At 26.6% G+C, this 288,358-nt stretch overlaps 3 protein-coding genes across 13 annotated transcripts in view; 1 reads left to right on the top strand and 2 right to left on the bottom strand.

Annotated features, from left to right (window-relative positions):
- LOC112597416 (eye-specific diacylglycerol kinase-like) overlaps positions 1–29,846 on the top strand; it is a 222,069-nt gene extending 192,223 nt beyond the window's left edge. The window contains 13 exon segments of the mRNA XM_025343462.1: positions 6,136–6,492; positions 8,504–8,717; positions 9,880–10,169; positions 11,115–11,308; positions 11,408–11,505; positions 11,797–11,949; positions 12,076–12,268; positions 12,371–12,484; positions 12,963–13,007; positions 13,238–13,304; positions 13,667–13,824; positions 17,730–17,893; positions 26,405–29,846. Of these exon segments, the coding sequence (XP_025199247.1) occupies positions 6,136–6,492; positions 8,504–8,717; positions 9,880–10,169; positions 11,115–11,308; positions 11,408–11,505; positions 11,797–11,949; positions 12,076–12,268; positions 12,371–12,484; positions 12,963–13,007; positions 13,238–13,304; positions 13,667–13,824; positions 17,730–17,893; positions 26,405–26,454 (2,097 nt within the window). The 3' untranslated portion in view covers positions 26,455–29,846.
- A 6,244-nt stretch (positions 29,847–36,090) lies between these two features.
- On the bottom strand, positions 36,091–50,228 carry LOC112597345 (cystinosin homolog). 7 transcript variants are annotated; one of them, XM_025343358.1, is made up of 12 exons: positions 49,718–50,228; positions 41,297–41,385; positions 41,149–41,239; positions 40,874–41,056; positions 40,013–40,153; positions 38,581–38,677; positions 38,394–38,513; positions 38,081–38,251; positions 37,594–37,711; positions 37,426–37,528; positions 36,514–36,651; positions 36,091–36,452 (listed from the first exon to the last, which is right to left on the bottom strand). In XM_025343358.1, the coding sequence occupies exons 2-11, from the start codon at positions 41,364–41,366 to the stop codon at positions 36,558–36,560; spliced, it is 1,188 nt and encodes a 395-aa protein (XP_025199143.1). In that variant the 5' UTR covers positions 41,367–41,385; positions 49,718–50,228; the 3' UTR covers positions 36,091–36,452; positions 36,514–36,557. The 7 variants fall into 7 exon arrangements, with proteins under 7 accessions (XP_025199143.1, XP_025199142.1, XP_025199139.1 ...); XM_025343357.1 differs by lacking the exon at positions 49,718–50,228 and adding exons at positions 41,502–41,533; positions 41,616–42,325 and having other exon boundaries at positions 36,091–36,651; XM_025343354.1 differs by having other exon boundaries at positions 36,091–36,651.
- Positions 50,229–64,667: 14,439 nt separating this feature from the next.
- On the bottom strand, positions 64,668–274,854 carry LOC112597306. 5 transcript variants are annotated; one of them, XM_025343285.1, is made up of 16 exons: positions 274,761–274,854; positions 273,788–273,868; positions 183,773–183,852; positions 167,715–167,751; positions 117,403–117,523; positions 96,442–96,583; positions 90,103–90,170; positions 89,000–89,251; positions 86,186–86,449; positions 85,301–85,601; positions 84,871–84,935; positions 84,688–84,768; positions 83,726–83,844; positions 82,551–82,941; positions 67,701–67,940; positions 64,668–65,365 (listed from the first exon to the last, which is right to left on the bottom strand). In XM_025343285.1, the coding sequence occupies exons 5-16, from the start codon at positions 117,455–117,457 to the stop codon at positions 65,256–65,258; spliced, it is 2,088 nt and encodes a 695-aa protein (XP_025199070.1). In that variant the 5' UTR covers positions 117,458–117,523; positions 167,715–167,751; positions 183,773–183,852; positions 273,788–273,868; positions 274,761–274,854; the 3' UTR covers positions 64,668–65,255. The 5 variants fall into 5 exon arrangements, with proteins under 5 accessions (XP_025199070.1, XP_025199069.1, XP_025199071.1 ...); XM_025343284.1 differs by lacking the exons at positions 273,788–273,868; positions 274,761–274,854 and adding an exon at positions 218,383–218,696; XM_025343286.1 differs by lacking the exons at positions 273,788–273,868; positions 274,761–274,854 and adding an exon at positions 190,344–190,382.
- Between the last annotated feature and the right edge of the window lie 13,504 nt (positions 274,855–288,358).

Below are 288,358 nucleotides of genomic sequence, written 5' to 3'. Positions count from 1 at the left end.
TTCGATATACCAAGCACAGTGAAATACGCATGCGATTGTGCAATAATTAATATCCCAAAACATAGATATGAGATTAGGCAAAAAAAAAACTTTATTCGTATTATAAATCCACAATAATTATACGTAAAAAACGTTCAAAAAATACCAATAAATAATATGCGTAAAATATGAAAAATGAAATTTTCATGATAAATAACTGAAAAAGTATGTAATTTGTTTTTAAAAAAATGCTCAATTCATTTTCCACCGAAATGTGCATTAAAAACATTTAAAAACAATTCCATCTTTGTTGCATAGCCTTAAGTCTAAAAAATCGTTTTGTGAACTTTTCATACACTTCAACAGACTCTTTTCCAGTTTTAATCTATACTTAGAATGCCTAAAATATACCAATAATAAGTATATTGCTTTATTTTCATAGCTATAAAAATATTTTCGAGTGGAATAAAAATATTACATCGGTATTGTATTTTAGATTTTACATGACCTAATTACCAACCTTAAACACTATTTCTAGTTATTTATTTTAATATTTTAGTTTAATTTAATTTGTATGGAACACTTTAAGCTACTTAATTTATGGATAACATTTTTTTACAGGCTTATATAGAACAGATAACTAGTATAAGCATGGTTGAAAATGCTGTTTTTCATGGTTGTTGACTTAAATAATAGCACATGACTTTACATCGTTATGCGTTTCATATTCTTTTTTAATAAACTTAGTTTAAAAAATACAACGCATTGAGCATATTATACCTCTTAGTAAGGTTTGATATTTTATCACAAGTGTGCACATTAGAAAATTTAAAAAGCTTACAAAATTATGAGAGGTTAACATTTTCTGTAATTTGAATATTATTTATACCTATATAGGTACGGCAAAATTACACAATGCTGAAAATAGCTCAATATGACGGTGTAGCTGTAGTTAAGTGCTATAAAAGTATATTCCTAGTATGTTAGAAAACTTATACGACTATACCACAATATTTTCGATGGTGCAAATTACAATTTTCATTGGGTAGGGATTACACAAAATTTAAATTGAGAGGGTAATTTTGTAAGTACAAATGGAGCAAATCTATAGATGTCGCAAATAATGCCATCACTCAACATTTTAAGTTTTGAGTAATGCATATATAATTTTCTTATAAATTTATAGAAATATTTAAGATTATCAAATTCCTGCGATTTTAAAAATATGTTTATTATTCGTATCGTTTTAAAATTTGCAAGACGATTTTCTTTGTAAATTTCAGATTTTTTTTTCATTGTTTATAATATTACTGTTACATTTGAAAAATTATCTTGAGTTTTAATCGCATTAAAAATTTGCACCATGTATTTTTTACCGCAAATGGTAATAATGTGTCCTGGACAGAATAATTAAAATTATACTGAATGTTATATCCACGATGGATTAAAGAAAGAAAATAAATTATGTAAACATATAAATCAGAATTATAGCTAGTTAGGTTAGGTTAGGTTACATATTATCATCGTTCCAATTAATTTTATTCCATTTTTAAATTTTTTTTTTTATTATTTATTATAAATTAAAATGTTTCAACACACTGGGTGTTATTACAAGTATTATTTTTTAAATTAATTTGTGTTATCTATAAGAACTTATATAATATGTATATTACAAATGATGATGCGTTGTCGTCCGATATAATATAATATATAATTTCTTAATTATTTCAGAAATAGACAATTCACGCTTAATGATATTAGATAGTATGAAAACAGTAAACAGTTACTTGAACCATATCATTCTATTTAACTGCATCCGAACGAAAATTTTGGTATTTAAAATTATGTTTCGGGATTTGGCGTAAGACTAACAGGATGGAGGTGAAAAATTCAAAAAAAGGATAGTTTTGAAAGGATTTATTGAAAAATTAAATTTTGCTATGCGCGAAACGTTCACACGCGTTACAATTCAAACAACGTACGTCAAAATTCGCTAATTAAATGGTCTATAATAATAATTGTTTTTGTCGGCGTCGTCGCCATTACGAACTAAAAGTGCTGCGTATTTTGTGACGACGGTAAATTTCAATATTCTTACCGTTCTTGATTAATCGTATTACGTACGTGAATAACGGTCTATTGAGTAAATGTTATCTATATTTTAGTGTTAAACGAAAGTGATTGATATATGGGATGATTCATCGAGAAAACTCACAATACTTTTATTCCTTTAAAATAAATTTGTTCACATACTGGATTTTGAAACTTTTAAGTAGACCATTAATTTATTAAGCACAAAACGTAATTAATAAAAGACCATATTTTTAATTATTTATATTTTAATTACAAAAACCTCGTTATTTATTTATATCTTTATAACAGTAACTATTTAGAATTGGCACTCCAAGAAATTTCTGGGAATTTCTAGAGAGTTGCAAGAACACGCAGAATCGTTCCCTGGAATACTGAATTATGAAATCATTTAAATTGAATAATATTTTACGTAAATATTCTTTATTATTTATTAGAATACATGAAGTAATGATATTCCTTCTGAAATAAATATTAGTAAATCAATTGCATCTAAATATCAATTGTTTCAATATCATATTATAACCACTGTGATAATCACTACGTAGATATTTGTATTTATAAATTATAAATAATTAACTACGAATTATTTTCTCATCTTGTATTTAATTGTTTTAACTTAATATTATATTTGAACGTCTTAAGTTTAATAGTTTTCATACATACGACACTGATAATTTTTGTTATTCTAGAAAATCCTTTCCCATGAATTTCAGCTAAGTTATGTAGTTCATCAGATTTGACTAATCTTACAACTACTAAGATTCTATAAATAAAATTCTTATGAATCACTTTCAAGTATTAAATGGAAATAATACTATATATTGTTACAATATTAAACATTTTTATTTTCTCTTTAATTTCTTGCAGATTGTATTGACTTGCATAATATATTACTTTAAACTTTTACCATCGGAATTTTAAAATATAACACTCATTATTAATGTATAGTGCCTATACTATAATATAAGTAGTATAAAAAGAGGCTGATTTAGTTTTGAACAAATCTGAAAGCGTACACCATAGCTTATCGATTTATGTGCTTTTAATACGTCAGAATGCTAGAATTTAATAACAATAGTGTTACTTTTATTATCAATAAACGAGGCTAAAATTGTTATAAAGGTTCATTTAAATTACGTCGAATATAGACAAATAATAATGTACCAAAATGAATTTGTTGTTAAAATGCAGCTATAATACATTGTGTTAAACAAATATATACATTGTATGTAAGTAGTGAAATGATAAACAAAAAATACAAAATTATATTAAATTCAAGTATTCTTACGAACAAATATGACTTGGATATTTTTCTCCATAAACGCGTATCATAGTTTTCCGATGAGTATAGATATATAATTACATAATATTGCAACTCGTCGATTAAACAGTTTTCCCCATAAAAGATAATATAATTTAAAATACTTACCTATAATCAACTAATAAATTTATTTTTGCCATCGATGGACAATGGACATGAAATCTTATGTCCGAGCTATGGTTGGTGAGGAGACATGATATTACTTTTTCATAAAATGCATTCTAAAGTATCTCTCACAGTCTTCCTAAACGTTATACATAAAACATTATCAATGCGTTATTATAGAAATTCACGTTTTTAGGTTTTAAGTAAACTTTTCACTGTTGTTTTCAATTTAAGCACGTTTGCGTGTACAATTAGCACATATATAAACTAAAAGTATGTTTTATATTTTATTTTTTTGTAAAACAAATAAAGAAAAATAAACATTGTGCACGAAGTGCAGAAGCATCATTAAACGAGTACAAAGCTAAGCTACGGTTCATTAGTAGCGTCGTCATTAGTGCTCGTAACTACAGGGATCACATTTCACTCAATGTGACCAACCTCCGGGATTCGTAATTTTGTTAAAATATCAATGCGATGGCGTTTTTAATTTCCAATGCCACATCACGATAGTCTTAGAACACGTTATCTTGCAATTTATTTAGCAACTATTTTATAACATTGTAAAAACTTTAAAACACTTATCTATTGACTAAGTCATAACAATTTCATATTTATAATAATAATCATCGTGATTCGACTTAATTACAAAATATTTATTTTTTTTTTTTTTGAACTTAAATACAACACGCAATCAATTAACTGTACCATTATATGATATGATATCGATACATAATTTTTAGACTTTCTTCGACATCACGTATTAAAACATATCGGTATAATGTGATCACTGATCAGTGATCACATTGATACACATATTATAATTCTAACATTCCTTTAGTAGAATCATGATTCCATAAAACATATTATTATTTTTTTTTTAAATTATTCTTTGTTAGTATATAGGGTGATTTTTTAAGCATGCTCACCCTATTTTTATGCTTAAGTTAGGCATTTATTCAAATTTTGATTTTTTAAATTTTTAAATTTAATTATTAAAGACAGTATTTTAGGGTACTTAGATTTTTCACAACATTTAAGGAGTATCCTGTGGTGATACCAACTTTGATTTTTCATACGAGATCATACATGTTTTAAATCAAAATGTGAATCAACTAATTTTTTCTGAAAATGTAGATATATTATAATTGAAATTTGAGCGAAAACTTCTGGAGTTATTCTCTTTTAAATACTATGGAATAAGAATTATGTTTATACCTATAAAGAATATAAGATAATATCACGATAAAATAAAAAGGAAATAGTTTTGTACATATTTTCTTTGTTTTAAAAATTGTCGGGTGCAATATTAATCCATAAGCATTTAGTAATAAGTAATAATCATTAACGAATATTTTATATTGCATACCGAATTATAATTATTGATCCCGTATATATTTATTAAGTATTTAGTTCAATAGACTATTATTCTTATTCCCTAGTGTTTAATGGAGAATAACTCCGAAAGTTTTCGTTCAAATTTTAATTACAACACATCTAAATTTTCAGAAAAAATTAGTTGATTCACATTTTGATTTAAAACATGTATGATCTCGTATGAAAAATCAAAGTTGGTATCGCCACAGGATACACCTTAAATGTTGTGAAAAATCTAAGTACTCTAAAATATTGTCTTTAATTACATTTAAAAATTCCAAAAATCAAAATTTGAATATATTCATAATTTAAACATAAAAATGAGGTGAACATGTTTAAAAAATCACAAATTTAATAAAAATTAAACATTTTATATTATATATTATTGATGAAAATAAAATACGCAATGTGCAATAAATTATTGCACCACTTGAACATCACTTAATTTATTTTGCTAACCTAACCTAACATAAAATCATCACATTTTTGGTGATTATAGATCTGTTTTTATCTTTTTGAAGTCATTAAAGACATACAAATAATACATTTAATTACCCGATACACATAGCAATTCTAAAGCAAGTTCAATCAAATACTACCCACAAGCATATTATTATGATTTAGTTTGAGATTTTGATTGGAATAAATAGTTGATGCTATAAACTAATGACCACATCAAGTTAAAACTCACTACATAATAATATTATTTTATGTCAGTTATTTAATGATAAACATCAATTAACCACAACCCCCTTTCACCCACAGACCTTTCCCTGAAATCGAAATAAAATATAAGTGTTAATGCGATCTTATAATGCTCGTATTAGCCATTAGTATTATTTATTATGACTTTTATCATCATAGGAGCAAACTGTCAGTATTTCCGATAAATTCATTCAAACGTGGATATAACTATCATTATTGTTATAAAAGCCGACTGGCGTTAATTAAATATTATTTTTTCACCACATTTTTTATAAAAAAGCAACAATTATCATGGTACGTGTAATAAAATACTGCAGTATAGAAATATTGTAGGTAATAAGTAATAATAAAAACAATGTTTTAAATATTTTTGATTTAAAAATTTAATTTACTAAATAATTATAATTGACTTAATGAATACCTGATTTGGGAGTGCTTGCCTGAGTTTTGGGGATCTTAGTCAGCAAAATTCTCTCCAATTTATTCACCTATATTGTTATCATCGTTGCATATAAATTGCTTTTAATTTTATTTGTAATATATTTCTTTTGCAGCCGGACAAAGAAGACAAGTTGTTCGTTATCAAACCAATACCGACGGTGAATGTCAAACCTGTGATAATATTTATAAACCCAAAGTCTGGCGGCAACCAGGGTGTAAAGCTGCTGCAGAAATTCCAGTGGCACCTGAATCCCAGGCAGGTGTTCGATCTCAGTAGGGGCGGTCCCAGAATGGGCCTGGAACTGTACAAGAAGGTACCGAATCTCCGGGTGTTGGCATGCGGCGGTGACGGCACTGTCGGTTGGGTGTTGTCGATCTTGGACCAAATAGCAAACGCCGTATCGTTTCCAGTGGGCGTGCTGCCATTGGGCACGGGCAACGACCTGGCCAGGGCTCTCGGCTGGGGTGGCGTAAGTATAATATGAAAATTTCAATAATATATTATATTATTGACATATTAGAGATTTTAAGTACCTTAAATACAATCATCTAAGATTAATAACTTACCTTATAGATACATATGATCTTGTATTTTAACCAAGGCTTGCAAATGTTATAATAACATTATGATTATAACGTTATATTTGACAAAAAACGATTGAGATTTGTAACGTAATATTATAACGGAAAACGATAAACATAAATACATATAGTTAAATAACACAAAACAAAGCATAACGGTTAACAAAATATATAATATATCATAAAACAAAACATAACGCAAAACGTTAAATATAGTATATCATTAAATGAAATAATTAATTTTCAATTATTTAATAGTTATAATTTTTAAAATATATTAAAAAATTTAATTTTGAATAATGATAAACGCAAAAATTGAATAACGTTTAAATTCTGAATAACGATAAACTCAAAATGTGTATAACGTTTTAATTGTAAATAACGTAAAACAAATTTTTTTTTTTCAAATGCAAGCCCCGATTTTAACATTTATCGATTGTGCATTTACGTATATAATTATTTTTTTCGTTGATAAATCTTTTATTTCTTACATTAATTTTATACTAGACATGAATATAGAAAAAGTTATTATTTAAAATTTTTTAAATTTAACTTGTTTTATTTCAAAAATTGATTGAAGAAATTATAAAATGAATCAATAACATTCTGCACTTTGCAATGAATATAAATAATTTTTTTTTAATTTTTAACCAGAAAAAAAAATCATTACTTTCATTGAACACAGATAGTTGTGTATGAGTAGGTTTAAATAAACTCACATTAAGGTAATCGGAGATTCCTGTTCTGGAGATCGATTTTACAATATACAGAATCTATTATTTTTCTCAAGTTAAGTAAATTACACTGAAATATTAGATATTTATTATTACAATTATTTTTAAAAATGTTTTTTTTTATTTTAAAATAAATATAACTGCAGTTGGTATTTAGGATATTTTCCAAAATTTTAAATGTATCATGTACCTAGAGTTAATAATGGGCGTTTCTACTATGTAAGCAAATCCAAATAATTTTGTTTAAATTATTTTTCCCATCTCTTTTTACGATCATGTCAAAACAATCAATAAATCTATTTACTTTATCGAAAACGTTATTTTCATTATTTTTTTTTTCAATACAAAAGTTGTATCGTCTTAAATAAACTGTACTGCAAAATGAATAATTACGTGTATATTGATCAGATACACTATAGCGACTAAACGTTACAAAATACATCTTTCTGAGGTGCTATATTGAACTAAATGTATACATGTATATTGTAAATTAACTATATTTTCTGACGAAAACTACAAAAAAGTACATTTATAATTTCACTACACAATAATATCGTGTAAATGTGCCATCTTTTTCGTTACAAATATTTTTATTCCTTGGACTGAGGATGCACATATTTTAGTGTCATTATGTATTGTTTTGACACGTACATCACCCCGGCCCCACCCATTTAGAATTTTTGAAAATTTTCTTTACTAATATTCAGTATGTAATTCGTATGAATTTGAACGAAAATTTTAAAAATTTGTACAATCACAATTTTCAAGCAACAAATAAAAAAAATGTGATACGGTAGTTTAAGTAGATATGCAAATGCAATCGATTAATTACTGTAGTTCCTAAAGTAAATTGTACTATTTAGAAATGTACAGAACTTCATTCAAGCATTTATTTATGTTATTTTCTAAACGATAACTTTATTTTTACATAATATATACAAGTATGTACTATTATTGTATTTTCCATATCTATATAACCACGTAATATAAATGATAAGATATCTATAAAACAGAATTAAAACTTCAGTAGTTTAAATGAGCAAGAATTACGTATAATAATTGAAAAAAAATTGGAAAAAATAATATTGAAGATATAGTAATCTATATTTGATTGATACTTGTTTTCGTCCCCTACATTTTAATTTTAAAACTAATTTTCCTACAGGGTTACATGGATGAACCCGTGTCGAAAATATTGACCAACTTGGAAGAAAGCGAAACAATCCGGTTGGACCGCTGGAACTTGGAAGTAGTGCCCAATGAACACGTCAAGGGAACGGACCACGCTGGGAAAGACAATTTACCATTAAATGTGATGAATAATTACTTCTCATTGGGAGTGGACGCTCAAATTGCGCTTGAATTCCACGAAGCCAGAGGTAATGGTGATGATATATATCTCGATTACGTTCTCTTTTGTGGAAAATGGCTTGTCAAAATAACCTCTTCAATCACCCACCGACTCTATACAAAAAATATCTGTTAATTTCCGTTTAAAATGAGTAACCGCTGTATCCCCTCTCCCCCCCCCCATGGCTTTCACGTTTTGTACAATATGATGCTATTTCACACATATTATTATTTTTATCTCGCTGTCGTTTCATAAATGATCTTATCATTTTGTTTTATTAATTGAAAAACACGTACCCAAAGGCAGGCATCAAATAATTAAACAATCAATTTTTTTTTTAACTTTTTAAAAGACTTAACATTTACCAGTGAATTTTAATTAAAAGATATTAAGTTAAAATCATGTTTGTAGATATCAATAATATTTAACTGAAATCTAAATCATTTTATTAATTAACTATTGTTTTGTTTCTTCATTTAGTACCTATAGGTAAATAATTATTTTAAATGTAAACAAATAATAAATAGTACTTAGATTATTAATATTAGTATTTTATTCATTTATAATTGCCTAAATTTCTACAGTTAGTGTGTAACAAGAAGAATATACTACTCGTTCAAATCTCTTCAATAGATAAATATAGAATGTATTAACAAAATATTTTGTGATTATTAAAAAAAAAAATCAAAGTTTCACAATCCTTATATTTTTATGACTCAGGCGATAATAAAAATAAAAAATAAAATATCTTTTTTTTAACCAATTTAAGTTGATATTTTTCTTCATAACATTATTAACTTTAGGCTTTTAAAACAGTGGTGTCCTACTTTTTTTTATAACGGGCCAAATTTCTCTTTACCGTTGCGGACCATAATTATTTAAAAATTTTTTGTAAGAAATAAATAAATAAAAAATAAATATATTATTTTCAAAACATTAATTAGCTTGTCCCGGAATTTACCCGCGGATCGTAGATTGGAGGCTCCTGTTTTAAAGTAAAATATATGGTTATTTAACTGTTAACTTAAAGCATAACTTTTTATTATGTTAAATCAACTCAACTGTTTAAGTTAATTATTTCCATTAACTTACATGCCTTTGAATAAATCATTGGATATTATAGTTATTAAAAACGGATTTAATAATATTAGAAAAAAATGCATAAACACACGTTTACGTACTCATTCCAGAGGCCAACCCGGAAAAATTTAGCTCACGAATGTACAACAAACTGTTTTACGGCGTCAGAGGTGGTATTGAGTTATTGGATCGAAAGTGGAAAGGATTATCGGATCACGTGATGTTGGAGTGTGACGGCAAAGATCTGACGCAACGCATAAAAGACTTGAAAGTGCATGCCATATTGTTTTTAAACATACCCAGCTATGGGGGTGGCACACGACCGTGGAACAAGTCAGCTGGCAACAATTCTACCGATGACGGGCTCATCGAAGTCATCGGCTTAACAATCATGCAAATAGTGAGTGTTTCCGTGTTTAAATAACATAATATTAAATTCATCTATTCTCAAACGGTTATTTACTTACTTTCCGGTAATACACGTTCCACTTGTAGAAAAATTGATTTTTAATTAACGTTACGAGTATGCATGTAATCGTACACTATACGCTCGTTTTTGTCTACAATATTTTCCAATTATATAATATCTAAGCAAATTAATGATACACGTAACAGAATACTAACGATACGTAGTCTCAGTGGTAATATAGATACTAAACACAACTGTCAGATGGTCCTTTTTGCGTTATATATTGTATTCAATATCGATGAAATTGTATAAACGACATTTATTGAAATTTTTGTTTATAAATAAACAAATCGTTTTCCAAACTTAGTTTGGTTCATTGTTTTGAACTAATATTCAATGCTTCACGACGTAACTTTGCAAGTAGAGCGAAGAAACAACGACAATAATATATACGTTGAACACAATTCGTTTTGGTGCGATGTATTAACAGTTTCAGTTGTCTCAGGCATAAGAGACAAAATCGGCGTACACTATTACCATTAATAATAACTAAATGAATGAGCACTGTCTATACCTATTACACAAAAAGTTGTATGGCCGAAGAAAGAGCTAAATACCATAGTAGTTAACCGTTATAATGATCTCAGTGAAAGTTTCTAAAGATAAAATTGATAGTATTTTTTTGTTGATGTTAGTAATTGATAACCATATTTCAATCTCACTCTTACTATCTCTCTCTTGAGTCACATATTATGTGTGGGTAAGCCTCATATAGTTCTTTATTAATCATAATTATTGTGACTCGTTTTATCTCAACATAAATTAAAATACCTTTTCAACTTCGATAACCGTAATATAAAGTGTACCAGTATATGGTCTTACAACTACCAATATTGCGTCGTCGAAAGTAACCATGGCCATTTCTGTACTGTCTAGACGAGATTGCAAACTGGAGGGACTGGGACACCACTGTGCCAATGTAAAACTGCTCGCATAACTACTAGTATACCGGTGCCTATGCAAGTGGATGGTGAAGCTTGTCGTTTAAAACCGTCAGTGATCACGCTAGGATTCTTCAACCAGGCAACAATGATGTCGAAACGTCGGAAAGGCAGACAGACACCTACCCGGTAAGTAGACAGCTGGTCAGATTTAAATAATCGACTGTAGACACCGTTAACGTAATAATTACGATAATATTGTTAGTTTTATCTTTTTTTTTTTTTTAGTGAGACCACGATAGACAAACATAAAGTCTCTGTCCAAAGACTGAGGCTTCAAGATTATGAGCAACACCACTGTGACAAAGAGCTGCTCATCCAGTCATGTGAGTAAACATTTTCAATTGTATTTATAGTTAAAGAAAATTTTTAATATTTGTTTGTATAACTATTTATAACTTGTAAACGTTATTTTTTAAATATTTTTAATACTTGCTACTGCAAATATTACTGTATTACAAGTATTTTATTTTATTCCATTATTCTTGATTATTTTAATAATGCATAATATTCTGAATGTCTACTATTTTTTTTTTATAAATTCTGTGAATAGTTGTGTATAAAAAGTAACTTATACGTAAGTTATTTATACTAGGTTGTTGTTTCGATGATTTCAGCGATCAATATGGGTGAGATAGAAGTGGAACCGGTCGCGGATTTAGAAACTGTCCGTAAGTTAGTCGACAAGTTGGAGTTAAACAGCAGTCCATCAAAAGACCACGCGGGCAACGCCATGCCGAAATTATCACCCGACTGGTGTTTCGTCGACTGTACGTATTATAACACGATTGTAACAAGATATGATAATAAGTTGTAATAATAAAATTATACTTGTAGCAACTAACAGTGTCTAAAATAATGAAAATATGCCTGACATAATATATAACTGCACACAGGTTGTACGGCCGAACGGTTCTTCAGGATCGACCGAGCCCAGGAAAGCCTTCACTATCTCATAGATATCACACACGATCAACTTTTCGTGTTGGATGATCCACATAGACCACTGTCCACCGAAGAAGATGTGACCGTAGTACTAAAATCTAAAGAATCGGCCGACGACCAAGGAGCTCACGACACAACAACGAGGTCAGTATAGAATATATGTTATATTTTGCTTTAATGATCCACCGAGGTCAGGTAAGTGGAGCATCGTTTTTAAAAGGTTACTATTGTTATTGGTTTTTAAAGCATGCGTGTAAAGTCGGAGATAAATCGATTGGAAAACATCAAAACACATTCTACGGTCAAATGTCCACAAGACGAAGGCCAGACCAATGGGACCAATCATTCCACAAGAGCTAGGTACACATTAGGTCTTATAATATTATTATCATCGAAACTTTCTCGATTCAATAATTATTATTGTATCTTACACAGTACATTTGTTTTAATTCAATTTCACGTCTTTAATATTACCCCTTGACGTAATCATTTTCATATATAATTCTTATTAACGAATTTAACAATGCATTAGATAAATGGTACATGCTTAACGATTAACAACTTTAATTGTATTGAAAATCCTATAACAATAATATTTGTTTTCACATAAATATATTCAAACAAAATATTATATTAAAATAAACTTATCGATGTAAAACTTTTGAACTTAAGACGATAGTACGAAACCGTTGTATCTAACTTGATGAACAGTGATTTCATACCTCAAAAACAAAAGTACTTAAGTGAATTAAAAATATTATTTTTAACATAAAAACATAAAATTTAACAATGCACGTTACATTCTTACATTTTTTTATAATTTTGCATGTTCGCTTAGTGAAGTATACAATCGTCTATTTGACCTACAATCAAATGAAGATCAGTAAGTACACTTAATTAATAAGGCCACGATCTTACAAAAATTACAAAAAAGATTCGATATTTAAATAACAAAAAAAAGAATATATATGTATAGTTTTGTTTTAATTTTACATTATACATTTTTAACGTTAAGTGTGAATAAACAAAAAATAATATATATGCCAGGTATTCAGTGAATCTTTTTTGTAAGAATTTCATTATTCTTAATAAGAGTTGTCATTTTGTTTGCAGTCATTACGGTCAAGTGCGAACTTCCGATAAAATAATCGAAGCGGCTAAAACAGGGAACTTAAACATGGTAATGTACAGAAACACATATTTAATCGTTGCATCTTTGTTTTATAAAAATATGCCATTATTTTTCTACGAAATCCTGGTACAGGGTTTCCGCACGCCGTATAATATAAATAATATAATATATAAACCATTAATTTATTTCATTACTTACGTACCAAACTACAGTAACTATATATTTTATTCAACCTGTTAGCTTTCATATATTATGATTTTTGTTTAAAACTAATTTACACGTTCCCCTTGTATTTTTTTTCCACCGATAACGTCATATGTAGTGGGTATGAACTGATTGTATGTCCGTGCTCCACGGTACGATATTCACTTTGCCATTTCTTGAACATTTTGTTAATTTTCGTTTTTTAGCTGAGAAATCTATTCGAAATGGGTTACTCTCTGATGTCCATCAACAAGGAAGGGCAGACAGCTCTACATGTGGCTAGTCAGCGTGGCGATTCGAACCTGGTTCGATACATACTGGCTAATGCGCCGTCCAATATCGTGTCTGTCAAAGACAATCAAGAGTAAGTTAATACATATTACTTAGTGCTAGATACCCAACACTTTGACTAGTAACTACATCTATAACACATTACGTAATTTAAAAATAGTAAAATTATGTTGGCATTTTAATCAAATAACGAAAATGTAATGAAAATTATTTTTGACAAGTATTTTTTTTATTTTTTTTTATGTTACGTGAAAAGTAAAAAGTTACGTTTCTTACACAAAAGTAATGTAATTTTATTTGAGTATTGGTTTAAATAACTTCATTACTATTATACTATTATTTATAATTAACAGTAGTAAATTAACTTAACTAACGTTGTCCGTACTACCTATAAATAATAATATAAATTATTTTATTGTTGTGATGTGGTGAGATGCAAAAGTATCAGGACATAAAAAAATCAAAAACATGTTTTACTTTAAAAAATATACAATAATCTACGTAACAATTAAATAATATTTAATCAGTGTTTTATGAAAAAAATTAAGTAATCAAAAACTCGTATGAAAGGTATTATAAAACATTCTGGATTATTTAATGAAAAAAAACTTGGACAGTTTTGTTTCACTTTCTGAGAGGTTTTGTTTAACCATCGGCAAAAATTGTCTTTTCTCTGTTAGCACGAACATATTGAACGCATGCACACACTTCTATTGCCTGTGGGTACTATTGGAGTAAATCCACCTTAGCTAATGTGGTTTCGTCGTACCTACGTGCGCACGTGACACGTGTACGCCACAGTAACCACCTCTACGCCGCTGCAGTCGTTCGTTTACCTAATATAATATTATATTCTCTCGTTCAATCGTATTCGCGTAATCCTGACTACACGATTTGGTTTTTACCACGATAAAATAAAAATAATAAAACACGTTACCGCGTAATATGAATTCAGTTTGATCTCTTTAGACTTCACGAAAAAATACCGTAACAATTAGGATTTTGATCATTCGCATTATTCTTTTGGTGATAAATGATGATATTATTATTTTATTATATTTATCGCCAGTTCGTAAACATATATTAGCTAGGTACATCTAAATCTGCTATCATCTATTTCATTAGCTTTGAGGCTTGACACCCACGGAGCTTAGAGTCTACAAGCCAAATCGACTGCTTTATAATTAAACATATTATTCTTTGGTCAGAAAACCCCAAATAGCGATTCCTAGAATATCCAACCCAACGTTGAATAATATTTTATGGTCATTGAAAATCAGTAAAACTGCATCATCAAATTGCTGTTACAGTCGTAGCGTACTTATGTATGAAGATAATGATAGCCCGGTATATTATACTTAGCACAGCTCTCGATGTACGCCCTTAAACGTAAAAGTAATAATAACAATAATCTCTGTCGTAAATAATATTTCCAATATAGTAAAAAATATAAATACAAAATATAAGTTACTACTATTATATTACAAAATCAAAAGAAAACATATCAATAGATACATACAAGGAGATCTGAATATCTTCTCATTAAATGTATCCGGTGTATGTCCTATTATGAAACTAAATAAAGAGGATTTCATGTTTATTTGATGTGTTTTCAAAGAAGAGCAAAAAAAGGTGATTCTTATAAATGTATGAAGTTAACTTCAGAAATTATAATATTATATTAAATTTATATACTTTCATTTTTATTCTATTAATGAAATTTTAATACATACATAGTTATAAAGTTTATAAAAATAGGAACTTATATTATAAAATAAGAATTCTTAAGACAGCTGGGATAAAATAAAATAATATATTAAGGAGATAAAAAAAGTTACGGATTGTTGAATAACGATTTAATTTAACCTTTCAAGAAGTTTTGAAAAATCACATTATTACAGTAAAATGGATCAAAACATAAAATATCATATCGTTATATTATTTTGAGAAGTATCCAACCGTTATAATTACGTCATCGCGTATTCTTGCAAAAATAACATGAGTACATTTAATTTAATTTTTTTTTTTTTATATAGATATTATTTGTAATTATTTTCACTACAAACGTGTGCTTAGGATAGCACCACTTAGGACGTTTAGGCTCTATTCGAACACAATTTTATCCTAAATAACCATTTAAAAATATTAAGAAAAAAGTACTGAAGTATTAAAATATAAACGTTTAACAATAAATGGCTCGTACTTAAAATATAGCTGTAATAACCATACGAATGATACTACACTAGAAGATAGAAACCTTTGAAAAAAAAAAACACATGTTTTGTACTTGATTTAATGTTTATGAATGCCCTAAACTGACCGATGTTCAAATCAGCTATCCGCGCGTACTCAAGTGTAAAATGGACAACATAACACTTTTAAGACGTTAGATTCACAAAAAAAAAAAAACAATATGATTTCGCTTGATGATAACTCGAGTCTACAAACATTTCGTATACGATTTTATATGATTATTTAAAATGAGCCTAAAATGGCACGGTTTAACTATCAGTAGGAGGCCAATATGACAAAGATAGGATGAATTTCCGGCATTTAAATTTTTTTATTCAAATGGTTTATCACTCGACTTAGTTTTTTTAATAAGAATGATTTCAACCTCACAATTAATTATGTACATATTTATATGAAAAACACTAGTCGAATTTTTATTAAGGAAATCACCTATATTTTTATAGTATTTATGTTTAAACTGCGAAGTTCAAACATAAAACTTAAAACTTTTCACTGATTACATTTAAAGTGAATATTTTATACATAATACATTATAGTATTATACTGTTATACATTGTACAATTTGCCTATAGCTATTCTGAGGGTCGTAATTGATGGGGCGCATTAAAGGCACTCTCCAACCTCACATATTTTAAAATTTAAAGAAACAAAATAAACTATAATTATATGAATTCTAGAACTATATATTAAATATATACAGTGAAACCTCTCTTAACGGACACCTCCAAGTAGCGAATGTTTTTATGGGAACAGGGACATTTTCACTACTTTTATATAGGAAAACCTCTAAATACCAGACACTCTAAATAACGGACAGTGTTATGGCAATTTAATTTTTGATTTTGACGATTTTTATCGTAAATGTTGAATAATCGTGGAATGCCTCAATAAATATCTATCTTACTATCTTATATAATCTGACTATTATTCATTATTATACTATGTACAATTGTAGTTTATCTAATCCGTCCGTTATCGCGTCGATAAAAACATTTTTCATACGATTTTTCAACAGTTTATATTCTTCTATCGATATACAGAACACTTCACTGTTCTCCAACGCAGTCGAATTAGAAAATGCCTTGATACTTGAAATGACTATGCATCAAGGGCTTAAACAAGCTAAAGTAACTGATTTTTTCAATAAATGTTAATTTTTGTTTACATTTTCATTAATTTTTACATAGATAATAATATCATAACTTTAAATAATACATAATATGTATAATAAATATTTGTATTAAAATAATAAAAATAATATACATTATATCATTATTATACATATTGCATATACATATAAATAATGTTGTACATAGTTATTAATTTATGCAAGTTATTTCCCCCCTCTGAATAGCGGACACCTCTAAATAACGGACAAAATTAAGGCGACCGAGAGTGTCCGGTATTTAGAGGTTTTACTGTATATATATTATCGATTTCTTAAAATATAAACTTGGTTTTAAGAAATAAAAACAGATCATAACCGCACAATCAAGGTTAAGTTGTGCTGCATTGTATATAGAATGATTACATATTTTTATTCCTCACAAATTCACAAAAAGTCTGTATCAATGAAACTTTTATTTCAAAGTCATTCCAATAGTTTCAAAGATGAACTAACAAAACTCAATTACAAATGTATTAGTTGTTAATTTATATACCTAGTTAGATAAATAATCAATTAAAGCATTTTTGATTCTTTTTTACTTGCTTACTTGCGTATAGAGGGCAGACGGCGCTGCACGTGGCTGTCCAAAACGGTGAACGAAAGATCTGTTACCTATTGGTGTCGGCCGGGGCGCCGTTATTGGCCGTCGACAGACAAGACCGGACGGCTCAACAGATAGCCGAACAGACCAGAGACTACGATCTCGCCAAATACTTGGAATGTAAGTACCTAAGTACCTCTATGTATTTATATATTGTGTAGACAGTGATAAAGTCGCGTAAATTATCCCAAATACACCTCACCCGGCCCCGATGACTTGGAACGAAAACCACCCGTCAATATGGAGTCAAACCATCGAGGTTAGGTATTCACTTGGTTCGCAAGATTATTTTTTAACCCATTCCAGCACAATTCCGTACATTATTATTTAGACCTATGGACTTTAACTAGGGACAGTGTACGTTTCAATGATACATATCAATATTACCGTGGTGTACACATGACTAAAACATATTCCAAATCATTAACAATTACTATTAGAAAATTGTGACATTTCTTTCAATTTTTTTTAGACAGAAGACGAAACGACGAGTTTGCTTAAGGACTAAGGAAATACTAAAACCGATACGGTCTGTATCTGTCTAAAAAATAAAACAAATATAGTGTATCATAGTAAAAACTATAAAAAGTACTAATAATAATACGATCCCGACGCTTAAGTCCTTCATCCGTAGCCTATTACGCTTATATACTATACGGACGACAATAATGACACATTATATTATTATACTCGATCGTAAATCCACATGAAAAATAGCAAATATAAAGAAAACGTTAAGTTCAAAACGTTTACAATACAATTTGAGAACTACTTATTTTGGTAACTACTTGAACTGTTACTGCATGCAATATTCGATTTTTTATATTCCTGGCGTCCCAAGAAACCTATTATTCTCACTACGTCCAAAAACCCTTAGTTTATACATCATATTATATTTTGCATAATTTGACCGTATTGGCAGTAGGACTATTAGAAGAGCTACACTAGTCTAATACTAGTAAAGTAATTTTGTTGTTTATTAATTATGTAATATCATTATGTTATATTATTAAAATATTATCATAAACGTAATATGACTAAGTTTTGTCGTTAACTTATTCTTAACCTTAGTTTGTCTGTAATATGATTATCCTGTAAATTATGTCTAAAGGATGATTCTTTTATCATTAACAATTATTTTCTCGGAAAATGCATATTGTTTTAATAATATATTTTTTATACTTATTTTTAAATCATTTTGATAGTATACATTTTAAGTTTTAGTGTTTTTGTCATTTTTTTTATTATCATGATATATTTTAATTTCGTACATAATTAAAAACATTAATTTTTTTAGAAAAATATTTTGATTTGGGACGAGACATTTTAAAATGTAATAAAAATATGTTAAAATAATTCAAAATTATGTAAATAAAATATTTTTGAAAACATAAAAATGTAGGTATTACAAAAATGATTGTATAATTAGAACAGGACTGTAGTCTAATATTATGTTTATAAAATAAGCTATTATGATAAATTTATGATACTATATCCTATTTATGATAAAAACTTTTTAAAATATTAAATTTTTCATCATCAATCACCACGAACCTTAAATCATAACCAAAACAACACGATTTAATTAGATCCTCCCACGTAGACTTAAAATAAAATGGATAGTGTTTTGATTTATTATAGTAAAATTGCATAGATGTAGGTATCACTAATGAGGTGACTACTATTCTTATATCTTTTAGTAAATATTAAATATAGTAATATCAATATCAGTTTAAAAAAAATAGATCTAAACACGTGAGGTTAGAACATAGTTGCGTCATTCTCGTCGACTACGAATTTATAAGAGATCATAATAACGGAAATAAAAAAGCTCACGACGTCTTAATATTATATAATAATAATGTCAGTAGAGACAAAAAATATAAGAAACAAAATAAAATAAATAGAGCATACATTCGCAGCACACGTATGCTAGTAATAGTGTGTGCGCAAAATTTTGTTTAGGCTTTATTCACGCGCGATACATCTTTATTAAAATATACCTCGTCAGAAATAATTTTTTTCTTTTTCTTGAGTGCATTGAAGCTCGATGTGGTTTTTTTGTTTAAGTGTGTATGTGTACGGACGTTCATTGTTCGGAAAAAAACAAAAAGTTTATGAGTAGCTCTTTTATCCTGAACTTTTGTGTTTTAAAGATCGACTGTAAAAATACGGGCGTCGAGAACAATGCATGTATCTTATATATTATGTATAAAAAAAAAAAAACAATAACAAAAAAACGAATTGCTGTGACGCTTTCGTTTAAAACAAAAATATACGTTTTTGTTCAATTTTGGTAGTCAAATAGAAACCAACACGTCTTACATACTCGCGCCGTTTTATAATATTCTATCCGTTGGGCATTACTTACGCGCGTATGGTACACACAAATACATAACGGCATTAGGTAAGATACAGCAATAATTATTATTATTGGTTTCACGACACAATTAAGAGATTAATCCACCAGAAACGCTTCTAACTTTGTCTAATAACTACTGGTAAAGCAAAGTCGCACAAGTACACTTTAAATCCGTACACCATTTGTTATTGTTGCGTTTGCGTATGACCAATAAAATTAATGAAATATAAACATTAAATACGAATAAATAATAATTATATATTTGTTGAGCAATTATCCGAAAACCCCTGGAGTTCAGCATTGCTTTTTAAATTGATCTACAGTAAATATGTGTCGCCCTATTGCAAAACTATAATAATAATAAAAAATTAATTGAATTCATTTTTTTTTTATAATCTATAGTACATTTATTATATTATATATATATATATATATATTGTTCATAATGTTCATATGTGTACAATATTTAATCTTATATTTAGTCAATATCTCTTATACTCTGCGATTGAAAATAAAAGCTACCTCTAAACATTTAGTTATTATTTTTAGACTAATAAAAATCACCAATTTACTTAGATTGAGTATAATAAATTACTAGTACGGACGCTAATATTATGTTTAAAAAAATGAATACTTTTTTTGTGTGAATTTCAAATTTTACCAAGTTCTTTTGTTATTGTACACCTTATAAATTATGCTAAAAATTCTAGCTTTTAAATTCCAGCACCCCATTTATTGTTTTATCAAATCTAAAATTATAATTTTTTTTCTATGTATATTTTATTAATTATTATTTATAATACACTTGTTTAAAGTTTATTAAATGCGAAAAGTATGCGTTTCGTTTTACCAAAGGTTTCAAATAACTTAATTCAAATGCTTACTTTATAATGAAATGGCGTCATACGATTCACTTATCCAATCCAATAACTTGTTTTAATTATCGTATTCGGTGACCTTTTTATTTTAATTGTACATGCATTATAATTCAAAATGAAATTTTAACTCATTCACATAGTTACACGAGTTAATGGTCGTTAGTAATTGTTTTTTTATTCAGAAATTTTTTTAATTAATTTCAGATTCGATCACAACTTATGTTGTTCTACATTATTTTACAGCCAATCCTAACAAATTTGCTACTGAATTACTCACGGCCATTCCTAACTAAGTTGAAAGTATAATGTATTGGCGGGGTGCATCGAATAAATTGTTGACCTGCAAGGTGTTACAAAAGCTTAACCGACATTAAAATTAAAATTAGTTTTAAACAATGCGCATTTGAATCGTCGACGAATATTGATTCGAAAATTAATTGTGCCTGAATAATAGTTATTAAAAATTAAATAACCGTTAGTTTAAAACTTTAGCACCCCTTTATTATATATATATATATGATATGGGACAAAATTCACCAATATAAAATTAAATTCCTACGTTCGTGACAATTTCGCATTCCATAACTCCCCGCGAATCCTATTCAGAAAATCGACAATGGACTAAATATTGATAAATAAAATATCCTACGGCATACAATATTTTATAGTTACGTGATTTTATAAATCAATCTCGCCTATAGTCGAACTTACAAATACATACAAATTAAGTTTTCTAAGTTAAATTGTATAGGTCTTAGAAACTTATGACCTGCGTTCATAAACTAACACAATAGAAACGATATTATAACAACGTATTATAAGGTTTAATCTTATGACTAAATATTAATATAATTATACAGTATACTATCACTTGAGTAACCTTGTTTTTGAGTGTAGTATTTTAAAGATCACAGGTATAGCAGAGTACGAGTTGAAGCGATTGAATTGTTATTATGATTTATCTATAAAGTAGGTTATTATACCTATAGTAAATCAAATTAAATATGTTACTTAATAATATAGAGTTGACTGTTATCTCTATTTCACGAACAAAACTCGGCTGATTAGCTATATCAATGATTTGCATACACTCGTATTCTACGTTCATGTATTCTTCTGACCTAAGCAAAAATCGCAGATAGCGGCATAAAATGACGCGTCAGTAATATGTATATTATAAAAGCACGATGTTCTTTAACATCATCATGTAGACGTGAATTTTTTTTTTATTTATTTTTTTGCATTTGCATTTGCGTTTGCTAGCTACATCGCATAACGTAGGTATAGTCGTATCAAATGAAACGATGCGTAATACACTGGAAAAAAAATCGAAAACGATTATCATCGTGATGACATAATATTATTAAGAATATTGGAATCCAGCAAAAATAATAGGTACATATTATTAGCCATTAAGTCTCCATTAGTATGATTTGATCGAAGGTTTTATTTTTTTATTTTACTTAAATATATTTTAAAGTCTTGATAATCAATTCCTCTCGAATATTCTCTAAAATAGTAAAATAAATTACTCATCATATTATATTATGACATTATTTAAATTGTAAGATATAATTACTAAAATATAGCATCACTTAATAAAGTATAGAAATTCCCGAAATAATTTATATCATATTAAAAGTAGCTCGAGGTAAATAATTACACGTGCGCATCACCAAGGATTTTAACTGTCAAAAATTAATATGAATGTTATCATAATTATTATAAAACTGTAGTTAATTTTTAATTAGTTTGTTAGTTAATTGATGTTATTATAAAAAAACGTTACTTTTAGATATTTAAAATACTAATAATAATTCTGATTTTTCTTCATCAATAATATATATTATTTATGAAATAAATGCAGTTCAAATAATTTCCCTTTTCTGTCCAAAATTCAATTTGATAAAAATAAGCGCAATACAATATGATCCTCGACATCTATTATACAACAGAACAATTTCCCTGATTTTTTTTTTTAACAAATAATAAAAATAGAATAATTCAATACATTTAAATATTGTCATCTTTATCACATTATATACACGCACTTGGATTTTTATATATATATTTTTTCTTTTTTTTGTAGTTCAAATATAGTACTTTTTCGCGCAAAACAATTTATTTTTTTAATTTTAACTTCTTGTAATTACACAACAGCTAACAATAGTACTAACGTGAGGACTGAGAACTACTTGTTAGTTGTTTGGAGTTGGTATTTAAATATAATTAAGTAATTACAATTTTTTTCAAAATTTCATTAACCTGGCCTTAGTAGTGTGATGAGATATTTGTCACTTCAATATTTTTTTGAAAACCCCTATCTAATCAATTTTTTATAATATGTTATATCGTATATGACACAATTCATGTATTCTATATGTGTACAATGAATACATGTGTTTTTATAGTTGAGACTATTTTTCACTATTAGACCAATGAAATATAAAAAATTAAACGTGACCTACAACGAGCTTAAATTGGCTGAATTAAATCTCTTTAAAAGTTGATGTGTAGCCTTCTCTTAGTAATAAAAATCGTTTTGCGCCTTTATAGACCATTAGCAAAGTGTATTTTCGAGTTTCCGAACAGACTTTGAGAATGATCTCAGTGCTATATTAACTTTTAATGAGTACGAAATCAAAAACTCTACATTAACATGGCTCTATCTAAAGAAATTTGACATTTTTAGAAAACAGAGCTAGAATAAAATAAAGTAATCATACTCGTCACTTTACTAATAAATATTTGTAGAATAAAAAAATTTTAAAAATTCTATTGATAGTAGAGACGAGTAATGTGCGTATTCAAAAATCGAATAGGAAGGTACTCAACGTTTTACGATTTCTAATTGTACCTATACTTACAACCGGAGTTTCAATAACCAAGCTCTTGATAAATTTTTAAAAAAATGTATAGGTATGTGTTTCTGAATGTATTTTTATGTTAATAAAAATTATCATATAGTGTTTTTATTTAATGTTACACGAAATTTCCTTAAAAATACCGCAATCGTATAACATATTCAATACAGGAAATGGGTTTTCGCGATTTGTCCGCAACTAACATATTTTATAAAATATCATTATCATAGTTTTTGTACGGAAATCTCAGTGAAATCCTATATAAGTTGTCATATTATTTTAAATTAATTTATATTTTTTTTTTTTTTTTACGACTAATATCCCGTATAATATTATGGACGTGCCGTTAATGTGGTGTTAGGCTTGTTTCACGACTATTATGCGAGAGTAATCTACTTTCTCGATCCCGGTCACACCACCTGGAAAAGTTTACGCGAACATTAAACATCTTCGGAAGAACATGCTGCACAATAATAATGGTCTCGCGAAAATTCCTACCCGTTTAACCATACGGAACAAATCATGTAGGTATAATATTCCCTTAGATAAACTTCTATACAGTACCCCACGTGTACGCGCTACTGGTGTATTATTATGGTCGTTATGGACATAATACGCATACGGTCAATTCAGTAATACCGTTGAACAAAATATGTATATCGAAGAAACGAAAGAGTTTCAACATAAAAATAAAATCTGTCACGTTGTAATGACTTTTCTTCAAGCTTATTATAATTTATTATATTTCCTACACGACTACGATATTATATTATTACATACGTAAGTACCTATGATATTAGAACGCCGTCTCCTTTTCCGAATTTTATACGGCTAAGACTCCTTAAATCATAAGACCGTTTTTGACACACACCGTGTTAACATACTAATTTTCGATGAATCGTTATTGGGTCAATGACGATAACTGATTAAAATTTCGTTTTTGGGACGACGAAGAAAAAAGAAACAATTCGTTTTACGCTTATAAAAACTAAGTATATTAAGTTATCTGGGTTATTAATTTACTATATTATTTAAATGAATTGATTAAATTTTGTTTTTAAAATATAAGATTTGCAATTAATAAGTTAATTAAAAACTTAATTGTGGCCTAGTGTGGAGCAATGGTTGGTCTCGGTCATTAATGTGTTCTGAGGTCAAGTATTGGCTGGCGTCGCTAGTTCTCGGATGGGTGACCACCCGAGTTTTTAGTGACGAATCCATGGCACACACACATGCATCTACGTATTCTAACCCTACCAACCAAACCTCACACAAAATACCTACTGTTCCTATGCACAACTAATGGCCTTAGTTTTCGGGCTCAAATAAGATCAATAAAAAAAAAAAAAAAAAAACTTAATTTATAAGTTTGAATTTACTTATAAAAACCATAGATTTGATTTTAATTTTAGATAGAGAGAATATCTAAATGCATCATAATTTCTATCGAGTAACCTGTTAATTATATTACGTTATTGATAATTAAGCACTGTGATAAAATTTTAATATCTTCAATGGTTTATAATGTACATAATAAAATTACTTTTATACTTTAAGCGTTTTTCTCATCTATTCTATTTAATTAATTTATTATTTTGCCCTACACCTGGACACTACACCACGCCCCACAGATCTAATTGGCTACTGCGCGACACTGGTTACAAAAATATGAAATGGAATATGTTCCATTTGTATTATTTATCAATATTATTATGATAAAATTGGTGACACCACACTGTCAAAGCTAATGGTGTCATTTGTCTTCACTTGTGTAAATATTTTAATGTACACTGCACCATTATAATATGGAATCCGTGTTATAATATACTGCACCGACGGTTCTAAATAGTATTACACTCGTGCAGTCGGATGAAAAACATTATAGGTACAAGGTATATGTTTATAAACAAAAATGATGATTGGTGGAACTGATATTATTTTATTTGTTATGTTTTGACTTTTGGTATCGACAAGTGAGAAATATTATGTTTCATAGTAATTTTGAGTATAATTCTTATATTGTTATTTTTTCGAACATGTATAATTAAAATTCTAAACCCTAAAAGTTGTGAAAATAGTTGAAAGATGGGATAAAGGAGTATTAGTACTTTAATACTCCCTTGAAACTATTTAATGAATAAAATGATTTACATTATTAAAATAAATCTGATAACAAAATCGTATTAATTATAAATTAAACGTTCTAAACAGTACTCCATTACCAGAAACGGTTGACCAAAATATTCGTGTCTTGGAAACAGAAGAACGAATCCAGGTTATTCCAAACTACTGACGATATTTTAGTATTTATACATTGTTTTAAATCTATGCGAAAATGTCAATTCTGAATTCAGTTAAAATTATTATAAGACTAACTCCTCTCTACGTAAAAAAAAAAACAAGTGTAATAATTATTACAAAAAAAACTGAAAATCATTTGTCACGTTACGTATTATATATCATATATAACATTACGTATTACGTTACCATATTAATCGATTTTGTTAAACGGAATTATCTGTTTCAGGCCAAGCTCAGTTCGTATCGTTTGCAGACCAAACGGAAACATCAGTTTAGACTGCGGCTGCGTTTGAATTAGTCAGCAAAACAAACATAAAATACTATCACTAAATTCTATACATTTTAAATTTATATAACTATTATTATTATTATTATTATTATCATTGTAATTATTATTGTTATTAATTGATCATATTTGTATTCACTATCCGTCGATGCGCACGTCGTTTTTGATAGTCTTGGCGAAATCGATAAGAATAAGAAAAAAATATAAAAAGCACACTATAAGTCAATTAGAAAAAAATCGTATTTTACGCCGTCGTATACGTTTTTCCCATATTCGCTCTCTAAACCCTCTTCGCAGACGTTGTATACACCTCCTACATAGATATAATATTATACGCTCCTTTTCGACTGCGTTTATCGCATTACACGTTTGAACGATTACTTTATTTTTATTTTTTTTCCATTTAACGCTTTAGTGCATTATATTCGTCGCAACGACTAAGTACACACGTCCCGCAAGTTTTCTTGAAACCGAATTATTACATTTGGCGTGGTCACGCCCACGTCACTACACGAAAACTACAACGAAGAAATGCGACGGATCGTGACCAAAAATAATAAAATGTACAGACGTACATACAATAATGTATTACACCCCGTTACGCGCATTTTGCAACAATATACTAATTACGCATTTGGAATCCCGTACGCAGATCAGATGGGCAAAAGATGCATGGAAAAAAATTACTGAATACATCATAATAATATTATCTACTGTAAACACATCAATGTTTTCATTCTAAAGTCTAGGTAAACAAAATATACAAAGAAAATTCAACGTTAATTAGAAAAGACTAAATTAATTTTTTTTTTTTTTTTTAAATAATTATTTTGGTAAGTAAAACCGTTAAACCGCATTGCATATTAACTTGCTAGGTATAACCTTTAAGTATCTAATTACATTAGATGTAATAAAATACTTCGTTATTATTGTTTAACTCAGTACACAATTAAGCGTATGTATCACTATTGAGATAATAATAAAACGTCTTCGTCGGAACTCATTTTCATAAATTATTAATTCGTTTTGTTGAATAAAAAAAAATAATAATAATTATGTATCTTAGATAAGACCCATCTCTGATGTGTACTTACATAATATTATAATTGCTTTTCGTCAAAATGTTCCGATTTTTTTCGTCGGTCTCGTTTCGTAATTTCCGTGAAAATCTGGTGTGCGACGATTTGTCGGGATACTGGAATAACGTCGTCGTAGCGATCCGCTCTCGTACACGGTGATGGCGGCGGTCTACTCTATTAATTCTTGAACGCGAACTCGCAACGCATCGGCCCCGATATTATTTTCGCCCGATGAACATCCGGACAATCGTTTCACGTCGGTTTCGCGTATCTTCCCGTCGAACGCACGAACGATGGGAAGAAATTTGACACGGCTATAAGAGATGCTGGAACTTCCGACCACTGCGATTTCAACTGATCTGATGAGGATAATAATAATATCAATATAGGACAGCAGGTACTATATGATACGTGAGAGATATATGACGTGTAATAATCAATGCGCGAGACGTGTGCAGCAAATCAACCTTAACGACGTATTATTACACCGATACGATATGGGAATATTATTATGAATATATTATTATCAAACGGTTCATCTAGCGGGGTAAACATTGTCCTCTCGAGTGTGCGTTCGTCTTCTCGCCATCATTTGTCTCGCGAGAGAGGGTCTCCGGCACGCTCGCCGCCTTTGTACTTCGCGTACCGTAGAGATTCGGTGCCTCCGGCGATTTTGCGTCTTTCCGTCTGGGCCGGCGGCTGCCCATGTCGTAGTTTAGTTCTTTATAAATTATATATATAAAATTCTTCTCCGCCTACGCATAACCACACCACGTCAACCGCGTATAACGGCTCCTGCAGGCACGTCGACGAAATAACAACGCTGCAGGCGACGAGTGTATAAAAACAGTCTGCGCTTTCTCGTTTTGAACTCGAAAAAACTATTCCACGAATGTCCCCGGAGGCCATTGAATAATAATTACGTTATAAAAACACCTGTACGGTACAACGGTATCTACCCGCCGTGCGTCCGTCCTCGTCGAAAATGTCGTTTTTGTCGGTCGCAAAAATGGCGGAGGTTGCGCGCGCGGAAAAGGCCGCGATGACGACGACAATCGTGATCGTGATGATGATGAGGATGATGATAATAATACGCAGACCGCAATATTTTAATTTTTAACCACTTCTGGTGTTGACGAACACTGTAATACGATCACGTTCACTCCCTAACTATGTGATAATATTGCAATAATAATACGTACCGGCTACCGCGTAAGCCGCGATGATAAATCCGAAATCGCCAGACCTATCATCGCGATATCGACGTCGAACGATGAATATTAATATATAATGTTTTTAAAAACTTAAAATACAGATAATATTTTTTAATTATTATATAACCACAAATATGCGCGGTCATATTGTTATTGTTGTTTGAATCGTCCAAAAGTCCACTCCGCCACCCGAAAGTGCTATTACTCGTCTCTGCGCATCTCCACCTTGTCATAACGCAAGTCGGCCATGACGTGCACGCATTTTTCGACTTGGCAAAGAAACGAGACTACCACTCGACGAACCGAGAGAGAAAAATTTTACGACCATAATATGACTTTAATAAAGTTTTACGGTTGTCTGTCATCCACGACGTTATTATTATTATTATTATTATTATTATTATTACTATTATTATTATCATATTTTAATGTACTTACCGTTTAACATGAGACGAAAATCCTAACAATTACATGACCTATTGTATATTATCCCGTCTTACAACAAGGCATATGGTAAATATTACATACAGAATAGTCCATTACTCCATTACAACGTTGAAAATCTTAATGTTTAAATAAATCAGTCTTCGTACACAATTTGTTGACAGTAAGAACATTATCCTGTAAGGCATCATGTAAGTTCTTTTTTTTAAATAAAATTTAAATTTTAAGCAAATTATGAGATAACATTTTAAAATTGCTAATTAAAAAAAAAATGCTCATAACTCGAATCGAAATTAAACTTAAATCTAAGCTGGGCAAAGGATAGCAGAGCTATAAATGGATTATTCTTAACATAAGATTTACCATAATACATTGTGCGTTTATAAGACACAACACATACAGGTATGACCATGACATTCCCTTGGAAAAAACGAATCTAGAAAATAAATAAGAAAATGTGCATGCTCACACAATTTCGTTTTTTAATTTTATTATAATATTGTTATTTATTTTTTTTTTTTGCACTTTAAAATAAGTTAGTAATTACTATATTAGAGCACTGTGAGGAAAACAATGTACTTTAAATTATTTATTTAAATAATATTATTGGTTCTAGTATTTATCATTAATAATTAATATACTCATTGGTACATATTATTATTATTAATATTACAATATAATATAATATATATTATTTTTTTGAAAACCTTAGGTTATTCTATTTTTAAACATTATAATTATATTATAAATGTTATTGAGTTCATATTATTTATAGAATATTATTATTATTATCTATGTATTTAAATATATTTATATAATATATTTAAAGTAATCGCCTTATTCGAAATTTTAGATTTAAGCCTTGATTACGATTCTTTTTGTCGTGAACTTATGAACACCAATACCACTGTTGTTACTATTTTATCGAGCTATTACTGTGATTTAATTTTGTTCTTTAAACCTCTGTTAACCTTAACCAACATCTTCTAAGTGACATTTGAATGTATATACATATTATTTCCATAATTTTTATTTTTTTTTTTCTAAAGCACTTATCGTTTGTATATATATATATATACGTATGTAATAAATAAATCGTTCAAACATTGAGTTACAAAAATGCTGAGGATGATATATTATTATAACATAATAATATGTACCTCACTATTTTTGAAAACGTTAACTCTAATGGCTCTATGTGTAATAAATAATTATTTAATCAAAAATTAGATTACCTACCTACGTATATATTATTATTATTATAATTATTATTAGATACTGTTGTTATTCGGTAGCTCTAGAGGTACCATGTTTTCGTTGATTTTGATTTACACCTGTACTAAATATTTGTAATGTTATTTTTATTGTTATTATTCGACAATCAAAACGATTATTATTTAGAATAATTGATATAGTAGCGGTAGTGATTTTTGTCTAGTTTTACGAGAGTTTATTATATTATTATACTGTTTATTTTTTTTTTTTTAAAAAAAAAAAAAATTATATTCACTTTGATAAAATACGTTTATTATTAGTTATTATATAAAAATATGATATACATACATGATAATTAAAAAAATATATATATTTATTGTGGTATTGTGGTATTCGTACCAATGTATACAATGATGTGAACGGTAAATCTTAGACAGTCTGAAATTACTATTTATTGTATAGAACCCCGATTTAATTATGATATTTATGTTTTATTCGGATTAACATTGTTTTATTAATTACCTATCTAGGTACCTACGCAATATATTATATTTTATATATACGATATACCTACTTAATATTAATAATTATATGATATTATATTATATGGTCGTTAACTGGCAATTTGACAAAAATAACACTTGTCGTTTCGTTAGTATTGTTCTTCGGAACAGGCGTAACTAATCCTTTAAGTTAGGGAGGGGGGTGGAGTCTTAACATTTTTTTATAGCAAAGTAAGGTACCTATGGGAAGATAACACAGTTATAAGTTTTAATTTATATGAATTATCTAGAAAAATTATAAGTAAAATTTAGATTAAATAATAATTAATAAAGCATAAACATTCTTTGTTTTACCTGAATACCATAAAAACATATAATGTATACCTCCTAATATAATAATTAATAATATTCAACATCAAAAATTGTACGTTTAAAAATAATTTTCATAAGTATTTTTAATAGAAGAAATTAACATTTCATTAGTTTTGTCTGGATTTGATTTTTTTTTCATGTTGAAAATACCTAAAAAAATCTTAGAAAAATCAGTTTTAAAGTCGTAATTTTTTTTTTATTATTATATTTAATAACTTTTAAATAACAAATTATTAACTCCGAATCTGTGAACTCTGAATTAAAATAGCATTATTTTATTTCAGTATCACCAATGCAGTCTCATTTTTCTTATAAAGTAAGTATATAATATATATGTGAACACATTGTACAAATTGTTTCTCCGGGATTTTTATAGCTTTATAAATTTTAAGTATAAATACAATAGCTACGTTATTATATATTTATACTTTTATTAGATAATTATTCGTTTTTATGAAACATTATATTTTTTACGTTGTGGGCAAAATAAAGTTAATATTAATAATATTGTTTATAAGCACATATATTTACCTAAAAATTTTAGAGAGTCTTTAAGAAAATCTGGGGGCCGGCTGAAACCCACTCAAACCCTTCCCCTCTAGATACGCCTGTGCTTCGAAACCTACTCACCCAGATTTACACTAATAGATATTAATTTTACTTAGTTATAATCAGTGTTACTGATGAATGATGACTATATCTATTGATTTCCATTCCAATTCTCCTCCACGATCTTTCATATCTTTCTTGGCCACGTCATTCCGTTTCGTTCTTGTTATGTTTCAAGTATTCTTTCTCTACTGGGATCTTTTCTTACATAATTCGAAGTAATGGGTTTTGACTTTTCTAGAGAGAGATGTTTAGAAACATGACGCCCTAGATTTTAATAATATTTACCTTCCTCTCTCGCCTTCACCTTAAATTAAACTAATACAATAATACTATATTACATCATTTACATCTAGAAAAAACGAATAAAAACAACAACTTTATTAACTTTGTATTTTTATCAATGGGTAAAAATACAAAATATATCTATATGAGATTATAAATGTTTCTTGAATCAGGGTCGCTTACCTCGAGCTTTTTGTTTGAAAAATATGAAATAGATATATAGATTACATCAACGTAATTAAATAAATGATTAAATCTGATTTGTCAACATTACCTAAAAGTTTAAGCGTTCTTCAGTTATTTTAGAGCTTACATAAAATGATTTAATTCTTATGTATCATAAGAATATTTTGTTGATGTTCTCTGAGTTATGATAACAATGATCATTGTTCGAACATCATCAGCACATTTGTTAAATTTTTTTGTTTAGTTAAGTACCTACCTCATTTCTCTCAAACTTTAAAATGTTTCCTCCACAATTGATTACCAAATTTACGTATCTATTACTAGATAAGTACTTACTCTGACTACAATAATAATTATATTACTGTTTTTATATGCTAAAAATGATCTCTTTTTAGTTTTTGGAATTACATGGAACAATATTATTATTTACATCATCTGTACGTTTGTGTCCATGCATTAGGTATACCGTATACATGCCTACGTCCTACATCTTTACTATTTTTTAATAGAAGCTAATCGCCCAAAAATTATAAAAAGGGCTTAAGCACTTAATAAATTTTATATGAAACCGACCCGTTTCACACTCCTTATTTACCTATCATACAATATCTGTTACATTTTATAACTCCATTAATAAAATTAATTTAATCATAGTTCTAAGATCCTAAGTCAATTATGAAATTGTTTGCAAGATAAATATTATTTATATTTAAAATAATATAGGTAATAATATTGTAGGTACTAGAAATTGTTTTACAATATACTTAAACCTGTTTTAAACATATTTATTTAAAACAGTTTATTAGTTTCATTATTGAGGAAATGAGGATTATTAAGTATTAACGTGAATAATAATAATTAATTAGTACAATGTATTTCTTGACCCACGCTAGAAATTGTCCGAGCTTTGTATTTATAACACTTATTTAACCAAAAGATTTAGGATGCTAGCGTTAAAGTTCAGTGTGCTCGTAATTCCTATGATTTGCACTAATGTTCTATTTTGTTTCAACAACATATTATTGGTTAATGGTTTTATTCACTGATCACGTAATTTGTACAATTTGCCGTGACAGATGTGTCAATTGCTAGGAACGCTGTCATTATTTTATTTTTTAAACCGCCAAAATGTTGATTGTAGATGACGACGATGACGTATCTACATCACTAACGTACAACTACACACGATCCACAGTTAAATCGCCGAAGTGTCAAATACATCAAATATTTTACAAACACACCTTGATTAATTGTCAGTTTGTTAATTTATTTAACATCTGTTGGACTTCAATACATTTTGTATTCGATTTATCTATCGCCTACGCCAGGGATCTCCAAACTACAGCCCGCGGACTGGATGCGGCCCCCGAATAAGTTTTCACCGGCCCGCCAAATAACGGCAAATATTCTAAAAATATGTATAGTTTCCATAGTCGTTATCACGCGCATGAGAAATTATCAGTTGTATTAACTGTAATTTATAAATTATATATAAAAATTAAATGTGTTCATACATTTTGATCTGCTAAGAGTTTTTTTAATTTTATTTAGCCCTCAGATAAAAAAACTAAAAAGTTTAGAGACCCCTGGCCTACGGCTAATGATTTACACGTCTACAAGGATACCTACACCATACGTTCATTAGTCTTTATCCCTAGAACTGTCAAATCTTTACACGTGATACGGACCTGTGGTTTCAACAATCGTGATATCGTTTTTTAACAATTACAATTTACAAATATAGGGATTAGATTATTAATAACTAGGGCTAGGATTTATATATATTTATGAAATCAAAATATGCATTTATGCTACCAAAATACGTACATAAATATGTGTTAAAACACTCAAAATATGTATTTCACTAATATGATTTATTTATTAATATTTAATTATTTAATATATTCATATGAGTTACTAATGAAACAAATTATATTTTAAATAGTAAAATTATTAAGAAAATGAAAAAAATATAAATAAAAAAAAACTAAAAAAAAAAAATGAAAAAATTAATTATCTTGATTATATTTATGATCACAGGCATTTTTAAATTTTCAAATTCATAAGACCTTCGATTTGGTTATAAAACTGCTTTATAACAACTAAATAATCCTTCGACTTCTACTAATGTTATTGGACAGTATTGTATTTTGACTATGTCTGAAAAAGTAAGTTCTACATTCAATGAAAATTTAGGAGAACGTCCATTGCAGAGAATACTTTTGATAGCTATTAATAAATCATAAATGAACTAATTGTCAAAATATGTAGGAAAAATGGAATTATTGAGAAATATGTAAAAACTTGTACTTATGGTTAAATATGTAAAATAAAATATAGTTCATTTTATTGGAAATCCCTTAAAACGAATTTATCACTTATCTAAATTTATTTATCAAGTCACTGTAAAAATATGTATTTACTATTTACATATAAATCCGACCCCTATTAATAACTAATATCTCTGATGGCTGAAGTAATAGTATTATTACTTAGGTACTTAAGTGTTATTAGGAATTACGGTCCCGAGTACTTAAACTTAAGATTAATTTAAGTTTAAAGATAGTTACAATTAGGTATGTCGATCATAATATAATTTGTTATTTTGATTATTTTCATTAAATGGGTACAAGCTCTTGGCTTCGTTAGTTCATTTTTTGGACATTATTAGGTACAGTATATTTTTTTCACCGTATACAAAACAAAAAAATTGTATTTAGATCCTAATTGCCTGACAAAACTGTAGGATGATGATTCATGAACAGGCTTTCAATATTTTACCAAAAGAATTTTTAAGATTCTAGAATACTTAATGATGAGACATTTTCAGCAGTACAGTCAGTAAACAGTTTATCTCAGACTTCAACAATTACGTATTTAGCCCGTTTAGGCCCTAAGATTTTACACTTGGATGATTAGGTATACATTAGTAGAACAAAATATTTTTTTTCAATTCAGATGTAAAAATAACTTCTCAATTCCATCATTGACTTTGGTATGTATGTACTATATAGGTAATATATTATTAATAAGGCTTGGAAATTGATAGTGTTCTATAAACACGTGAATCTAAATAACTAGTTTTTATTTTGCATTTTTAATATTTTTAAGGTCATTAACTTTCAAGCCATAATTATTACACACTGATAATTGAGTAATTGAGCATATATTAAATAACTTAAGTAAATTGAAATCAAATCAATTGTAAGACATACATTGCGATAATGTATACCTATTGAACTCTGATATTTTGTATTCATTAATTGTTTTTAGTCTTGGGTAAATTAAATTTTAATTTTTAATTTTTAATAGTAAAATAGTTCAAATATTAGTATAATGAAAATTAATAATAGACAAAATATATTATGTTTACTATTAACATTATTATCATTGATTATAGAATAGACTATAATCAGTGCTATTATTCATGTACATTGACTAGTTTTTACAAACCCATTTATAAAAAAATTACAATAATTAGTAATGTAGATAATTAAATGCTACCACAAACCAAAATCAAATAATTTAACTACGATATCACGTATTCAATTAACACTAGTTATTAAGTCATGGTTAATTCATAATAGTTATTATAATATAGTGTAGTAGTAGATAACAACTACTAAGAATACATGATTCAGTATTCACATTTACAAAATTTGTTTTCCATTATTTCATAAATGCAATTATACAATTATTTTGGTAGTAAATACATTGAATACTCTTCAGTGATTTGAGATTTAATTACTAGACTCATCACAGCATATTATATAATACATAATAATATATTAGTTATTGCATTTATATAGGCAGGAATTAGGTGGCATGTAGGGATGGTTTTGAAAATAGCCAAACCCCACCAAGCTCCATTAATCTCTACCAACAAAGGTTCCAATCTAAAAAAAATATGTTTTCCTACAAAAAATGGTGTTTCACATTTGTGTATAAATTAGTTATTAAAATATAAATATAAGACAAAGAATAAATATAGTAAAAAAAAAAATAAAATAATACTAATTAATTAATCTTAAAATAACTTTGGTGTTAAGTAGGTAATATGTTCAGTCTTCTTTGTATGTACCTATGTGAAATTATGATGTTTAGCATAATCAAACTAATAACTTAGATCAAATAAAATCTACCATTAAAAATAATAATTTTGTTTTTAACAAATCTGATCATCTGATTAATCAGTTGGTTTAGGGTGCTCTTCTGAATTAGTAACCTCATCCTCCACTTCTACCACATTAACATTTTCAAATTCTGCATAGTTAACTCCACTAGAAAAAAACAATAACAACAACAATAATAAATAACAATAAATGTATGCTGTAAAAAAATGTTTAGTGATTCATTTTTTTTTTTTTAAGAAGAAGAACCAATGTATAATACTAATGCTCTGAAATGTGTTTAAGCCTTAGAAATATTATTAATCAGAATGTTGTACATGTCTACATTAAAAGCATATATAACTAATCTAAGGAACAAAACGAGAAGTGATGAATAAACTTAAAAGCATACAAATGAGTGAATGTGATCTTATAATTGTTTTAAAAATAAATTGAATAATAATAAATAAAAATATAATGTTTGAACATAATACAATAATAGTAATATTTATGATTATTTTCAATAAAAATATCATTATTCACATTAACTCAGTTAATTAAGTTAAATTTATAAATTAAACTTTACATATTATACTACGTAAATATACTACTATGTACTACTACTAATAATAATAATAATAATAATAATAATAATAATAATAAAAAATAAAAATATTTATTATTTTCAACACTAAAATTACGTGCAACCTGTGAGATCATACAATTTCGAACTCTTCGGACTGAAAATATTAAAGAATAAGAAGATTTATTAAGTGTACATTCATTTTGATAATCATTATTTCACCAGAACCATTTGCTAAGACAGGGATTATGTTTTCCAATTCTTAATTGATTTTTTCTCAAAAAGCAGATCATGGCTATAGTACAGTAAACATGCAATAAGCAACAACATGCACAATACAAAATATTAAGCGTGGCACATACCTGTAGAATACATAATGTTGTAAGAAGAACAGTATGTCAAAAATCACTGAAAGCAAACCCAAACCAAATTTGGTCGGATCACCAAATACTGAGGCCCAATCGTCTACAGTAAAATAAAATGTTGATAAATTTACAAACACAATATTTTTTATACAAAAATAAAATTACTGTAGTTGTATGCGTTGATAATCATCTGCAATATACTAAGTAGTCCTCCTGTAAAATCTAAGAATATGTTGCCAATACTCCAACCAATCGTACTTTTACGTTTGTAATTCATTACTGCCTAAAAAACATTTATTTTTATTATAAAACACACGCAATATGAAATAAGTATAGCGTATTCAATATAATTTTACTTTAATGATATATGTAAAACCAAAAACAAATTTAATTATAAATTAATTTTAAATTTCTAATAATTTTGATCTACTAATAATATTAAGTTAGAGATGTTTATTTTAATAAGTTATTATGATTTATTACAAAATTTTGACTAGGTACATTATAGCGGGAAATGCATTCCAAACCACTATAATAAAGATGTGAAGATAAATGATTTCACAAGGCATGCTTTTTGTTGTGAATACAGAAATAAATTGTTTATTCTATTTTATAACTGGTTTAAATATTTTTAGAGGATGAGTGAACATACTTGTGGAATGTATTTGATGAGTGTTATGGTCAACTTAATATATGAGCAATAATAAAGGAAGTCCAGCCATACTATCTTTTGTAAATATACAAGAACTAATGATATAGCTATTATTAATGCGTAGAAGGACATGATTGATTTGGCTGTCCGAGAAACTTGTTGATCACCTTTCTGTAAAATATATAAATATTTAATAATAAAACAGGACACTAGTTAACCAAATTATTTACATAATATACATATTTTATAATGTGATGTAATCATTTTATAAAATAATGTTATTATTACATAAGCAATATTAACTAAAGATTACCTCATAGAAATAACATTGGGTCACAGTTATTAAAGTAGCAAATACAGCATGAATAGAAAAGAATATGTCATTTAATTGAACTGGATTTAGTCCCCGAGGATTTCGGGCAATGTAATCTTTCTATTTAAACACAAAATATAGACAGGTAAATAAATGGCAATCAAAAGATATTGATGACTAATAATACTTCTATTTCAGGTATCCATAGGCCAACATTGAACATTGAATACAAAATAAATCCAACCAAGTTCAATACAATGAAATCAAAATTTAAACCTACAACACTAAAAATAATACAAATTATTAATGTACTAATCAGATTTTTATTGTATGTGTTGCATTATGCTAAATATTATTAATAACACGAAAAATTATAAAAAATAAAAACTTAATATTCTAAATTATAATTGTTGAATAATGAAATTAATTTAAAGAATTAAATTGTTTTATTTAATTGAAAATGTAATTTTATAAATGCTGTTTGGTATTAAAATTAAAATAAACTACAGATAATAGATATATCGATTAGTATTACACAAGATTTATAAAAACCAAAACACAAAATTTATCCAACAATCTATACCTGTTGTTTAATGTTACGAACAAGGTCTTTCAATTGAAATAACTAAAATAAACTTAAATACTTAGCATTGGTACATTCAAGTTTATACTTAAAGCCTTTGAATTTATAATAGGTTGTTAATTGTAATAACACTCATAAATAAACATATGCTATTCAATGGATGTTTACTGTCTAGAATAATTCAATTGAATAGATTAATACTTTATCAAACATGAAGTAATCACATTAAAAAATGAATAATAAAATATTTCTTAACATAAAAGTATAATTATTTTTGGTTTAAAAATGTTAAATTTCAAAATTGTAGTTTGTTAATTACTATACATTTTTATGTTAAAAATGTTATAAAAATTAAAATGAGGCTTCTTTGGTAAGTGTATGTAATAATATTTACCTCGGAAGCCATACTACATAATATATTACATAATATGTCAATACATATATTATAGAAAGAATATGTGTTCACTTTTACTAATTTTATTTATTTTTTTATTGGTACATATCGTACTAACATAAGGATATAATTTACCAAACAAATTGTCATACATAATTAATCTATTAAAAATAAGTTCATTACAGAACCAATATAATAGTATGTTCAATTATTATAACCAATAAAAAAAATTCAATGATTATCTTGTAATTAATTTACTCATGAAAAACTATTAAAAGACAGTAAATTGTTGATAAAGATTAAAGTAATTTTATTCTATACAAATTAAAATGTACATACTATACAAAAAAGAAGTGGTTTAACCTAAGACAAATTCCATAAGAACAACAATATTTCTAATATTTTTAAATTTTATCATGAAAATTATAACTAAGTTGAGTCAGATACAACATAGGTATAATCATTGATTATAGAATATTCTATAATCAATGGTATAATCCACAAAATTATATCTTTAATAATTATAAGAAACTATATTTTTTCCATGATATAACTATATTTCTTATGTAATTTATATAGTACAAATTACATAATATTGATAAAATTATATTTTCTAAAAAAACTCTTTTAAGTATGTGTTACCTTTTACGTGTCCAGTTTTCATACATCTGAGGATAGAATGATATTGACCATGCAACAAAATAAATCCATCCAACAACAACGCTGACTAAAGCTAATTCGTTTGAATATTGCAGAGTAACTCTTACAAAAGCATCACTGGATCTGTAATAATACAAACATTAATATAAAATATAATTGTGAAAAAAAAATCAAATTTTAAATATATAATTGTAATTAGAAATGCATAAAACAAATAATAAAATGTTTAAAATAAAATACATATAATTTATTCTTCAATTAAAGTATTTGGTAAATATTTATTTATAAGTTCCTAATACAAAGTGATTTTGTTATTATTTTAAACAAAACATATTAGTTTAGATTTCAAAATAGAGAAATAATTTTTTTTTTTTTTTTAATATGATTTAAAATTTCTAATTTTTAATTATTAAATATTTTTGAAAATACATTGAATTAAAAATAATCAATACATATATTATGTTAAAACTACTTTTTTACCACCTTCGCTAAGTAAATCATTAAATGTAAGGTAATAGTAATTGTATTATTAAGCAATACAATATAATTGCTGAAGGCAAGCTGCAACAAACTTATGTCAAGGATGAATAACAAATAATAATATATAAGTACGCTATTTAGTATTGAATACTCTAAAAATTGAATAAAACATTTTAACACAGGTTTCATACAAGAATAACTTTTAATAAATCAACTATTTACTTTATAAGTATATCAATAACCTAACAATGTATTTACAAATTCTTGAATTATAATTTCACTTGATATCATTTCATTTCATGTTTAAAATTTAAAAAAAGACATTAATATATTAATTAAAATATAATTCAAAGATTGTATTACTTTATAGATGGAGGATAGGCATCAACTTTTAATAAATCATGGCCGGCATTATGACCAAACAACTCAACTGGCCATGTATTTGAACTTGTAGAATTGTTGACTTCTATTTTAGTAATATTTGTTGTTAGTAAATCTTTATGATTAGTGCTGAGGATTAATGTGGTATTTACTGGTACTTTGTCCCTAAAATAAAAGGATAAAGGTCAAACAGTGAAATATTGTAAGTAGGAACAAAATCAAAAGTAAAAAAAATTAAACATTGTCAAGGTTTTTACGTTAAGGTCAATGTGAGTGTTGTTGAGTCATTCACCAACAGTACCAAATCCTTGGTGTTGAACGAAAAACTTGCACATGCCTGGGACGCACCTGTCAGAGGAATCAATTAATATTAAGTTAAAACTTATTGTACGACATTGTTCTTACTGCATGCGATCAGGATAAACGCGACTCGAACTAGACTCCTCATCGTAAATTGTTCAGGTCGGACAACCATCGGTTACAGACTGAGATAACTGGGGAAAAAAAATTTTTGAATAACATTACAAAACAAACAAGCACACACTCTGGCGCAATTGCAGTCCAAACAACATGTGCATTATAATAACGTATTATGATTGTTTGTATTTACATAATATGCAACACGTGTGTGTAATTATTTGTCTGAAAAAATCGCGAAATCACAATCGAGCAAATTTTGATGGTAAATTGATGAGTATCGATCATAACTCGTTTTGTTAGATACCTGACAACAGCGGTAGCCGATCGGACGTACGTGCAATTCTTGAACAAGAGCGGCGCCCGTCGTATTCTCGACCCGTACACATCGTAAGAAATTATTTTGTTATTTTTACAGTAATTATGATGGATCTATCGATCGATAACTTCAGTGCCGGCATGCGCCCGCCCATTCTCCGTCTGGCGTGTCAAAACACTGGCCGAGGTCGAATATTATATTTTATTATTACATGTCAGTCGCGTGACTATTATTTTCAAAACGTATTGCAGAAATCCGATTTACACGTACGGATCCCAGCTACCGTACTACATCCGTTATCAATTTATCATCACTGTTCACTTAAAACGATACGACAAACAGACGAATAACACGGTTGTAGCATCTATTAACTACAATATTATCAATATTGAATCGTCATGAGTCGATGGTGAACAAGCCATAAATACCAACGGATTTCTGCGCGATTTTCGGCCAACCGTTATCATCGCGAACACAATACCTACTGGCCGTAACACGTCGAACGAGACTATTGTAGTCGCTAAAACATTACAACACGTCCATTTGTACAACATGTGTATTTAGGTCAGAATTATAGTTATCATCGGCTCAGGTATTAAAAACGGATACGTTTTAATGAAAAAATATTAATTATTATTCGGCGAGAAACAATAATAGCGGCTATAATAGATTACCTATCTCGATAGTCGATAGATTTTGAACGCGGAACACCCGCGCGCTCGAGATAAGACGGGTCGCGAGGTGATAATAATACTACCGCCTCGGCGGCATATACATATCATATTATTATTCCTATTCTATGGCAGTTGTTATCTCGATATAACATTGTAATTTGTAACGAAAATCTACCCGGTGGCAGCATGGCATCGATCCGATCAAAGCGTGCGCGTATTATAACTATTATTTTAATATAATAACAGTAATTATTATTATTATTATTATTATTGTAATCACGAGAATGTCAATGCATTAATTAATGTTTTTCTCTCTGACCCATACGCTACATAATATTATAGTAATAGCAAGTTTTGGTTCAGCGGAACCAATCAGCCGGTCCGTTAACTTTGCTGCGATATGAGAGCGAATTGACCTATTATCAAACTCAGAGTTGGGAACATAATAATATTACCTATCTGTATAGACGTATAGTGTATTTCAATGTTGAATTTTAGATTGTAAGCGGAACGATAAATGTTTTTTATTTTAGAAATTTAGAATTGGTTGATACTTTGGTAGGGGAAGGCGTCAAAATTTAGTGATTTTAAAATAATCAGAAAAAGAAAAAAAAATTTTAATAATATCGATTTTTTACTTCATTGTAATTCAAAAAGTAAAAATCTCTTTTCAAGTTATTTATAAAAATATAAAAATTTTAATTGTTTTTTTAGTTTTTATTCACTAAATGTCAATTAATGAATTAAAAATGTTCAACACGGTCAGAACAATTAAAAATCATAAAAAAATTTCCTTAAATTGTTATAGCTATTTAAAAATATTAAAGGTACATACGATTTTTTTATAATTATTTAAAGTTGATTTTTTGACAAATTTGTCAAAAATCAAATTAACCTATAATATTAAAGAAATTTACGTTTACTTATAAGTTATAATTACTTAAACAAAACATTATAACGATGTTATTGTTCGTTATTCGTGATACAATACTTGACAAGACCTCGGGTGTATTCATATTAGTGTTTATTGTAAAAATATATTGTACGATTTGTACGAGTTATGAGAATCTTAAGCTCGTTACAGAAATATCAAAAACATCATAAAATACAATTATTACTGATATAGGTTGACTGTCTTCAACCAGAATTATTTTTTGCATATTACCAAGTGCGATGATTGAATAATGTATCATTGAATTAAAATTTAACACATCTATTAGTCGTTACAATGACCTACTCGACACCTATATTTAATATTACTATATATTCATTAGGCTACAGTCTACAGTTTATTTAGGAAAAAATAAAGATATTAGTTGATAACCTTTTTTTTTTTGCTTTTTCTATTATAAAGTAAAATTTACACATGTATAAGTCTCGGACTGAATCTGCCTATGCTACAGAGAAAACGATACCCGCGTACTTTTTTTACGGTATTTCTGTAAGTTTTCTTTGATATTTTAGCATTTAAAATTATTTAAATTTTTACATGTGTACATTGTACTGACATCTTATTACATGCAGAAAATACAAATAATCATAATTTCTTGTAATAGAATATACCTATTGGTTTCTACTCAATATTGATAATATTTACGTCATTTATAATATTAATACCTAATACCTACCTAATAACACAATATTATTTTTAATCAATGATAATACTAGGGATAATACCTATTAATGTATATATAGGTACTTATAAGTTATAATTTGAAATAATTATATGTTTATCCATAGCCGTGTTTGTTCTGCCTATACCTGCCCAATAACTATCAAATAAACTGTGCAAAAAAAATATTGAGATTTTTTACTTATAAGCGGGGCTTGAAAATATTTTTAGTAAATTATCTTATTTGAAAAAAAAAACTATAACTAACTTGAAAGGCTAATTTTATGATTATATAGGTATTTATATATTAGAGACGCCTAGACGCTGTATAAAATATGCATTTGTAGTTATAGTTAGATATTTTTTGTTTAAAATGACAATATTTTAATAGTTATAATAGGAACAAAAATAAAATTGTAATTAATTTTTAGTATAGACTTATAGGCAAACTAAAAAATTAAATGAATTATAAGAACTATGCAAGTCATGGCCATCTGTAATTCTGCGAAGGAAATCATTTATCAATAATATTCGTTAGAAAAAGTTAAACTAATGGAGACAAACACTGCAATGACACACTATGTCTATGTATATCTATGTACATAATATATATAATATATACTACATTATGGACATCCGGTAGACTGTGAACTTATTAAACAATTTCCTAAACTGATCATTAATTAGTTTAAAGTTAAATTAGAACGCGATTAGTCAAATATTTTAGTAGGCCACTATAGTTATCAAACTTTCAGTGAAATAGTTTTGATACATAATACACATATATACTATATATAATAATAATAAAATAATAGCTGTCTTAAGGTGGAAAAAATTATTTCATAATTAATGGGGTTTTATCTTATTAGACAAAACAATATAAATCGATTGAGATAATACTACGTAAACATACCTATATCATCATTAATATAATATGTTAATCATAGCTTCAAAATTTAATAATTTTTATACTCGATTTTTTTTTTTTAATTTGTTAGGTGTATACATATTAGCTAACTCATAAAACTATATATAAGGTTAAATAAAATATCAATACCATATTTTTTTAATTAATAAAACCACTAAAAGTATTTAGATTTCAATTTATTTTTTACTAAATTTGTTTATGTTAGTTTAGTTAAAAAAATTCAATATTTTAAGTTGTTTTATGTGATTGGGAAAAATATAGTTTGAATTAGGTCATTAGTAAAACGTTAAATTTTTTTTTCATTACACTTTCAGTTTGATTAAGTTTCGTTAACCCAAAATATTAAAACATATATTTTTTTTTTGTTGTTTCATGAATACAAATTTGAAATTATTACTGAAAATCATTAAAATTAATTAGCAATATTCTTAAAATAATACTAGGTAAATGAGGTTTATCTATAAAACATTATGGGCCATGGTCACGAATGAAGATATTTTCATCACAGAAAAATAATAATAGAAACAAATAAATACCTACTTGGTAGTTTATTTAAAATTCTAAAAAATGTTATTTGTTGAGCATTAATAATAATATTATTATCTCGAATAAATAATAATCTTTTCTAAGTAGGCAATTCTGCATTGGTGCTTATATAAAGCTACTACTATAATAGTCAATCGTAATTCGTAGTAAGTGGTTAATTAATTTAATAACTATTATATAATTATAATTTAACTTTTAAGCTCTTTAATACTATAATTGAATTAAAATTACCAATTCATTAGCTATTATGTCTCAATATACCTAAGTACTTTTTATATATTATTAGATAGGTACCTGTGTATTATAATTTACATAGTAAAGATATATATAAGTATTTGAGTGTAATGTATCTGTCAGTCATTATTTTATTGGATGATGTATTATTTCAGATAATTTCATAATAAAAAAAAACAAAAAACACAACCAAAATTGTCATCAATGGCTTAAATTAAATGACATATAATTATTCGCGGGGAAACTGAATTGAAGAGGGATAATGTTACTAAAAAAATATATCGCTATAAAGATGTTACAAAATAAAAACAATTAACTATTACAAATTATTATTAGAGATAGACTGTTTGGTGAAATTTTAAAATTGAAAAATGGTGTTAACTAAAATTAAAAGTATTAAGGAGTATAGGACACTTATTTTGTTGCTAGAAATTGACTTACATATTATTAATTTTACAATTTTTAAAACAATTGTTTTTTTATTAATAATAATTTTAAGCATTCAAAAACTGTTTGATAAATACATTTTTTGAAAATCAAAAAGCTATTTATGTGTAATCTTATGTATAAGTTATGTTGTCATGCCTAAAACTATTAATAGGTAACTATTTAAAAAAAAATAAAAATAACAGATACACTATTTTAAAAATCAGTAGTTAAAATGTTAAACATATTAGAATGAACGCAGTGAAACTGCTAATATATTCTATTGAAATGTATTAAGTTTTAAATTTATAATAATGGTTTGTATACGTGAAATATAGGATACTGACTGATTAGTGGCACACTCCTATAATACCTATATTGCTTATCACTGTAACTTAAATTCTCAATTTATAAAATTATATGGCTCATTCTACTTAAAAATAGTTTAACATGAAAATATTTAATGAAATAGTAACAATATTACAATATTGCTAGGTATAAAAAAAAAATCTAAAGACATTTTAAAATTAAATGATTCTTAGATTGACCTTGCGTGCTCCGCGTAGAATCTATTTAATTATCCATGGTTATACTTTGGGTGATTATTTAATGATTAATTATAATTTAAACTTTTTTTTTAGAAAAAACTAAAAGTATTATAAAATTCAGTTTGAAAAAATTAATTGTTATTGTGTTCATAAAAATATTAATCATACCTATACATAAAATATTTAACACAAATGCAGTAACCATAAAAAAATTGCTTATTTACAAGTATGTGTATTTATAAAATAATTATTTAACAACGTTCACTACTCTATTATATAGGTAATATATATACTTTTAATAATAATTGCTAGTAAAAGTTTTTATTTTTTGAGTTATAAAAATAAAAATTAAATCACTAAAAATTATTTTTAACACATTCTGCCTGTGAAGTAAGATACACATATGTCAGGTATTGTGCTTATTTTTTTTATATAATTAACTAGAAAACCATTCAAAGTAAAAATAACTAGTAAAAATTCATAGAAAATTTTAATAGAAAGAAAAAAATACCTGAAGAAATAATATCCGAAGTATCCAGTTGTACATCATCATTAATTTAATTGATATAATTTAAAGTATACAAAATAATGATAATGATAGTGAAATATCATTAGATTTTTTTTTTATCAAGTGTAATTTACTTTCATATTTGTACTCCCAATTATTAATTATTCATTTTTCATTTCAAGGTACCTATGACCAATACCTCTATTTTTAACTATTTATTGCTATTTTATCATACATAAGTATTAATTTAATTTTCTCATTGAGCGTATTATTGAAATTTACATGGCTTGTACAGTTGTACCTATATTGGTTTTAGGTGCATATTATACTCGTATCTTACCACTATAAGTATTTTTTATTAAAATTTTAAACTCGACTGAAGATCATAGTTTATCGCACAGATCAGATATTTGAGTACCTATATTAAATACGGACATATTTTATCGGTAGACGCGTTATTCGATTAAAACTTGGCTATAATAAATAATAATTGCATATTATTTAATAAAAAAAAAAAAAAAACTTATTATTAAAACTGTCTGTATTTATAGTGTTATAATAGCTGTATCCCGATTTATTATTATTAATGATTTCACCATGATGTTTGAATACCTACACAATATCATAAATTATAAATTATAACAGTTGTAGTCACTGGTCAGTCTATTATTTAATTTTTACGATGTTACACGTTTCCTGTAATGTCATTTTTACAATTTTACTGCTTCTGACTACACGGTGACACATTTGGTTAATTTGTACAGGTTTTAATGGTATTAAAGTAATTATTCCGTTTTATCGATTTATATATGTTTACATTCCAATGTGCCAGGGCCCATAGTATTGTAAAGAGAATAAACACTTTACTTTCAACCCAATAAGGTTTACTGAAGTACTAACCAAAGGTATTGTAATGTTGTTGTTATATTATCTATGCAAGATGTACAAACTGTTCGAAATTTGACACAAATCTAAACTGAACACCTAGTAATTAACTACAATTCAGTAAAAGTAGTTTATTAACCTATGGGCTACCAAATATTCAATAATTATCGGTTGTATATTTGTATCTAGTTGTACTTAAACAGTCGACAGACGAAATGTTTGTTTTTATTTGTCCTACGTGAGATTTATCAGTATACGTCAACTACTCCAGATAAATTAATTATAGCTTACTAAAATAAACAATTTAAATAAAATACGAAGCGATAATAATATATTATGCATTGATGTTATACACGTGTAACATTGCTAAGTTTTTTTTAAACATTCCATGTAAAATATTATTCAATTAATTTTATTATATATCATTAAATTATTGATAAATTAATTAATTGAAAAACTTAAAATTTCAAAATAATAACTTAAAAACTTAACCTCGCACAGTAGTATATACTACAGTTTAACTTTGAATCAGTTTGGCTTGGTCCGAAAGCTACACTAAACAATATATTGAGTACTGAACTTTTATAAATTCAATTCTAAATGAAATTCTTATAAAAGTCGATAAGACTACAGGATAAGTAATGAAGTATAAACAACAAAATGCAGAATAAACAACATCTCAAATAGGACTTTTGTAATTCAATGTTCTATACATATTATACTTATTTACACTGTAACGGTGAGTACCAACATTTTTACATTTCTTTTCATCGATATACGTATTGTATATCTACGAGCCTATAGATCACTGGCATGGAGAACTATTGGAATAGTTCGACAAAATATTATCTCTGATTTCATACATCTTATTCAAGCAATGCCTCGCCCGAACATCTATATAGGTACGATTGTAAAACGTAGGTACCTAAATATAATATACTATTATATCGTTAACGGCCAGTCGAACTAAGTGATCCGATATTATATTTGTTTGAAGTGTTCGGACTCGGTAGTTGGTGTACGATTAATAAACGTACTTATGGTGAAACATAATCTCGTTGCAACTATCGTATATCGGGTTTATTGAAAACGAAGAATAATAAACTTAATTATTATCAATATGACAATATTATTGTTGTATGATATATCGTTCGATAACTTAATCTACTATTATAATATCTATGTATTTTCACGGATAGGCGTAATTTAAAGTAATAATATTATTGTAATTTTTGTTCAGTAAATGTACAAAAGAAAAACATCAGAATAATATTTTATAATTTCTAATGATTGTATACAAATTTTTTAATGAAATGTATATTGATGCTATTGTAAAAACGAAAGCGTAAAACATCTTCCGCATGTAAACAACACACGAACAAGGTCATATTGTATAAAATATTTAACTGTAATTTTTCGGCGCGATGCATAAACGACGTTGTTATAATACCATGTAGTATGTAATTTGCGGCAATTTGGTAAATAATAGTACCTACAATATCTTAAGAGATGAAAAAATAACTAAAAATATTTGTCCTAAAATTAAATACGTCGTATATTATTGCACACTATACAATATACGATATCCTGCAACAACGTTGATAACCGTAGTGTTGGAGAATTAAACATTGTATAATACGACTTGTACTGTAAAACTCGAAAAACACTTGGCGAGGTGTAAGAAATAATAAAATAGCATAGTATGTAATGTAATATCATGATTACTTACCGATTATTATTATTTTTAATATTTTATCTGTTGCAGACGACGACTCTGCTCCGCGGGCGAGTGGTGCGACAGTCGGCGGCAGACTGACGCGAGATTGTCGTCTGTTCCGATCGATAATCGCGGTCTTCGGCGATTAATGCGATGCAGCTAATGATATATTATCAGCCTTTGATCACCCACCGGTGGAGGGAACGCAAACGATTCGGCGGTGGCTTCAGATGATTGTGATCATAACACGATATTAATGTTGTTGATAAATCGCGTTATTCTCAAAGAATATTTTTATGTATGTACATCTTAATAATGTTATAATAAGTATTGTATATAAGTGTATTTGGAATAATGGTGGTGACCGCCGCACACAAGAGATGATCTAACCGGACGGTCGGCTTGCGTCAGATTCGAGGAAGGCGAAGAATATGAAGAAAAATATATGAGAATAAGATAAAAGAATAAGAAAATCGACAAAAATAAATAATAAAACGATTGTAAAATGTAATATTATGTTATAATCAATGTAATCATTGAATCATGTATTACGATATGTATAATCTATATAGATCGACGTCCGTTTTTTTTTTTTTTTTTATCGGCAATAAACATAATACAATAATTATATTATCATGTATTACGACTACGTCGTTTTTTAAATAAGAAGAATCACGGAAGATCGGCGCAATCGCATAACAGTCCCGCGGCGGCGAGTTTCGAATAATGAGCGCGGGCGCGCGACATTTGCCACGACTGTCCGTCGTGTTAATGTTAACATTATAATAAATAACAATACTTGGTCGGTCGCCCGCGCGACCTCGGGAGCCTTTCCCGCACGAAATTTCATTACCGGTTTCATCCCCGCTCCAAACCAGTGAGCGTTCCTCCACACGTCTTAATCGCACTTCCTAGGAGTTTCGAATCTTATTTTGCGAGGAAAATTCGAATCTAGCTGGTTTCCTATCCCACTCTTACTTACTTTTTCCTCGCGAAAAAAAACAAGACTTTTCATCTGTTGCACACGATAATATTCATTAAAAACTTCTTTATTGGTGATACAGACTTCCTAGTAAAAAGTTCGAATTATGTAACAACAGATTCAAATGTTTGTCTTGTATATTCCAACATTTTTGGCTTTGTTTATGTAGATACTTTTTATTTTGTCTAATAATTTATTTATATTTTGCCAATTGTTCATAATAACGAATTCCATCAATTAACCTCTTACTGTACGTTGTACGATATGTGATACAATTAGGATTTTCTCGATTGGTCTATTTAATGTGTTTACACACCATATTTTATGAATTATATTTTCATTTTACACATGCTGTATAACTGTTTTTTATAGTTTATTAACACTTGTAGATCGATCTAAATTAACTAATTAGCTATAACCTAACTTGATACTTGTTTAATTTTAAAATTGTTAAATGCATATTAGTTTAGTGTACTTATCGTAATTTATTTTAAGAGCCATTTAAATTATATTACAATTTGTTGGGATTTTAAACGCATTTTTAAGGTTTGAAAGTGCATTAAGTACTACTATTATTACTATGAGAAAACGGCTGTAATCGAACGAAATTATATTATGTAAATTCGAGTAGTTTGATCTAATCATAAAATTGTTACCTATATTCAGTATTTAGACAGACGGTTCTTCTCGTGTCGTAATAATGTGAACTGGAAAAAAATCACGATTTTATACCAGCTTCGTAAGCATACAATATTAAATATTAATAACACGTATCTTTATATAATATTATTTTAATAGTACCTACTTCAAATATTGTTTCTGAAATCTAAAATAAATGTCGTAAAATAATAGACCTTGAACTCGCGATACCGTAAACAAACGTTCGAAATGTAACATAATATCGATAAAATATAAGACAATATTATACATAGATATGTGTATCTATATAAAACCGGTATTCTGATATCATATCAACCGAATATCTATTGCTTCTGTAATTGATTATTATACGTGGAATTTTATTTGGCCGGAAGTAAATAAAAACGATCAAAAAATAATACATAATGACCAATTGACCAATAAGAGTTTTGTTAAATTAAAATTAATTGTACGGATTAGTTTTCGATACAACTATTCAAATGGTATATACAGACAGGATGATATAAAATCTGAATTTCCATATAGTTCAGAACAAACTACATACTTACCACACTGCTGCGAATTTTTGACAGAAAACTTAATTTTAAATTGTATTTCTGACCACCTAAATACATTTTTATTAACTGAAAAAAATATGTCTAAAACAAAGTAGAATACTTATTAAAATTAAGAGAAAAAAGTGAAAATAAAAAATAATTGGTGAACAAAATAAATGAAAAAGTTGAATATCTGTCAAATTACGGTGAATGCATAAAAACTGTTATGATTATTGAGGTTTATGAACTTAAAAATTCAATACCGATTTCGATAACAATTTCAGGGATCGTTCTGAGAGATGCCAGAAAGTTTTAAAGAATAGTTTAAACCACGTCTGATAAGTGGCACAAAACAAACTTTTTTTTTCATTTTTTTGTCGATTTCATCCACCGCATATAAACTATACTATTGATAAAAACAAAAATAAAAAGAGCAATATTTTAAAATTGACCGTTTTAGCGAGCAGAGGTACACATTTTCCGATTAGCTCGTGGAATTATACTTAAGCCGAAATACGATTATCCATTGACCACCTCAATTGAATTTGTCACGGACATCAACATGCTCGTAAACTGAGGAACAATAAATCCGAAATACACCAAGTATCGCATTCTATGATCGTTCGTTGTTTCCAAATCGTTGTTTAAATATCTCGGTAAGCATTTATTAAAGTTATTAATATAATTAATTACCATTTGCAGATAATTTAATTGATACAATTTTTTTTTTCATTGTAATGTGGTTAGAAAACAGTCGAAAATTCATATTCCTTTCTCTGAACACACGCCACTGACATTTATGATATACGCATGTAGTAATAAAATTGTAATATGTGTTAGTTGACGATTATCGCGTTTATATCAGCGAATAATTAAGACTCGTGAGGTCACTAAATCGCTATGTACGGGTTTATTTCAATAAATTCGCTACCAATATATTATAATATTATGAATATATTAAACGGCGTGTAATACGCGACAGCTAGCTAGCTATAAAGTGGGTCGCAAGAGAATAATATTATAATATTCTCATTACCGAACAATAATTTATACTGTCGTTTGTGTCTGCAGCTCGCGCCGTCACCTGTAGCACAACACGAATATTCTACACACACATATTATTATAATAAATGTTATTATTTGACTTGAACCTACGCCACCGGTAGCGTATACGGGATTTTTTTTCTAAATAGTCATTTATTTTCTTTCACCGGACGCGTAAAAAAACAAAACTAATAAAAATTCGTTGATGCGCAAAACACGCGCGTCGCTTGTATAAATATGCGAATTCGTCGTAAACATTAAACACTGGTCGATCGAGGACAATGATATAATGCGTAATAATATATACAATATTATATTATACGTATTGCGTATAATTAAAATTACGACATTATCGGGGAAAGGTGCTATATTATATTATACGAAGTTGGTACGTACATCGTACACGCGAGTTGTTAGAAAACAAACATCACCATTAATACAAATAATAAAATATGAAATATTTAACTGTTATTTTGATATTCTCGCGATGAGACATGGCATGCAAATATCATAGAGTTCATAATAAATATTATAATATATATGATACCATCATGTTAGAAGTGTACAGTTTATAAATATAAACTAAATAAGTGCGTGTCTGTGTGATATAATTTACGTGATTATATAAGTTGTATGAGAAATTCGTCCGCTAGAAAAGACTATAAAAAAGGTGCTTTCGCGACGAGGCAGTCTGTTAGGTTAGGGAGTTATATTTTTTTTATTCAATCGGTCGACTTATTTTCAGACTCATTGAATATAGGCTAAAAAATCTTACCGATGTTCTCGTGAGCGTACTTATCTACTGCTTTAGAACTTAGAAGTCTTAATCTGCTTCGGGTATATACGTCATGTCCTTCGGCGTGTAATGCATTCTTAAAAATTTTATGTAAGTATACATGTCAGGAAAACGGAGAGATTAATTTATAAACATTTTACCAATTCATTTTTGAGAAACTTGGAAACTTAAAAAACTAGTGATGTAATTCTGCTGTATTGAAGGTGTCGAGTACGCGAGTGTACCTCGTTATTGTGTGGGTCATTAAGATAAGATCAAATTGAACTCAATCACAGTAAACGAAAAATGATTTTAAGCTTGTTAATTTATATTTCTAAAGATATTTAAAAAAATATTTATATTTATATTGGTAATTAATTTTTCTATTAATTATACAAGGTAGATTAAATTATTTTTTCCCGACAAAAGATCGAAAAAATCGTAACAAAGTAATTTATTATTATAATATTATTTCATGAAATATTACTATTTGTTATTAACTCTAAAGTAAATATAAGTGCGCCATTGAACGATATGAGTAAGTTCGTCATATAAATATAGGTTAAAATAAAATAAATATTATGTAATTTATTATACTTAATAAATAATATTACATGAAGTAATTAGATAGAGGAAAACTAAAAACGTTATATTTAATTTTAAATATCTAGTTTCGTCAACTTTTGAAATTGAACGAATCTATGTTCAAAATATGTGCACATTTAATGGTTTTTTTTTTTTTTTTTTTTTAATAGCATAGCTAAATGAGAGACAAAAATGATAATCATAGTATATTATATGAATCGAAAATGAAGTCTTTAAAAAGTTGAGTATTAAAAACGTCTAAAAATAACACACAATAGTGTAAAATATACATATTATATATATATTATTATTATTATAAAAAGTTATCGCTATCGCGTTACATTAGAGTTTATATATTATATACATTATACCTATATGCAATATTTACATATACGGATTATTACTATGATGAATACGTTACTCTAAGAATCAATTTTTTAAGCAAGATGGTTTAAAACAACATTTTTAGAGTTTGTTTTTTTAATTCTATAAAATTTTTTTATTTTTTATACTTAAAATAACGTCTAAAATTTCTAAACAAACAACTAATAGGTTAGGTCGGTGGTATTCCTTGGAAATGCCTAGCTCCGAATGCGAAATGATATATGTCATATGGTGCTTGCCCTATTTTGTCATTTGGTGCCGTAATGGGAAAAAATTGTTAGAACCATATATAGATATTGCGTTTCATTGTTCAATAGACACTTGCAACAAGTGCTCGTTATTTATCAAAATTTAGCAGTTGTGACAGGTGTCGTTAGCAGGTATGATTAATGAAAACACTGTTATAATAACGGGAGATGGTAAACTTCAACAAAATTACACCTTTTCTAAAAGTTGATATGTACCTAAACTGCGAAAAAAAAAAATTAACATTATATAATTTGCGACAAAACCGATAAGATACATTGTACAAACTACGACAATTCATTTTATATATATAATATAAATATAATATATAGATACTATTTACATGCCGATACGATAACACATATACGTTAATCATTTAATTAGAAATAGTGTATCTATTATCTTAATATTTATTATTAAGAACTAATATTTTAGTTATGGTATAGCTATGTATCTAGCTATAGGTACGCATTTGATCTGTGACTTATCTTCCTGATCGATAACGTTTGTACATCGTTTGATATCTTGTAACATACACATATTGTTTTTAATAGATTCAAAAAAATTAAAAATTTAAATAACTAATTAATAATAGGTACTATACTAATTGTTAACTCTAATTTATTTAACATGCATGTGTATGCCTAAATACAAGTATGTTATCGTATCGGCATGTACATAGTATCTATACATATATAATGAATTGTTGCAGTTTGTATAATGTATCTTATCAATTTTTTCGCAGTTTATATAATGTTAATTTTTTTTTTTTTTTTTGTCACAGTTTACATATCGATTTTTAGAAAAGGTGTAATTTTGTCAAAGTTTAAATACAGCCATAATAACTACTGTGTAAGTAATTTTATTTTTATTTTTTGTCTATAGTTGTTAACAAAAATCTTAGTTTTTTATTTCAAAATGTTAGTAAATAATATAATACAATAACTTTGTTGTAAGTTTTTAAATAGTTCTCATAGCATTAAAAATATTAAAAACATATGGTCACCAATTTTGTATACATTGACATTTATTGTAGTTCAACATTTGACAAAATCGTATATTATAACGAAAAATAATGATTTTATCTTTAATGGTTTTAGCTATTTTGTTGTCATTCAAAAATATTAATTTAAAAAACAAGGAACTTGACATTTTTACGTTTATGAACGTGTATCGTTAATTCTATGTACGTTAAGAAATTTTCAAAATTTTTAGAATAATTTGAAACTCATAAGGTCTAATGATCCTATTTTCACTGTTTTAAGATTTGTTAGTATTGGCTTATAATATAAAATTATATAATAATTATTTATTTTAATATATGTGTAAGATTTGAAAAAAAAGAATTGAATTCACCATATAATATTATTACTTACTAGGTGTTCTTTTCAGTACTGGTTTGAATATCACATCACTCGCATTGAAACAGTATTATAATGTTATACTGTAAATAATTTATAAACGTAAGGTTCAGTAATACGGACTTTAAAGTAGTTCAATATTTAAACAGTCAATTTCACTCAGTACTGAGCTCCGCTCTATTGCTCGCTGTTTTCAAAAGTATGTGGCAATAATTTTTGATAATTTAAAGGTATCTGGGGTTTCCATCATATGATGCTTATAATTTAAAAACTACTAATAAGCAACATAGTTTGAGCATTAAAACGAATAGCTTGAGATTTATATCCTAGCAGATTTAGGTTAATGGTGAGTAGCCTGCAGTTTTGAATTCTCATGGAAGTTGGATAGATGAAGTTTTGATGTTCTGAAGTTCATTGTATTCTTTCTTTTCCATTATAAGCTTTTTTGTAGTTTCTATTCATTATATACTAATGCTCGATGAGACTATTCCGTTAATCGTATGATTATGCGTTTAGGTGTTGAGAACCTGTATGTATATATAGTTTGTAATAATTGTTATATATTATATTATATTGCATGCAAATAAATATAATTAATTATTTTATACCTATTTAATTAAGATTTCGTTTTCCTGAAAATTGCTACAAATTGTTTTAAAAATTTATAATGATATAACGTTCGTTAAATTAATATGAACATCTTTAGAAATAAATGTTGACATCCCGTTTCCGACCGGAATACGTTTTTCAAAAGCTATATTATAATGATTTTATTAAAAAATTAATAGGTAAATCTATATTTACAGGAATAGCCATCCTATAGTATCCTACTCCATTAATGATGCAATATGTTCGAAATTTTTGATATTCAGCTTAAGTATCAACTTTTTCCGATTTTTATATTTGATTATATTATTTGTATAATTTATGAATGTATTACGAATAGAAAATCTTTCAAATTAATTCCTATAGGCATTTCGCAGAGACTTGCGATGAACGTCCGTTTTTGTGGTAGTAATGTTATAATCTTTAGTCTTTCGACTTTTTTTCTGTATCTATATACCCATACGAGTTTTTTTGCTCGAAGTTATATTTCAAATGCGTGAAGATTTATTATGGTTTTCAAATAATATTATATTAAACAAAAGACGTTCGTCCCCTTGTCATTTGGCCCGTCCGACGTTTGGATTACCTACCTACGTCGATGACGTTACATTTATGACGCGCATACATAGGACGCTCGCATTATTAGTACGGCGTGTTTCGATGTTGCACATTAAATTCGAGCTACGACATGAATATTGTAATGTATATATCATTCGGGTCGTCTAGCTAGTACTGTAGAATAATAAAACGTCCATAACTATATACTTTTTAAGGTGATTAATTGTGCTGTACAACCATCAGGTATCGTCCGCGTTTTATTTTTCGACAATCTTGATCAACGGGCGCGATAATTGTTACGATGACACCGGACTCGGTACCAATTAATCTATATAGGTAACTTACTATTTTCCGTTTTGGCCTCTGGAAGGAATGTGAAAGAGAAGGGGCAAAATCATAAAAAAACTTAATAATTATAGTAAATTATAATATGTGTAACATATTGTAATATTATAAATAGTAATGTAAAGGTACCGACGCTTATCATCATTTGTGTATTATCACTATTTACACAAGAGTGCAAAACGCAACACGGTGATACTCGTTTATAATATTATATATTTTATTGAATATTTGTTAATTATGTTATAAATTGATTGTAGTCACTATAGTATAGTCCAATACGATAATACTATTAAACGATATGTTAATCACATTTTCATTAGACTAATTTTGTAGGCTCTTCTCATTCATACATTATGCTATTATTACGTACACAGGGAAATTCACTAAACACATTTTTTTTTAAAGATAAATTTATTAAAATGTTGATGACTGGAATTATTGAATATACTTAAAGATATTTTATAGTTCTTGAAATTGTTTATACTACTCAAGAAGTGTTCTATGGTAAATCAGATTTTTATTTTTCAAATGAGAAAAATCTCTTTTTTACTTGTAAATTGTTTAGTGAATATTTTTTTTTTAAAACGTTGAAGTGTGCTTATTAAAAATTTGAATAAATAGTGCCTCTAGCTGTTATCAAAATATTTATACAAAGGATAATATTCCTTACACACACTTTAAGAAAAAATAAAAATATGCATTAAATATTAGGCATAATATCTATTATAAATGTTGCTGGATTAATATTAATTACTAAAATATTCCATATTTTAGCATTACCTATCGTTATCATATTTCTCATATTTTTCAAATCGATATCGCGGACATATTATTATCTTTAGTACGTTAAGTTTTTTTTTTGTTTTTTATTTTAACAGCTACTATATTTATAAACTAAGATAGTTCAACAATTACAGCATTATGATAAAGTACAAAATATATTAACAAAGTTAAATGACTCAAAAACTATTCTTTCAAACTATGATTTTGATAGTGAACATTTTTTGAAAAATTATCCGCAGAACATAAAGAATTTTCATTTAAAAAGCAGAAGTTTGTATCTCTACAGGACAATTATTTTTAATAACTGCATTACTAAACAAAAAAAGTGGAATATTTGGTGAATTTCTATTTATAAACATATACCTATTAGTATATATTATATACCTATAGTCATACTCGTTAAGTATTTAAACATGAGCATTTTAATATTTGAAATTTTTATATATTTATTAATAATATTTTGGAATTTGTATTTCATAATAAAAGATTAGTATACATTTATGTTAAATTTTATTAAAGAAATTCATCTCTTTGACTTAGTTTTTACTCGATTCAAAAAATATTTTAATTTAAAAACTTACCTAAAAAAAATTCCTACATTATAAAGAGCTTTTACGTGCTGACAGATAAACCTTTTCTAAATAATTTTTTATAAATTTATTTAAGTTATTGTCGATAAAATATACTTAAATAAATATTTAGAATAAGTTTCTTATTACACGTAATATATTGTCGTCTTGTTACCAATGTTTCAACAGTACTTTATTTCGTCACCGTAACTACCTGTACGTATGTATTTAGCCTACGGTAACTATTATAATATTTCATTTGTCTCGCAGATATTATACAAATTATAATGTCGTTAAATGTGATATAAATATCATTTAAACATAATTAAATCGTTGACGAAAAAGATAAGACACAGTTAACAATTGTCTGACAGCGACGATATTTTTATCATGTATCTAATACATTAATATACACATTATTACATTAATATAATATACATTAAACAAGGATTGGTCATTGATTTAATAATTTACAACAAATAATAGACACTTACCTTTAAACTCCACTGTACAATGTACATACAGGCTACATTGAAATAGGTAAATTATGACGCATGTAATAAACGCTGAAAATCGAAAAGTATTATTTTTGTTCTTCACTAAAAACACATTGTAGATTCATTGTGTATAATATATGATATACATGCAAATAATATAGGTAGTGATTATGTTTAAAATCGGTAAAATGTGTAAACGATTAAGTGGAATTTTGAATTTAGAGTATGAACTATCCATAGAATTTCATTTAGATACTTAATAATATATTAAACTTCGGATAAAATATCATGCACTAGGTATCGCAATTTTATCCCGATTCAAATTGTGCTCCATTATAATATTACAAACTATCATCTTACAAATTGTTAAAATACCGCACCTACAACATTGGACGATTATAATTATATAACATATTATCATGTAATAAATTATAGTACATAATTTAAACCAAATGTTGGTTTAATATTTTTAAAATTGTATATCTATTTGATTTTATAGCATCATTTAATCATTAAAAATAAGTACTTGTTTGTATTTTGAATTAAAGACGATTTTTAGTTTAGGAATATAAAATGGAAATACTTCATAACTCGATAATTTTAATAGTAAACACTAATTTAATCGAGTCTTAACGTTTATAAAGGTTATAAAATCTTAACGTGAATATTAATATATATATATATATATATATATATATATATATATATATAATTTACATAATTTGAAATAATTATAAAATTAAATTGTTGAAAAGTAATAATTATTATTCAAAAAATACTTATTTATCAAAAATATTATAAAATTATAGAAAATAGAAAAAATGTTATTTCATTTAACGAGCTAAAATTATTAAATAAAATAAAATACATATGTTTAAAAACGTTAGTATTTTTTGGTATAATGAATGTTTACTGTTTAAAAGTATCACACAATTTAATATGTTGTACTTAAATGTAGCAAGAATAATTAGTTATATGAATAATTTATTTACTTTTTTTATATAGTGGATACTATAGGCATTACTAAATATTAATAATTGTATACACATCACATACTCATCGAACATTTTGTTTATCTGGTAATTGGTATGATTGTAAATAGTTTTCAGTGTAAATCAATTTTTATGCGCCAAGACTTCTTGTTTGTACATACTATACATAGAATACCTTGTGAATTCTAAAACAAACTCATTAAACATTGTGTAACCTTCATAGAAGGTCAGTGTAGAAAAAAACGAGACACAGCGGTGTACCTACTACTATATTTAGGTCAGCATTTGAGGGACGACAAACTTAAGTAGCATAAATTCCATATTATCTATACATTTTTTTGATTTTACTGTCCCTCAATTTCAAACTAGGTCTTCTAATAAATTTTATATACGAATTTTTTAAACTAATTATGCCCTGAATACTTTTATAAATAGAAGTATGAGATAAGTTAACGAAGCCCAAATTGATTTATTTAATTTTAACTCTTCTGTCTTTATTCGAATTTATGTGTGAATAATTTTTATTAAATTCAAAATTTTTTATTCTAAAATTAATTATCTATTTTTTATGTTTTAAATGCACCTTGTTATTATATTTTAAAATATTATTAGATATTATCCTGTAAATAAATAAATAAATAAATATAATATTATATAGTTACCCAAATAAATATGTTTAATATTGAACTAAAGACTTTATTAATTTAGCTACAAGAAAATTAAAGACGTGTTATACAATAATAATAATAATAATTTAAACTACTTTTCAATTGTACATAATATCCGGTAATCGTTTGAACAATACAGATTTGAATTCTAAAATAGTTCAACAATGACAAAAAAAAAAAAAAAAAAAAAAAAAAACAAACAAATAAATAAATAAAAACATTGGTAACAAATTGGTATTAATTATTAACTGTGACTTAAATATATATTATTTAACTAGGTTTATACATAATAATGCATATAACATGAGGTGTACTCGAGTGTGTCGCAACGTTGCTAATGATTTTTTAATTATCCTTGTGCATGAAATAAAAAATATGGTAACCAAGAAAAAAAATTTCTAAATTATATATTAAGTTTCCGATATCTATGCTGAAAATTAGTTAATGTGTTTAGTTGGCCCCGAGCCGCTTTATTTTAAAGTAAGGTATATGTTTATTTTTTGTATGCGTATTTACTATTTAGTAATGTAAAAATTAATTCGACTTTCAAAGTCTCAAAAGTATATTTTATAGCTATCGTGTCGGTTAGACTTATCGAATTTAATAGTATTTGCTTTGTAAGTATTTAATAACGATTATTTCCACATTACAAGAATATTCCGGCGTAGTGCGTTATTGAAGATATTACAGAAAGAATCGCGTATGAAAAGAACGGTATTTGTAATCTCAACGATGTTTTATCGAGTCCATCGCTGTCAGACCACAATATAATTAATAATATACATAATATTATATTAAGGTATTTATCTTTTCGTTTAGAATTCATAACATTTTCGTTTCGTGTACATATTGTTTTATATAAAGCAATCAGACAAACAAACATAATATATAATATAGAAGCACACTCGTTCACACGTACACACACATATTTAAATATATAACCACTGTGTGCATGCTCAGCGGAAACTGTGCGTTTTCCAAATCAGTATTTTGTACTCTCAAATAGATAAGAAGATTCTAACAACGAGCTAATCAAGGCACCTAAATTCCAATTATTACTATTCATAAAATTATACAAATTAAAAAAGAAAAATTAAATAATATTACAATAACAAATATTATACTAAATCTATGTTGTACGTCATTTTCCTTATCGTCTAATTACGTAATCTAAACATGATTAGGTCTAACATAATATATTTTTGAAAAAAAAAAAAACAAAAATGTGTTATTGAAAAAAAAAGAACATCACAAGTTCATTGCGAAATTTGTACAATTCAATTACTCTCAGCCGTCAACTAGCTTATAAATTCATTTTAAATTTATATAAATCAAAATCATTATTATTAAGTATTCATTTATTTATTATAATTTTTCTTTTTTTTTTCATATAAACGTAAAACTATTATCACAATCAGTCGATTTGCCCCTCATAATATTTGAAAAATAAATATCATAATATTATAATTAATTACATTTATCGTTAACTCCCGTTCAGTGGGTACGGGCATTATCTATACTGTGTTGACGTACGCTACTATGTACGCGGTCTCTCAGGTGGTCAAATCACGCATATTACAAAATCAATAAAAATATTATATTATTATAATAACGATTTGAAGAAGCTAAAAAGTAAAAATTTACTGAACTGAGTGAACGAGACGACAAAAAATAGCGCAACGCCAATCATGACTGGCAAATTATAATATTATTACTGTTCAGAAAGTATAATATCGTGTTTATTTTGAGATAAGAGAGTGTACCTACCTATATTTCTATTATTTTTCTAATATATTATACGTAAAGAGGTATCGCACAGTCACGCGATAATATTAATTTACTAAAACGTTCTGAAAAAAATAATTATTACAATTACCTACTAGGTACGCGACAAAGTTTGTTTACCCGTTCGATTAGAATTTATAATATTAATAATGTTTAGTGATCATTGATTGATACGAAACGGGGAAATGAAAAATTATCATAATATAAGAATGGGAAAGACAAATTATAACGTAAACGGAACAAAAATGAAAAAGTTAATATGGCGTGGAAAATAGTTGAATGCATGTTGCGAATGTTATTCTAGTAGAGATTATTATGATATAAATGTATGGATTCCGAGTATGCGTTATCAGGTCGTGAATGTTGAACAAACATAAAATAAATAATCTAAATACGTATTAATATGTAATAACCGGCTGCTGTATGCGACTGAAGAATCTAACATTCTTTTGCTCCAAAAAAAGAAAACACGATAACCTCGCCGACCCAGGGTGAGCTCTCCCGTGTATATAAGCTATACTGACACATAATAGTAATAAAATTGAAAATAATAACGCGCTGGGATATTACAATGTTATGCATTTATATATATATATATTATATATTATTATATTTTAATTTTGTTTTATAACAATACGAAAATTAACAAAATCACGATGAATTACAACATTATTGCTATATTAGTAAATACGATATTATATTATTGTTATTATCATTATTATTATAACTCATTTTGGGTACGTTTATATATCATAAGAAGTAGTAAAATATATAAATGACATATTACCACATTATTCACATAGAAGAGATGAGACAGATTACGTAAGTCATCGCAAAACGTACGTATTATAACGCCGTGTTTTAATAATAATAATAATATAACATAATAATACGTACTGTACAAACTTTCAAAAAATTATCACTAGGTTTCAATATGTAACATACTGTTATGATTATTACACGTGTACATCATATTGTATTATATTATCTACAAAAATATTATTGCCCGCGTTTCCATTTCACATTTTTTTTTTTTTTTTTTGAGACGAATAGAAAACAAAACATAAAAAAAAACTATTAACTTACGCGTTACATATATAATACTATAATATATATATTGTATTTTAATAATTGCCTAGAGTTATAGGTACAATAATGATAGTGCCTTAAATTCGACGCGCATCGAGAAATATTTTTCTTTTACAGAGTTTTCCGGTTAGAGCGCTCCGTATCCGTTTCCGCAGACGAATGCGAGTTCTCGAAATAATTTTCATCGACAACGATCTACTATATATACGCAATATTATTAAAACTGCGCGGGACTAAATGGTTCTACACTCGAAAACTCTGTTTTTTTTGCGCTACCTCCCTCCAATCATTGCTCTGTATTATTATAATATAATGCTAAATAATGCGTGCCGCATTCGAGTGCGTTTTCTTCGTCGTCGACCCTTTTTACGCCCCCCCCCCATCATCGTGGACCCTATCATAATATCGTCCTCCCGATAACGAAGAGCGGTAGTATCTATATTTATATAATAAACATATAATAATAAAGGTGTTCCTATCTACGTACGATATAGTTCTGATAATATTATATTATAATAGTATATTATGCATGATTGTAGCATTTTTTTTTTTTTATTAGAGTGCAGTACTCGACCGTCGAATGGATTATTCATCCCTTCGAAACGGCCACGTACAAAAATATTATGCAGCATCTTTAGTTCTTTTGCACCTAACCCCCTGAACCCACAAATTCTAATCGAACATAATTGCGTCTATGGAAAGGTATATGAAGAAAACGGCGATCAGTCTTATATACGTATACACTATTCACCATCATATTATATGTACGTATTATTATTGTGAAACAAAAAAAAGCGATTGATTATATCATTACATAAATTTTTTTCTTCAAAATATAATTTCAAATAGCATCACAAAATATGTTTCATTTTCGTCCGTCTCTACATGTCATAGACTATTATAGAGATAATCGCTCGCGCCCTCGCATGTGTGTTAGTATAATATTATTTACACTATTTAAAAAAAAAATAAAGTTTTGTCAAAATGCATTTGCTATAAGGAAACAACGAAACAATGACGTATACACACAATATATTTGACGGCGGCATTATGATTTTGAGATTTTGCGCGATTTAATACGAAAATCATCTGTCAGCCGACTGTCGCAAGAAGAGTAGACTGATGGAGACCACTATCATGGTCAAGGTGGCCTCGACGATTGTCGACTTGTTGACCTCGTTACACGGCTTTTCACCTGCAATATTGAAATAATATACATTTTAATACAATTATTTAACAATCATACATATTTTAACTTATTGTATACACTATACATTATAATACAGGTGCACGTCATTAAACACCGTTTTATATATTGCAATACTATGTAATTATTAGTAAAATTATGATCACTTGTATACTCGTTTTCGGTAGTTCAGTTTGAGGTTAGAATACAATTTATAATAATTATAATGATGGCCTATAACGACATAATTTTAAATATTTATATCGATATTAAAAAATATCGACCTTATTAACCATTATAACGTACCTAAAAATGATAATGTATGCATGTAAGTATTTAAAAAGAAATTTTAAATTTTGTAATTTCGAATAGCTTAATAGTTATTTATTTTATTTATAAATATTTATAGGACATATCCAAACAATAATGAACTAATTTTTAAATATTTAATTAATATACAAACAAGGTAAATTGTATTTATCAAATAAAAATATTATAGTCCATGAAACCTATGGAATTGATAAAATAGCATTGAATTAATATAATTTAATCTACTATTATAAGACTATGTTAGTATAGAATATTTTTCATGATATCGTTATTATTGACTATCACGCATATAACATTACAATGACGCACATATTATCATTTTTTGTCGTTATAATCCCAACATTTCCATGGTCACTGAACAAGATCGTTTGAGTATATTATAATAATATATACAGTATACATAATAATATATTTGTCGTTCATAATTCGTGTCGTAGAATTCGTAGAACGTACATACTATTACACGACGATACAACGGATTTACCAGCAAGACATTTTTTTTTCACCCGGCAAAGTTAAATAGAGCGATAATTTCACGATCTGAGTAAAACCAATAAAAATTATTATTTATCACATTTTTGGGTAAACGTTAATACCTGGCCAATAAGACTGTTGCTATTTTTAACGTTATAGAAAATCGTCATAAGTTGTAATGATATAATATTATGTCTTAGCCACGGGGCAGTGTATAGTGGTCGGTGGCGATAGTATAAAAGGTGATAATAATAGTAATAGTAATAAAAAAAAGTAAGAGAAAAAATAATTGCAACTAGAAAAAACGAAAAAAAAAGAAAGTCTTGCGAAGGTTATTACATTCATAGTGGCATATATATATATATACATACGACGAGAATGAGGAATAAGAATAATCGGCTTTGGGGTTTAAGACGGGATAATATAGGTTGGTGGGTCCAACGGGAATTCGCTATTCGTACACGCGGGCTACTTCAGTATGCCGTATTATATGCGACACATAGTTAGGAAGTACCTACAGCACTAAAACGGTAGTGAATTCTTTTTTTCGTCCTCTCTTCTTCCTGAAAGCATGTGTGGTTACGAAACGATGGCAGTAGTTTACAGATAGCACGAAATTATTCGGAAGACATTATTATGGGATACCAAGGTATATAATATTATCTTAAGTATTATATAGTATCTTTAATAAACAATGTTGTGAATTAAATGCACTTATAAAAATCCATAAAATATTCATACGTTTTCACATTAGAAAATAGGTAAATTTGTAAAAACTTATAAATTAATAAATTCAAAATATGTGAAAAATATTAAAAATATACTTAAAAAATTGTTGTATTATTATTAAAAAACCAAATACATAATCTCAATAAAAAAAAAAAAATAATAATAATAATAATAAAATTTAAATATTAAATTTTAGTGTAAAATGCAAAATTCATAATTTTTCTCTGCAGAGTATGCAATAAAATAAAAAAAACATGATATGCATTTATACTGACGTCTAAAATATATAAAATATGCAAAATAATATTTTTTACTAAGAATATTACGATAATATTTTGAATAAAATTTGTAACTCACTTTTTTAAGTTCATCGATAGTATGCAAAATTACATCCTTATCGATATTAACGTATAAACACGCGTAATACCCAATTAACCGAGTCAGAATCAAGATATTATTTCATTATATTATTCACTTTTATTTTTTAAATGAAAATTTATGGGAAGAACAATTATTGTTTATTTATTTGTTTTTAGTTGGAAACCCGGTATTACATTTTTTCGAGTTAAAAAGTAAAGAAATGCAAAAAATAAAAATAAAAATAATATAAGAAATAGCTATTGACAATGAAAACAAATGCTTAGCAGTGAATAAACCCTCATACAGTTAATGCTATTTGAATACGATAATGTAATTGACAAATATTAATAAATTATTATTAGATATTATTAGAACGTTTTTCTAGAATATTCTGCGGGACATTATATCATGATGAAATGATAGTATAATATTGTGCACTATCCGGACTTACCAGATGGTGATAACGAAATGTTAAACGACAAAACGAGCCCTTCATCGTGCCCAGTCGTCGCGGTACGGTTGTTGTTTAGGTTGCAGTTATCTGCGAATACGAATACTTGCAGGCGGTCCGGAGGCCATTTTACGTACGCAAGGCAGTACAGCTTCTTCCAGCCAGCCGCTGTCGGCAAGTCGCTGCTGATTATCTGGTGCATCGTGCCGTTATCTTTCCAACTCCCGTGACACTTGTAGGCTGTAAGATAAGAAATTAAATGCTTAATAAAACAGGCAATCGTGAGCGGAGTGAAAAGTGTCTCGTTGTCTCGTTCCACTATTACAGAGGTCTTTAAATTTTTTTAATCGAGGGTCATAAGCAAATTAATATATTAAGATATGTAATTATATTTATAATTTTTAGTCTTGTAGGATATATAAATGCAATGAAAATAATAAATAAGTACATTTTTTTAACGGTCACGGAATTCCGTTGTTTAGAGAGGTGTTAAGAGTAATTTAAATTGTTTGCAGTGTATTTTTCGCGAACTTTTAAAAATGTACTATAGGTAGTTTTGTTAATATTGAACAGTTCATTTTTGATTTATTACTTCAATGCAATAAAGTAAAAACTTGTCGTTTAGTCAAATGTGGCCTACAGGCCATGGGTTTTAGTTAGCAGACTTCTGCAAAATTAGATAATACGCTGAAATTGTACAGATGAAAACACCTGGGAAATTCGAGAAAATTAGAAAAAAAGCACTCCTCTTCTTGCATCTTTAACATTACCCTTTCTTTTTGCCTTATCGATACAAGATACAAAGTTATACCATTTTGTTTTATAACAAAAATCCGTTCTACAATGTGACTACAATAATTTACACAATACCAGTAATTTTAGTAATTATTGTGTTCACAGTTCACATCGGATGATTAGAAAAGTTATTTAAGACAAATACGTATAAAAAGTACATGCGTATAATTTTATATAATTTAACGAAGATATTATATTTTTTTTAATATGTAATTAATTATTATATTAGTATATTACAGTAGCAATGAACTATATGCATGTTATATAATATTATGTACAACCAATAAAACACGTGAATCATAAAATTATAAATGAACACATTAAATCACAACTCATTTAAAGTTAAAATAAATCGTAAAGTTATGACGCTGTCATAGGTTGTAAAAAAAAAAAAAACAATCATTTTTATACAAGTAGATTATTTTGTTAGTCATTATTAATGCATAAAGTTGAACTAAATTAAGATCTTATTTATTTATTTTTTTGAAACGTTTTCAGAGTCTTTAAATGAACATAATAATGTAAATTTTAATTTGTATTAAATAATAATTATTATTTGTGTTGATTTGGTTTATGTTACATTTTTGAAAAAAAATTGCGACTGTCTTTTGACGAAAAAATTATAATTTATTGTGATATTTTAATTTGTCAACAAATGCGATTAGGTAAGAGTCGTTAGACCAATGAGACAACTTACAAGAAAATTATGGTTTAAATATTACTTATCGTTAAACATTATGATTTATCAAGTACGCTCATCTCTTGTTATCCTTTAATAACGCATTTATTGAAATTTTGATCGTTGGAATTTTTAAATACATACTTAAAGACTATATTTTCAAATACTTATATTTTTTTTATACCGTTCAAGGAGTATCCTATTATTGTGAACTATATTATCTTTAGTACTCAAGGTTGATTGATTTAGAAAAACTATTCGTTAAAATTTCAATTTATATTCATAAACATTTAAAAAAAAATCATCTTTTTAACAATTTACAGTAAAAAAATTCAATACCGATCAATATTATGTAAGAAACGTGGTTTTTTTATTCATTCGTATCGCAAGAGCCTAATCATATCATGTAGAATTTCAGACTAGGGTATGGGATAGAGAGAAGTTTAATCAAGGAATATACCGAATGGATAGGTTATACTCGTATCGATAATCGTTTAACCCTTGGAACTACAACTACTAAGGTCAGTTATATTATAATCATTATTAACATAATAAATCAGTTAAAACCATAAATAATATAATACCGATAGGACTAGTACTCATATTTTTGATTTTAATGATGAGTTAAAACTAAAGCGATTTTAGCGTGGACAATTGATAATTATTATACTGTATTGATAATTCAATTTCGGAGAAATCGTTCACATGAGATTAATATGGGAATTTTTCATCCATTCCTATATTGTCTATGGTTAAAATTCAACTGAGCGTAACAAGCCAAGGATGATAACCACATTTCAGAAGATAAAAATAATGAAATCACATTGATCAATGATTAATGGAATACATAGCTAAATATTATAATACAAAATATCAAAAAATCGATTTTAGTTTCAATCTGCTTAAAAACTGTTGTGTAATATACCTTTATTATATTCAAACTTAATTCAGCGATTCAATGTCGTGCGTATTTTTCTCTCACAGTTACCAGTATCACTATTTGATAAACCTTTTTCCGTTATCCACGATTATATTATTATTATTTTTATTATCTTGTTATCGTCCAATTGGCTGACGACATTGTAAAAGTAATACACTAATTTGCTTGGCGATTGGTAGAAATCCACATTAATTTAAATTTAATACGCAAATTTAAAGCAAACTTTAATTTAAACACATTTTATATTACTCTATTATTTAAAACTGTATTGAAGTGTGGTATAGCAAATTATCAACCCAAAATTAAGCAAATATCGTTGTGATACTGTCAAATGACGATTCGATAACGATACTGTATTTTGCCGCAAGTAGGACTAGGAGATTTTTTCTAAGTGAAAATCTAAACGAAAATTTCTATAGGTTGTCTAATATTTTTTCGTTGAGGTAATAATATTTTTATGATCTTCATAAATTCTATGTGTAGTTATATGGGATTGGAAATCGTATCGTTGTATTATTTTATATTTAAATTACCGATACCTACCATTATTATGAATGTTTTAATTTTTGTTTTAACGTTGTTTACTATTTACTTTATCCATAACAGTAGAATAATTTACACCCATTTAATAATTACATAACTATACGTAGAGACGATATTTTAAAATAATCACAAATCCAACAGTAATATTGGCCGTAGTAAGATCATCCGTGGTTCTTTCGTTTTATATAATGAAAATATGTGTAAGTCGTGAACAATTAACTCGAAAATATTAAACACTATTATTAAATACCATATTACTCAAATATCAATTATATCTATCACATATTTTATTCGGACGCATTATTCAATTAATTTTACAGAGCACAAAATATTATAGTAAAAACAGTCAAATGGCGAAAAAAAAAATATTAACTTTATAATATACAACCTACCTATTTATAATGGTATAATAATTTACGAGTGCATTTATTAGCTAAAAAGAAATAGCTACACTTATAGCTCGGACGTAAAGTACTATTATGCTAATGAACAATAATATTACGACCGTCATAATATGAGTTAATTAAAATCACTTAAGATTCATTAATAAGTGATTGGTTGGCGACGTTCAATACATTTAACCACGTTTAATAATCGTGCTCGAAACAGGTGTCTAACTGCATAAATATAATTATATTATATTATGTAGGTACATGCATTTATAGAGCTAGTAGGTAGTATAATTGTATAATATAGCTTGAGCTATACGTTGAGTTCGTTGGCCGGGTGTGGGGATACGACTACAAATGTCGATAAACTGTCTTTGCACAACCATTTCAAATAGTGTTGACAAATTTCGTCGAGAAACTTCGAAGTTCGAGTACCACAATAATACCAATTTTGAAGTTTCAACGCATTTTCGTCGGAAACGGGAATGAATATACGATATACCTAGCTGCAGTAATTTCGCACAATCTCTTTATATCCACATTGCGCTTAATAAAAATCTGAATTACGTGTGGCTTAACTTCAATATTGTTCTGTTTGAAATTGGGCTCCATAAAATGATCCCACTACCATAATTCACATTTTAAATTTTTAATGTTGTTTAATTATTACTATTTGTAAGAGAAATAAATATGATAAAATATTGCGATACCGATCGTTGTTCATACTTCGCAAGATTATGCGTATTGGGTACATTTATTTAATTTATTTTGAACAACAATCTGTTTATATTAAACAACGCGAGTTTTAAGCAATAAAATTTGTTACCAAAATATCAAAACACATAAAACACAAATCGATATTGCAAAAATATGTACTTTATTATTATTAGCAAGAAGTCATATTGAAGTGAGATCGTTTTGACTATATTGTTCATAATGAAATATCGTGTATTATACTTGTATGATAATGATACCTATCTACCCAGATTTTTACAAATAGCTTCATGTTAACATTATGAGTTATGTTTATTAAATACGAAATTGGTTAAAATTGGTTTTTAATTAAATTAGTATTATATTACGTACACAATTACAAAATATTGGCGTTTGTTAGACTGGTTCGCTACTTTAATATCGCACACGTACATGGAATAATAATACATTTATTATTATTATTATTATTATTATATTTCAACAGCCGATTAAAATGATAACAAAAATCCATATCGTTAAAGCCGTATTGATACGTTGCAAAATGTAAATCTTCGCAGCAATAAGGTTTGTAATAATAGGCCAGTTCATACGGCGATGGTAATCACTTATCAAATCGCTGTAGTCACACAGGGAGAGAAGTATATTTATAACTAGCGACATATTATGTTTCAAACATTTTTGTAACTAGAGGTTTGTGTATATAGATATATGTATAAAGTCCTTCTTATTATATTACACTAAACTACCTCTTTAAGGATTTTTCAAATATATAGAGTATATGTGTGTTTTGTGGTGGTAATCGTGGTATACTGGTATATGATAATATACATATTTAAAATATATATATATATTACGTACATACAACACATGGTTATACCTACTTTTAGGCATTGTGTTATAAATTTTACTCGCGAACAGAAAAGATAAAGCTCGTTAAACAAAATGAGTTTGTGCGCCAAAAGTGTCAATAAATTATTCAAAACGTTATGAAATTCTAACGACCGTGCACAGCTTACTAAATCATGTACAATAACAATGTAATATAATAATAATATAATCGCATTTTTACTGAAAACACATTTAAAATAATGAAACTATTTATTTAAACATATTATTTTATCATAATTAAATCTGTTGTTACGTTGTCATGTAATGTACATAGAAGTTATTGACCAAGCACGGTCACTTCAGGTCTTATTTTTTAACGATGGATTATATTTTGTGAACTTATTTTTCTTTCAAATGAAAACCTCTATTTTTGAAAAATTTGATGTAAATGTTTTACATTTTTAAACATTTTACGATCTATATAAGTATAATATATTTATATGTAATTCATAAAAATGTATAGTAATAATAATAATAATAATAATAATTTATTTATTTGTCAATAATAACAACAATACATACGTACAATACAAAGTTAAGCATTTTATAACGTAAGCCACTCATTTCTTCAACCAATTTATGTATTTTTTTTTTCAATAAATAAATTATAAAATTATTTTTATTTTCATTATTATTTGAAAAGTATTTTATAATTCTACACATTTATAACAAAAAAATATGTACTTAACGAATTTTTTTTAAAAAAAAAGAATAGTAATATAGATTATTTTTATTTTTTGAAGCAAAATATTTTACTAAATGCCTTTATTTATAAAATATAATGTAAAAAATGTCGAAAATAGTATTCGATTATTTATAAGCATTCAAAGTTTGGATGAGATGAGTGGAATTACATTATAATATCATATAGTAGGGAATATCCCATACATTTTTGCCTTGCTTTACTATACTACACTAGTGCCCCTTTAAAAATATAAACACTTTATAAATATTTAACTATTACAGGTTCAATATTTATACATGGACGTTTTCAAAATATTACGGAATCAATATAATACTAGTCAACGTTTTCGAAAAAAACGTACAAAATCATATAATTACGTATTATAGTATAAAATTCAAATATTTTTCAAAAAAAAAACATTAAGTTTAGGTATACTATAAGACTGAAAATATTCCAAATAAGTAAATACTGTAAACAAATAAGAAATTCTTTTGGAAACTTCAAAAGTCGTTCGGAAAAATGGGTGTGCCAGACAATGTAGAAAATTAAATGAAATTCCCCTTACTAACTGTGTACATGGCTTACACGTAATATAATAATAATGATAATATATTTATATATCTGTCGAAAATATTTTTCAATTGAACGTAATTTGGTAAAATATGACATAACTGTCAGTCATGATTGTTTTTATTCACAAAGCCGAGACAGACATCATAAATACCTGATGACGTCCAAAGTGTGATTTCTCGTTTTTTGTTCACGCTCTGGGTGTCACCGTAACAACGTTTTTGATTCCATCCATTCTTTATGATTTTGTGATCGTAGTGTATATTTTTTTTTTCGTTTTTTTTTTTCAAGAACACAATTTCAATTTCCACGATTATAAAAATACATATTCATCTATTGTTATTATGGGATAATAAGAAAACCGTCGATGTTTACGCAACAGATACGAAACCCGCCACCCATATGATTTATTTACGTAAATAAATTCATTTTTAAAGTAGTATTTTCACGAAATACCTAGTCGTACATTAGTGACTGGTTTTAAACCTTTTTTTATTTTGCCTCAATTGTAGACATACATCGTAGTAAACTAGTAACATTATGTTAAGTGAAATATTGATAATAAATAATCCATTTGGCAATCAGTTGAAACTACAATTATTATGAACGCCGAGTAACAGTAGGACACACCTATTTAAAATATACCGTTATTTCTTTATTATATTAGCTGTTGAGTAGTTAAGTTTAATTTTCATTATTTTTTTTTATTTTGTGATATCGGGAGTGATAAATAAATTATGATTATAATAAGGTAGATAACTGTATTACTTAAATACTTTAAACAGAAGAATTTTATTTCAAAATAAAATTAGTACGACAATAATATTATGTCCATAACATATTATCTAAAACATTTTTATAATTAGATTAATTAACAAATTGTTTTGTTGATCCATGATCATCTACTGGCAATTTTTTTTATTCACAGCATGCCAAATTATCTATAAATATTTTTCATTGACATAATTAAAGGCGCTCTTAAAATGGTCATAGATATTGATCTACACATTTTAGACGCATATATAAAATAGACTAATAGTGGAAAATAAATGAACATTGTTGTTTTTAGCATAATTTTTTTTTTTGTTAAAAATCAATACATTTTTTTTTTTAAATGATATTCCAAACTGAAATATAAAATGTAAAACTTAGTTTTGTTACCGAATGAATTAATTTTATGTTTTATACAGTAAATAATAAAAGATAAATAAACAAAATCAAGTTATTTCTCTTCTTGAAATTGTCACAATATAATAATACATAATTATTATTGTTTAAAGTTAAACGATTAAATTTGTATGGATATGGAATGTTATCACTGCAGCGGTGAAATAATATTATTTATCGTAATTAAAACTATTCGATTTCAAGGACATACAAAATATACAACATTAAACATTTTTAAAATAATAATAATATATTTTGGTTTCATGGTTTAGAGAAGAAGGAGAAAGCATTTTGGTGGTTATTTTCAAGAACAATATAATATTAGTATCAAATATTTTTAAGATTAAAAAGAATAGTATAAAATATATGAAGTACCTACTGTGTAAATTAGATATGAATTTAAATATTGCTGTCCCTAATTTATTCAAGGATGATAGTAGGTATAGAGCTAGCGATACGTTTGTAAATGTAATTAACGTGTTCCATCCCATGAAAAAAAAATTAAACAAAACAATGTTATTCGAAATAATTTCTTTTTTTTAATACGGCATTGTAGAATTGTAAAATTTTCTTTTATGTTGAGTTGAAAAAATAAAATACCAAGGTTGGTTTTACTATAAAAGTGCAATGGTTGATGGAAAATAACAAAATACTGCAGTTGTTTTAATGTTTTACCGTGACCATTAATATCATTGAACACATAAAATACAACACTTTTATTAGTAGTTATTGTCGAAAGAGCAATTACTATTTTTCGGACGTATTAAATTGTTATGGTTTTTAATTTAAAACTTCCAATGTCGACTATTAAATTCTCTGGCTTTGTATAATATTATATGGACACAACAATCACACAGTTTTAATTGTTGCATAAACTATATTACTCTTTATTCTTATACATGCATTTAATATATACATATATACACGTATTCATAATATAGATTAGAAGGAACCACTTTTATATTATAATAATACATTATTTTAATTACATTTATTGAGTAGCGAGTAAAATCTTCAGGAAATCAACAAGAACTTCTACGCGTTGTGCGGCAATTTCAACATTTATATAGTCGTATAATGCAATTGCTGAATAAATTTCAAAACATATAATATATTAAATATATGAACGGAGATTAAATCAAATCATCAATGATTTTTGATAGATGTGTTATCAGATAAAAAAAAAAAAATACAGTTGCAGCACATCTGGCGTAAAATATTATAATATACGTGTATATTAAATAAATAGTCACATTTAATTCATAATTTATTGACTTTGACAATAACAGTTAATGTTTTATGTGTTTAGTAAAGTTATTAATAATTAAAATTGATGTTTAAATTTTTTCATGCATAATATAGTTATCGCCACACAATTTACAATTATCATGATATATATAATGATAATAATATAATATGTGAATATTTGGAACAGTATAAATTATACAGATATCCAGTGATAAAACATTTAATCGAAATAGATTAAGCTAAAAATAAAATATCTTAAAAATCTATCTATGATATTATTATAGGTTTTTATCCAATACATATTTTAACTGATAATAGTTTTATAATTGATTATTTGATTTATTTTAAGAAGTAAATATAGAAGTACATAACATATTATTTAATATATATATATATTATATTCATTATTAATATTCTGTCGCCTGTAAGTATATATTAACATTTTTAATGTATTAATTGTAACTAACAGGCGTATAGTACAAGCTAATTTAATAATGTCAAGTGTGAGATTTTATTTTAAATGAGAAAAGTACACAAATGACATAATTGAAAAAATTGTTATCAAGGCTTAGAGCTAGCAACTATTATTTTTTATTAGCTAATATGCTGATAAGCTTCCATGAACATATCATATTTATAATCATGACAGTCGACAAATATTTCTTATGTAGTATCAAAAATGTATTTAATTTTATTTTTACGAAAAATATTTATTTTATTGCATTAATAAATCATCAAAAAATACTTAACTTTTTCGTATACCGAAATTATTATCATATAAATAGGTTATAAGTGTTTAATATTGATACTTAAACTTATCTACAAAATTATTACGATTTTAGAATATTATATTATTTTTACTGCAAGAAATATTAGCTGATGAATGCTGATCTTAACGCACATTTATTTAATACGTTTGTAAGATTATTATTCTAAAAAAAAAAAAAAAAAAAATAACTTTATAATAGTATTTGCATACAAATTTAATCCATCTTCTTGCTGAAAACTTTACGCTCGGTTCACACAAGTTTCGAGTAGATTACAAAAAAAAAAAATGTATAATAAAATGAAAAAAGTGAATTTTTTGACATTTTTTTATAGACACGAACAGACGAACCCACGCATCTTTGTCGTAATTCAATCGCTAAACAATCTAAGCGTTAAATCGATAGACGAACGAAATATACATAATTTGAATACAAAACGAGTTGCGTTATTATTTTGGCGGTTTTCGGTCGAATTGATCGTTCATCGAGCGTGTGCGTAAAAGGACACACGCACGTACACACACACATACAAAATATACTCACTAACGCTTAGTAATAGCCCCCAGACCCGGATCAACTCGTGTCACACGGTCTGTACGCATTTCGACGTCATGAACAAGTTTTCCGTTATATATTTCTCCGTTTAACCCAATAGGACTTTCCTTCGCTGTTCTCGAAAACCAAAGGGTCACTTACCGGAAATTTTAAACAGACTTCCGGTATATGAGACCGGAGGGGTAGCTCCTAACTCACTCGCCATTAGCCCAATTGCTCTCTACATCAGCCTACGCAGCATTATTGCAGTCAGAAACTACAGTTTTACAACAATCTCTCCTGAAACCGGCCACCACTCTAAGATGATAATAATAATACTAGAAAATGTTTCGTGGAAAATAAAGCGTTCAGTGTGTATTGGTTTGTGCGGACTTAACAAAGTTATAAGCTTTCCAAAAATTTGGTTACACGTTGTTCTCTGCTTTTCCTTTTCCAAACCATAATACAGTATATTGTTATAAAACACTATATATTCAATGGATACAGAAATTTGTATTGTTTATACAGTTATTCCTCCCTTGGAAAGTATGTATGAGGCGTGGTTAGAAAGAAAAGTTACAGTATTTTGCGTCAAACAATAATATTAATATTTTTTGAAATAAAAGTATTCTATAAATATCTTCTAAATGAAAATCTACTGTTAAATTTATAATATTTAAAATTTGATATTTGGAAAAAAAAGCTTATAAATCGGAGCGAATAAACGGGAAGTCAGGAAAATATTTATTGAGAGCAATTAATTTAAATGCGTTTGACGTTTTTAACGAATTATTAGTTAACACACAATAGTTTGAAAGCAATTATCCTGTTGATGTTGTTTTAAAATAACATAGTTAGTCTGAATCAAATTAAAAACAATTATTTTTTATTATTTGAGTAAAATCTGAAAATAAATATTACATTTTTTTATATTCTGTTAACAATCAAAATAGTAATTACCATGCAAAATAATTGTTTTAATTTTCTGTAGGCTTTAAAAAAACTAAATTAACATATTTTAATAAAACATTATATCTTATTATTTAAAAAAATTATAATTTTTAAAACAATTGGTTATTATGTTTTGCATTCGTGTAATATTATGATAATCATATTAGGTTTTATTTTATATAAAAGTAACACGGAGTATTGTATAGGCAAATTTGATACATCACTGTCGTTAACAGGAATAATTTTTTTTATGTTCATAATATTATTAGCTATTAAATAATAATTACCCTTCCAATTTATCATTTTTAACAAATATATCAAAAAAATATATATTTATATTATGCTATAATAACCTATTTTGTTAAATATAAAATATAAGACATAAAGAATGTATATTCGTTTAATGAATACATTATGTTTAGTCATTTAGATGATTTAACTAGGGTATTAAGAATGGGTTTTTCAGAGGTGGCCATTACAGCAAAATATTATAATAACAATTTTAAGTGTTAATAAACATTAATTTACAAAAGAAATTGCATAATAATTAGCTATGAATGGAACACTTTGGCATAATAATAAAATATTTTATCAAGCTATATTACATTTTACTATTCAGTGTTAATGATAAAATATTTAAAACGACGATTAGAATATTATCTAGCTCAATTTGTTTGGGAATTTGGCAAAAATAATCAAATATGAAAATTCAAAATATAACATAATATAATAACAAAAAAATAAAAATATAGGAATTGGTTTTAATTTTTATTACGATAAACAATAAACAAACTGAAAAAATAACGCTATACGTTAACTAAGTTTAAAAAAATATGATCGTTGAAACAAATTTTTTTTCAAAATGTCATAATGTACTATATACAAAAGCTTCCAGTGTATTAAAATTATTTTATTTTCGTAATTTATATTCACGAACATGCAATATGATTACGGAATATGGCAGAAAAAATATTTTTACGTAAAAATTGTATTTTAAATTATAAGTAAAAGAAAAATTTAAAATCGTATATTTTTGCATTGGGATAAGCCTTTGAGATCCGAATTATTTGGACTAAATACTGCTTATTTTAATGAATAGCTTTACCAAATGTATTGTACATCATAATATGCATTTATGATTTCATGTATACGATTTCTATGGAATAAGTGTTAACATGAAAAAGTTATGTACAATTTTCGTTCAGCAATTAAAACTATCAAAATCATAAACTTCGTTTTGGGAATCACAAAAAAAAAAACATCTTGACATAGTAAATAGAAGCAAAATTGTCAGTGAACCATACGGTTTGTTTTGTTCTGGCGTGTTTTTGTAACAAAATTATGCACTTATATTATTATATACTATATATATAGAGTATACAGTTAAAAAAAGTGTTAACGTGTTTATTGTTTTAAGTTTTACTGTCTTTTATTTGATTGTAAACGTTATGTCATGATGTGTGTTGTGAATGTAAATAATATTACAAACAAGGGTTTTTAAAAAAATAAAATATTTATTGTTAAATTTAATTTAGATATATTCGGTATACAGTAACAGCAATGTTTCATATATCGTATGAACGAAATTTAAACTTAATTAACTAAATTAAATTCGTTAGTATAATATAAATAAGTGTGTGTATATATATATATAGTTATATAAATTATCACATAATTAATTATATTATTATTTTTTTTTTTTTTTTTTTTATTAGGTACTATAAAACATTGCAATGGTTTAAAATCTTAATTATTTCAATCATTCTTAATTTTGATAAAAAATTTTAAATTTATTTGTATTCAAAATATTATTACATTTTATAGTGTTAATTTAAAAAGTTATAACTTAATTAACGAATATTGATACTTACAAAATAGATTTAATTAAAATTTTTATAAATAAATAAATAAATATTTTACGTTTTTTTATAATCAAGACAGACAATACCCATATATTATTTAAGTACAAGTGTTGACAATTTAATCTTTAAACAGTAATGTAACCAAATATATTGTTATTTTTTCTAAAATTAAATTTAAAATAATAAAAATTGTATTGTTATTGAAATACAATAATAAAAAATATGTTGTATTAAGCGTATTCTAGTGGTAATAATAATTACAAGAACTACAAGCATCGTTAATAAAATTTCACTCTTAACCTCATTGAAAATAAAATTAACAACATGGAAACTATAAAATGCAATAGAAGTCAACATAAAATAAATATTTAATAAATAAAACAATATTAAAAATAATGTATATTACTCATAGAGACGTTTACCGTAACTATGGACTTACTCAAATAAATTTAATAATGCTTTACAAAGATAAAAATGATAGTAGAATATTGTATTATTGAAATATTGATTTTCTATCTTGAATTTTAAATGTTTTAAAGACAAAATGTCTAAAAGCCATTTATTGAAACGTTATGAAGATTAAAATTGAAGTTTTGAAAATTTAAAAAGCTATTTTTTAGTGTTGCGAATCATAGTTGAAATTTAGGAAAATAAAATTAATAAATTACACGAAGACGTTATCGTTAAGATACATTTTTTTCAAAGAATTATTGCATTACTGTCAAATTACACATTAAATTAATAACTATTAAAGAACCCAAATATTATATAGTAAAAAAGGTTTATTTATAACCGAATTTTATGTTTATACACAAGAAAACTAATTTACAGAAAATATTTTTATGCTTCAAGAAAATTGGTTCATTTAGTCGTTCATAAGACAATTTCCAGATATTAAAGAATTTTAATCAAACATAAAACGTTTTAATAGAAAAAAATATTAACTTATTTAACTACGTCATTAAGAATAAATAAAAAAATAATTATACAAAATTTGCGTTTCTTGTACCTATCAAATGTAAATGCGTTACGTTATTGAATTACTATCGTTTTAATTTAATGCAGTGCATTAAAATAAATAAAAAAATTTTTATAAATACTCGTACTTTTATCTATTTTAATATCAAAATTATCTAAGTTTTATATAGGCTTTGGCAAATTTAGTCGATAGAACTATTTTTGTTAGTAAAAAAGAACTGTACCGCTTGTATGTATCGTAGTAAAGTATCTATATAAATTGTAAAATAATCATCAAATTTGTTTTTTTCCACATTTTCTAGATTTTTAGCTAACTTGTGAAAAGAAACATAAAAAATAATTTATTTTTAATAAATCATTTTTATCTCGATCATTATTGAGTAGATCAGATTAGTTGAAAATGTTTATTCGAAAGATGTACTTCTTACATTTGAATAGAAAATAGTTATACACTATGACTTCAATGTCGTTAAATTGTCGAACTAATATCTATTAATCATAATAATTTTACAACATATAAGGAACTATGATCAGCTTTTCAAGAATTTTTTAATAGGTAAAAGTAAATTATGGTATAACATGATATTGTTATAGCTCATAAGAGAGACAACAATAATATATATATTAATAAAATATAATTTAATAATATATTTTATTTTGATATTAAAATTTGATATATTTATTAACATCACTTAATTAGTCCATAAGCCTCGGTTCTATAAACATTTTGTCTTAAAATATATTTAAGAGTTTTTATTAATCCATTTTTATCGAATTATAATAAATTGATAAATGATCTAATTTAAATTACTTATAGACATGATGTAAATTTAGGTTTATTAGTGCCAATTGAAAAATTGTATAATGTTTTGTTGAAAATCATAAAAATAAATACAAATCTATAAATTTATAATTGGATATTTTATAAAATATTATAACAAATAACACAAATATTTGATCAAATAGTAAAATAGTTATTTGTTTATTACGATTTTTTTTCAATAAATAATTGTAAATAACACAAATAGATAAGTAAATACCGTGAACCATAAATAAAAAAATATCAAATTACTACAATTATATATTAATTCTATACAAAAATAACCGATTATATTCTAATTTAATCAATCGTATTCTTACCTGATCGTATGTGTGTCAATCGAGGACATCCTGCAACTAGTTCTATTGAATCAGTAGATCCACAGGAAAACACAATCGAAGTCAAGTTCAATTTGCATTCTTCGTCGGTGATTGTCTTGCTGCTCAAAATCCGTCGGCCTTTCCTTTTGACTCTGCGCAACGTAGCCTCATCATCGTCGTCATATTCTGATAGCCGCTCGATTTCTTTGCTTATGTTCTTTCTAGACCTAACAAGACTTGGTAAGTCAGGTTGTAACTTCTTGTACGTCACACTCCAATCGTCTGACGATTTCTCGTAGTGTTCGGATGAGTGACGTTTGGGTGAAGGTGGTGAAGTCGTAGTTAACACAATAGACGGATGATTGTCAGAAGTTAACAAGTCCACCGGTAACTAAAGTCAAATTTATATATTAAATACTGGTAATTAAAAAATAAAACACTGTAAATTTTAGGGGAATATATTTTTTTTATCAAAAACACGAAAAATATTGGAAAATTAGTAAATTTAAAAATGGTAAGATTCCAGAAAACTTTGAATCTCAGAAAATTTAATAAGAGACTTTCAGATATTAAAATAATTAATTTATGCTTAAAATCATTTTAAAGTATAAAAAGTTACAATTAAAAAACTAAACAGAAACAAAACGTTATTTTAAATTAAACAATTTTTTGTAATAAATTAAACTAAATATGACCTACAAACTACGGACTAACTTAAAATTACTTTAGCTTTAAAACTAAATCCAAGTGTTGAATTATGATTACACTAACGTTTTCAATTTAAAAAAATATTCAAGTTAGAAAAAGGAACTACAACAATAAGGAGCGTCCAGTAAAGTATAAATAGAAATGTATTAGTATACCATGTGCCTATTAATTTCGGTTCTTCTTAGTGAAATTGTATATTCAATAGTATTATTAATACGGACAATTGTTTTAAAAATATCTTAATTATGCATTTTTGTATGTGTTTGTTTTTAATTGTTGAAGCAGTGCTAATAGATAAATGCAGTTACTTTTTTTTTTTCAAAGAAATAATACATTTTTTTCAGAAAACTTATACTTAAAACAAAATTTCTCAATTTTCCATAAAAAAAATAACAGTATTTCCTCAATAAAAAAAAAAAAAAATGTTTATTCCTACTATGTATTTTGGCTGTTTATATAGTACTTACATTTAGATTTGTTTTACTCAATAAAATTGAAGATACATCGTTCCATGACATACTTTTACTGACTTTTTTTATCGTGTAAATTCCTTTATAAGGGCAATTTCGAAAGTCCGATTTGGAAGCTATAAACAAAATGTAATATAGAGTTACGCAGTTTTAATACAAGAATAAAATGTAATAAAAAAACACATTCTCAAATAAACTCTGAAGTTTTTTTTTTTTGAAAATCGTTAAAAATTACTAATATTATTAAAAAAAAGGTAAAATAATAGTTTTTATAGTTTTGAAATTTAAGATTAATACAAAAATTAATTGTATTATATACAATATATAATAAACTATTATATATTATATTATATTACTAATATATGCTTAGTAGGATAAAACATTTTTTATGTTATTTAATGCATATAAAATCAAGTTTTTTTGTATTATTATTACTATTATTTTATTTTTGTATAAACTATCATGTCCAATTCAATTTATAAAAAATAATTTTATCAAATAAATAACGTCCTAACACGTCAAATCAGAGAAAAATTTGTGAAAAACAAACTGCTATTTGTATAAAAATTACTACTTAAGAAAATATAATAAAAATATTTATTTATTTTTACGTCATCGCAATAGAAATTCGATAGTATAGATTATGTTGAAACAGAATTCAAACAGATGATTTGATTTAATATATAATATTTATATTCATAAATAAATGTTTAATATGACAGTTGGAACAGTTTTTTCTAGAATTTCAATACAAAATGAAATAATAGTAGTAGCAAAAAAAAAAAAAAACAGTTGGTTAACTAGATTTGGAACTACGACGCTTGATATTCATCGTGCGTACTGTATTTGTAAACACCGCATTCCCTGCAGTCTATCAGTATTTGTTTTAGAAGGTTAACGTGAAATTGCACTCGGTGTCTCGGCAAACACTTGAAATATTTTTGCAATCAACGACTTACCCACTAGCGTAATTGAATCCGTAGCGTGCGCATCAAAGTTCGGAGAGTTACATGCGTCTTCGGGTCTCCTGCTTGGCTGGCCTGATTTTGGACGAAAAAATAAAAATAAATACTATATTATTATTATACTGTTATTTTTCCAACCCACACGTAACTTTGTCCGTAAGGGCGGCGATGACTTACCCATTTGAAGTTCTGCCAAGTCATGTGTTCTTCGGTGGAAGTTTAAACAAATATATCCGCTTTGGCTGCGCATAAGGAAGAAACCAAATAAAATAACAAAAACACGATTTACTGGTTAGACGTGAGAAATATTCGAATCACAAAACATATAAATTAATATTATTAGCAATGAGAAGTTATAGTGTGTTTAAATTCATAAATAAAAAACTAGATATATAAGTCAATCTAAAAACACTTCTATAAATGTTATAGATATGTTTTTTTTTTTTTTTAATGTATTAAATAAACAAATAATAAAATATGTATTAACTTATATGAATATATAGAATGGATATTTAGCTAATTTAGCTGTAAACAGAAGACACAAATAAAATATTTTGTATATCATTTTGTAACTACTTCTCATCCCTAATATTATTATATTGTTTACCATCCAGTAACGTAGTGCGCCATCACCCTGAACCGGTGCGGCAACTCTTCCATTTCCTGCTGACAAGAGAATTTCATTTCATGTCCAGGTAAAGGTGCAACTAACGGCTGATTGTAAAAAAATTGGTGTGAAGCTTGTATGGTTTGCGCAGCGAACACACGATCCAACGAACTAGACATTAGTTTCAACGTGTTGTTGTTGTGGTGATGAAGAAAAGTAAACGTTTTACCGTGATCCAACGTTCGCCACCTTTGAATTTCAGTTAGCCATAACGGAAAGCTGCATTTCGTCTCAAAGATTTCTGCGTAAAAAATCAAAAATAAATTGATTTTAGGTTTAGAAAATTCTATTAGCGTGTTTTGTAATCCACTATTATCGTTAAAATATTTCAATTAAACGCAATCATCCACATTTTAAAATATACTAACAAAAACTTACTGATTAAATTCATATTTTTATTCAAATCAAATTATTTTTTTTAAATTTTCTCCATATTTTAATATATACAAATTTTGATTTGGGAACAAATATTGCTTCAAAGCTTATAATAGAAAGTTAAAAAAAAATAATACCAAATACTAACAGTTTGTTTTATTTTGTTTATCAAAAAAATATTTACTATTTCAGTTTAATTTTAGCAAATTAAATCTTATTTTTATGATTCGATGTTGATAATTAAATATTATTGAACGGTTTAAAAAAAATTAATGTTAATGATATATAAAATTATATATTTCGACATCAGGTATTTTTATTTTTATATTTATTAATATTTTATCAATATAATAGTAAAAACAATTCACGAAACAAGTTAAATTTTATGCTACTATACTTTTAAGTCATTCATTCTTAAAATTAACATTCTAAATAAAGATAAATACATACCTTTTTTCAATATCATAGTCCTGGACCCTTCAAGAGGACTGAAAAGACCACTGCATGTGGCGTCGCCGGACTGTGCCACTCTATATTCAACGTCTCCAGAAGCACTAGAACCTTTCAGTTGCCTCTGAGATGTCGTTCGCTCATATATAAAACACTTGAATCGGTCTTCAGTTGACATAGGTATACCATTGCTATGGTGAACTCTACCAACAAGAAACCGGTATGAACCCTCTTTCCAACCGGCTATGCATTCAACTTCTTCGACTAAACATATTTTATATTATATAATATACATTATGTATTAAGTTTTCACACATTTATAACACATTACTACTAAAATAATTATCAATATTTGAAGCTATATTTTATATTTTATAGTTATGGTATGATTAAACTTATTTTGATTCATAAAACATTTATTCTATTATTATAAATAAATTAAGTTTATATTTAATAAAGCAAACTATTTTTAATAAATGATTAAAACTAACATGTGAATTGTATTTGTTTTATATCCATCTAATCAAGTTACATTTTTTTTTTTTTTTTTGAATGTGATGTAAATACATTAAAAAATCTAAGGAAATTATTAAAATAATCACGTCAGTAGTAAAGTCTATTATTTGACGGTTCAAATATTTCTTTACATAATAATAATAGTATCAGGGTATATTTAAATTATAAGAATTGTAATTTTACCAGTCAAGTCTTTATTAAAGATCTTAATATAGTAATCATGTACTTAAATTTAGTTTGTATTATTATAGTATAATGTTGAAATATAGTATAAAGTCGATACTAAAAGTGGATTGCTATCTATCACGGCATTTGCGGGGAGGTCTACATATTTGAAATTAAGTATAGTGGTTATTTGGTGGTTATTAACATTTTTAAGGTTTTTTCGTCAATAAAATGCGGTTTAAGGTAATTTTCACAAAAACAATAATAATTATATAATAACGCACAAGGAAATGAAAGTTCACGAAACGCGGGTTCTAGAATAGTAGGGTTTAAACACTTCTCATGTCGTGTTTTTCGCTTGTGGTTTCAAAACCTAAACTTACCACAAAACACAGTAGGTGTGGTGACAAATTAAAATATACGAACAGTCTCAAAACTCTAAAGATAAATTAAAAGAGAGAAAATAATAATAAAACGTATTGTAACATAATATAAATACTCGTAATACTAAAATATAATATGCCTAGATATGTTATATAATTATACACTATTTATATCTTCAAGATTACGAGCAAAGTTGAAGATATGGACATTTTTGTTGAATTTTATACTTAATTTTATTATTAATAAGATTTGAATTATTTTCTAGTGATAAAATAATATTATCGTTTTTACATTAATCATATTATATTTACTTCTGTATGAAAATATTTTCGATCAAAAAAAATTGATTGTATAGTGGCAACGGCAACATCTTTTCGATTACATTACTTGTAAATTATTCAAGGATATGCGATAATAAACTAATTAAGGTAATAAATTGATTTTGTACAAGTTATTAGATATACGTTTGGTTATTACTTTCAAGAATAGTGCACTTGATTATATACTACTCTACTTTTTAATACATTTTCATATAATTGTTTTACAATAAATAAAAATTGATAGAGCAATTGAATTCTATATAAACAAATATCTCGTGTTTTATCGTATCGAGATCACGAGAATTGAAAGGTGATCGGATATGTGATTTATACACAATATAACTTCCAACTAATATATATATATATATATATATATATATATATATACCGTGTGTCCCAAAAATCAGGGGTCACTTTACCACTCATTTCCATGTAAATATTTTTCAATTCTGTTTGCGGGACAATAAACTAGACTAATGGATCGTAAATTTCTATGACTTACAATGTTTTTAACTCATGTATCTTGCGCATGAGCAATAAAACTTCACTTTTTTTAAACGGCAACCCGTAATTTTAATATCATATTCGGGTTCATCGATGTTTTCAAGCCATTTTGATGTATCAACTTGTGTCCTAAACCCAAAATTGACTAAACTAGAGCTAAGTAGAATTTAAAAAATTTAAAAATTCAATTTAATTAATTTTTTTTCTAACTGTACGTACTTATTTTTTTCTTCTAAGCACCGTGAAACAAACAATCAAAATTATTATTATTAAACTAATTAACTATTTACTATTTATGAATTATTATCTTATTTTATTATTATTAGAACACAAGTTGATACATCAAAATGGCTTGAAAAAATCGATGAACCCGAATATGATATTAAAATTACGAGTTGCCGTTTAAAAAAAGTGAAGTTTTATTGCGCATGCGCAAGATACATGAGTTAAAAACATTGTAAGTCATAGAAATTTATGATCCATTAGTCTGGTTTAGTGTCCCGCAAACAATTGAAAAATATTTACATGATAATGAGTGGTAAAGTGGCCCCTGATTTTTGGGACACACGGTATATAATAATAAGTTTATTACCATTTTTTGTTATGTATGTATATATTATTTATTTTCTCAGTTTTAAATATATTGTTCATATTATTTCAACATTTACATAATAAATAGTTTTACTTGCTAAATATTAACAAAATAAAATGAATGTTCAGCAAGAATTTTTTTTTTTTCTGTCAAATAACGACCGAGGTAGATGAACAGTTATTGAAAAAAAAGTTAAATTCACTAAGTATCGATACTAATTTACGTGTGAATAATTTTCGTCAATAACTGACCACAGTAACTTGCTTTAATTATAGACCTCACATCGTATAATTGAAAAATGTTATAATATACAATTTTATTATAAATACTCACGCGCACTCTCGGACCCTTCGACATCCGGACACGCCTGGTACCGGATTAACAGCCTCGAATCCTGGGTACAAGCTTCTACTGTGGAAACGGGGTTCTTGCAGTCACCGTGACCACGGTTGTACGTGAACGTGTATGGTGGCTTGAACGGGCACTGCATAGGATTTCCGGACTCTCGGAACATAGAATACAGGAGCGCGTCACCAGTAATCAGTGGACAGATGGTCTTCAGCGTGCCCATTTCGTTGCAAAAGGCTGTAAATCGTAGTTGACCATGTAATAATATTTTATTAACTATTGTCTATAATTACTATACCCAAGCTGGTGGTTTAATAATAGCAGAAATCATTGGATGGTGTAAAGCACCCCCTCCCTATCTATATTTAAAATTTTTTTTTTACTCATTGACTTCTTATAAATAATCGATTAATTACCATAAAAATCTATTTTTGTATAACTTATTTAAATGTCTATTGTAGTTATAGGCAGCCGTAATTACTAATAACCATTAAAAATAATTGAAAATCAAACACAAAAAATCTATTATGAAAATTATTTCTATCTCTCTCTCTCTCTCTCTCTCTCTATATATATATATATATATATACATGAATATATATTAATAATTTATTAACATCGATTTCAAACAGCAATCTTTAATGTTTTACAACCACGACGGTATTACGGTATATGCCTTATCATTTCACTATAATACGTTCCCCAATATTTTTCCCGATTACCGCACAAACGCTCACCAAATATTATATACATTTATCCAGCCCTACTTTTACTCATTTTCTTCCAACTAAGACCTTTTAGCCGCATCGTTTTTATCCACAGTAATCGCGTTAGCACAAATACCAATTGAATCGCTTGTCCGGTTTAACGGTCCAATAAACATTGTCTTCATTGATTGTTTCGCGTATATAATAAACACAGGGACTAGTACACCAAAACATATATAATATATATTATAAACATATATAGCTACCTAAGGGGATCGAATGGCCAGATTTTTCTTGGCAGCGATGTTTCCCCGGGACCACCTAAACCCACCCTCCAGCCACAAACAATACATATGTCAATTTAATATCTCAGCGACTTACTTTCTTTGTACTGGAGAACGTTGTGATGTTTTTCGTGAATAACCACGCACCGGTAACACGGCTTTTTCCTGTGAAAAACACAATAAACAGATAGCTTCAATATGTATTATATAATATTAAATGTATTATTGTTGTCGTGGGCCATATTTTTTGTCGTACCATACCGCACAATATAATCGCGCACAATAATAATAGAATGACTATAATACTATGTATTATATGTATTATAGTCATCCTTCATCCTACGATGCAATTCGCATCGCGTAAATCGCTGGAATACATTTTTATATATAGGTACATTCTCGGGAATTGCGATAGCGTTCAGTTGAAAAAGTAACATGGCAACAGAACAGTTTGCTATCGTCGTTTACAGCATACTATTGTTTATTATAGTATTATTATCATCGAAATGGTACAAAATTTCATTGTTAATAAACATGTATATAAAATAAGAAACGTCTGCCAAAAGCTTACATAAAATTCAATTTCAATCAACTTTATAAGTATTTACAAAAATGCATTTAAAGTGATTTTTAAATCAGTTTCAATCAAACGTCCACAGTGACATGTAACTATTCAATTTTAAAATTAAAATATTATCGTTATTATTTATCGTTTAAATAACTTGAAAATTTATAAAAATAATTAATTGTATACATGTTTTTGATTTTCAAGAATTTTAACCCATAGAATTATTTTTTGACATTAAGAAAAAAAATGACCATGTCTATAAAAGTTGAAAAAAATTAAAAATGTTTATATGATAAAAATTATAATATAAAATATAAACATTTGGTGAAAAATTTAAATATTAGTTATTATTTTTTTTAAATACAACAATATCATGGGTGAATATGGAATGTCATTAAAATTTAAACTAAAATAATTGCAAAATAATTATTTGACTTTCCGTTAGAATTATTTTTATGTAAATATAGGTTAAAATCTTATAATGAACCTTGTATTAAATTTTTTAAGTCTGAGGTATAAAAACAAACGTTTTTATGAATTTATAATAACAAAATGATTTGCTAATTTTTAAGATTTTTATGAATTTTGACAAAATTTTAACTTGAAAATTTTTAAATGGAATATTGTAAATATTTTTTGAATATTATTTAATTTAGAAATTAAAAACTTATAAAGGTTTTTTGCATTCAATTTTCAAGAATTTCTACAAAGCGAGTAATGTTTAATAGACATTTATAGAAAAAAAACCAAATTAAGTTTTTTATGGCCATAAATAGCTCAAAAAGAGAAGAAATATTTTAAAAATTTTACTGTAAATAAATAATGATGGTATTTCATATTAACATTTGATGACAATTTTAAATATCTAAGGTTATTTATTTTAATTGAATAACAAAATAAAATTGATTTTGACAAAAATAAGATTTACTTAAAAATGTCCATATTTTCTCATTTTTTTTTTTTTAATTATAAAAACAAGTATTCGCATTTTTTTTACTTTTGGCCTTTCGATGTACCAACTAGTTCCAATTTTCAAATCAAAAACCAGCTCATTTTTGAAAATCAAAAAGTTTTTACTGTCTCAAAAGGTAATGTTAGACAAAATAAAATTATTAAAAAATCAATACTACATATTTCACTTCACTAAAAAACTAAAAATAATTCAAAATAATAACTACAATTTATGAAAATAATTATAACATGATAATATTTTTAACTACATTTGTCAATTTTTACAGTTATATTCTTGATATAAGTACTCTAGATTATTATACGACTATTATAGGTTTAAATTTATATATTTGTATATATGAATGCAAATTATTTTATTAATAAAATTTATCATATTCGGCTATAGTACATTTCAAAAAATTCTGTATACACTATAATATACAAAGTACTTTAATATAATATTTTGTTATAAATACAATACATGTTTTTTGATATTTTATTATTTCTCCATGTGTACAAAAATATCAAAAAAAAAATGGTGTTTTCTATGTGAGTAAATCGATATAAACACGACTTGTTCATATTTCAAATTATTATTTGTGGTTATTTTAACCTACATCCATATAATATTATATGACTAAATGAGTATATAGTAAGAGATCGTAAATCCATGTTTGTTCTAATATTATTTTTACACTCGGCTAATAAATTGTTGTGTAGATCGCAATTTGCGTTTATATTTGATCTACAGTTTATATATATTTTATATTTTAATAATAATAAAATAAACTATTTACATATTGAAATTTCGAATCTACCTAAATATTTTATAACTTTTATTGCACATTATTTATTCACGTATTTTGAATTTTGAATTACATATAAATCCAAGCTATACTTGTACGGCTATATAAATATTGTTATTATTATTAGAAGATTAGATGAAGTAATCAAAAAGATATATATATATATATTACGTAGATACGTGGTAACGTGATGGTATACATATTTAAGGGCTGAAAAGTAACGATGGGATGGCAGACGATCCGTTTTACGATTATCGTTTACCATACTCAACACGCCATTTAAAGTGCACAACTCGATTCATCTTATAACACTATTGACTTCTCTATAAATAACTTAATGCTCCAATGAACATAAAATCCTTTTGGCGTCAATCCACCTAAGTACATTATTATTATTTTTTTTTTTTCAATAAAACCAAGCTTAGTTTAATATTATATTTAAAGGGCCTTATCTCTCCGCTGATTTAGCTTTAAAAATAGTAAAAATTGATTTATTAATATATATTATTATTTTTAATACTCAAATTACATTTTATGACGGTGATGTGTTCGTTTATTTTAATTCCGTATTACAATATTCACGTGACTATAGAAATAATATAATTTTGTAATGTTTGTTCGTAAATATTATGTGTATTAAAATTAAACCCCTAAATGCGAATGTTTGCTAAAAGTTTCTGGTTGTAACAAATTAAAATCCGTATTTAAATAAACTGAATCCTTGAATCTCTGTTGATATATCCTTTTTATTAATAGTTTACAAACATAACTATTATCCAATACTTATATTGTTATAATATTGTGAACCAGTACTCTCAATACGGTGTAATGTGTATTATGAAAAAATAATAGCTGTGAGAAAATTAACTGTACCTCACCAGGATCAATTCAACGTTTAAATTTTTGGTTATTGGGTTTGGATTTCATTATGATAACAATACTGAGTTCAAAAAAGTTAATAAACCGCATGCAGCAGTGCGCCAGTAGCACTACGCACATAATATTTTGTCTGCTACAAAGAGAACTGTGTTCTTTGAATCCCTTACAAGTCAATAATAGATAAGAAAACTTTATCGCTTTCGTTGACATTTACCGAGAATATAACGAACGTATTATATTAATATGGGATTTGGAGGTTTTCAAGAATGGTGTTTCGAGATACTTTGTACAAATATTTAAAGAGAGCGTTGTTTCACACTAAATCCTTAATATATTGATGCTGTTCTATAATTAATCGATTTAAAGGGCTTTCCTTAACATCAGACTAATATTTTATTTTGTTTAATACGTCCAAATCTAATATTAAATATTAGATTTGAATACATTGTATTACAAAGTTAAAAATTATTATATATTACAATTATTGATGGGACAGATTAAAAACACAGTGTGAACTTATTTAATTAGTTTGCATATCTGTAAATTTATATGCATATTTAAATAAGTATATTGCTATAGTAATAACTTATATTAAGCGTTAAGGTAATATTTGTTCTGTACAATTTCATATCATAATGGATCTTTAATTTAGGATAGTACTTATGCTTATAATAGTATTTTATTTATGATATTGGTATTTATATAAAATGTTTATTGAATGTATATGATTTAAATTTATATAAACTTATATTAACATTTTGATTCCTAATTTTAATTATTTACTTGTCACAGCAAATGTGAGAGTAAGTTAAAAATTTTAAAACCTAAAAAAAAATTCACTAAAATAAAATAAATTAATTTTTTTGAGCATTAAATATATATTATATATGTACATAAATAAAATTTTTTATACGATAAATACAAAAAAATAGATTAGATATAATAATTAGATTAGGTAGATATTTACAATGTATTAATTATCTAAAAATAATGAAATATTTATAGTTATAACTTATAATTATGTTTCATTTGTTTGATACATTTTGATTCAAAAAGAATGTTGTGTTTATATTAACAATAAATTAGCTATGGATTTAATTATGACTTAAATACAGATTAATTAGAACAAGAGATGCTTATAATTTAAATTCATATTTTAGTTTTTCATACGTTTTATATACTATAAATATTATACTATTATGAAGTAATTATCAGGATATATAACTAGAATGTAAATAAAAATCATAGCACCATAATTAATAATAGTGCGATGGATCTGTTTTTGAATAAAATATGTTAATCTCTTATTGTAGATTTATCCACGTTCATTATTTTTGCAGTTTAAAATTGGGATTTTTTTCCCCAAGTAATCACGAGATGATTGATCAAAAAAAAATTATAGCCATTAACAGATCATTATGATTGTAATGTATCAAATAATATTATTACTAGAAGAATTTCGCCTTTATAAAGAAAACATAATACATCAACTATAGTTTTCGCGGAAACCTCGATTAGAAAGATTAATATATGACCTGATTCATTGAACAGATTTTAACTCGAATGTGATAGTCGTAATACAAATAAAATAATGAGACTACATGAAAAAATTAATTTATTTGTTATGCGTATGATGTTTAAATAACCCTATTAAATATGTATTGCATTTTTATCTTGTTTTTAAGTTTAACTCTAATCTAATTTAACTACCTAACATTTAATTTTTATATTTTCATAAAAAAATTTAATCTAATTTATAGTTATGCTCACGTCATATTGAACAAAATCAAAAATTATATTATTATGATACAAAACATTTTTTGAAGTATTTCGATACATAAATATCGAAGTTTTTACGAGTAGTTTATGATTTATAACTACTTATATAAGTGTTTACATTTTAGTTGAATGGAATAGTAGATCTATATTTTGAGACCACTCCACTCCGCTTATGTAATTTTTAAATTACTAGTTCGAATTTCGATTTTCATGAATCAAAATATTTCGAAAATATTCTGCTTCAGAATATTAAATTAAAATGTTGTCATTCAAAAAAGTAAAAAGTTATAAAATAAAAGCAATAAGAAACATTAAAAACATGTTTTCTTTAAATATTATTTCATATCGACAGGTAATTATGTAAAGTAATATTTTCAAAAAAATTGTTAAATTTTAAATAAATGAGTTATTGTTTGATAAAATAATCATCCTATATAATAGATACTTGAAAGAAGTTAATTTTCCGTTCTTCACTGTTACATTTATAAATTATCTACCATGCAATCGAATCCTTTACATTACTTACTTTATTAAAAATAAAAATATTTAAATTTTTTATCATATTCTTTATCATTGTGGTTTTTTTTCTTTATTATAATCTTATTTACGTTTATTATTTATCTACGTTTCATATCAAAAATGTCCACTATTTAGAGATTTTAGCTCTTGTCGCCTGTTGTATTATAACGTTTATTTTTTCTGGATAATTTAAAAGTATTTACTTTTGAAAACAATCTATCTGTAGCAATTTCACTGAACTGTAATTAGTTTAATATATACGTATTACGTTTTATCAGATAATATGATATAGTAGGCTTTGAATTTATTTTTTTTTAAACTTTACTTTTGTAACGATTCTTTAATATTTTTAATTTACTAATGCCCATTATAATTATCATGCTCAAGCTGTAACTTAGCTATTTCTTTGAAATATTTTATTTCGACATAATATGATATTAATTTTCATTCATTATAATATGTATATTGTATATAATAAATAGGCGTAGCAAAGAAAGAGTAGAAAAAATACTTGGAATAGATTTTTTAAATGCTAGATCGTTTAATTAGAATTTATAAATATTATAGATACAGAAATAGTCGAGTAAATAAGTACCTAAATACCAAGCAAGTATTTGTATCACGCTAAAATGCAATAATGCAATATATGATTGATAATTTTTTTCATTTCTAGAGTCTGTGACCTAAATTATATAATATATTCAAATGATGATTTATATCTGGCAGAGTACAACGGTTTTTCTGTGAATATATTAACACGAGTAACAACACAAACATTATTATGGTTAAATAGTAATAAATATTTAAAGTTACATCATCGCTGTCGTACAATAAAACAATAATAATAAAAACCACAGCTACAGCAGCGTATGTATTAGTATAATTATAAAATACATAACATGACGTAATGTGAGTATTAAGTTTCTTGACTTACTCGTCCGAAAGTAGAAACTTGTCACCGTCTGAGTCCACGCACTTGCCTTTGATGCTGAACCGGTTAGCTTGCACAACGATGGACTGTCGGATACCGGATTGGAACCAAACGCCCTCCCATCTAGTCGGAAACTTGCAACCCTCTACGAAACGCCACAGATTTTTAATTATAGATAGTTATATAATAATAATATAATGTAAAGGAGATTCTTGTTTTGTTATTTTTTTAATTTAATTAACGTAATGGTAGTTCTGGGTCGACCATGCTATGTATTGGTATCGCAGCGCGCGCACTGCCCCTTTACCGTAGTTGCTGACACCGAACCCCCTAAAATTATCTCGTTTGAAGTCACTTTTGCGAGGAAATTATTTCCTAATTCGTTTTTGGTATGCAGATATGAATTGGGATAGGGAGAAAGGGTACAAATGCATGTGGCATCAATAACGATAGTCTATTGAAAGTTTTTGCATCAGCGAGTATGTGCGCGATATAAAAGGACGCACAAAATAGTTAAAAAATAATAGGAATATCCACCCCATCTAAATGGAGTCACTAATGTCATTGAGTAGTCTTATCTAAAATAAACTGTCAAGAACACTTAAGTTGTCCAATTGCATTGAAAAAATACTCATCAGCATTGCAATCGTCACTACAGCACACACAAATATATATATATATATATATATATTTATACATCATATAATATATATAATATATTATATATGTATCATATACAATAAATTGAAATTTAATCTATATTATACTATATACTTTTATATAATGCTATATATATTATTACGGTGTTAGTTTTCTGGAGATTTTGGGTATACCTCTGGCCATACTTGTTTACGACTGTATCAGATAAATAACTCAATTCAATAAAACTAATGGAAAAACTCCCCTCAATCGTATTCTCCTTTTGACTGATAGACTGACAGGCCCTTTTCGTGAACGGGTCACGTCCTGAATAGTCTTCAGAGAGTCTGTGTAAGGTTAAAAAAAATTAACGCTAAAACCAATTGGAATTTCGTGCTTGTTAAAATAATGAACTTTTCAGTAAAAATTGAAATTCATTTAATAAAATACGATCAAGTTATAAATACTAAATATCTGTTGCGTACAGTTGGATACACCACAGAATTTGGATTAAGTTGAGTACATTTTATACATCGAAGATATTTTTCGCATCTAAAGAGAAACGATCTAGAAAAGGGTGCACATTAAGCTATATATTTTATCTCATTATTTGACATAAGGGGTTGATTTTGTGTGTATGAATGTAGACGTGAGGTTCTTGTTGGATAAATCGGTATCTCAGTTGAATTTCATTAAAAAAGGTTGTATATTCCCTCGTCAACCTGATTGATCATAAGCTCTACGAGAAAGAGCATAAACCTTTTATAGGTATATGGTTTGACTACTTCTAAAAGTGGACAGTTTATCGCTGATTTCTAAACATTGCTTTCAAAAAATAAATAAACAACTTATGCCGATAGGATATTCTTCATATTTTAAACACATTTAAACGTATAATTAATATGTATATATAGAGATTTTTACTTTAGTAAAATATATATTTGATACTTTTAGCTACATATTTTCATTTATTTTAAAATTCTCAAAGAATTGGATGCAATTCAGTCGTTCATTATTAATTAGAATTGTTTACTAGTTTATATTAGAAAAGCAAAGGAAGTGTAATGTGAGCATATTATTGAAATGTATACCTCTCCTCGATTCACCAAGTCTAAACTTTAAACTACAAGTTAAGAGGTAAGCTTCAAACAAAGTTCTGTATTTATTATGTGGCTGAAAATCAATATTATACTGAATCATTTATTTTTATTAAATGTATAGTCGAGACCTCGTCATTATTTAAAGTATTCCTAAAATTATTTAGATTGCTGTTTAAATAATTATAATAAGAAAAAAAAAATAATTAAACCTTTTATCGGAGGCTGAGTATTTTTCCTAATTATTTTTTTCACAACTATTTAAATACATTATTTGCATTAATAATATACTACTATCGATATCAATAAATTTAAAGAATTGAGTACGTATGTGATGTAGATCCAAACGACTCCCAACTACTTTTTGAACTTAAATCATAAAAGTACTTACTATTATCTATATTATTTATTATATTATTTTCACTTGTTTACCTTTTTTTTATGCTATTCTTTAAGTATCTTCTAGGCTGGCATACTCGTACAATTCTCGTTTTATAATATATTCTGGGTCGTTGAAATAATTTTATTCTCATAAATAATTTAAGTACCCACTAACCTCTTCAAGCTATGATTTCGTGTTTTTCACTTCTACTTATTATTCGCAAAAAATACAATACACATCGTTGTTAATTATTCAAATTATATATTCAAGAAATTTGAGGGAAAATTTATTGATTTTACACTTATATTAATAAACTGAAACGCTAATTTCAATTCTTATTTTTTTAACAATATGCGTACAATACTTAAAATTTATTCGCATTACTTTTATTTCATTTTTAAAGTCGTCTAAACTTAGAACTTCAATTATATAATTTATGAAAATCTATTTATTTTTTTAAGTCATAAAAATCGTGAAGATGAAGTTACATTTTAAACAGATATAATAGCATAACATAATATGATTCAAGTCATCAGCGTGAGTAAAGATAAAAAAAAATATATCGTTTATTTCTAGATATTTTTATTTCCATGATGTAAGTTATAATAATACTAAATTACTAACAAGTAAAAAAACATATGTTAATTATATTTATTAGTTTTTAGGTACAGATATATTATAATATCTTATGATAACAGTTTCATGAGTAATGCAAAATTATTTTTTGTTTAAAATTGTAAGATAAAGTTAAGAAATAAATTAAATAGGTATAGAAGCAAACACCTATAAAACAATGTGTTTATCGATATATATTTAAATTTATAGTTTTAAAATTAATTAATGTTCTCATTTTTGGAATAATGCCAATGTTGAATTATGTAAATGAAAACTGTATACAAGGTAAATAATAATATTACATGATTTAACAGTTTATTTATGTATTTATTATTTATTTTATATTTCAAATTCAATGTATTAAAAATAAAAGAAAATCTTCCATCTTCAAAGCGTCCTTAATGAAACCCAAAAACTAATGTCGTTATAAAAAATTGATAAATAATTAGGTGTTAAATATTATTTACAGAAATTGTGAATTATGATCATTTTTTTATTTTATAAAATTAATTGCAAACAATAAATTATTTTTTTCCAACTTTTGTATATTATACAGAGTGATTCACTAAGTATACTCGCATCCATTTGTTATTTATGATCGTGACATAATACTCCTAAAAAAGTGTAAAAACGTCTTAGAAATTTGAAGAATATTTAAAATTTTCAAATATCTGAATATTTGAAAAAAAAATCATTATTAATTTTAAAAAATGGGGCAAGCATGCTTAGTAAATCGCCCTGTAAATATAAATATTTAACATCTCAAAACTTAAACAATAAATATTATTAAATACCAGCCTATATATAATGAACATTGTGATAATTTAAAATTTTTAAATTTAAATTTGAAAATAAAATATTATTATATACATTATAATCATTATATGATATAAAGAAAGCTTGCAGCTGTCTTACAACATTAGAAAGATATATTACAGGTATTATCCGAAATATATAATTCGAAACCTATAAGTTTGGAATTTCTAGATTAAGTCTCTTCTTGCATAAACACATTTATAAATATGTAATAATGTTTGTACAAGGATTATTATACTACAATCCGTCATTGTTAATTTTGAATAAAACCCACGTTACACATATATTAAATTAAATAACGAATACAAAATGGACTTCAATCAAGGTTTACTAGGAAATGACCGAATTACATTAATAAATTATAAGTAAGTTTCAATACACTTTTGCTGCAATTTTTATTTTTTATCTAATTTTATTATTTTGTTATTTTTACATAGAATTTATGGCAAATATTAGATAAAAAATTGTTTTAACTTAAAAGTGAACAAATTACACGAATACAATTTACACTGTAAATAATATAATTTTTTTAATTTTATAATACAAATAATAATAAAAACTATATTAATGATATATTATTTTTATTTTGTACTTAAATCTGATTTTTTATGGATTATTTAAATGGAATTTATAAATAATATATACTATGCATTTCTATATTATTCATGGACATAAAAAAAATTTTAAAACAAAATATAAATATAAAATTAGATGAGTAATTTTAATTTATAAACGTTTTGCGAAAAAATTGTTGATGTTCGTTTGAATAAATAAAATAAATAAATAGCTTGCCTTTTGTTCGTATTATCTTTCTAAGTTTGGTAAATATTAATCTAAGTAAAAGTATTCTTGCATAATATTTTATTATAAAACACTATACTAAATTTTTATGGTAATTGAAGTTGGTCTAATTTTAAGTTTATAAAATAAAATATGGTGCTGAATATTGAGCAACCAAAAAGAGTTGAAAAAAAAAATAAACGTAAATGTGAATGAAAAAACCCGGTTTTTTTTTCGTTTTGGGCAAAATAAACACATGACAAAGTAAAATAATAACACTATCGTGAACTACTTATTTGAGTAAATTTTGAGCGGTAGCTTGACATAATAAATGTATTTAAATAAAAAAAATAAAATGAAGCATCAACTAAAACTCATAACCATATTATATTAAATTATGTCTTCTGTGGTTGGTCTTTCTCGAGACGTCCCTTGTGTTCAGAACATAATATACGATACGAAAATATCATTAACGTACGTAATATTTAATAGAATGATGCAACACTGTGTACTGGATTATCAAAATTTTATATTAAAAGGTGATTTTTCTATATAGATAAGCAAAAAAAAAAAAAAATGTGTAATACTTAAACGCTGTAAAATATAATAATAAAAATATAAATACTTTTTTTTTTAATACGACTTTGTAGATTAATATACTTAAATGTCTTAAATTATCTTATTTATCAAAAAAATTAGTGAAAGTAAATCAAAAATATATTTTATTCAATTTTTGGGATTAAAAAAAATAATGTTAAGCAGTTTAAATCATAAATGTAAAACTATTTTTTATAAAAATCTAACTTTTAGTAATTTCTTATCCTTAGTGATTTTTAGTTTAAATTTATTATTGGCATTTATATTTATATTTTGTAAATAATTGTCTAAAACTGTTGAAACGTGAATAACTGATATTCCGGGGCGACGCTAACGGGGCAAGTGTGGGTAAGTGCCCCCTCAACATTAGATAAAATTGAAATACCTGGTGCCACCACTACTGATATATTATATGATATTTTATATTAATTATATTAACAAACTTTTAATTATTTATTTTCAGCTTTTTTAAGTTTAGATTGGTTTAGGTAGCATATTAAGAAAAATGTTAGATATGTTTTAATGTTTCTATTTATTAATGTCTATCAATTTTGTTAAATTATAGTACTAAAATAATATAATTATTCAATATAGGTATACGAGAATTTATTACCGTAAGATAAAATTTTGATCAATAACACGCTATAATATTAAATTATTATATTATCATAGTCGACCCCGAAAGAAACGCACTCCAATAATGTATTATTTATAGGAATTGATACATAAATGTAACAGCTTACACGTCACGCGTTCAAGTGTCGTTTCGACTGGGCTCTTAATTTCGGACTATAATATATCAGTATAATATCACGCACGTGAAATCGCACACATAAACAAATAATACACACTCACGCATACCTATTGAGCGGTGGTGGATAGAGTACTGAAGACAGATAACGCTTGGCCATGCGATGACATCGAACACCCTCGTACATATTAATATACTGTGAAATTTATATCATTGAGTCGTGTGTTATATTTGAGTCCCTCGTCTGGCGGTCATGTCATATAACCGTATACCTATGTATGGGAAGACTATACGATACATGAATATGTATATACGCGTTATATTGTTCCGATGACGACTTTAATAATTTTGTATTCATGAGTGTCAGACAATCTGAAAAGTCTGAGGCAAGTGTGATGTCCTACCTTTCCTATTTTATGTAATTTATGTATACGTTAAGCACTTTTCGCAGTGTCGTTTGTACCACGCATATCATCATGATGAAGCCAAACGTGAGTTTGAAAGAACTGCGTTTACAAAAACAAGATAAGAGGTATTAATGTTACAACTATGATGAAAATACGTCATATGTGGCGAGTGCACGCCACGATAATACTTATATATCTACGTATACTGGCATACCGCAACTTGTATACGCATTTATAATATAATATAATAATAATAGTATAATTTATACTCGAAGAATACGCGATGATGTAACTGGAAACCGTTGTTAACGAATAATAATAATAATAATAATAATAGTATAATCCCTCGGGGGGTTAAGTGTGTCGAGACTTTCAACGGTGCGGAGGATCCTGGGAATCGGATAGCGCCGTGCTACGTCTATACAAGGAAATTCAATTAACCACGGCAAGACGTTTTAACGAACGAAAATGCCCGTCTAATTCGTCTTCGTCGATGATATTCACGAGCGTATACCATATATGGGCACGTGAGCGCATATATCGTTTAATTAGGTTTGTATGTTATAAATACGTGCATGTGTGTGTGTAGATATATATTTATATATTATACAGGAAATTATTTCAAAGTTTGTTGCGCCCAGGTAATCTCTTTAGACTTGTGAAGGGATGTATATCCTATATAACATAGGTAATAATAATAAACTGCTGCGTAACATTAACCGAAGTATAATGGTTCGGGTGGATAGTTTGATAGGTACTAGGTTTTTGAGTGGTATTTTTTGCTGTGCATACCGAGGGTTGAGCGTAGGTGTAAGCGTGCCCTTTTTCTCGTTGCTGACAAATCGTCTCTACAAATCGAACGGCCGTGCGTCCACGCGTCGTGACAGGGCTATTGTTTTTGGCTTTTATGGATGGCACCTTTTCTCCCTCTTTCTTTTTTTTTCTGTTACAAAAATCTATGCGAGTGTGGGTATGTGCATGAGTATGTATAGTAAACGGTCGTTTGCTATAGCGACGAGTGACGATGAGGAGGGTTGGGGTTGATTTAGGAGAGGGTCGAGAGAGCGGCGTAAAAGAGCAAAAAAGTATAGACCAGCGGTGTTGCGGACGACGGCCCTTATGAAAGAGAGAGATGGATGAGCTCTAATGATGAACTAGCGGTGGAGTAAAGCGGGAATTATTAGACGATGAGTCATCGTTATATGTATATAAAAAAATCTCCGTATCATGAGCTTGTGATACATTTAAAAATCCATCATATTTATAGACATGAAATATATTGCCAAGTGCGCCGTTTTTTTTCTCTCACAAGATAATCGACGACCACTGGCGTGCTATCTGCGGATACCGATTTCTGTAATCACGGCAGAGGGATAAAAATATTATACTAGAATATCCGCTTCTAACGTGTAAATAGAATAGATACATACTTAAAATTTTCATCCAATGGTGTTTATTTCATTTTTCCTTGCCCAATATAGTATAAGTAAATTTCCGACAGCAAAAATACATAATTTATCATTTGATTAAATGAGAAAACCAATTCAACAAAGAAAAATAAACATATTTTATTATCGAGTAGCATGATTATAGTACAGCATTCATGAAATCCAGACACGTTTCTTTTTAATTTTTAGTTACAATATGATCGGTGCGTAATAATAACGAGAAAATAAATTAAGCATACTAGCAAGATTGCAACGTTTGTTACGAAAAATTGCAAATCCAAACATAAGAATGTAAAGAGTATCGTCCAGCATAATTGCTTTAGTGAACCTACCCCTCATCACCTCACCATCATTATAAATACATGTATGGCTTTCGTAATACGTAAACGGATCAAAAGTGATTTTTTAGCACGCTTAACCAATTGTTATGTTTTCAAGATATAATTTTTAACATTTTTAAGTACTTGCTATATTATGCAGTCAATTAAAAAATAAAAACTTTTTTATGGTATTTAAGAAATAGCGATCACGTAACTGCCTTTTAGAATTTTTAATATTACAAACTTATATTATAATTTTACACTTAATTTAATAAAGTTCATTATGTGCAACCATCCTAAACTCTATATAATCGCCATAGATACATCCTAGTTGTAACAGGCTATAATATGCTATAAAACAAGTGAATAATATATAATAATAGAATAAAATATTATGTGACCAGTGTATGACTTACTTTAATATCCAGCAACATCGAGAAACATGTAACACGTTGGATCGAAAGATGAAACAACTGTAATTTCGTTTCGACGGAATTTTATTGCACTTTTTGACATTTTACGAACTCATCAACAACAATGCAAAAATAGTTTGCAAAGCGGACATAATAAATATTAACCTAACCAAACGATTGGTGGCTACCATTTTCTTTTAGCACCATAAGAAGTATTTAAGTTACCCAATACCAAATAACTAAAATCATATGGACGGTAATCACCTAGATTGTGGTATAATACTATTTACTGCAACCGTTGACCATATTGCATATTATGGTAAAATAATTATGAACTGCTAACTACAATATCTTCCATCGTCAGTGAGTCAGTCATGGAAAAAACGCGATTTTCGTTGTCCTTTTCTTCCACACCTACCGTGTTGTTTAGTTCTCGATTAAACCATTTGTATAATATTATTCACGAGTACGTATTTAATCATGGACCATGGTGTACACATTGATGAAATTCTTAGAGAACGACTTTAGTTTGGATGTTTACGAGCCTCATCATTTATGGTCCGAAAAACTACATCGTCCGTTATTCAGGAATATCAAACCGAAGTCAACGCGTCAAGGTAAAACGTTTTTAATATATAATCTATACAATAAAGTTATTTACAGGTTTCTAGGGTTATTTTACTATTTATACTCTTCTTTGACCGTTAATTGTGCATTATAAATTATTTATAGTTAAAAATGTATTTAAATCCATATACCTAGATAAGTAAGTTTACCTAGATAAGTATGTGAAATATAAATTAAATCTAGTTATTATAGTTAAGTATTATAGAAAAATATAAAATAATAGTGTGCTTATTCTAGGTTTTTTTGTAGATTATCGTCATTTTTTTAATATTTGTGTTTACAAATTTTAATAACCATGTATACTATATAGGTTTGTAACTTTGTAAGCTCATATATGAAATAGTTGCTATATGTATCATTTGACGATTTTTAACGACTTCATAAAATATTATTTAATACATGTGTAGTTTAAGCATAAAAGAGAGTGAGCGTGCTTAAATAATCATTCTATGTGTGTTTATAAAAGGTATCATTATTTTAACCTTGTTAGAGTACATATGAAAAAATACATACCTGCAGTACCCTGAAAGTTATATCTATAGTCACTCGGGAAAAAACTCATAATAATTAATATTTACCAGTATTGTATAAGCGTATTCAGAATTTTTCTATCTCTGAGGCCCGCTAATAGTTTTTATAAAAAAAAACAACAGTTTATTGAAATATTTATAGTTGATCAACTTAATAATCTTATCTTCACAAATTTTATCTATTTATTATCTAAATTATTTTAACAAAATAGTACATCTGAATTATAACAGGATCATTATAATCTCATAATATTTTTGGGTTTATTCGATGTAACTTAAAATAATATATATTATTTTTTTTTTTTTTTTTTTTATTGAACTTAAGCCCGGCAACTAGGGCCATTAGCTGTTTGTAAGGGTTACGTTGTAGGTTGGTACGGTAGGTTGTATTTTTTATGATTGTTACGGTTGATAGCAAACACGTGTATGTGTGGCAAGGTTTTTAACCACTATGATTCCGAGTGGTCACCCATCCGGGAGCTAGTAGCTGTGGCCGTTACTTACTCTCAGTCGCATTCCGCGACTGGTAGCAGCCAACGCGCCACGCCAAGCCACAATATATATTATTATAAACTTACTAAAGTACATATTATTCGATATACGCAGACATCTATAGTAAAAGAATATATTTTATGTAGAGTTACTATTGATCAAACAATAAACAGTTCGCACTTGTATCGGTACTCTTAAACCGAATACTTGGGATAAAAACGAAGTTTCGTTTTGTTTATTTAATAGATTTAGTATTTTTAGTCCGTAAATTTTTGTGATTACTTATCCTTCGCCCGTCCAAAAATTTCCTGACGTCAGACGGCAGACTGGTGTAATTTAATAACACACTGTCCTATGCAATTTAGTGGCCAACCGTCATTTTTCAACATTACCGACAACGCCGTAGCCGTCCCCGATGAGTTCACGTTTTAGCGGTTTGTCGACGTGAACGACCGATTGCCCGTCAGCGAGTGTGTGGGTGTTTGCGCGGCCGCGCGATAGACAGAGAGAGGTGATCGATACGCGCGCGCGCGTCGGTCGGTCGTCGTCGTCGTCGTCGTCGTCATTGCCACCGCCGCTGCTGTAGTCGTATCGCGCCGCGAGTACACGTAAACACCCATCGCCCGCTGCCGCTACCATAGCATCATACGTCTCTCGTACACCGCTAGTAGCTTCCCTTAAGTCCGCTTTTAATTCTTATACATTATAATACATTCGTATGCATATATATGCATTCCCCTCGAGCTCGAAAACCTTTAATTTTAGGGGAAAGAGAGACAGAAATTAAATATTAATTCGGTTAGAACGCTCGAGCAGCCACGCTAAAACGATTAATACGTTTCATTTAAGCCGATTAACGGCAGCAGTGGAGCGCTGGGTTTTTCTCGCCCCATCGCCACCACCGCCGCCGCGTGAGGTCCACCGATAGCGTACGTCGGTAGAGGCTGAGCTGACGTGAGCAGAAGGACGTTCAGATTTTCGGCAATCTGCAGAGAACGGACGAATCGCGATTTTCCTAACCACGATTTCCGGTCGTAATCACGTAGTTCGGTCACCCCTCGCGACAACCCTAGGCTGACCCCAGCAATGGCGACTTACGCGCTATACGTATAACTATAACCCCGTGCACGGTGTTAAATATAATATGTATATATATATACACAACTTTGAGTTATAATAGTCGTAATTGGTCTTATATTATATACATATGTATAATGGTAATTTTTGCTTTTATCGTTATCGTCATCGGTCATTATCTCGAGTGTTATCTAACGTATTTAAGCACTGATTTTTTAAAGCACTTATTTTTTTGGATGTAAGGAGTCGGATATGAAGGTCGCACCCTAACGGTTTACCTATTCCCCTCACTCATCCACCTTCGATCACTACTGCATTTTATTCTACCATAATATCAATCATTATCATTATTATCTTGCCCCGAACTTTAAACTATAGTTCATAGTCAGTTTTTCATTTAGCCTACAAAACCACCCTATATACAATGCGTGAAAAACGAAAAATCGCAGTACACAATACATAAGACTTAATAGAATGAGATAAAATTGAAAAACGCCCACAAAACATAATTTATCTAGTAAACAACAACTATTTTACAATAAAAACATCCATGGATATGGGCATACATTACCTGCAGTATGAAAACTTTATATTAAAAAAAAATGTATAGGTATTGATTAAAACTTTGTTATAAATTTAAAAATTTTAGTTTAGTAACATTTTAATTCTAAAATTTATTGAAACTATGCTATTATAAACTATAAGTAAACAAAATTAACGTTTTTAGATAACGCTTTAAGTTATATTTTATAAAATGTTATTATGATATTATAATATATTATACTATCAAAAAAATGTCCAATAATTATAAATCTAGTATATATTTTGTTTTATGAAAAATTTATTTTTATTTTTATTAAACAAAATAACACTTTAACAACAGAGATTATTAGCGTGTAGATTACAATTTACATTTTTTTTTTTTTTTTGTTTACCGAAATATTATTATGTTAAATTTAATTACCTATATAATCCAGACATTTTTAGAAAATTTATTAAATTTATGTTTGATTTCCTTGTCAGGTCCTATGATTTTTGATAATTGATTGGGCAGATCGTTTTTTACCTTGAGCTCTTTGTATTTTAAAAACTCAGATAATATGTGTTTCACTGTTGTTTGTGTTCCGCATATGGTACAAATTGGTGGTTCTTCTTTGGCCATTAAGAAGCCGTGTGTAATTTTTGTGTGATCTATTCTTAATCTGTAAAGAACTGCTTCGTTTTTTCTTTAGCTGTTTGAGGATCACTTGCTAGTTGTTCTTTTAATTTTATTGAGTTTTTGATTTTGTTTTTTCCATAATTTTTCCCATTCTATTGCACATATGTGTTTTATTTGTTTTTAATGTCGATGTAGATTTATATTTGTATTTTTGTTTGGTTTAATTGTGCAATTTGCTTGGCTGCTTTGTTCGCTGTTTCATTTCCTTGTATGTTGGTATGTCCTGGTATCCATATTAGTACATTTTTTGTTTTGTGTGTTGATTGAACTTTCTATGTTTGCTGTTATTTCGCTAGGATTAAATCAGTTTTGAAGGCTTAATAATACGCTTAGTGAGTCGGTGAAGATTAAGCATGACATTTTTTGTTTTAGTAAATTTACTAAACTTCATAGAGGAGAACAATTAAATATATTAATTATAAATTAATGCTAAACACTTTCTCATTTTTATAAGTGAAACGTCAAAGACGGACATGTTTACGTGTCCCTAGGTTCGTAGCTGAATTAATTAAATAGCTTTGAGATTTATTTTATAATTGTATCCAGAGAATATTAAAAAAAAAAAAATATGTTTAAATATACATTTATGGAGTGTGCTATTTATATGAATTTTTTTTTTTAATTTTCAGTATATTTTTATTTAAATGTAGCTCTTAAACCGTATTTAAAACATAGACATGTTTTCTATTGTTAGAATATAATATATATATATTCAGCCCCGGATATATAGGGGGGAGGGGGACAATTCGGAGCACGTGGCCCGGGCGCTAGTCATAAAAAGGCGCAAATTTCTAATTATTTTATAAGTAAAATAAAAAAAAAAAGGTGATAGGTATAAAAGGGTGGAAATTTCCTATTTTGCCCTGAGTTAAAAAAATGTTTGATCCGGCACTGAATATACTACTTGTATAAAATACATATTATTTACTCCAGGAGTAATGTTATTAATTACATTTTATTTTAATTATAATTAATATTTATTTTTGTTAAAACGAGAATTTTACCTATGTATACTATGCTATGCTTGTAAAATCTAAATAATTTAGTACCTGTTATTTCATGCTTTTTTACCTAACATTTCTATTCAATTTTTATGTTTATTTTGATTTTAAAACATCTTTTTTTAAATAACAGTGGGAAGGAAGATCTATTAAAGACTAAATTCGTTATATTTAAAAACAAATTGCTTGAACCATTGCACTGTGTGCCTTAAGAAAATTAGTTTTACTATATAACTGCACTTTAGTCGAATTAATTCGTCTGAATATTCCATCTAGCATAATGGTGTTCGAAAATATCTAGTAATACCTACCTGCTTTCGTTTTATGGAAAATTAAATTCTATTAAGGAGAAAATTTTAATGGATCGTATAAAAATCGAATAATAAATAAACGAGTGAAACTAAGTCTTTTATTTGCTTACTTTCTTATTGAAGCGGCGTCTATACGCGGGTGATATAAATGTGTTCAAATTTGTTGAATGAATTTCAAGTAGATAAAAAGAGTACCGTATAAGGCCATTAAATTTCGTACAACGCTGTTTATTAGCGGAATACAAAATAACAGGAATATGAATCAGTTTATACTATGTAAAGGAATAGAACTTAAACGAATATTATTATGATTTGCATAAAACACGACTTTTGGCATCATCTTGAGAGGGCATCGGGCATAAACATAAAACGGTAGACTATATTATTATACGAGTATGTTCTATAATTAAATACTGCGTTATGGATAGAGATGCAATATAGACTTGTGTAGGTAGTACGAGGTCGTATAAAAAACTGAAAACCCTTAAAAAGGTAATGCCACCAAAGTCATCCCTGTCATTTAAATAAATTAAGAGCTACGCTCCAATGAAATTAATTGGCATGAAAGCTTGCAAAGACAACAAGAGTACAACTTTATTCTGAACTATATTAAGATCATCAAACTTATTATGTATATGCCTCCCCGTCTTCTTAAAACTAAAACTATAGCTGAAGTTATCAAATAAGGTTAAAAATATCTACTATACATTAGTGTTATCTAATCAAATAATAAAAATGTACACACTTTAAATACAATAAATCTTAACATTTTAACTTAGTCGTCAATAGTTATTGTATCTCTCTGAATAAAAATAAAAATAATTTATAATTTATTATATCATTATTTTTAAAATAGTAAATGGGATACTGATAAACAATTATTTTGTTGTTATGAGGGTGTTTATCATGATAATATAGCATTACATATATTTATTAAAAATAATGTATTAATAAAAAAAAATAGAAGTTTTAATTGAATATTATGATTTAAAGTAAATTATAAGTAAATTCTTCAATTATTATTAAATAATTAAAATGATCTCAATTATTATAATTTATGATTATCTTATATATTTTTGATACTGTCAAAACGAGTTTTTGCCTAAGATATTTATGACTAAAACTTGGTTTATAAACTAAATAGTAAAAAAAAAAAAAAAAAAAAATAATAAGTTGCAATGGTCACTATTATTTACTAATTAACGACAAAGATTAAACTCTTAATATCAACCTGACTGCTATAGAGAAAATGGCCATTATATTATATTATATTAGAGAAAGCTTTAAGTCACCTAATAAACTTAGCTAGATACAATTATAAACATTAAAATTAAAATTATGAAATTAAATTGCATACAATAAAATTGATTGAATTATGTGAATTATTCTTTAAGAATGTCAAGGGTTCAAAAAAATTAACTATACGCAGTTATTAGTTAGTATAATCACCATTATAATGTCTATTAGCCAACGGTTATATTAGAATAAGAATAAAAAAAGCATTATAAAACATTTTTTCGCTATTTGAAATAAGTCAGCTATTTATATACAAGCGAATAAAACATGTAATGGATTATATGAAATATTAAATTTTCTTAGATTATTTTATATTAAATTTAACATTGAAATAATCTGCACTTTTATAGTAGGTAACTACGTATATTTATGCAAAAATTAATTTTCAGGTATCTAAAAAATAAAATTATACATAAATGAAAAAAAAAATATTAATAATTGTATAACATTTAGTTTAATTTATATTATTGATATTTGATCAAGATAAATATAAAAATGAAGTACTTATATAATTTGTTAATTTTTTTTCAGTGTAAAACTAAAAACTTTCTGATGTTAATAAAATAATATTAACAATATTTTTGCTGCACTTTTATAGATTTTTCTGTGTAATTCAAAAAATACATTAAAAAAAAAAATAGTACAAAATAATATAACATAAATTTAAAAAAAATGTCGTCCATTTTTTGTTAAATAAAGGAATACGTATATTTGTTTATTTATTTTGATATCATGATAATTTTATTACTTTCAACAAACCAAATATAATAGAACATCAGATAACATTTATAATATTTCATTTTAATTTAATTAAAGTTTTAAATGTTTAAGTTGTGTATATACTGTTGTTATGTTTAAAAGTTAAAATATATATTTTTATTTTTATTTTGGGATGTGCAGATGAATGAATTTTAATATAATGAAATATTTGTTACAATCTCAGTAGTGGTGTAACTGCGATATCAACTTTTTAGTGAATAGGGCGAGAGAAAGGTAGTAAAATCGTCTCTTATCTCATTGTTTATTTTCATGTTAACGTTCTCTTTTCCCAAACATTAAACAACATTATATTACCAAATGCTTATTGTAAATTTAATTCCTTATAGCAAAATACCAATAATATACTTATATTTAAAATTTAAATATTCGCAGCAGATAAAAATAATAACTTTTGAATAAACATAAAAATTATATATTAATAAACATTTCCCAACTTGTGTTTAAAATAATAAAATACTTTATAATCACTAAAAATTATCATTTAATTAGAATATTTTAATAGATCAAACATTATTATATTACATTCAGGAAGGATGACAAGGAGATGTACTCACATTTATTATCACCACTTTAAACACAATAAATTAATATTAATCTTACATTCATTGATATAATTGTGTATAATTTAAATATGTACTGATTATTGTAAATGTTTACGTAATAAAAATTTATAATAAGACATGATTTATGTTTTTCAATATGTTAATAAGTTTATAGGGCAAAAACAAATTCTGTGAAATAAATATGGACAATAATATAATTACAAGTTCTTATAAAGTTAAAAAATTACAAATTTATTATGTTTTCATGTAAATAGTTGCGTTATAGATTTTGTTACTTTAATATTATAAATAACAAAAAAGTTTAAAGTTTATCGATTATTCTAAACGTCAATGGTCAATAATAGTATTCGTAATCATACAACACGTTCGAAAATAGTAAATTAGTAAACGTAGATAGCAAATCCGGTGAATAAAAACATACATAATACATTTAGAGTTTTATACAATAATTAAAAAAATATGGACAATATGGTATAACTTAAGATTTTATTTTAAAATTTACAAGTATGCAATCTACGAATTATTTTTCTTAGGTAAAAATGTTAAAACAGTTATATAATTGTAATTCATTAATTTTATATTGATGAATAATATAATTAAAATGAACTAATTAAACTAAAAGATGTTGTAATTAATTGAAAATTGTATTAGGCGTGTTAAAACACAGCTTAAATCATTAAGTTATGATTAAAAAAAAAAAAGTTGAAAAATTATAAATTAAAAATTCCAATAGTTACTATTACTATATTTTAAAATAATTATATTTACCTAATTTTTATGTAATGTTTGAAATTGAAATATATTATTGCTTGAAATCTTAAATACCTAACGATGGAAATTTTATTATTTTGTCAGTAAACGCAAAGGGTTTTAAGTCAGTAAAAATAGTCATTCACCCGAGTCCCCTAATTATCGTTATAAACTATTGTTACTATTAATGCACCACACAGAAGAGCAAAAGCTGCAGATGTTACTGCCAGGTGTTGGACCAAGATAGCTGCGCGCGACCCTAAATTTTTGAATTCCTGATTTAAAATTAATTAACAATTTATATGAATTCTTGTGCGGTCAATGAAATATAAAACTTTTATAATATTTAAATTGCATGATAGATATAAAGTAAACAAATAATGTTCTATTAGAATTTTGTTCTATTGGATTTAGATATCAATGTCAAATGGCCATCATACGTAAATATTCTAAATTAATATTTTTTTTTAAAGTGCAAGTTTACAATTAGATATCCTAATATTATACAGTTGTTATATCATGGCCATACTGTTTTTAATACAGTTAGTAATTCAATTTCAATCAAATATTTAACCAAAAAAATAAACGTATTGTTTGTTTCTTTAAAAATTGCTCTACACAACCCGCTTGTATAATATGTATGAAAAGAAGTATTTTAAATGGATGATTTCTACGAAACGTAAAATTTAATAACTTAACATCTAAGCATAATAATATAATGAAACGTAAAATAAATGCTAAGATAAATTCAATTTCATAATCTTATAAAATGTCACCTCCTAATATAATTTATGTCTCCGTACTAACAAATTCTTAACTCTTTTGTTATATTTATTACATTTACGATATAATATAACTTGAACGATTTTTCTAAGAGTATTGTATTTAATTTGGCCATAATTTGAGAGAAAATATCCACTTAATTTTCGTCATCCAACGTCTAGATTCAAATAATAAGATTTATGAACTTTAATGTTGATCGGTAATTTTCCAATGAAATTTAACATTATTAATGTTTAGATTTTCAATGCTTATATTGAAGCTTGTATAAAGTATTGCTTTATACAAACTACAAATTACTAAATTACACGTATTTAATATCATTTATACATAAATAAATAATTTACGATACACCTATAAGTTAAACGGTGCGTAAAGTAAAGTTACAATATTGATTTATATCCATATACATATACATATATTGTAAATAATCTAACCTAACCCACATAAATTTTATATTTGTATTAAAATAAAGGAAGTATATCAATTTATATTAATAAATATTTCAAATTATGAATGTCCTCGAGCAAATTATAATAATTTGTAATTTCATATTAATATATTTTTTTTAAGATTTGTGTTTACAATTAATTAATTGTAATCTAATTAAGCTTGAAGATGGTGTTATAATATATTATATGAAAATAGATAAGTTTTCAAAATGTTTAAATGATGATATCAAATTATACACTTTTATAAATAATTATTGTCTTAAAAAGTTTATTTTAAATAGAAAGTTATAACTTAATAGAACATTTCATGTTTAAGACTATTAAAGCTTTACTAACTTTAACCTTTATAATGTAAATATTTTAATTTAATAAATTGTATTAAACATGATTAAAAAAAGAAAGTAAATGCAAAAAATAATTACATTAAATAAATATAAATACATTTCTGTTTACAGATTAAGCAATTAGCGTTTAAACATAAAAATAAATATTTACATATATTACAAATTATGAAGTATAAGTACTTAACTTATTACTTTCGTTTTTTTAGGAATACTTTATAAAAAAAAAAAAATTTAAAAAAATATGCTTATCAATTATATTGGTATATTATAGTACCTACCTTTAATTTTTATTGTTTTCTGACATTTGCATTACATCAATACATGCATTTCAATAATTAATTTATAAAATAAAACAAAACCTAAAAACTTAATATAATTAATTAATTATTCAATATCGATTTCAATTATTTCGATTAAATATTATATACATGTAGTTAATTTTTGTGTCAAGACATCAATATGTCAAGTTTGTATTTTGTTTTAAAAAATAATAAAACTTCAGTTAAAGATAACGAGCAAGACTATTACTATTAAAAAATTAAAAATCAATATAGATGATACTATTTGAATAAAATAATTACATATTTTCTGTTTTATGCAGAGATAGAATAAAAAACGTAGCTGTGGAAAAAAATAATAAGTTAAAATTATTCTCTCTACTTTCTCTGTTACGTACATATATGTAAATACGTCCCTGAAACTATTGTTAAATTTGTATATTTCAGTCAAGTAAATAATTATTCTTTACTTATTGTGTATTAATTCAAATTAAAATAATATTAAAATAAACACAAATAAAGATATTTTAAAATCTTATTAAAGTAAATGTATTAAATAATAAGGACGATAAGGACAAACTTTGAATATAACATTAAAAAATATTGGCAAATCTTTATATTTTAATATAAAGTATTCGTTGATAATTTAAAAAAAAAATAAAATCATACAAAACATATTATAAATAATATCTACTATATCAATATTATATTTGTAATATCTTTATAACTTAAATCATAATATTTATAAACATATTAATTAAAAATCTAAATTACTATTTTAATAACTGGGGAAGTAAGAACTATATTGGGATAAAATACTGTGAATATAATCGAACTTAAATTTAACACATTAAATATATTTCACCGACTTAATGTAAATATCATTTGAAATTCTTCAAAAAATAAAACGGTAATATTTTATTTTATCCAATTGCTAAATTAAACAATTATTGGAATTTCAATTTAATTTAATTTAAATTAATTAATTTAAAAAAAGAATTATTAATCAAAAAACGAATTTTATTTTATGATAAACATTTACAAAATCTAATCAATACGTGTGCTAATATTATTTAACTCTTCAATTTACTTAAAAACTATAAGATTCATAATATTATTGAAAATTAATATTAGAATTAATGTATATATTTATTGATATAAGTTTTTATTTTCTTATTAATATCATTAAATATTATAGCTATAATTTTCATAGCTGTGTTAGTCTAAATAATTAAATGATTTTACAGAACATAGTTTATATATTTTTTTTTAATTTTACCTTTATAACTTAAACGTATCTGGTACAATATACGTTTTCTGTTTAAAAGACTTTATTTTTTATAGCTATAAACGTTATCGTTAAGTAAACACTGAAGCACAACTGTACATTATTTAGTTCGGTAAGCAGTTCATATATATTCGCGAGAAAGTGTTTCATTGAAAATTTATTTATTAACACTGTCGTTAATGCGGCCATTAAAACAGTGACATTTTTGCATTTTAAATGCGTTCATGATGTTAATTTAATACATTTTTGCGCATATTTAAAAAAAAATAAATATTTTTAGCGTTTTGAAATTTACAAGTCTCTCTAATGAACGAAAATAATACATTTACATCCAAGATCACCTTTTCCTCATTATTTTCTATTTTAACCATGTCGAGTGTTATTGTTGAATAGCTACTCTCCTCATGATTTCACAGTCAACTTGTATTTTTCCGCTCATATGCATATTGTTACTACTATTACATATTGTATATATTCAAATAAATGTTAAAAAAAAATAATTTATTTTAGGTTTTAATAAAATAATATATTATCTGCAGAATTAAAATAATATTAACGTTTTGAACAGAGTCAGCTTATAATGAAAGGTCAAATTATTTTACACGTGAGATAAAGATTGTATACTATTTTGTTGGGAATTATGTATTTCATTTTATATATAACAATTTAAATTTAAAATTATTATCGCTTTCAGTACATCAATTTAAGTGACTCATTGCAACCAAATAAAAACAATTGAGGTCGTATAAAAATTCTATCAATAAGTAATAATTTTATGCTGTACTATAAATAAATCTAAGTCATTAATGTTAGTGATTTAAAGGGTAGTTAATTTCATTATTACATAAATGAACAAACACTCCTATATTAATTGTTTTTAGCATTGTTTTACTAATAATCATCATTATTACCTGACGAGACTGCAACCGGCCAGATAGACAACACGAACATCAGCCAATACGTCATGCTCGTTTTTATATTTAACGTCGTTTGTCAATCGTCTGCTTCGTTATCATTATTAAAACGCTGTCCCTGAAAAGAAAAAATATAGGTACTTTTAAATTTTTCGTTTTTTTAAACAGAAATGTTTGCATTATATATTAATACATTATATTATATTATTATGAATGCGATGATTCAATGAGCATTTATTTTCTGTGTCATCTAGTTTTCTATAAGTGTAAACAATAATTTTAAACTTATTTTTTTCCATCAAACAAATATACATTTTCATATACCCCGATGAACTGGTCGGTACACGGTCCAGTTATTGTCGGTAAATACTAAATATAATAAGTAATTTTTCATTTAATTTTATATAAAAAAAAAATGTTAATATTGAGTTTTGCTGCTTCCATCTTGGAACAATACAATTAATGAACAACAGACATAATTATCTGAACTAACTATATAGTTGCACGCAATTTGCTGCAGCTGCCAGCAACTGTGAAAACTTCCTGCTACGGGATTGAAACAATTGAAATAATATTTTATACAAGAACTCTTAATCTTTTGATAAAAATCCGATTTAAAATTTTTTTTTTTTTTTGATATAATATATTATTGTCGTTATAGCCACTACAGCCAGAGCAACTTTTAACGAATCGATTGCATCCAACTTAATTAAGCCGATATACATAGTATAAGGACACCACCACTCTCACCGTCACTACCTCCGTCCGTTAGAGTTGGTAAAATTAATTTTAATATTTTTTTTTTTTTTTGCTTTTCCCCTTCAACTTTTACCCTTTTGGTTTTTCTAACCAATCGACCAACCAACCAAATCGAAATTCATTTTCCGAAATAATATTCTCTCCGGGTCCGCGTTAATTGAGTTACACGAGCTTATATAAAGCCATATATAATATATATACGCGCACAACGCATTACTCGACGACAGCCGCATAAAGAATAATCATCGGTCGCCGTTTTTGGCAAATGTTCGCACTCGTATGGGCGTATGGGCGTGTGTGTGAGTGTGCATGTGTGTGTTCGAGAGTATTCGCGTATTATAGTCATTGCCTTTTCCTTTACCCCACTGCCGTCGTTTTAAACGCCGCCAACACGCCTCGGGAATCCAATGGAATGTCAATTAAGCCGAATTAAACGTGGTAGACCGCCCAGCTGACGGGTCACGCACTACAGGCATACACACATCCGACGCATTTACCCTCTCCGCTGGTATAAATTCAATGAAAGACAATCCCGACGTGCAGTGACTGACGAGCTCGGCCGGAAGTGCGCACGCGGCTCCGGCGTATCTACCGACACTGTATATATGTAATGAGTACACATAATGCATCGCGTACAGAAATAAATAATAATAATATGCCTTGTATACCTACGTTATTTAGTTAGTTAAGGGTGTGAATTGTGAAACATTTATTTTGACTATTCTAAAATATTTTCTATGAGTTAATTTAAATTTTGAAAAATATATTTTCATGTATAGTTCAGAATGCGTATTTATAAGTAAATTATTGTTTTCCTATTGAATATTTTATACTTATATAATTTGTGCAATATATATGGACATTTTTTAATAGAATTAAATATTTGACCACAGTCCATAGTATTTTTATTATGATCTATGATCATAAACGAGTTTATTGAATTCAGGTTAATTACAACTGGATATTTTTAGTGCGAAATAGTGTAAACGATCTTTTTGGACGTATTAAAAGTTTATGAACAATAAAATTATGCGACAAAACGGGTTTACAAATCAATCATTTATTTTTAAACGTAAGAAGATATCTTGAAAGTCAAATAAAATTAGATAATATTGTATTAAACTGATTAATTTATTAAATAAAAAAGTAGGGGAATCCACCCTAATGTCACAATTCACGTTTCCCTTATGAGGGTCTAACACCCATATTAATTTTACTCTATTTGCACCCGTGATGGTTAAATCATTGTGGTGAAACCCAAAATGATAATAATAATAACGCAATTCGTACGGAAATTAGTCTCGTGTGCCATTTGTATTATAGGATGCATAATAGACTCACTTCAATTATAAACCGGTACGTCACAGTAGAACGATAATTATTATCGGAAACGAGACAATCGTGGTTAATATACAAAATTCGTTTACGATGCAGAACGATATAGGCGGTATTTATTATAATTTAATCAATCGCAACGGTTGTTTTTTTTCTAGACTGTCAACTACAGGTCTTATACAGTAATAAATTAATATAAAATATATCTAACAGATTTTTCTTTTGTAACGTCGAGATGAAATTATTACATGTGATATATATTATATATAATAGTCAGATTGATAACGAGTTTTGAAAAACGAAAATTAGTGTGCTACCCAATTATATTATAATATAATATAAATTTGACGGTTATGTATTTTAATGTAAATGAAATTATAGCACAGAAAATTAATTTTATATTGAAATAGCATTAAAAAAAAAAAAAAAAAAACTGAACAAATTTCTCATATTAAAGAGCACGACAAAAAAAATGTAAAAAACAACGAAAATGGTAACGGTAATAATATGTAATAATTCAAATGAAAATTGATAAAATTGCCGTTTAGAGTGGTGTGACCTAATATAAAATAAAATACATGCGTTGATCAGAATTTTAGATTTTTTTCTTAGATTTAAATTTAAAATAAAGAAAAATGTGCAATCAAAATATGATAATAAAACAAGTTAATGATAAATGCTAGTAAATTTGTTTTTAAATATCTCTTTTTTATTTGGGGGGAGATTAAACTTTTGAAAATCAAACGAGATTATATTTATATATATTTGCAAGAGAGACCGTCTCATGCAATGTGTGCAACAAGTCTTCACTCAAAAAGGTACTCAGTTGATAATACATCAACAGACATAACCAAGTTGTGTCTTTAATATATGATTGAAAGGTCAAATCGACAGAGGTTAAGTCAGATTATTGGTGTTCATAATATAGTTTTTTATCATTTATCCATAATATAGTTAAGTTACAATTTTTTTTTAATACCTAAGACGACAAAATTATCGTTTATTTTTAAATTTTCCATTTAAATTGTTTAATATACACGTTGTGCATTGAGAAATTTAATAATATCTTCAAGTTAAAATTGTTTTGAAAAATGTGATATATGAGATAAAAATGTTGTACGAAGCCATCATTTCTAAGATGGACATTTAACGTGCGATAAAAATTGATTGATTTTATGAATTTTTATATTCTATACATATCAAATGTATCCTTATTGTACTCTATTCAACTTAAAAATAAATTATTTATTTCTTTTTTGAATTAAAAAAAAATATATTTATTGCTATATTTTAACATAAAATCCAAATTAACTTTAAAACTACGGATTAACTAAAATATATATGAAATAAACTTAATAATTTTAAGATTATTTTTTAACCCTTTGATTACTTGTTAATAGTGAGTTTATATAAAAATACTTCTGTAAATGTTAATTATTTTAGAAAAAAAAATCATTCTGTATACTCGTATACATATGTAATATATTATTTCTATTGGCAGTTAAGGCCACATAATAATAATTACTCCACTGAGGCTTTTCGTGTGGTCGTGACAACCGTCGTTATGTATACATAAATATAGAATCAGCATACCTCCCTTCACCGGTGGTTGGGCCTCGAGCTGGACAATCCTTGCGTCATCTCCCCACAATCGCAGTGACAGTAATCTTAGCGTAGAATGGAAGAAAATCCAAAGGCGTGATAAATAGTTCATAAACACCGTTAAGTAGATATGACCTCAAGAGTTAATATGAGTTAGAATTATAATGCATATAATATACCTATTTATGTATAATGGCATATGATTTGGTTGACATAGTGATGGGTGTTAAGATCACGAACTTGGTAAATCGATTGGAAATCCAAAAAAATATTTTATTTTATTTTTAGTTGGTTACAAACTGTGGCTAATGACGTTAAATAAATGTATAACCGGACAAAATAAAATAAATAAAAATATCATAATATACATTTTATTTTTGAAATCATTATCATTATTTATTATACCATAATTTAAATATAACTAATTATAGATCACACCATTGTGATATATTGCAATGATGAAAAACATTACATTTAGGTTTATTATTATTTAGTCTCCTCAAAAACATAATTTTTTAAAATCCCCTAACACCTTGACATTGATCGGTTGTCATCCGTACCACTATAAAAGATTTAATTTCTACTGACACGTTATTAACCCAACTTTCATTATAATGAATTCAAGAAAACGTACTATTTTTGTTCTCTTGTATGAATTTTGGATAGTTTAGGTCTCAGTTGAATATCCTACATTATACAGTAAATCAAAAATATTTTACTATTATAGCTAACTGAAATAGCTAAGATAGGTAGTGTCTTAATATTTTCTGGTCACGTGAGCTGTTCAATTAGGGCTTTAGCCTTTAATTAGAATTTAAAATTAGCCAGCCACTGAGAATTGTATCCGTATAATAAACCAATCTATTTTATGAATTGTATTATTAATAATACATTATTCAAGAAAATAATTTTTTGACAGAAATTTGTAGATTATATTTTGGTCCCAAATATTTCAAACTATTAATATCGGATATTGATATTTATTATTTAAAAAAGATAAATTTCAATAAAATAGTTGTAAATTAGCTATTAACATTTCTTAAATTCATACATATTTATAATTTATAAATATGTGTTTATACAATATTATTATTATATTGTAGATTGTTACTTACAGATTATTAAATTTTAACTTGTATACATTTTATGTAATATAATACACCTGTCTACTACTCATTAAGGTTCCATAACGAAGTTAAATATATTAATCTTAATCAAAATTGTTCATACAATTAGATATGCTATTAAAGCAATATATTTCATAAACTATATTACATAGAAAACATTATATTTTATTTTAAAGCATAATGATAAATCTTATAATATTTTACAACGAAACACGTATTAGGTACATATTATAATAAATAATTACCTACTGAATAGGAATTTATGAAATCAAAGACTTATTTCTCTATAAAGCTATATATATAATTAATAATAGGGCAAATTAAAGTAACTACTGATTATACTTATATATTTTAAATTATGAATAAATATATCATATAAATACCATAGATTAATTTGTTTGATTCATTCAAATGTTTATTTTCATTTGTATATCACCATCGTCAGAATATTATATATGTTGTTAGAACGTTAAAACTTAAAATTGTTTTTTTGAAAACGAAAAATATTAATACTATATAGTTAATGGATAAGCCGTATGGCATGTCATAATATTATTTACTGCTTTTAAACATAAAACCAAATTATTTTTATCATTACTATTTTTTTTTTTTTTTTTAATAATTTATTTGTTCATAATATTATTTACTTAAAGACTAAAAGGAAAATGTATATATTTTAAATATACTATTGAGATTGACAACGTTTTGCGTACAATTACTATAAACTTGTGTTATAATATTAATGTGTACATTTTATTACTTGATATAGTTTTTAATTGTGTGTATTTACTATAACGTTAAATATTGTAAACACGCTATATTTCCTATTATTTTATTTACATAAAAATTTTAAATCAAATTTAGTTGTACATTTAATTAGTATAAAATCATTTTCTTATAGAAGTTGTAATGAAATATAAGACAGCAAAATTCTCAAAATATTTGATGAAATAAATCGGATTAAGATTTCTAAAAAACAAAAACAGTGATTTACCAAATACCGTCAATAAAATAAGACGTGCAGACACGATAGAACTGTCAAATTTACTGAGACCAATTTCAATAAGCTTAATACATAACATTCTCTTTCCCCTTAAAATGATTGACGTTTGTAAAATTGATTAGTATATAGACTGTACCAAAATATCGAATTGTAGTCTAATTTTAGAAATATTTAAATACAAAGTTTATATATTTATCGATACTAAACCAATGATGCAATTATTATTTATTATGCACCACCGCATACTTAATATGCTCATAATAATATACAGGAAATGAAAAATTTTAATTATATACAAAGTTTAATGCAAGTGTAACTTTTTAGCCAATTACATATGTTTTATTTAACTATCTTTAGATAAAAAGTACAGCAGTTTAAAAGCAAAAAATTCAATCAAGCAATATCATAATAATATAAAATATTCAAAGTGATTTTTATTATATAATTATTATTAATAAGAATCTATGTCCTAACCTTGATTTTGAAATAAAATAGATAATTAGTATATTTTTAAGAAATTAAGAACGTTATAACCTTGAAATTAAATATAAATTATATAAATTAAATTCGTCAACAGAAAATTTTAGGTCCTATAAGAAAATTCACATTGTGAATACATTTTAATTTTTTCTACTTCATTGAGCAAATTGCAATAACTATTTTATTCAAAGAGCTATTCATGAGAATCATTTTTTTGTTTAAAATTTGATGAAATGAATGATAAAAATAAAATATAATATACTTAAATGATTAAGTATACTTAATCAATGTCTACAATATCATATCATGTCTTTATGAAAATAAAATTTAATCAAATATTGTAATTGGCATGCTAAAAATAGCGTACAAAAATTAAATCGATAACGATTATTTTTTTTTTAAATAATATATTTCAAATTCAAATTTTTTAATGCTCACTTTTAATATAGAACTATGTAAAAATTTAAATTTATGGATATTTTATTCAATATCTTCTAATATTTTATATTTTATATTTCTGCTTTCCAAGCCATTCGGGCTCTTAACCGCTTTAACTAAACTTCTCCATCCTTCTCGATCTTTTGAATTCTCTAGTCTCTTGACTTTGTCAATCACTCTAATGTATTTCACTTCCCTGTGTAACCACCGTTTACAGGGTATTCTACGAGACCGTTTTTTCGGATAAGGTCTTTAACGTCACATTTTTTATGATTTTCCCATCTGCTTGCCACACGTACCCGTTCCACTCAAACCTTTTGACATATAGCATATTTTTTATACTTGGCTTATTGTATAATTTTTTCTAATTCTAAATTAGTTTTTCTTTCGTATTCTCTTGTAATTTTATTTCTTGTTGGCCCATAAATCTTTCTCCGCAGTCGAACCTTAACTGGTACAAATGTGACAAACCTGCGGACCCCAGTCCTTGGCATAGGAAATTTAACAGCCTCGACGTCTAACACAAATCTTTGTGCTAAAGTAGCTATTTTTCCTGTCCTTAACAGATCGAGAATCTAATCCTCATACTGATATTGAGCAATAGGTTAACAACCCGTCCTTAGAAAACTTACAATGTTATAAACCTTTTAACTAAGTCTCAGAACAGTTCTTTTGAAGAATTAATATTATATATTACTATAAAAGTAAAAACAAAAGACAAAAAAACACAAATTTTTGATTACTTTTTCTATAAAAAAAAAAAAAAAATATATATATATATGGATATTCTTTCGTAAATGATTTAGGTACTATATTTATTTTATTATTTCACATAAAAAAAAAATCATTGTAATTAATTTCATATTTAGGTACTAAATGGTACAGTACTAACAGTACTAGTCGTACTACACGCAACTTGTGTACAATATTATACCATTATAGGTACCAACTCATTATTATTTACGTATTTATCTGAAAAACATTCATAATAAGAACAATCAATGAGATATTATTGTACTGCGTAATCAAACCCGATATAATAGTACAAATAATTACTTACATCGGGACATCAGAGCAATAGTTCTTAACTGAGTTACATGACTGTTTCTAAATTTATATACCTCTTTATAAAAATATTTTGTAATACATCAGTTCATTATTTTACAATGAAAAATACTATATAAATTGAACTGTTTTTGAAAAAAACATCACATAATATATATTATGTAGATATATTATTTGTATTTACGTATATAAATTACAAGTTAATATACTACCAACATAAAATAGTAAACAAAGCTTCAAAGTAATTTTAATATTTTAAAAACTTGTTTGTGTTCATAAAATGATAATTTCAGTAATATTGGGAGTATTTAAATTGTCTACAGCTAATATTTCATTTAAATTGTCTACAGTTAATATTTCATTTAATCAAACTAAATAATAAAATGGTTTAATAAAAAAGAAATTACCAATTTATTTTCAGTATGTTGTAACTGTTAAAAAAATTACTAATGAATAATCTCTTATAAGATTAAGAAATATTTTGTATTTTTGTCGAAAACCACAAACATTGTATTAACATAGAAATATATATATATATAAAAAATAATTCTGAAATAACCACTATGGCAATAACTATAAATAGTTGAATAGTAGGAAAAAAAATTAAAATATTTTTAAAATTAGTTCATGTTAAGTAAATACTAAATTTCATGAAGTCTACTATCGTTTTTATTCATAGTAAATAAAAAAAAAATGATTTTTTCAAAAACTAGAATTGCGTAAATATTCCTGTATTTTCACTATTTTTCTTTTAATTAATTAAAAAATATTGGGAGTTTTCTATTTTTAACTTCCTCTTCTCAAGAACAATTGTATAGCAGTAAATATCCTTAAATTTTAAGGTTGAAGTATTTATTTTACTTTAAACACTTTAAAAGTATTATCTGACAAGTATATACGCCAAGAAAAGAAAGTATATAATTATATTACCAATACAATTATTGCTCTGCTCTGCATCTAATCTATTTCAATGCAGTCAAATTTAATTACAGAAGCATAGGAAATAACTTTTTAGATTGCTATATATTGGTCTATGTCAAAAAAAATATTTTATTTCATTAAAACAGATTATTTTTTCTACATTAATTAAATAATTAAAAATAAACATTTTTTTTTATTTTTATTAGTTTAATGGAAAATTTACAACAATGGTTTTTAATTACAAAAATTACAATACTAAAGAGTTAATATTATTAAAATTATTATAAAAAGATATGTATACGATAATTATTAATAATTATTATAACGGATCTTTAAAAATAATATTTTGGAGTAAAAGATAAAAAAAAAATATTTCATGCATGAAACATGCTGCAATTAATTAGATAAGGAATTCAATTATTATTACATAATTATTTTATAATAAGATGAAAACAAATTAATTAATTGCGTTTAACCTAATTATTTGTATAATCGATAAAGTCAATTTTAAAATGTATATAAATTATATAATATAACTTAATGCTACAGTGTCAAACTAAAATTTTTTTTTTTTTTAAACAACGAATTTTCAAATATTTATAATCACAACAATACTCATATTATTATTGTAATATTTCAGGGGTGGCCAACTAACGACTTGTGAGCCACATGTGGGTCTCATCATTTATAATCAATGCAGCTTGTGTTTTATTTATACAATTAAAATTTACTTATTGATGTAAACTTTAATTTTAAGATATACATTTATAAAAGGTTATAAAATCATGCAAAATGTATCTATAAATATTTTGGCCCTTTGTATCATTATATTTATCCTTGTGGCCTGCAAACCTATTCATGTTGACCAACCCTGCTATGTACCATTAGTCTTTTTTATACCTTTTATCCAGAATACTGTATTAAATTTTAAAAATTAGAGAAACAGAAAAAAAAACCAAAAAAACGAAATTTCTAAAACGTTAATTATTTGTTTTGCAAGATAACATTTTAGCGTATTATGCTACATATATAAATATTATCAACATTTTTTTAATATTTATAAATTCTGAAATGCTAGTTTTTTCCATTTTAAACATATTTTTTGAAAATTTAATGCTAGAAAATATCAATTGAACCGTTATTATTTTTCAAATTATTTTTTAAATTGTCCAGTATTTGCCTATATATATATATTTCTAAAAGTTGAATTTTAATTATACTATTTTTTTTTGTTTATTCAAATTTCATCTTTTGAAAATTTGTCATTACTTACCTGATCTTTTTTCAACAAAAATACTTCACAATATCGATAAATCTATAGTATAAAATCGTTATTGACAATTATAAAATTAATTTAAATTAATTTACTTTTAAACATTTTTCATGTAATTCGAAAAACGTAAACTTTCGTTTCTTTAACCTTCATTATATTATACTTAAATCTATATTTTTGAATGTTTAACTATTTTATTTTTACTCATTAGTTCATTATATAATATATAGTATTTATACATTTATTAATGCCTATTATTGTACTATTAGTGTTATAATATGTCTGATATTTTTAACGTTTCACATTTAATTATTTCCATTAATAAAATGTGACAATACTAATATTATGATAAGTTAATATTTATTATTTATTTAATTAGAATACACATCATCTATCAATTGTATAGAAACATACCATATAAAATAAATTTTTATTTACTTTTAATAGTATTTCCATTAATGAAAATTTAGTTTTAAGATTAAGATCAGTTTAAGAGATTATAAATCGAAGTGTACTGCATGAGTATTTTTAGTGAAATTTAAAAGTATCTAATATTAAGAATGCCTGTACCTACTTTTTATTAGTGTCCATTAATAGAGGTTTCACTGTACTTATTTTATGGTAAACGTTTTTAGCTCGATACAGAGCGTAGTGTGTACCAAAATGAATGTTCAAATGCCATGAACTTTACACAAAGACTGCCATTTCGTGTGACTTAAAAAAAATATTGCTTTCAACATTTCAGCGACACTCGGTTGCGAAAAATGTGTTCGGCCGGAACACGAAAGGGAGGAAAAAGAGTATTATTATAGGTCACAACTGCCTTCTGCCATACATATATACTAAACCTACATATTATATAAAAAAACAAAACGAAAATGAACAATGTAACAATAATAAATATCAACCGAAAATCAATAGATTTTATACGGCCGCGGCAGGTAGGCATATCGCATATGCTTTGATATCTTAATTCCAAACGGACAATCGTGAGTCGAAAAGTATTGACTGCAATTCGAAACAAAGCCATTGGAGCGGCAACGAACGACAAAGAGTAAGTATCCATTATTATTGTTTGCAACGGCAGCGGTGAGAGAAGTTTAGAAGAGTATTTGTCTCCATAAATTAATGATTCAACTTGTTTTGAAAAATGTATGGGACGGATGGAAATATATATATATTATAGAAATAAAGTAAAAATATCCTTTTTATATAATCACGTGGACGCGACCTGGACGCGAGTTTGGAAATACTGGTCTTTCCGCCGAGTTCCGACCGGAATTTTCGCATAAATAAAACTTCTTGACCATCTGAATAAATTATATGAAATGTTTATATACATATAAATATTTCGAAAGGCTAGTGGGAGAAGGGAAAAAGTTTCTGTGCCGATAATATATTATGTGTGTATGCGTGAAACCATAAATCACTGTAAAGAGGACGTTTTTTTCGTATTTATTATATATAATATATTACTATTACTTTTTTTTTTTTTACAGACGGAGAAAATCCGTAGTTTCCGACGACGTACGAAACTATATCTGGTCGCGATAGCGTCTACGGACCAATGCGGACGTCTCGGTCCCGACCAATCGCTTATTGCCACACTCTGCAGTTCGCCAATGTGTGGAATCGTGCGAAAAGTGTAAAGTATAGAAAGTAAAAGTACAAATCTAAGGAGATGGTATCGCTGGATTCACGGGAAATTTTTAGTGCGACGAGAGAGAAAACAAAACCCGAGATAGTGTTCGCATAATTTAGCATCAGCGCAGATTTGGCGAGAACGCATAAAATAAAACGAATACACAATGCGTGTTCTATAATTTATAGTAAGTTATGTAGCGAAAATGATGATAGAAGAAGCGATGACTTGGCCATACTAGAAAAACTAAGTGGTCGAGCCCTCAAAGGTGAATTCGGTCACTATACAAGTTTTGAAGAATGTCCGAGTAGGCGCATCCTTCATTATCTCTAAAATATACAATAGTTATTTGCAGCTATTATTACTGAGTATATTGTAAACATTGCCACGCAGTTTATGATAAGTTCAGTTGGAACTTATCTATAATTTCATGTTAGTAAAATATCGATGGATGTACACGAAGGTTTTGATTAATTTGCGATGATGTGTACGTTCAATTTTCACTGCAGCGTAGTGAATATAGGAACAGAAAATATGTCATTACTGCGTGGATGATAAATAAAAACTTAAATCATACCTATATCATTGATAAATTATCTTAGATATATTAAATAGTATGACGTTACTTATATCATTCAAAGCTGTGTGAAATAATTTTTTTTATTATCGTGTGACTATTACAAAAATAATTCAAAATGAGTTTGATTTCTGATCATTAGTGTTGACGTACTTCGTATATTAAATATGTACGAGTATGTATTTCATCGAAAAACTGTTGTGAATTTGACAACGCGACATTAGTTTAAATTAATCCTATTCTTCCCATAAATTTATTGGTAAATTATTATTCATAACTATATAACAATTTTTAAACTTAATTTTTGCCAGTGCGCTAATTTTAAATTTTGCACAGTTAAGTTCACAATGCCATCGCAACTGTTTGCTAAGATATTTTTTAAACCATATAATATGTATGTTATTCGATTAAGTTTTAAAATCTCTATGAGGCATTTTTAACATTTTTCGAAATAATAAAAAGAAAGATGAATTATTAGTTTTAAATGTATGCTTACAGATAGTTATAATAGTCAACAAATTTTGCGCTGAATCTTGGCACAAATTATAACTTAAAAATGAAAATCCACCAGGCATCAAAGTAGTTTTTCAAGATATACACAAATTGACAACTTTTATGTTTACAGATATTTACAATTAATAGTGTAATATAATTATTAAAAAAAACTCAAATTAAAAAAAAAAAAAAGAAGTGAGCAGATGAGTACCACTCTGCTGGAAAGCTTGTAATTTGCACCAAAGTGAATATCTATTAATGATGGGCAGTGACAGTTAGTACTATCAAATATTAGTTGATAGTTAGAACTAATAAATTGGTTAAATTATTTAAATATAAACTACATATTGTAAAAAAATCGATAATTATTAATAAACAGACTAACCCGAAATATAATAATAATTTTATAGAATTTCTAATTACCCGCCTACAGGATACGGATCCAGTAATCATATCGAAGTTTGACGTCCGATTCTCCATCGTAATCGCATAACATTGTATTATAACACAGTATTATTAATTATTACATTTATACATTATATATATATATATATATATAATATTATATATGTTTGTAATTATATAATTATTATAAAGTATAGCTTTTAAGTCAATATGGACGCACCGTAGAACAAAGTAAATATTTATTAGGTAAGTGAAATAACACCTCTAAATCTATAAATAGAATATTCTGTGTCTTTAGCTACTCATATATCAATAAAGTATACTCTACCTACTATCGAAATATTAAGGTTATTCTTTTGATAATACTTATCTTATAAAAATCGATTTTAATTTTAATACAAATTACATTTCCTATTTTTATTACATTAAATGGCAAAAATTTTGGTGAAAATTACAAATATTTGTACAAATTTAGGGTCAGTTTTTGTGAAAATGTACTATACCCTTCACTGTACAGTAAGTGTCAAGTAAAAGCTAATGAAATGGATGTGTTGAATTTGAATTCAGTGATGTATCATCATAATGAAAAATAATTCTGAACGGTCAGCCTATATCAAACAGTAAATTTTATAATATTTTTATTTGTTATTACTATAAAAATAAAATTATTTTACTATTATTACTACGTTGAGTTGCTATAATTTTTATTGAAGATATTAAATTTATTTAATTATTAATAAAGATAATTTATGAGGTATTTTATTGATTTTTAACCCAATACTACCTTAAACGGTTTAACGTTGTGAATTAGTTATGAATGTTATGACTTATGAATATATATACATAAATAGACAATTTTTAAAAATTACGCTTCTGCTAATTTTCAAAATACCATTAAATAAAAATAATTCATAATATACGTAATAGTTTTAGGTCCCTAAAAATAATAATTTTAAATTAAAACAAAATTATGAATATTGTTTATTATTATTTGCACGCGTAATTTTGTTCAAATTTAAACTTCAAAAGTTTACAAAAAATATTTATGTTTACATATTTTTTTAATTACTTAGTTTCAGTATTAACTACTAAAGTGATGAGGAATATTAAGTTGAATTGTCAAACTTTAGCTAACAAATAAAAATTTCAAATGCCTACACATAACTCAAAAAAAAATTCAAAATATTTTGAAAATGTTATATGCATAGAAAATATATAATAAAATAAACATTTAAAGAACATTTCAAGTGCGATTATTTGTTTTTGAATTATAACAAAAAAACAAAATCGATTTTTTTCAAATACTGGATTTGCGTAAGTTAACATTTTTGTTTTTTATTCTAATTTTTTTTATTTTTTTACCAATTATCGATTATTGATACAAATACTGAAAATTATTATATTTTTACCTTCCATAGTACCAACTAGATAGTAAATTTAATTGTACTCCAGAAAAAAAAACCCTAAACTTTAAAATCATAACATGTTTACTGTCCCGAGAACCATGACAAATAATAAAAAAGTATTCACTTCATTATAAATTTATAAAATAAATGCATTTATCATTATATTCAGAAACTAAAAGTTAAATTAAAAAACAGGTTGGTTGTATTTTATATCTTTCACAGTAACTATATATTGATAATTAAATATAATCAAGGTAATTAATTTTATTTGATATAGTTAGACATATTAGTATACTATTGTATAAAAAATGTATAGTATGTATTATATGTTTTTTTATCCTTCGACCCATCAAAAAATAGTTTCCTATGTCTATTCATAATCTGGTTTTTAAAATAAATATTGCTCACAGAGATTAAAAAATATATGCAACTAATGGTTGAGTATATAATTTTAAAGTTCATATAATATACATTAAAATGATTGTTTTAAGAAGAACAGACGCAATCGTAGAAAATATATGTTTTACGAATATAAATTAAATTATTAATTAGTGAATGGATTAATGATGTAAGAACTAATTATAGTTTTGTTCAAAACGTTCCACGTAAACCGGAAGTTGATAATTAAGACAACGTAATCACTCGTAATACGTATTAGGAAGTATAGACACTTACATATAACAACTACTCAATTATACATTAATAATTAATATGTAATTGAGATTTCTGAATTCACTTCTACATGTAAATAAAATCTATTTTAAGAGTTAAGTCTCTGTATAATTATAACGTACACCTAAAAGGAAATTATACGATCTCCGACCAACAATTTGCTCTGTATATAATAATATTTATTGAGTGTATAAATATTTTGGTAAGCCTTTTTTATAGATAGAATAAAATTATTTTTCAAGTTATATTATAATATACGATTTGATGAAATAAAAATAATATCTATGTGGTTGTTATTTTTTTTTTTTTTTTATTAACTGAAACGTTATAAATTGTCTTCCTTCTCCATAGAAAAATGTACACATTTTTTAAAACACGTCTTTCCAACATTTTTCTACATTTAAACGTTATGCTTAATATTTATTAATTTTATAATTATCTAATTATGAACTCGCATAATTGCATTTTATTAAAACTTAAAAAATGATTTAGTCTTTATAAAAAAAGATATACAGAAAAAGTGCAATCAAAAGTTTTTTTGCGTGAGTGACAAATTGCATTTGGTCAGGAGCTGTATAACGTTTCTCCGGAAGCGTAAAGGTAATCGATGGCCCTATAAGCGGAACTTTACTGCTGGTAAAACTTTTTTATCTTCTCGTAAAAGTGGACTCAGAATCTCCAATTACATATTGTATTCGATTATAATACCTAATACTATACACCATATTATACGTTTATTATTCGATATATGTAAAACGACTTGTAACACGGAAATCCTGAAACGATCAAGCCGGATAGATCTTAAACGTTATTCGTTATATACAGTCATACAGATATTGTATACTATGATATTAAAAATATCTACGGTAATACATTTTAAAATTATTATTATTATTAATTTTAATATAAAGCTGTCGTCCTTAATGAACTACATACCAATACGATTATTATAAAATATCTGTTTGTATATATAAACAGTTTTTAAAATCAAACCGTTTTTTACAGCTACATTCATTCCACATTCTTTATTTTTCAAAGCTTATATTGTGAGTGCGGTAAATTCACTGAAAATAATTAAATATTTGTGAAATTTTCATTTAAATTGTTTAAAAAGAATTATATATTCATAACATTTCGTAATAATTAATCGTATTTAGTATACGATCATTGTTTTAAAGTATATAAATGGAATATGTAATTATTCATAGCTTGCGGTCTATCATGAAGAGATACTGGTAATCACAATCATAGAGAGAACGTTTGTACTTATAAGAATACCAAGTGTTCAATTGATCGACAGGAAACGAATGAAACTGCGTTCCGATCATGTTTTCGTAAGTTTTGATCGATACCTAAAAGGTGTGGGTACCACAACTGAACGAGATCTGATGATGGTTTGATAAAAAAAATATTCAGATACCTAATATCACTAAAAAACTTGACAATGTATCTGTGAAAATAATATGTGCTTCTTGTAATAGATCGTTTTGATGTTCGTGTTCTCTTAGCGGAAAATCGTCGGCGAAGTTTTGTATTATGTTTGACGTTTTGTGGTTCTTTTATGCATTTATCGTCTTAGGAAACTATTCAGTGGTATAAAAATCAATGTGGAAAAATTGACCAAAAACTAGGGACCAATGACTATCATGTGACTTATTAGTTCTGGCTTATTTTTCCTATACTTTTCCACGAAATATCAGAATGGCTTACTGCATAGCGCTGATAATTTTTCACACGTTTTCCCTCGACCGTATAGTATCAACGCGCTAGTAAAGTATTATTGCGAATTTTTAAACAATATTACTGTTGTGTGACTAAATAACGGAGGACGACGATCTTCGAATATATTGAAAAATATGTATAAATTGTCTGTATTATTTATATTACAGGTATCTGTATGACTGTATATGCATTAGAATAAATATTGTTAATAAAAATTCTTCAATTTTACTATAATATAAAATATTATGCTATGTTTATTATAACATATTATTGAATTTACGTAAAATTCAAAAATAAATAACGGCTATAATTTTATAAAACTAAGCATTTTATTTTCTCAAAAAGTATGGATATTTTACAATTCCATCTAAATATTAAATATATATTTTTTTTTTTGAAATTTTTATAATTATTTTTTGTTTAGAAAAATGCCATTAAAATAAGCTGTGGACATTGAAAATGCGAAAAAAAACAACCATTTTATAAAAACATTTATTCTTTACGAAATAGCAAGTACTATACGGTTTTAAAATAAAAAAAAAATATGTTAAAATACATGTTACAAGTGGGGATCAATGATATACGTTTCAATATCAGCAAATCAATGTTTATTATAATCGCAAACAAGTATATTGTTTATTGTTATGTTTAGCTTTATACCGAAACAAAGTATTTAAATTATTAATAATCATATATTCCAGCATTTTCGATAAAGCAATTAGTTAAATAAACATGCTTTAATAATAGTCTACACACACACACACACACATGCGTGCGTACTAAACGACTTCCAATATAGGTTCTCGACGGGATGTGGTTTCAAGTATCGTTAGTTGTACGATACATATTTAGATAAAATAATAGGTACGTGGATTGTCATTTGCTATCGTAATCACGCCTCATACTTAATTTCAGCCCCATTCAATATGAATTACGTTGTTTAATGGGAAATTTTATAAAATTCAAATTCACATATTGAGTGATTACCGTGCTCGTTAAATCCTATTTTTCTCTCTGATAACAAATTTATTAGAACTCTGTTTTTCGAAACTGTTAAGTATGAACTAGTATTTGTTGTTTTAATTTTTTTCACCATTTCTTTAGGAGTAACCTTTCGCGTCGCGTTTCTGACTTCTTACTTTTTTTTTTGAAAATCTTGTGATTTATTTAAATCAAAATTCAAACGAACAGTTTTTGAGTGAATCACCCTGTACACATTACATATAATATATTGAAATAACGATTATTCATCAAGTGCAAATTTATGTACGTATAATATATAATATACATTATACAGCGTAGACGGCTGTGGAGTAATATATTACTTACATGATTAATGATATGGAATGGATTCGTTCGGAGTGTTTGGTTTTGACTTAAAACGACTTTATGTGCGCAGTAAATAATAGCTGCCTGCGATCTCGGCGATCGAACTGACTATATAATATTATTATCATACGTCTTCAATGCATTTTTATTTTTTACACAAGTATATTTTATTATTATATGAGAGCGAAATTCGCATAAATTACAAAATCAAAAAAATAATAATAACGATAATAAGTTAATGGTAAAATAAATGATTTTATGGTAATTTTGGTTTTAAATAACTTTATCACAATGTATGCAATGTTACATGAGTATGATATCTTGATTCTATCTTTAATTTCAGATAACGATGAAGAAAATTAACAATAACTATTTATGAAAAATTATAGAGAAAAACATGTACAAGAATCGTGATAAATCGTAATTTTTTATCATTGATAAGCATGAGAGAAACACTAGTACTAGATACTATTCTTATTTTTAAAGCAGAGATCTAAATAGGTTTTAGAATTCATAGTGCCGAATGGTAAGCATACAACTGTTTAAAAAAATCATGAATTTACATGCATAAAACTGCAAATAATTAAAAATATTTCATTGATATAGTTTTTTATAGTAATTCATAGACTATTGAACAATTTTGGCGAATAATAGTAATAAAAAAAAAAATGTAACCTAAAACGCTTATTATCTGGGTAACTTCAACAGGAAGTCGTGGATTCCTATTCATACCATCAAAGAAATATCATATAAGATTATTTTAAAGACTTAAAAAAACTGTATTTGATGTATATTATAAAAACTATCTATATTATGCATTCTGAGTTCAAAAATAAAACACACAAAGTTGTTAGATTACATATTGGACCGCTAAAAAAATAACAATCGGGTAGAATTTCGTGTCAATTAAGTACAAAATGCATTAAATTATTAGTGGGGGTACCAACCTATACAATAACGGGTGGCGACTAGTAAAATTATCATAACAAATGTCGGAAAATCCGAAAATGCGTGTACAAATACCACGTGAAATGTATCGAACGGGAAGTTTGAAAAGTCAACATGGGTATAATAGGTTTTTTCTTCTTGTTTTCGTGTAAAAGATATAAACACGCAAACAACCAATTATTGTTATACGTTCATTTTGCCGTGCACTTTTTTTCCATATCGTAAAATAAACAGATATTCGTATTTATAAACATCAAAACAAACAACGAAAAAATTAACCTTACTGCTCATTATAATAGTATGTATCGTATTACTATAATATTGATTATAACAGTCGTGATAACCTCCGGTGAGATTTATAAACCATTAGTCGCAACAATACATAATAACTCAGTAAGACCGGAAGAATAATACGATTAAACGGCATAACGACGACGATTCACTTAATATATCATCCGACCACACATCACGATACTAAATTTAAATATAATTTAAGTTTGCTAAAAAAGAATATAATGTTACAGAAATTTCATCCCGTGCAAACATAATAACATAGCGTGTTACACAATGGTGACTTAACGAAAATAAATATTCGTTAAAGGGGGATGAAATTATAATTAGTAATGTTAAAAGCTCTCATAATATGTGTTATGATTAATATGTATATTAAAAAATAAATTAATGATAATCGTAAACATAAATACTCAGCAGTTGATCGCATAATTTCTAAGTAAAACTACCCATAAATACCAAAGATATTGATAATGATATAACACATTCGAAAACTATTTTAAATATATCATAAATTCATAACTTTTAATTAATTTAATGTATTTTATCTAACTCGCGATATCAAATATTCTTCTTTTCGAAAAAAATAGAGTATCATTAATATTTTAGTATTTTTAGCACCAAAAAGTTCTAGAACGTGTATTGGAATATAAAAAAATCCCATGAGGTGTATACTTTTATTTCTAAGAATTTAAAACTGAAAATAGATATGTCAGACTCTAGAAGCATTGTTATCTATAAAATACGCTCGTAATATAATATTATGTTTTTACTCAAAAATCATTTTGGACGATACTTTACCAGTAATAATAATAATAATAGTAAGCGTATTTTTACTATTTTTTTTTTTTTTATCTCTCTTAAAATAATACCTCGTTAACCATACAGATAAATTACTTTAAAAAAACTTTATATAACATAGGAAAGTACATAATTTATACTTAGAAATTTTAATTAGAACTTTTTTCAATTGCCTGTATTAAACTATATATATATATGCTTGTCTTGACATTATTTTTGTTATTATGATTGAATCTCGAACCAATCCGTTGTAATATAATATTTATTAGTTGAATTACCCGGCTTCGCCTAGGTGTATTTTTGTCGATAAATTTTCGGAACAATTCATATCTACATGTCGCACGGACGTGTCACGTGTATGGGTATAGGTTGCAGGTAGCTGGAAACCCGCGCGGCAGGCTGCTAACCTAACCGTGCCGCACAATACGTATCAATTAACGAATAATTGAAATTATTAATTAGTCCACTTAAACGCAACATTTTTTTAAAATCCTTTCTTATCGCACGGTGAAAGTATTAGAGGAACCAGTATTCCAAATTTCAAGTTCATAGGTTGAGTAATTTTTGAAATACAGCGATCAGTGAGTAAGGTATTTGGATTTTATGTGTATCTATCGATATATTAATTCGACACATCCATATTATTATAATACATCTTATTATTATATTGTTCGACTATGTGTTTTTACAATGCATCGAATGAATATATTTGCGAGTGATTGAGATGATTTTAACTAGGAACTAAAAATACACAATTCCGTATTTCGTATGTGTCCACGATGTAGTGCACGATCTATTAAAATTGAATAAATGCAATTTGTCACAAACACACACATGCATACACATGGGCACTATCTGTCCTACAATAATTCGTTTGACTAATATTATCATTTTTGGACGTTGCATAATATGTACATATAATAATATATAACAGTGTGGAAGCGGGCATGATCCAAGAGTAGGGGTGGTTTGGGGGTGAAAAGACATCAAGCCCATGTCGTTTGACACGGGTTTTTCTGCGAGTAGGGAAATATGACTTGTATTATAATGATATATATATATATATATACGTGTGTGTATAATAATAATAATAATAATAGTAATAATAATATGTGAAAAGTATAATGCGATATTACTACATGGGTATATATTTAATAAAAAAAAATACGAACGACAGAAGAAAGAAAGTCAAGCGCGTATGTACCTCCGTATTATAAATGATATAATAATATATTATATAAATATTACGATCGCTTCAATTTTTTTTTTTTTTTTTTTGTGCTTTTCGAACAAGTCGCCAAATACTAGGTCTGTCCCCGAGCTAGAGGGGGAAAGCAGAATAAAACGGTACCCGTCGTGTCGCCTGGTAAAAAATGACGTTATATCGCGCATGTGTGTTATACACTTACACAGATAGATGGTCGGAGGGGAGGGGTTTACGAACATACATACATATTATTATTATTATTATTTATTTTCCCCTTACCTCTAATGCGTTTTGCGGAGGTGGAGACGCTATTTCCGTCGATTACCCTCCGCAGTTTGGCAGCAGCGCGGCGGCTGCCGCTGTCATCGTCGTCACCACCGCTACCGGCGTGTCAACCGTAAATGAGCAAAGTAATCCGTCTCACACGGGTTGTTGGCACACACATTGATTATCATCTATATATAAGCAAGTGTCAGAGGGAGTGAGAGAGAAAGAGAAAGAGAGATAGTGTGTACGTGTGGACTGTATAGAAATACGCTTTCCCTCATTGTCACTATACAAAACGGCTGGAAACAACAAAATCGTGTTGTTAAGAAAAAACATTGACGATTTTACCAACCGATGTACACTATAATATTAAATACGCTATTATCGAAATAAAGCTTTAGTTTGACGACTGGGAACATTAAGTTTTTTTAGATTCGAAGTAATAAAAATTTGTTTCGATCGGAGTATTTCGACTTTAAACGATTCCAAATAATATTATCGAGATGCCCAATGAAAAAATTAGAGTCAATCGATACGTGGCGATTCAATATATCATTGAACGCCCAAGAAGTTACGTTATGTGTGATATGCACCAGTGAAACGTACCGACCTGCATCGTACTCAGACTTAGTACGAATCGGTGCGTAACTAAATACTTCGTATTGAAATACATTGCATTTTTCTTCTTGGAAATCTTAATGTGTACTTGGCTTAACAAAAAATAAACGTCTCACGAATATTGTATTATTTCAGATGGACAGACTTAGCCTGGAACTTGGAAGATACATGTTTCCGTTAAAAAAAGATTAATGAAATAGAATCTGAAAAGACGTTCAATACTATCAACGTAGAAAATGGCTTTATATACACTTGGAATAATTTTGATTTTTAAAATACAAAATTAGTCGAATTTCCAGTTCCAATATTTTCAAATATTTTAAACTGAGAGCTGTGATCTCTGTATTCGATTCCTGTAAGTAATTTAGTATTATAATATTATTTATCATGAGACGTTGAAGTTGACACTTGACCATGATACTTATTTGTGAATATTAGAAATAGTAATTTACTAGTTATTTATTTGTTTTTTTTTTCAGTTTTAAAGTTTAACCATTATTTTAATTATTTAATTATTTTTAATATGTTCTCTGTGCAAGGTTTTTCGAATTGATATTTTAGTTTAAATAATCATTTAAAAGAACTAAATATATTATTGATATTTAATAATTGCCTAAATGGAAAAAAAAATATTAGAAAAAAATACAAAGAAAACAAGAAACAATATTTAACTATTAAACTCGTATAACAATAGCTAAATAATTCACAAATAAAACATGTTTTTGTTCTCAAGAACACGTAAAAAAATAGAAAAACGAAAAAGTAATAATTCTGGTAGTTGAAAATTATAAAATATAATTTATTTACCTTCAACTTTATTAAAATTGTATTAGTACATGTGTCAAATAAATACTATGTATGAAACTTATTGAAATTTATTATGTGACTTTTAACGTGTTAGCTCAACATTGATTTTAGGTACTTTAAATGACTCATCACAATCATTACACAGAGATTACGCACCCCAATATAGTTAATGCGTATATTGATATATTGGTCTCGAGCAATCTTTATCATCCTTGATGTAATTATAAGTCAATTAGTAGCTACCAAAGATAAGTGATAAGACAAGTCATTTCCTGTACGATTATTCAACTATGACGTAGCGTAAAAAAAAACGGAAGGAAATATTTCTAGAAAACTTTGGTCGAAAAAAAAACTATATTGTCTTTCCGGCTGAACAAGTTGGGACAGCGTATTCAAAATAAAACGAAAAAACCGACCGTAATATGATATCATAAATCATTTCGATATATATTATATTTGATAACTAAAAATATATTTATTATCATTTTACATCGTTTTCCCCCGCCGTTCAAGCAGTTTAAAACCACGTCTTTATTGTATTGCTGTGAGGGAGAAGAAGCTCAAAGTTTGGTTATAGTATTATTATTTTTAGACAGTGAAAAAAAATAATATTTTTTAAATAATTCATTCTGTTTTTACGACAAGGATTATAGATGATACCGCTGAACATTAAAATTATTCCTCGACGGCGATTAAAAGCCTGTGAAAGTTTATTTTTATTATTATTAATATTTTTTTTTTGCTTAAATAATTTTCTTCTCTCCGTAAGATATTGATTATTTTCTAGAGTTTTTGATATCAATTCATTTTGCATTAAGGCTGACATAGTTGAAAACATAACCATCTTAAAATTAAAATCGTTTATGTTAAAACATTGTCTCTGGAAGGAACTTGAAACAACAGGAAGTTCTAGTAATCACCAAAAAGACAATTCAGCTTAGAAATACATATAACTATAATGTTAGAATATAATCTTTGAATTATAATAATAGGTACAAAGGTCTTTTTATTAAATATAATATAATTTTTTTCAAGTAAAAATATAATAGCATAACGATAACTTTTATGCTTGTAACTAAATTAGATTTAATAATTCAATTGATGGTATAGATATAGGTACCATAATTCAGAAAGTGTGACAATTTACTTGTGTTTTTATGCAAGATAAATGTAACGTCAGCTGATTTTATAAATTCGCCGCGGATAAACAATAATTTTTAATTAAAAAAATTGATAAAATGGGTCTATTAGATAAAAATATGGTGTTATTACATTTGTTATTTAATAATATATTATATTCTATTAGAGAGTGAAAACAAGTGTTTAATTAGAATAATTATTTTAATTTAAAAAAGTATAATATCTTAAATTAATATTTTTTTTACTTATATGAAGATTGTAATGAAATTCATTTCATTTATTAAATAGGTATATAATTTTGTATTCATGTCGTGTCGTATGCAGTATTAGTGAAAATATTATTATTTTTTTTATTTTGTATCATAAAATAATGTACCTACATTTGACAAATCCTTGCTTAAAATTATTTTATCAATTTGTTTGTATTATTTTGATAAATTATTTGAGCTGTTTTTGAATTCAGAATGATCACATAAAATACAGTTAAGTCAATGTTATAATTTTTTGAATCATAGATGATTTTTTTTTTATCTATACACTATAAGTGAACGAAAAGTTTACGCATAAAAATATTGAAAAAACATTAAACATTCAAATATTTTTGTTTATTATAATTACACAAATACACAAAGTGAGTTTCAATAAATATACATTTTTTTTAAGCTTCTTCTAAAACATTTTATCGCACATACTTGAAAAACTAAACATTATGTATTTATGAAGTTTTTTTTTATACACTCTTATACCTGAAGTTTGTGTATATAATGTATATGGATACATTTTCAACGGAAAAGGTTTTAAAAATATGTCCCTTTATAAACTCCACACAATACTACAATAGGATAAAAGTTTTTCAACAACAGGATAATATCAACGAAGAAAATAATAAAATCCAAGTAATTTCATATAAGTAATGCAATCTAAAATGATTAAATTAAACTTCCACCGAGTGAAATTAAACGCATATATTAAATGTTCTTCCGGTTTATCAAAAGTCATTTTTGTCAAAATTGTTTTAAACAATTATTTCGACCATACAGTAGTTATTACCTCTGAAAAACATTCTTTGTTTAGTTTAACAAAAAAATAAATAAATAAATAAATAATAAAGTAATAAGTTTTACGATAAAATATGCTACGTGTTCAAAGTACGAGATGCCGGGTTTAAAATTTAAATCTAAAATTTAATATTGCGAGATAGCCCTTTGCTAAAACCCGTATACCTCTATTGTGTAGCACTTGGTTATTCAAACTTCATTTCCACGTCGTGGTTTTTCGTTTCCAACTCTGTCTCTTCTGTGGGCCGTCAAGAAAGGGGGACGAGAAGTTGGATATTTCTATTGCCGTTTTTGATTTATTTAAATTCGTTCACTTTTTTCGTTGGTTTATATCCGTTTGAATATTATTATTATATTTATTACATGTAGTCACGTTCATTTTCGGCAAACACATTTCAATAAAGGAAAACGTAACAAATAAACAAAACGTAAACATAACATATAATTATTTACTATATTTTAAACCTTAAACAAATCATTTAAAAGATCGAAACGATTTTACGCAAATTTTAATCCTTTTAAATAAAAAAAAAAAATTCCACAGTTCGAACATTATTATAATTCAAAGTACAAAGTGAATATTTAAATCGATTTTGTACAATACATTTTTGATGTTGTATTAATTTTATAATATGAATAATATTATTATTAATTTTATTGCTTAGGTACATTATGTTTGTTCAAAGTTTTAAAATGTACATAGTATATTATATAAATGTCAGTATATATATATATTATATTATAAATAAATATCAAATTCAATGCATATTATATTATTATAAACAATACAAACAAAAAATAATACTTATTTGCTATTTATTATCATATCATGATAAATATGCTGATTAAACACAAATTTCGTATTTATATAATGTGTGTTTTGTATAGTAAATTATATTATATTTGAATTTCACAAAAAATAAGCGAACAAAAACAGCGACGTAAAATCCATATAATACGTGAATAACAAAACAACTATAATGAAATAATAGCACAAGTAAATATAACGTCTGTTTCCGTCGTGCAAACGTTTAATTATAAATAAATCAATAACGTTTATGTATATGTATACGAATTTTAATGTTAACGGTATTATATTATCATATAAATTTAAAATGTTTATAGGAACCGCCATATCGTCGATTTTTGAAACACAATAAAATTGTGACACCGTCATGGGGTTCGATTTAAATTAAATACTGTCGTCTGAATAGTTGAGCTGCTTGATAGTATGATGTATATCCTTAAACAGTAGTAATATTATCTATCGTTTTAATATTTTGTTATGCATAATATTAAGCTTTTTCGTGGTTTACAGGATCAATATTTTCTCTACGAAGCCGTTATGCTCGACTAATGGTTTTTCAAAACGGTTTACGCATTATAACATGTAATATATAACTTTCTATTATATATATATGCCTATTGGTACTATATCATGTTAATATGTCAGTATACCTATACAAAGTAGAGGGTACATCATAATTCGTTATTAATATTAATTAAACACAAAAATCACACATTAGGATCCTGATGCAATCGGCATCATAACATGCGTATCTATGTGAAATAAAATTTAATCGTTTCATTATAATCATAAGAATTCTTATAATACCTATATTAAGTGTCTATAGAGTGATTCAATAAGCTATACTTATTTGTAATTTTATAAAACTTTAGGTTTTATCAATATATTGGCTATTTTTTCAACTTCACATTTTAAAAATTTGAAATGACAACTTTGTGCTTTGGTATCATAAACATATTATATTAGACCATAATATATAATATTGAAAAATTTAAAAATTTAAGTTATTAAAACTGGTATGAAAACTGCAAAACTTGAAACCATCATTCTCCTAATTTACTGTTAAAGTATTTATGAGCATTAGTAATTTTAATACTTAAAATAACCTTTAAAATCTCGTAAAAAAATGGATAGGCCTCTGTAATGCATATGTACCTAATATAGTAATATGATGTTAAATTTGAATTCAACGATGACGAATTGAATGTAAAAATTAATTCTAATCTAAGTAAGCTACAATTTCTTATGATTTGTTATAATTTTTAAATTATAATAATTCTGTACACAATTATAAGTAATTTGTTAAAATTCTTACAAAAGCGATTAATTATTTTATTTTTTTTTAAAACACATTTTGAAAGTAATAATAAAAAATTTTCAGTATTTTAAAAATATTCAGGAAAAAAGAATATAAATTTAAGCAAATGTTTTTTTTCACAACACCAATTTTAAACAATTTTTTTATTATTAATAAAAAAGAAATAACCGTAAGGACTTGATGTGTACCTATTACGTCAAATTGTGCATAATTATAATATCAACTAATTAGTTTCAAGTTTTTATTTTTGTAACATATACGTAGTTTAATGTGTATAACTGTGTATAATACATGGGCAGGATATATAGATTGTATTTTACACTAGAACTTCCATAATACATTCTATAACCAATTTTATTTTTTAGAATATATATTTAATAATATATTTGAAAATTCATATTGCATACTTAGCAGGTTTCTTAATGCATGAGAAAGTATTATAAGTAATATTGATTTAATATTCTAGTTATTTTTAAATAAACTAAAAAAAAGTTAAATCATTACAACGATCAATTAATTTAGTTCAGTCATTAAGTTAGATAAAGAATTATGTCTACCTTTAAATTTGTATATAATTTAAAAGACTAGCGTAGTAACGTATAGGTTTTTTATTTTTGATGATACTTAATTGCGATTTCACTGTTTATGCTAATATTTATTAAATTGTATTACTATAATGATAATATGCACGTGTTTTTGCGATGGATTCAGGATAATAAGGACTTGAATAATACCATCTTTAATAATTTAAATTAATGAGAAATATTTTATATTATACAACATTTATAACGAGACTCATTACATAATGGTTTTGTATTAATCTTTTTAGTTTTTATACTTCCATTTTTGGAGATTAATTTTCTCATTACTTTCGTATGATTATTTTCTTATTGTAAGCAATACTGATCCATATTTTATCTGGACTCTTTATAAGAACGAAGTGGTGAATATAATCATAACCATTCATTCGGCAACGAATATGGCGCGCGGACAATGGAATTTTGATGGACGTACAAAATATAATAACTGGATTACTATATAATACATATATTTATATTTTTTTTTTTTAATAAACAATATTCCATTCACCTAGTTATTTCATCCAAATGATCCAATCTAATGTACAACTAAATAGCCATAATTAAAACTTTAAAAGGCTATGTTGCTTTAATATTTGATTGATCCGTCTCAAGAATAGGAAAACTCATCAGTATTAAATATAATATATTATGTTACAGATAATGATAATAATATTAAAAAATGTCAATTATAACCAACAAAAATTAAAATCCATTTTATATAGGACTATTTTTTTTTAATCATTTTTAACAATATTTAATAAATTAATTATTCAAGAAATTATGCTTAAAATATGATAATCAGACATTATGATCATTAGCTAATGTTCTTTAAGTAATACGTAATAATAAAGATGAATATATATTTTTTAGTACTATTCATACAGGTAAGCTTATTGTCATTAAAATAAATTTTCACATAACAAATTATACTAAATATGCTAAACTTAGTATATATAATTTAAAATAGCTTGTAATCATCTAGTGATAATATCTAAATCCTATGTTTTTCAAAGAGTTATACCATTTCGTACTTAATGTATATTTTTTAATACGTGTAGTCAAAGTCATTGAAGATTATAATAGTTAAGATATAACATAGAAACGTTGACAAAATGTGTTATATAATAGTAGATGCTTAAACAATTTACATAATGCAAAATATTTATAATATTATTACGATTTTGCAACAATGTTGTGATAAATTTAAAATTATATATTTTGATCTTAACACGTTAGCTAATGACTCAAGCCATTTCAGACACTTTCTAAAATATGTATATATTCCTTAAATATTATCATCATAGCAATATATCAGTGATTTATAATATAATATAAAACGTATTTATGTACGAGAGAGCTTTAAATATCAAGCAATTGATTTTTAAATTGTATGCTATTAAGTACATATTTATAAATAAAATTAACCATTAATAAAATACGTCTACAATGTTATTTCTGAGATTTTTGAATAAGCAAATTACAACTAACTGTTAAGTTTTTATATTTTTCGTTTCTATTGTTAAAAAGTCTAAATAATGAGTTAACCGTGACTGCATATACTTAAGTATTTTGTTAGATTTACCAATGGACACTATTCAGATTTACTTAAAATGATTAGTAATTAAACTTTATATTCTAATGAGAAAAGTTTAAGTTTATCGTTACGTTAATAAACAACAATATTAACGGAAACTAAAATTCGATAACAAATCTTTTGTTACTTATGAAATTATATATTGTACCTCTATACCTGCATCATGTAAAAACAATGTAAAAATAATATGTATATAAAAATAACACTCTAAAATTGTACTATATTGCCATTTTGATCGATACTTTTTTAAATTAAAACTTTAACCATTACCTACGTTTCTGTAATTTTTATCCAACCAATAAATTATTAAATAATTTATTCGAATTTCATACTAAAAAAAAAAAAAAAAAAAAAAAACAAAATATACTAAGTAATCATATTCTCTGTTTTAAGTTCAAACAGTTTTAACAACGGCATATTATTTCAAGTTTTATTTCACGTATTAAAATCTTGGGTGTATATACTTATACATGGTTTATATATGGCGTTTATGGCATTTGATATTTAACAGAACAATTTTCCAGTGGTTTGTGTTAAATTGCTATTGCGTGTTCACTATTCTTGGAGGGAAGATAAAACGCGTTTTTTTATGACAACTTTATTACATTTCCAGAATTATTTATAAAGCTTGTAAGTAAATAACACCAGGAATAAAATAAAATTGTGACACTTTGATAGTTCGATCATTATATTACATTTCAATTGCCAGTCGCATTAACATCGAAACAAATTTCTAGAACTTCATAAACAAACTTGAACCGTTGACCAATCAATTAAGACAAATAAATTATAACGTGCTTAGCTAATTGATATTATTATAATGAGAAAATATTCAGGATATTTTCAATACCAGTTTTTTTAATGTTTGGAATTCATCACACTTCAAATATATTATAGTTTTTATTAAGGTTTTATTGAATCATTTCAAGATGTTGTTAATAATTATAAATTAATTAACTAACTATTATTTGTGGGTCACATGGCAACAAATTGCAATGTTAATCCATTTTCTATACTATATGTACTAAAAATAAATCAATTTACAAATATATGTATATATAGATATTTTTTAAATGTAGCATATTATAACTATACTTAATTAAAAACTAGTGGTTTATAACACGTATTATATTTTATAGTTGAAAATCATAAATTTAATTAAATAACACATTATGTCTCATAAAGATTTACTGTAGTTTAAAACAGTGGATTAGTCACTTTATAGTTGATTTTATAATTTATACCATGATAGTGCACTACAAAAATAAACGGGTTAAAGAAATAATTTTATCCGGGAAAAAACACAACAGAACTTAGAGTGAAAAAAAAGTTAAGAGTTTCTTTTAGTTATAAGTTTGAAATTGTTCGTTTGTATTGAATCGTATTTTCTATGTAAGCTTATAATAATTCAATAATATGACTTACCCACGTGAAATTTAATCATTAATGCACAGGTAATAGGTATCGTTATCTTTGAGGTAAAAGGTATTTTTTTAAATATATCAAATTGTTCAGCATAAAAATACAGTTTGAACTTTATACAGTAATATTATATTTTTTCTTAATAAATGATTTATAAATTTATAATGATATTAAAAATTAACAAAGTTGTTCTACGCGCTGACTGTTGAGTATTAAAATGTGTTTTTTGTATTAAGAAAAACTTTATTTAAAAAATAAAAATATTAATTGAGAACCAAAAATGTTTATAGATAGAACCATAAGGTTGTTAGTATACTGTATTCACTTGGACATTTTTATGCTTTGAGTTAATAAAGTTATATTTTTTGAATATGACATATTACTAACTTCGAAATAATAATTAATACGGTATTAGCTTAGGTTTTAAATGGACGCTTATTTTAAATTTATAAATTACTAGCTGAATTACCCGGCTTCGCTCATGAATATTTTTGTTTTTTCATATTTTTATAAAAGGGTATTGGTGTATGCGCGATGCATGAGATTATTTTTATCGATAAACTTTTCGGGATAATTCTTATCTACACGACGGACAAAAAGGAAAAGTTTCAGGTAGCTAGAAAACCGTGGGCCGCCGTGCAGCACAATACGTATTGGCGGTAAGCCGGTGAATATTTATAATTGTTATACTCCACTAATACATTTTTGAAAATCTTTTCATATTGCACAGTGAAAATATGAGAAGAACATCTGTTCCAAATTTTAAATTCGTACGTTGCGTAGTTTTTGAGTTACAGCGTTAGGTAAAAACTAGTTAAAAATTAACTAGTTAAATAATTGGTTTACATACATATTATTACTTGTTTGTAAGTCTGGATTATATAAAACTAACAAAAACTCCATACCTATGTATAAAAAGTGTTTTTTAATACCGATTTAATATTATTTTTTTTCTAAACCTACACTATGCTTATATTGTGTTATTTAATAAATGCTATAAGGAGTAGTACGCAACGAGAAACTATTGATGAAATTATAACGTGAAATAAGCCTTAAAATATAGCATATTACACTCTTGCAACTTTTTTCACTCGACTTGCGGCGTGTTATTTTTTACGGAACGTGGTAATTGTACCCAAAACGTCAAGAAGTTATTTATTGTGATTTTTTTTTTTTTTTAATATAAAAATCTAGTATTTATTACAGCCCACTTGGTAAGGATTATATAAGTCTCAGGAGATTAGTACCAAGTATTTTGCTATAATAATGAATTTATTTTGATTTATTGCTTCGAAAATATGTGCGAAGTATTATTAATAAACGTTTATAGCTTTTAAAAAAAAAAAAAAAACCCATAAATTTCGTAATTTTATACATAGGTACACAATACCCATACAGTATCTATATATAATAATATAGTATCGTTTTCGTCGAGGTAGCAGAACTCAAGCGATTAATTTGATAAATCACTTTTCGATGAAATCTTAAATTATCGTTGTATTAATTGTTGTAGTCAGCTAAAGCTAATACCTCGCAAGTGTAGGAATTTTGGCTGAAGTTGTTGGAGGTAAAGAAAGGTTGACTTTCATAATATTTATTACAATTATTGTTTTCATACATCACACAGTATGCAACACATCAGTAAGAAATGTAATAGTGATTTTAGACCACCAATAATTAGAAGTTCCACTTTTTTCTCAGTACGTGAAAATATTGATTTTTATTTCTACAGGCGCAATTTTAAATTACTTAATAATTAGTATATTTTCATGACATGCGTAAAGACCAATAAAATTATAAGGACCTACAAGGTACGGAATTTAGAATTTAGAAATCCAAATACGACATTCTATTCAACGCATTTAAAAGAAAAATTATTGAAAATATTTAGTTAGAATGGGACGTAATATAATCGCCGAATATTTCTGCAAAGGAGTGGCCAAATTACAGACATTTTCTAAAACTGTTAACGAATAGTTCTCGGAGCCAGACTCCTCTCCCCCCGCGTATCACTCGATTACCGCGTTCGAACAAGTCGCAATACGCGGTCACGAGTTTACTATAATGATAATATATTATACCTGACAACATTTTAATTCGACAGCAAACCGCGATGCCATCGATAGAACGCGAACGTGCCCCTGTGCAGCAGCAGACCGCGGAACGTCGAAATACATGTACCTAGTACCTACACCGGCTACACCTATCTGCCAACCACCCCAAAATATATGCGCTCGCTTACGATCGTCGGTATAAATTATAGGAGATATTACAACAACAGTAATAATGATAATAGCAATAATAATAATAATAATAATAATGAACTTCAACGTACACTATGGTATACGTAATATGCGCGTACCTCGGGCGCTTAAACATTTCCCATAAATTAACATATATATATTTCACGCGCGCGCGCGCGATAGTCGAAATAAACAAGTTTGAATAATTAATACGTGTCCCACCGAGAGCATAGACACAATAATAGCATAATATTATAATAAAATATCGTATTATCGTGTGTGCTGCGGTATAAAATATATTACAACAGGTATCGCAGTCGCGATGATATCGTGACGTGTTTCCGTGCCGGTGATACCAGAATATCGTAAAAATTTGACAAACAAATCCCGCACGTATATATCATAATACAATCTCACGTTATATTATAATAATATGATGGTAAAAAATAATAATAATATGTCGCCCCGCGGGAAACGCGTAAATCTAATAAAACGAGAAAAAAACCTATTGTCATCGAGTCGCGTCCGTTACAATTCGGAATAATACAATAACAATATTATTATAACATAATATAATATACGGTCGTGTAAGTATACCTAGTATATACATATATATATATTATATATTATACGCGGAGTGTCGGATACCATTATGCGATATATTATTTTTATAATATAAAACACACATAAACGTTGCGCGTTGTTATTGTTATATTTTTGTTGTTCATTCGTTCCCCTTTCGTTCACGTTTTGTTTTTCGGTCGTTTATTAATTGCACATAAGTATTAAACTCCCATATAATATTATTATATATTTAATATATATATATATATATTTATTTATACACTATATAAGTATTGTTTAATTATATAATATCGTATACATACACATATTTACATATTATATTATGCGGGCAAAAAAGTAAAAAAAAAAAAAAAACAAAAAAAAAAGGTTGCATAACTGCTTTCCACGGGACGTTGGTCGCCAAACGGTTCACCGTGTCGCCGTGGTCGTACTCATCGGTCCCGAGTCTTGAACCGTAAACCGTATTCAATTAGCGGTATTAAAAGCGCGTGGGAAATAAAAGGGTCCGTCTCCGGCCAACTATAACGCGTGCGTATTGTATATATACACACACACACACATACACATACATATAAATATAATATACATTCGCTCATATTACATACACCTAAAATACGATTTTGGGATAGAAAATAACACACACACGCACACACACCCACGCGCGCAATGTTTATTACGTATAATACGAGCTTTTAATTTGGACCGGCTGCTGCGGCGTACATGTCGGTGTATTATGCCTAAGCTCTCGCGATCCGTTCACGTCCTTTATAGCATAATATATCAGTGCGAAATGATAAATAATAATCCATAGTAATGTGGGTAACCACGTTTTGTCTTTTTTTTTTATATTTTTTTGTTTTTATTTCTCACGCAAGTTGATTTTTAGTATCATTTTAAATTGATCGATTTTTTTTTTTTTATTTGATTATTTATAGGTGATTTGTTTGATAAAAATTTGGTTTTTTTATAATTTTTGGTATATACTATATAGCAGTGTTGGGTGGTTAGATATTTACATATGAACTTTCGGATTTCAATTAAAGAATATATAGGCTACATAATTATATGATACCTAGATTCTTCAAGTTGATGAAAGTAATAATGATAAGAATATCATTGTTTAAAAATATATCCGTACACAAGTGGTTGGCGCAATATCCAGTAAGTGTGAAATAAAGAGGGTAGGACTTGTAAAGACGGTGTAATTTCTCTCTCAAATAAAAATAAAAAAACTGGCCGTCAGAAACATTGTAAAAATTGTGTCAAAAACAGTGTTATTGAATAGTAAAAATAAAAGCATTAGGAGTACGATTATATATAATTTAATATTTTTATCACAGTAAAAAAAAAAATAAATAAATTTATACCTGCAAATTAGTAATTTCTTAACGCTTAAAATTAATTTGATATATGTTAGCCAATAAATAAAAAAAAAAAAATTCAAGTCTAAATGAAAATAAATGGTATAATTGAATAATATATTTTATGTTATTACTTAATATTATTATTATTAAGAGATAAACTTTAAATTAATGAAAACGTAATATGTACATGAACTGATTCTAATTTGGAACTTATTTACTATGCTCCAATGGATGGTTTTATAGTTAATAGAATATATAAATCTTTACCTAACTTAACCTATAGCATACACATATATTGTCATATTTTCTAAGTTTTTAATGATTTCCGCTCCTATTTAAAAATTCTGTCTAGGCTTATCACATTATTGTATGTACGTTCTCAGCTGCAGAGCCAAACAGCAATTCAGAAAAACTAACAGTTTAAGTACTTATATAGATTGCCTCATGACTAAATTCTTAATCACTTCGGTCAGAATTTCTCGCCCGAAGTACATTTTACTAAATCTACACGTTGGTTGTTCAAACTTTTCTCGTCAGAAGATGTACATAAGTCATCTCCATAGGTAGAAGGGATTAAATGTTAGATATAATTAGGGATAGGATTTTGTAGCGAAATAAATCCTTAAAAGGGCATTTTGAAGTAGTCAAAAAAGCAAAAAAAGCATTTATTAAATTTAATCCTAAAAAAACAAATTTAAATTACATATAAAATTAAATATTAAAAAAGGAATTTACGGCCCTATATTCGATCGAATTACTTTCATTAAAACTCATCTTATTGGGTGCTAGTAACGATTATATAGAAATTATTTAGAACACTATACCTCACTGATTGATATTTACCGGTCAACTAAAACATTAGAATGTGGTATAAAAATACGTAGATATAATTCAGATAATTTTAAAACTATATAATTTGGACACAATATCGCTAGTTATTTTATCAGTCATTTATTAATTACTAGTTTTTTCACCGGTTTTATAATTTCTGGCAATAATAATAAAGTATTTTTAGTCTATAACTTATAAATAAGTTAAATTTTCAAGAAAAATAAGTAAAAATTAAAAAAAAAGAAGCAAATAAAGCAAAAAGCAATAAAAAGCAGGTTTGGTGGAAAAAGTCAAAAAGTTTACTTCACTGAAATCAGAACGATTCGAAACGTATTTATAAATAATAATTATTTTTTTATTATATACCCCTCAAAAGAAGCATTTGCTCCAAAATCCGAGCCTTAGATATTATACGATACACTAGCTATAGGCACGTAAATACCACGTCTGCCATCAGAGAACGCCTTGTTAGCGAGACACGTAAAAGTCGTAACATTTTGGATCTGAAGAACAACCAAATGCTGATCCAAGTCGCACTCAAAAAAAAAAAACAGCATCTGGTTAAATTTACAAGCAATTTATTAACGCCTGAAATTGAATACTGATATTTTATGAAATACGAAATAGATGGTGCAGCTTGTATTATGACATATATATTATGCGGATTTTTTATTTATTTTTTATCGCAACTTTGATTAAATTAAATTAATTATTTTCATTTTCACTTTCATATATTAATTGCTTATTATACTATTATATATTATGTATAATAAAAAAATATGTCATAGTATTATTTAATTGTTTAATTAAATACAATATCGTGATTAACGCTATGTTGTATTAATAATAATAGAAGATGAAGAAGTATAGAAAAAAAATACCCTTGAAAATAACACCCGTATTCAAGTAAGTACTCATTTCCTTAAACCAATGTCTCACAACAGCATAATAATTAAAATTTACTTTTTAGCAAATTATATCATGTATAATAGTATTTTTAAATTGTGATATTATTCAATTATTGTACATTTGTACTTTATCATTATAACTCACATTAAAAAAAATGATAGAAACAACTAACAGTTTTTTTTCCAAAAATTCAGAATGTAAATTTAATAATTAAAGAGTATATGACTTTTATAGAGACAAAAAATATAAAATATGTAATGGTTTCGTAATAATTATATTATAAATTATAATGTTTTGATTTATAATATTCTTTGATATTTTTGTATGTAACATTTTAAGAAATGATTTAGTATGTTCAGATAAACCACATAAACTTGAAATACTTAAGACAACATAGACATTCACTCAAAAAATAACATAAAATATATGACAAGTACGAGAAATAGTAAAATATTTATAAAGTATAAAGACATGGTGTCCACGAAAAACACTATTTATTGTTTTTACTTTTAAATTTAACTTTAGTTTTTATGAAGACATTTTTTTTTCTTACACATCAAGGATCTTGACTTTTTCCGTACATTTTATTGAGAAATATTAACAAAAAGGTCGTTTTTTATGTCTTTTTGAAAAAAAATATTTGTTATGCTCGAATCATCGACAAAGTTTTTTTCTTTAGCTAAAACTTTCAATTCTATACTTTATATGTTTTTTTTTTCCAGCAACGTATATTCAGAATAAAAAATTATGAGAAAAACATAACAAGTCATAATAAGGTCCTGTAAATTACATCGAAATGAACTAATAAAAGTGGCAATATACACTTGGATTTAATTATTTTTAAAAATATTTTGAAACAAACATTGGAAAAATAAGACTATTGCTTATGAAAGCTGTTGAATTTTAAATCGAATGAGGTACAAACTGCGCCGCGCAATTAAATACCGAGTAATAAAATATTTATTTAACTCGATTAATTTTATAATAATACAACTAATGGTTTTTAGACCATTTTCGAAACAGTATAACAGTGAGTGCTATAGTCACAGTTTCAATGATTTTATGTACTGCCCGTATTAAACAAATTCTCTCTATTTGTCTCTGACGGCTTTGGAAGAACTCCTAATGAGTTTGAATAATTCGAAATTCTGACGCTATTTTTCATCCTTGCATTCAAAGCGCATTCCGACATCACCGTAGGGTGTTCACTCTTGTCGACGAGCTTAAACAATGACCAATAACAATAATAATTTTTCTCCCCTCTTGTCGTTCAGAGACTTGTTTCAGAACTGTGGACAGGCTAAATCAAATAAATTATACGAAAGTGGCAAATCTGACCTTTTCTGACTGCAATGATATAATAATACATGACTGCTGGGTTTTGTAAAGTATTTGAAATGTCAAATCGTTAGTTTCGGTTTCAAAAAGCACTTGAGTTTTTGTTTCCACGTCATACATTTTCTGCAAACATCATTTAAAAACTAACGGCAGACGGTTTTTTTTTTCATAAAACATCCGTCCCTTCAGCTTGTTACGGTATGAAACACTCGATTTGTGTCGAATTAAAATTAAGTCAAATGCATATCTGGGACTGATGTACATAGGTAAACCCTACCCTTTTAAACTGACAATAATCATAATTCTACTATATTGACATCAAAGGGACCGCGAAGTATGGTTACATTATCAAATAGATTGAACAAACCGATACATATATAAAAAATAAAATTTTTAAAAATAGTATAACACATGCATAGGCATACAACATTATATATTTAAATTACAACTATAGAATAATAAGATTCAATTACATATTTCACTTAAATTAATTAATATTTATAAAAATGTTAAAGTATTAAAAATAAATATTATATAGGTATTTGAGACTAAAATTTATACATTATATTTTAAAATTGATCAGTCATTATGTTTTTGTTTTACATTCATTTTTAAATTAATACGTTAAATAACTATGGGGGTTTTTTTTTTTTACAAATGAAAAAAAAACAATAACATAATAACATATTATTCACATACAATAAAGGTTTCATACTACTGAACAAAAATATAATATTAATAATAGAATTTTATAATTTAATCTATAAAACTAACTGATTTAACAGATAAAAACGTCTGTACGGAGTCTATTATTTAATTTATTTTTACAAATAAACTCAAGAAACTCAGCTTGGACATAAAATGTTATGCGTATTAATCTTAAATCTAAATGACATATTAATCAATAACGTGTAAACGATTCTATAGCACGAGTATATATAAAAATTAAAAAATGCATTTCAACCTTTCATTTCAGAAAACAGCAGCATACTGTAGTGACCAAATAGACGTTGACGTTCGATTGTATGGATGATGACGATGGTTTAAATGAAAAGTACTACTAAATAAAAATGTTAGCAGGGCGAAATCTACCGAAAATTAAAAAAAAAAATCATTAGAACCATTTGTCTTTAATGTTTTTTTTTCGTTCTTCGATTAATGCAATACATATCACAATATATGCATTATGGAAGTTTGAGCGCACATATTTTTTTTTCACGGGGCGAGAGACACGCGCAAACGACGGAATTTTTCGCCTTAATAGTGATCATTCGTTATAGTGCAATAAATGTGCGTAGGCGACGATATAAACAAAATCTTTAAAGTTGTCATGTCCTAAATGCGCGCAATTTATCCGGTTAAGCTGTAAAACTTTTTTTGCCGTCTATATTCTTGTGAAATTCAATCCGAGGTTTTTATTTTCTAATCCTTAACAATTCAAAGTTATTATATTATTATAAATGTGTGTGGTGCACACCGTCGTTAATTTCACAGCAGATTTACGAAAACGAACGATGTTCCAATTGATTGTTGAAAACGACCTCGAGAACAAATCAAATGCTGGTCAAGGCGTAATCGCGTTGAGTGATGCATATACCGAAATCGTACAAAAGCAATGGTAAATACTTAAGCCGATTCTGTTAAACGATCTTTCCCTTTTGTCCCCGTAATACTGCTTTGGCATGTTTTGCCGGAAAATGGAGATTATCAAATAACAATCAAATCGAGCACAATATTTTAGAGGTCAAGATATGCTGCTTAAACATTCTCAAACGTCACACTGTGGTTCTACTGAGGTTATTATAATAGTATAAGTACATAATACTTAACATTCAAATATATACGACATAATATATTATACAGATTCATACAACATTATGAAAGTAATTTATTTAAAACATGAAAGTATTTAAAAGGTCATAATTTGGTCATTAAGTGTAAAATATCTCAGAAATTATTTTTGTTAAAACATTAGCTTGAAACTCAAACATTTCATCAAAATAACAGTAAAATTATATATCCCTTGATAAATCAGTAACGCTCTTAAAATTAAAAATACTCCCAAATCGTATAAAATATGTATATATAGTTATAGCAGTGTCTATTTGAGATAATTAAGCCAAAACACATGCTATGAATAAAATTCAAATGTTTCGATTAAAAATATAAAGAATAATTTCAAATTTTTTCTGGTTAGTACGGGACGTAAAAAATGTATTATTAAACTATCTCCAATCAAACAGTATATTAATATACTTTCAACAACGTCTTGGACCAAATTAAACCATAAAAAAGCAAAAATTTTCATCAAATAGACAATAAACCTACCTTTATTCGATTCAAATATACACTCAAAGTGTTCTCTTACGACAAAAAAAACAAAAATTAATGTATGAACACATATAAGAAAAAAAGAAACCAATTAGTGTTAATTAATTTTTCTATAAGATAACTATTATCATATTATTATAATAATAAGTAGTAGTAGTAGTAATAGTAGTTTTGTATTCTTAATTAGTTTGTCATTGATTATTATTATATAAATTGCTGTCTTTAATAAATTATTCGTGATGAGATAAGAAATGTATTATTATATTCTATAACTTACTGAGTTAAGTTGACCAATCCTAAAAATTTAAATTAATTATAGTTATTAGAAAAATTATATAAAGAAATTATAATGAGGTTACAATAAATATGCTTAAAACTCAGTAATTTACAACTTCACTATAGTGTCCATTCAAGCTTAATATTATTATATTTAATTATAATATATAGGTAACGATAAAAAATACCTTCTAATATGTATCTGTTTTACCTATAAGTTTCGCCGTATTAATTATTACGTTACCTAAGTAAAACAAATTATGACGATCGGACAAAAGTTGACTACACTTTTTAATTAACTTAAACCATATACGTTGATACAATATCGATAAATACCTTACGTATCAGGAATTACGCATCACTTAACCACTTAGCAAACTTGAGTTTTCGATGACGATTGGAAACAAAAATGAATATTGCATTAAAAAGTATACCATCCATTTTATTACTATGTGCTAGAAAACTTTTGATTTCGTATCCAACCAGAAAAATCCAATCGACATATTTTTACAAAATTTCGTAAGCGCTTTTCGGGGCGACTATTACAAGCACGACACACGCGTAGATAATATTATTATATAATCGGCAAGAATGGAGAACAATATTATATTATACGCATGGACATAACAAGAACGAGTTGTGGGGCACTATAAATGTTTGATAAGTTTATAACTGTAGGTTTTAGCGGTTTTAATGTCGTCACAGTTCACGCTCATAATATGATATTATATTTTAAATAAGTACCTACGTTATATGTTGGTATTTTCGTTAATACCCGATGTCATAAAATCTTGAACTTTTAACACTTATAAAAGTAAAAACTGTTAACAGTCTTATCAATATTATCAATATTTTTTAATTAATGTGTATAAAAGACACGAGGAGCCATCGATTTTGTAGAAAAGTATTGTTGTATAAGTATGACCGTTTTTCTACCATTTTCTTGAAATTCGCAGATTTTGACTATTCAAAATAACATCTAGATTCAACATTGGAGTCTATTCACTACTATAAAATGTAATGGCAAAACACACCTTTGTAATACCAATACATAATAGACTTACAGACTGTAATAAATAATAATAATGTATGAGTATTACGCTTTTTTTTTTTAGTAATATATATATACGATTTTGGTTCATTTATTTTTCTAATAACTTTTAAAGCACTGAATAACTTTTAATGTTCAATAGATGAGTTTTTATACAATGGAACAAAAATATTCATTTTTGAATGATTTTTTTTTATTATTATCTTTTGAAACTAACAGAAATATTACCGAAAGAAAAAAAATGTAATTTTAATAATTATTATTATTATGGTTTTGATATCTAATGAAAAATATTAGCTCCGATTCGAATCTTGCTTGATTGTAAATACAATACATGGTCTACCAAAATATTGTAAATATTATAAATATTGAATGAATAACAGAGAAGAATATCTTATTATACGCACATATCGATCACCATTTGGCTTTTAAATTATTATGTTTTTTTCTTTTTACATATCCGGCACAAAAGCAATTTAATATACGAAATGCAAGTTGATTTGTATTTTTGATAGAAAATCTATCAAATATAAAATTAAATATGACCATTATATATTTTATTATAATTCACATGTTTAATAAATCTCGAAATTTCAAAAAAAAAAAAAGTTTTTATTTTATTTGAAATTGTTTTGTCTTATCATGCGCATTGTTTTAAATTAAATAATTTACTTTTATTATACATAACATACGTATCTTATAATAATACTTTACACATTTGCAGTTATTTTGTGTAGTTTTAGTAATCTAATAGAATAAATTAAATATTTGTCAATATTAAATCACAGAATAATGTTTAAATAATAATTATATGTTAATTTGAAATATTCAATATTTTAATAACGCATAGTACAATATTTTTAATTTAAATTTCATGATATTGCTTAACTTAAAACTGAAGTAGTGCATTTTAATTTTTAAAAAAATGATAATTGATAATTTAACCATAGAATACTGAGATAATAATTATGTGTAACACAAAATATGTGAGTACATATTATTTAAGAGTAATATACGCAAAAAAAAATTAAACAAAAAGTAATATTTTTTTAATTATTAAAAAAAGCTATATTTTATGTAGTATAAAGACATAATTTAAATTCTATAACTAATTTTTATTTGTTTCCAAATAATACTGGACGAAAAATACAATAATTTATGCTTTATAATTTTAATGCTCGTTAAAATTTAGTGTCTTTAAAAAAAAATAATAATTGTAAACTATTTTAAAATTTGGTTTATAATTAAAGAAGTATATATTTATATCATGGTATATTTAATGAAAATATTTCATTTGGGCATAAAATTTTTAATACTATTTTTAGATTTGTATTATCTATGCTTCATCGATTTTAGACATGATATAATTGTACGAATTAATACTACATGTAATTTAGCGTTTTAAACAGTTCAATTATTTTTTTAAACAATTAATTTAACTTCTATATCAGCTATATTTTATACAATAGTTAATAGCACACTCTATGAAAAAATACATTTTAGTTACGTTAATAGCAAAGCCTGTGAATTTGGTTTGCTGTCTCGGTTAAAATCCAAAAACTATAAATAATATTTTTATTTTTTTTTTGTTATTTCAGCATTCAGATCTAAATCAGTTATATCAGAATGTAGAACAACATCGATTATTTTTCGTAGATCAAATCAGTCTATAATTTAACTCCAATGTATTTATTATTATTGTTTTATATTTTTACTGTAATTCGATGTAGTAAAAAATAAAAGTAGATTTGCGGTATCTACATGATGTATTGTTTAGTATATTTTTTCAAACAAACAAATATACTCAGAGTATCAGAAGTTGTGTTTCTACATTATTATATAATATATATATATATATATATCATAATATAATATTATCCTTTGCTTATATCCGGAAAAATAAACAAAAACGTCTTTACTTGGTCTATCTTTAACTACAAAGTGTTATTATTACAATGTTTGCAATATTCTTAATTCTCGATTTTGTGTCACCTATATCTGTAAAGTTATGGGTTTTAATCAACTTTTTCATTCTTGAAACTAAAGATATGAGAATATCCGTACTCCAATGACTGCACGGAATAAGATCTTTTGTGTTTTTGTTATTGTTATGAAAACTCTCTTGGGGCAAATAATTCATCAGGACCAGTAGCGCACAAGACCTACTACATACAAAAAAAACATACTTTCTATATACACACACATATATATATACATACATACTCGTATATTATACAGATTCAACAAAGTGAGAAAATACGAGTGAAAAAGAAAGAAGAGAGCGCAGTAAAATAAGTAGCAAAAGCCGGATTTCGCACGAATTTGTTTCATGTACCATCTTTCTCTTCTCTCTCACCCCTTTAACTAACCACCACCCAACGCTCTCTTCTACTATCGATAAGAACGTAACGGTCAGATTTTATTTCTGGCTCCACCACCCCCGAGGGTACTATCCCCTTTCCCAAACAACTTCATCTTGCCTCTCGTCTCTTCGAAGTTCACTACCTTCTTTCCCTTACTCCCTTACTCACTTCCAGCCATCCGTGGTGTTGAACTTATTTTATGACTTTATCGATTCCACAAGCTCTCTGTGTGTCGTTTTGTGCCACGCTCCACCGTTACTTCACTAGACCCCTCACCCAACCCTTCACAATCTTCTCTCCGATGGATACAGCTTTATACTTCCATACACGATTACTTTCGACACACAATTGCACTTACACATACAATCACCCTTCTCTTCCACCCTACTACAGTTCTATATTTTCGAAAGACGTTAATGGCCATCGTTTACAGAACGTGTGTAGACCAGAAAAACAGAGAAACACCAGATTATGATCGGGCAAGACGATCTCTGAGAATAAATTCGTTCACATCGCTTGTTGTTTTTCGTTTTTATAGCTAATTCTTCTTTTTAATCTAAAAACGTCAAGTTTATAATGATAATAATACCTATAATGATATAATCCAGATTTTTTTAATAAATCAAGATATTTTCTGTTGGCTAATATTAAGCTATTAAATTCATAATCAACTTGTTAACCTAAGATTAAATATATAGAGAGTGTTTAGAACTATTTTTCCCAACGGCTGCCATGAAATGAGAGCATATTTAATCAATTAGATTTAATCAGAAAGTATGTTTTTACATACGTAAAATGACTGAAACTTATTAACAGTATCGTATGTATAGAACGTAAAAAGACAGAATTATTATAATTTCTATTATTGTTTACCAAATGAAATTAGCACAATAAACATAGTTCATATATATGTATTTAAAATGTAATTATTTTACTCTTATGTGCTTGTCATTCGCCCTTTTGTTTTATATTATATTCCCTGAAAACTTTAGGAACATTTGAATTCTATAACGTTTCGTCATATAAATAAATACATATACTGAAATTAATCTAATTACATTTCACTTATATATAGTAATGATCTAAACAAGACCAAGACCAAGACATTCAAAACCTTGGTCTTGCAGACTTAGTCTTGGTCTTGGTCTTGATCTTGCGCAAGACTTTTGTAAGACTCTTGCTATTTTCATAAAATATATAAAAAAAATGAAATACCTGTGTGTGGGTTTTTAACAACCTTTAGATGAAACTTAGGTCTAATATATTAAATATATTAATAATTCAAATATTAACATAAAAACAAGTCAAATAATTTAATTTTTATTACTAATTATTATTCATTAGTAGTCATTATCTATAATGCTTATAAAAAATTAGTTATTAATTGTTATATATTTTTTTTTTTTTGATGTACGCTTTAAAAAATAATAACAATAAAAACAAATGTATGGTTTGCCCCAAATATTAAATTGCTTAATAATTATATTTGTTATAATGACAATATTTAATATTCATAATTAAAATTGTATTCTTCTTTTATTCACCAGTACAGTTTATTAAATGTTAATATTTCTTTTAATATGCGAGTATATTTGTAATTAATATATGTTTTATTAGGTAAAGGTAAGAAAAAGCTGAAGCATTCGTGTTAAACGTGAGTGTATTACCAACAGAATACAAGTTTACGACAGTAATCAGTAACGATATGCTATACAAGATGTAAAGCGGTGTTGGTGAGTTGCGGCCCAGTCCCAAAATAACGTACGAGTTGCAGCCCGGGTTTATAAAGGGTACGTACGAATTGCGGCACGAGTTTATGAGAGGTACGTACGAATTGCGACCATATAATAATGTATATATATTACATATATATGTAATATATACGTGGCAGTGGGATGTAATATTATTTGAAGCAATTGCTTCATATCTGAATTATATGGGTTGGTAGCCAAGTCCGGGTGGGTGTATAATTGTAAGATCTCAACATAAATATCATGACAAATATTATAATTAATAAAATATAATATAATAATATGCTAGTATGCTACCAAGTCACTGTGCCGACATGCGTGTGTTGTCGTAGTTATTTTAGTTCTGTTTTATAAAATCTAACAAAAGATAACAAATTTTTAAGTTTAGTTTAAGTATAAATGTATATCACAAATATATTAATTTAAATTTAAAATTGTATTAATAATATAATATAATGATAATAATACAAACTTAAATAAATATAATATTATAATGTACATTTTTTTTGGAATAGTAATTTGCGTTAAATTGTTAATTATTTTAAGCTTTAGTAAAACATTATCAGTTATAAACATTAAAGACTGTTGTAAGGAATTCCATTGTTTTTATTTATTTATAATCTAAATTTTAAAATGTGTAAAAAAATTGATTCTCGTTGAGGTGGTCCGTGACGTATCGAAAATTCTCAAAGTGGTCTGTAGTAGCAAAAAGGTAATCACTGATTTATATTATATAAAAATATAATTTCCCATATACATCGCGAATCTTTCATTTATAGTTATGTATATATAACTTAGGTAATGATAATTACTCGGTCGCAACTAACCTATACCTAAAATATTACCGGGCCGCAATTCACCGGTCATCAACACCAGAAACGACAAGTCGAACAGCAACTCACCCTCAGCCATGTATAGGACACTAGATTAGGTACATAATGACTGATACAGAAATATCACACAAACTTCAAAAAATAATAAAAACGCACTCACAATTAAAACGATACCTATTGTAGTTCGTAATGACTTCCAGCAATTATTAATATATTCGAATCAAAGTAGAGGTGTATTATGGACAAAATTATCATATTAGTAGAATAGCAACTTACGACGTCTTTATCGATTTTGGGAAAATAAAATAATTTTACTAATTTGTCAGTATGAAACAATTATGTTATTTTGTAATATTAATTCTAATCATTTCCAATCATTTCTAATCTTTTATTCAATAGTTTTCCATTTTCTTAAATACTGATCAAATTGAAAACAATAAAAATTATTTCTTATTATTTTCTATATAAATTATTATTTAATGAATACTAGATACACTTATGTGTTTTCGGGGAAAAAAAAAAAATTGCAAGAGTCTTGCAACATTGGTCTTGTTTTGGTCTTGATCTTGCAAACCTAATCTTGGTCTTGGTCTTGCGAGACCGCAAAACCAAGACCAATTTTGATTATCACTACTCATATAACACGTTATTAAGTTATAAACTATTGTATTATGTGATACATAAAATAATATGTTATTGTAATTGACAATAACAATAAATAAATTATCGGATTTTAATGAGTTATACGTATACCTAACTATAATAATAAATAATAATAATTATAATTAATAAAAACATTTTAATTTAACTAAAAATAATTATTAGTAAGACAATATTTCCTACGTTTTGTTCTATTATATTATAATAATATCAATATTTTATTATTTGTCGGTATTGCGTCAGTCGGACGTTATACCTAAATAAATGAAAACATGAGTTTAGTATACAGGTCATGCGTATATTGTCTAAACGAATCGTTTTTTGTTATACAAAGAATCTGAAAAGAGAAAAAAAGGAGATTCTGATGGAATAGAAGACCCTTGGGTATAATTCAGTTGAAGAATATATGTTTGGGAGACTACGTTCAAGTTCCGTACGTCGGAGTGCCTGCCAGGACTTATTTCAGCAAATAGGCCCCATTTCTATTCCGTTCCGGACGCTTAATGCTGTTTCTGGTCAGACCAGATATCTACTTTAGTAGGTAGCACGGAATAATATATATGTATGTTTGCAATGGAACCCGAAAAAAATGTATGTACAGTATGTAGGATTAAACGTCAAACTCCCGACTTTGAATTCACGTTTATAATTAAACAAAAATCAATTCGACCTATTATTCCATATGACTACAATATTCATTACTATTGTATAATAATATTTTCAAATTAAAACATTATATTACTCTTATAACTATTATTACTATCAAATAATAATGATTAAACAATACCAGACTCCATAAAAATAGATTAAGTTTTTAAACAATTATCAAATTAAAAATAGTTTTTAGAATATTCTGTCATAAATGTCAAATAACAAGAAAGTTCACTTATTTTAGAATAGGTTTTCTTTGAAAATATTCATCGTTAAAAATTCAAAACAAACGTATTATTTAAAGTTAAAAATTAATCTTACAACAACTGTATAATTTGAAAGTTAAAACCAACTTAATAGTTATGGAAAATAAAAATGTATAGCATTATTTAATATTCAAAAATAGATAATATTATTTTTGTTAAGTGATATTAAGTCGAAAAAAGTACGTTGATCTCTTATAAAAAAAATTAACGTTATGTTTTAAATGGTGTTCAAATTTTTAAATACATAAAAATTGAAATATTATTTATATGTACCAAACTAAATTTTTTATGGAAATACGTTGATATTTATTTATCGTTAAAAGTAAATAAGTTTTGACATTTTTTCGTCGAAATGACTGAATACAATCTTCCAATGAGTGACTTTATCGAATCAATATTCCGCATAATTTTTCTACATCTCTATATGATCACAAATAAATTATATGGTACTATTCTGTTTTTAAGCACAGTTTAATCTTTATCGTTAAATTCAGGTTTTACTATCGTCAAATAATATGCATAATCAATTTGAAGTCTGTTGTTCAGAACGTTAACGCAATAACATTGTAAACGAAATTTTTATCAGGACTTTTCTGTACAAAATTATTGTTTCATTAACATATACATTTAGGAGATCATAATTGATTTAATAATGAAATTGTTGATAGAACCAACTTATAACCTATGTATAACTGCAGGTATGTATGATATAATATACAATCGACTAAACGCATGATTATTGATAAATAACTTATACTATATTATTTTTATCGAAACCTAAAGCCAGTCACAACGAAAAAGAAAGAAAATGATTTGTGAATCTGTCGCCTTGCCAAATCCGGGGACGAGGGCAATAAAATATCCTTTGGCAAAGCGCAATCTGGGTCGGCGTCATCGCCGCCACCTATGCTACCATATTATAACCGCCGAACCAAAAATCCATATCCACCGTCACCCGGTGCGTTGTACATACTGGTGCGTTTTCATTTTCGTTCGGGGTACCATCTGTGCATGAGTGATAAAAATTGAAAAAAGAAATACAAATTTCCATGTATTATTGAAACACGAAGAAACGTAAGATCTCCGAGTAAAAGCAATAATGTAAGTGCAGGTAGAAATTATTACTTACTTCCCAGAAAAGTTGGGCGTGTCAAATAAAATAATTATGCAGGTATGTCGCAGTATAGTTTATAATATGAGACGAAATATACATAAATCTATGAGTTAATTGAATGTGCATTGCAGATTGCTTACATTTAAAAATACTATGAAAAAGTATAAGATAGTATGTTTAGATTAAAACCAAATGTATAAACTATAAGGTACCCGCCTTATATTGTCATATAATATGTACGTTTCATAGGTGATTTTCATATTATTATATTTTAATTATTAATGAAATCGCAAACAACGTAACAATTAGAGAAATCGTAGAAAAAATATTTGTTGTAAGTACCAATTTATTTTTAAAAATTAAATAAAAATATACTTACAATACACGTATACTTAACATTATTATTTATTATGCTCTAAATAAACATAATTTCATACATATTATACAATAGATATTTCAATTTTAGCGGATTAAAATTTTTAATAAAATAATATGCACTAGAAATTCAACCATTCCTATTGTCCGTTTTAATCCATTTTATTAGTAAATACAATTTGAGAATTGTTTTCTAATAAAATATTTTTTCATTACATAATAACTAAATTATTTAGTTTTGTATTGCATAAACTCACCTCACAAATAATTCTTCCCGTAGTTCTTGAAAATTCTCTAAAAATAAAAATAATTATTAGTTTCGAATGCCACATTATCTATCATCGAAAGATGAAACTGAGTCTTTTTATAATTATTATATGATTAATACTTCATCATATAAATATATAAAACAGGCATATTTACAGTGGGGTGATTCAAAAATTATGCTGGGAATCTTTTAATAATGTATTTAATATCACTTCTAATTTTAATATTATTATTAGGTACAATATTTATTATATACCATAAATGTTGATAACATTGACGCACATCAATCAAAATTCAAACGGGTAATTGAGTAATTTCTAAGTTATTAAGGTTTATGTGTTAAGTTTAATAGCCCTTAATAATAGTTATACATAAAATACGAAAAAAATAATAATGATTTATTATAGCACATTATAAAACATTGTATAGAACATTAATACAATTCTTATAAATTATAAAACCGTAATTCCTGATTATATGAATTACTATAACATTCAAATTATTTTAGCCCTTATATTATCTTCTAAAACTATTATTATAAAATATTATTCTTAATATTAATATTTAATAATATAATACTAATCCGAATTTTAATTTATATTTAATAAACATCAACATTTTCAACAAAATCATCGTTAATAATTTCTATACTTAATTAAAAGCATTATTGCTACAAAAAAACCCTTTAGATTATATGATTAATCTATATACTTAAAATTATGGTTCTTGGATATACTTCAAAATTCCAAAATTTAAAATTAATTAATCTATTTGAATAAGTCCAATTGTAATTGAATAAATGGTGATTAGAATAGTTTTTAAATCAATATGTATAAGCGTTACGTCCTTACATTATAAAATTATATATGTACATCAATAATACTTCAATCATACAACGACAATAATAACAACGAAAAGCTATGTATACAGGTATACTATTATTACAAAAAATTATAATATCAAAAAGTAATACAATAATATTATATAAAATGTGTATTTAGGTTGGATATCCGAAAAAATGTTTATTTAAAATTAATTAATTAAATCGCAAATTAGAATTCTTTTTACGGTTATAAATTCTCTAACCATATTTTGACAGATAAAATAAATAATAATAATAATATAACATGGTAAATTTGATGTTCTATCGTCATTTAGAAAAACGGTTTTTTCATCTGCCATCGACTGGAAGTTTTCGAGTTTAAGGTCGGGTCGATTTGAAATCAATCATGTACACAAAAAAACAAAGTATATACGAGCCAAAAATGTTTATATTTTTTGGGGAACCTTATTTGAATTTGATACCAGGAAAAAAATATAGTAGAATATATAAAAACAATAGATTTCTTTTTCTTTTTTCGTGTGATTATTATTGAAAATAGTACAAAAGAATAATAAAATACAATATATTTTCGAGAAACTAAAACTGGATTTAAAGATAACATTTGTTTCGTCAAGGCGATGACGTAGTTTAACTTGTATATTATAGAAGCTATTACCTAAACGATAACTTTTGCAATTCCCACGAAACTGTTTTGTACTTAAAATGGTTTGTAACAATAATGTGTATCAAAAATTCTGACATCATTTTAGTATATTATTTTTTATAGTCACTGGAAAAATGAGATTTTTAAAATTAATATTATTTAGTTAGCTAATAATTATTTATGATTAATTCTTTGCCAACTTTTTTTACGAGAAGGTGGATGCACCTATATCTATGTTTCATTATATTATTATTAAAACGATTAAAAATGAATGTTCAAAGTATTAACAATAAAAAGTTACAAAAATTAGACTATTATTATTATTCGTTATTAAGAAATAGTAACTTCATTATCTTTTCATTAAATTGTCATTAAAATATTGATATACTTTTCTTATGCCTTGTTGAATTAGAACTCATTTTGAGAGGGCCATTACATTTTAGTGAACCATTAAACAATATTTATTTTTTTTTTGTATCTAACTCAGTGTTAATAATTAACTATCTAAAAATACTAACTGAAAAGTGAAAACACTTGCATTAATCATTGCAAACACAGAATAAAAAATGTATTTGTATGTTAAAATGGTTTAGCTAATAAGGTAATTATTGAATAGCTGACATTTTTTGGTCAAAGTTTAATAACTGTCCAGGAAAAATAGATTATTATAAATTGAGAACAATTTTTCAATAAATATAATTTTTAAAAGCCATTTTTTATTTTTCACGTATTTAGGTTTTTAAATAAAAAATAAACGTTTAAAAAATACATTAAAAAAAAATCATAATTATTTTTCAGTCAAGTAATACTTTTTCAATAGAATGATAATTAAAGAAATTAATTGCAACAATTTATATATTAAACATATTCATTCAATTGAATTATTTATATTAATGAGACAGTTTCCACACTTTTATCCGTGTGCATATTATTTTTCATTTGTACCAAAAGACTTTTCAGCAGATTGAATTTATCGAAACGGTTCGTGAGTTGTGACATGAAGATTGTACTAAAGTATAATATATAAGTTGGAAAAATCAATTCATTCGTAAAATAGGAAACGGCAGGTGCCGTAGTAAGAGGTCCGAAGAGGTAAATGTAATCAAAAAGGAGAATTACTTGAAGTCTGATCTGTAGCTATAGTGTACTACAAGCACAGCCGAATCTTAAACAGTCCCTTTCGGTTTTATTTCGACAGTTGTACTTTGTACTTATAATATATAGTTATTGATTAGGTACCCTCGTGGTACACTCGTGGTTGTCCACCGCGTATTATTACAATACTGCAATGATAAGAGTGTATAATAGTTTATTTAAAAGTGAAAATTTTTTATTTTTTTCACATGATAATGCTACGCCTTTAACCGATAATTTAATATGTGTCCACATATAAACGTGAATTTTTCCTTGTGTAATTTTTGTACAAATATATTATTATTATAGTGTTGTACAATATAATACCATGCTTGGAATAATAATATACTACGATATTAACGCGTATCGTACATAAATTGGTCCTAGCGCGTACTTACCCACCAACTAACCCATCCACCTCTAATATTCATTATAATATGGGCAACTTTTACGCAATAATCGTGAAACGCAATTCAGGTGCAATTTATAGGATAATCACTATACACAAGGAGTGTGTATGAGAAAGAGAGAGAGAGTGGGAGAGAAGACCTTATCTCGCCGCCGTGTTGTTGTTATACTTAACCTTTTCCCGATGATTCCGGGTCAACACTGGGGTAGGTGATTTGGGCACTATACCTGTATGCTATAGCGTGCTACAGGGTTGGTTTTTATCCGTGTGTGCGCCGTTAAATTAAACGGTAATCAAGCAAGATGGATCGCTCACGGCAAGTAATCATACATTATATTTTTATTATTATTATTATATACCTAATATATTTTATAGTGTACTTGTATATATTTATGTGTGTGTGGGTCTGGACACGCCCGCATAATGTCTTAATCGTTAAAAAACCACCAAGCAAAATAAATACGTATTTGCACGCGCGGTAGGACGCCAACGGTATATACTTACATAATATTAAATAATATGCATGTATTGGATTATAATATCACAATATATTATATGGTATGGGTGCGACGCCGACGCGCCACCGCCGTCGCGTTATATTATGTCGGTCACACGCAATCAGATCGGCCGCGGTGGAGGAAAGTGTGCGGACTACGATGATGAATATACGCGGTCACTCACCGTATAATAATAATAATATATTACATTACAATATAATACGTTTGTGTGTGTGTGTGTGTGCGCACTCAGTATATATTTAAATTTCCGCACACCTATTACGACGACGATGACGACGCATGTGTACAGGTATATGGTCACACGCCGGAGGTACGACCCTCGAACACGGACACGAGGGACGGGAGGTCTTGGTTGGAGGTGACGGGAGGAAAGCGTATATTTATATATATATGATAATGTATGTACGGTATAGCGTGACCGGAGGCGTGCGATTTATCATGTCCCGTTACACTACCACCGTAGACCATGATCATAGTGGTGCAGCGTGGTAGTAGTTGTGTTGGTGTGGTGTGCGTGTGGCGGCAGTAAGGATACTACGCGCGCGCTAGTTTTGTTTTTTTTTTCGAAAATTTTCCGGTTTTTTATAAACACATATATTATATATACGCACGAAAAACGGTGGAATGCGGGTGATAGTAATATTTTATGAGGACCTAGGGTGGCGAATGAAAACGGTAAAATAAAAAAAAAAATAAAACCAAACCCAATCCCCCGCACATATTATTATTATTATTATTATTATGTACCTATACCGCATAATATCTCATACACTACTTACAATAATATTAATCATGATAATAATGATAACAACAACGACACGAAATGAGCGTAAATATCATACAATAATAATATAACGTGTACTCTGAACAGGATTTCGCTGCGGTCGTCGCCACCGCTGCCGCTATGGGATTCCATCGAAAACGCCCCGACGGATTCATTAAGTTCACGCGGGCCATTGTCGCACTGTCGTATTGTTATTCCGCCACACCACGCCCTTACAAATCGTTCGTTCGCCTTTTGAATTATTACAGCGATATCGAGAATGACGAACGAAAAGAGCTGTGCGTTTGCGGCGGAAAATTTTTTCATCTTACCAGTGGATAAATAGCTCACCGTCTCATTATTGTAGGACCGTGGATGGTTAAGTGGTCGTCGAAAATATTCACGATGTATTATTATTTAATCGCATGTTTTGTTTATGCGATGGAATAGCGATGACGATAACACTATCTTGCATAGCCCAGCCGGGGAATCAATATCATCCGGAAGTAACGAAATCCCGGTTACAAGCTCATGGGCACCGCCGCCGCCACCATTACCACCACCATCGAACGTAAACTGAGGTGCATGAAGAGGGACAACGCCGAATTTCGGGCTTTTATGTTAGATTCGGTGACGGTGGTAAACAAATCCCGAGCGAGGTGTCTAATAATAATATAATGTTATACGACACAGTTATTGTAATTCATACTCTAAGTATTACCACTGGCCAACAATTTCGGTTACTCTCTATATCTTTATAATTAAACATCTAATAAATAATTTATTCACATATAATGTTTTTTTTTTTTTTTTTTTTTATGTTCCTATATAAGTAATAATATCGTAATAGATGAATTTAAACTGCACCGTGCTAGTGGTATGTGTTTTAAAATAGATATCTGAACGCAATGAAAATAAAATGTACGATAAAGGATTATTTTTTTACACATGAAAACAAGACAATTTCATTAAGTTGACACCGAATTTGCACGACAGTCACAACGTATTTTTTTTTATTGTAAACCTAGCGAATTAACGTCCAGTAAAACCAATTTTGTGTTGTTAGCTTAAAAATTATTAAAATTAATTGACCTTATATTAAATTTACAGGTAAGAATATTAAGTAAAGCAACTCGTAGGATTTAAATAATATTACAATTTTAAAAGTAATTCGTGAAAATTATCATCTGAAAGAGTCCGGACTTATCCAAATACATTATAAAAAATTCAGTTAAAAGAACCATCACTTCGTTTAGATGACTTAAATTTCATAAAAAAAAGAAAAGAAAAGGAAATGGTAAAAAATAAGCGTTTTTGATCAAAATTTAAAAATAAATTTGTTTTCAAAAATTACATAAGAACTATCTAAAATTTTCGGAAATTCCATTGCGGAATATAAAAACATGATTCAAAACAAACCAGAATTACAATTTTTTTTTCATAAAGAATAAGTATGTACATACATAATTTATATTTTTATATCAATATGTAATAATTTTAATTTATAATTATAATTTTTTAATTTTTTACTAATAATAATAATAATTATTATATGTAATAATATGCATTTAAGTAAATTAAAATAAAAACAAGATAATAAAATAAAATTCATGAGTATTTTATTTTTTTCCCCACTTTGCCTATAAGATACATTCGGTAATAAGACTCTTTATGCTGGCCCCAAAGTGTGTCTTATAAATAGCGCACGTCAACTATATTTGAAATATTTGTAACTTACATACAATTGAAAATATTAATAAAATCCTATGAGATGACTTTGATAGTTTTCTTAACTTTTAATTTTATAACAGATTAATTGACCCTAATTATTAAATTATCAACACATTATTATAATGAATTCTGTCGAATCAACATTATCTGTGCTGTACGTTTTATAAGACGGATACAATACATCTGCATACCGCGTTATAATTGTGCACATTGTTTAAATATCATGATAGTAAAAATTCAAAGTAAGGTTAACATTAATAATTCATCGAATTCTTTGCTAACGAAAATATCCATAAATTACAAAGTAAACATTAAATGAAAAAGTCGTATGATTATACAAACAACGAAAAAACAAAATATAGGTACATCAATAACATTCTAGACAACTGCCAGCTGAAAAAATAAAATATTTTTGCATTTCATCAATTTAAAAAAAAATTGGTAATAAATATTATTTTGTGAACACTTATTTCTAAGCCACGATAGTTTGTTTTTGTTTCCAAAACTTTTAACACATTACATATCGTCAATTAAAAAGACAAAAACTGTCTAAGAATAATAACAATTTTTCTTAGAAAACATAAATTATTACCGTCGTTTTTAACGCAGTGCATAATATTTAATAAACTATTACGAATAATATTGTGAATTCGTGAATAGCTGAATAAATTGTTACGCAAATACTTAACGAAACAATATAGCATTGCTGTAAACTAAGAAATACTATAATACAGTCATCATGAAAATTGCATAAATTTATGCATTATTGAGTTTGATTCAAAAATTTTAAGCAAATAAAAAATAGTTTTCCCGCGACGTAAGACCAACATGACAATATTGCAACGAGTAAAACAATATTAAGACGCATTTTATATTTTAAAGTATACTAAAAATGAATATATTATAATACTTTCTAAATAATATTTACGAATGCAAAAAATAATGTTTTCTTTATTGCATGGTATAGGTACATATGAAATAATAAAGAAAAAGAACAATATTTTTTTTTTATATAATTTTAGCATAATAATTTAAATTGCATATATACGGGGCATGTACAGTGAGAAATATAATATAATTTAGAATAATATATGATTTACCATTGCGTTTGATTGCTGCACGAAAATCTATGGGTTGGTCAACCCAAGCACCAACCCTATAATTTTCTATGGGGAGAAAGCCGGTTGCTTCTTATCGCTGCAGCACCCAGTGGTCATGTAGATTCGTATCAAACAATTCAAACACACAAAAAGTACTACTCACGTCAGCCAAATTATATACAAGAGCCTACGTAATACGCGTAACGTTCAATTTATTACATTTCACTTTCATTAACGGCCACTATGTGGCTGCCAAAGCACAAAATATACAGATAATTAAAATTTCAATTAATTATTGGAACGAATGTTGTAAAACATTTATATAATAATCTGAAAATTTTCGTAAAATGGTCATCCAATACAAAAGAATTATTGTGTATTTAATAAAAAATAATTATAAATTAACTCAATATATATTGTTTAAATACAATTTAATATTTTTAATTAAGAAAGTATTTTGAAAACAATATAATACTCGTATGTACGTTTCTCTTTAAAATTATTAAATACATGATAACATAATTTATTATTGTAAATCAAAGCCCAAAGAGACATTTAAAAAAAAATACGTAAAACATGACTTTTCGAGCACAGCTTTATTATTTACGTGGTTATATTATACTTATAAAGTCAATGGAAAATTTTTATTTCACTATTAAAAAAATGCAATGTTGATATTATTGGTAAAGTTTTTTCATTTTGAGGTATATCAGCAGCGCAAGTATGTGGATACTAGGAGGGCTTGGACCTTGAGTTATAAAATATTAAATAATATAGTAACCCAAAAAATTCAAATATCCTTTTTCTGAGGAAAAATAAATAAAACATATCATTATTTTAAAATACCAGAACAATTAACCCACATTAATATTGTAGCTATATTGACAATAAAAATGCCGTGCGATACTATGATCTTATTATTATTGAAAAATAATATTAATAAAACCAGAAAAGTAGACCGGTGACGGATCCAATGATAGAATTAAAATTTCATTTCAAGACTCTAAAGAGTGTATTGTTCCAAAGTAGTTTCTGAGGAATTAAAATTTTTATAAAATAATATAAAATAATGTAAACATAATAAATTGATATCTATACGCACATATTGTACGCATGTGTGTGCATAAATGTACTATTTATAGGTATATGAATGTTTTTTCAATTCACAATTTGTACAACCACTCATTACCTCATTTATAACTTGTTGGAGATACAAAAGGTGGACATTTCAGTTTACGAATGTAATGAAAAAAGTATCGTAATATGACTAAAATACAACAGTGGTAAATATTAAATGTCTTTACACCATTAATCATAATGATATTACAATGCATTTCACTCTAGTGAAAAACTATTGCTTAAAATATTTGATACTATACAATATAATTACTTTTTATTTCACTTGCAGTTGTGATAATCAAATAGAAATACACACTGTCAATCATTGAGTGTTTTATGGTTACAAACAAATTGTGTTGGAACGTGATTGAACTTGAAGTTTATTAGCTGCCGGCCATTGTTGTTATCGCCGTTCATAAATCATTACGAGTATAATAATTAAAATAACAAAAGTAACCATATATACCAAACTGTTGTGACAGAAGGCTAGCCACTGTCATACCTACTATAATAATTTACAAATACGACGATCTCGTCTTCCCTACGATTATTTTAATAATTATTATGTTAGTAGGTCCTAGCTACTATAACAGATGAATTTATACGAGTTTATGATAGACATTAATATACAATAGTGTAGCCTAAGTACGTACTTATTCTAGACTTCAAACGATTTTGATCCACAGAAATGCAGTTAAAAGTGTAAACAAACATCAATCTCATAAATTTATTATAGTCTAATTCGTATAAGTGTGTGGAAAGAAGTCTATGTACCTACTAACCTACACATCTATATTGTGAAGTAAAAAAATACAACGGATATAAAAAAAAGTTGACGAAAACAAGAAGCTCTTTTTCTTTTACGTCTTTTGTTGTTTTGTGTTTTCTCTGCACCATACCAGTGCTACCAACATATTTTTAAATGTACCAACTATAATAATGACAAATTTTTTTATGTATCTCGAAAATATTCGAAGTATATTTTAATTATCAAAAAAAAAAAAAAAAAAACTGGAGAAAATATTGAGACTGGATATTTGGCGTTTGATACTTGTTTCGCTCCGCTCACCTCTAAGTGACATTCATATTTATATTTTAAATTATTACCATGAACCTAATTTATTCTAAATTCAAAAATAATAACAATATTCAAATTTGATTACTAATTTCAAAACAAAATCATGCATAAAATATTTAAAGTGTGGTTAAAGTATATCTATATTTAAACTTTTTTATTAATATTATTATTAATTTATTTATTTAAAATAAATTATATATCGATGAAGAATATATTTAATCCTTTAAGCCTAAGCTTATGATGGAGTAGTGAGTTAACATTCTTACTGTATATTGTACAGGAATAAAAAAAAAAAAATGAACTTATTGAATAATATTACATATTTACACAACAATAATTTAGATTGACAGTACATAGAATAATAAGTATAAAATAAATATGTATAACATATCGACTGATTATGTTATTTATATCTTTAAATTAATAGTATATAAAATTATCAATAAATAAAATAAAATAAAAACCAACAACGTTAAGAACGCAGAATTTTACTAGAACATCGTTAGCTTAGAAAAAATTCAATTATAAACTACCTTTTTTCCATTTAATAAACCACAATAAATATTATTTTTTTTATCAAATTGGCATTTCATTAAAGAACTTTAAACCTAAATAGTCTACAAAAGATTTCCCAGAGGATTTTTTAAAATATATTTCACCGGTATTAAGCGATATATGAAATTTATTTTAGCTGAAAAACACTCAGAAATTAAAATTAATTACTTTAAAAAAATTATGTAATATTACCTAGCATATGCCAATTTTATATTCAAATGTATAATAATAACAATAATTAAAAACATATTTTATTAATATTTAACATTGTAAAATACTCCAGTTATACCTTGTATAGTGTAGGACGTAGGTATATTATATACTTTTGAGTTTATTGTAAGAATCCGATTATAAAACTCGAACACAGTTTCACAGAAGAATGACGATTGATATAAAATGTATATTGTAAAGTTCTACGGACTTCGATAATAATAATTGCTGTTTCACGATTTATAAATCGTGATTAAAAGAAAACTTCTTGAGTACCGTAATTTAAAAACAGAAATTCAATTTTATGTTGGTACAGAAAAATAGAAGAATAATTGAAAGTACGAATCAAACCTATACATGTAACAGACCAAATGTCATTAAGATGGGGTGAATCGTGATTTGCGTGTAACATTAAATTCATTGATTTAAACAGGACTAAAATGTTACGTGGTGCAAAATAAACTGTGTAGAACGTATAGGCACAATTGGTGAATGTAAATTGCACTAAAGGGAAAAAATTAAAAATCATTCCCCTAAGATTCATGTAGTAAAAGGATAAAATATAGTGCTCGTAATTTCAGAACAGGTACAAGAATATACGCATTATTTTTTAGCATATCTTAAGTACCCATTACAGCTATTTCAAGCGTTAAAAACTTTAATTATGAAACTTGAATATAATATAGTAATATAATCATGTGATTTGGCGAACTTTAATAAACCAATAATGTATATTATATAATTTAAATTATGTTTCTAATATGAAAAATATTTACTGCAGATATACAGTTTAAAAATATAAATAAATAATTGTATAATTGTGTGATTCAATTGAGTTTAAAAAAATATTAATTATTATAACAGATTGTATAGGTACCAACTTGATCAACTTAATTCTAATTTAAATGTGATTAGCGCAAATTAATAAACGAATATTTCAATCACAATGTGATGGGCATTATTATTGCTGTTAAATTATAAGAATATGTGTAGTAAAGAGGTCAAGGGTAAGACTGAAAGAGACAACTCACCGAAATTGACCAGTTATTTTTCCCTTTAAAAAAACTCCAACCTTTAAATTGGCACTAACACTACAAATTTTGTTCGAATTTGGCATTTGATTAAACGACCATTTTGGATAATAACTGTAAGCCCAAACCGCATTGACAGAGATCTATTGATTTAAAACTTTCACTGCATTTTAGCTATTGCTGAAACTACCACAAAATTACTGTCTCATTCAAACAGCAGGCACATGTTAAGCTGGACGCTTGGTGTAGAAGTAGTAACATAGCTTGATTGCTTATTAAAGCTGTATGAGATTTGGTTTTAAGTACTTTAGTTTTTCGACGATTTTGAGTCAACCAAGGACTACACGTTATCATGTAATCGATTATTTAGGCTGTAAATTTTACGTTTTTAGCCATAGCCAAAGATGCATAGACATACATTTTTAAAATGTCATTTTAAGGGATGTTTCTTAAATATATCGAGTTTCAGTATCCATTGGTCCAGGAGTTTGGGTATTACATCCACTCTTCATTTTTATATATTTATATTTTGTTTTACTCTTTTAAAATATAAGTTCCACTCAAATCCAATTATCCATGTTAGCTTAGAGCTTCTGAAAGATGCTAATCTATAGTGTAACGAATTTAGTTGGGAATATCTCGAGCGGTGTAAAAAGTAAATCAAAATTTATGTCTGTTTTAGATTTATTCATTAAAAGACTCGTATGATTTTATTTTTGTGTTAAATGTGATCACAACGTTATCATTAGAACGTAAGAGTTGGATTCACTAAGAGTTAGAATTAACCATTTAATCCGGAACACGTTACAACTCATGAAGCGTGGTCAGCGTGAAGTCAAGGTTTGTGATTTTTTAGAATCGCTAAGTCTTGACGACTGATTAATTATTTAATAACTTTATCTTTGTTGTCGGTAAAATTATCAAAACAGATATGGAGTATGCGTTTAGTACCCATAATGCCTTGCCTGAAACTCTGTCTAAAATAGACTCAAACTATTCAACAGACGCTATAGTGGACTTATAAAATTAAAATTTACACAATTATTTCCCCCGAGAAATGTAGAGAAGGCAATTTCCACTATACATACTGTACATTATACAATGACTTACACTATAATATAATTCTTCAATCACCGTATTTTCAAGTATGCTAGAGTGTTATTCCACAGAATACATAGATTACTATAAGCTAATTTTTTTTATCCACAATTGTGGTCTAAGTCAAGTTCTCTCAAATTGTTGGATTTAATATGTTAGATTTATCATGACAATCAATAGCTATTCTGTAGACCAATACTCAGAATCAATAATCTAGATTATTCGGACCTCTGTCGGTATATATACCATACTTATTACTTATTTTACTAGACATAAATTATTAAGAATGTAATGTATGTTTTACAGCTGTTTGTATAATACGATAATTGTATTAAATATATTATAATGTATACATACATCTTAACGCTGACTTTAAGCATAATAACGGATTGTAGGTATTACAGTTTTACGCCACTTCATGTATAAAATATTATTAACGTTAATCGGTTGCTAATTTCCGTCTGTTTATATACATATAGAACAAAAAGGATTTTATTTTGTTTTTGAGGCGAAAATCTCGTTAAAATAACAATAGGTATACAAACGTTTTTTACATTTTTTTTTTTTTAATTTGTTTATTTAATGGTTTGCCAATTAAAATGTTTGTTATTGTTGTTAGCTGCTGTTATAAGTGGATTCCATATTCAGTTTAAAAAATATCACCTCACCAAGCAGTTCATTTTTTTTTTCAGATCAGAAATCAATTTTATTGTAAATGAGAATAAATTTAATTGTTAGTTAAAGAATTACAAAAAAAAACATAATCTGTTATCAAAAATAAAGATAGTACGATGATACATTCATCTATACAGTAAGATACTAATCAGTAAATGGTATAAATTCGAGATAGAAATTGAGCACAAAAATAGATTTAATGTACAACAGTAGTAGGAGTATCAGTGAAACGAATCAAGAGTGTGTGCATACGCCACGTTAAAGTTTATACGACAAAAGAAATAGTGGTTTTTAGTAACAATATTCTTTTCCAATGTGTATATGATTTATGTAGGAATAAAAAAATCGAATTTTTCAGTTTCAGAAAATAATAATACAATGACAAACAATAATTTAATATTATAAATTATAATTTATTATTTTTATTCTGGAAATCATAATCTATAAACATTCACTGGGTGCAACTAATGCGAACGTATATGAGTACATACTGTACATAGAAACCGATTTTTATTGTCTACCAAAAGCCAAACAATAGCTGATAATAATATACAACGTGGCAATTGCGGCCGACCAACCAGCATAACTGACAAAACTTTCAAAGGTCCAATATCATATAATTTGTTTTTTTTTTTTGTTTTGTTTACCTTCAGCGGCTTTCATATATAAACCAATACGGCTGATATAAATACACATTATTATATAATATGTGTATATATGCATTTCATTTCTCTTATACTATACTATATATTGTTATATTATTATACGATTATTCTTTTAAATAATATTTTTATCGCTTACCCTTCAAAAAAGGTCACGAGCCTTTCGAACACACATAATACTACAACAGTAGTACAAAAGTTAATTGTACCAAGGGATACACAATGTATATTTTGTTAAAAACAGATAAATTATTTGCATTGGCTATAAAACTATACATATACAGCAAACTGCAGTTATATATTATAGCTATAGTATAACATATAACATTATAACATGACAATATTTTTTGTCACAACAGAAATGGTGGGTAATAAAATAAATTAACTAAATATTATAAAAACGTATTTTAATTTAATTTTGTTTTCCAAACATAAAAAAAAATATTTTGGTATGATGAACATTTGTGATGAGACTAATATTTTTTTTTTTTTAATTTCTGTCAATTTTAAAAACATACCAACAAAACAAATCGTAATAATACATAATATTATTATAAGCGAGTCATAAAATATTTTACAGTTAACACGTTGTCGTACGAACTTTTAAAATAATACCCACTACGATGTATTAAAATTAAAATAACAAGAACCATACATATAAACATATGTAAAAAAAAAAATAAACAAATATATAATTTATAATCAGTTACTAGTGGTAGGTGTCGATTTATATTCAAGAGCTTTGAAACATCCTTCCGTGGTCTAGACTCTTACTTGCTTACGATTTATTCAACAGTTTGCTATTTTCTCTAAAAATACTCAACGATTCAAAGGAAAAAAATTGTATGTATTACAGTACAATTTACGTTCGATATTGTAAAATATATACTATATTGCAGAGGAACGCATAATATAAAATTTTTGTGAATTCTATGGTGAGAAAAAATAATAATAATTTCTGCACAAGAAAAAAAATATGTGACTACAAATAATGAATAAAATAAAATTCCGTTTAGGATAAAATTATTGTGTATAGATTAACATGGATTTTCATTTTTAAAATACTATTAAGTAAAATATTTATCGATCGATGATAATAATTATTGTGGATAAATAATATTTAATACCAACCGTCAATAATCTATCAAGCATTAATTTTATTCGATTACTGAATTAAAATTCTGAGAACACAATTTGAATGTGCGCAAAAACTAATGTGCATAAAGAGTGCTTGGACACGGGTAAATATTTGCATAACAATAATAAAATAACATAATATTAAAACCAAACATACGATATTATGATGCGTTTCGACGTAATTGGCGATGATGGTAAACGCGTTATAATTGTTGTGGTTAAATTTTAATTTCCCATCGGTTTTACAGTGTCGACGAACCGTGGCAATGTTTTAATGCCAAATAAAGAACAAATCGATGTAGTGCAATTCGACGATACAAATATATATTATACATTATTATACATAAATACTATAGATAATATCATATTGTACAAACGGTTATCGTAAAATATGGAGAGACATGACAGTCACGGTACAATTATAGGCGTCGACGAGGGTGCTGTTGTGAACGGGTTATAAAACAATAGCAAATTTTCAGTGAAAATAATAATGATAATAACAATCGGTAGTAAGTATATGGTCGGTTGAAGCTTTGAATTTCAAAGAGACTCTCTGCTACTTAATTAGTAAATGGTTAATTTATAAAAATGTGTACGCAATACTGCAGTTGCCAGCTTACAGTACCTACCACTAAGAATTTATTTTAAGTCCATGGTTTATCATATTTTATACCTATTTGAACATTGAATAAAAAATATTAAAAAATCAGATAATGTGAATTACTATGAAAATTATTTTTAAAGTGTATAATTTTATGTTTTATTATTTTAGTTTAATATTTTGCTGAAGTCCATTCGTTAGATGATTTCTTCAACAACAAAACATGTTTTTTTAATTATTTTACTATCAATCATACTTATTGTACCTACATTCTTACTGTATATAATATACTAGTGTATATACTTAAGCTGTACAGTTCGTACTACATAAATAATAGATTGATAACAATTTCAATTCAAATATTGCACCTACGTCATTTTTAGTTTTATACTGACGTATTAAAAAAAAAAAAAAATAGTAATAGTTATAATTATTATTATAAATAATCAAAGGAAAATATTGTGTTTCTTATGTTTTATATAGACTCATAGTATAACTCTGTATTAATTTGGTTAATAGTTTAAAATAAATATGTAATAAAAAATAATGTCTATAACATTTGAACTCTATTCATTAGTCGTTCAAAACTATACGATATAATATTTTATATTTATATTGAGGGAAATTTCATGTGATCACCACTATTAATAGCATAATACAGTTAGGACACTAATATATATATATATATTATATATTTAGATAAACAGCACATTTAATCAATTAAAAAGAAATTTACATACCTTATATATGTTTTGCAGTTAATTTTAATTTATGAATCTTCGCGACAGCAATTACATTCAACTTTAACAATAAACAATGCCTGCCAATAAAAATACAATTTTGTATTAATATAACAATGAATGCACAAAAAAGAAATCAAATACCATATATAATACATAATATTATCAATGCCATATACCTATATAATATAATAAACTACTGTGGCTTAACATAAGCTAATCCCGTACATTGTGGACGATCACATGACCGGCAGAGTCAAAACTAATATTTTAAATGATTACTTATACTATGATGTAATTTAAAAGTGCATAATATCCAATGTATGGCTCTCATTCCTAAGACGTTCCTTAAAATAATATTAATATTCAATCACGTATCTTATCGTTGGCCAATAAATTTCAGTCTATATTTTTGGGGATAGTTATGAGTGTTATGACGATCGATTAATGCAATATTAATAAAAAACCCTGTCATAAGCACTGCCGAAAGCAATATTATTATTACATTTATATTTATTATCTAATAATTACATCGCGGTTATCAAAATTTCCCTTTAAACCACTTTACGATAGATTTCAAAAATCAGTTTCATATACATATGTATATACGATTTCTCTCGATCACTCACTTATGAAACTAATTTCGTAAAATATATGTCAAAAATATGTTCGTTTTCCGATTCCTTACCATGCATGCATTACACTAATATATATAATATATATCGCGCTTTACGTTAGTTCATAATAAATAACACTGGTAATACGTGTCGGTCTGACGTGTAATAAATATTTTATAAACCATCTATAATAACATATACAAATATCTATATATAAGTTATAACTGATAAACATATGTGAGTAACACAAGTTTTTTTCTTGCAATTAATTTTAACTTTCTCAATACGGTTTTAAACGAATTTCTTGACGAAAAAAATGTATAAAATACAAATTCTTATTAAAATAAAACGTTCATTGTATTTAATTCACGTGTGTTATAAATTATAATATACAAATTTTAGGGTGTATTCTACACACAATATAATACTTACGTAGTACAAATACTCTACAGTGTTTTTAGAGCACATTTAATGGAATGACGTAACATTTTAATCTATGTGCAAATAAAGTTTTAAATTTATTTTTTTGAAAATAAAATTATCTTAATGTTCAAGTTATATGCAGACAATGTAACCACATACACGCTGCCAAAAACGAAATCGAGAGTTCTTATTTATATCTTTCCTCTTGATTATATTATATTTTAAAACATATTAAAACTGCTGTCTTAATTTAATTTTTAATAATGATAGAGAATGATTCGATGTAATTAAATAATTAAATCACGATAAAAATGTATATAATGTTTAAAACTGAAAACATATTACAGTAAGCACTACGACTACAATATAATAATTAATAATAATGTAATGGTATATTACTCGTATAATAGTGCACAACATAATATACTATTAAGTTTCTTTAAAATAAATACAAAACTGTGCAGGAACAAGTAATATCAGAATTCAGAATGGTGTTCTATCATAGTTCATTATCCTTTAACTGTGTATATTAATGTGCGATCAACCGTAAACAACGATAGTATTAAATAATGAATAGAATATGTACTACCTATGATATATATATATTATACTGTGATCTTATATATTATAAGAATTTGCATATAATAAATAAAAAGTATACATTATACTTTTAAAATATTCTACACGTATAAATATACGTTTTATAATTTATTCTTAACAACAAGTATAATAATATGTGAGCAAAAATCGAAAACCAATGATTTTTGATTAGGTTTTAACTATATACTCAGCCTATAATACACGAAAAGAATATATAAAAAAATTAAAAATTAAAAACGTTTTAAATTCGTATACACATGCACAACTCTATCATTTTAAACCAATGTTGGTGATCATTTATATTTAAATTATAATTATTCTACCAAAAGAATGTTCTCGAATTAGAGTCTATGATTTAATTTACACATATTTTTTTTTTTTAGTAGTACCTACTTAACTACTATTAATTTGCATTGATAATAATTGAACAATAGCGGTAAATCAACAAAAATGACAAAACTATATATGTATAGGTAAATCCAAAACTTTGATATTAATTTATATTCGTAATGTAATGCCAGTAACATAATAATATTATATAGAACATGACAATATATATTGACCCCATGTCAATGTCATTTATAAAGCGGTTTCTTGTCATTTTAGTTTGGCTTTATTAAACGACGAAGTTGATAATAAATAGAAAAAAAAAAAGAATAATTTTAACTAAAATCCTATATAAAACACTTTTTATTGTTTCATTTCCAATAAGCTGAGTTATAATATAACCAAACTCTGATTGTAAAAATCGTTTTCCTAGAGTTTTAAATTTTATAAATAGAAGTTTTTTCAAACAAAACTATTTTAGTTTTAAAAAAAATAGATAAATAAACATTAAAAAATAACAATGAAAAATAAATTTCTTACTTATAATAAAACAAATATGTGTAATAATTATGACATGACCTGAACCAATATAATGATCTATTATTATTTTTAAATACAATAAAAATCGTTTTAATTTCAGTACATTAACTATTTTTTTTTTTAAATACTTAAAAATATATTAAATTGTCTATATTTTTATCATTTTTATAAAACGGTTTTATTTATGAGGTTAGATTTCATCTTTAAAAATATTACGACTAGAATTTTTCAATTTATTCGTTTTGTAAAATTGTTGTAAAAATAATATACCATATTGCAGTTGATAAAAAGATACTTTAATGTTTCAGAAATAAAATAGTGACTATTACAATGTTATAAGTCATTAATGTTTATATATTAGTACATTACGATATAATAGTAATATATAGATAAACTATATTATAATATGTGACGTTTATGCATGTAATAATCTCATATACAAACTCTTGTACCATTCATTTTCAAAATGGTGTGTTTAATTCAAATATGAAAAATTTAAAAATATTAAAAACTTATTTATTTTAAACAAACCCCATAAACCTACTTTTGATATTAAATTTTCCTAACTATAGGCTTAGAATAGGAATATATTTTAATGATTGTTAATGCGTCTATGATCAAATTTCTACTAGTGTTAATAAAGTATAATTTAATATTGTTTGTCATTTTTAAATTTAAAAACAAATTATATTTAAGTTTTATATAAATATTTTCAGTATAATTAAAATTTAAAAAAAGCTAGTCACGTGGTAAATAAAATAGTATATTCGAATGTAATAAATAATTAAAAGGGTTTCGAGTTTTCAGACGAATAAGTTCAAAAAAAAAAAAAAATTAAATGAATACTTCATTGAATAATACCTGAAGTAGTTAAGAACTTTTGTTTTTATTTTTATTTTTTTTTAAGATAAGGATTGAGATGAATGAGAGTAAAATTTGTTTAATTTGCACGTGAATAAGCATTAAAACGCAATTATTATACTATACGTACGTAAACGCTATCACTGCCATTTCTGGTGTTCAACCAATTTTAACCTACCGATATTATTATTTTACCATCGGGAATTAAACTACCAATCAGTAAGTGATCTTGTAAACATAATTTTCAACTTGTTAGTAAAGCAAGTAATTAATAATAATAGTAGAGATTTACAGTGTTTGTATAAGCTTATAAAATTTTAAATTTTGAATGGCATTTTTTTTTTTAATTTATACTTTATAAGTCACGCTATATTTAAAACATATATATTTTTATTAGTTTAAGTACTTTAATACTTATTGCCTACAATTACATTTAAAAACAACGATGAAAATAACATTGATAAAAATTTGAATGTCTTTATTTTATAACTGAAACTTGAAATAAATAGTATTGTAATAAATAACTAATATACTTTAAAAAATATATTATACATAGTTTAATTAATCAGATAATGAATATTGTTTTTCCGCAGTGAAATATTTTAATATGTACCTATGATGCTTGTACTTAAGTCATACAATTTTATTTAAACATAAATGTGTATATTGTGTAATGTGTTTGATATACCTAATTAAATAAATTATTATAAATAATATTATCAAAAATAACAATATATAAAGTAAATACGTAAAAAACTACATCAGTATTAGGTGCAACATAGTTTTATCCAATCTAATATTTTTCAAATATGATTTTCATTTGTTATTCATAATTATAAAAATCTACAATTATTAAAAAGTACAATAATTTTAATTTAACAGAACTCAAAATAAAAATTATTATTTACGCATTTCTTTATATTATAAATTATAAAATACACACACACACACATATATATATATCAATCATCGACATTCTATTAATATAATTTAAATGTTTAATTATTAAGTATGTGTTATTATTGTTATTAACGTATTTTTTGTACTTAAATGTTACCATTAATCTGCATAAATAATTCTAATATTTTTTAATTGAATATTTAATTTATATTGATAACTTTATTATAGACTATAGTAGCGGCCAAAATGAATATGTTCGCGAGCCACATGAATAAATACTGTGATACCAAGAGCCAAAATGTTTGTAAATAATTACTTATTTAATTAATTTGATACATTTGTATAAATGTATAGGTACCAACATTTTAAAATTAATAATAATTATAAGTAAATTTTAATTGTATAAAAAAAGCAAGCCGCTTGTCAGCCACCCCTGGTATATTATATAAAAAAAAGCTTTTTTTATTCAAAAAGTTGTCTTAGAACGATTGACAAATACTCGTAAGATGTTCAAAACCAATACATTTGTTTTTGATTTGTATAGAAGTTCAGAACATGGGAGAAAATACAGCACATCAAATACAGTAAACCTTTCTAAATAACAAACGGATCTATTTCTAAACTAATCTAATTTAATATAAAAAAAATAATAACATAACTTAGTGTCAGTAAAAAACAATAATATAATATCTCATAAAAAAAATGATTGTAAGTGATAAAGATCACAGTAAATTAAATTCTATCCATGCATATGTAATTATCATAATATAAATGCGAATAAAATAAAAGATATTATCACTTGATATGTATTAATTGTTTACTAATTCGTTTTTTGATTGAATACTATTAATTGTTAGAGCCAATTTCAGTCAAACTAAATCACCTAAAACGATTTTTCCGGTAGGTATTTTAGTATTTATGAAACGTATTCGCGTAACGCATCGATTTTACAATAACCATAACAGCACTACTGCAGTATCAAACAATTTGTTTTTACAGCGTTAATCCTATTTAACCGCAAATATTATTTCACACTTTACAATAATATAAATATTTATTTGAAAAATAAACAACAATCATTAGCAGAAGATAATAGGCACGTAATGTCAGCGCCGTAAACTCAATTTAGCCACCCTCAAACATTATGATGGGGTAGAACCCCGAGGAGTGGGAGATGCGATATGAGTTCGAATCAATGGTCAACTGTGGCCAAGACGGCGGCAATGTTAGTTAATGAAATATATAAACATATTATTATATTATAAGTAGGTACTTATAATACACAACAATACCAACACATGCGTATATAGGTGGTGTAGTGTCGGCTACACCTTTAGCGGTATGGGATTTGTAAGTTAGTAGGGGAGGATGAAATGCTATCTGCAGAACTTCAGCACGTTTCAGGGATTAAAGGATTAGCACTATATTTTGTGTTCCAAGCGTTTATTGGTAGACAATTAGCATTCTTTATGTTGAGGTCCGCAAAGCTAGAGCCACCCTTGGAATCGTTATTCCTTAAAACGTTTTCGTTATACATAATAATACAAATAATAATAATAATAATAATAATAATAATAATAATGATAATAATAACATATAAAGGATTCGACGTAAGTGTATATAATGTGCATTTACTTAGTACACCGTACACCAGTCGGCTACGAATGTTTTCGAACACATAGAAAGGAGTGTATTGTATGCATCCTTCACCGTCATAATACACCACCTTTTAATACCGATGTCAACAGCAAAACGTAAATGTTACATCATTATAGGCCGAAGGTATATTATATATGAATAATGTATACATAATATATAATGTGTGATAGATAGATTGAATTAAACCTTTAATAAACAAATTATTCATTTAAAAGTTCAGTTTATACGTAATTACTTATTAGTAAAATTAGTAAGTAAATGGTATTCATTGTTTAATTATTGTTATTATTTGTAGAATTATGTCCAATGGTGAATTGCTAAAAATTTTCATGGGTGTGAGGTTAAATCTTAGGAGTCAATGATATAAGTCAAAAAAAATGTTTCTTGCTTTACTCGTATATATTATTTATAACCCTTAATGTAACTATAAGATTAGAACTATACAAGTATTTGGTACTTAACGACACTGAATTGAATAAACAACATATAAGTAAAATGAAACCACATAATGACTTTCTATTTTAAATATACTCTTAAAATTAAATATAGTATGTCTTTTAATACAAAAATTGTCAAAATATGGACTAAAAATGTAGAGTAAGTATTGATTACAAATGTTGTGAATTTTTTTTTTTTTTACTCACATATGACAAAAGTAACCATACAAGAATGCTCCAACTTGGTCGTAGTCACGCGCTCTGTTAGATATTGCCTATTAGTAATAAAATTTGATTTGCTTTTAAAATATTATTTATAATAAAGATTAAAATTAATATTAATTATATATTATTATTTACCATAATTCATAGGTTTATTACTCGACTCAAAAAGAACTTTAAACAATAAAATTAATATAGTCTAAGAAATTAGAATAGTTATACTAACTCCCGTCTTCCATTAACTAGTTAGTGATTATTGATTTATGATTATAGAAGACAATAAATAAACGATTAAAAATAATAATTATGAGGTTCATAGAATATTTATATAAATGTTATGTATATTTACACCTGCATAATATGTGTCTTACCAACATATTCATAGAAATGTATTTACGTATAATTATACGTTTACACGTGTTATTATAAATTTACTAATATAACGAGTTAAAAATAGAGAAAAAATCTGATACTGAGTGTTTTTGATAGAGGTTTTATAATTAGTTCTTAGAATATTGTTTCACAATTAACTAATGATATAATATACTAAATAGTAAATTCCATCCGAGAGATAAAGATTACAAAAACAATTTTAGGATATTTTTTTTTCGTCACCGAAAATTATAAGAATATGGGGCTATATGGCCGTATACCACTGTATCGTTGTTCATTTAGAGAGTATACACTAAAATAAAAATTAGAGAAGTGAGTATACGCCGTATACTCCCCCCCCCCCCTATATATCACTGATTATTTCACACTCACGTAATATTAACGTAAAAAACTGAAAAAAATGCACGATTAAATATGAATACGAAAAAATTAAATAGGTACTAAATTATAGTAAATAAAGCGATTTCCGAGCTAACTTTTTTGACAAGAATGCGCTTACACTTCAATATCTGGTAAGATAAAAATCGAATTCCAGAACTCATTCATTTTACAAAAAAAATTTTTGAAAGAAATAACGTACACTAAACTTGTGAGTAGTTACACATAGTCACTACGGAGTGTGATTATAAGATGAGTGAGTATAGTTGTCTTTATAAGGACAGTGTAGTTTATTTTTGTTCTATATTATTTTATTTTTAAGAAGAAAAAAGTAACCTCACGGTATTATTATTTTATTTTTGTGTCGTGTGCGAAAAAAAAACTTTTATGACTGAATACGTCGAGTTGGCACAATCATTTATTCTAAAACTTGTTTTAAACGAAAAACTTCTCCAGAAAAAATAAACTATGAATTTCCTTGCTAACAAACGTCATCGAGGCGACGACTTATTTACAGTTTTCTTAAAAAATTTTCTGATAAGATATAACCAAGATTTTTTTTATAAGAATTACTGCGTAATGTTTAAACTTAATGTCATAATATATTCGTTTTTAAGCGAATTTATGAATCTGTTTATTTAATTTATTAAAACTCTTAACAAGTTCATTAAATCATATGAAATAAACGAGAAAATTTTTCTTAATATGCATGTGCTTAATGAAAAAGTTTTCAACAAATTGTTTTAATTAAAAATAAATGAATACTTTCTAAATAATAAAATTACGTTAAAATATCGCGTTCATTTGGTGATATAGTTAGGTAGTTATTTGCAAAAACTACTATTGATGATGAGTAAATTATTCATTTAAAATGCATAGCTTTTTTATCATGGACGTGCAAAAAATATCCTATAAAAAATGATATATTTATCTGATGGATGCAAATATTGAAAACACTTATACAAAAAAGTATAATATATATAAATAAAATGTAGATAAATTTATTTTAAATCAGTTATGAAAAAAAAAAATTGTTTATTACTATTAATAACGAAGCGAAACCAATACGTTATATATATATAATGATGCCACGACTTCAAATAAATCCAATAAATAGCATTAAATCTTCACGTTGATTAGATTTACTTACATGTCTCGTTCTTCGCTTTTAAATAAAATATTCAATTTAGATAATGTGTGCGCTACTTTTATATAGGGTGTGTATTGGCTGACTCATATTGTAATGTATAATATCCAACTATCGTACGCGGTTCTCCAAACATGTATAACTTCAAAGAGAATAACATGTTTCAAAAACCCGAAACTTGCTCAATCCTCATATACGGTATACGAGGGTCGATGACTGACGCACCCATCTACTCGCATATCTACAATAATATTATTATGTATTGTAATATACGTTACTATTGTTCTTTATCAACGGGTAATCTGACACGCGTTTTATTTTGGAAAAAACCCCTAACCTCTAATGTGGTGCAGATTTTATTATATTATATATCGACGGGCGCCGAAACTCGAGAAAACCCGTTTCACGTGCGGTTAGATTTTCGCAAAATCGGTATGAAAACACATAGTAACAAAGATGTCGGGTCGTCGATAATATCATGATACAATTCCCTAGGAGTCCGATAGTGCTGTCGTACCGCAATCGTAATTCACACTCATATCGCGGTTTTCGATCTGTCTCACGTGTTCCTCCATCGGAATTTCGCCCCTAGGCGAGAAGAAAAGCTCTTTGACCGAGTATACAATGTTCATGTATAGTAATCGTGTGTGTGTACAGTTGGGTTTGTCTCGATGTTGTGTGATATCGATATTATTATGTTATACAATATTATGTACTATAATACGCCGGCACCGTGTTTCGTTGTGTAAAAGGCGATTTCCGAGCGACAGTCCACACTTCTACAGAGTGCTGTATGGGGAATCATACGACAAATTATGATCTCTAACCGCATATTTATGTGTACGGCACCTCTGGGTCCAATGACGATCGACCGATGATAACGCGATGGTATACACACTTGCATCGTAACTATGGTGAAATGGGGATCTTAAAATGATCACAACATAATACATTTTATCGTGTTTATACTTTAAAAAGTTGAACATTTCTATTAATAATAAGCGTAGTATGTTTATTCTAATTATTTATGTAATAATTGATTGTCACCGCTACCAAAAATATTTCTAAAAATATAAATAAGTAATAAATGAATATTATAACAATATTCGATTAACAGACATTAAATTCAAAAAATTAAGCCTAATTCAAAATTTTGTCAAACATTAACTATTTATAGTTGTCTAATATTGTTGTAACTTTTTTCTCAATATTATCGGAGTATATTTATTTATATTATATCTAATATAATATTACAATATATTATTATAATATGTAGAGAGAAATTTCATTTTGGATAAGAGATGTAATTCCGCGACCGTCGCTAAGACGATCGTCGGATGTAAAATAATAATCTGCATAGCGGCAAACGTGAGTATATCGACGAAGACGACAATAAAGGTTTACCTCGTAAAATTCTCGACTCGAGGCGACGGCGCGTGCGTATATTATAACTTTGTGACTCTAATGAGCACTCTGGCAAATGATTAATGGGTTATTTGCTCGCGTACTGATGTAGTACAATCTTACGAAACGTCACATACATATATTGTATATTGTATATTGTATGTATAATATATATATATGTGTGTGTGTGTGTGTGTACTCATACTCGTGTATTGTAATGACATATATATATATATATATATACTGTTAAACTTCTGGCAGTTATTGGACGAAACCAACTTGGTTACTGCAGGAACGTTTTTGTTGCATTCTTAGAAGAAAAAATAACAGTTTAATATTATGCAATATACGATACATTACAGCCCGTGGTTAATCTAGTGCACGCGAATTGTTTTTATGCTAAAACTATTTAATAAATGTATAAATTATGTGTGTTTGATTAAATAAGAAAAAAAAATATTAAAAATTTCAAAATCTTTGAACCAGTTTATGGAAGAAAATTATTGTATTTATAAAATAGTTAATTGTTAAGATCCAGAATTTGTATTAGTAAGAATTTTTGATAAATATTTTTAAATCGATCGAAAACAAAGTCAACAGACATTAAAGATTATTATACATTTTTTTTTTTTTTTAATTAAAAAATAATATTTACAATTAATACCAATCTGTCTTATAAGCCATAAGGCATAATAAACAAATTAGAAAGTGAAAATAATACATAACAATAACACATATTATGAGGAAGATCATCCAATGATAGAACTCAACGTTAATTTATTTTTTTTTTTTTGTAATGGTTTTTTATGTAATTATTATACTAAGGATTTTTTTGAAGTATTTTGTTTTTTTTAACATAACAATACAAAATAAGTAAGCACTAAACTACTTTATTTAAATATGAACTTAAGAAATATGACTAATGATTAACAAATGTTTATTATAAAGTCATTAATTATTATACAAAGTAACAATTAATATGAAAATTAATACTTAATAATTATTTCTTACAAAATAAACATTTTTTATCAAGATTTTATTAGGTTTTTCAAAACCTTTACTTCTTATTATATGTGAATACATGGTTTATTAGTTTTTAAATAATTAATTAAATTATATAGTCGTAAACAATTTTTGATATTTAGTATTTCTGTAAGAAACCTGTGAATAATAATATTTCTAATGCTCGATAACACGTTTTTTTTACGAGTCGCTCTGATCGTTGTTTACGATAAACGGGTATGATGTATTGTATAATATGATATTAGGGTAATAGGATTCTCGATCAAAATGTATTAATTTCACAAAAAATATGTTGCTCTACGTATTATTATAATATTATAAATACTTACTGAATTGTTAATATTCAGACAGTGGCACGAAAACAATTTGTCAAGATTCACGGCCGATATTTCATTATACTGAACAACACGATTCCGAAAACAGATTAATAGAAAATCGGACTCCAAGAAAACATAAGACAATGACGTTTAAATAAACATAGACTAATACCAACTGAAATATTATAGTGATCACCGTGCATCAAGTATAAACCATAGAGTAATATTATTCTATGGTATAAAAGGTCAACAATGATGCTATGGACCACAGTAGCGGTTACTTCGGTCAAGCTTACATTGGTTTTATATGTCTCTTGGGAATCTATAAACTGACATGTCGAAAATCTAATGAGATTTGTATATTATTAGGTATAATCTTATAGGTACCTTATGTATGGTCTATGGCCATAAACCTAGGTGACCATATGATATAATAATTATTATTATACTCTCGGTTAGTATAAAGCTACGATATTTTCTATCAATCGTTTTAATAAAATACTAAACATTTCCATTGGATTTTTTTTCATGAAATATCATTGAACCCGTCTTCTTCGTATCTGTATCTACGGTTTGTATTTTTCAGAACCTTTTTCAACTTTTTTTTTGTGCGTATAATTCGTATGGTGTTTACAGTGTACGACAACATTTCGGTCGTGATACTTTGTATTACCCTCGACCGTTTTTCGCCATGGTTCGTGTGTAAATATTATAGTGTTGCGTAGTGATGTAACAAGTCTTGATCATCTCCAGCCGATGACAAAACGTGTCACCAGTTTCCTGAGGATATACAAGGTATATATACAAAGTCGCCCATATGGCTATACATTATTCACTAAAAATTTCTTGTATAAAGATATAATATACGGTTCTATATGACTGTTCATTAGAAATTATAATTTATTGCATTTACATACTATTATAATAATAATATAATATATATGAAAGGGTTGGGGGAATCCGATGACACCTTCATAAAATAATAGCATAATATATATTATAAACAAATCAAGTAGTATGTATACTGTTGTTCATAAGCGAATCGATAACACACATTTTGAATTTCTTGTTCTTATATGTAATGCAATGCAATGCGATTTTATTATAATACGAATGTGTGTTCGATGCTTCACTTCGCGGCACAACCGATCCAATAAACGTTGATGTCATTCTGAAGAACATCAAAGGATGTTTGATCGAGTATGTTTTTCGCAATGTATTTACCATAGAAGCACGCACCCTAAATAACCCAACTCTACCAACTGTATCAAAAATATGATTAATCAATTAACATTTAAAAATATTTTTGTTAATTAAAAACCATTGGATTATTAAAAATCATAATTATAATTTAAAAGCTATTTAAAAAAAACATTATCGATTAGAAAAGCCAAATTACAAATGTTTTAAAATACTTGAATATAACAGCATATATAGCGCATATCGTTATTGTTGTTGTTTTTTTTTATATATATTATATATATAACAAGTTTATTTTAAAATGTCTCGATTTTCTCCGAAGTAATTATCTGCGGAAGAAAAGCCATTTTCTTAGTTTTTTTTTCCATTGAATAAAAGAAAAATACTGGATTACCGAAAAACTGAACATAGCGATAGCACGATTATAATATAACATTGTTACGACAACGCAAAATACTTAATTTACGAGCAACTGCGCATAATACAAAAAACAATATTTTATCAATACTATCGTACCCAACTGTCTTATTAGTAATAACATGATTGACTATTGGTGGTGTGTTGGGAACTTACCGTAAACATTAAATTGTAGTTCAAGTTTCGGTTGCCGGTCACAGTTGTTTTTGTTATCATAAAAATATAAAATAGTTACAGCCCTTTAGATGACGTATTAATAATATTATTTTTCTTAGAAATTAAATCATCTAGTGACCTGCACCAGCGAAACTGTGCGGCTGATAAGTTTCTGAAATATTATACCCAGTTTATTGTATCGTAATCGTTCTTATTATACACCGTAGGTTAAACGAATGCGCATGTACGCACGTTCCTGTATAATTATATATAAAAAATCACCTGGATAAATCGGTACGTCTGTGCGCAGAATCTACTTTGGTCTGCCGGGAATATGTATTATAATATATTTTTCCGTCAATACTGGTAGCAAAGGCGGCGCACACGCATAAAATAATGTATACACATATTATGTAAGCACATCGCAGGTCGTTACAAGACCGAAGAACGGAGTATCAGCATTCGACATGGGTAAACGAGTGGGTAGAACCGGTCATGATTATATTTCCTTGTTTGTTTTCCGCGCATCCGTGTGTGCAGTTTTCCGTTCCGTTTTCGGACGGAATTTATGTTGCGCGAAAAAGCAATTGAGAAATCTCTTAAGTGGCGACCGTATAATACGCGTACATATTATATTATATATATATATACATGTATGTGTGTGTGTATATATACATGTATCATGTATGTATGTACAACGGGATATAATAGTATGCGATAGCAGCAGGACCATACGTTATAGGTACTATACACACAGTCGCTATACATATTATTGTAAACACGCGCGGCCGCCGGCGGCGTAAGCAGGGGTAAACGTCTGTAGGTAGTAGTTGAGGTAAAGGAGAGAAGCGCGTAGGTACCCCAAGGAAAAAAATGCAAAGACGTGAGCTGCATCTGAATAAAATATAATACCGCGTGTCTATAACGCATAGTGTCGGAGAGTAGTTTCTTTTCCGCCACCCCCTTTCGATCCCCCTTCTACGATCGTCCGTCTCTCATTCCATTTCTATATGCGTATACATCATATTTTTATTCTCTTTTATTTTTATTTTTTTTTCTCTCGGGGCTATTCGCTCTTTCGTTTATTTTCTTTTGCCGCCCGAAAAGTCCCGCAGGCGTCTTTCCGCGCCAGAAACCGTTGGCATTAATTACCAGGGTAAATTTACCGAAAAACTCGAGACCGTGGCGTTGTTATTATACATACCAATATACCAGCTACTACTCTGCACGCCGTATCACCGCGTATGCCAATGGGGTGTTGCACCCCACGACTTTTATAACTATACACTTTATCGACCCCAAGAGTTTAATATAATCTTATGGAAAAACGGTGAGTGTGATGAGAGAAAGAGATAGAAAATGCTGAGTATAACGAACAACGAGTCACATACAAATTTTGTAGTTGATTTTACGACTATAATGTATAATAATATAGACTATAGTGTACTGCACATTATATGTGACTTTAAACCTAAGTTGTAGAAGATCGATATCTATAGTTGAACATAAGAACTTCGAAAATAATCTATGTTATTATTATGTCAATGGATGTGATGTTATTGTAGTCGTTAATTGTATTATTATTATATTATGAACGGAAACGTTCTGCTGCTGTCATCCATTAACAACTAAAGTCTTCGACATATTTACCAAAACTGCTAATGATGAGCTGAAAAAGTAGCGTACTCGAAGCGACTTTAGTTAGGTAAACGTAAGGTTAAAGCTTAATAACTATAAGCCTATCCCATAAATCATGTTTAAATATTATACAAAATAAATAAATTAACAAATACAGAATAGAATAAAGAAATTGTTAAAAATAAAGTGAATTATGTGTCCTTCTTGGATTCAATATGTATAATTTTTGATAGGAATTCATATGTATTAAAGTTGTATTTATACTTAATAATATTGCTAAAATTCCACGAATAATAAAAAACAAATTAATAAAGATTTTTCATAGGAACTCATTAAAACAATACACATATTAAAAATAATATAATATAAAAGTTTCAATTAAAGCTAATATTTTAATTATTTTCTGATAATCAAGTATTCAATGCGTATTTGGATAATTATTGATAACGTTTTAATTGAAAACCGATGTTATTACAAATTAACAGTGGTCGATGCATTGTGTTTTATATAATATTATAAGCACTATATAATATACATATTACATATGTGTAAGTGTAAAAATCAACTATGTTTTGACGGACACGTTATTGTTTCACTATTTCCATTATTACCCCGTTATGTGTTCAAATATTATATTATTTTAAATTGATTATGTTTGAGCGTTAAATTAGATTATCGTACAAACTACAAATACGAAAACGATAATAATATGATTGTTGCATTGGCAATACATAAACATAGTTCTTTATTTTAAACACCTCTATAATAATATTGATTGTTTAAGCTAATACAACAAAGAAAATAAATGAAACAAAAAAAAGTTAAGTATAATTTTATATAGTATAGTAAGTAAAAATGTTTGAATTCAAGATTGTTATAACTTATAAATCATAATATTATTATTATTATTATTCCTTAACAATATTTAGTCAGTTGAATTACTCCCTGGAACTGGACAAAGACGAATAACGACCAAAGCATATATTATTATTTATGTATATGTTTATATTATGTATTATATATGTAAATTAATATTTAATCAATTCAAATAAATGTTATTTTAAACAGACTAGCGAGAAATATTATTTTTATTACAGTATGTATCAAATTATAAATGTATATACAGATATTTTGATTGTGGTTTTTTTCTTTAAAGAAAATATAATATCTATTGACATACGTTTTCTTGTATAAGAATAAATCGTTCTACACCGCAGTTTTTATTTATTTAAATAAAATTCTCTCTTTTTTTTAATCTCATACTTTTTTTTTTTATTATTAGCTTCAAACAATTTTATACTTATTATAATAATTTACTTAAAATAGTCTATGGTTTATTTATAAACAAAAATATAATACACAATATAAATATTAAGGTGATTAGTGTTTTATTACATAAATAATAACAAAAACAGTCATTGGAATAAATTATTTTTATTCCGAAGTTAATTTGGTTATTATTTTGAATATATATATATATATATGTATCAAGTAATCTGGACGAGCGATCGTGCTTAGAATAGTCGATACCGTGTGGAATAGGGCCGGCCAGATTATCATAATCATAACACGTATTCCTGCAATGACCATAAAGTTTTTGAAAGAGCTTGAAATAATACTGACTGCAGTGAATTAAGTTATTAAAAGTTATATTGGTTCAAGACGTTTTCTTCAGATACTTTATATACTATTTGTATTAAATTAAATTTATCTTTTCAGTATGTTTTATTTTGTTGTTGATTTCTATCATAGTTTATAGACATGTACTTATAATTAGTCATTAGTCTGCAGCAGCAAGTTTTGGATTGTATAAAAACAATAATTCGGTTTTCAATATTAATATTTTTAAACATAATATTCATTTTTTCTTAATTGCTGTTATCATTTTTAAGGTCAATATTATAGATAATGTATACGTTACTATTTAAATTTAAATTTTCATATTTCATTAAGTATATACATTTCTTTAGATACGTATTATGTGCTTAAACTTTTTTATTCATTAGACTAAAAATTATTTGATATCATAGTTAAATACTTTATTAGTAACTCTAAGTATATGTTTAATTAAATAGGTTGATCACTTGATCGTATTTTAAAAAAATGCGTTTAAACTTGTTTGTGCTTCTTTTGCGACTTGTTCATATACCTACATCGTCTTGATTTTTTTGATATCTCTCCCCTTTCTTTCATAACAATCAAAAATTACGCCTATGATATCTGTTAATAGTTAATAATATGAGGTATGGATTCTCGGGTGATAGACATTATGACGCTTGGTTTAAATTATACTATAATGGTGGAGGTTTTAGCACTTCGTTATTGTGTCTCTTTCAGTCTGTTTCTGTTTCTTTACCTACTATCCTCTTCATACCTCACTATGAAACATGAAACTAAAATGAACGCGATAATAGCAATATCGAGAAGTGGAAAAACGATTCAAGTACGATGTCCATGTATATCATTTACATACGACACGTATTTGGCGGCGTCGGTGGTGAAGACAAAATAATATTGCAAAAGGATAGGGAAGAGAATTATTACAGCTCTAAGTTTCTCAACAAGTTTGTTTATCTCAGTGATCATTAGACTGTTCAAATGTACTAATTTTCGTATACTCGCACTGCTGTTTATGTAAAACGTATAATATATACGCCACGTCGTTGCTACTGCCGTAAACGTTATAATGTAATATTATATATATTTGCAGCGCTATATATTATTATCATTACTATTATGATTTATAAGTATATATAACTTATCTTACGCCCGAGACGTACCGCCGAACAATAATCAAAATGTATGCACCACACGAATCTACAGTTAATATACGTGATATATGTACGTACCTATATACCTAACGTTTGAATTATAGTAGGGAGGCATTGACAGCACGCATACACGACCTCTCAAGACTTTTGGCAATGTATATAAAATATATACGTCAAATTATTATACAAGTAGATTAACCCGTTCGTTGCGTTTCGTTTTCACCTCCGCGAAACAATATTCCGACGACGGCCGGATTAATGCCTCAAGTGATGTTTTTGTCTGAAAAATCGTCGGTTGGTGTTAAGTTCATTACTTAAGCAATGGAAATGCCTGATTTTTGTTTACTTTATTGGTCTACGACAGAAAAAATGTTTCGTTTGTGAAACTACCAATAATAAAAAAAAAAAGAAATTTAAATATTTTAGAAATTATTATATTTTTTATGTTGTATTTGACTTAAAAATTAATGCGTATTAATTCGTATAACTGTTATAAGTCTAATAGCCGTAAGAGCTGCAGCAGCTATATTGAGATGTACCGATGTGACAAGAACCAAATATAAAATCCTGTATAAGTATTATTTATAATACATTTATTATTGTACACACAAAAATAACGAAAAAGCTCCAATTATATATTTATAAATATTAATAGTGTGCGAATTATACAAATTACAAGGTGATCTATTATATTTTATCGGCTACACGTCTAGTTTTATTAATAATCATTTGAAGTTTAGATGAAGGAGTACAATGGCAAGAGATAATATTTAGGATTTTTATAGAAAATTTCTGGTTTACCACTAGAAACTAATCTAATCCCAATAAAATATTGTTTGATAAAATTAATTATGATTATTCAATAATATTACGTAAATTTTAAGAAAAGGTATTCCGTATTTCCGTGTCGGGTTATGCAGTTTGAAAAATAGGTAGATAAAGTCATATAAAATAGTAATAACAATAATTCAAAAATCCTACTGATATTTAGAGAAATTGATTTTTTTGTCCATAATTTAGTTTTATGAATTTAAACGATAATACTTTAAAGTTTAAACTTCAAACTATATTAAAAGGTTATTTTAACACAAATAATTTTATTGAAAAATTAGCGTAGCCAGTTAAACGAATTACTCCATATTATCTAATAATATACGACCTGATACACATCGATGGACAGCAGTATACTTGCACGCGTGTTTACATTATTGACGGCGTTACAGCCGCCGGTACTTGTGGTAGGTTCAGTTTAGGCGTTAGGATAGGTGGGTACTCAACACCGACACGTATACTCTTTAATTTTATTGTACATTTATTTTTGATTTTTTCTTTCATTTAATTTTCAACATCACTTAAGTATAGATTGGTTTCGATTTTTTCATGAGCTATTCGGATCTTGTCTGGTAGTATCTATTTATCATAATTCATAACTATTTACGTATAGTTAAAACCGACAAACGCATGTAATTACAGTGCACATAGTTATTACTTATTATCAATAATATAGCGTACCTATTTGCAGTTTGTAGTACATAATAATATTATAGTCCATAATATCTATAATTGAATGAAAATAATAAGTTTAATATATTAACAATAGTATTAATAGTAATAATAAGTATGAAGTCTTATAGAAACAATACTTTATTACTTATACACTCTCTCAGAATAATTTTTATGATCAGTTATTAAATCTATTTTTAATTCCTACATAATATTATAATATATGATTATCTGATTAAATTTCTGCCTTATACCAAAAATTGCAATTAGTTTGGTTATCAATAAAAAAGTTAATCGATAAATAAAAATTATTTGGGAAACATAACTGTAACAAATTAAAATAATCGTATTGAAATACCTCAACATATAAAGTTCCGAAGAAAATATCTGTTCATTTAAAATTACCATTTAGTAAGTGGCGTATTTATGGGGGGAGATTAGGGAGATATATTTCCCCTCTTGGTCCCCCCTTTTTTTAACTTATATTTTTATAGTTTCAGTTGTATTTTTTTCCATTTTCACTTTATCAGTACTCAGTAGGTAATAAAATGCTAAGATATTAATTGGCATCGACGATTTTATAGTCAGGAGTCAAGGACTCAAGGAATCCTAAATACACCACTGCATTTAGTATTATCAATCATAGAATCAATACATTTTTTTAAATTATTTATGATGATGCTAATTTTGATATAAATTAACCTTATTAAATTGTGTATTTGTTTTAAGTTTTTCGAGGTTATGATTAATCATCAATAATTTTATTTTTTGTGATATTAAAATAGTTCCAAGATAATTATTACTACTTTGTAGATTTAGCTCAATGAATTAGAGATGAATTTTCTTATAAGTCTTCTAAAAAGTGAACTAAAGGAAATTATAACAACAGATTTATATATGTAGGCAATTATTCATACAAAGCAAATCGATTAAATATTATAGGCAATTTATAAAGTATTGTTTTTATAGAATATTAAATTTATATTTACGTATATAAAGAAAGAAAGAACTTCATGACGAGGCCAACGTATGTGAGCGTACTTAATTCACGTTGACTTTTTAGAGTGTACATATATAAATATAAATATATATTTTTCTAGACAAAGAAACTTTCAATAGTTTTATCTATCTTCGTGGTTTAATCCAACTCATGTTTTTTTCAATGCCAAAGGGTAAAGTTCGTTCAATGTAGTCGAAAGTGTTAAATACAATTTTTACTCCTTATCGTTCAGTGGATCAAACCTGTTCTTCACAGCCTCAGTGTAAAAATTAAAAAACTTTTTATTTTTATTCTACTTGTGGCCTATGATAACTTATCGACATTAAAGCCCTATGGACTGAATGTGTTTAATACCGTATATGTTATGATCTATATGTAGTATGTACATTTACCTTTGATACTTTTTCGTCAAACGAACATGGAAAACAAAAAGTCACTCGCTTTTCCCACCACGATACATATAGATAATTTTATACATTATACTTAAGTATAGCAAAAGTGTATATTTAAATACTTAAAACTATATTTGGTTGTGTATTTTGATAGTTACTAAATAGAATTCTAGCTCATATAATATAAAATATTCTCATAGACTTTTTATATTGATCCTGGGGTGCTGCTGTTTTTAAATTCGTTGGATTTTTATGATATCATATTTTTTTAAATAAATCACTGTAAAACTCATTTCACAAACGATTAACCACGACCACCGTACTGTAAAGATTATAATGTTTAACTTAACTATGTATTTTTGAAAACGTCAAAAAAAAAAAATACCATCGCGTGGTTTTCAATATATGCAATGTTATCGATAACAATTAATCCGATGCGTCAGCCATCTAAAAAACACAGGAGTATATTTTATATAGCAGTTGGTCTAAAAACTAGTCGATCGTATATAGCGTAGCTATATGTTGCTAGTCGGTTTAAAAAATATCCATTACTACCCGATAAGTGGTTTTTAATGACTGTGTCGTCGTACACAAGCCTTTCGATAAGGGGGAGAGAAAATGATAGTAGCAAAAATTGGGGCGGAAGATTGAAACATAATTGAATTATTTGCCCTCTGCATGTAATGATTATCTAAAATATTCTAAAGAGTGGAAAAAAAATGATATTTATTTGTCGGCTTAGAGCACCACGACGAGGACGGTCCGCTTCAACCACTGGGGTGATTTTTTTCATGTTTTTCCAGGGGCTTAAAATGACTCACTTTAAACTCTTATTTCAACTTGATATATCCCCCTGCCAAAATAAAGGAAAAATAAATAAGTTTCCGTCATGCCAATAAATATAAGGTGAACGCTGATAATAATTCGTTGCAGTCGCATTCTCTCTCTTCTCCCTTTATTATTTTATAATTCAGTGTAGTTAAAAAAAAAAAAAATAATAAATAAAATAATAGAGTATCGACTAGAGAGTATATCGTCTGTTTACACGCATTACTTTTTAATCTTATATATCGACAAACGAAATTAATATAGTATAATAACATAACTAAGATAATTTTTTTATAAAAAGAACAATTTGAGCAAAATCTTAAATATTTTAGACAAGGGCATCATTTGGGGTATTGTAGGGTATGCTTATGCATACCTAAAATTTATCAAGATGCAATTTGGTCTGACTATAATTTTTCTGCTCCAGGCAAAAATTATTCTATTTTTTTACATACAAATAGTCTTAACTCTCAAGCATCGGCAGGTCCGTATTAACGTATAGGCAGTATAGGAAATTGCCTAGAGCGCTAAATTTTAAAGGGCGTAAAGCAAAATCTGATATCAACTCCTATTTTTTATTATATTTTATTTTTTTTGACGGATTTTGTATTGAATTTTATTGAAAATTTTCAAAAAAATGCCTAATTACTTTATTACTTTTGTTTTGTTTTGTTTGAATTGAGATAGACAATAAATAGGTTTATTTTTATCCATATTTTCCATTTATTATGTATTTATGTTTTGTGAGTTAACAACACAGTTTAAATCGTTTATTTCCAAAAATTATTAGCTGACATTGACGATCAATAGTTATAAATTATAATAATGATGATCAAATAAGACAGCATTAATATTATAGTATGTTGTTCCCAGAATAGTGTATAAAATTATAATTTATAAATAATTTAGATATATATTCTATGCCGTAACAGCTGTTACCCGTATTCCAATATTGTTTAATCTACTTAACACTTAAGATATCAGAGACACTTATAATGTTGTAGCTAAAAAGTTAGAATAATTTTCATATTCTATATTTCTTACAAATTTATAATGAATAATTATAAATTATTAATATTGTTATACATTTTTAATTTTTAATTTAGGTTTATTTCGGATGTTGAAAATGACTCAATTTTAACAGACGAATGCAACCATTTGTAACTCCTTTTATCAAAGGAGATAGAATTTAAGTATACTGAAAATCACTGAGTGTTACATATATTTGGTTACAAATTTCAGAATTGTTTTTTTTTCTATAATGTCTAAAATATAAATAATTACATTTTAAATAAAATGATATAGGTATTAACTTGGTATTATTAGATATACATAATATTGATTACTTATATTATTATATTGATGAAAATTTTTTTGTAATAATTATAGTAAATAAATATATAATGTAATAACGGCCTGTTGGAAATTTTTTTGGCCTGCCTTGTTGTTAGCACACCTTTCAAAAAGTCGAAATGACGCCTCTGATTTTAGACCCAGCGAGTATGTAAAACACATACATATATACATATAATATACCTGACGTATAAACGCGGAAAAAGTAACGAGGGCGTAAAAAAAATAAAATAAATACACGCATATACAAGCATTACCGGAATCCCGATGCTATACGAGGACCTAATAATTTCGGGGTTTTACGACGTGTAACTTTATGCGCCATGTACTACCATCGTCGATATTATACACAACAGACGTACATTATGCATATATATTATACATGTACATACATAATATATACATGGAACAATATATACATACAAAGGGTAAGGCGATTTACTACAGGGCGGCAGTGGTGACGGTAGCGTCCGTCGTCGGTCGGAACAAAAGGCCACAATCGTAAATATCATTCGCGTGCATTTATATATATATATATAGTACTGAATTCCGACCGGAAATGCTTTCGGCGGGCGGCGAAAAGGAATAACGGGTTCCGGGCGTAGAGGTACAGTAATATACACGTGTATACATGTATACATATATATATATTTATATATATATAATAGAACGAAATTCCCTTATTGTAGTGTCGGTCGTTGTCGGTTACGCCGTCTTGTCTTCAAAAACGGTCGGAAAATTTTACCGTCAATATAGCCAGTCATTGCGTAAACCACCACGTTTTGTGCCATTATATCGCACGTCCAATAAATTTTAATGATGTATAACTGTAATAGTGAGTAATCGAAACAATACACTCGATCGCCACTGAATTTCGAACGATGGCTTCTAACACTCTTATTATACACGTATATGTTATTTTATTTAAGGTTGTGCACGTGCTGCATGTGTCGAACCTGCAGATTCATCCATGTAATATAGAAGCGCGGGCGGTCGTCAATCGGTTAATAAGTCATTTGGTTTTTGTATAGGTACACCAGAAAAGGGGTTGAAGTCGAATCCCGAAAGATCAATCGGCGTCGTTTGAGAAATATTTAAATCTCGCAATATAACTGACCAAAAGACAGATTTTAATGTATTTCATTTATTTTAATTTGATAAGCATATTATTCTGTTTACATACAATTTACATCGAATTCGATTCAAGCTATAAAATAAATTAAGTATTTTTCAACTCAACAAAATGATTATGAAATAGGTATACATTTTAAGTTTTAAAATTCTGCATAACCAACAATGCAAAAGCATCTTAAAAAATGTTGTATAGTTTAGATAAAAATTAATAGAAAAATGTACTCTAGAAGCTAGTTATCACGTAATATATTTTAGTGTTTTAAAAATAAAAACCACAATAAAATTAATTTAAAATAGAAAATGTATTCAAGTTTGGTAACATATTTTTGCTACGATGAAATCAAACTTTATATTGGTGGGCTGTTAAGTAATCTTTTCTATAGATCAATGAAAATTTAAATTAATTAATCAATGAAAATTATCCTTGAATAAACGCAAAGGTAAGTATAAACAAATCAATTAGTATAATATACCAATAAATAAATATATAAGTATTTAAAATATACAAAACCACGCGAAATAAAATTTCTTGTTAGAATTATAAGTGCATTAAAACGTATTCAAATTTTATATGAATGCTATGTTTCACCACATGTCTATTGAAAATACGGGGATACAATTGCTATAGATATTATTTACCCTTGTTAAAACGCATTGAATTATAAAAAAAAATCAAACTCCTCGTGACGTCTAGTTTAATAAGGGATCGTGGGAGCAACGAAATAATAATGTATATGTCAGATACAATACGATGACGCGTACGGTGTATGGTTCATAATAATGTAAAATGCATCGCATTTATTGGTGGTCTTTGTGCTTTATTGACTCATGATCCATTTTAGTGATTGAAATTTTTCTCTAATCGATATTGGACTTAAAATCGAATTTAAATGAATCTCAAAGAACAATAAAAGGTATATTTTAATGTTATTTTATTGAAGTAAAAATAATAACATAAACTATAGGAAATAATTTAAAAACAATTAACTAAGGTAACTTTTTTATTTAAATTAATTTAACTTTTTGAAAGTATATAGTCGATATCCAACCGATCGGATAACTTTGCTATATAATAATACACTTTCTATATTTTTATAATATTATGTATGTATCATACGCTATTACACATTTCCGATATGACTACGTTACAGAGGCTGGATTTCATTTGTGCTGTTTCTTTGAAGACAATAAACGGCTGTGGCTGTTTTGGGAGATGTAAAAAAACATTGCACACATGGGCACGAAACTACACATTACGACCCCTTTTGACACCCACTTTTTCAATTCGCACCGCACACACATGGTGTTTTTTTCCGTACGTGCAGGATAAACTTATTATACATCGCATTGTTGTTGTGTACGCGCGTGAGCGTGCGTGTGGTTTATCGGGGTTTTCCCTAGCCACTACGGGGGGCGCATTATGGGCAAACAGAGTGAGTTCAGAAACTACTTAAAAACCGGCAACCAATCTTACTAACACAATTTTTTTTCCCAATTCACACTTCAACACACCTAAGCCCATTATTATATTATTGCGTTTTATTGTCCAGAGCGTTCAAATGTGCGCGCTCTAATAACACGACGTTGTTGAATATGGGTACTATATGAGTATAATATAGTCAGAAAATGCAAAAACGCAATAGGAGTTGACCTATTTATTTTTCTATATGTTTCCTCTATTAAAACAAATACAGTGGAAAACAGTATTATTAATTTTCAAACACGATTTTTATTATTTTATGTGTTATAAGTTATACTTCGGGTATATGCACTGCAAATATGCTAACTATTGTAAATACTGACTTTAGACGTGTGGCGATTCTAATATTGCTTGTACTCGTATCCTAATACGTAAACGTATTTTTATCGTACAACAATAAATTCAACAAAAAATTTGAAAAGTTTTTTTGTTCAAGATGTGGAGATTTTTTAAATTTAGTCGAAATGTATGTATACTTATGATTTTTTTTTTTGTTTTTCAATTTTCCATATTTAAATATTATTTATTTAAGCCTGAGTTTCTTGTCATTTTGTCGTTCTCAAAAAACGTTATTGAAATTGTTTACAATTTTTATTTCATAGTTGTTATGGTTGATAAATATACAATTTAATTATAGCTGCATAAATTCTATAATTAGCTAAAACATTGTATGATAAATAAAAATTTCACATGTAGATATCTAATGCAATTGTTTATGATTATTCATTTAAATTTTTAAAGCATCATTTCACACAAATTTTGATTTGATACTATTTTTATTTAATAAGCAATAGGTTTTATTTTTATTCACATTAACTGATTTTTACAACTATTAATTTTTGTAATTAATGTGCAGTTTCATGATAAATTATTATTAAAAATTTAATTTTTATGTTTTCTTATTATTACATTCGGTAATACACGCCGTGGCAGTAAAATTTTAGTTACTAGAAACGATTCAAGTGACGTATTACTATTCTGCAACAGAGTTAGGAAGTTATCGAAGCAAAAAAGTAATTTATCTACCATAGTTGGTATAGTAATCGCGTAACTTCCAGCAGCAAACTCATTTTAACTTTAATCAGTTATTGTGATACACAATAATTTGTTACATTAATAATAATAAAAATCCTAACATCTGGAAATTTATAATTTGACTGTTATTAAAGATTTAGATTAAACAAAATTGTAGTTTGTCAATTTATATTATAACCGATAGCAGGGTTGTTTTTGCAGTCGCATAGACATAATAATTAAATTTTTATAACCCCATTAAACGCTTAATGACAAAAATCATTCCATTTTTGAAGAACCACCTGGCATTTATTCCTAATTACTTTAAAAAATCCCGGGAAAATTTTTTTTTTTTAAATGTTGATTATTTTTCCTTTAGAGTATCCCCAGTCATATCATTAAAAGTGTGCCCGTTTTTGTTTAAAAACAAGAGGTAAAAAAATTAAAATTTACCTACAAAGCCTTTGGAGGACGGGACCTTACAGATGATTGAAAGTTTTAAAAACTCGTTTCCCGTAATCAGATTATCCCATCCGGGCCATTAATCATTATAATCTGGTAATACTTCGGAGCCATACCGTTTTAGAATGTTTTTCTATTCGCCAACACGAGAAGAAACGTCCGGAGATAGTGTAAAAAGTTTGACATCAATTGCTGTGCCCTCGACCATCACTGACGAACGAATGAACTATATATTATAAATAATATGGATGGGAATGTGTGAAAACAGCGAGCGAAGCACACACACGAAACTTGGGGGAAACTTCCAGGATGGTTTTAAATGAAAGTCTGACAAATTGCAACGTGGTCAGTATACGAAAATCGACCGTGCACGGTCTTTTGTTCTTGTTTGGCGGGTGACTAATTTATCAAAATTTCCGAGTGTATATAGTGTGCTAGTGGTAATTCGATTTAGACTTTTGCTGTCTGTAACCGACGTAAATCCAAGGGGTTTCGAAACACGAGAAAAAGTCCGAAGGGTAGGGATTTACCCCACAAAGCACAAGGTACCCATACAGACGCAACCGGCACTGAAGTAAAAGCCGAGTTCGGGGGAGATTAATACCATCAAAATATAAGTCTGTTTAGAATTTAATTTATTTTACTTGGATGAACATTTATTATCCGTTTAAAATAAATGCTATACTTTACGTAAGTAACTTTTATCTGAGAAAAATATAGTTCCAAAAATAAATAAATGTAGTTTTTAATAATAATAAAAAAAAAATGCATAAAATTGTATTATATTCAAATTAAGTATAGAAATACCTATAACAAACATATACAACTTAAAATGTATTATTTAATGTATTTATAATTAATTATAATTTTGTATTGATAAATTTTAAAATAGATTATTTTTTTCAATCTTATCAATGTATAAACTGTCATGCCGAAAATTAAATGATAAGTTAAAAACTATTTAAGAATCAAAATTCAATTGAGTAAATTTAAAAAAATAAAAATTTTTAAAAGTATCAATATAGATAAATAATAAAGTATAGAATTTGTTAATTATAATGTTAGATAATAATTGTATTATATTGGTAATGGTTTAACAAAATTACGTTAATAATTTGTGATCGTTAAAATTATTACTCTCTAGAATTTATTAAATTTACTTTATAAGATAAAAAAATTTAAAAAAAATTAATTATATAATTTCGGTAGATATTTAAACAAAAATGTACTATTCTGTTAAATATAATATGTAAACAGTCTTATGCGTTGAGTTAATAAAATTAATATCTAAATACTTTAAGACGTATTTATAAATTCTATTTAGCATTAAATACATTCATGTATTTTTGATTTGAGTCCATTATTAAATCTTTAATATTGAAAAACTTGTTAATAACATTTTAAAATATTCTGTAAAAATAATTCTTTTATAGCAGTGGGTTCAAGTATTCTTAATCAAAACAATATAAAACGGTTCAACGTTATAACAATTTTATTATTCTGTGTATAAAAAACGTACATCAAAATTTCATGTCACGGGTATCTGATATTAAAAAAATGAACTTTGTAAAATATAATCATTATTATTGAAAAAATAAAAATTATCTACGTTAAGCACAAAAGTTAATAATATAAAAATCGCTGTAATATTATGTGTGTACTCTGCAGACAGGTGTCTATCAACATTTATTATATTTGTTTATCTGCATTAAAGTTATACCACTACGTTATTTTATACTATATCAACATAGTCATTTGATGGTTCTTAATTTTTGAAAGTGTTAACAATTCGTAGCTTGTGATATTTTGTAATTAGGTAGCTCAGTGAATAATATTCTTGATTAAATATATAACTTCTACGCCAGTGTGTTTGTCAAGTTAAAATGAGGTTTTTATATGCCTACATTTAGAACAAGAATCTTTATTTTAATTTTAGTAGCCACCTATATGCTACATTTAGATTTAATTGAAAAACATACTCGATTAAATATGGTATTTTGATATATTTTGAAACATATTTTAATGAAACAGTATTCCGATAACTGTGTTTTTAATTTCGAACAAATTCAGTCGTTTGGCGCATCAATTGGAACCTAACAGTGTTTATGAGACCTATGGGCTATAACTATCCGATTGGATTACTCGAACGGAAGTTTGAAAGATTTATAGACACGCGATGTCAGTTACACCACACTGCGGTTTTCAATAATAATAATAATAACACGATTATTATTATATACATAATGAATCATAATTCAAAATTAGTTGTTGAAAATGAAGTGTGCATTAAAAATGATCGTATTCTTCTCAATTGCTTTTCAATAATACGTTAATGGAGTACTTTTATTATTATTATTAGATATAGGACTGTTTACTGAATTTTTAAAAGAAAAAGTTTAATGTTAACGGCTGAGAAAATTGGAAATAAATTTATAAAGTATGCTTCGTGTTATAATAATTAATAACCAGCTGTCGAAACGTTGAATACTCAAAATTCAGACGCATATACATAAAACTAAAATACAAAATAGAATATTAAGTTCTTTATTAAAAATTATAAAAACACTCTTCTGGGGAGATTATACATATTCGAATTTCACAACACTGCAAAAGGCCATAATTTTTTTTATTTCTTATATAATAATATGATTTCTAATTAAGTTATTTATGGTAGCTAAAAATTATTCTTAGCCTAGTATTATTTACTAAACTAATAGCTGACTGAAATTCTTGATATTGTCATTATACTATTATATGCATATATTTTAATCTATTTTTTATTATTCCAAAAATGCTTATAATATATTATGATCCTTCTTTAATTTACTTTATGCTCATAAATTATAGATGCATCAGAACGTAACCAGTAGGTTATTAGACAAATAAAAATTAAGATTTAACAATTCGAAGGAAAAAATATTTTAGCAATGACAATTTTATTGTTAATTTTAAATTGAATAAATTGATAGTTTTCAAATCAGATGAAAAAATACATTTGTAATAATTATAATGACAAAATAATTATGAATTTCGTACAAATTCAAGTTTATCTTAAACATCATCCGATAAACCTGTTTTATATTATTATCATAATTCATACCAATAAATCCTATCGTGGACTTTATCATGGTAATCTCCTTGTAAATAGACTTACTACCCTATTTGTTATCGAACAAAGTACACAACGATAGTTTATATATGTGTGTGTGTGTGTGTGTGTGTGTGTGTGTGTGTGTGTGTGTGTTTGTGAGTATGTGTAACGAGTGAATTGTTATTGCGGTTCAAAAGGTTACTCACAGATCCCTGTACGATTCTCAATAATAATAATAATAATAAAAAAAACAAAACAACAAAAACCTAATGCTCGAAAGAGTCTAAAAAAAAATATTGCTTCCAGCTTATAACTAAAATTCGCTCTCAGTTCGAATAAGCACTGCATCTGTCGGTCACGATCAGCCGTGTTTCATTTGTTTCCTTTTACGTAAACGTGCACCCTCGACATATAAGTTACACGTAAAATACATTATACTGGTACACTTTTAATTTTATCACTGACTACGAGGAGTTAAGCGCATGATAGTCGATCCGTGAAGAAAGCTGGTACCATGTTCGACCCTCTCTCGGCATATTTTGTTCTTTAACTGGGTCCGTTTTCTTTCGCACCCAAACAGCAAGTTTTATGATACCGACGATAATGTGAAACAGTAAACACCCGCCGTGTCCTTCTCGTGAAACTACTAACCGTCCATCCAACTGAGAACGAGCAGCGAGGACTTGGACCCAGTTTTTGGTTGTGTTTGGTGGAGATTGGCGAAGGGAAGGGTAGAAAGTACCTCGGGCAATGGCGTCGCTGCACCCTGCTGCACACACACACACATACATACACATGTATATTGTATGAGTGTGTGCTGTGTGTGTATACATTGTGTATGTGTACATTATTGTGATAATCACTGTAATCATCATCATCGTCATCATCATTATCATCGTCTTCCTCGCCGTCGTGGTTTAAGTGCAATAATATTTCGAAGCAGGGTCGAAGCAACAACTTGGCGTCCCCAGGTCTCATATATAATGCTATATAATGTACACCCGTGTTACGATTGAGCGTAGTGTATATAAAGCTTTGGCAACAATAATTTCGATAAACCCCGCCGGGCTTCTAAGAGATTATTCGCATATTTCTCCATTAAAAAGCCGACGCTTGCTGTCAGCGGGAAGACAGTGTGGCGGCGACGATGAAGCGAAGTTCGTATATAAACGTACACACGTAGTCACGACACAATGATTCTAATTCTTATAATTTTAAAATTTATATTATTCTCATCAATCATCCCTTGTGACGCTTATAGGAGACATTTGGCAAAAAGGCATAATAATTCATACAAGGCATCGTGCGACTCACAATTATATAAATACATTATTCTCCAGTAACAGTAAGTCACTATGACGACGTTTCTAGAATATGAGCTCTTACTATTTTTCAAGACAATGCCTCCAATACTGTTTACTATAAGTAACATATTTCCAGGTATTTGAAATATAATAAATAATAATTAAGGTTTAATATAGATTCGTACTAATTTCGGTAAATTGCGTTAAAATTATTATACAAATCGAATTTAATAAATTTCATGATTTATATATTTGTAGTTGGTTTTTGTTTCACCTCATAGAATTTAATGACAAAAACAAAAAAAAAAAATAATAATATTAATGACAAAATGTGTTATTACCGCTACTATTAAATAAAAAACGCGATTTTTTTCAGAACTGATCTATGGCAGTATATATAAAATAGTACGCATTACACGACTATATACTATCTGCTTAATATTAAAACGGTTAACAAATTTATACAATTCGTCGCCGCCAAGTAGTGCAATTTTATTATTAGTTAGCCAAAGGTTGGCATGTAGGTAGGTGTACGATACATGAAACTCCTACATGAATTGTTTGTAATTATACCGGATGATAAGTTTACAAACACCATTTGTAACCCAAACTTTGAATGTGCTGACATTAATATATAATGTATTTAAAAATTTCTAATAACATGTTATTGGCTGATATCGTATGAGTAAACGAATTATAATATTAAATATGTATGTTTTAAAATAAATAGGTATACCTACGTCAAGTGATTCACATTAATCAAAATCCCGTAAAACAAAATAACATTTAACTATCTATATACAACGCGCATAATATTATCATTGTCGTTTATTTAACAACATTGATTTTAGCTGTTATTCAATCTTATGCTAATGTAGTCTGCGTGTAATTAATATTAAAGTCTTAAACTTCTGAAGTTTATGAACTTATTGTTATTATTGCATTAATAATACCAACGCTCTGTATGTGGTTTATACTATTATATTGTAATATAAATCTATTAAGTATTGTTAATATTTTAATATACCTACAATGGAAAATAGTAAGCAAAGAAAAATTATTTAAATAACAATCATCCACACATATCAAAATCATTTATTTTCTTAGTACAACAATTATTTTAAATAATTTTCCAATTTCTTTTTTTTTTTTATTAACAATACGATTATTATTATTTTTTTCAATTGTGCATTGCAAAAGACAGTTAGTGTTAATCTCGATAAATATTTAGTTATTTTTTCTTACATAGACAAATAGTGTGCATTGATCTGACATTATCATTATTATTAACTAAAATAAAAATATCGCTTATTTAAATAAATCAATCCCAACTAAAATAATAAATAAACGCTGAATAAATATAAATAGTCATGTATAGTCATTTATTCATAAAATATGCAGATTAATAGTTAATTATTTTTTATTTATTATTCAAGGGTCCTCTGAATTCTAGACATTATTACCGTATAAGAAGTAAGAATAGATTAAAAAAAAACAATAAAATTTAATAATAGGTACTAAAATAGTTGACATAATACGATATTAAATCAAAAAAGTACACAAGTGCTCAGTACTTAGCAAGGAAGAATCATTTTATTGTACAGTAGGTGTTAAATTTGAATTCAATAATAAATTATTTTATATGAAAACGTTTTTAAACCTATATTATTAAGTATATTTTTTAGTATATTATATATGCTTCTATAACAGTAATTAATCTTACTATTAGTATATGTTACAAATTATAAATAGGTAGTTAAACATTTTAAATTAATCTCAATATTTTGTAAATATTATTGTGTAAATACATTAAAATATAATAAATCATTAATGATATACCTAAAAAAAGTCTTTGCAATTATTTATGAACTACAATAAACTAATTAAAATCATTATACTTTCTTTAAATATTCAATCGTATCAACATTTAAATTTTAAATATCTATGAAAAATTGCGTTTATATATTTGTTTAATTTGTCAATTTTAGTAATACCTATTATTTATGAGAAAACCTTGTAATAAATGTTCAAGTCTAAACTATTAATATTGAACATTATTTAAATCTCTAACTACAAAATAATGTTTAAATTTTAATGATATTGAAAAATCGTTAAAATACAAATTCAAAATGCTTAAAAAAAAATAGAAAAATATAATATGACTGTATTATCAATATTTTTGAACTATTGTGTATATGAAATTTTTTTATTAAACTGTTTAGCATTTCTACCAACCTTAAACATTTTTTTCTAAATTTAAAAAAAACTAAATAACTTTAAACAAAATAGCATACGTATATTATGACATAAAATAAAAATATTTAATTTGAATACCTACAAAATTAACTTCATAGTTAAATTATTTATCGTAGTTACACCAACAATTTAACAAAACTTAAACTATTTTATGAAGACTTTGTTGAAAATAAAAATAGAGTAGATACCCATGTTGAAATATTAAAGTACTTAAGTACTTGAAATAATATCTCTTTAGGGAATAGCCCAGGTGGTAATCTACAAATTGGCTCCTATGTAATATGTGGGGGAGAACCCTTGATTTCTATAATGGCTATAATTCGCCATTTGCTAATTATTTTTTTTTTTTAAGATTAATTTTCAAACAATAACATTAATGTAACAAATAAAAATCTTCGTAATTCAAAATTTGCTTGAAATATCTTTTGAATAACGTACAGGTAAATTACAATACAATTAATACAATGTAATGATTTAGATAAATTATACACCAATAAACTATAGTATTAATTAAAATGATTGTATAATCTATTGACATTGTATTTGTTGTATTTATTTAAGATAAACGCCATAAACGCTCAAGTATTGATGTATTAAAGATATATGAAATTAATAAAATTACAATTACATTTTTTAATTAATAAATCACTCAAGTATAAATACTAAATAATTAATGCATATACTTAAAATTAAATAATACTTATCAAAACTAGTATACTTGATGAAATTCATGATTAATAATTATTGTTATGATTTGAATAATGTTTGGTAATAATATTACTATTATTATTATTTATTATTCAAAAATAATTTGGAAAATATATTACATACAACCAAACACGATTGACGGAAATTAATATGGACAGTATTATGTTAAGAATTTTGGGTTGATCAAATATTTGTGATGCTATTAAATAATATATAAGAAACGGTTAAATGTGAATGCCGAATGGTATACAATATATTATTACAGTGTTCAAAAGCTACTGTAGTCAAACAACCACAGTGACAATAGTGCCGGTGGTTAGATATTTTAACGATTAATGACATAGCAAATTTGGAAACCATTTTTGGATACTATCCAATGCAATAGATCGGTGCCGCGATTCTATTAAGATAATCATACAACGATATTTTTGGCATCTAAATATATTAAATAAATGTGCCCTAAACCTATAGTCTGTTTTAATTAACGCTACTGTCTGTATGAAATCTAGAGATACACACCATTGTCATTAATCATTATAATTGTTGTATATATCCTGTCTAGTATATTACTAGATTATAGTTACGGTAGTTTATTCTTCATTAAACCATAAAAACAGTGAAAATATACATTTTTTTAGTAATTTAAATACCGTACCTGCAGAAAAAGTGAACTAGCCGGTGACTATCATCACATTAGAATTTCAGAGAGCTGTAGTCAAATGTTTACCGGGTTGCAGAAAATTAATAATGTAGATGATGATAATAATAATAATAAATACTGTTAACGTCGGTGGGATGAGAGAGAAGGGACAATAATAGAACTGGTGGTCGATAAACAGGAGGAAAAAATAAAATTCAAAAGATAAACGAGAGGAAACTTAACCGAAACTGAGCGGTATCGACCACGACCGCGATAAATGACCACGACGACGATGGTGCACACCGTCTGTGCGCGTGCGACGCGTTAAGCTCGACCGGAACAACTGAATACTGATAGCGTCGAAGGGAGCCAAGCCGCTTGGCACCCTCTGCCGCCCTGCTTCCAGCGCCACCACCGTGCCGCCGTCACCGCAAACGACAGCGGAGGCGGCGGCAGCAGCAGTCTTGCTCGCGCACAATAGTCGGACGACCGACAACGCTCCTCCGTCCACCACCGATCTGCAATCCTAACCGTCGCCGCCGCCGCCACCGCCGAATCTTCTTTCACACGCACGCATGACGTCCCACACAGTCCTATTCTTATAATAATCAAAATTCGGGTGTCTTTACTGAGTAGGAATCATTAAAAAAAATAAGAGGAAAACAGTATTGAAATGCGAAATACAATGATAATTATATTTTGAAAAATTTATATAATTCCATAATTTATCGTTATCTATAAGTACGACATAATATTTGCTAGTAATTTTTGCTTTTATGTACTCAAGTTAAAAAAAAAATAAATAATAATAAAATATTATTTATAAGTAAAACAAATGTATAATACTATAATATAATAGGTGTATTATTTTTTTTTACACTTTTTAAATAAATTATATTTAAAAGAAAAGCCAACTTTTAAATTAAAATGCCTGTATTATTTATTATTTGCGCAGCATAGAAGTTATAGCTGAAATTTTAAGTTGATGTAACTTCAGCTGTTAATGATCAAAAGAAAAAAACAAAATGTTACAATATAGGCCATCTTTATGTACATTTATATTGTTGTTTTATTTTTTTTTTTTTTTTTGTGAATAATCCTTATTTAATATTTATAAACAAAGTGGTTTTCTATTTTACAGTCTATGCCATAGTTAGAAGAACTAAGATCTGGGGCAGTGAATAGAGATAGAATTATAATACAAAATTAATATCCAATCATGCTCGCTCCTATTTTTTCCTTTTATAATAAATTTATTCCAATAATGATTTCTGTAATTTTTAATTATAGTAGGTCTTAAAACCAATAATACTTTGAAATATTTTTATTTTTATACTATTTTTATGAAGTGTTTTGTGATGATATATGAAGTTATTTTTGTCTAATAATTATTAGAAAAATATTAAATGTATTTTAATTGAAAATTTCCAAAAACATAATTTGACTAAATTCAATATAAAACAAAAAAATGGTGTGAGCGTACTTGGTGAATTACCCATCATATTTTAAGTACATGGAAGATTGCGATTGTCAACCGTGGTCATGGGAACTCAACTTAAACTTGTCATTCCGACGACGAAGGATCTGAGAATCGCTGCTTTTAAAATTCTCAAAAATCATTCACCAAATGAATTTCAGATTCTACGACCCTGACCGACTGACTAGGACCCATTAGCCGCTCCGCAACACGTCACGCTCCCGCTAACGTCTGCTTTTTTTATCATTGTACGATATGCACGTATATGCATATTATACGCATGTGTACGTGTTTACCGTCCCTTTCAGTTTTGATTTCGTGACTTCCGCCAAAAATATATATACATATATATGTAGGCATGCGTATTTCGTATATATAAATGTATTCTTCCACTAGATCGAATAATAAGATATCGAGTCCATCCCGTTCTCCATTCTCCTTTCAGTGGTTTGAACCCTCACGGCGTACGTCGAATTATTTCGTTGATCGTCTCTCAATCTTTTCGCGCTCCACACACATACACACACACACACACACACACACACACACACACATATATATATATATATATGCGTGCATATAATATGTATACGGCATACGCATTACATATTATATACATATGACTGCACCTCTATATATATACATATTTTTTTCCTCTCTCGACGAATTGGTAGACCGAAAAAAAACCGGAAATACCTCGTGTGCGTGCCTGTTAGTGTTCCATGACTGAGAAGAACATTTATAGATTTTTTGGTTCCGGTCTCGGATTTATATTATTACAAAATTTAATTTTTAGTTTCTGATTTCGATTTCAGTTCTTAAAATTATATAACGAAATTATTTTGTTTCAATAGAGTTTCAGTGAATACTGATAGTATAATTTAAAGTATGAAATTGGGTTTTTTAAAGTGTAAATATTAAATGAAAAATCAATACTAACCTTAAATTCGTTATTATTTATTAAAATAATAAATATATACTTACACCTATAGAAATAATATAGTTTATTTTTTGCTTATTTTTATTATTATTATTCTATTGTATTTTGAGCATTTAATATCTCAATTCCGCCGTTGAATATCAGTAAATAGGTTTTACTAAACCTAACATAACCAATGAGATATGCTGCAGAAAGGTATTATATTATTAATAATTAAATGATGCAATCGAATTTTCAACAATAAATCATCATATTCCTGTGTCATATCTAAATTTTAATAAAGATTTTCGGGACACTATGACAAATTGTAAGACCTGAACCCAAAGAGTCTATATTATAGTTACTCCTAAAATAAATACTATTTGAGGTAAAATTTATCACTACATGACGGCATCCATCGCAACTAGTAAATAGATGAAATTAACTTTACTTATATTGGTCACTAAGTTAAGGTCATATCTGTTTAGTACATAGCAGTTTATACCAGTTATTCTGATAAAATATTTTGTAACGAACCTAAGCCGATTGTCCTGAAATAAAACTTCGATAACTTATGTTCACATTTTATATTTTGCTAAATATTTTTTATTGAAAAACAATATTTTTTTTTGATATTATAATCAAGTGAATAAGTTGATTAAATGTTTAAATCTATTTTAAAATTATCCTCACGAGCCCTTGACAAAAATTATTATTGATGAATATTTTCATTGTTAAAATTTATCACTAATTTATCACTTATTCTGATTTTTTATATTGTGTAAGTTTTTTTTACTTATAAGCATATATCGTAAAATGCCGACAAATGTATGTAGTAGGTATTCCATGAAAAATAAATAGAAAAAACTGATGGTAAACTATGGAAGAGTGATAAGATTTTTTTCACATAAAAATTATTTAATAATTGTATTTTCAGTTTAAGTCAAATAAAATATGGCAACTCTTTACTAAATATATGTCATATGAATAAATTTTTAGCACTCATAGTATTACAATATCAATGAATAACCAACAAAACATTTGTTTTTTATTATTATTTTTTTTTTTTTTATATAATTTTCCAGCACTTCTCATAATCTAAAAATAATTTAAAACGATTTCCTCAATATTTGAGTAGTATACTCGTGTATAAATACTTTTAACATTCTTTTTTTTCTGATAAAATCATTAGTTGTACTTGATGATCATTAAATAATATCCTGTATACTATATAGTATAAGACTTAATAATACATTTTGAAATTTATTATAATACCTATAGTTATACTTATGAAAATAAAAATATCAAGAAGTGTAACTATCTATAATAACAACAAAAAATAATTAAAAAAAAAAAAAAAAAATTTCACTGTTTTGAGTATTCTTGAGAATTTCCATTCCTAGAATAATTTTTCTCAAGAACTTCCAAGTGTCCTACTGTCCTGCATTAACCTAATAAAATGAACGGTTTTCGGTTCTGTGTGTTCCAAGATTTTTAGTATTTTCAATCATTGTTTCAAGTCAGATGTCTATTTATTTTTAGACGTGTATTTTATTTCCAGTTACAAATTTTTTATTTATTATTGTCTATTTTATATAATATAATATTAAATCTTTTTTTTTTTTTGACGTTGTTGCCGGCAGAGAAGCCGTTCGTATATACCAATTGTGATATCGATTGGGTCGCTGCGTTATTTCTGAATTATATAGACAAAAATTCAAAACGTCTGACAGTAATCCAAGACGCGTATTCCACGAGGGCAAACGGGGACTTCTCGTTAGCAAATCGCTCGCGTATTGGGCGCGCTTTGTGTACCTACGTTCGCTATATTGTATAATAAGGTTTTCGAATGTACTGTACATAATATAATATAGTACTACACGTTTTTGTGTATTTATTTTTTTATTACACTGTTCACCATTACTACGAGTGTTTCGTGTTTGACTTAAGTATATATACATTATATTCAATTTTATGGCTGGTTTCATCCCCACCACCCATTTTATTTATCTTTCATAATTAGTTTACTACCGCACTGATTATATAATTATATAGATACATATTTATTATGTTTTAAATATTCTTAAGTTATTTTGTAACATTATAAGAAGTATCTATTGAATATAATATTAAATAGAGTCTAACCTAACTTTTGCTTTGAGTAGTTTTCGTGCTTGCGCATCATTAAAACATACGATTCTATTTAGATATATGTATATTAAATGAATTCTTAATTGATTTTATTGAAAATGTATGTCACAAGCTCACAACATGATTAAATAATCATTATTTGTTGGTAATATGTATTGTTGTACATAAATATATAATTTTATTAATATATATTATTACTTCTGTACCGATTCCACATTATTTATTAACTAAAAATAAATTAACCATATTTTATGGTAGGCAATACAAGAAAAGGCTTAATTTTGAAGCTGGCAATATTAATTTGTAATACAAATATTTTTTTTTATATTTTTTGTCAAGCATATTTAAGTGAAAAAAGTCGAAAATGTCAAGTGTTTATAAATTTTGTATACCACAATGACAGCTAAAATATTTTGAAAATGATATCATTTTTTGTAAATGATATTCAAATACTTGCTTAAAGTATCCGCAATTATTGATTTTTAAATCACGACAAAAAAAAAAAAAAAAAATTAAATTAATTTTATAAAATTTGGTTTAGAGAAAATATTTGCATTTTCCCATAATTCTGTTCGTTGATTTCTTTTTTTAAAAGTACCTACTTTGAAAATTTTACTTTTGATCCTTTTTCTTTTCCTAAATACAAATTAGATCCAATTTTCTACTAGAAACCTCCCTCAATATTAAAGATCAAAGCATGTTTTTGCTCCAAAAGGCGATGAGCGATGACAGACAATCAAAAAATAAAAGAGCACACACATCATTGCAAAATCAATACATTCATCTCTTCGCTAAGAATAAAAAAAAATATTAAAAAATTAAAAAACAATTAACATTTTTTTAAATTTGTAAGAAATTAAAAAAATAAATAAGATGTTATAAAGTATAAAAAATTCAAATCAAACCATAATTTTTATTGAGTATTAAGTACCTAAACTACATATTATAAGATCCAATCACTATTTAGAGTTCTGTGTCAACGTCGACATTTTTCCAACTTTTCGAATTTAGTAATTGCTTTTTAATTATTATTCAGTTTTTATATATTTCTAAATATTGTTACTATTCAAAGCCAACAACTTTACATTATATTACATTGAAATATATTAAGTAGATAAGTAGTATGTTTATGTCAATAGCACTATCGTAGCAATGTTTAGGGTATATGAATTTCACTGAATTGAGATAAGAATTTCAAATGTAATGACAAGTAACGTGCATTTGACACATCACTAAACTGGATCTTACCTATCTTTTTTATCTATATATTAAATGTATTTCAAACCTATTGTTACAATTTTATTGGATATAAGTTATAATACTTGTAATATGCTGTATTATTATAAGATAAAAAGGAAAAAAAATCCATAAAATATACAGTATACAGTAAAATTGAATGTGTGCTTACATTATCATACCACAATATTATTTTAAATAAACAGTAATTTAAATTGCTGATCTATTTAGTTTATGCACAGCTACATTATATTATAATTTTCTTTGTAGACGTAATTTAAAATAAAAAAAGATTGTTCGCTCTGAATATGCGGAAATTCCTCTTAGTGGAAATTTATTATAGTGTAGTCTTTTATTGAACACAATTTAATTAAAATCAAAATACAATATATGTTATAACTTATAAAAATAAATTAATATAACAGTTGTTGATTATATTATAACACCATTATACAACAACTTTATAATATTATTTATATAATTGTTTCTTATAATTACACCTCCTTACCCCATACCAAAAAATCTTGAATTCGCCACTGAACCTAAGTAAAATTATTATTTATTATCAAAAATAAAAAACCCAAATATTAATAAATTATTAAAAGCCTTACTTTTGAAATATTTTAATTATTACGCAATGTTTAAAACCATTAACTTTAAATAAAAAGAATATTTTCTTACTAATTTTAACATAACATGAAAATATTATATTATATAATATGTGTCCTATACATTTTTCACTTTAATCTATTCCATAAAATGGATAAAAATTCCATAATCCCGTTCACGAAATGTAACTATGTATATGTTTTCACATTGTGTTAAAATATACTGCGTAAATATGGACAACTTTAATGAAACGTATAATACAAACACTTAGTAATACGGAACTTATTTCGTAATCTGTCCCTATATCAACGCATCGAAACAAATTTAAAAAAATAGCAACAAATAAGTTGATCAACGGAAATATGTAAATAATAAGACAATATTACACATTCTAATAAACTATATTTTAGTAATTTTACAATGAAAATAATTATATTGCAAAACCAAAGCACTCAATTAATTATTTGCCTTATGCCCAATAATATTCGATATACGTATATTATGTAATATTAGAAACATTATTTTATTCATTGATAATACAATGAAAAAATATTAACAAGTTGATTTTTTTTTTAATTGTTTTATACATCTAATATTATCTGAGGTTCCAAAAAAATAACATAATTTAACGATCAATGCAATGTTATACTTTTATTTTTTTAGACTTGGTCATGCCTAAATACCTATTAGATGAGTTGGTAAAACATTTAATTTAAGACACTAACACCAGTATTTAACCATTTTATTCTTGAATAAAACTTCCCTAGTTGACATATTCTTATCGTCCGATTTCCATGACGTTAACAACTAGCGTACTTATATAATATATATATATACACTGAACATGTGTGTTCCATGTATCTGCCTATATATGTGTATTGAACAATATGTACACTTTGTGTGTTCAAAGTAAATGTACTTTTTTATATACATATATAATATTAGAAAATACAGGAAGGCAACCCCATTTAAACGAGTATGAAACCCGTTGAACTATATAATTTATACTTTCCACATTTTCTTACAAGACTCTTCCTTTAAGCGTGAAAAAAAAATAATACCAAATGAGAGAAAATTCCATGTTATCTGAATGTTAGTCGTATTTCATTTTCAAAACGTCTAAATGTCATAACAGAATCTTGCGTTTAGTATCTTATTATAAGATGACTGTGAAAAAAAATATCGTATGAAAAAGTTCAACAAAATTGGCGCTTATGTATGATCAATTTTTAGAATCTACTTTACTCCAGCATATATTTAGTTATAACTCACGAAGATTATTTTTTTTCTTTGAAATTAACAATAAATCAAACGGAAGATTTGCTAATCACTTTAAACATTTCTAATAAAATAAATATTCTAATAATATAACCATATTTATGTTTTAGTTATAATATAGTATATATCTATATATATAAATATAATTTCTATTTTTTGATTTTTATATAATTTTACATTTAAAAAAAGTGATTTTATCTAAAATTATTAATTCTCTGTCTTTTGTTTATATATTTTTAATCAGGTCTTACTTGTATTATTTTAATAAATTAAGTAATAAATACAAATATATCGATAGAGTTAAACGTTTCATAGCATTTTTACTCATACTCATATGTCCGTCCAAAATCTAGGTACTTAGTGTAGTTATTCTTCGATTTTACTCTATGCTTAAAATGTATTTAGTATGTTAATTTTAGTTAGATAATATGTTTCTTGTTGAATATCATATAAGAAAAAATATTAATTTTATCGTTTTGAAAAATTGAATACGTATTTTTTAACACTTTAAGATAGTATAATTTCATGTTCTTCGAGATCCAAATGATGTATTTCAATTTAGATGACAGTCAATGCTAGCTCTCGGTTGCCACCTGTCTGATTCATAGATTGGAACTCCTAAAGGAGAAAAATATAATCAACATTGTTTTCTCCTTAATATATATTATATATAGATACGTACAATTTATGACAGGAGTGCTCACACACACACACAATATAATATATAACATATATGTACATAATATTTTATTTTGTGAATGAAAATTGTCAAGGCAGCATTACTGATTATAACATATTACTGCGACAATCATTTTGTTTCACTTCAATTATAAAATATGCGCGCAATTCATATTTTTGTGTAGAACATATAGCACAATATATGAATACGTATTATTTAAATTTATCTACACGCTGTTTAGTCTAATAATAAAAGTTGTGTTTCCTAACTCATTTTATATTACAACAATGTGAAAAATAAGTTCTAACTCTCGCTTCTAGACACTTATATTATAGCCTTATTATATATGTATATGCGCGGACAAACAGGCCACACACGGAAACGACGTTTAAATAGAAGTTTTTCAACTTCAAACGATAGGCGCGAAGAGACCAGCTAGAGTGAGGGTGTCGTTACAAGAAGAAATCTCATTTTAGTATCATATACATAACTACACTAGACAAAAAAAAAAAAATAATAATAAAAAATAAACAAAAAAAAAAAAACAACGTAAAAGAGAGAAAAAATAAAATCTTGTTTGTGAACATTGTATTATATTTTTTTCACACACAGCATATATTATTATTATTTTTAAAAAATGAAACGTTTGTCCCAAATCGGATCTACATAATAAAAGTACTTCTACATATATGCGCCACAGTCTGCTTATAATATCGTTCCTCCGTAGTTGGATTTTTTCAAAAAAAAAAAAAAAAAATTATGCAATCGCGTGAAAATCGTTTGACTGAGATACACATTTTATAGAGATATATTTTTAAAAGTGAACTTCATTCTTGGCTTATTAATTTCGAAAATTATTAACATTTAACATGTTCTATTTTTTAAACAATGGCCAATATTTTCAATTTTGCGAAACAATACAAAACATCATCAAACGTTTTTTTTTAAATAATTTACTCTACTCGAAAAATGTACAACTAAATATAAGTACTTTTATTTTGTATAGTATTCTATTTCAACTAATTATGAAATTAAATAATACATTACCTATTAAAAACCAAACGTAGATATTTATGGTATTTTATGACAAATTTATATTAAAATGAAAAACACAAGTATAAAATAATTATAAAAATAAATTTGCGTGTACATTGAAAGTTAGTATAATGGTTTCAAAGAAAAACATTTTAAACAAATTAAAATTAGACTTTTTTTAGAAAATTTTTAGTATTTTATAGTGTGGTAATATAACCGTGAATGCACTTGAAAATAGCAGAACATAACTTATATAGTTTTGTTTAATCGCATAGTGGCAATAATTATATAAAATGTTATAAATTTTTAACGAATGAGACAAATAATACTCGTATATCAACATTTACAGATAAAATTATTACAATTTTAATTATAAATACAAATTATTACATATTTATTTCTATGCATGTTTTATAAGTAATAGGTAAGTAATAACTTATAATCATAATATATTAATTTTTACTATTTTTTCATTAAATAATCTTAACTTTTACAATTTTACAGATCACGAGACACCTGGAATTACACAGATTCACAACATGTAAAGTAGATTCTATATTATTAGTTTTGAACTTTGTTTTACTGCGGAATACTAGCATGCCATTAAAACCGTTTGATCAAGAAATGTTTTTAAAATTGACTTCTTCCAAGCAGTATTATTTTGTTTCCTTTAGATTTGATTGCAACAATTTCAAAGATAAAATATACTTTAATCCATTTGTACAGATATTTTCATCTATCTATGTGGCAAACGTAATCCTACAAGTCTCAGTTCGATAGACTTCGATTGGATCTGGGTTTACCAGAGACAATCTTCACGGCAATTCACATGAAAAAAATGTTTAACATCATTATTATATTTAAAAAGTATTTCCGTTATTTAAATATGATTCGACTAGTGCATTTGGAAAATTTGTACACATTCATACGTTTTCAATTCAGTTAAAGTACCTACTAGAAATTTAGTCAAAAGCATGTCTCTACATTTAATTTTAAATCGAAATCGTCTAAACTCTGCTGCGTAACTATTCGTATAGTATATATACTTGAGAACGTGAGCTATATCCTGAATATTAATCAGGGTTTGGTGTGAAACTAGACTCCTTTTTAGGTATAACGTATAAATAACGAAATATATTAAAATATACAGTACAATGTACATTTTACGATATAACCTAAATACAAATACCTACTATGTATATCATGGAAATTTTGATAAAACTACGAAATGTTTGACATTACCACATACGTCACTAGTACTGACGGAAGTCGAGCGGAACGAAGGCTCTAGAGCAGGGGTCTCCAACCTTTTTTTACGGCGGGCAAAATTTGATATACGCTTTGGCATCGCGGGCCAACATAGAAATGTGTTGTCTAAAAAAAAAAAAAAATTTTGTCTATCTAGGATTCTAGGAATATCTGATAGGTTATGAAATTGAGAAATAAATAAGAATAGATGAGATTTATTTAAAAAAATGTATGTTTATTTATATAATTTTTTAATTTATTAATCAATTTAATAAAAAATAAATTAAAAACAATGAAAATTAATATATTATTTTCAAAACATTAATTAGCTTGGCGGGCCGAATTCGGCCCGCGGGCCGTAGGTTGGAGACCCCTGCTCTAGAGGATCAGGATTTTGAATATTATTTTTTGTAAAAGATGATTATATTTATTCTTTTAACTATAAATACTTATTATTTGCTGTTATTTTGTATGTATTAAATAATGAACCATAAGAAGTAGCTTAATTTATTTTGAAAATATTTTCTTGAAAACAATTCAAAATAAAATTTCATATTTAAATATATATATATATATATATATATTTGTATTTTAAACTATTACCAAAGACATTTTACCAAACTCCTGCCCATGATGACCAGATGACTATAGAAAATAACATTTTCGTTAAACGACAGAAGGCAGTATTAAAGGTAGTATTAAAATATTTATAGTCGTATACTTTTCTAACAATACACACATATCACAATGTGATAAATGACAAAAAACACAAGGCGAAAGGGTTTACGTAAATAGATTAAACAAAAACGTGAGTGAATCACTAACGCAATAATATTACAATTCGGTTGACTGCGCACACCGTGATCGAGTGTAATAATTATAAGCTCACATATGACCGCTGTGGAGACCAAATTGCTTCTGCCGTCGTCGTGTGTGGGCCTTTAATTGTGAGTAAGAAGTATGACATGCTCGCGGGGTGTCTTTAGATTTATTTATAGGGGGAAAAACGAATAGATATAATTTCAATCTTTGCTTTGCATATTATAACTTTAAGTTGGTTATAGTAAAATATACATCAATTTATATATCATATTTTTTTTATTTTTGTATATTATAATAAGAGGATATCAAACCCTGCACATCATAATATGATCTCCATGAAACCTTCTAACTAATGCATAACAATATTTTATCAGTTATTTATAATATTATAGTGAAATAACTAATTAATTAATATCAAATTAAAATACAAAAATATTTTTAAGGGCCCGCGTGTTTTTTTTTATACATATTTTAATTTTAAAATAAGTTCAGTGTTTTAAAATATTGTAGTAAATTTAAATAATTAAATTTTTTAAATATAAGTTTCTTCTTTTATTCTAAATTTAGGCTAATAACCTTTGACTTTAAAGTCTTTTTATTAAAAAAAAAAATTTAAAAATTTAAATACTCATAGTTTATTTTAAAATTAAACTATAAAAAAAAAATACTTAATAACCCTAAATAGATCCTTAAATAATGTAATTAATTTTAAATTTTATAACAGATAAAATTAAACATTATTATTAAAAACAATTAAGTAAAACGAATTATTTTGATTTTTAAATGCGTTATACTGTGCGTTTGTTAAACGGAGACATCACATATATAGGCATGATTTATAGGGTAATGGGTAAATAATTTGAATCACTTATTAAAACAATAATTGGATTTTATTAAAACATTACCATTTAACTTGTTATTATTAGTGGTAATTAATAGCTGTTTAGTATAAATAATGTTTATAGTATACTTAATACTTTTGTATGAATCGTGTATGTTCAAACATATTACAGTATAAATATGAACGTCATTACTAATCAAGAGTAACAAGTTGAGTTACAGAAAAACTAAGATATTTTTTTAAAAATCATCAAATTTTGCGTGGTAACTGCCCCTTTACTTTGTCCCCTCGAAAACGCAAATATTGTTCTACTTTACGATATGTTACATCTCCAAATGTAATTTGATATAAAATTATGATATCTTTCAGGTACGCCATTTATCCGTTAACCAAGATTGTACATTTTATGTTGTGAAATTCCAGCGTAGATATAGTAGGTACTTGTGTAGTCGTGTGTATATTATATAGTATATGCAACTTGAAAGTCGGTAAATCCTACCCCGGAGTTTGATGTGCAAATCACGGTATCAATAAAACGCGTTAGGTCGGTTTAGTCCATATTTCAATGTCAATAGTGTTTTACACCATGGTATAAAAACGTCGATTTTTATCCACATTATTCTCAAAATCATGAAAAACTTCAGAAACCTATATATTATTATAATGTGGTGGACGGAAGACGAGTGCAGCAATTTCTGGCAAATACAATCATTATGTGGTACGATTGCGAATAGGATACGTGCATTTCGACGTTATTTCACCCAGAATAATATTATAAGCATGTGGTACATTATTTTTGAGACAAGAACGAGTGTATTATAAAATAATCACAGACATGAGGGTAAGCTTAAAAAATTTTTTTTTTTCAAAACTCTTCTAAATTCACCAAAATTTGTGTCATTTTCATGTAAGTACTGAGTAAATATCGTTTTTCTACAATATTATGAAATTGATTCTAATAAATATTATTGTTATTGTATACCACAGATATGAAATGTTTGCATGACAGACATGTATTTTACTTTGTTTACTTAACAAACAGTTATAAAATGGATGTTGAATGTAAATTATGTATGAAATAATTTATATTTGTATGTCAATAACTGAAATTATAGAGATTGTGCTGATACTTTTTTTTAATCAATCTTCAGTTCTTCCTTCCAAAAAATAACCAATGAATATAAAATTAAATATAAAGTTCACTTTTAGCAGGCCAATATTTAGAATGTTTATTCACACACACACACACACACACACACACATATATATTATGGATAATTAGGCAATATAATCAATTATAATTATTATTAATCAATTTAATAGAACATAATATTATATAGTTGACTGCGTTTAATTATAAAACAAAATGTTATGGATCGACCACTCAAAAATATGATTAATATTACATTACAACCATGATAATTAATATTCAAGTATAGTATAATAGTAAAAATTAATTTTTCGTAGTATAGATTTTATACGTTTATACATTTATTATTTATATATTTATATTATAAAACAATACGTTTGACCAGATTTACAACAGTCTGGACAACACTTTACTCGCTGAACAAATCTAACTATCTGAGATGACACGACGATCATAATACTCAAAATGGTCAGTATATACAATTTATACATAAACATATAACTGAAATGCATACTTTGCGAAACATAAAGCCTATGTGAAAGACACAACAGTTATTAAAGATGTAAATTGGCCAACAAAGCGTACATGCAATGCAAAATATAGCAGCAAACCGCATTATTCGAATGACAAAACCAAATAAACTGTACACTAGTGGTGTTTTGGACGTCAAAAGCGTTTAAATAAAGTTTAATCTTTAAAAGATAAGTTAATTTTAATTTTAAACGTTGGAAACTATTAGATAGCTAACATAATTATCAAAAAAAAAACTACTTTTTTTTCAAAAATCATGTCATTTAAAATAGATTAAAAATAGATTTTTATATAAATTGATATTTTATTCTGATGAATACTGCAAATGTTTAAATATTTGAATATTAAAAATTCAGCTCTACTTTACAGCTGAATAATACACGATGTATTGCAATTAATCTTAAACATATTATAATAAAAATAATTAAATTTATAATATTATGTTTATCGGTATTGTGGTTGGTGCAAATTTTAAGTTGTTAGACATTCAAACAAATTTCACAATATTATAGTTTTTAGAGCTTTGATAAAGACTGAGCATATAATATTAATCATCAACGTTACGAAAATGACACTAAATAATCGCGTCTGTTAATATTATAATTATTGTCACCATTTTTACGAAAAAAAAAAAAAAAAATGGAGCAACTTTAACAATAATATTATCGCAAAGCATTCGTTTAATTTATACGGTTACAGACTATATACAACAATACCAACTATATAATATTGTTAGGTATATACTATATTGTGTATTATGTAGTCAAATTAAGTCTTTATGTTGTTTTGTATATTATACGCGACTATAGATCGGATGGAAGTGTATATAATATATACTATACATAAAATGTAAACGGGACGATATAACGAGTGTGTTTTTATGTTAGTTTTATTGTACATTTTATTACCCTAGGTACGATGAAGGCTATAATTTGATATTATTATGTTTCATTTTATGCAAACACGAATTTTTATTGGTCGACTGCTGCAGTGCTTTGGCCCACAAAATTCAAGGCAATGATAATTACATCACAACACACAATAAACATATAATATACCTTTGTAATATCATATAATACGACAAACAGGGTAAAAAGCGGAGTTGGCTGTGACATATTTGATAGAAAAGCGATGCAATACATCCATCCCTGTCTCTCTCATTACTTTTCTAATCCTTCGGCAATTCGTTTGATTATTTTAACGTACTTATATTTTAAGTGTATTTGTGTTTCTTTTATAGCTATGCGCATAGTAAAATTGTCTAATGTTAATTCGAAAAAATAAAAAATGTATATATTTATGTTAAAAAAATATATTCAATAACGAAATTGGTACATTGAGGCAGCAAATTATCTGTATCAAGAGTAGCATTAAACAATTTTAATCGCCTCCCCCTCCCACTCCTACTTAGTCGAGATTCTTCGGATACGCCACCACAGCCGGTGGGGTAAGTAGATGTCCGAACGCTATAGGATCAGTCACCGGAGAACATATTATTTTGTACGAAAGTCGACAGCAATTATTTTTCTGACAGATATATCTATATACACACGCGAACGACCAATTATTATTATTATTATTATTATTATCATTCCTGTGTATATAGATGTAATGCGATTTGTAAATGTTTTAATAAAAACAAATGAATTTTGTGTACGTGGTGGAAAAATAATAAATGTACGCCGAAAAAGTGATTTGTTTTTGCAATCGTCGTATACATGATATAATATATAGCTAGTGTATATGCAGTGTAGCTAGGTAAAGGTAAAAGGTATATGCCCACGCTGTTCTAGAAACAAATATTTTTGCGGCACGCGATGAATTATTTAATGGATGCAACCGGACGAATAATGCAATTAAACCTTTCAGAATAAGAATAATATACATAATAGTCATATATATAATATATTATTATACATTTATTGAACGAACTCAAATGTGATTTTAATTCACTTTTTTTTCTAACGCACACACTATGTAGTCGTTATAATAGATTATTATTGACGTTTTGTGTTAGTAGATTTATTATTACCCAAAAACATTAATTTATACATAAAAAAAAAAAAAAAAAACGTATAAATCGTTGAACAGACTCGCAGCAATGTAAACACGAAACGATGAACAATTGAACGAAATTAATAAAATACAATACGTTTGTGATTACTATTACTAAATAAAAGTAAAGATAATCATGGTAGGTATAATATAATATGATACAATGATACCCAATTACTGTTTAGCACTCAGTATGACGTATATCGTATATATAATAAAACGAAATACGAATGGTTATTATTATGTGTTGTGTGCATGTAAAATCAAGACGAAAGAGTCTAAATCGCATTTTTAATGATTGTCACTTAGGACTTAATAAAATATAAATGACCTCGTTAGAATGTCCTAATGAATAATAATGAGCGACAAGTGGGTACAAGTAGTAATTAATATTATATTATGATACATTTTCAAGAAAATAGAAGACACAAAGACACAAGAAATTAATATTTTTTATAACCAACATAGCAAATCTTATTAATTTTTCTTTACAAATACGATACTTAAAATTTTAAATTATCAACAATTATTTTATAATATAACATATTTTATGCTTTTATAGTTGAGATACCATGGCATCAATTAAAACGCATTTTATCCTCATTAATATTTGTATTAGCTAATGGTATATCAGGTTTCGATTACGAAAAACAACAATTAAGTCATTATAATTTTTAACTAGTGTGCTTTTTTGTGACAATATTTTTCAATCATCGTAATCTGATATTAGATTATTTTTACTTTCATTAATCTGATATGACCGCTTAAAAAATGTTATTAATAAATGGAGTTGAACTAAATACGAGGTAAAAACAATATCAAATGTCACACATTAACGACATATGCTGGTTTAATAATAATAAAGATAGGAAATGAAACCTGTTATACTAATAATAATAATTGATTCATAATTGATAAAATTCACAACAAATTTAGGGTTTGAATATAAAAAATTCTGACAAGAGCTTATAGATTTTTGAGATGTGTTTAAAACTACTTTTTCATGATAAAATAATTTACGTTAGTCGGTAAATCGCAATTGAAAAAATATTTCTATGCGTTTTTTAATACGTCCCACATTTTCAAAGAAATGCAATTTTTTTTTCTTGCATGAAAATTTCAATTGCAATTTTGGAGGAGAATAATAATCATTGTAAATATATTATTTTTGTGATTCAGTTGTACACAAGTGAAAATAAATTAAGATTTATTAAAACCATTAGAGGGGCATTATTTCTACACGTTAAGTAAACCCGAGGCCCCGAATTCTTATTGGTGGAAAGCCCCAGGCAAGTAATTTCAGTAGAAATAAGGCACTATAGATTATAATATTTGTGTAATTGGTTTATTTAAATGCAAAACTAGATATGTCTATATTATACTGAACCAATAAATTTTTAGCTATTTAAAGTATTTCGTCAGTCCAAAACTCAAAGACAAAATTTCATAGTAAATATATAATGCATTTGTATTATCTTCACTTATTAGACGTGTTACATTGATAATACAATTCTGAATCATTAAACGGCGATTTCCTAGGTAAACTTTTGTTTTTAAAAATGTATTTTCATACATGATTTTAAGTCATCACAATTTATCATGTATAAAAAAATATATGTTTATTCTCTATTTTTATTGTTAAATATATCTAACTTTATTCTTCAAAATAGAATGTTTTTTAATTTTTTAGATTTTAGAATTTAAAAATAAAAACTTATTGTAATTCAAGAAAGCAAACAATTTGAGTAATTGTAACAGAATTTTAATAGTAAAAAATAGTAAAGCATAATTTCTCAAATACTTTATATTGTGATGACTTCAAATCATGTAAAAATTCGTGTTTTTAAAAGACGAAATGTACAAAAGACGTCTGCGGATGACTAATCATACGTCAGATTTTTCATTAAAAGATATTAATATTGTTATACTATTTTCGTTTTTATCGCTATCATAAAGATAATATTATCAATATTATCCACCTTTTACTTAGCTTTACTATCATAATCATACTCTCATATCAAATAATATTAATAAAGCTGTGTTAAAATAGTTTTATTAACATTCGATATATACATTTTTTGACTACTAATAAATAAATAAAATTAACGATTGCTTGATTATAAAAAAACCTCTTCGGTCAAACTTTTTGGGTCGCGTTTTTGTGATTTTTAATAAAAATACTATAATAAATTATTGGTATAAATAATTAAAATTATATCTTCAACACAAATATAAATATTATATTTCGAAAAGTTTTAAGTTAAAATGTATAAATTGTTCATCAGCAAAAATTGTCCACCTACGTTAATATAATACATTTCCTGCTAACTACAAAGACATATTTTAAGTATCATTATTTCCGATCATAATGTCACTCTGTAAATATGTTTACACTCGCCCTATCATCCACCTACCTAGTTTGCATTCAATAAGAACACCGTTGTAATAATTTCTAATTATGATTTTCATACTTCGATGATCGTTATTATATTTTCGTTCTTCAAAAGCGTTATTTTAATTTTGTCTTTTTAAAACTCATATACTCTCTTTGGGCTCGGTGACGCGCCGTATACAATATAGTTAGTGGCTGGAGAAATTTATCGATTCCACATTTCCACCCAAATATTATATTTTGATAAATGGTTTGTATTATATTGACTCCATCGGCTATTGATTTTGCCAACTTTTACTGTTCGTAATAATCAATTCCACGGTTCATGAAAAATTAACAATATTGAATTTGAATTTTGAATGTGTCATGAAGCCTCTTAATCAAATTTTCGGCACTTTAAGTATCTACTGAAAAAAGTTTGAGAAACACTAGTTTAAAACAAGAAAATACTCATTTTACAGAACAATTTGATACTGGTGTTAACATAAATGAATAATCTTTAAGATTTTTTGATAATAATACTATTATTTTAAATTTAAATTTAATGCGTCTATACAATACGAATATTGTATCTCTTATTTTTTTATTGGTAGGTACTGAAATGATGAAAAGACATATTTATCTTACGATTCGTAGTATTAAGATCTAGCAAATGGTATAATATATAATGGAACCTTGGCATCTTGCAATCTTTAACTCCGGTATATCGAAGTTTTTGTAAATCGATTTTCTTTTTCATTGAATTTACGTGTTAATTTATTTTGGTATCTTGAATTTTTCTGAGTTTTATAGTTTTATGAGATATTAAATTATAGCTCAGCTAGTAACCGATGTTATTTTATTTTAATTTTATTTAATGTTCAGTTAGCTGTCAACCTATCGTAAATATCTCGTTAATACTCAATTCTACTTATTAGTGATTTTAATCATTTATTTTTTGTTGAACTTTATTAAGTATATTTTCTGTATTTTCTGCAATTAATATTTTAAATATTTTTATTGAAACTACTTCTAGTAATGAGTAAAAAAAAAATTACAGATTTTTTTATTTCTGTTGAAAATAATATGTGCCTATTACAACAAATGTGTATTGTTTATATTATAATATGTTTACAATGTATAAACAAATATTTAAAAAAAAAATATTTCAAATCGTATGTATATTTTAATTTACTTTAGTAATTCAAAACTTCGACAAGTTGAAATTTTTTTCATCCCTTGAGACTACCATATCAAGGTTCTAATGTATTTACAAATTTATTTGTGAATTATGATATTTTATGATGTTTTACCCGCATCTGGTTAGTAAAGAAAATATAAAAGCTTAAAGATTAAATTATAGGTATGATTTTTGTGGTTAATGAGCTCAGTGCACAGTTAATTTACCATAACTATAGGTATAAAGTACTTATTCTAAAAATTATTTCAAATAGATCTTTTTAGTATTTCCTACTTTCATCATTATATGTTTTCCAATTTTATATTACATAATACTTATTAAAAACATATTCTTCTATAAATTCTTTAATATAATCACTCTGAGTTTTTACAAATTCTATTAAAAAAATGTTAAATTACATAATAGACATACATTTGTATAAAATTTATTTTGTGTTTTCAAGAAAAATTTAATCAAGCAGCAAATAAGAAATTCTAAAAAATTCCCATAAAAGTTATTTCCAGTGACTTCATGTTTTTATAAGTCCATGGAGACTTTATTTATCGTTTTTAATTTCTGAATAAAGACATATTTTAAACTATCATTCAAATTTTACATAAAATGTCCAACTTATGATTTGAAGCAGTTAAATAATTGAATTACATATTGCATGTCGACAAAAAGAACAAGAATCTAATACTATCTTTAGTAATAAAATACTACTGAACGTGTTCCGATCAAATTAAGATAATTGACAACACATCTAAGTAGGCAATTATTTATTTCTCCATTTTGTAATCCTTAGAGTCGTGTACATAATTTATTAAATGTTCAAGATTTAAAGGTTCCTTAATAGATTAGACGTGTATTATCTTCAAGAAATAATTCACTAAAATCGAGATCGCTTTGAATTGTACCTATTGATAATTTGTTGGAAAAATGTTCTGTAGACTAAATAATGTGGTTAAAATTTCGAGTATTCCAAAGTTGGTAGTTATGTATATTTATTTTTTTATGTATATCACTATTATAGTTTAAACATGTTTTTATTCAATCAATCAAAAAAAAAAAATTTCTTTCTATCCTTTGATTAACATTTTAGATATGCGTGATAGCATTTTTTGATAAGTCAGAAAATGCCTTATTCTATCTTGAACTCGAATTTTTCTTTTGCAACGTCAAGGAATATGATAAAGAGTTGGATTAGTAGTTTAAATTTAAATGCATATTACTGTGCATTGCATAGAATAGATAATAATTAAAATAACAATAGGTACATGTTTAAATTATTTCATCGATTTTATTAAAAAAATAAAATCAAATTTGGTTATAATGACCTTTTTTAACAGTATCGTGGCCGTTTTTATAGATCTTACTAATTGTATTTCAATCGTATTATGATTTTAATACAACAAACGCGCCAAGACATAATTATCAATAATAATTGTTGTTGATAAATTTTGTAAATCATGTGTGCAAATTGTGGTTTGATTGATTGATAGCTGAAAATCCGTTTTCAGACATGAGATTAATTCTTATCAAAAAATAACACCGTTTTTTCTACAAAGACATATGCAACGTTGAAAAATAGATCACAAAACAAGAAAGGGGGAATAAAAATATAATTATTATTATAAACGCTAACATATAATGTTAGTTGTAATCACTCACTGCACAACAAATTGAGTATTTTCGACAAGTTAACGAAAACAATGGCTCACAAGTTCGATACATCATTCTCTGCAGGTTTCTCGTCTAACGTCTAACCATCTAGGAACAATATTATTTCTCACCTGTAAGCGTTCGATGGTGCCTTGTTAGATGTCTACTATTACCAAAATAATTGTTGTACTTATCCCAGAGGTAAAGGATTTTTTTTGCGTGCATTTATCAGTGTGTTTCGTCAGATCGTTACTAACAGTGAACAACTTTTCGCATTATATCGCGTGAGCACAAATTTTTTCTCGTATGAGAATGCTAAACTCTGAAAATCTCGAATATTGTAAATCCGTGTTCCTGCTTTAAACTTTTTCACGTCATTGGTTTATATAAATTATGAGATGATAAAATTAAATGTAATACTACTAATATTTTATGACGTTTTATAATTTCTAGAGTTAGTGGATTTAAGTAAAACGTGACAGATGTTACTGAAATCTAGGCGTGGAATATAAGTTTTTTATGATATTTGTCTGAACCATTCTCACGTATTACTCTGCAACAATACATGACATACTATATAACATTTTAAGTATTTGTGTGTTTCGTATAATATAAAGTAGAAGTCTCTACATTTTTTTCATTCGAGGTCCACAAAAAATATCAAAATGTATGAATACATATAATTTTTAATTTTTATAGAAATATATATATACCTATGAACATTTAAAATTAATTCTTAACTTTGATAATATATTTTTATTAATGAGAAGTATTATGTCCCTTTGGCCTTCACAATATTATATTTTTAATACATCGTTATATTGCAAATCAATAATTTCCGTTTAGACGATAAGAGGTAACTTTCAATATCACAACTAAATGGATTCTGAAAAATAAATATTTTTCAGATTATACATCAAGGCCATACATAAAACATTTAACTTTTTTTAAGTTCAAATATTATGTTTTGAGTAAAGTCGGCTGAAAATTAAGTTTCAAATTCTTTGTTATATCTATTACAAATAAAAAAAAATGAGTAAAACAATATTTTTGAAATTTATATTTCAAATAAAATAACTTTTTTGGCTAAACGCTTTTACAAAAGTGTAAATATCACAAATAAGAATATCTCTACCTTGAATTAGGGATTAAAATCATTCATGTTTTTTGTGATCTCCACTAAAAAAAACTTACTTTCAAACACTCTAAATGGTAAAAGCAATGGTCAATACTTTTCAATTAATAATATTTCTATATCATTTTTTCAGATCGAAAAATTTTGATTGGGCTGTTCCATGGCTAAGCTATCAAACTATTTGGGTACTCTGTTTCTATTTCTATCAAAAAGTCTTAAAACTGACGATGACTAAGTGTACTCCAATGAATACAATTTACTGTTGATATTACTAGACCCATAACACTACAATAGATAAGTTTAAAGTTTTTCTATACAATGCCTATTATTGATGAATAATACAACGCAATTTCATTGGTTTTAACCATTATTTTTTTCAACTCGTAAGTATCTGTCCAATTAAACTTTTTTTTGTACTACAGATATTTTTTTCCGTCGTCAGTAGTGATACATTTCAAATTTTTTCACTTTAAATCATACTGTAGAAATAATATTTCGATTACTTTTAATACATTTATGCCTGTTTTAGTTCCACGCGTGCTATAGGTAATAAGTATACAAAAATTAATTTATTTGAAGCTTCTAAATATTTATTAATACTACGAATAAATAAAAGTAGCTGTGATAAAGCTAATTCATTTGTTAACTTGTTTAATGCTATGCTAAACAAAATTTATTCTTAAGCCTTATTATAAACATTAAAATTTAAATTTTTACTAATATCATTAATTCTACAAGTAACTGTATTAACAGAAAGGCTAGTATTTTTAAAAGTATAATTTTTTCTGGACAAATTTCTACAACTTCTTGAATTATACATTATTTTAATCAATTACCATCAGTTAATCCTTTTTCTGTTTTTTCAATAGATATGAAAAACTTTATGTATATAAAGTATATAGTTATTGAAGTTTTCTTAAAAGAAAAAAATTAATACCTCATGTATTTCATTTTACAAAGTATGAATTGATTTTAAAGCTGAGGTTACTTTGTATTTGGTTCTTAGGAAAAAAATAATTAATCGGCTAAAAATCTAAATTTTAATAATAATAATAATGTACTTTTATTGTTATGTAATTTTAGATTTTCTAGGAATTCAATTTTTTAATGCTTCAAATACTATTTTTAATCTGTCCAATTTCTAAATTAATCTTTCGCACTATAATCACTGCCACAATTAAAGGATATTTATTAAAAAATTTACCACACTAGACCTTATTTAATCAATTGAATACCAAAGTAGAATATTATTATTATTATTTTTACCATCATCATTGTATTTAACGACCATAGCAAAGCCATATAATACAAAGTATTATAGTGGCAGGAACGTTTCTTTTTGCAAATATAATAATAATCGCAAAAAATCTCTAGTGCACCTACCTACCAATACTATTCGGATAAGAGTGCAATTTCAACATGGTCGCTTTTCAGATTTTTCTTTTACTATTTCACAACGTCCGGTTTGTATATATACGTATAATCGTTTCGTTAATATGCGTTCATATAGCAGTTCATTGTAAAAGCGTAAATTATAATATAATAATGTTTCAAGTTATTTGGACGGATGATTTTTTTTTTTTTTTATTAGGTGTATTATGCTGTAAAATCTATTATTATATAAATCCGAAAGAAAAAAATGTTAGTATCCTTAGGCGTGTCTAGATTTCCACGTCAAGTGGCATTGTAATATTCCAGAATTATCCAAAGATATGTATTAACTAATTAAAAATCCAAAGCTAAATTAAAAGATAATTTACTGATTCAATTAATTGTAATTTTTTTGAACAATGAACTTATTCATTGCAATAATTTAGCATTTTCCATTCATCACGTTCGTATGTACATATCTATAACCGTATAACTTATTAGTAAACAAACAATATTTTTTTATAAAAGATATACAATCTATTTAAATAATAATATATAAATTGATTTAATAATTAAGTTGACATAAGCGTATAATTTTCCAAGCCATTATAACTAGTGCAATAAAAAGAAATATGTAAAATAATTTTTAATGTTTCATAATATTAAATAATTATTTAAAAACATTAAAAGCTGCACAATAACTATATAGGTGTTATCCAGATGATAATGAAAAGAATTAATTAAATCATTTTTAACGGGGTTAAGTTAATATTTATATCTTCATTAACTTTAAACTTGAAAAACAAAATATACTGCTTATACTTGTTATCTACTTTTAACATTATACGATATCTTAACTTTGATTTAACTAACTAATGTTATTAGTTATTACAATAAAACATTTTGAACGTTAATAATAAAAATGTATAAATAAAAACTCTAAAGTGTCTCCCATATCTGCACAATAATTATTATTTATTACTATGGTTTTTATTATTATTATTATTCCTGAAAGATGATACTTATTTTTTCCCCTCATATTTAAAGTGAATATAATATGAAACATCATAATTTCGTTCGATATGATTACAACGTTTGTTAACGATGATTTTAGAGACGTATATAAATATGCATAAAAAGTGTAAAAGTATATTTATTATGCATTTTATTTCTATCAATATTCGTTTGCTGATCTGTTGAACGTCTATCGCAATCGATGTTTTGTGTAATAGACTGAGTTTATGAAACTTTTAATGTATTTGGGCGATCAAATTTTATTTTTGCTACGTTTTTACGAATTAATTTTAGACATTTAAACCAATATCGCATAAATTCACATTAACTGAATATAAATTTATTTGCATCATTTGTAGTGTGAAGGGAAAGAGGCTGAGTAAATATACATAATACTACTGTATATTGACTCGAGCTAGTTTAATGCATAATACGTGTCACTATCTATAGTTTAGCATTTTTATTGAAATTGTTTGTTTCGTTTAACATAGGAATGAAAAATATCAAAAATAAGTAAAATTTAAAAACTTCGTTCGCAACAGAATTGCAGCAGACCGACTGGCTCAAGTTACAATATTTGTGTACACATATCATAATATAATTGTACGTTTTATAACGTCTAAAACTCTAAAGCATATACGGTTTCAACGCGATAAATAGTATTTTTCACTCAACTTTAATTTATACAACTACTTAAGTATAATATTATTTTAACGTTATACGATACACTAATAATATTTTATATAGATCAAAGATACGTGTGTATAAAGTTATTATTATAATATAATATATAATAAATACATTCGTCATTTATAATTTATGACCACACTGGACGGCGTATCTATGTCCGACAGACTCTAAAAGTATTTACAAACTTTTATAATAAATAAAACGGCTTGTCATGCACGCAATAATATATTATTAATAATAACAAACGATGACAAACTGCGGTGTCGTCACGTGAACGTTTTCAGATCGTGAGTCAAATAAAAATTATATTGCTGCACACATATACATGTTGTATACAAACGTTTTGCAGTCTTCTGTATACTAACCCACGAGAAATTCATCTGCAAACAGTCCTCAAAAATTCAAAACAAAAAATTGGCAATGTTTACTAGTAAGTACATTTATTTTTGTTGTTGGCAATCATAGATATACGAAATATTTTTATGATGATATTCAAAGAAAATTACGATATTTGACAAGAAAAAAAAAAGAAATATTCACTTAACATTTAATGTATTGAAAAACATAAAAAGTAATAATATGTAATTGTACATTAGGCACCAATTTGATAATAATATTTTTGTTGTTTTATATTATGCGTCTTGTTTGATATCATCGTGTTTTTCGGTAGTCGTGTTGTATATAATTGTAATACATCGAAGACACGGCGACGTTCGTATATGATGAGTAATTTTGCAATCATTATATTATATTGAATTACGAGTATCGCACGACTGCACGAGCAGTCAAATCGAGGGTTGAAATCGCCGTTTTTTCAAATAGGTATAAGCTATTACTATCCCATTTCGTCAGTTTGGTTTCTAATCGAAGAAATTCGTTTTAAGATCTCAAATAGAAATAAATCAACCGACGGCAAAAAAAAAAAACAAACAAACAAACTAAAGATTGAACGTATTAAGTGGGCGATGGAAAATATTCGAAATTAAAATCGTTTTGTATTAAAATACATCAGAAAAAATACATTTATAAATAACTAGTTGTTTTTAATCTCATTTTTTATATCTAAGTAATATAGTTCAAAGAGATTTTATTTTATTAATTTACAATAAACGACGAGATAGTTATACTTTATATATAATAATATGCTTATTATTGCTTTAATATTTTGGCAAGAAGAACAAAGAAATAACTAAAATATTGTATGTGTATACTATTACATTCATGAACTCAATAATTTAAACATTTCTAATCTATGTGTTTTCTAGATGTCGGTTATATTATTTTTACATTCAAATAGCATATATACTATATAGGTACCTATGGCGAAGGTCTTACAATATTATTTTCATTGGATGATTAACATTACAATTTATAAAATATTAATTATAGAGTTGTCGAATATTTATGTTTTATTTTAGCTTATAACTATTATATTTGATGATAAAGCGTTTCAGAAAATGTTATAATTTAAAATATGTCAATAGTTGTAATATAATATTTTTAATATCAAAAATAACAACAACCCTTGATATCTCGTTTGAGATCACCGCACCCGTTTTGTTTACAGCTGCAGTAGATGGATATTAGTATCGTCCACTTAAATTATAAAGCGAGAGCTTTCTAATAATAATTTATGAAATATCTTTTAGTCTTAGCGGTACCGCATCTTTTGATAATATTGGTGGTTAAATAATAAATAATATTATAAAACACACAATGTGTTTGTGACAAAGACATTTTCTTTTCCTATTATTATAAATGAAAACACATATATTTTATTTGTACGCGTCAAAGAATTTAAAAATGAACATTTTTTTTGCATTTTTTAAATTTTAGTGCTTTTTTTGTTATTTTATGGGTATTTTTATGATTTAAAAAATGTATTAAATCATATTTTTTTAAGATAATTTTTCTTGTTTTTTTTTTTTAGAACATCTGAAAATTTAATATGTGCCCTTATTATAATTTTTAACAATGTTTAAGATTTGATTATTAATGTACTTAACGATACTATGAAAATATATTGTTTGTCACGTTTTTTTTCAGGTAAATTTTGCGTCATCTGATTATAATACCATGTAACCATTGTGGTTATTTGGATAACCAGGCGAATGTAACCTATTTCGTTTGAGTTTTGTGTGATATTTGATAATTAATATAAATTAATTGAATAAACTTAGTTTTTTAAATAATGCTAAAAAAATATTTTAAAAATAAATAAATGAACAATATTCTCATAAAACTTGAAATACCTCACAATTTATGATTATTTAAATATTTATTACAGTTTCTGTTGTTTTAAAATTAGGAACAAATTATATAATTTGTGTGTCAGGTAACCACTGAATTTAATATTATATTCAAGAATTACACTTAACACAATATAATATTATATTGTGTTTAATAATTTTAATTACAAAGTTAAAATCTGTCTAACGAATAATTTTTTCTCTTCCAATAAAATTTATTTTAAAGTTATAATTATAGAAGTATAAAATGGTATAAGCGAAGAGTTAGTACCATTTTGGTTATCTAACATTAATTACGTACTTCTGCCGCTTTAATAAGGGTACAAATAATAGTAAAAATATTTTAACTTGTTTCTCTTTCATCTTAATTATTAATCTCACCACGTGTTTTAATGTAATAATCGGAAAAAATAATAACAACTGTGAACATGATCTAATTAAAAAGTATCGCGTAAACATCAAATGCTCACGTAACATACCGATGGAAGTAAATAATCGTAACATTATTCTTTAAATCTAAATAGTAGTACACAACCCAAAGTTTCTGCCAATGGAAACAAAGCAATAAATATTTGAAATATCAACTCACAGTCTGCTTGAGATCAAATACTGAACAAAACTACACATATATTACACGAGGTAACACATTAATACTGTTCTCCACTATAGTTGTCAAAGCCAAATATTCGTAGTATTGAAAAACAAAATGTATGTACCTACTTAGCTCATGGTTTTAATTAGTTTGTAATACAAGTATCTTTCAACATTATATTTTAATTAATTTAATTGATACTTTTAAAAGATTAAAACTGAGTAATCTCAGTTATTTTTAAAATTATCAAAAAAAAAAAAAAAAACTAAAAACAAACACCCACGAAAATGTTGTTAAAACATCAATATCATAATTAAAAGAATCATTTGTTAACTTTGGTTATCAAAAAGTTAGACCATATTCACTCAATTATATAATTGCTTTTAATTTCATAAAATAATTTATCATTCAATTTAATGTGCCACTATACAGTGCTTACTCAATGAAAACTAGATTCCTACAGTATAGAAAAGTAGTTACTTACTTTCATCCTTTTTGTTTGTTAACTTTGTAATAGTATATTGTATAGAGTCATAACTTTAACTAGATGGTCACACTGAATAAGTTCAAACTATTTAAAATATAACAGCTTAGATTATGTTAGACTTAAAAAAGTCTTAAAAAAACTAAATATAATTTTGTATTAAAATATTATTTGGTTGTTCTTTCTTAAATAAGTAGTATGTTAATAATTTAGTAATATACTATATGCAATATACACTATGAGTATACACCACAGAGTAAGAGTAAGTATAAGTATACATAAGTATACACTAAACATATTGTCTAAACGTATAACAAAATATAAAATTAAATACTTAATATTATTTTTAAAATTTGTATTTATTTTGTATCAAAAAAACAAAACTATTATAATCATAAACAATAGTTTTGGAGATAATTATAACAACAGATTAGTTCATTGAAATATTATTTATTGTATGTGAACTATGAAAATATTGAAATTTGAAATTTGTATAGTTTTGTCTACTGAAAATTATATAATATTATGTCATAAACATTCATAAACCATTAAGTTGCATCTATTTAAAGAAAATAATATCTCTCAGTTTTTTACATATATTTTTTTTTTTGCATTAAAATAAAATATTAAAATTAAAACACTAAATTACAAATATAATTTTGATCTAGTAGTTAATTATTTAAAAGTATTTAGAGTTTTACAAAAGGGTACGTTGTGTTACAAGAATACCCTTATAACGTTGATTTACTACTCTATTCATACAAACTTTATGTATACTTATAAATTATAAGTATTTAAAGTTTAAATAAGCAGTTAATTATAAACTATAATAAACTGCTCATTTAAAATTTAATTCTTATTCATCGAAATAAATAAATATATATACTGCTTTGAGATATTATATTATTATTATAATAATATGTTGTTGTCCAAAAAGTAAAAATATAAATAAATTAATAAATAAATAAATATAATGGAACAATAAAAACAAAGTAAAAAATGTATTTATTTTATTTTTCAACGACTTTGTTTTGTAATTACTTTAAAGACTAAATAAATATATATATATATAGTATTCACACTCTGTGATATGAAAATTTTATTACTCTATATATTTTAGTTATATATGTATTTACTTTAAGTAAAGTGACACTTACTCAAAATATAAATATATTTGGTTCGATTCTAATATGAATACTATAAATTCTATACGAGTATATCAAAACAAAATAATTAGGTACAACGGAATTCTGTATCGCAATACGTTTTGAAGTACATGATATTATTACGTGAATCTATCATAGCATTAATGCGGCAGATTTAAAATACACTTTGAAAAATAATAACATCATGATTGTACATATTTATGGATAATATGGACAGTATACTGTTTAAAATGATGAAAAAAAAAATTAAATAAAAAATAATCATGATAATCGTAATTTTCTTTTAAATTCCGAAGTCTCGGAAACCCGAATTTATTCGTTTAATAATACGAAAAATATTTTGATTGCCGCACGCATTCTATAGTGTCGTTGCAACGTAATAAAATCACGAAACGGCTGTTAATATTAAAAAAAAAACTCAAAGCTTTTATGGTAATGCGACTAACAAACCGTAGCGAGGCCATGTCATGGAATACCGTTGAAATGTTGTGCTTCAATTGGATTACGGTTATGTTCATGATAATATTATAGCTACTCGGAACACGGAATGTGACTTTGTAATTAAAAAATTATAAACGTTTGATATTTATCCACTTGCTTAACTAAATCGTAACGCTGGCTTGGCCAATTGTAGCAAGTAAATAATAATTAGCGTATACAAAATAAAAAGATGTCATCCATAAATGTAAATAAATTGACGTTTCGAATATTTATGGCATATTATTACTATACAATAATATGGTGATTATTTTGAAAGTAAACACTTATGTTCACAAAAAGTAACAACATGTTTCGGAATATTTTTTTTAAAAGTGATTAAAATCGACATTTTTTACCATTTTTTTTTTTTATTTTATTGCTAATATTTTTTTATTTTTTACTTTTTTGAACGGTACAAACGTGCATACATACGTTTTTGATTATGTGCAAAATATTTTTCTTAGAATATCTCTTTACATAAATCAAAATTTGAAATATAATATTGAATTAGTTGTAATTTAAGTTGGATGAGCGGAGGTAAACCAACATTCTGCTGGGTATCCCTGTACCGCTCTACTCTGCGCAGCGACGCATCAGCACTTTAAACACTCATAAGTCATAATTCATAACTAATAACATTTTTTTTTTAATTAGTATATTTAATTAGACTCTAACAAATAATTAAGATTATATTTTGTGTAATGAAATTCTTAGAAAAATATTCTGCTCATTTGATATTTGAATACATTTTTTCCGTGAGGAATGTAAATAAACTATAGTAATACATATAAACAATGGAAAGGCCTAATGAATAAAAAATAATCAAATAAAAATGTATACATTTCAAATGATAATTATAAAGACATAGTACCTAAACACAATTTTTTTCCAATTAAGGTACTTCACTCTCAGAATCATTTTATAGTTGAAAATTAAACAAAAAAGTTTACATTTCTTAAATAATTTTTAACAAAATTACTTGCGGTTTAGATTTGTTCAATATTTTAATTTTTAATCAAGATAAATAAAATATTACAAATTTAAAACTTTATGTATATAATTCATATTTAGCTTGAAAATTAAAATATTGAAAAATTTTCAATTTATAATATCTTACATGTCTTGCTTAAAAATTTAAATATCGAACAAATCTAAAGCTACCTCACTTCGAACCTTTAACTTTGATAGTAGAAAAATTCATTCTAATATTAAAGCTAACAACACATAATGGATTTTACTAAATGCTATTTTGTAAGAATGTAAGACGGAGACGCACATGCGAGTGCAACGTCCTCTTAACATTTTAGTCACTTCTAATAAATTGCACTGTTGTGTAGGTCACATCACTTCCCATCGCCTATACAACGCTAGATTTTGCATGAAGCATTGCATGATAAGATAAATATACATTTCATGATGGATCTGTATCGCGACTTTTGACTTGATAAAATACTACACTAATTCTCGTACACGAAGCCTAATAAAGAACCTTTACGCATAATTTAAAGTTTTTAGGTATCAGGTGGAAGAAAGATGACGACGAGTCTGCTCACGCTAAGTTGGTTTTACCTTTTAATTTATTTTGATTACCTATACTAACGTTATAATTAAACATAATATGTTTAATATGTTTATTATGCGATTACAATTAAAATTAAATCACTTTCTAGCATGCTTTCTAAAAGGGTTTATATAGATATTTTTTACAAAATAATGTAGAACGATTAATACCGAACAATTAAAATATATGCTGAAATATCTTCACTATAGTTGGTTCTTTCTTCAAGTCACTCAAGCTGTCACATTATAACTAACAAACATCAAATATGTTTATTATATGTACTACTTTTTTTATGTATAGATTGTACAATTTTCTAAATAAAAAAATAAAAAATAGAATATATTGTTAATATAAAAAATTATACAAAGTCATTTACCAAAGTTTCCTATTCTAAATTTCAAATTTTCAAATATATTCAAACACCATAGATATTATATTATTTAGTTTATATTATACTGTTAAGGTGTGTCCTGTAACTATATAAACTTAAAAATATTTTTATGGAACTATAAAATAAATATAATAATTTATTTAGTATCTTTATATTTGGACGATTTCAAAGAAATATATTATAATTTCGATACATTAATACAATTAGATATTTCTATAATTTTTAAATCATCATAGTCCTCATATTTTTGAAACTTATTATCATGACGAAGTCATGGACTTATCATCTCATAATTTTTTAAAACTCAAAAATACTCGTTTAAATTTTGATTTATACACATATTTACAAGAAAGCTATCTACTTAATATTATACGGGAAATTAGATAATTATCATAATAACATCACTGTGCTTATATTATATGAAAAGTCTAGATAATGGAAAATATGGTTCTTAAGTAGAACAAACACTCCAAAAATTATAATTATAAAAGATTCCTTGAAAAAAACAATAATAATAGAATTAGTATATATATAAATCACTCTGTATAGTAAAGTAGGTACCATTATTGGTCGATAAAAAATATTTCTATAAAATTCTTTAGAAAATATAATGTTTTTTTTTTTCTACTGAATCTAATTGTTATAAATTATTGTCGTTGTTTAGAAAAGATAATGTATATAGTACTAAAAATTGATGGTATTTGAACATTTTGAGACGTAACAAAATGTTCTCTGCTCTACTGACTACAATATTATTTTGTAAACATTAAACATTGTCATCTATCTCATTTTGAAACTTGATGTCTTTAGTATGTCTGTGAGCTTTTGGTTTGTGTCTCAGACCAAACAATTTTTCGTCTGAAATCAACAATGATAGTATGTGTCGTTTTCTTAATTATAAAAGTGTACCGCTTAACTAAACTCAAAATAATATTGTATTAAATTGAGATAAAAACAAATTGTAGAATTGTAGAATGCAGTAATGAATAAATGTATGCGTTTATTAATGCGTAATATATGTTGACTTCGTTTTTATTTAAATATATTGTCTGTCATGAAATTATTTTATTGTTCTTCTTAGAAAGTCTCGAACCAGAAACTCGTTGTTTAAAAATATACTATATTCGTGGAATGACGACGAAATTGAACTTAATCTTTTTGCTGTTGTATGATTCTTACTAGGAAATTATTATTTAAATTTAAATTCGTATTCTGATTGCACCAATAAAAGAGGAATTTAGAAGATTTTTATATTCCAGGAATACCTATAGTGTACTATATTATAATATATTATTATAGATTTAAAAATGCGGTAATGGTTATTATTTTGGAATTTATTATCATCGGTATCTTTCGCTAACTTTGCGCAAAATATTAGCTTTCCAGATTACTTTTTATTGTATTTGTTATATCGAATTCAACGATGGTTAGTTACTAAAGTATTGAATCCATAAAAAATCTTTTTAAGCAGGTATAGTTTTGTACGATGAAAAATTTAATTTGTCTACAAATATTATGATTAAATGAAACATATGATATTTCGATTTATGTTTGAAAATAGTGATCAATAACCAAAACAAAAATATTCGCGGCCTATCTAAAATAGAAAATAAGAAAACGATTATAGATAACGATAAAATTAATATTATGCTGTTTAAAAATCGATTGACCTATTCTATTTTTCTGTATTTAAATAAATGGTATTTGTTAGTTTGAATATTATGTAAAATTTAAAATGAACGCATTTATAATGAACAAAGTACATATTTTTACATAATATAATGTCGTAATGTTATACTAAATTAAAATTTTTAACGATTCTATTTTTTATTCCATTAAGTAACTTTTTTTTTTTTAGCTTGTAACAGTATAGTAACCAAGCACATTATTACATTTTAATAACTACAATTTTATAGATACTCTATTTTCATAAAATATAATATAAATGTATTATTAAACTGGAAAATGTTATTATTGTTTGTTATAATCAAACAGTGAATTAAAACTTTAGGTTCAGGCTGCTAAACATTTCTATTATTTATCATAATTATTAATTATTAATGCTGAATTAGCATAATAAATATGGCTTACCGACTATCTTTATATGTATCAATAAAGCCCGAGATATATCACATGCACGGTAGCAAAATTATATTATATTTAATAAATAATTTTGTAATGAAAGAACATTACTGAAGTTCACTAAACTTTTCCAATATTAATCCACAATTGTATTACATTAACCGCACGTCATATATTATATTCATTTTAATTATATTATGATATATTACAAATAACAATAAACTAACGTGTTATTATGCCGCCGTTTTATCGTTAAATTTAATTTCAAATTAAATCCACCTATAACGATTACTAATTTACAAACGGTGCTTAAGCCACTTCTGTAATCTAATAATGTAATTTGTAACCAAATGATATAACTACACTGTTAACAGTGATAATTAGTATTACAATACACATTATTATTATGTGCTTATACAATAATTATCACGTGACTGTGATTCGTGGTTATGATAAATTTAATGAAAAACCAGACACTCCGTAAGGGCAACAAAAACAAATACCTTGGACTCAGATTTTTTTTTAGTAGCTCCCACAGAATTACTTTAGATTTTTTTTTTTACTAACAGATTTGAAAAAATTATTGACAAAAAATGTAATACATTAAAAACGCAATTGTAAATAAATAAATAAAACTTATTATTTTATTTTATTGTAAACAATCAAATATTAATATGAATTTGTAATTATTTTACCATTTTATTAAAATATGAAAAAAATTCGAAAAGATAAAAAAGAAAAATGTATGAAATCTAAAGAATTATAATCTCTTTTTTACTATGTTTCGTTGTCTCCCCCCTAAATTACTTGCCTACGAGTGACAAAAATTTTGTTTTACGAAAAAGATTGTTTTGCGATCAACCTAAGCTAGGTTTATCTTTTGCCTGGTACAAGCAAAAATATACGCGATAAAAATCATATAAAGCAAAATAAATAACATCTATTTAATTTTCTTTTATTTTTAGTGATATATTTTACTCACACTTTTATTAAATGTTATTTATTTATATTAAGTATACAAAACGTTTACTCAAAGTTTAAAAATTATCACAAATTTCATAGTAAAAGTTTTATTTTTAAGTTCTTTGATAAATAAAACGGATTTTGTGCTTAAAGGGTATTATTTTGGAATATTCTAAGAAATATTTAAACTGCATTTAAATTCATGACCTAGTTATTATCGATAAAGGTTACAAAAAAAAAAAAAAAATATTAAAAATATTGTTCCTAAGCTTTAGCTATCAACTTAGACAAATAATTCGTTATTGATATATCCAATGTAAAATCACTAAATGCAAATACTAATAATCTATATCAGAATAATATTATGTATATGAAAAAATTCATAAATTTATTCAAATATTTCAAATAAAATTAATTTGTTCATTTAAAAAATATTTCAAGCTTCATACACTAATTATTATAAATACGTATTTATAAAAGTAGTTAAGATGGTTTTATTTCTATATAAATATATATATAATTATAATTATTTAAGTAAATCGAATTTATGAAATCTTAAAAATAAATTTGGATTATTACTGTTTATATAACATATATATATATATATATATATATATATATTATATACATATATTTATATGAGATTAATAATTAATTAATCTAAATAATTAATAGTTATATCATATGGTTAATGATTATAATTTTCGATCATCATAACATAATACACAATATCTTATTTATAACCAATTAAAATGATTTACTTTCAAGACGATTATCATGTTTTTTTTTTGTATTATTACGTTTTGAATACATACATAAATTTAATACTTAAGTATATTGTACAACTCAGTCAAATTGTTTAATAAAGTAAAACGTTTTTGAAGTGGGCCATGAAAAAAATCTAGCCCCCATAGATATCATATATCCGGCTTGCTTTCAATATAAATTGAAATGACAACGTTCCGGTCGGAAATTGCTTAAACTCGGTGTTAACGATGTCTAAGCATTAAGTATTTAAATATATTAATATTATATTAATTTTAAGAGAAAATATTATAACATTTTTCAAATACATCTCGATTTTCTAATATTTAATTCTCTAGTTTTTTATTTCGATGTAATCGATATAGTTTAATTTAAAGTCAATTTTTATGACATTAATTATAATATTAAAACAATAAACAGTACGCCTTACACACAATTTTTTTTTTAATTTTCACCTTTGTAACTTTAATCCCCGAATGGAGACAGATTTAATATTTTGAAGATTTTACATTTTATGGAAATCCCTAGTGGCAGGTCGGGTACCAGGTGACTTTCTTCAAAAGTTCATCGTCGTGGCTTGACGCGCAGTTAGTTCAACGAACGATAAGACGAAGTTATATACGTTTTTTGTATACTTGAAAATGTTAGGCCCGGCCAGAAGGGCTCTCGTGGAACTTTGAGATGAAAAAATATAATATGAGCGCAACTCACGGTTTACAGACCGAGTTCTCATAATATATTACAGTAAAAAATGTGCCATTGTCGTCTCACGCTTATTTTTAAAGATTTCTTCGAGGACGCATCCGCACCCCTTTTACTTTCAACCCCAAACGCGATGACGTTCACAAGCTTTTTTTTTGTCCTTGATATAGTTTTTTTTTAATTTTTCGTTTCTGATTCGTTTTTTATCGTCAACGAGCCAGATAGAGTATATCATCATCATCACAGTAGTCAGACTCGTTTTTTAATACGTCAGACACGCTTAAACATTATTATTACTTTAATTACGCTTACCTAGATGGTTAGATATAACAGGTACAAAAGACGGTGTTTCTTTTTTCGCTTCTGTTTTTACTATTCTATTAATGCGGTATTGTCATATTCCTCGCCCCTCCTCAAAAAAATACTCACGCGCGCGCGATTAACAACTTTCTAGAGAGCTATATTAATTCACACAAGGCCTACGCGCACTTAAGCCGTTGAACGAATAAAAGTAAATTCATAACCCTTGAACTACGCATTTTACACGTTATACGTGATACTAAATTTTCACGCACAACTGCAAAAACACTAAACTATGCGTAACAAACGTTTCTCGGTTTTAATTCTTCTAACAAGCATTAACGGCGTTAACGCACTTATTTTTATCCTCTCATTTGAGGTAGGGTGGATTAATTAATTTACTTTAGATACAACATGAAATTGGTGAGTGAAAGACTTAAGATGTGAAATTCAAACAAATATCGAAAAACGAGTTTGTAATATAAAGTCTTAGCGGTTATCGAGACAAAGACTTGGTATAAAACCATGTACTTATTTAATATTTTATTTTAATGATAAAAATAACCATGTTTAAAAGTTTACGCATTAAGATAAGACATTATATACATGAACATAATTTTTATCCAAAATGTTTAATGTAAACGAATGAAATATGTATACCGAATGATATTCACAGGACCGTCGTGCTCGTCAACTGCACTTCAGGGAAATTATTTAAAACAACATTATTTATTAAAATAAATGATGAATAAATAATACAATTATAAACTTTATGTTTATCCACCAGTTCGTAGTTGTGAAATACATTATAAAGTCGGTAAAGTCACAATGGTTTATTTTTAACAGTTGCACTAATATTATGTATGATTTAATCGTAACAACAACGTTTAAAGAAGACGATCAGAAAATGAGCTATTGGAAAAAAAGTTTTAAATAGCTGTTTAAAATGACAAGGATCAAACTTTCAAATATATTAGGATTCAACAAAAAATAAATTACCGAGAAGTGTTTTAAATCGAAAAACGTCTGAGACGATCATCCCAATATTACATTTTTTGTGTTTTACGTCGTCATATTTCCGCCAAACATTAAAACTGGTAAGTAACTTTAGTTACTTTCTACCCAACTAGTAAAAAAAAAATGTTATACGTTTGGTATACGTACATTCTTTGCATTATTTGTCTTGTTTACCATCTTTAAAAAATAAAAAAAATATACTCTTTAAACCTTTGGACGTTTTAAGTGTTAAACGGCCAGAACGTTTATCGTCGAACTTTCCATTAGCACTGTCCGGGAAATCTCTCTCCGTTTCAGAGAAAAAACTTTTCATATTTTTTTTTTTTAAATACCCAGAACGTTAAAAAATAAAGATACCATGCAGGGTAAAAGCTTACGGAAGAATGGTTCGGGATTTAACGTTGAACTGAAAACAAAATGTGGTTTTCCCCTTTTTATATACACTATTCTGCACAATTTTTTGTTGCGGCACAACACAAATGTGGCGCGGGAACCCCGACTAATAACGACACTCAAAAGGATATTCGAAAACGGCTCAGTCGAGCAACGTTCGTTTTTAAAAATAACTACCCATATAAGTTGAAAGTTTATGGATAAAGTTTTGTGAACCAAACATTTGGCTGTGAATTCAATAGTCATAGAAAAACCATTTAAAACTAAAAACAGCCATTGAAACTCGAACCGAAATCCGTACGGTTTATTATCATTATACTTCGTCAGCAATAATATATTATGATATATTATAACAAGTTTTTTTTTTTTTAATTTCAACGACATGTCGTATAGGCTTAACTACCACTGCGAGTCGGAGTTTTGTTTTTATTAAGGGTTTGAAATTGCATCAAAAAAAAAAATCACAGTTAGTGAACATAATATAGATCACTATACAAACGATTTAAACGAAAACCAATAATGAAGTCTTAGTATAATATTCTGAGTCATCCGATTAGACTAAGCAGACAAATAATATTATAAAAGGGAACTTAAAAGTTAGTTTATTAATACTGAATTGGATGATCCACCGTTATAGTAATAAAACTATATTAAAATCATATTTTTAAACTTAAATGAAAATGTATTGAATACCAGGTATTCAATAAATAGGTATTCAATACCTATTCAACCGATATCGGATTTTCTTCGTAATTTAATATTTTACACACAAATTCAGATGAGCCAAGAATACTTAGATGTAGTTTAATTTATTTAAAATTACAGCTAACCTATAAACAGTAGTATAACATATAACAGTTACAAGCTATAAACGTTTTTATATCCAGATGAGTAATAATAAAATACTAAATAGGTACATAACAATAAAATAGCCTTGAACAATACAAAATAATGCAAAGTTAATAAAATATAAAATAATAAAAAAAATAAATAAATATTGTACCTACAATTATTACAATGTAAATTTTTACGAATTGTTAACTCGGAATTTGGCATTCGTTCAATTATTTCATTTGTTCACCAATTAACTTTACCTTTTCAGTGGTTTTCTTGACTTTAATTTAAGTGTACTCCTTTGTTTTAGATACATTTCACGTTGGGTTTATTTTACAATTCATTAAAATATATTCGGGTGAGCGGAATGAAATACAGAATTAGAATTTGCCTCAAAAGAACCGTACAGTTTCTATTTCGTTTTGTATAAGATAAAAGTACAGCCCAAGTTAAATTTGTTGTTAGAAAATTACAGTCATCGAATCTTTATAATATAACCTATTTCTACGTATGAACATGAGAACCAGTTTGAACAGTTATACGATGACAAGTAATTTTTACTGGGAACCAATAATTCGTAACTTTATTTTGACTCAGGAATCAATTCCATATTTCCATTCCAGGATAAACGTGCCGAATGCTATCTACAAAATAAAAACGGTAAAGTAGGTAACTGATCTTCTGTACAGCGGGTGTCCAGTGTATCATATAATTGAATAACTCACTGCAATGGCTATGTGTTAATTCGAATTCAATGATTTATCATTGCAGAAGAAAAACGATCCTTAGCGAATACGATATTTTAGCTTATATTACAAAGTTTATTTCATAATATTTTTATTTATTTTTTTAATTCTGCTATTAAAGTAATTTATTTTACAATTAGTATAGCGGAAAATTAATTTAATTTTAGCGAAAAACATTGCATTAATTATATCATTAATATTTAATACTTATACAAGCGTATAGAACATAATATTTTTATAATTTATTATAGTTAGTCTGAATAGACAACAATTTAAATTTAATCTAAATGAAGATATTATTGAGTAAATAACATATTATGAACAAGTTTCAAGGGTTCCGGGAATAATATTATTAAATTCCAAAAAAAAAAAAAAAATTTAAATTGTTATTCTTCAAATTTAAACCTAAAATGTCTATAAAAAATAATGCTTATCTATTTATATTTGAAATATTTAAATAGCTATAAAACCAATTTATAAGAAATAGTTGGTATTCAATTTTCAAGCATTTTAACCTATAGTGAACATTTTATGAACATTTTTTCGTGGATAATAATTTAAAAATAATTAAAAACTCGTCATACTCATAAATAGTTCAAAGATATGTTAAAATGTTTTGAATACTTTAATAACAATAACATAAACATTTGGTGAGCATTTCAGGTATCTATGGTATTTCGTATTAGAATTACAACAATATATCAAAAATCGTTTAAAGATAAATGGTTACTTGACTGGTGGATATCCAATGTCTTAAAAATTTGAACGCTCATAAAAATTAATTTGATTTTCCGGTAAAAATTTTTTTTATTACATTTTTAAATAAAAGTATAATAAATTTTCAAGTCCTAGATGTAAACAAAAACATTTTTCTATGTAATTCTAACTGCATTTAAAATCGTTCGGAATCATTTATGGAAAAATTAAATCTGTGAAATCGTGTACGGTGAATACTGAATACAAAAGGTTTTAAAATCTACTGCACGATTCTGCAATTCGAATTATTTTTATGTACAAACGATTTTGCGATTTCGTGGAATCCCGTTTCAGCCCTAATAACAGTGCCCATTTTTGATCGAGGAACAAAAATATATGTACATCGACTTAATCGCAACGATTCGCGCGCCCCTCCTCGCCTCTCCTCATGCGCAACGGCCTCGTTATTTGGGTTCTATACTATATAAACCGGAGCCCCATAATAAACGGTTGTAAGTGCTCGACCGTGTTTTATCGGTCACCGTGTATTGAACGTGCGCTCTTGCCTCCAACGGCTGGTGCTTGGTGGCCGCGCTGTTGTACATTATTATACACGGAGACCTTTTCGAACGATAATTCAAATGACCGCAGAGGGGTCGCCGAAAGCTTTCCATAAGTCACGCGGGGCCCGGCCAAGTTTTGATTTACAAAGAAAAAAGACCCGGTCGGCGGTGTGCTCGATTTCTCGGAAACGCGCGTTGGCCATTGCGATCGGGCCGAAACGAAAATACTAATCTTGCAGAGGGTGGGGGGGGGGGGGTGTTGCGGCGAGGCGAGGCGCACACGTATGAACGCGCTGGGTCACCCAGGAAAAAAACGGCGAATGCATTTTTAAAATCTAGAAGGCACTACACATGGTTTACATTCAGTGAGTGTTTCGTTTTAAAATATCGACTCGATCGCGGTGACATTATTACATGCAAGAACACCTATGTTACACGTGCGCCACTGTATGTATACACGACAATAATAATATACTGCAGCAATTTGCGCGTATCGAACCCCGCGGTTTGGCTGGCGATACGTTTTTCTTGCTTCGGAAAGGTTTCGTTTCGCTTTGTTTCGTTATATATTACTTTTAGCGAAACGTTCGACGAACAGACCAATAACGGGTGGTTTGAGGGTGCAGCGTACAAGATCAAACCAACGTCGTACTTTATTTTTATTTTTTTTTTCCAATCTACGCGCGCGATAAACTGAGCTCACGAGTTGTGCTGATTCCAGACGTACATTCTATCATCGCCTGTTATACTTAAACGAGTAAAAGGTTCTCTCTGGCCCATGTTTGACGCCCGGTACGACAGCTCAAAATCTCGAATATCTAAGTTTCAGGCGTTCGACGAGAATGGCGGAAAATTTTTTTGTGATGACGATACTCGAAAAGCTAACGAAGATAATGTTGTCGGTTAGAAACAATACTATTCAATACAATATTAAAAATTATTTTAATCACTATGGCGATTTTAATTTAAATTAAAAATATAAAATAAGTTTATACGAAATACGTTAGCAATAACAGTACACATTTATACGTACATTTTTTACACACCAATCATCTATGCAATTGATTAAATTAAAAAAAAAAAAAAAATGCATTTTATTTAACGATACTTCGTAACATAGGAATTTTACTGTATAATGTTACGAGTTCTCATTTTAAGACTAATTTAAAATTTTACATTTTTAAAAATATCACGACTTTCAATAATCTTCCAATCCTAAGTGTTGTTAATGTTATTTATTCCTGACCAAAATTTTAATAGATTCTAATTATTACAAATACAATATTTTATATTAATATTCAATACAATTGATCATACTATTATAATTTTACTATATTTTACTATTACTCTCACGAAAAATATATTGGTTTGGACTCAAAATTGATGCCAACTGACGTCAGCTCAAATACCCAACAAATAATTTCCAAGCAAACAGATTTTTCCCACTGTGGATTTATCGACCCCGACACAACAATTGAAGATACGTTTCACGAATAGATCTCGTATCGCGCACGTGTAGACAGGAAATTAACACATAAATCAGAAATATTTATTTTCGTTATATAGATTTATTATATATATATATATACGACTGCTATCGATGACTTTTGTACTGTTACATTTCTCTTACCGTTTACCCGAAGTTTTCATTTCGGATCGTAATAAAATACAGAACGCATCATTTACTCTGTAATAGATATATTTCACATTCGATATAATATATTTTAAAAATACATAATATCTATTTAATATATACAGGTAAAATATAAGCCTCTCAACTTGAGTGTAAAGTTATAGATTATTTAATACTTCTTTTTCCTTACTCAGTTATCGTTATTTATTTATTCTCGACATTTTAGTAGTCGTCCTTAGTGAATAATAAATCTTTTCGAGTGGTTCGGAAAATTTCGGATTCAAATATGAAAATAAATTAAGTCAATTTCTTTGACTACGGGTAATTGTATACAGCGACCACTAACCCACAGTTTTTTTTATTTTAGTCGAAGCATGATTTTATTATTATTTTATCGTCGTTCGCATTGATAGTTGATATCATTCTTATAATTTATGCAATTAATATACAGTTGATATTATATTATTTATCTAAAAAATTTTGCTCTACACTAGAAAAACAGGTTTATTCAGTGACATCGTTACGCGATATACTATTGGATGCACCAATATACTATTTGACGGATGATTAATTAATTCAGTAGTTTTTACTTTTTTTATAATATTCCGCATCCCGTACACAAACGTATTCGGCTTTTGAATTGACTTATCATCATTGTGTTTGACTGTTTGAATTAAATTTGAATCAACAGAAAATTAACGAGCGTCTAAATATTTGAATACAAACCATTTTGCATGGTAAGTCATAATTCGTATTTTAAACAAATAATCAGAGTTAAGTATGATTAACATTATTCTGATTTCTGATTGCACAACTATACGACGTATTGAACTACATTATTCCGTGCGTTCGGAGACCCAAGATGTTTTCATTTTATTTTGAGTTTTATGAACGAATACCGAGAGGTCATAAATATTCAGTATATTTAATTAGCATCAGTGTTGCCAAATAAAATTAATTAACATTGTTCATTCGAAAGGGGTAGATATTAATTAAAACGTATATTTATAAAAACTCCAATCACGCATTATATTATCACATTTCTATTATTGCTTTAAAAAAAAAAATCACGTTTCCTCCATCACCTCTCGCCAATAGTACAAAGAGTGTAACTGAGAAACCGTCTTAAATATTAATTACAATGATATATCGATTTCCAGTTGTATGATAGCTACAGAATAGTATCGATTTTGTTAGTGTAGGTAATTTTAAAACAAACTACTGAACCAGGTATCAATTCCGGTACATACCGATGTTTACGTGTCATCCTGAATACTTCTTAACTTCATTAATAAATTAAGTAATACACTTATATTTTATTTCATCGTTTAATACAAAATATACACCATACTATACATTATACCTCTAATCAATTACTTAAACTTTATATTATTTAAATATAAGTAATAATGTAAATATTCCTCGATTTATGATGACTTTTGAAGAACATTCTTATAAATTGATAAGTTTTCTTTGCAGTCGATTTCAAAAATATTTAAATATTAAGTTATATAATTATCATACAATTTTTTATCATACTATATTATCATCAATAGCGTATTTGACGAATTGTAAGCGGCTGATGTAATTACAATTTCTAATCAATGACTTTTTTTCGAAAATTTTATATTTTTCTAGTTAAATTACTTTGTGATTTTTTTCAGTAGGTACCTATTATAAAACTTGAAATATTTGTAATCGAGTAGTTAATTAAAGATTACCCTATGTAGAAAAATCGATGTACTTTTATCTCCGCTGAAAAAATTCTGGTGAAATCAATAAAATCCCAATAATTTAAAAGTAATTACATTTACGCATGACCTAAACGTGTGATCGGAATAGTCTTAGAAATTGTAGTAAAGTTTACGCAGTACACATAACTGCACTGGATACAAAAATAATAACATAATAATATTATTATAACTATCGAAGATGTTATAGATTTGTTTACAAAAAATAACATAGACAATAACAACAAAATACACAATAATTCATAAAACCGTTTTATATACAGTAGAAATTCTTTAAAATGATGTCCTAAGGATCAAAGAAAATAGGTCATAATAACCACAATATTAAAATAATCAAAGTTTTAAAAACCATATTTTTCTTATTATTATAGTATTATTATGTCACTAGTATACTTTCCAAGATTTTGCCGTCATTACTACATGCCTCTTATTTTAATCTTAAACTGTCTTTCTCCAGTTTTCAACTCCAAAACTTTTGAAGTCACGTCAATCAATTTATATTTTTGAATCTTCTTTCTGCTTTCCATTCCATCTCTACCTGAACCGTTTTGTTTTGTCTATCTTCGTTGTGTAGCCAAACCAATGATTCTTTTGAACCTTAACATAGTTTATTATTATTAACACCATAATTTTAAACAATTCCTTGTTGTATCTTCTTTGGTAGTTTACCGTTGATTTATTGTTGGTAGATCCACAAATGTATACATTTTAACAGTATTTTATAATTTTAATCAACTTTAATTAAAAATATTGTATATTAACAAAAAGTAAAGGATATTTCCGCAACAAATTATTATTATTTATTATGTATTAAAAAAACTTTGTTAATTTTGTTTGTGTAAAATGATATTTTCGTTTTTAATTTTTCAAAGTTTATTTTAAATTTGAATTGTTTATAGTCATATAATTTGATACTGATTGTTTAATGTTTTGCATTATATCTCAGTGTATATTCTTTTTATAAACTTTCAATAATAAAACCCATATTTTCTGAAGCCATTACGAATAAAATACATATCTAAATGATAAATTCACCAAAAATAAAGTCATTACATCCGTTTAGTAATTATTATACGAACGTCATAACAATTGTTACCAATTAACATAAAAGACATGGGAGTTTTACCGTCCTTTAACTTTGGTTCATTAAACCCGAAATATCAGTATAACCGTGATTATTATAAACGATCTCTGTTGTATTTATTATTTTCGACTATTTTGATACACACGATGTTTTAACAATTTTACAAATAAGTTTTTTTTTCAATATAACTTTTTTTTTCATATTTTTCACAACTTAACTAAAAGAATATTTGGTTATAAGTGTTTTATTGTTTATTTATTTATTTAAACGCCTGTTAGGGGCACTTGGGGCTCAAGAACAATATATAATACATAGATAATAAAGTTTGTGTGTATCAAAGAACAAAATAATATTAATTAACTTAATTATTATTAGCATTATCAGAAGATATATTTAAATACAACGATAAAATATAATATATTATTAAGTATTGGAATTTCGACTTATGATTAATTTAGAGATACTAGGCTTTTTGAATTAAACAGATCTATATTTAAATTATTACTCGTGCAATACGGTCCAGTTGATTGTTATAACCGTATGATGTTCTGTGATTTTTTTATATAGAATGTAAAACAGGAAAGAGACATGTATTGAGAAACATAGAATTGTATTAGTTCCAAAAGCTCAAGACAAGAAATAGTTCCATTTACTAGTTTGGACATGAAGTATATATCATTGCGTTTTCTCCTGATATCCAAACATTCTAAATTGAAATTTACTTGGATTATTTTTTTAAGTCTTTAAAGTATTTAAGTGGAAAAGATATCGTTTGATTTGAAATATTGAATCAATACAAGAATAATAATATCATAATAATTAAAATCATAACAACAATGCGCATGCAGGGTGATATCTGAAAGGTTTTATCGTTATAAATCCAGAAAATATTGTAGTGTCGTCAGTGCAGTTATTATCGTTATGATCAGCCGTACCCGCGAGGCCCGTCCGTATATATAGGGGAATGAGCTTTTCCGCGACGATTAGAGGGGTGCTCGCGCCCCATAGCTGCAGATATTTATTTTACGCTGTTCAGAACGTTTATTGCTGGAATGCGAGGGTGCAAAATGTTTGTGAGAGACACGCATTATTCAAACGTAACAATATTGAAAACAACATCGGAATATTATAATGAATCTCGCATCGCGTGCATATATTATAATATTATGTCCTCGCACAATGACGCATTATTACGAATTATAATATATTTCATAAAATATTAAAATCAAAACGAGTAACGTTTATAATATATAAGTAAATGTTAATTGGATTCGTTCATAACTATATATATTTATATTATATATAACACAAAACACTAACAGTAAGCATTTAAAAATGTCTATATTATATATTATTATTATTATTATTATGTCTATGGTAGCATAATGAAATACCATGATAATGAGGATCTTGCAGGATATATATATATATATATATATATATATATATATTATATAATACATTATAATATATTCATTATTCATATTAAAATATTTAAAAAATATAAGAAGCAGTTTATAAACATAACTATTATATAGAGCAGCGGTTCTCAAACTGTGGTACGCGTACCACTAGTGGTACGCGAAAGACTACATGATGGTACGCGGAACTGTGGAAGGCCGCATGGTGGTAGGATTTTTAATCATCAGTGGTACGCGACTGATTGATAATATACTTAAGTGGTACGCGAAATAAAAAGTTTGAGAACCGCTGATATAGAGTATCAACTATATACGCGTAAGTAATAAAAATATGTTAAATGAAAAATAAGTTTTATTTAAAAATTACAAGCTGTATACTTGTATACGAATATACAATATACCTATACATACTGTATAGTATTGGTGTACGTGATTAATTAAATGTACTTATTAAAACATATGTTAATGAGTAAAGAAAAACAATCCTTTGACGGGACTTCTCAAGTTAGCTTACGTGAATATACAGAAGTTACATAGTTATATGAAAAGTAGTCCCTTAGCTGTTTTATTTTCAAGTGGCGACGTGGATGACCGTCAAGATATTAATATAATTTGAATTTAATTGAATATTATATGAATAATTAAACAACGATTGTTTTCAACTAGTTATCATTAAGTCCGTTCAATAATTCTAAACTAATTGGTTTTGCAAATAAAAAAAACAAACTAAATATTATGTCACTAAATAAATTTACTCATAGTGTTTGGATTACGAAAGCTCTACATAAATAAAAATACTCAAAAGGCTATTGAATAGTGATACTGATAAAAAAAAATGTAATATCGTTAGATTGAACGTAAAGTACTTTTAATTATTAAAACTCACTAAGTATATTTTTTTTATAAATTTGTCATTCACTTTAACTTTATTCGACTTGATTACATATTAATTTAATTTCAGAACTGTTAATAGAAGATACTTTACGCGTACGATATACCTAACAATTATAATTAGGTGTTTCCTTGTACTACATTACTATGATTAATCAAAATATCAAACATTATATATATATATCACAGTCTATTGCGTAGAAGGGGTCAATCATCTTATCGCTCTAAAGCACGAACTAACACAGATAATAATCAACATTTTTAATATTTAAAGTTTTTCAAGAGTTTTAACTTTTAATTCTATATGAATAAAAAAGTTTTTAATGCGTTCTGTGATAAATTAGTTGAGTGACAAAAATAATTAAAAATTTTCTTTTAATTTTAATTATTCACTTTTCACTTTAAACTTGAAATTAAACCATACTAAATAGTTTCCAGTATCTCTACGATAGAATTCAAATAATACCACAATTATTTTATTTACAACATAGTAAATACGAAATTTATAATAAATATCCAATAAAAAATTTCTCTTTTTTACTTATAAAAACACTAAAACAACAACATGATATAAAAAAAAATACATGCTCGGAATATCAAAACCATCCCAAGTTTTTCAAAATCAAAAAATAAATCACTATAATTTTTAAATTCAGTTTCATATTTTATTACTTTTAAAAATTTTAATGAAACACAATCAGCATTAGATTTATCCAAAATTCTATTATTCCTCTGTTGTGATTTGAAAAAATTAACTGTAAAAAAAATATTCTCACATATCTACGTATGTCGAGTTAAATAAAATTAACCTCTATTTTTAAAGTATAAGATGATATATTTAAAATCAGCAAGTTATTATTTTTATAATTTGTAACTTTATTTTTTTTAAATAATAAAAAAATATTCACTATTTTTTTTCTTCGCTAAATCCAAGATTAAACAATAAAAAAAAATAATATTTTCATGTGCCTTTAAAATTTGTCCTAAGTGCCACTTTTAGCACAAATGGTTCACTAACTCTGGCATAGACGATGATACGAATACTTTGGAGCAATGATATTATAAAATACAACTGCTCGACAACACTACATATTGCGTTCTGTGTTGCAGGTGAGAGTTGGCAGTGTTTCGTGACGTCCGTCCGGTGAAAATAATAATTGGTAAGTGCTCCATAAAACGGTTGTGAAAGGCGACATTATATGGATTATAACTTTTATTAATGACTCCCTTGAAAACAACGTATATACCATGACCAAAAGGAATTATGTAATAAGGAATAAACGTATCATCGGCTCTCGTTCAATTAAATGCATACCTATACACACGTGTGGAGGCTGTGTGCATAAAATACGTTCTGTTAAAAGCTCACTCCAGAGAGGAGGGCCAAACGATAAATCAATTTGTATGTCCTTATAAATTATACATAAATGTTGACAGTGATACACAGACCGAAATATCGTTGGGTACTCTACTACGGTCATAGTACCTACCATTCGATGAGTGCACTGTAATAATATCATCATAATATAATAATTATGAGAAATTTATCGAGGATTGACCGATACTAAGTCTCCGGTTTTGTTGGAATAAACACAGTTCAAAATGGGAAACTAACCCCTTCAATATTAAATCGAACTCGTAACCGAGAATTTCAATGGTTAGAAATAGTTTGAATTCCTCTAATCCATCCTCAAAAACAGTTGCCAAAGTGTATTGTCAGAAAAATTACATAATTGGAAAATTTGTTGAAAAAAATAGAACAATAATAGTTGTACCAAAATTTAGCTTGCATATTAATTTAGCTATATTTAGTCTGTTCAAAAAGTACCGGGGTTTTATTTTTAATAAATACAAAAGTTAAGTTACATATTATTTAAAGATATCTTCTTAAAAATACTCTCCTTTGAACAAAATGCAATGGTCCCAACTTGTAATATTTCTATTAAATGTTTTGATGTTAAATAAATAAAAACTTATAAATAAATATGCGTATTTGTATTTTGTGGCTATTTAATGAAATAATAGTATACCTAATTAATTTTCTACTCTTCTACAATATAACATAAAATCATACTAGTTTTAGATTCTAAGCGAAACGATGAATGTATTGATTTTTTTAGAAGAGCTGAGGGATAGGCTTAAAATATTATCTCCACCTCGGAAATTTTATAGATTTTCACCTATGAAAATTAGTAAATTATTGCGTAAACAAAATATTATTTATTCAATTCTACCGATTTTATTATTTAATTAGTGTTTATTTTCAAATACTTACTATAAAATGGTAAATTGTCATTACATAGTACATATTATAATCTGCTTTCGGAAAATCGAAAATATCAAAAAGTTAGTAACCGATAAAATACGTCCAAAGTCAGAACGGTGGCGGAAATAATCCGATTTTTGTACCATTCATTACGGTTTGGTCGACTGCGGTCAGTTGTCGAATTTATAAATTATTTCGATAATAATGTCTTTAGGGCCGGTCTTTCCTATCCGGCCGGACGCGCTGTCTTTTTAAGCAACGTAAAAGCAATTATAATTTATATTATCTCGTCCTGAACTGCTAAGACCTTGAAGTGGAGTTCAATCCACCGTACAAAGGTCAACCGATTTATATATAGGTTCAACTAATTTTTATATAAAGTTTCATCATGGCGCTTAGTAAAATGTCGTGATATTACCTACATCCTACGTTCAACTGACGTTTCGCATGCAACGATTTCGGTGGGTACAGGTAATTTTATTTTGCATACGAAATTTTTCGATTTTGATAACAACAAAATAAAAATATATGCACGCCGGGTCATATATTATTTTATTATTACAATAATATTATTCATGGCAATTCGCAATCGTCAAACAATTGTCTTAAACTAAATCTGATTATTAAGTGCTGGCAGCCATCTCATCTTTTTTTTCCAATCTAAAATGCTAATATAGCGTTTTAACGAAAAACATATTATACCACAACCGTATATCATGTGGCTAGGCAATATATTTCACAGCAAATCGATGTTGGTAACAGGTACATAACTGTGGTATAATAATTTATTTGTGTTTATTGCCATCGGATTAACTATACGTTTCGAAATAATATGCACCGGTAATGCCGGGAAGCCAGGCAAGTTGACAAATTGTTATTTCGAACCAACCGTTGACAATTAATAGAAATTTCGTTTGGGTATACCAACCAAGTTTAAACATCAAACAAACAAAATTAATGTCGAATAAACTTCAATTAATTTCATTTTGAAAAACACAAGTTTCGCCTTATACAATAATAATTAACAGTGACATTGTATAGTATACATTTATGAAATATCATATAAACAGCCTAACATTATATTTATTTCTCAAAAAAAAAATTAATTTAATAACTCGAAAAGTCAGAAGCTAAACATGAAAAATATTTTGTTCTCAAGACAGTGGAAAAAGCAATTAAAACAATCAAGTTTAAATTGTATTTTATTTTAGGAAACAAAGAAAATTTATTAGTAGAAAGCGAAAGGTATAATACATTTTGATAAAACATTATTTTTTACCATCTTATATTTTGGTACTCCAAGTATAGCTAAAATGATTTATTAAAAAATCATTCTATTGTAAAGTTAAGCTTACTATAGACCTATTTTTTTTTGTAGGATACCTCGTTATTAAGTAGGTCACTGTAATGGATGTAGTCAATTTAAATCTAACAATAAATCAGTGCATACGAAGGACAATGAAAAACGGAGAGTGTGCGGTGTGACAAACTCTATTCTAAAGGATATTTCATTATTTATTATATTGCTATTAGTTATATGACAAAAAAACATTGCAATTATTATATAATAATTATTACTACATCTTACAAAATGATGTGCCAACCATGTACCCCAACATTATTTCCGTTGTAAACGAATTAATGAAAATTTTTATTTTTGGAATATTTAAGTACACTTAAAGATAATTTTTTCAAATACTTCATTAGAGATTTAGATCACTTAAGTAGAGTACCTTAATTTTTTTTTTTTTTTTTGTTTCAATAAAAATTATTTCCTTTTTTGTAAATCACATCTCACAATTTTGAATAGGTATTTTAATTTACTTCTTTACTTCGAAATTCAAATTAAAAGTATTTTTTAGTTTTTAGATCTAGGTATAGTAATCTGTTTAAAAGGTATGAGAGTTATGATAATTTAATAATATTTATGAAAAGTAATTCATATTAATCTATCAAAAATTTTAAAAATTACCCAAATATAATAAATACTAAATCTAAGACTACATGCTGTATTTCATGTGTTTGTATAATCATTTTTAAGAACTATTATGTTTATTTTTAAGTACAATATAGATTTATTATAATAAAAATCACTCATCCCAATATTGATTTAGATAGATCTACATTCACGTTTAAAAAAAAAAAAATCATCCGCTTGCTAAATATTTAGAGTAAACGTTCTCTTTTAAAAGTTTATAATTCAAAAAAATGGATTTTGTCCTTGTTCTATTTATGATTCTAAATTAAAACGTGATCAAACAAGCCGTGTTGGTAACAAATCGAATATCTCGCCGATAAGTGGATACGTTTCAAATCAACTTTCAAATCACCAATAAAACAGCCAGCTTTGGGTAACGAAATACTGACGATGATACATTATAAATGTTTCGTGAATCGCAATAACAACAACAATGAAAATCATTACAAAAACCGTGGTCGGTACAGATATCGTGTTCTCGCGTCAGACGTCGCTATCAATTCGTGGGATGGGTCTAGGTGAATTATTCTACGCAAACACGTGTAATACGACACCAGACAGAACGACGCGAAAAGTGCGGCAAAATGATTAAACGTTAATATTTCACGATGTATAATAATATTATAGCAGGTATGCTATATTGTTCCGAGACCGCAGGAACATGTGTATAATATATTATATTTAGGCCTGCCGCCGCGTGTGAAGCAATATGTTATGATGTCACTTCCATGTGTTCGACGAAACCGTTATTAATAATATAATAAGTTAATCGCTTATTTATGCCGCGGCGGCGGCACTCTGTATAATAATATATATTATGTGTATATAGTGATGTAAAAATACGATGTTTTATTTAATTTTCGTGTTATTGCGTTTTTTACCGAATATTATACAATACTACGAGTAAATTGAACTTTATAGTTTACCGATAGCTAGCGCACAGGATGATACCGCATCGGCTCCCGGCAGGCTCTAATGAGTTCGTATCGGCTCCGGGTATTTGACCATTCCTTCGGTTTAGTGGACGTATTGCGTTCAATTTGTGAACGTAAACCATATTATTAAAAGTTTACGTATTGTTATTATTATTATTATTATTATTATTATTATCAATTATTATTCTTATATTACCATATTATTATATATATGTTACCGTAAATGCCCGATCACTAGGTAAACCTAGGTTTTACTAGTTAATGTTAGGTTTTACTGTTTGTACTCAGTAAATGCTGAAATTCTTAGTTTTATTCGGGCTTTTAATAAACACGTTGTGTACATCCTAGGATATACAAATTGACTTAGTAAAAGCTGATCAATACATGACACATAACATTAAAGCTGCTTAAAAATTATAATTATATATTATTAAAACAAATTACTGACAGTTATTTAAATTCTTTATACAAAATAAAAATCAATTTAATTATATCATACAGTTTTAGGTTAAAAAGTATTGAGTAATTATTATAAAAACAAGAAAAAATATACAACAGAACAAACACAGATTTTTGTGGTACACCCATGTATAATATAACATTGAAGAATTATTATTTGTATTAAAATAATCCTACAATTTTAATATAAGTTTTGAAATAAAGTATAATATAATAAAAAATAGCTATAAATGATTACTACTTTTTGAATTAGGTATAAAACGATCACCCTATGAGGCAATGTTTGGATGTACAATGAAAATGGGACTTGCTACTTCGAGCATTCCGAAAAATGTGATAACAGAACTCATTAATGAAGATGACCTTATATCTGTCCTTGAAGACTCTAAAATTACAATTTCCAATGAGAATGAAGAGAAGAATAATACTGAAAAAATCAATAAGGACATAGACATTGATCATAACCGAGGAAAAAAAATCGATATTGAGATCAACAAAAATACAGGGGTAGATATAGAAACAAATATAGACAACGATGAAAAAACAATTTTATCGAAGAAAGATAAAAATGAAAAAGTTAATGAAAAAATATTACTTGAACGTTCTACTCAAATTAAACGACAACGAGTAGAGTCACTTCAATCTCTGGAAAAACAAGCGAAAAAAATGAAAACAATATCTAATAAAAAATTTCCTGCTGCATTAATTGGTCAAACAGTGCGAGTGAAAATTCCAGATTTCGACCGATGTAAAATTGATTCTCGCACGTTATTGGCTATAGTTGTTGAAATTATTGACGAAGAATTTTATCGATTAGGATCTAAAGCTGGTACATTGAATCAATTATTCACTAGAAATCAATTTACATTATGCGAAGAAAAATTTATTTCAATATCCGATGTTCCAAATACAACAACAAGCATACGCCAAGCTGTTGCTCAACTTTCACTATCAGGTGGGCAAGGATTTTTGAGGTGTGATTGCCAGAAAAAATGTACAACTAAAAAATGCAAATGCCGCCAGTCAAATGTATTATGTAATAGCAGGTGCCATAATAGCACAACATGTGCAAATAAATAAAATTATTTCTAACTACCCGCCAGTTTTACTAATTTTTATGAAGAATAAATAATAATTCTGTTTTTAAATGATTTTTATTTTGTATAAAGAATTTAAATAACTGTCAGTAATTTGTTTTAATAATATATAATTATAATTTTTAAGCAGCTTTAATGTTATGTGTCATGTATTGATCAGCTTTTACTAAGTCAATTTGTATATCCTAGGATGTACACAACGTGTTTATTAAAAGCCCGAATAAAACTAAGAATTTCAGCATTTACTGAGTACAAACAGTAAAACCTAACATTAACTAGTAAAACCTAGGTTTACCTAGTGATCGGGCATTTACGGTAACATATACATTGTAATTGTGGAGACATCCACCTTTTGTTGTTTTTTGATTATTTATCATATCTTTAACGCGTATATTACATTTCTTCTTGGTGTTGTTATTCCGAGCAATCGGCGTAGCATTAGTCTATGTATACTATTTTATTATTACCCAGCCTGTGAGTGTGATCCAGTGGAGCTAACTGTTCATTAAGAGCCCTTTCGGTGAACATATCTGTAGTCGAGCCTCAGCCTGTAAATGGGAAGAAAAATACTATTAATTGGGAGCCGGTACGTCCATACCATTGGCATCTGAAAAGAACCGATACGGCCACCTTCAAATGAATAGTAGAGTCAAAGCGGACAAATGGTAGCCGGTGCGGATACTCCGAGCTAAGGTTAGGTTAAATAACGAGAAAAATTTTAAGAGATATAAAATATACGTCAATAATTATATATAAACATTTTAAAGAATTTAAAAAACAAAAACAATAATGTTGAACTTCAAGTGTCAAAATTTATAAAGATTAGGTTAAAACCTTATGAAATTTAAATTTTTTATATTAAAAAATAATACAATTTATTGCAATAAATATTGTTATTATTGTTATTAACGGTCAATTAGTAAATATTATAATAATTTAAAAAATAATAAAAACAAAATCAGTTTACTATATAAATCCTTTACTAAGTATCTAATTCCTTTAGACAGAGGCTCTACTTAATGTTTTTTCGAAATCACTACTAACGCATATTTTTTTAAATATTTTTCCGGGTCCGCATGCGTTCAAACAATTTACTGACACATTACCAAACATGCACCCCTATGCAGTTGTCTTGTTTGCATCGTAAAAATCAGACTGGATTTCATTTTTTTTTTTTTTTTTTAATGATACATTTCATAGCACTAACGTTAGGTTAGGTTAGGTATAACGAACTATGTATGTACAAAATATAATATTACGAACACCGTAGAATATTGTACGTGCATAAAAATTAATATTTTATTTAGCAATAATTATTTTATTTCAATTTAGAATAATAGAAAAACGTAGACATTAGTCGGTATAAAAGCGATTACGTTAAAAAAAAAAAATTATAATAAAAAGCGATATTATCGTTATGGTAAAAAAAAAAAAACCTACCAAGTTGTATCGTAGTTGTAGGTATGATAAAAACCGAATCGCGATCGCGTGTCTTACAAGATCACTTTATTATTTTAAAAGTTGCGTATTTATATATAAATACATAGAAATGTGTCGTCTGAACCTTGGTGGTAATTCATCATTGACGCTGAAACACAAAAGGTTTCACGCATTAGTATACGTTTTTTAAAAGGGTCATTCAAGAGGAAATAACAAATTATCATGTTTTGAACAATATTATCGATTGAACACGAACGGCATGCTACAAATACGATGTGTACACTCGCAGCACCATACTGCTGGCTACACTTTTAATCGTTTTTATATTTTACGCCTATAGAAACAATAATAATTATTTAACGTTCATAATGGGTTTAACTGTGCATAACGGTCGGAAAATTATTTAAAAAAAAATATGTATACATTTAATAAGATAACCAATGAACTGTGCGAAACGAACCCTGCGCAAACCTTTTTTTTTTTCGAGGTATATAAATGAATTAAAAATTGTTTAAAAGAACAAACCATGTCCGCGTTGTTATCTTTGCGAAAATATTATCGTTACTCGCGAATTTGTTTCAATTGTGCTTTCTGTATTCATATAAACTAATAAATCATGTCTATGTGTATATGCACACGAACTACCAGAAGTTTACCAATCGCGCTTAAAATAACTATTTTATATACCAATTTATTGCGCTCTAAAAATGTTAGGGTCAATAGACCAATTGCACTCTATACATTTTAAAATACTTAATGAAAATGTATTAGTTAGTTATAATTAAATAATAAATTAATACACATATTGATTGTTTTGCGAGTATAAATACATGATAAAATAAAAATAAATAAATATAGTCAATTATTTAAAATTAAAGTTATATCAGTTACACAATAATTTACATTTAAACTTTTTTACAATTTAAACTAATACTAAATAACAAGATATAAATAATGGCTATCATCGATGTGTTATCCTATATAGTACAGTACCTATATATTGTACAACAAAACAATATTAGGCTGATAAATATCCAACGAAAATGAAAACTTACTTTCGTCTACCACTCAAATTTATACTTGTACGATCAAATATGCGTAATAATAATAATGTTTTATAAAAATCCCGATACTGTTATAAAGTTTATTATAACCAGTCACTTAAATCAGTAATCAATTGGTCAATAAATTAATTTTTAAGCATTTTTGTGTGTAAATAAATTGTTTATGTCGGTGTTGATGGAATTAAATTGAACAACAATATTTTCATATTTGAAGATAGGAAAATTTAAATACAAGTGCAATTTGTACACTGACCTTAAAATATAAGAAACGCAATTGGTATACTGACCCTAAACAAAAATTTTGTTTTAGGCGCAATTGGTCCAAGCCTGAACTACCCAACTACAAACAAATCTCATTGGTGATTTTTCAATATATATATACAGTTGCGATCATAATATACGAAGTGCCGTTTTGTGTTGAATTTCAAACACGATGTTTCTAATATTTATTAATTTATTTAAAAACAAAGTCGGTAACGGTCCAATATGCGACCTTCAAATATTACTCGACCTACTGATAATATTGTGTTGATCTACATGTTTCTTTATCGCGGTTATTTTCATTTAGTACTTATTATTAGAACGGCAATTTTTTTTCGTAGAAAAACGGGATCGAGAAACTCTTTTACAAATTATTAAAAATGAAATAAAAACGGGAACGACAATTTATAGTGACCAATGAAATGAAGAGCGTATTCAACATTAAATCAACATGGATATATTCATCAAACAGTTAACCATTCAAAATTTTTTATTGACCCGGAAACAGGAGCACACACTCAACAAATTGAAGGCTTATGGAGAATTATAAAATCCAAATATAATATTAAAAAGAATGGGGCGTCTTCTTTACTAGATAGACAACTCGAAGAAGAGTGGTGGAGATCGTGTCAAAACCCAAAAACTATTTTTGATAACTTTTTGACCGATATGAAAAATACGTTTTATAACAATATAGACTGAAATAATACATTTATAGACGACACTGAGAAGTGGAATAAAAAAAGGTTATTTAAAATTATTTGTATTTTACATTTATGACGTAGGTCGCGTATTGGACCTTAAATCAATGTGTAAGTTACATATTGGACCGTAAATCAGTGTGTAGATTGCATATTGGACCGTTACCACAAAGTCAAATATTTTTTTATCTCTATTAACAATTAACTACAAAAATTAGATTTTCAAAACAATAAAGGGTAATAATTAACTGTCTGTTAGATTATCTGTATTAAAATTAGTCATATAAAATGTACCTGATCATATACGTATTCATTTTAATGAACTATCATAAATCGTTTTGGCTTTTTAATTTGACATATTTATTTAAAAAACCTACACGAACAAGCCGAATTCCAGGTTTCTAAACGTATTTTAAACAATACGTATAACTTTATGTATTATAATTTTAAAAAACTTGGAAAGCTGAAAAATTATACTTGTGTATCGTAATCTAAATCAGTTGAGTATCTAAATTTTTAAATAATTGACAGATCATTTTAAAAATTCTTAAAGTAACTATAATTTGCTTAAATAACCAGGGTTCAACGTGTGCGTTTACTAAATTTAATGGCAACATTGTGGCGTATCGTTTTTACACTAATAATATTAAGTAAGCATTTTTATCGAAAAAATCTATTTTTACATGTGTATAATTAGCTAAAATTTACTTTTACAAATACTAATGAAACGGTACTTTAAAAAATATACCAAAAAACTATTTATGATACAATATCACTCAAACACATTACTGCATGCAATTCTAGTGATAAACGAGACATTGCGCTATCAACGTCAATCGCCGACGAAACATTCGACGCACTTAAAATGTAGAATACCATCCTTGGAGATCAGATGTTATTATATGTATGATGGATGTCTAAGTAATTTTTTCTCTTGCTGAAATGTTGTCTTTTGAAAAATGATACAATGCCAATTTGGAAACAACAAATCATTGTGGCACATGCACCAACGCTTTCTAGCGGTCTGCGTTTCAATAATAGTTCTTGTACTTACTACCGTATTAGCTCTAAACCAGTCACGGTAAAGTATTAATAATTAATAATAAATAATTAACCTTTAAATAGGCTTTAATATGAGCAAAATTGAAAATATAATATATATATGTATACACATTACATCATTAAAATGATAAATAATATCCACGCGCAACGCCCCAAAAATCAACGCTGTCAATTTGCTTCATGCGGTATGGCCGCGATTATAGTTACTGTAAACACCTATATAGTACGTAGATAAATAATCAATTATTATTTTATACGATTTCATGTTTGTACTTATGTTGAATAATGATATAGCTTTAAGCCAAAATGATTTTTATTAGTACATCTGTTTAGAGACTATAAAATTACATAGATATGTATATGCATATAGGTCATTGTTTGATCGTGTACTAAAAAATATCTCAGAAAATATAAAACCTACTTTAAAATACCAATTTCAGTGCTTAAAAAATAAATGCGTAGAATTTTTCAAATTGTTATGCTTACCGAGATGGAAAAATTGAATATAACGTAATGTTTATAAACGTTTTAAAAAAAAATAAATAAATAAAAACATTTAACATATTCTAAGATAGAATTATCACCTTATAAATAAGCGTATATTAAAACGGTTCAAATAAGTGAACGCTAAAGTATACATCATTATAATTTTAGAGTATAGTTAGTTAAGACGAATTTTAAAAGGACATTAAATAAGTTCGTACAAGAAATAAGTAGATATATTATGCGTAAATACAACGTAGTATTTCTCATGCGCATATAATATAAACACGTACATTTAGTATCATAAGTTAAACAACTAATAACATTTTTTTTTTCTCGCTTCATTCAGACTTATTGTGACTGACAAATGACAACTATTGTGTATTTATATGTAGATGCAATAGTTGCAGGTGTGGTTTGAGATTTTGTTATGTGATAGAAAAATAACTTTTTAACCGCAAGTTATTACATGATAGGTTTATCTGTTGTCTTTTTACTAATAAATTATTTTTAATTTTTTTATTCTTACAGAGAACAAAATATATATTAATAATCCTTAATAATAAAACGATTTATTCTATTAAATAATAAACATATTTACAGTTTATTTTTAAATAAATACTTAATACAGAATTATTCTAAATATAATATACCCTGTGCATAATGGTACATAAAAAAATTAACAATTATAACATATTTTATTCATATTATCATGAAAATACCAATACTTATACTAAAAAATGTTTCTGTTTTTATTTATTTTCAAAAAGACTTTGTAAATTACGTATTGATTTTAATGTGAAAACTTGCATAGCTTATTGTTGTGCAGAAACTAACGCATCAAATTTTATAACAACTCATACGTAGGAATTCATATTTAACTTTAATTTTATTTCCTATTTGCATGCTTACAAAAGTATAAAAAGGTACTCCGCGCAATTTCATTTTTAATTTTCCAACAAGGACGATTGACGACTTGATTTTTATGAAAAACGTAACCGTACAAAAACGATTTTTTTTATATATATAAATATAGTAATACTACTAATACTTATACATATAACATATATTGATTTACAGTGAAATGATTCATAAGTAAACACCGATCACGTTTTTTGTACGATAAAAGGGTTTAGCAGCACTCTATTCCCATTTCGAACTCACGTGATAGTCGTATTATTGGTAATACGAATCGCGTCTATAAACTATTATACATGATTAATTTAAAGTCGTATACTGTTACAATAATATAATATGTACCAATCAAACGATCGGTTTGTTGGCGATTGAACGTCAAAAAAAAAAAAAATCTGCGAAACAGTATATTATTAATATTGTACACCCACACTACTTTTTTACCGAAAATTAATTAAAAAAACACCAATACTTTAGATTTTGAGGAAGGCCATATATGTTACATCAGTTTACATCCACGAGTCTCGGTTTTTATACTTTTGATCTTTTCTCCAGTAAAACGATAGCGATTCGAACTCTTCATATTTACCCTCTAGTACCATTCAAATTTTATGTGAATCGTACCTTATTATTTATTTAACATTTAAGGTTTTTGACAATCGATTTTAATGAGATTATAATTTAATTTCTATCAATCCGATAATGTTCACTAACTATAATTAATTGTTAAATTCTCGTCAATTATATACAATAACACGAGACACTTTTTCTTATTTCAACCAAGTTATTTGCAGAATTTTTTTTTTTATGATAAATGTGTAGATTATTTGAAAATATTGATTTTTTGTGTTAAAATAAGTAAAATATTTTACATATAACAATGCACTTAAGTTTAAAAAGTTTTATAACTAACTTTCTTCATGTTTACAACAAACAATATAATAATATAAGATAAAATAATTATTATATTATATATGTTATCTTTTAGAAGACGTCTTATATGTTTGAGTAAGCTGACGTGAAAATGTATGAAGTATGTTCTTTAAGTATATCATTACTTTGTAAATTAAGAATTACGAGCAAAACATCGTTAAAGTTCTTAAAAACTTAATTGATAAACAAAATAAGTAAAAATATCCATTTTGAAAAATAAAGCGAATTAATTATAACACGTTAGTTTGCGGAACCGGTCGAGACAAGAGGATTTTGTTAAAATACACCGATTCCCCATGTTATGTGGAAGCGACATTTTTCTATGTGTGCATATGATTTAACGCGAAACGGACCTTAAGTAACCGACAGTAACCACGGTAACGATATTATTCTATGTTTTTGATTTAGGTATAGTACAAAAGCAGCAATGTGCCTGCTTGAGGCGACATTTTCTAGAAACAAGAGTGTGCATTCGCAACTTATAATATATGGTCCTTATATTTTAGTATTTTACAGATTTGTTATTGAAATTGAAAACGCGAGTCATGAACTACTGCTCGAAGGCGTCATTTTCAAGAAGAAAAGGCGTGTATTTGCAACATATATATTATTAAGCTTCTTATATTTTAGTAGTTTACAGATTTTTCATTGAATATAAAATACAAGAACGAAAAACTAGTGAACTTATTCATGATAGAAACAATAGTATGTTAATTGTTTTAGATACTTTTAATGATAAAAGTGATCATTAATTTAATTTAAATTCTCTTTACATATTATATCAAAATATACTTAACGAATTTAATATTAACTACTTACCTCAAAGTACCTTCTGAATTCGCGTTTGCATAATCATTTTCAATTGATAATGACGATAAAATATTCAAATGTCGTTTAATAATAACTTTTATGTATAATAGTATATCTAAATTGGCTCTTTTGTGAGCGGCTCTGATTGTAGGTTGGCTTTTGATAAATTTTTCCACACAGATAATCTAAAATCACATCATTGATCTGCTGCTGTGTTGATGATCGACCAATTAATAATCGAAAAACTTAAAAATAAATGTACATAGAGACATATAATACTACGTAGTTTTTACCAATAACGCAAATTAATGATATAATATATGCACATACGTGCAGCAAGAGCGTTTTTAATTTTTAATGGGATAGGAAAAATGGTTAAAAATATAAATACAAAAAAAAAGGGTCAATTATTCCGGTCTCGGTCACTTATCTCGTTTCCCTAGCCACGTCCGAGATTAGTCTCGTAGGAATTTCATTTAGGGTCGGTATTATATTATTATACTCGGCCAACCGTTATAAATGAGTTGCCTTTTAAAATTTTAAAGTGATTACTCATTGTATTATTGTACTATGTGTGTATTGTATATATTGTGAAAATTATATAAAATAAAAAATTAAAAGTTCTGAGTGGAACTCGTTGCGCTGCGGTAGCTGTCGTGGTGGCTTTTAATTATAAATCTAACGGTTTTCGTAAAATAATGAAAATGAAGCGATTTCAAAGAGTCCGAAAAACTAAACAATAGCCAGCCCATAAGCGATCGGGTATTTATTATTTTATTTACAATGATGTATTGAATAACTATTCGAGTGTGGCATATTTAAAACGCTATTCTCTTTTATTGCCTTTTGTACATTTTGTCGGTATGTGATGAATAATATTTAAATCTTGTGATGTCTTGCGAAGATTGTTCGAATTTTGCATAAACTTAAATATGTTCAATAATAGACAACTATTACGGGTTCGGAATTAAAATCAATAATTTTGCATTTATTTTATCCCTCTGAAAGCCCCCGGGAAAAATTACAGAAATATTCAAAGGGGAAATCATGATCGAACTCTCAATAATAAAGTATAGTATCGTAAGACTACTCAGACTTATACAACTGAGAAAAATATATCAAACGTTTCATGCCAAAGCACAAGAGAAACAACACAATTTTAAATCACATCATTATTTACCTACCTATATAATGTATAGCATAATCATGTCATAAAAAATATCTTCTGAATTTTTGTTCGCATTGTGTTTTTAACGTTAATTTAATATCTTTAACGTGTGTCAGGTATAACAGTATTTAAGTTTATTGTACGTATACAATTTTTCATATTACTAAAATAAACCACGTTAAATAAGAACTGCATGACATTATATTAATCAGGATATCTTATCGTAGACATTTACGATGATATTATAATATAGTTTATATGTTTACAGAAAGAAATTTCTATTTTAAGTAACTCAAATCGCAATGTTATAGTTCCACTATAATATCAAAATATAATATAGTTTTTATTGGTATTATATGTCTTTGAAATCCGTTTAACGCTAAACTATAACAAGATTGATGAACATAAGATGCGAAAATAACCTATCTAAGACTGTTCCAAATTACGACAGTTCTATATACGTATTATTATATTATATATACCCATTACTCATATCGTGTTTTAAAGATGTATTAAACACTTTTAAATAACTACTGTCATTTTAAAAATCAAAACTAATGCAAACTTTTAATATGCGCAAGCATTGTAAAACCGAAACGTTTCTAAGATAAATAATTTATTACTCGTTTAATTACTGCTGTTGAATGCATTAGCGATCGTGTATGTTTCGTGTTGTAGCGTTCGCAGTAGAAAATATTTATTAATTTAGTCGTAATTAATCTAATTACGATGTCATAAATAATATACGCAATGATGAAAGAGATAAATTCTAACCATCGCATAAGTATAGGTGCATGTTTATCATGTAAGTTATACTTATAACATGCATTCATAAACATAAATAGAATTTTCTAACGAACAGTTTAGAAGACTTTTGCATCTAATCTAAGCAAGTAAATACAACACATCCGCGTTCAATTTATTTCATGTCATATTTGTAATATTCCTATTACGTGAAAAAGTCCTACATAGGTTTTAATTTGTTGTTTTCTCGTCGAAGAATATAATAGGTAGGTAAATAACAAAAAGGTAACGTTATATTAACAACAGCCTTGTACAGCTGATGTTACTGTAGTTTACAAATAAGTAAGTACATATTATTATACCAGGAACATTCGTTAAGCTTATGAATAATAAACAACGACAAATTTTAATTTAAATATTTAGTTAAATACTCGTTCACAAAAAAAAAAAAAAAACAAATTTAAGACTTCCAGCTTAAACCCATTTTAATGGGCTTAAAAATATATTATTCGTCATATATAAGTAGATAAGTTTATATGAATGTATATAATATACTATATAAATTTATATATTTAAAACAAATGTATAGTTTATAATATCGTGAATATTCTAAAAGTTTATAGTATTCTTTTTAATAAAAAAAAAAAATAACGTGAAATACTTTAATACTTTTTAAACTTACTTTTATTTTGTTGTGATTTAATTGTATTATTTTTACACCAAATTAGTCTATTATATTATTATAATTCATTGAATTAGATTCGATTAAAAAAGTTTTTTGTTCATTAAACGTGCCCATTGTTATAATATTGTTTAATTGAAAATGAACTTAAGTTTAGTAAAAGTCACGGGATAAATAAATAAATAAATAAATATATATATAATATCTTGAATACAAATAAAATAAGTACAATAAATTTTCAGATTTAATAAACCAAATTACTTTTTTACAGTTCATTTTTTGGTATTTTTTGTATAAACCATGCGCTTTATTAAAATTATTTATTATAAAAACTGCCACAGTGCCACAAATGTTATCTAAAATAAAACGAGTAAATAAAAATATTCATCGGAATCAACTTTTTTAATAAGTGATTTACAAATAACTGAAATACTTACTAATATTGTTGATTATATCTAAATATAGATATACATATTATATTATTATCAGTTTTATTTCAACAAAATTCATAAGATATAGGTCAATAAAAGTTTAATCATAACAATTAATAAGTAATGACAAGAGTACACATTTTCATACGATTATATATTTTTAGATTTTTTTTTTAGTAATTTTTACATCGCAATAGCTTAAAACGAATAATAAAAATTGCATATTTTATATTATATTTCAACAAAATTATATTAAATTTTATACATATTTTTGATTATACGAATCTATCATTTTTCGGTTTAAACTAATACCAATTATAAAAATTTTTACAGAAAATTAATGAAATTGTTAATAACTTTATTACGATTTTATTGGAAAACAAAATTTGTTTTACATAACATACTATCCAATTAAATCACTTTTAAACCTAATAAATTTATAATTATTCAATAAGCAGTTTAATTTGTATGCAGTTTTATTGTTTTATTTAAATAAATTTTAAAAATTATTAGCATATTTTACGTTAGTAAATTAAATATTTTAATACCTTTTAATGCATAAACATTCGTGATCTACTAATAAGTTATTTCTAATAATTAATATTACTAAGGATTTATTCGTTTATTATAAGTTATTACTGATCTAACTCATAAGTGTGTTTCATTATTTTATTATGTGAATACATTATAACTAAAGCGCGGATTTTTATGCACTTAAAAGTATCGAAATATGGCATATAATATGCAGTAAAAATAATGAAAATATGCAGTCAAAATTATGAAAATATGCAAAAATATACAAGAATTTTTTATTTATTTAAAATTTACAATAAAACTTATAATAATTAATTACTTAAATACTTAATAATAAATAATTTCTAAACTTAATTTATTTTTAAAATTGTATTTATTATTAAAATTAATAATCATATGCATTTCAAGTTTTTCTTCTGTGAAGTTGTATCATTTATCGATTAACATATTTTTTAAGACTGAGAACGAACGTTTGACGTCAAACGAAGTTATTGAGGCATATTTGAAGCAACTTAGTATTGTCGGATCTTGATAAAGATCTTCAAGATGAACGTTTTCACTTAATAACAATGAATTAATTTTTCGTAGAATTTTCAGACCTTCATTTTTATTGGAAAGCTCGTTTAATTTTGTTGTAAGTGTTACACCTTTCAATCCAGGAATAGAATGCATTTTTTCTTTCGTTTCGTCAATTATTGAAAAGCTTAGATATAAAGTCATATTTCGAGTTTCCAGTTTTTTTTATGACTATTTTTATCACTAAAAATGCCAAATGAATAGATATAAATTTTAAATCATTCTACTTGACAAAATATTATCCTATACATTTTTTTAAATTTTCGCTTCAATATGCAATAAATTTTGAATTTTGTCAAAATATGCAAAAATATGCAATAACCTTCAAATATGCAGAAATATGCAAAAAAAAATTTCACCATTAGCTTCAAATTATGATAATTCGTGGAGATAACTGACAAAAATCCAAAAATATTAAAAGGAAAAAAATATGCAATGGCATAGAAATCCGCGCTCTAATTATAACATTATAAGATTAGAGGTCTAACCTCTGTTTACGTAATCGTGACAATTGTTTTGACTGATCAATTATTCATTACACCACAATGTTACATTTCTACTAATGTTGTTTGAGAAGCACTATCGTATACCATTAATCAAAATATTTTATTCGCACATTCTATATTTTATTTTATATCATTGAATGATAATATTTTAGTATATATTATAGTCTACAATTTTCAAAATAATGTATGAAAAGTCTTTCAATGAACTGGTTATGTTATTATAAGTATTTTTTTGTATTAAAACGTACGATTTTTTAAAGTATTATAATATTGGTTGTATATTTTTTATTTAATTTTAGTTTCACTATTTCACATATCTTCAATATCACATTTCGTTTATTGTCTTCCAATGTAATTTATTACAATATGTTAGATTCATATTGGATATGGTTATATTTTTGTAGTTTCCATCATGGCCTATTATTATAAACTTTATAAACTGTGTAGAATAATAATATAGAAGTATAAAAATATGAAGTAGGTGTATCGTATTAGTCATTTGTTGTAATTTGTGTACTTTTCTATACGTTAATTATTAATAGTAATTATTAGTTATTAAATACTTATTTCGAATGGTTTAATTTCTACATAATCTGTTTGAAGTAAATTGTATAATATATTTAATTATTTGGTTGACATTTAAAAAAAAACAACTAATAATAATATTTTGATTATTGGCAACTTTTTATTATGTTGAAAATGAATAAAAATAATATGTGCTATTGAGTTTTATTCTGAGGTAATATATGTATAAATGTATATCGTATATATTAAATACTTTAACCGTATTATAATGTGTGGTTCTATGTTTACTAAGTTATTTTTAACTTGTGACCATTTTTTAATTTTTAATTTATTTTTTGCTCTAATATTCTTATAAAAATGTAATTGTTTTCTTTGTACAATCTAATTTGGCTATATTAATATCTAAAATTTTTATTCCAAAATTATCACATAGTTTAAACTTTTCTTTGCGATGATAATTTCGATATTTTAATTTATAGTTACTATACTTAAGAAATTTAAGTTTAATCCAGAACCTATGGATGATATTTATGTGGTGGGCTGATAAGATTTAGATTTATTTAGTGCGGACTAATGCGATTTATGTTTTTTTCAGAATCTATGGTTACTTTAATGTGTTCATTGTAGTTTCTGGGTGGAACGACGAACGAATTGAGAATTTACAATGATCTCCGTACATATTTATTTTTATTTTTGTATTGGTTATAGGCTATAATTGACAACTGGCAATTGAACACAGAAAAAATACTTTGATATTGAAATGTAATGTCGATTTCTAGAAACAAATTTAATCTGGTACTTTAAAATAATTGAGAAAACCCTCTTAGATAATATGAAAAATGCACTCGAAATCAATTTTTGAAAAAATTTATTTTGTTTTGTTCTTTTTTTTTTTTAATTAAATTAAAACATAAATAAACTATAAAGACATCAAAATTGCACCAAGTATTTAAGTTATAATTGCAAGGCATGGTATGATATTCAAAATATTTTGATTCTTTTTTTTAATCTATTTATAGACAAAAACTATAATGTCCCTTTTAAGTTTTTTCTATTTATACTGATAAAATATTTTTTAAAGTTTTTTTATAAATTATTCCACGATTTTAAAATATGTAATGTAAAAACATTTTCTGTTTCTAAGACAAAAAGTTTGAAAGTTTAACATAAGATTTATCAAAAGTTTTTCTTACTGAAATTTAAAAAAAAAAGTTTAGTGTAAAGCCTCATACATGTTTTATGAAGGTTTAAAGGAAAAATATTTTAACAAAATTTAAAAAAAAAAACAACAATTATTTTTGTAATCATATTTTAGTCGAAAATATTAATATGAGAAAAACATATCGTGATAACCATATTTCATCCGGAACTTATTACACCATATGTATATTTAAGCTTATTATGGCCTCTTGGCTAGACTTTCTAAATTCAATAAAATGTGAATTTTTTCGCATCGGAGCATAGTAAGTCGAGGTACTTATTATCAAATCTAAACACATTTCAAAATCTTTCTTACAGTCTACAAACCATACCAGCGTTTAATATGCAATTATATTAAAAATAGATTACAATTTTGATAACTTTTGTATACGTTTTGTGTAAAAAAAGAATATGATTTTATTTTAATACGTCTTTATTTTCATACAATTGAATTACTGATATTTCTTAAAAATTTCTCAGAAATTAAATTTCTTAAGTAACAACTTGAACACGAAAATTATAGTTAAAACATACCTAATTATAAACTTTAATGATCTTTTATTTACCCCTTGTTTGTTTTTTAGTATAGCCCAATTCATCAGAAAATTATTCGTAAAAATATAAGTAACATTTTTATTTTTGAATTTTAACCTGTCTAAATTAACTATCTTAAAAGAAAGTTCTGCGAAAATAGAAGAACAATTAGTTTTTTAGACTTAAATTCTTAATTCATAATGGTTTAAAAATCAAAGTTTAACTTAAATCTTTTCTTTTTTTCCTAAAGTTTTAAATATCATTAAATCGAATAGGTATTAAATAATGAACTGAATAATGTTTTAACCATATAAGGAGTATCAATTTTTACGAGTAACGAAGTGCACCGGGACAACTAGTATAATAATCAATAGGTTTGCTAATGAAATGTCAGTTTATCGATGCATTAGAAGAATCATAACTACCTATGATATTAGTGATTTGGTTTGAATTTTTTTCGCGTTCCGAC

This window comes from Melanaphis sacchari, unplaced genomic scaffold (assembly GCF_002803265.2).
Source record: "Melanaphis sacchari strain LSU unplaced genomic scaffold, SCAv2.0 Contig40_pilon_pilon, whole genome shotgun sequence".
Classification (NCBI taxonomy): domain Eukaryota; kingdom Metazoa; phylum Arthropoda; class Insecta; order Hemiptera; family Aphididae; genus Melanaphis; species Melanaphis sacchari.
This window is presented reverse-complemented; position numbering and strand designations above follow the sequence as displayed.

What these genes read in the sequence shown, in the direction of transcription:
- LOC112597345 (XM_025343354.1), bottom strand. Translation starts at nt 41,366, where the DNA reads ATGGTTGTCCGACCTGAACAATTTACGATGAGGAGTCTAGTTCGAGTC. An exon ending in CCCAATGTTATTTCTATGAG is followed by an intron (nt 38,252 to 38,393) that starts GTAATCTTTAGT and finishes TATATTTTACAG; the next exon opens with AAAGGTGATCAACAAGTTTC. An exon ending in TCATCAAATACATTCCACAA is followed by an intron (nt 37,712 to 38,080) that starts GTATGTTCACTC and finishes AATGTTTTTTAG; the next exon opens with GCAGTAATGAATTACAAACG.
- LOC112597306 (XM_025343285.1), bottom strand. Translation starts at nt 117,457, where the DNA reads ATGACGTATTGGCTGATGTTCGTGTTGTCTATCTGGCCGGTTGCAGTC. An exon ending in CTTGGCAGAACTTCAAATGG is followed by an intron (nt 84,769 to 84,870) that starts GTAAGTCATCGC and finishes GTCCAAAATCAG; the next exon opens with GCCAGCCAAGCAGGAGACCC. An exon ending in TGAGTAAAACAAATCTAAAT is followed by an intron (nt 82,942 to 83,725) that starts GTAAGTACTATA and finishes ATTTGACTTTAG; the next exon opens with TTACCGGTGGACTTGTTAAC.